Raw genomic sequence first — 217,470 nt, 5'->3', positions numbered from 1 at the left:
CCTAATGCAGCCCAGGACCCCATTACCCTTCTGTGTGGCAGGGGCACACTGCTGGCTCACCCCCAGGCCCTTTCCTACAAAACAGCTTTCCAGATCAGTGGCCCCCAGCATGTACTGGTGCATGTATTAAGAAAGTAGATTTCTTTCTGCTTCGTAGGCCTGGTGTGAGAATGAAATTAAAAATGTTTTTTAGCAGGTTAAGTTCTACCGTGGTGGTGATAAATTAATTGTAATTAACTTTTCAGTATAGTTGTGATGACTCAGATTTCACCAGTTCTTTTGGAACTTAGTGATTTGCAAGCCTTGCTCAAGCAAAGAATTTCTGAGGACATTGTGAATGTCCAAGTAAACAGCAGTGCTAGATTACAGGGCTTTTATTACCTGTGCTAATTCGATTAAAATTCTAGCTTGTTAACTGAGCTGTACTGATTTGGATGAAGATAAAGTAGTGCACATGTAGACTTCTACCACGTTGATGAATTACTGCAAAAGTGGTTTCTGCTGTCACTGGATCTGATACAAATGTAAAATTTATTTCCTTGATGTAACAGGGAACCATATTAGGCATCCTGAGGAAAATGAAGTTAAATATTACTAAAGTGTGTTCTGCACATAATTGACTTTATTTTCTTTAATTGAGAGTGATGCCGTTCTGAAACAGAATTTAGTACATCTAAATTGTCTGGTGCTAGCCTCATTATGATAGATTAGAAAGTCCAAGAAACCCAATAGTGACTTCTATGACATAGCTTGTTTCCAGTCTGTTTTCCACAGATGAACAGAAATTGGGATATTGAGGACCTTCAGTTTAACTGGTGGTTTAACTCCAACACTGGTATGTTGAGTGTTAACTTGAGCCATTGAAGTACATAACTTCTGTAATCCGTGCTTTTTAAACTGTCTCTGGGAGAGTTTTGTGAATTTTGTCTAGATGCCCATGTTGTTAAAGTATTTTGAACTTATATAGAGAATATATCTCCTCCCTTTCAAGAGCAAGAAATATAAAACCCCCAAAAGCTCGACTAGATTAATATAATGGAGATGCAATGCAAGGGAATTTGTAGGGATGTTTTTAATACAAGTAAATTAATTTGTTTTTCTTATCATCATGAAAGGTTAGGATGACTCCCGATCATCATGGAGTACATACTAAAATACATCATCATAAACATTCCTGGTGACAGTCTTGGTTCAAGAGGGGAAAATACTGCTTTGTATAGCTTTACTCCTGGTAGTATATGATTTACTGCTTATCCTTGTTCTGTTTTATTAGGTGCTGACATGATCTGGAAGAACTTTTATGGCACTTGATGCCTTCTCTTCTCAGGTTGCATAGTGGCATTTGGTCAGATGACTGTTAATGGTTAAGTTAATAGTGATTTAAACTATTCCTGCGTCTCCTCTGAAAGATATCCCTTCGTCTGCTGGAGGTTGGCAGTTGAACATACATTCTCCTCTTGTCCTAACTCAAAGTAAAACAGGTTAGCTTAAATCACCATGATGTTTCAGTGGACTAGAAATGTGTAGCCATTTGAAGGATACTTGTGTTTTAAAATTACTCTGACTTCCTTGAAGTAATCTTCCCATACTGCTATTACACTGTCAGGGTAAATATGTAAGAAGACTGTATATTCAAAGGCAAAGAGGAGGTTTTTCATGCTCCCTGAACCAATGCTTTCTGCCTAATTGAGAACTAAAGCTAAATCAAGTGCATGTATTGCTCCTTAGTAAACTGGATTTTTTCCTAGTACTTTCACATCAAGGCATGTTGGTGTCCTGTCCTCCTTCAGCCTCTCGGCTGCTCTGAATAAGTGAGCTAAAAGAGGTCTGTTGGTACCTAGCTTGTATAATTAATTCAGTTTTACAGACATATCAAATTAATAACTAGCAAAGAAGGACCCAAAGAGGACTGATTCTAAGAGTCGAGCTCTCTGTGAGTGGCAGGTATAATAAGCAGGGATGATTGGACTGAATCCAGTTGGTTTATAAATGGAGAAGTCAGCACTGGAAGCATGTCACAAGAGTGTAAGCACAAGATTTATTCAAGGAACATTTAATTAAACTGGAAGGTAATGGAAGATACAGTGTGTAGCTCTTCCATTATAGAAAGTACTACATTGCTTAGATGATTTATTACTGGGGAGAAATAATGGCTTCATGTTTTTCCAGGACACGGTATGAAAGTGCTTATAACATTTGAAAGCTACAGATTACATTGATATAACCTTCAGAATTTTTATTATGCTGTGTTGGTTTCTGGACTGTATATCCAAAAGAAATTCTGGTGGCCCGTGTGAAGAGTTTGGGGTACTGTTATTTAAAGAGCATGTTTGACAAATAATACAAGAGTCAGTAGTGGAGTAATAGGTCATAATCTGATTCCCTGTGTGTTTTGTGAATTGATAGCAAGCCAGTTCTCAATAGTCATGATACTTCCCTGATATACTCTGTTGTGTCATAGTATGTTGTATGTTAAAATACTTTTGTGGTTCCCGAGAAAGACTTGTCATTCTTTTTTGTCTTTTTATTTTTGCCTTTGTGGTTTGGGGTTTTTTTGATGGAAAAAAACTTGGGTGAATGTGCTGCTTGTCCGCGGGAGATTGACAGTGCTGCATATTTATGTTGTTGAGCAGTTATGCACTTGGCATTCTGTAGAAGTTGCATAAAGGGGAAGCTGATCTTTGCAATGCATTTTTCAGGGGCATGATTTTTTAGAACAGTAGTAACTGGGGGTTAATTGAGCAATACTTTCAAGTATTGCTGTGCAGTGGGTGAATGTCAGGTTTTTTTCCTAGACAAAGCTGTAATTTTTTCCAGCTGAAAGCCCCCTTTTCCTGACAGTCACATTTACAGTGAGCACTGCTCATCCTTTACTTCAGGAACATTTTTCTTAAAGAGATGCTGTTCTATGCATTGACTTCAAAAAGTCCAATACAAAACAGGTCTTTCTATTTTACGTTACATAGTAATTCATATATTTCTTCCAGATCTTGAATGACCCTTCATATTATGTGTTTTCCAGTATGTGGGCTTTCCTCATGAAACCTTTCTGCTGCTTTTTGAGCATGAAGTCACTCTTTTTATTTGTTATGTTAACCCACACATAAAATTAAGGCTGGTGAAAGATGGTACTTTGTGAAAGAGGATGTATTTTGACATTGTTGTCTTTTAGAAATAAAGTTGTTAAGAATTGGATAGGGGTGGGACAGTAGGACAGATTTTGGTAAAGTTTGGCTAGACTGCAGCATCCAAAAACTGAGTGTGGTATATTAAAGCAACTGAAAGTATGCAGTTGTAATCCAATGTAAGAACTTTTACCATGTGCAGGTACTTACCGGTGCTGTAGTGTGAATACTCTTGCACAAGCAGTTACCAGTTTCAAGAACGCTTTTGGTTGGTAAACCCTAGAGACAAATTTTGTGTCCTGTTTTAAGCATGAAAGAATGGAGACTTAGTATGAGAAAAGGGAGGAGTTGAATTTCTTGCAGATGCATCCATTGATGTCAATTATCATCCTCCTTTTTATGTTTAAGTGAAATGTGAGAAAATAAACCATATAATAAGGTCCTACAATAAACTCCTGGGAATGAAGGGGGTTATAGGAGAAGTAAAGAGAGGTGTATATTTTAAAATATAGGTCTTGAAACAACCTTTAAACAATAGAGTTAACTAAAGCTTTAAGGTTTAGAGAGTTCTTAGAAGGAGGGTGTTTTGAGGAGGAGGCTATGAAGACTTTTCATTAATTCCAGCTGTCGTCTTTTTTTTTTTTTTTTTTTTTTTAAATACTGAGACATGCAGTATTTATAGTAAAGACATCATGTTCAAGTCATTCGCCACGTTCGTTTATTCAAGTCCTTTCCAGGACTGCCTGCTGTGAAGAATCAGTTTCCTTTGTGACACTTGAGCATCTCAAGGTGCATAAAATAGAGCAAAGAAACTTTGATTTGGACAAAAGGAAAACTTCAGTCAGGGGGACAGATTATTACTTAGATTGAGAACATCAGAAGGTTTTTTGATCAGTTCTTTTGACAAAGCTGCCCTGGTGGAATCTCTTATAAGTAGACGTGCAGTATCCACATCGCTGAGACAAAGCACCATACTCTGAGCTGTCCTGTGTGCAGTGTCATGGACAGAAGGGAGATAGGACACCAGAACTGTGTTCCTGCCTTTGTCTCTGCCAGAACTTTTAGAATTGGGTTGTAGAAGCCACACTGTCAAAACTGGTTTACCCTCTATAGTGAAAGGGGTGCCTCTCAGGACTCTTTTCTGACAGGATCTTTACTTCTGAGGTGATCAGAACTTCTGCTTCAAGTGCACTTCCTATTTCTCCTGTGTAGTTAAAACTCCTGAGTTCACTTTTCTTTCTGATTTTTGTATTCTGTAATAGCTCTGATAATGTGTTTCTCAGTCTGCTATGGTGTTCCATGCTGTCATGCTTGCCCATCTAAACAGGAATAATGAAAACGGCACGTTACTGCTGTTTTCTGCCTTACAGACACTAGTCTCCCTTAGCACGTTGTGGATGTTGTAACCCCTCTTGTCAGATTATAGTGCCACTCAGTACTAGCTGCAGTACTGCCTGTTTCTAGGAGGTTATGGAGTCTAAATTTCTGTCAGAAAATATTTAAGCTAAATATTCTGTGGCATTTTAGATATAGTTAATGTTTGCTTCTATTAAATTTGAAATACCAAAGCCTTAGGTTGTACACATCTGTGTAATGTGAACATGATCTTATTTTCTTTAGTACTGTCCTCTTACAGGCCTATTTGTTTCTTGTCTTTTTAGAGAAGGCATTTCAGAGGAAGGATTTGGCTTTGTTTTGTAGCATCCATTCTGTAGAGCAGGAAATCTGTAATGTAGCTGCTGTGTGCTCCCTTTAAAACAAAGGTAAAGTTCCTTACAGTAAAAAACTTCCTTGTTAGGTGATGAGATGTTATTGGTGTTGTACTTAGGGAATATACACAATGGAAAATGTGTTACATTTTTGTCATGAAAAGTGTATGCTGCTATGCGTTAATATTGCTGTGTCAAATTTCATACCAGTCAGGGGAGTTGTCAATTGAGTGTTTTACACTTGCTGATTTCAATGTCGATTTGTATTCTCTGCAGAGGTGATAAATTCAGGGTAAAAACTGTCAGTCTAGTGTGACCGAGAGGTTCTTGATTAATGAAGCCTGGGACTGAAATTGCAAAAAGGGGTGGATCTGCTGTTGCTGGTGTGGAGATGGCAGACTTGCACAAGCTGCTGGGGCTGGATGGATTCACCGGAGGGCACTGAGGGAGCTGGTGGATGAGCTTGCCAAGCCGTTTTCCATCATTTTACTGGCAGCCCTAGCTAACTGGGGAGGTCCCAGCTGACTGGACATTAGCCAATGTGATGCCCACCTACAGGCAGGGCAGGAAGGAGAGTCCAGGGCACTACAGGCTGCCAGCCTGACCTTGGTGCTGGGGGAGGCCATGGAGCAGATCACCCAAGTGCCATCACATGGCATGTGCGGGACAACTGGGGGATCAGGCCCAGCCGGCGTGGGGTTATGAAAGGCAGGTCCTGCTTGGTTAACCTGATGTCCTTCCAGGACAAGCGAGCCACTTAGTGGATGAGGGAAAGGCTGTGGATGGTGTCTGCCTAGACTTCAGAAAAGCCTCTGACGCCGCCTCCCACAGCATCTCCTGGAGATGCTGGCTGCTGGTGGCTTGGAGAGGTATATGCTTTTTTGGCTAAAATATGGTTGGAGGGCTGGGCCCAAGCATGGCGGGGGATGGAGTCGCATCCCGCCGGCACCAGGTACATGGGTGTTCCCCGGGCTCAGCTGGGGCCAGCCCTGTCCGGTGTCTCTGTCAGTGCCCTGGGTGAGGTGAGCCAGTGCCCCTCAGTGCGGCTGTTGGGTGGTACTGGGCTGCGGGCAGCGCCGGGGGGCTGGGGGCTCTGCAGGGGGGCTGGGCAGGCCTGGCGAGGGGCTGAGCCCAGCTGTGTGAGGGGCACCCCGGCCCAGTGCTGGGCCCTGCCCGTGGGGCACAGCGGCTGGGAAGCTGCCCGGAGGGAAAGGGCCTGGGGGGCTGGCTGACGGCCGGCTGGGCATGAGCCCCCGGCGTGGCAGAGGAGGCCAACAGCATCCTGGCTGGTATCTGAAACGGTGTGGCCAGCTGGCCCAGGGCAGTGACCGTCCCCTGTGCTGGGCACTGGGGGGGCTGCACCATGAACCCTGGGTTCAGGTTTGGGCCCCTCACTGCAGGGGGGACGCTGGGGGGCTGGAGCGTGTCCAGGAACGGGCAGGGGGCTGGGGAAGGGGCTGGGGCTCCGGTCTGATGGGGGGCGGCTGGGGGAGCTCGGCCTGGGGAGGGGGCGGCTCTGGGGGGCCTGGTGGCTCCCTACGGCCACCTGACAGGGGGGCTGGGCAGGGGGGGTCGGTCTCTTCTCCCAGGTAACCAGCGACAGGACAAGAGGAAACGGCCTCAAGTTGCGCCAGGGGAGGTTCAGATGGGGGAGTAGGAAGAATTCCTTCACGGAAAGGGTTGTCCAGTGCTGGACCCGGCTGCCCGGGAGGTGGTGGAATCACCATCCCTGGAGGGACTTAAAAAAAATGTGTTGATGCGGCACTGAGGAACGTGTTTCAGTGATAGCCTTGGCAGTGCTGGTTGGACTTGATGATCTCAAAGGTCTTTTCTAACCTATTTGATTCTGTGATTCCATGACACTTTCAAGGTGGAGCATCTGTACGTAAAGATGCTTTTCAGTCACTTTTTCTCAAGGTAACTTTGAAAATAGTACTATTAATATGTGTTGGAAAGCCAGTGAGGTTTTAGTAAAAGTAAATGTGGCTTCTCCAGACTGCGGACTGCCAGTCCCATTTGGGAAGGCTTCTACGTTAATCTGACATCTTGTTTAGCACTGATAACACTAGAGAGTCCAATTAAAGTGTTTCAAGACGACATCGCCATACAAGACTACATTGATTGTTCGCTAATGTGTATTGAATTTTAGCTAAACACAGCCCCCAGTGCTGTGCTGGAAAGCAGGGGAGCTTGCTGTCCAAGCTCTTAATTCCTTTTATATCGATTTGGCTGCTAATGATATAACCTTCTACTCTAATTAACTGACATCTGCATTAGGCTGAATAAGAGCCCCCTGCTTGAAGCTGTCCACTTGTTTGTGTTATGAAATGTGTCCCCCTTTTATGTTAGATTTTGTCCAGATTAGGTCAGTCTGTGCAAAATAGATCCTCTACAGGATTGACTTTTCTTTTAAATATCTTGTAAAGCAAGTTTGTCTTTCTGCTGTCTACATTCCTGCTGACGCGTTCAGGGCTTATGTTGCTGGTGAGCCTGGCCAGAGCTGGTTCACTGGCTGGATGACTTTCTAATCCTTCTCAATTGATTATTTGCTTCTTTGACCGATTTGGGGCTGCCAAGAAAGGTGTAAATTTAGATAAAGATGGGGAATGAAGACCTGAGGATAAATGGGTCTTCTGTATGTCTTAAGTCATGAAGCAACCTTCAGATGTAAATGACTAAATCAGGCTAAAAGCATTGCTAGGTCAGAAGGGGTAATCTACTTATGAAACCATACTGCCAAATCTACAAACTGCAGTTCTCAGAGTGGGAGATTTTAATTTCAGCATCTGAAAAATAAAATGCATGGGTTTAATGCAAAATTGTTTTTACAACACTTAATAAGTTTAAGCCACTAGCTTGCAGAAGTTCACTGCAAGCAGTTCTTTGGGTTTGTTATGCATTCTGTTGCCATGTATGTGTTTACAAATTTGCTTTGTGAGAGGGTTGTGAGTCTCGTTAATAAAGATTATGTGAAGTGAGGATTCTGTTATGGCTTTACCTCTGTAAAGGCTCATATTCAGTGATAAGCACTGCAGGAAGCTGGTTTCTCTTGCTCTGTGTGTAAAATGGTGGTTTTTTTCTTTGAATACTATTTGAACTGCTTGATTTTTGATGTTGTTTGTGGGGTTAGACCATGTCCTAAGAAAAAGAACTATGTATGATTGCATTTCCAGGGTTCGTTTGGTGGCTGTTCAGCCACACTTCACAGCTACTGACTGGTTCAGGATTTCTGTGTCTGTGCACTTCTGAAGCAAGTAGCTATGAGGAGATGAAAACGAGTGTTGAGAGGGAAAACTCAGACAGAACTCACCCAGCAGCTACCAGCTTCTCCAGTCAGCGCGTGGTTATGTCACTTCATGGTCAACACGTGCAGAATGCTGAATGGCTTTACAGCATCTTCCATTGCTTGCCTGATGGGGATATTGTTAGGCATACAGGCTTAGTGTGTGTGTGTGTGTGTGTGTATATACTGTTACTTGAAAGGTCAGCAGGTCCGTGAAAGCAGGTTTCATTAGTTCCTTTACTTAGGGAGCAAGTTGTTGCCCATGTTATTCTAGTCATACAATAACTGTAAAAACCTTTTCTTACTCTAATCTGTGTGTAACAAAACAATTCTACTTCTGGTTTAGTTATATGAAAATTATGTTCTCATTCCAGTTTCTGCTAAGAAAATGTACAGCTTTCAGAAATGTAAGTATGTATTCACAACAACAGAATTTTTTTCCTTATTGTAACTTATTTGATAAGAACTAACAAAATTTTTATATTATTTTCCTAGTGCATATCTCAGGACATAGAGGGGTAACTGGATGATTAAAATAGTAATTTTTCTCACTCTCAGTACTCTACAGATCGCAAGCTTTTCCCCTCCTTTCTTTTTACTACTTCTTTACTAAACTCTCTTACTGCACATATGCATACCCTTTCACAAAAGTTACTAGAGTAAAAAATATAATCAGTACCTGAAGTTCAGTACACTGATAATATAAAACCAAGAAAATTCAGGTTAAGTAGGATGCAATGCATCAGTCTTGCTATTGTATTTTCACTTTACACAGACTGAGAATTACTGGATGTAACAAGATTGTGTTCCAAGTTCAGTGCTGTAAGGTTTCTTTGTCTTCCAGAAAAATCTCAGCAGAAGCTGAGTGGCTTGTACTTCATGAGTATCTGAGGATCTGAAGGTCACCATCTTGTCTGAGAGCTGGAATTCTTTGATTAGGAAACAGGCATTTTTCTTTCCAAGAGGAGGCTTGGGGTTTTTTTTCCCCCTTGAGGCATTAATGGAACAGTGCTACAGTGCTTTGGTGCTGACAAACAAATAGCAACCAGAAATTTCATTGTGTATTTGGTGTGGATGGGTCAACTAGACAGCTTTTGAATTATAGTAATAACGAAATATGTGCCTACGTCATGGTGAAAGAAGCAGAAGTGAATTTCCTAGACTGCTGGTTCTATTTCACTGGCAAGCAGAGCTCAGGAAACTGTGCTTAACACCTGGCCTACCCCTCTTTATTTTTCAAGTCTTATTGATCCCTAGTTATGCTTTTGGGCATATATTGAGTAACTCATTTGACTTGAAGCAATGCAGCTAGTCCTGATTTAATTCTTGATCCATCACTTTTGATTTGCCAGACTTGCATGTGCAGTAAGTGCTGTCACCTGCTGTTAATATAAAGTCTGTACATGTCGTAGGAGCAATAGTGATATATTCTGCTAGGTCATGGCATTGCTTTTGCATAATCTGGTTTCTTTCCATCCAGTAGCTGTGAGCAGCAAACAGAGGAATGAGGAAATAGCACAATCCAGAAATCAGAGGAATAGTAAACAATTTTTAGGCGTGGCAAAAGGTTAGCGTGAGTGAGTCCCAAAAGGTGGGATTATCAGCAATTTTCAAAAAAAAGGTTATTGGCAAGGAGATGAGCGATACCCAAAATTAGATAGGGTGCTTGAGATCCGTGGTCATCAAAGGGATCTAATGTAGCTGAAAGAGTAGGCATCATGATTACAGATGAAATTTGTATATATAAAACTTGCATTTGTATTGTGATGTGCAGTTCCACATTGGTTCCATTTGCACTGTGACTTGTATTTGTGTATTAAGAGTGTTCAGTGCACTAAAAGCGTGCTTCTGATGTGACACCACTGCAGCTCCAAGTTGGATGTAGAATAGCAATAATATTTGAAGACCTGGATGACTCGTGCATTAAAGATTTTGCACAAGTGCATTGAAATTGAAGGAAAAAAAAGATAGGAAATCTCTTAATTTCTGCTAGAACTGTCATAAAAGACACACATGCTCCGATTTGGAATGATGGGAGTGAAATCCAAAGAGCTTGAGGTTGGAAGAATTAGTTGCTAGTCTCACATTTCTACAAAAAGACTGAGCAATTCCTGGTTTATAGCACTAAAAACATAATGCAGCCCTGGGGACCACTGACACAACAAGCTCTGAGAGCCACTAGCACTTAGCAAAATTGACTTCAGTTAATCAAAAGATTCTTCAGGGGGTAAAAAAAAATAGTTGCTGGTTTGGAAAGCTGCAGAGTAAGTAACTGTGTGTAGATGGTTAAAGAAATTTCAGTTCCTTGCAGTGGGGCTCAGGGATCTTTAATGACAGTTATCTAATGGGCAAACTTAAATAGAAAGAAAAGTAATTAAAGTTCTAGATGGGTGGGGAAACAAGTGAGAGGGAGGAGAGCACAGTTGCATTTTGCTCACCCTTTATTAAAACGTTTCTTGAGCAAGTTGTGTATGAATCTGCAAGCACGTGAGAGGCTACATCAATGACAGGTGTTTAGAGAATAGGATTATCCAGCATGCATGATCTGGGATATTAACATGCCCCCATTATGAAGAAACATTTACCGTTATTCTGACTTGTGCCCTTTTCCGGTAGTCTTAGGTAAAAGGAAGCACTGAGTTGTAACTAATACCCACAGCTTTTGAAAGTCAATTGTATCTTTTTGAAGAGCCCACGATGAAACCTCTGATGCAGGATTTAAACCTGGCATGTAGGTTTGAAGTCACCTTGGTTTTAGTAGTGTCTTTTTCTTAGGAGAAAACACATTTTAGTATGTTCTGCTTGTAACTGTGGAGTGCTGGATGCTGTAAAATAAATCTGGATTGGGGTGCTGGGTGGGTGGGGAATCACCTTTTCTATAGTCCATTGGAATGCCCAATATTATAAGAGCAAAGCTAGAATAACTGAAATAGAATAAATATTGTGGAAAACAGTTTTGAAAAGTTTCCATTTGCTTTGTTTAGGGACCTAAGACTGCAAGAACCTCCTGTGTCATCAGGTCCCATCTTCTATTATCAGTCACATATATATGTGACTGTTCATACATATAATCTGTCACATAATACTTATTTTTTATGAGAGCAAACGTGTTATGGTTTATGTCTCACAGTAATGGAATAAATGTTTTTATTTCAGTGGAATTTAGATTAGTCACTTGTGGATGCCAGGGGAATTTATCTGCAACAGCAATTCCGGCATTATAAAACAGCTAGAAGCTTTTTCTTGCTGAATATGTCACTGTAAAACAAAATTTTAATTTTGGCTGTCTGAACGTGTTGCAATGCAGATGTTTCCATGTAATGTCTCTCCCTGACCAAATGCCAAAAAGTAGGAGTAGGAATGGACACAGTTTACAAAAGAAGCATCGTTATGGGAAAACGCTTCTGTTTTCCTTACCTGAGGAGTATACTGAAAGGAGAAAGATACGAAGACAAAGACAAAAATCTTTAATTTGGTTTTGGATATGAATGTGGAATGCTAGATGGCTGTGGCAGGAGACAGAAAACTGAAGTCTCATGCAACTCTGTTCTTCTTGCACTGTCTTCAAGGGGATGATGATATATGCAGCAGGGTATATGCGTGTCTGTTGTGTAATGAAAGTAGAATTAGAACTGTTAAATAGTTCCAGTTGCTCTGGTTCTGTTTAGTGGTTTTCTATAATTTTGCTCTTTATTTTGATCAGAGGTTGCTGAGATACCATTCAGTTGAAGGCTAACTTACTAATTAATATTAATTCAGTCAGATAATCAGTAGAACATTTCTCAGTCTCTTTACCTACACGCAGGGATAACTGTAATCCTCCCCTGTGTTCTCAATTTCAGTAGCAATTCTTACAAAGTGGTTCTCAAGGCTTCAGTCTTATCTCCTTACTCAGGCTATCTCTTTGCTCTTCAACCATCTGGTGGTGTGAACTCTGATTCCGGCCACACAACAAAACAAAGGCAAAGATGATTTTCTCTCCATTGGGATAAGCTATTTGAATGGTTCTTAATAAACTTTGTCATCTGACAGGGAGGGGGTTAGGGGGGAGAGGAGAAGAACAGCTGAATCTTATAGCCTTACAGGAAAACAGGTGGGACCGATAAGAAGAAAGATGAGCCAAAAATCACACAATTATTTTGTGGTAGCTTAATGGCTGCCTTGTTCCGCCCAAAGGTAAAGACATAGTTATCAGTGCCATTTATCAGGTACACCATTTTTAGTTTAAACTTGTTTAAAACAGGGTAGAGCCCCTTTTTCATCTTAATTAGACAGTAACCCATTGATTCCAAGTGGGCCTTCATTTTCTAATTATTTAGTACATAATATAATGTCATTAAACATCTTTGAGTGGACAGGATTGCTCTAAAAGCTTTAGCTCCAGAGCTCTAATATTAGGCTTTTGGCATTCATCCCTGTGTGTGAAAAGCAGTCGGTTTGTTTACCAGGAATTTAGATTCACATTACTGGGGGAATTAGCAGCCAGCTATTAGTCTGATTCAAGCACTTAACAATTGCTGATCATCTCCTCCTAGCCTGGGGATAATGGAGGAGATCAGCTGTAAATGGACTGTATGTGGGGCTATTTTCATGAAGGCACTTGGAGAAAGTGCTGCATCCCCTGACCTCTGCTAACCCTGGGGTTTGCAAGAAACCCAGACACCCATGGCTTCCTGGAGGAGCACTAATCACCCATCAGAAGAGCTTCCATTAGAGACTAAACCAAGCTCAGCCTCAACCAACCCTTCCTCGTCTGAAAAAAGGTTCAGCCACAAAATCCCTGTGGTAGAAGTGATTAGCTTCTGATGGTGTTTACCAGTATCTGCTTTGTTGGGGGAAGCAAGTGCAGGACAGTGGCTGGTTTTGATTCCATAGCAGTGCTGAACGAGCCTGTTGGGCTCACTGGTGCTGGTTGGCCACCTTCTTGTCTGCTCCTCTGCCCCAGAGCTTTTCTGGTTCATGGACACCTCAAAGATTACTTTGAATATTTTCCTCCTCCTTCTTGCGTAAAGTTGCCTGCCATTTTATCAGAGTGACTTGTGATTTTTAGGATGTATTGGAAAAAAATACTTTCATTCTTTATAGGTGCTGAACCTGTAGTGTTGCCTTGTCAACCTGAGTTACCTTTTATTTTAAGAGGCATGCCAGGGATCCGTAGGCAGCAATTACTGTTTGAAGTAAAGTTTAGCTTTTCCTTGTCTGCGATACGTATTGTGCCTCCCTTTAAAAGGAAAACTGCAGTTGCTGGATCCTTACTGAAACATAGGCACTTGTTGGAGGCAGTGGGAATGATTTTAATAAGGCAAGGACACAATAATTCTGGACTTCAAATTCAAAGCTTCTCTATGGCACCACCTCGCACAAGAAGTGTGTATTGCTTCTCCTGATGGTCCATGCATCTAAGGCAGCGACTGAGCTCGCTGCTGGAGGACTATATGACTGCCCTTTGTAAATGCTACATTAGACCATGTTAAGGATCTAAAGCTATGTCAAAGTTCTAGAACCCACCTCTGAAGTACCTGACAGTGAGTGATGTCTGTAAAAATTGTTAATATTGCCTTCTAAGACATATTCTGTCAAACTCTGTTCTTTAATGTTCTTTCCCGTAATGCTTCCACCAGTGGAGACAAGGAGTATAGCTGCTTCTGCTAAATGTGAAGGAAGGCAGGAGAGTTCTAGAGTTGCAAGATAAATTTTATTAGTGAGATTTGGCATTATTTTACACTTTTAAAAATAATCTACATTACAACAGTTAGAAGGTTTGCTCCTTGTATATGCTTGCCGAGAGCTCGATGTTAGTGCTGTTGGGATAGAGAATTTTTGTTATAATATTTTTGTATTTAGACCAAAGGTACTCACAGGATGATGTATTCCAGTTTCGGGGAACAGAAGCTGAGGGGTTTTTTTGTAAATTGCCCTGTAGCATGGTTAGTAAGAACTGTTCTGAATGGGTTTAGGTAACTGTGCCTGTCCTTGAACAACCGTGGCGCTAGCAGAACTGAACTGATACTGGCATGACATCTCTAGTAGTAGTTGTACTTATGCATGCACGTATGCTGTGTAGTTGAGTAACTGTGGTATTTGGAGGTCAGGTGTTAGAAAAGCCTAAGTGAAAATAGGTTGGTACTCACGGCAGTGTGAGTACCTGTGAATGCAGGTGCATTTAGAGATTAATTTTGTTTGCAGTTATTGATGAACAAGCCTAAAAGGCAGCCATGTATATAAAGGAGCATATGTACATGCGAAAGGGGCATAGGAAACTTGGATAAATACCCAAAATGACATCTTTTGCTTTAATTTCAGTCCAGAGCAGGATTTGTCTGAGTCAGGCATTTCCCTACATAATCCAGGATATGACAGGAGGCTGCAAGTGCAATCAATAACCTTCTTAGCAGGTGTAAGGGAGTAAAGGTCCACAGTGTGCTGAGTATGAACAACAAAATGCTAATTTTTTTTTCCATATCAGCCTGTCTTAGAGCACTAAAATGTGGAAAGGGAAGGATCACAGTGCAGATGAGTGGAAGATGAATGCAGTACACAGTGTGTATGGTACATACAGATCAGGGCAATCTGCTCCATTATTCTCACAAATACCCTCACAGATCTGTGTAATGTTGGGAAGAACAATGTTTTCTTCTTCCCTGTCACTCATCACTAAATTCTGGAGATGACTGATGCTATTACACTACATCAAGAGTCTTGACACATTTCTAGTCCCACCATGTAGAGGATGGTCTCATGTAGATACTAGAATATGGTAATGTGGGCTCTGTTTTTATTAAAGAATGGTAAAAAACATGTGGAAGCAGTGCTGCACTGTATGTGTGCATGGAGGAGCTGCTCTGAGCCGAGTTTCTAGCTATCCTGGAAGTGCAGGCTGGCTGATGAGGCAACTCTTGCACACAATTGATTGTGGACTATTAACCTATGCTCAGAAATCAATATTCACTTAACACCACACTTTAACAGGCAAATGCAGTAAAAAATAACAGCAGTTATACAGTGCACACATCTACACTCAGAATAAACAGGTCATGGAATAGAACTTGGCAGAGGAGGAGGAGTTTGGGTGGGTGGTCTGGAAGGGGCAATCACAACTGGAATATACGGAGAGGTACAAGGTAGCTGCAGCTCCCAGAGATTTTTGCAACTGATGCCTAGGGCTTTTGTGGTCAATACAGCTTTGATGAGCTACATGTATTCTCTAAGCATGACTTAGAAGGTTGGTCCTGAGGCCAGGCAAGGTCGTCCTTTGCTAGATAAGATTAAATTTACTGGGGTTGAGCACAGAAATCCATCTTAACCCACAAAACCTGAGTCTGTTGCTAGCTCTGATAATGTATGAGATAGGTATGTTGCAAGGGGCAAAACAGAAAGGAGCAAGATTATAAACTTTAGTTTAGTGTCCTTGATCTGGGATGGTATTTTTCATATACTTAAAAGAATGGATTTGAAAAGAGGACTGAAAGTAATCCAGAATTTATGTTTACCAGGAACTGTACATGTGTTTATTGAGCTTTACTTGCAACCCACCCTGGAGTGCAAATTTCTAGTCTTTAGGATGGTATGCTGTGCTCTTCACAGGCTGGAGGAGTGGGCCCACGTGAACCGCACCAAGCTGAGCAAGGCCTGGGTTGGGACAGTCCCTGACACCAACACAGGCGGAGGGATGAACGGATCGAGAGCAGCCCTGCAGAAAAGGACTTAGGGATACCAGCAGATAAAAAACGGGACGTGAGCCGGTACCGTGCGCTCGCAGCCCGGAAAGCCATATCATATCCTGGGCTGCACAAAAGGAAGCGCGGGCAGCAGGTGGGGGGAGGCGATTCTCCCCCTCTGCTCTGCTCCACCCCTCCTGGAGCCCTGCATCCCGCTCTGGGGTGCCCAGTACGAGACAGACACGGACCTGCTCGAGCGGGTCCCCAGGAGGGACACGACAACAGTGAGGGGGCTGGAACACCGCTCCTGTGCAGAAAGGCTGAGACAGCTGGTGTGGGGCAGCCTGGAGAAGGGGCAGCCCCAGGGAGACCTTGTGGTGGCCTTTCAATATATAAGGGGGGACCATTAAGAAAGATGGAGAGAGACTTACTACCAGGGCCTGTAATGACAGCACAAGGTGCAACAGCTTTAAACTGAGAGAGGGGAGATTTAGACTGGACACAAGGAATCTTTTACAATGAGAGTGGTGAGGCACTGGCACAGGTTGCCCAGAGCAGCTGTGGATGCCCCTTGCTGGAAGTGTTCAAGGTCAGGTTGGATGGAGCTTTGAGCAACCTGACCTAGTGAAGGATGTCCCTGCTGGTGGCAGGGGGCTGGACTAGCTGATCTTTAAAGTTCCCTTCCAACCCAAACCGTTCTATGACTGTCACCTGAAGAAGAGCTCTGGAAGGGGGGTGGTAGGACATGCTGAGTCAGGCCCCTCCCTGCACTCAGAAACAGAACCCTGCCCAAGTTCTGACAGAACTCAGACCTTCGTTTTAAAATATTGTGCTGGAATATTAATCTGATATTACTCAAAATGTGCACATGGCAGCAGCAATGGTGGGCATAGTATCTGCCGAGCTCAGTGCAGACTGGCTGGGGGAAGTGGGGTGCAGGCTGGGGGGAGGTTTTCAGTGACTGCCGTTCTGGGTGAAGGCTGTTCCTTTCCTCTTTTCTTGGAAGCCTTCTGTTTCCTAAAGGTAAATCAGTAGTGGGACGTGCCTGGATATAGAATAAGATTAATAATTTGGGAAGGAAAGATGCCATTTATGCTAAGTTAATGTGAGCTGAGCAAGAGGGGCAGGAACAGAGCCAGAGGCGGCCAAGAAATAGCAGCTCCAGAATACACAGAGGAGGCCATAGGCATACTGCTGTGTTCAGAGATGTCTCGCTGTGTCTTCCCTTCAGCCACCTAGGAAATGAAAAGGAGGAATGAATCCCAGTTAGACACGTTCATGCTCAAACGTCTGGCTGCAGAGCCGCCCATTCTGAGCACTAATGTGAGACTATAGGGAACTCCTGTGGCCAGGCAGGACAGCCTATTTCTGCTTGTCTCTGGAAAGAAATAACTGGAGGTCAAGTGGTCCAGGGTTCTGCATGCATGTGGCATCCCTTGCTTTGATGTCCAAAATCACACATTTCCAGTTCCAAGGTTTTTCAGCTACTGTCTCTAGGCTGCTTCAGTGCTTTGTGAAGGCAGCAAAGCAATGCATACCTGGGACATTTCTGAAGCAAGAGATGTGCTGGTACTGTCTCCTTGGAAGCTTAGGGAAGATGAATAAAATAAGTCTTCCTGTCTTTCTAGAGCTGTCTGCTTCAGGTGCATTTGAGACCAAATCGTATTTTCTGCAAACAGAAGTAAAGCAAGAGTCTTACTGTGCTTTTCTTGTGCACACCTTGGAGCCTAGTGAACGGAAGTCTAGGGAACCTATTTTAGGAAACACGCTCAAAGGCTGTGTGGCTTTGATTTAGAAAATACATATTCTCTATTCAGTGAACGGCCTGTTAGTTTCTGGGTTTACTTGCGAGGTTGAGCAGACTGCAAAGCCAATTTGCACTGTACTGGAGGACCTCTGGGACTTTCCCAGCAGTCTATTTTGTGAGGGGCAGGTATGTAGTATCTTGGGTGGGATGTTTAGGTTGTAGGTGTATCTATAGTGCTGGGTGTAAGGCTTTTCTATACAGCAGGAGGTAGGTTTAAATATTAATCATTTATCTAATGATGATGGTTTCTTTGATGTCCTTTGGAAGCTTTTACAAACATAAAATATTTAAATCTTATTAAGGTCCGTTGCTAAAATGCTAGAGAGATAAAAGAAATACAGACTTAAGATTGCATGTCCGCATTTAACAGGATTTTTCTAACTGCTGTGCTGCCAAATCTAGTAACAGGGGCTGTGCCAGGAGCTACTGATCTTGAGCAAGGAAGTGAGGGCCAAAGGCGAGCAAAGGAGGGGGACCCAAACCCCATAATCCTGGGTGATTATGATCTGATGTGGTTACTCAGCAACCTATGGATACAGCATGTCTGACCTCCTCTTGTGATTTTTCGCAACCCCTCCATTTGAATGCTGTTGGGAAATAGCTTCGTGGAACAGAAGTGTTGCCAAAAGATACAGAAACACTTCTGAGAGCAGATCCAGGCTGGTCCCATAGGTTGGGTCATGGAGACACTGCAGAAGACAACAGAACTATACGCAAGAGCAATGCAACATAGGATCTGGAAATCAGCAGGATCTGAATTTCCCTGTGCTGAGCTGATTGTGTGATGTAATTCATGCTTACCAAGGCATTTGTTGCTCTCAAACATGCCAAGTATCTGGTCACACTTCTCCTTCTGGTTGCCGCTGCTCTCACATGTGCACCACAGGGAGACCTCCACACTGGAGTTACTGACATAGTTGGGTGTCATGGGTGTGCCTGTCCCAAACCCCCAGAAACCGGAATCAGGATTTACTTCACCAGAGGAAAGAAGCATCACAAGTCCTGTTATACTAAAGGGAATGCTGCACTGGAAGCAGAAGCCTTCCCTCGTGGTACACGCATTACCCAGGAGAGGTCAGGAGCCCCTGCAAGATGACCCAGGCCTGGTGAATCTACTCAAAGTCTGCTGGGCTGTGAAGTGTGGAGATTACTACCCCTGATGCAGGCACTCTGATGGTGAGGTACACCGATAGCTGAAGCTGGTGCAAGTACTAAATTGAAGGATGTGAAGCATCGGCAGGGACTGAACTGTGGTACTGGCACATGGCAGCACAAGGCGCTCTTACTTCTTGTGACATTGGCAACACTGTGGCCAAAAACGTTTTGCCAAACAAATGCAGCACACCTGTAGCGTGCTGTTCAGCCAAGAGTTCATTTAGACCAAAACAGCGAAGACATCTGGAAAACCAGAAGGTATAGCCTAGATTTACAGCTCTTCTTTCGAGCTACTCTGAAAAAGCATTAGCAGGCTGGCAGTGAAATGCCTAAAACCCCAAGACGACCTTCTCTTTAAGAGCTGGTAGCGCCACATCCTGCCTGGCTCTGAGAAGGTAGTGTGTACAACACTAACAAAGCATCAGGAGTCTAAAAGTCAGGCAGTGAGGGAGTGTCACACTTAACCACTGCTGTGATGGGAGGTAACTCCTGCAGCAGGGAGGACCTGGTTGTAGGTGCCCCCAGAGCCCTGCTCTTTGGGCACTTGGAGAGCTTTGCACCAGCTGATGATGCAAATGGGCGTGCAGAAATCTCAGGTAAGTGCTGCTGATTTGCTGCAGAGGGTGGGACAAAGTAGAGTGATAAATGCCACGGAAGAGCACTCCCTGGGCTGCATCTACCGCAGAAGCAAGAGGGAGCACTAGCGTCAGTGAGGCTAAGGCATATTCACTGGTATACTGCACACTGCCTCCTGTGGGAGATAACATGGTCCTTCCCAGCATCAGGGCGTGCCTGCAAGTTTGTGGCCTGAAAGCGTCCACCCTGCATGTTCCTGTGCGTATCACTTACCAATCATCCCCATGTACGCCTGCAGGCATGCAGCATGGTTGTGCTGAGAGCAACCATCTGGGGACATGTCTGCAGGTTGACAGTTTTGTTGGAAGTCAGCCAGTCGGGATCTGTGGGAAGGAAAATGAGACTGTCAGTGTCTGTGCTGTTCTCCTGGCTAACGTCCGCTGCCACTGGACCTACTTGCAGATATGGTCTTCTAAGCAGGAGTCCAGAAGCCAGAGGCAGTTGGGTTTGGTGTTATACTGGAAGGAACAGTCAGGAACAATAGTTTTCCGGCGTCGTTCTCCACAAAGTTCATCCTGACATGGACAGAATAGGATCCTTTTGGTGAAATCCTCAGGGACTTTCTCAAAGAAATTCCTTAGCCCTCTGTGGCACTTGCGGCGGTCGCACATGTCTTCGCTTCCTGCTCCCTTGGTGCAGATGGAGGCGTAGTCTGTGCGCAGACGGACGCACTTCTTGCTCAGATTACAGACATGAGTTGCCTTCAGGCATGGATTTGTTGCATCTCCTGCTAACTGTGAGCCTAAAGAGCCAAAAGAAACCCAGAAACAATGAAGCGAGTCTCCAATGTGTGGAAGTAGGAGTAGCCTTTACATGACAGTCAGATTGGGAACATCAAAAAGAATGAAGCCTATTAGTCCTGTCTGCCCGCAGTATGACATTGCAGTTATACTGGTTACAAAATTGTATTTTTTTTATTGGTTTGTGTTAGGGTGTTTGTTTCAGAAAATGCTTGTTGTGGGTTATTTGCTCTTTCGTGGGCCTGGATCTGTGGCTACATTTACACTTGGTAGGGTGAACCAATTTAGCCAAGTATCCAGAGCAGGCGCTCCGCTGATTAAAGCAGCCATTACCCCAAATTGTTAATAATTGTCAGCCCCCGCAAAGATAAGACAGGGCAGCATTATATCATTTAACCTTTACAGTCCTTACCTGATAACAGAGCTGCCAGTTTATTATAATCAGTCTTCCAGTGTTCTTCATTTGCTGGATTCTCATAGGGAGAGGTCTCCAAATTGAAATAACCTAGGCAAGACACAAGATATTTTATGCAGTGAGAGAAATGCTTTGTGACCATTTTTAATTTTTTTTAATTGATTTTTTTTTCTCTTATTTGTGCTTGGCTGTTTTTTCAGGCTGGAATTCAGAGATGCTCTGTCTTGCTCAAAGCCAAATGCTAAGAATGGTTCTGCTGGAGATGCAGAGGCAATACTGTGTAAAAACAGCATTACATGTTGTCATCAGATTTCATCTGGGAAGAATCTGGTCTATGTTGTCACTTGGTTTTTTTTCAGCCTCAGGGCTAGTGAGGAGATGTGCAGCACAGGCAGTCTTGAGCGGGAGGCCAAGCAGAAGCATCCCACTAAAGCTGGAAAGCAGCAGCATGCTCAAGGATGCCAGTACAACATGTGTCGTAATCACGTGTGTTTTCAGAGATGGACAGATATGACTATTTTGAGGTGACTTTCACAGCAGTCCCTCCCCCCAGCACTACATCTAACTGCCTTGGAGTAGCTGGCTTTGTCTCTTGGGGTCCCTGGTGTAGCTGAAGAGCCAGTCCCAGGCCAGATCCGTTTTCTCTGCTTATCAAGCAGAGAAGTAATGAATTCTCTTCACTCGGAGATGTGGTTCCAAAGTGATACCTGCAGTGTTGGGAAATGGCCTTTTGCAGCTGTTTTCAGATGGGGGGCAGGACTGAGCCTTACTGGTACCTTGTACATTCATATTACTTCATCTCACCATCTGTCATGCTGGAGTGAATGGTCCAGAAAACACGTAAGCAGTGCTCCTGTCTCTTCATGCGCCGGTGACACCTGCAGTGCAGCAGAGAGCTGTTTCCGAGGTCTAGCTCTGCATTCAGACATTGGACCCTGCTGTCGTGATCCAGCGGGAGGAAGCGAGTCTTGGCCAGGGCACAGTTCTCCAGGATCCTGTAGGTAGCATTGCAGACAGAGTCCGAGAGGCACAGCTGTTCTGCTGCGATGCAGTTGCTCCGTGGCAGAGCCAGGAGGTCTCCTGGTCAAGCAGGCAAAAGACTGTTAGGATCATGATCACAACGCAAGTCAGGCAAGCACCTTGTCACTGTTCTGTAGGCATCCTACGTTCCAGAAGGACTCCTCTCGGGAGATAGAACTAGTTGGGGCCTTTCATACGGAATGGTAAGGAACAAGAGCTGTCTCCATTTAGAAAAAAACCTATGAGCATCAATGTATGAAAGAGGGAACAAAACGTTAAAGAAAAGTCTCAAAAATAATTCTGTTTAATAAAACTTTTTTTTAATCACTCTTTCAAATTGGCCAAGATCAGGGATGGCTCTGTATTTTATGTGGTAAATCCCTGTGGAAACCTTGGGGTTCCTGAGGCCTGCTTTGAAGAAGCTCTTCGATCTGGGTAATGAAAACCGCAGCGCAATAAGCACATAGTAACAGCATACCAGGTGCTGTGAGTCCATGCTGCTGCAACTGCTGAAGTATTTACTGGTCTTTAAGAGCTGTACTGAAAAAGCCATTTGCAGAGTGTAAAAAACAACTGCTTTACTGAGCTTGGAAATTTAAGAATATGAATGCCTATTTTTTGCATAATAGAATAAATCCTTAACATAAGATTGCAAGTAGCTTCATGTAGAAGTGCTGATATGCAATCAGATATATAGAACCCACTCCATGAAATCCCTGCCAAAAATGCTGGGATGCAGGCTTGGCCTGCCATCTTTCATCTGTTGGTTGATTGGACTATATTTCTGTGTGGATGTATATTTGCATAATGGATGCACTGACTGTGTGCGTATATATACACACACACACATATATGTACCACCGCATGCAGAAGTATTGAATAATCTCAATTTAAAAATATAATCTTTAAAACTAGATTTTTATTTCAGCTTTTATTTTTTTATATGGACTGTTGTTTCCTAAGGGTAATACTGGGGTGATACCTAGCATTATGTTGTCACAGGTAGGTGAATTCAGTCTGTAATCTTTCATTTCTATAGTATATGAATCTGTGTTTACAGTACAAGTATAATGAAGACCTGGAACTAGACTGTTTGCTAATAAAACATATACAGGCTGGTATGTTGCTTCCCTTCAGACCAATATTGCTTGGCTGGTTTTAGGAAAGGACTGTGCTGAGCCTTCCAACTACCTTTAATGTTCTTTGGTACATGATCTTACCTGTCATTCTCTTGCAGGTGCAGCAGTACTATTTCAGCCTGCCTTCGCTACAGATTAGGAAAAATTGTGGTACATCCCCTGTTACCTGGTGTACCATCCTCAGCATCTAATTTGTTCTCTTGCTTCCTTCACTTTTGCTGGTTTCATCAGTTTATCTGCTGCAAGCAGTAGGCTGCCCAGGTCTGTGCCAGTCTGCTGCTCAGACTTTCTGCTTGTCCTACAGCCCAGTAATACTGTCTGGGTGTCTCTGTCTCACCTGTACAAATCTCTTTGCTTTTCTAGCAACTTGTACTTTGTTGTTAATCTTGCTGTTCTGTAAAGACTGTATGACTTTGTAAGCTCCCTGAAAAACATCTCTCATGAGAAATGCTCTGTACCCGGCACAGTGGGCTTTGGTTAGCAGTTACACCTAGCCATAGCCTTAGTGAACACACTGAGTGCAATGATATCCTGTAAGGTTGCAATCAGTGCAAATTCCCAATAGCAAAATAGTCTGTTCTCTGCAGTAGCTTTTGGAATCCTAAACTGAGTGAACTGGTCTACACTGCCAGGCCAGATCCCTGTATCCCACCTTCAACAGTGGCTTGCAGCAGCTGTTGTAGCAAGTTAATAAAAGGACAGGATGCACCCTCCTAGCCTTAGGGTCCTGCCCAGCAAGCACCTGACCCCGAAGTGACATTTTAAAAACTTTAAAGTGATACGTTAAATGCCAGAGCGGAGGAGAACTGGGTGGATGGACTGTTTCTACCACAAGCCTGCACCAGATGCTTAAGGTGAAACTGCTGTAAACCTCAAATTTACAACAGTCCTCCTCCACAGATGTCATTTAGTAGCTGTGCATTGTCTTAAGCCCCAACACCTGACACGTTGTTTCATTTTTTTAAACCTTGTCTTAGTATTCCAGATAATAACATGAAAGAATGAGAAAGCCTAATTCTTCCCTAGAGCCGTGGTCTAGGTTGCAGAACATGTTAAAGATGCGTGTGTGTGGGAGCCGCTTCTGTAGTTAAAAAGTTAAAAGGTAAAAATCAATTCAGAGAGACTGTTTGTTTATACCTTAGAAAAAAGGGGTAGATGGTCCGACGTACCTTTATTCTCCCTCGTCCCTCCATGTCCTGCTATACATGTGTATCTCTCTGCGTTATTTTGCTGCCCCCGGTGCACGTGCTGTCGGAGGGTGGCCGCAGGGGAACCCGTCCGCTCACCGGGCACGGTTATCAACGCCGCGCTAGTGCGTGCACACGGAGCTTGGGGGCAGCCGGTGCCGCTGCGGCCGCAGGTCCCGCCGCGGGCCCGGTGGGCGCGGGGACGAACCGGGCGGAACGGCGGCGGTGCCCGGCGCGGCAGGAGCGGGCAGCAGCGCGGACCCCGCAAGCAGCGCCCCGCCGAGCCCCCCGGGCCGCTCGCCGCGCACCGAGCGCTGCCCGGCAAGCTGCCGCCCCGAGTGCCGGGGGGACGCGGCGGCAGCGCCGGGCGAAGCCCGGAGGGCGACCGGGCCGGGACCCGCGGGGCAGCGCCAGCCCGAGCGCACCGGGCTTTGTGCCCTGGCGGCCCCGGCTCACCCGGTGCCCGTGCGGGGAGCGGGGTCCCCGGCGGCGCCCCCAGCCGTGCCCCGGGACACGCGTGTCCCCCCCGTTTGCTCGCGGCCGCAATTCGCGTTTGGGCCGAAGCAGCCGCCGCCCGCTCCCAACCGCGGCTGCCGCCCGCCAGGACGCGTACAGGACACGCGGGGGGACGCGCCGCCCTGCACCGCCGCACGCCCCCCACCCTCCCCGTCCGGCGCCCACCGCCCCGGCGCTGTTACCGGCTCGGGAGAGGAGCAGCCCCAGGAGCAGCGCCGGGAGCAGCGCCAGCCCCATGCTGCAGCCCGGCCCCGGCCGCCGCTGGCTCCCGCTTTGGGACCGCGGCTCACGCTGCGCCCAGCCCGCCGGCCGGCAGCGCCCCCGGCCCGCCCCGGCCCGCCCCGGCCAGCAGCGGGCGGCGAGCGCCGCCCCGTGGCCCGGCCTGGCCCGGCCCGCAGCGCACGGGGCCGGGGGCGCTGCCGGCCGGCGCTGCGCGGGGCCGGGGCGGGCCGGGCGGGGAGCGCTCCCCAGGCAGGATCCGCCAGGGCGTTTCAGGAGGGGCGCTCTGACGGGCTGCGGCAGGCGCTGCCTGCGCGGGTTCGGGAGCCCCCGGCCCCAAGCGCAGCGCTGTGAGGGCCCAGCGAGGGGCACCCACTGGGGCGCACTGTGCTGACAGAGTCAGACTAAAACAGAGGGAGCGTCCTCCGGGGGGACAGATGCTGACCGCCCTTTGAATAAATTCCCTTGGTCTGCAGGAGGGGTGGGTGACCTTCTAGCTGCTTCCTACCGGCCTTGCTGTGAAGGGTCTTCAGTACCTTACTTGTTGCTGGTTCTGCCCTGATGGAGGGACTTGGCTGTGCCCACTCCAAGGTTGGCATTTCTGAGAGCCGACCCAGCATTTAGGCAGCTCTGCTTCTTTTTGAACAGATCCTTCTTTTCAGTTTGCATCCTAAGGCCAAGTTAACCAATGCAGAAAAGTAGCAGGCCAGCGTGTGCATGTCAAACGTGAGTATATGAAAAAGAGGCAAACCTTTTGCAGGGTGAATGTTTGCACAAGTAGAGAGACCTACCCTGTCTGCCCAAAAAGCCCAACAGAAAGAGTTATGATTGTGCAAACATGAAGTATTCGCAGGCCAAGTCAGCAGTGCCCTCCTCTTCTGAGCTTTTTGGAAGAGCTTAGTCCTTCCGCTTACTGCAGGGAGCTGCTGTGAAGCATTTCTGAATGTGAACAAGTTGCCCACAAACACTAGAAGCTCTTCTGTTTAAGGAGGAGAGAAAAATCATTCTCACCGTGGCTCAAAGTCTAGTCAAAGCCTAATGGTTGGAGGAGCCTAAAGAAAGTGGTGTATGGGACGGAGCCTTTTTAACTTGGTAGTGAATTGTTTGCAGCTGTGGTTCAGGAGGAGGAAGCAGAGTAGTTAGGCTGAAGAAAAACTAGGAGCGAAGAGGCTTACTTGTAATGATGACGTGAAAAAACAAAAAGTGGCCTGGTCCTGTGAACTTCTCTGTGTTTTTGTGAGAAATGGTAAGAATAAACAAGTGGATCTGAAAGTCTTTAATCATAATCCAAATTATAACTGTGACACAGAAGAGACCTGGTTGGATTATTACTATGGCTGCAATATTAATGCACTAATGTGCAACTTGTGAGGAATGACAGGCAGCAGCAGCAGAAGAGATGTTGCCTTCTATGTCATGCACCTGTGTACTTGCTTTGTTACTGCAGGAGGATCTTCTCAATGCAATTTGAGGGATTGTTAAAAGGGAAGAAAACCAGGCACTGCTGTTTGTGTTCTGGGCTGCCTGGTGGTAAACCCAAGCAGAACCGTCCAGCGCACAGCAGTGGGAGGTTGTACCTGCCCAGGCATCCCTTGCTACAGGGGTACCGGTGGTACGGGATGTTTGTGGAATGTGTCACTGACTTTCTTGGTACAGAAGAGGATGACAGCCACGGGAGAGGAAGCTTTGCTAGACCTGATTGCCGCTGACAGGTATAACTTTTTAAAAATACTAATGTAGAGGGCAATTTGGATGGTGGTGGTTGTCAGTTTGTGATCCTTAGGCTGTTGTTTCTATTTTGCTGTTTTCACACTCCTTCTAAGCAAAGACAGATTTCAGTAAACTCAGTGAATTGATAGCCAGCATGTCACAGAAGGAAAGCCTGGAGAAAAGAGCATGTGTGCCTTGAGAAAGGAAAGGATATAAATCAATCTTAACTTCAAGCTCTAGGAAAAGTCTGGAATGCATAAACAATCTGTTAGCATGTGGAAAATAACAGGGTTGCCTTTTGTCTCCCAGATGGATTTGTCAAGGACCAATACAATTTCTTCTACAACAGGATAACAACTTCTGCGAAGAGGGAAGAAAAAGAAGAGATCTTCAAGAACAGCTCTAAAAGGTCAGTCCAGCTCAGTGTGAGAAAATAGGATCTTTCAAGTTCGTTTCCAGGCTGTTTTCCTGATTCTGCAATTATAAATCTTCCCCCAAAGCCCACTGAAATGACCCATTAACTCAGTGCTGAATTATGCCCTGCAGCAGATAAGCAAGGAAAGGGAAAATTCTTCCTTCTGTGTGAAAGCTGAACGCTGTGGCAGCGTTTTCAGGTTGCCTTGGCAGGTGGCCAAGTGGAGGAACTTGAACTTAATGTCCAGCGAAGGGCTGGCCAATTTGTTACACTTCTCTAGTCAGCACAGCCTGTGATTGCGGTGGAATGGTCCCTTTCTGGATTTTTGCATATTTATATGTATCTTGGCCTGGGACCCATAGCTTTCAAGGTTATTTGGTTTTTTCCTCCCTCCCCACACACATGCAGAGCTGCACCGTAACCTCATTACAGGTCTCAGAGAGTTGAATAATTGTCAGTCTCTCATGACCAAAGCTTTCATCACTCTCTCCATCTGAAATTGTGAGGCCAGCTCTGACCTAAGGGGTCATCTACCAGCGCAGTGTACAATGTCTCAGGAATCGCCTTCTCTAATGCTGTGCAAGGTCCAGGCCTTTGACCTTCTCAAACAGCTGCAGAAACAGCGATCAACTCTGATCAGATTTCCGCAGCTTTTAGCACCAGTTCCATGGGGTTTGTTATCTTTGCTGCTCCTCACAGGTTCATACAGATCCTGGCTGATTTATAGTTGGTGGTGTTAGCAGGTTCTGTGGTGACAAGTGACAGCCAAGTTGGTGGCAGCGCCGATGTGCCGGGGGGCAGGGGGCTCTGCAGGGGGGCTGGGCAGGCCTGGCGAGGGGCTGAGCCCAGCTGTGTGAGGGGCACCCCGGCCCAGTGCTGGGCCCTGCCCGTGGGGCACAGCGGCTGGGAAGCTGCCCGGAGGGAAAGGGCCTGGGGGGCTGGCTGACGGCCGGCTGGGCATGAGCCCCCGGCGTGGCAGAGGAGGCCAACAGCATCCTGGCTGGTATCTGAAACGGTGTGGCCAGCTGGCCCAGGGCAGTGACCGTCCCCTGTGCTGGGCACTGGGGAGGCCGCGCTGTTGTTTTATCATTTATGAGTCTGGATACTCTGGTCCTTGCAGTGCAGATTACAGGCCAGCTGCCCCTGATGGAAAACATTAACACCAAACCTCATGTTCTTGAAATTCATTGGAGCCGTTGCAGTTCATCTTCTTCATATTGCTTTCAGGCTACGAAGGACTTGATACAGCACATGAAGAGATTTTCCTCTAGCACATTAAGAACTCATTCTGCAGTTTTGGACGCATGGCAGGCCGCATCTATGTTATGTCTTATTATAGGCTGATAATGAGGTGCACACGGGATCCCCCACAAAACAGGAAATCTATTCCCCGTGCTGGTGCTGTTTCCTCTCTGTGGTGACGGCAGGAAGATCCCCATAGTAGCTGTAGGAGGATAGTTTTCATTTCCTCTTCTGTTCAAACCCACAGCGATGGACAGTCCTTTCCATTGCTGGGGAGCCCTTCTGAACAAACAAACGGAGAGCACACGTCATTTGCTTCCCTCTGAAATGACTGTGTATCACTGTATTAAAGTGAGTAGCAGTCCCAGTGATGTGCTAGGCATCTCTACACCTGCGACTGCCACAGCCAGCGAAGAGTGGGTTTGACCAAGCAAGTATTTTGTTACCAGTATGTGCTGAGTTACTTAGTTGTACCTTATTTTGTCTAGTACTAATCTTAAGATTATAGCACATGGGTGCTTCTGCCATTTTTTTCGGGACTTGATCGCTACAACCCTTCTTGAGTCAAAACCAGAGCATGTTACTGCACAGTGCAGAAGATGCTGAGGCTCTGATGGCTGAGCCTGGGCCACTTGTAGGGAGTACTGTTGGAGTACTACCCCAGAAGGTAGCACAGAGGAGGGTCGTGCAAACACTTCTGTGCCTGGGCTAATATTTACAGCGCCACACTGTTCTTTACAGGGCTAGAGACAGACAGCAGAGACTCACAGCTCATATTAACACCTGTACACTCCAGAAATATTAACCTAATGCAAACAGCCCAGCAGGAGTTAATGTCTATATTCATAGAAAACCAAATAAAAACTCTTTCATTTCCTAGCATGAGTGCTAGTGCCCTGAACAGCTCTGGCTGCTCATTGCTAAAGGAGGTTCAGGGCTCTGACATCCACAGCAGCTACCCATAACTTTCTGCTTCAGTGCCTGTGGCATTTGGCCACTTCTGGCTCGGTTTTTATTTTTTTGTTCCTACAAATAAAGCACTCAGAGCTGCTCTTGTATTGTTAGCTTCAGTGTGGTTCGCAGCAGGAAGATCAGACATTTAGGTGTCTGTCTGGATAGGTAGGGTCATATAGCTTAATGGATAGACTGTCTCTTTGGTGAAGTAAGTCATCCTACAGGAAAAAGGAACTGGTAAATTTAAGATGATAATTTAGGGTGAGCAGTTGACATGCTGAACAACAGAAGGACAGTGAGGAATGAGCAGGCTGGGTCAACAGGCACCTTGCGAAGTTTGGGGAGGACAGTGGAGTTCTGTAACAGAGCAGAGTGACCCTGTGCACCTGGTCTGGCTGGGGACTGACTGGCTGAGGGGCAGCCCCACCGGAAGGACTGGGAAGCTGCCATGGATACCAGTAAATGCTGATCCTGAGTAAGACAACCCACACACCACACTGTATTAGGATGATTGTGGCCAGAGACTGAAGGAAGTTATTCCCATCTACTTAGCAGTGGTGTGGCCACACCTGGACTCCTGTGCACAGGTCCCATCCCCTGAAGTTCCAGAGGGGTGTGAAGGAACTAGAGACGGTCCCGTGGAGGGACACCAAGATGGCAGCATGTGACCTGCAATGAGGTTAACGGAGTGGGCTCATTTGCTTGGCAAAGTGAGTTACAGGGGTGATCTGTTATCAGCTTACAGCTACCTGAAGGTTGCAAAGGTGACAAACCCAAATTCATGTTGACAACAGCAGGTGATGTGAGAAGTGATGATAGCCACAGTTTCCAGCTTGGGCTGCTCAGGCTGGATACTATGAAAAGCATTTTTGCTGGGACGCTGGCGCAGTGCTAGAACAGGTTACCCAGAGATGTGTTAGATTCTGTATCCAAACTTGTAGAAAAAGCCACAGCTGACTCGCTCTTGTGTTGGCTGAAGTACTGCCTAGCACACGGGTTTTGGGTTAGAGACTAAGTCCCTTCCCATCAGCTAGTCAAGGCAATGGTTAACACGTGCATGCTTCGGTGGCAGGTTCAAAAGTCATCCAGGTAGTGAGCAGCTCAGAAGAAAAATTATTCGTAAAAGGAAAGCCACAGTATTTCCTCAAGGGAAGAAAGGAGCTCCTTAGAACAGCACTGCTCTACTACCTTAAGTCTAAATTTTTTCAGAGACAGGAACACAGGAAAAGTAAGTAGCTTTAATAATGCGTTATAGTACTAGATTTGATTCAAAGACATTTCAGTGATGCACTGTGAGCCCATTGCTCTGATCCTGGTGTTCGGATCCATGATGCATCTTGTCCGATCTGCTACTTGCTCTCTCCTTGTCTCAAGTGAAGCTGAATCAGCATACAGGACAGTGGGTCTGGCAGTGGCAAGACAGACCCTGGCCTCAGGGGTAGCAGCTGTTCAGAGCCATGTACTATACTGAACATGGTAACAGACAGAAAAATAATGGAACCAAAACCAAGATTTTACTGTTCCTGTAGGTTGGCAAGGTACTTAAACAGGTATGAGAGCAATCAAGTTACAGAATATGTATTAGATTACTTCCCCTTGATTTAGGAGCATCCCTACAGCTGCTTTCTGCAGTGAAATGGACGGGGTTTCCATTCATTCAAGCCATGAGACAGGGGACTCCAAGGCACATCGGGCAGCAAAGATCAGTGGTCCCACCCTGCTGCCACCTTTGCTACCTTTCAGTGCTGTGGAAGACAGAAATGGAGGCAGCAGGGTCCAGCTGCTTGCAGTAGGTTTTTGTTTTAATCACTCATGTACATTTTCTCCTCTTGGCTTGTAAAAGAGATGGGCACATGGCAGGGCAGCAGCACAGGGGCTGTTTACTTTACACCTTATCAGCAGCATTAAGTGCTTTAGAGACTACCAGGAAAGACTCAGGTACCAGCCGCTCCCACATGGCAGGACTTTGGACCATGGCACAGAGCTGCTATGTCCAGATGGATGAGGCTTTCTTTACTAGTTCTGCCCCTAGCAACAAGGTTGCCAGGATTTCCAGTTTCTTTGTCTGTCCTCAGAAGAACCTTCTCTTCCCTCCTGTCCCTCTTGTTCTTTTTAAGCATCCAACCAAGTACTTGCCATGAGGGCTGTCCACAGCATCCTGCAGGCAGTCCAGGAGGATGCCTCACGGTGTCACTCAGCGCCGCAGCGGTGCTGCAGACCACCAAACAGGCAAGGTCGCCTCCCCCATTCCGTGTGCAAGCCAAGCGGGTAGAGCTGTCCGGGTTTTTTTCGCAGCAGTATACGGACACTGCCGTGGTGGTGGGATTTTTAATTTGTAAGTAACTGATGCTGCAGGGAAGCTGTGCCAATAGCTGAGGCACCATTGCAGCTGTGCTCACACGCCATATCCCCGCGGTCCAGATGGTGTGTGACGGAGTGGAGGGGGTTCTAGCGGGACCCCCGGGCCCTGCCCGGCAGCGGGCGGCACGGCGGGGCAGGCCGGACTGCTGCGGGGACACCAAGGCGCCCAGCACCGGCCCTGCCCGCTGAGCACCACGCACGGGGCTCCCGGGGGAGAGCAGAGCCCCAGGCCGGCCCGGCCTTGCCGCCTCGGGGGAGGGGTCGGTCCTCATCCCAGCCCCGGGGGCCAGGCCGGCCGTAAGGTGCCCGCTCCCGCCGGTGCCCGTACCGGTGCCCGTACCGGTGCCCGCTCCCGCCGCGGTGCAGCAGCGCCGCCCGCCGGGCCACGCAGGCACGGCAGCTTGAGCCGGCCCCCGCCGCCCTCCTCCCGGGTGTGCCCTCACTGCAACGCTGCCGCCGGGCCTGCCGCCATGCCGAGCTGCTCACCGGGGAAGCTCTCACACGTTGAGAAGCGGCGGCTCGGGCCGGCCGGGCCCCCTGCTCTTACGGGGCGCATGGTGCTGAGGTCCCCCCGGCCCCGCGCCAACGATGACAGCGGCAGCTCCGCCAAGGCGCCGCTAGGGGGCGGTAGTGGCGGCCGAGGGCCACGGCGGGAGAGGAGCGTTCCCATTGGGTTGCGAGCACGTCACTCCAGGACAGCCCCTCAGGGGCCGGCAGCCTCGTGGGCGGGGTGTTGCGGTCCTGGGCGGTAAGCGAGCCAATCAGCGTCCTAGCCGACGGGGGGCGTGGCCCGGGCCAGGCGAAGGCGGGGCGAAGGCGGGCGGGAGCATGGGGAGAGGTTCCGTCTGTGTCACCCTTGTCCAGGGCTGCAGCTCGCTCGTATTTCCTCATTTGAGGGTTTGGTGACATTAGTAGGCAACCAAGATCACCAGCTTTTCAGCACGTTGCCAAAACAGGTTTCTTTGGGAAGTGACGGTGCAGCAGCAGGGCCCTGTGATTTCTGGGCGCTGGGCGGTGACTGTGGCACCTGCTGCGCTTCAGCTTGGTGCGCTCAGGCTTGTGTGCACACTTACTCAGTAAAGTCCTTTGTGCTCAGTTTCTCCTCTTTCAGCTCCAAACTCTAACTGATGTGTATTAATGCTTTGTTAAGGGAAAAAACAGTAAGTTTTGTATATCCAGAATGTAAGCTGGAGTGAGGAAGGCTTGTCTGGTCTGTGTCCTCACGCTGTCCCACCTCCCAAGGCTTGCCCCATTTGTGTAACGTCCTTTGGTAGCCCACCTATCTCAGGGATTGCATCCTTTCTTGCTTGGTCAGAAGGAAACTTTCTGTTTAAGGCAATTTAAGGGACCCATGTCTAGAAATAACCAGTAACAGCTCTTTGTGGGCACTGGGTAACAGTAGAAACAGATACTGTTGTGGGGATAGCTGGTGAGCTAGAAAATGAGCCTACTTTGTGGTATTGTGCGGCTCATTCCTGCATGAAGCATGAGTAGTTGTGGCTAGCTAAGGGAGCTGTGCTGTGATGTCAGTCAGCACACACTTGGGGTCAAACCTTCTGCCAGGAGAGGCAGTCAGCATGACGCACTTGGTGGCAAGGTAGGTGCAGGATATCAAGAGATGGGATGCAGAGATGCTGGAAAGGGTATTGTAGTGCTGATCTACTCCCAGGACCACGGGACAAGTGTGGGAGATATGGCTGCAAAGGTGGCAAAACAGAAGCTGTTTTGCATGGCTCCCTGTTTTGTCTCACACAGACAGTTTCCCAGGAAGGCCTGAAGCTATATCCCAGGATCCACCTTCCAGGCAAGGCAGGCTTTTGTAACCATCCTTCCTGGCTGACTCCTTGCAGCCAAGACACAACTCTCTGAATAGCAAGTTTGCCTCTCAAACGTCTGCTGAGTACTCTTTTACTTTGGAGAATTTAGTTCCCTATGAACAGTTCCCCCTTCTTCAGCCTCTGCCTAGGCTGGGAATTCCCTGTTGTCAAGTTTCTGAGAACTGGAGACGTCTCAGATCTTTACAGACTGCACTGCTGCTTTTGATTCTTGCCCTTCTAATATGCGCCTCCATGCCAGAAGTGCTGAGATACAGCGACATCAAGGCGCACACAGGGACACACTCAACTAATACCAGACGATCCAGATGAGGTGGTGGTGGATGACTAAAGGGGCAGGGGCAACAGGTAAGTCTGCCTGTGCTTTCTGTCTTCGCGTGTGGAGGGCTCAGGCTCCTGCCTCAGAGCACAGCGAGGGCAGAGGCAAGGATGCCCCCGACACGACATGGCCGGGTGCCGCGCGTCCCACGCCTGCCAGCCTGGTCGCTGCCGAATCCGCGGCCTGGAGGGAGGCACGAAGCCACGGAGCTTCTCCCACCGCTGTGCGGGCCTGCGGGGTGGGAGAGCACCGTGACCGCCCCCCCCCCAGCAGCGGGGCTCCCAGAGGCATCTCCCCGCGGCGGCAGGCCGCTCCCTGCCCCGCACCGGCGCTCCTGGAGTCCACGGGCAGCGGAGAGCGCCCACCCGCCCGCTGGGCCTCGCCGCCCGTCGGCCCTCGGGGGGCAGCTCTCCGGCCGGCAGCGGCGCTGCTTTCCCGCCCCCAGGCGCACACGCCGCTCCCGCGGGAGCCGCCCGGCACTGAGCCGGCTGCGCCCAGGGAGAGCTGCCGCCCCGCCGCGAAGGCCTGTGGGGCGGGGCGCGGCCCGGAAGCGGAAGCGGAAGCGAGCGGCGCCCCAAGTTGCGGCGCCTCTGTGGCGGCTGGGCCGCTCGGCACGGGGCTGCGGCCCGGCCCTTCCGCTTCCTCCCGGGAGCCGGCGGCGGCTGCGCGGGCGGCGGGAGCCGGCGGCGGCGAGTGACGGGGTGTCCCTCGGCAGCGCTGAGGGGCGGCGCGGCACGGTGCGGCCCATGGACCGGCACAAAGTCAAGCGGCAGCGGCTGGACCGGATCTGCGAAGGTGAGTGAGGCGGGGCGGGCGCCGCGTGGGGCCACGCCCGGCGGCGGCCCGGGGCCCGGCGGCGGCGGCGGGACGGGGTGCGGCGGGGAGCCTGGCCCGGCTGCCGCTCCCCCAGCCGGGCTGCAGCGCTCCCGCTGCCGGCGGTGGGCTTCCACCCGCGCCTCTACGGCAGGGCCCCGCAGGCCTGCCGCCTGCCGGGGGCTCGGTGCCGCCCGCCGCCGGAGAGGGGCGGCTGCCCGTGACTGTCGGGGCCGTGGACGTACCCGCTGCGGTGCTGCCTGGGGAGGAAACGGAGCTGGTGCCCCGGGGTGCTGAGCTGGGGGGGGGCAGGCTGGGGGGCGGCGGGCCCGAAGGGCTCTGTGTCTAGTTTCGGCAGCCCAGGGTAAGGTGGCACGCTTCTGCGTGGACCGCCTCTACTAGCTCGTTGCTGATAAACCATGTTTTATTTTTCTTTTATAGTGGTGGAAGAGTTTTGGTTTCTTTTCACTAGCTTCGTTTCCCTTCATTCATTTCCTGTTTATTTCTTTTGCTTTGACTAATCTCTTCCAAAATACTACAGTATTTATATAAGTACCCATATATATAGCAGAACTAGTGATGTGTCAGACAGGCAAACAAGGGTTCCAGCATTCTTGTCTTTCACATAATCATTCCTGCTGACTTTCTTAATAGGCATACGGCCTCCTATTGTGAATGGCCCGATGCCAGCACGGCCACTGGTTGCGCTCCTGGATGGACGAGATTGCACGGTGGAGATGCCCATCTTGAAGGATGTTGCTACGGTGGCATTTTGCGATGCTCAGTCAACTCAGGAAATCCATGAAAAGGTGGGGTAGAAAATTTGCGAACATTCAGATATAGAGCTCTGCCTCTTGGAGTAAGCAGAGCAGACTGATTTGGACTGGTTTTTGTTGTAGGTGCTGAATGAAGCAGTAGGAGCTCTGATGTATCACACCATTACCCTCTCTCGTCAGGATCTGGAGAAATTCAAAGCCCTCAGGGTCATTGTGCGTATTGGCAGTGGCTATGACAATGTTGACATCAAATCTGCTGCAGAATTAGGTATGATGACAACATTAGGGTTCTGTTGCGATCAGAACGGAATGTGATGTGGAACACTGCTCATGTTTTTCTGTTTTATAGCTGACTGCATTTAAAACCTTTTATGTAAAAAGATTTGGAGCTGCTTAATATCAGGCATCTTTAGGAAGCTGACCAATATCGGAACTGGTAGGTGACTTGAAAGAAAGATTCTCAGTTCTCAGATTTCTCTGCCATAGATGTCAGTGTCTTTGCTGTTTGGGATTCAGAAACCTGAATATGGTTTCAGTAAATTTTGGTGAGGTGGTTTTGGGTTGTTTGTGGGGAAAGAATTGAGCAAACTGATGTCTGAAAGCAGCCTGCAAATGCTGATGCAGGATACTCCCTGTAAATGCTTGATTAGTAAGTTTTCCTGTTAATTTTTTATATGCAGGTAGGTTCTGATTCAGCACTTTTATTATTGATCCCTTTAGAGCCCTAGGCCTGTGAAAAATCTCTGGATCAGGTGACAAAAGGCTGCTGTTCATTAAACATGGCAGTGAGACCCTTGGACCTTGTAGTCTCCTAGGTGAAGTGGATCATCTAAGTGCCCTGCCCCTTTTTTAGGTTTGTGTCAGAGATTTGAAACATTTCTTAGTGTAATGCAGATCAGATTAAGCTTAATCAAATGCAGGTATTTATATATAAAATTTAAATAGGCGTTATAATTTCCAGATCTGTAAGAACAGATGAATTGCAAATAAAGGAAGAGTGCATGTTTGTCTAGTGCTTGAGTTAGGTATAAAGAGTCTTCTCACATGAACGCTTCAGCTGAATAGTCCCAAGAGTGCCTGGCAACGTCCTTGGCTCTCATGTCCTTGGCAGCTGTTACATTTTTGGGCTGAGTTTGGAACCTAATCTGCTTCTAGTGTTCTCCTCTTAAAGTCACCATCCATATCATTGATTCATTCGGTTTCAGAGTTTTCCCATTCCCCCTACTCCACACTCATTAACCCAAGGAGAAAGGGGTCAGAGTTCTTTTCCCATCATACTGCTGCTTGCCACTTTTGCTTTGGAGCGATAGTATGATGACTCTTATGCATGGCCGGGTTTGCTTTTTCATGGACAATTAATGATTATTTGGATGCTTAGCTAGGCCATTCAGTTCATTCTGAGGTAAGATACTGCTGCTTATGCATTCTGAATCTTCAAATCAGACCAAAGGGCCATTGGGTGTTTGCATTTTCTTATCCTTTGGCATAATACTGCATGTAAACACAAATTTGTGTCTAGCAGTGTAAGAGATGAATGCATGTGGCTTGTCTGAATGAGATGGTAACCAGTGAGATTAAAAGAAGTTAGGTTTCCCTGTCTTCCCACCTCGCGTCTTCTGAGTCGTCTGTGGCATTATGGCACAATTGTGACGGATTTGATAGAGAAAAGGAGTCGAATGTCTGGGACTGTGTGTGGCCATCGCTCTCCTCGTTCTCTTTGGAGAGCATGGTCTGAGTTTAGTTGAATGTCTCCTCTGTAACTGGCTTCCAAAAGAGTGATGCATTGCTGAATTTTATGCACCCTCAACTACTGCCCATAGATTTTATTCCTAGTTTTTAGATAGGTGGTGACTTTTTGAATTAAGGATAGCAGCAGCAAAGTGGTATTTTGTCAGTTATCCACCCCCGTTGACTTTTTTTTGTTGTTTAATGACCAGATTTTGTTATAGTGTTCCATCTTTCCCTTTCCTGACAGTAATTTGTGCTTCCAGGACTTTAACTCCATTTGCATTAGTAATTTGCTTGATAGTTGTAGCTATGGGTTTTATGGTCCCTTGTGGTTCTATGTTATTGTAGAGCAGGAGTGTTATGTGTTGTTATTTTTAAATGTAACTTCAAATGGGTTTAGAGAGGCTCCTGTGGCTTCTCTCAGTGTTTAATGAGTGAGTTACTTATTGTTGCTCCTGGGGAAGCTGATGCTTGCAGTGAGCATCTGGACTGTGAGGCATGAAAGAGCTCAACCATCTGTCTTAATTCTTTTACAGTCTGCCAGTTAATCTGTCAGGAGTATCTCTGGAATGAGTGCATCTTTTTGGATGCAGCTCTTCTAAAACAGTCAGTTTCTTGCATCACTTGTATGACCCAGTTTTCTCATTTCAGCCTGGTTTTTCGTTTTTGGTTTTGGGTTTTTTTTTCTCTCCTGGTGAGTGTGTCAATCAAATATTTGTAAGGAAGGAATGGTATTTCCTTGGGGTTAAAAAGCTGACTGGTCACATCTATGTTGCTGTAGAATGAGCTTTTGAAATGAATCCTGTGTTTCTTGGCAGTTCTGGAGCACTGAATTGTCTTTCAGCACTTATGCCTGAAGAGCTCTATGTTGGTTTAGCGTTGTGATGCTAAAAATCTTATATGACCTCTGTGGCTTTGTAGGCATTGCAGTTTGCAACATCCCTTCCTCCTCAGTAGAGGAGACTGCTGACTCCACCCTCTGCCACATCTTGAACCTATATCGCCGTGTTACTTGGCTACATCAGGCTATGCGTGAAGGGAATCGAGCCTCGAGTGTAGAACAGATTCGAGAGGTGGCTGGAGGCGCTGTGCGTATCCGTGGGGAGACTTTGGGCATCATTGGACTAGGTAAGTGATGGGAACTGTTGAATTGAAAAGTGAACTGTGAAAGTTTTTGGGAACCTAAGAGTCACAGACTGAAAAAAGTGGTAACTTTACGGCTGTTCGTTGTGAAACACACATAAGGAATGCTAGTGCCCTATTCTGTGATGCTGGATATCTTCAAGAGTTGGGTGTATGCCATGGGATTGGGGATTTTTTTTTTTTTTTAATTCAAATGACTAGAAGAATTGGAACATTCAGACAGCTCTTCTCGGTGACTGTTTCCCAGTGTGCTAGGTTCTGTATCAGTAACAAAGCTACCAATTCCTTCTCCCAAGTTCTTGTAATCAGATTATTACTGCCTCTGACTCAGAGTCCAGGTCTGGTTTGAAAAACAGAGCTCCTTCTAGGCTAAGCTCTGGCTATTGCATGGGGAAGGACTAGAATTGGCCACATGGGATCAGCACTGAATAACCTCCTCTGGATCCCTATGGCAATCCTACGGGTTTCCAGGGCTGCACTACCTTGGGCCCTGGCAGTAAACTCCAGTGTAGGCTCCCAGTCTATCCCAGTATCTTGTCTTTAAAGTTTGTTTTACCTTTCCTTGATGATTGTGGGTTTTCTTTTGTGAAGGCCGAGTTGGACAGGCAGTGGCTCTGCGAGCCAAGTCCTTTGGCTTCAACGTGATTTTCTATGATCCCTATCTGCCGGATGGAGTGGAGCGATCCTTGGGTTTACAACGAGTAGGAACCCTGCAGGATCTACTAATGCACAGCGATTGCATCACATTGCACTGCAGCCTGAATGAACATAACCATCACCTCATCAATGACTTCACTATTAAACAGGTGCAGCAGGAGCTTGATTTCCCCCACAGAGCACTGTGGAAATGAATGCAAACAGAAACTGCTGCTTTCACAGAGGCTGAGAGCGTGTGAATCCTGCTGCCTCTGTCGTGTGCCTCCTGCTGCCTTTGGAGGCTGGGAGCGTGTGGATCCGGGTGCCTGTGCTTTGTGCTGTATAGAATTCTGTGTTAAGAGGAGAATAGGATTGGCTTTTTTTGCCATTTATAAATAATGTCTTAGGTGATTCAATAATTTCAAATTACCTTTAAAATGTATAATTGACTCTGCTGGTTAGAGCCAGATGTGGTGTGGCTGGGACTGCATAAGTTTCTTTACACAGCTCTGCCAAAGTCTCTCTGCCCAAGCCCACTGCAAAGTCAGTCTCGGGCTCTACTCCACTAGACTATGAATGCTTTTCAGTGCTTTGATGAGAGACACCTGGACGTTGTAGTCCAGTTTTGTATAGCTGGATACTTGATTCATGTCCTCTTTCTTTTTTAATGTAGTAGGATGAATATGGAGTGCAGAACTTGAGAGTTCCACTTTTGCCCTTGTCTTGTGGTTTTGTTTGTTCATTTTTAAAGCAAATTTCTCAAGAATTGCTTGCAGGCATTTCCCCTGTCGTTAGCTTTGCAGTGAGAGCACTCCTAGTTCGTCCAGGCCTCATCTAATCACTGCAGGCTCCTGCTCATTTCCAGTAGACTTCCCAAGATTCACTTAGCTTCCGTGAAAAATCTCATTCTCAACCCACTTAATATCTTTCTTCTTCCAGATGCGCCAGGGCTGCTTCTTAGTGAACACAGCCCGGGGAGGGCTGGTAGATGAGAAAGCCTTAGCACAAGCCTTGAAAGAGGGGAGAATCAGAGGAACAGCATTGGATGTGCATGAGTCTGAGCCTTTCAGGTAATGTTGCGCCTGCATGCCAGCTGCTATCCTGTGACTCGTCTACACTGGATGATTCTTTTGGGTTTTTGTTATTTGAGTTACAGTGATACCTGAGAGGACAGATGGGGTTATCACATCTGTAGAGAAACTTTTTTTTTTTTCCCCCTAACAGCTTTGCTCAGGGGCCCTTAAAAGACGCACCCAATGTGATCTGCACCCCTCACACTGCCTGGTACAGTGAGCAGGCTTCCATTGAATCCAGAGAAGATGCAGCTAAAGAGATCCGCAGAGCTATTACAGGTAATGAGGAAGACTCTGCTCTGCAGCTGCTGCTGAATTAGTATTCTTTTGTTAGTTCATTGCAAGGATTATGCTGATTGTTCTGAAAACTTGGACTCAGTAACTGGTTTCGGTTTCTGGAACTGGAGCTTAAGTTGGTGATTGTCTCTTTGCCTTCTGAGAATCTTTTAACTAATGCTGGAGTTGTAAAGCCTTGTACCTAGTACATCTTCCAAATCATTTGCAATCGTTCCTTTGATGGTTCTACTGCACACTTTTTTTTCTGGAGTAGTACATACTGTCTCTTGGGAGGTGAGGCTTGGCAATTGCAGTTTGTGGCCAATAATGCCCACAAGATCACCGAAGTGGGAAGGAAGGGACTGTTTCTTGTCTTTTCCAGACACCAGTTGCTCAGAGGCAAGTCTCCCCTGCCCAGTTACCCTGTGGAGGTAGACTGAAACGGTCTTGCACATTTCCTTTCTACTTTCCTTTGTAAATGTTTCAGGGAATGAGCCCATCCTACTTGTCCTGGATTTTTTGTCATTCTTGGCATTCTTGCAGGTCACATACCTGATGCTTTGAGGAACTGTGTTAATAAGGAGTACTTGCTGTTAGCAGCTCAGTGGTCCAGTATTGATCCTGCAACTGTCTACCCAGAACTCAATGGAGCTGCAGCTTACAGGTGAGACATGCAAGTTACTGCTTCCAAGCGTATGTTCCTACTGAAGTAGGCCAACTTCCCTCTCTGGGTTTGAGAACTGCTTGTACCTGTAAGCAGGTATGTTTCTGTTCCTATGTACTCTCTATATGAGCTCTTTCCAGAAACTTAAGAGCAGCAGTTCTGAAGCTGTACTAGGATTTAACCTTTACTTGGTCATATTCAGTTCCAGCTGCATACTGGTTAATTTTTCCAAGTCATTGCAAGACCTGCCCGAGACATATCTTAATGTAAGAAAGCCTGCTGGGTGCCTGAAAAGAGGTCTGGATCTTAACATTTAGAAGAAGTTGTGCATGTCATTAGAACTGCATTAAAAAAAGCACAGTTCTTACCTGTAGCCCAAATGCAGACTATTAAAGAGACGTTGTCCATCATATTTGGGCAGTGGCCTAATAGGGCATGTTTCAGTATTTCTGTTACAGACCTGCCAAGTAATTGTGGGTGGGTTGCTTCCCTTCTGTTTTTTCTCCTATCTGTAAAGCAGGAAATATATTATCTTCCCTTCCTGGAAAGATCTACATAGGTTCAGATGTATTTATGGAGAAGGCATAGGGAGGCAAAATGGAAGTAATGGAAGAGTAGTTCACTAGCAATTCATGAGTTTCACTCTATTTTTCATCTTATCTCTAGCTGTTTTATTAGTTCAGCTCCTTACTTTTTCTATCTTAGAGCCCAGTGAAGGATAACTGGCAGCTTGCACTCCTGCTGATGGGGAGGGAATTTCCAGCCCTTCAGAGTACCATCATATAGTGCTTCACACTGTTTTTCACCAGAGACAAATTTTGTACCTGTCTTCCAAATGCTTAGTATGTGACCCGAGATTTATCTCTGCCTGTCTGAGAACAGGTGTCGTTTGGTGTTAGGATATAACTGCTACTTTTCAGCTCTGGAGACTTTTCCTGCGTTCTGTCTCCAAGCGTTTCTGTTAGAAAGAGGGATTTACGTTCAGCAGTTGCGTGAGGGCACGGCTCCTTTGCCCTTGTGCAACTGTGTTGGACAAGCTTGTAACTTCTACGTTTCTGTTGGTTTTAGGTTTCCTCCAGTAGTGGGAGTAGCCACTCCTGGTCTACCAGAACCACCAGTAGTGGAAGGGATTGTAGCTCATGGGATCCCTCCTGTTTCTCACTCTGCACCGCGTACCCCTTCCCCAGGAGAGACGAGCAAACTGGATGCAGACAGAGAGATTCCTGCTGACCAGTAGCAGCATCTTTCTCTCCTCTCCACTGGCAGCAGAAAAAAGTAGGAGGGTATCTCCTCGGACCTTCTTTAACACCCTACAGAGACTGTTTCCTGTTCATACAGGACGGGAGAATGCATTTCAGTACTGGCAAACTTTAGCTCTTGCCTTTATTTTGTAACCCTTTAGTTTTAATCTTTCAATGAATCTTTTTCCTTCTCTGGGGCAGGGCAGCAGTGACCTTGCCTCCCTTTGGAAATACTTGGTTTAATGAATGAGTTTTCCCATGTATCTGCCTCGGTTGTCTGTGCCAGGGAACTGTCCTTGTGCTCTTGAAAATAGAAGTGGAGCTGTCTGACCAGGGATGGCCCTCAGTGTTCCTAACCCCAGACTTCAGTGCACACTTTTCAGTTGTGACTTGTAGCTTAAATTTAATTTGGCTGAACCTCTCCAAGTGTAGCCATGGGGAATACTAGAAAAATATTAGTGAATTGGAGAGGTTGTGACTATTGTCTTTATTATGCCCTTGGTAGAATGCAGCCTAGGCTCAGCTCTATGTATTACTTCGCTTGTTTTAATGAAGGTTTCCTGTGAGAACAGACATAGCACAGGCATTGCTAATTCTTGGCCATACAAAGATTTGTCTATGCAGTACTAGGCCTGAAGTTAAAAGTAACAGTCTTCAAAGCCAGCCTTGTAAATAATTTGGAAGGGATTAAAATGTCATCAAATGTGTTCTGGTGGCCACTGTGTTTGTGAGGCTTCAGAATAGTTCACCCTGGAGTCTGTGTAACTTGAAGAAGGCAAGGGAATGCAGAAATGGGGAAAAACTTGCACTGGGAGACAGCAAGTAGCAATACCTTGCAGCTGCAGTTGCTGGTCCCTCACATACCTCACAGTCTAATGGCATGTTTATCCACAAGGTATCTATCATGTTAGAATTGTAATGGTGGGGGTTTTTTTGTTGTTTTTTTTTTTTGGGGGGGGGGGGGTGTTGGCATAACTGCATCAACTAGAAGTAACATACCACTTGTCTTTGTGCTGATGAAGAAGGCAGCTTTTAACAGTTGACCAAACTACTTTCGCTCTTCTAGCGTGTACTGCATCTGCAGTAGTGGGTAGGGGAAGACAGTGGGTTTTTGTTTTTTTTTTACAGGAATGAGCTTTGTGATAACTAAAGGAGAAGGAACTCTCTTAGCTTGTCACCTGAAGCCAAGGCAGGACTGTTGCTCTCAATTCTCTCCCCGTTTCCCAGATGATTGAATATGAATTGCTTCTTTGAGGGGTATGGAATCTTCAGCAAAACACGTTCCACAGATTTTCCTTAATTCCTAATCCTCCTTTAATTTCATCTTGTTACACTTTAGTCATAGCCTTTCCATGGACAAGATGTAACAATTCTTGATTGTTCACGTTGTGTGGGTGTATTAAAGTAGGTGCTATGTGGGAGACATACCCTATCTGTGAGTTTGTCTGCCTCCCTCGATTTTTCCCTCTTTTGTGTGTCTGTGATGGGAAGCTGAACAGCTGGGAGCAGACTGGAAATACACCTTGAGCTGTGGACAAAATCCTCTGTTTAGGCTGTTTACAGTTTGGGAAGCTGATGAAAGCTTTTGGAGTCAGTAAGTTTTCAGATTTTTTTTCTCCAATACTGCCTTCATATAATGGCTTACTACTGATACATTGAAGTGATTCATTCCTTTCTTCTCCAGGCCCCCCAGCAGTTCAAGAAAGGAAAATAGGAAGGAAGTAAACTTCAGGTGTCTTGTTACAGATTTTACACTTTAACTGTTTAGCATTAGTGAGATGATACTAGTTCTCTAGTGCTGAGTATCTTTTTGATAAGCTATTTGTCTTGGTGAAGGTTCTTGGCTTCTGTGTTTTCATGAATGATGCTGGTTCTACTTAAAATTCATATACCTCCTTGGCTGCTCAGGTTTAGCAGATCAGGCTGGGACTGGTGGTAGGCATAAGTTACAGGAGAGCTTTTTCTGACCAGGAGCCTAAAGCTCAGAAGCATGTTGATTGTAGCTATACCTAAAACAACCAGCAGCACTTTCCTGCGTTCTCTAATCTCTAGGAAATCAAATTTTACAAGCTACTAGCTCAGAAAGCTGTTCTTCTGACGGGCAGATGGGGAAAAGTTTTCAGGGACTGAGAGCTCATCTTCTGCCCATTGCCACATTGGGGAAGTAGTCTGTCAATACCTACTCTTTCCTTATTTGCTGCTGAAAATTCCTGCCTACTTGGAGGTTCAGGTTTGAGATTATTTTCTGGTAAGGGGCGGCTTCTAGTTATGAGCTTTGTGAATACAGAGGATCAGAGTACATTGACCTTGTCTCTTCTAGAGCACAATGCAAGATAGATTTATTTTTTTTAAGAGGCAACATTCTTTTTTTTTCTTCTGAACTGCAAGTATCTGTATAGATTAGTCAAATAACTGAATATAGGAAGAGTGGAAAGATCTCATTTGGGGGACACTTGAGTTTCTCAATTCTTATTTTTGGTACCTAGATATACCGGTGACTAGTAAGCATAGGAATGAAAAAATTGGTATCATAAGAAATGTTTCCAGTTACGGGTACTAAGGAGTTGAAGCTGATAGCATTGTTAGTGGCTCTGTTCTATCCAACACTCTGCAGGCTTGTGATTGGATATGAAGGCAATTTTCCCTTTGATTAAAGCCACAGCAGAAAATGTTGAGGGAAAAATGAACAGAACCCTTATCATGACCTCAAAGAAGGACTCTTTGTGCTTACAGGATTACTCTGCTTGTATGCCTTTTGTACCTCTGCTTATAGACTGAACCTATTATCACCAGACAAAGGCTGTTCTGAACAGATAGCTCAAGGAAAAATTTACCAGTACTAAAGTACCGTGTGGTCTTCTCCATCCCCTGAGTGCCAAGTCCTTTGTTAGCACTGTCTCCTGTGTGATACACTGACTTGCAGCTCCCCCTCCCAAGCTTAGGGCAGTATACAGAAGTGGAAGGATTTTAGTTTTTTTTTTTTTAAATGCCTTCCTTCAGAACTAGTGCAGAGCTTTAATCCCAAAGAACAGAAGTCTCCCAAGGTGAGGCAGGAGTGCCCTAGCTGCACTAATCTGCTTACAGGAGGTGCTCCCACTGTCCCAAGGTACATTCTGTTTGTCAGGGTCACTGCTGCTGACCAGCTTTTTTATAGAGGACTCAGAGTTTCAGAAATATATTTTTGTAGACAATGACTAAACTGTGAAACATTGAAATAAAGCATGTAAACAAAAACTTACAGCACTGTCCTCTGTACAGATGTTTTTCTCACTTCAGTTCTCTCCTGACTCATTAGAAATGTTTGATTACTTCTTGGATATATTTTAATAAAGTTCTCCAAAGAACATGGCTGCTGTCTATGGAAGGGGTGGCCTTAAATATAGTATTGAAGGGGAGGGTTGAAAACCTGTACAGGTGAGTGTGCATCGGTCCTGCTTTTCTCATATTAGGTAAGTTGGATCTTCTGCACAGTCACTCCCTGGATCAGCCACTCTGGCAAATCACTTTCATTGGATTCTGGAGCATTGACTGTTAGTCAAACCTGTGACGGTGGCAGGCTGGAGAAGAAGCCATCTTCAGTGGTTAAGGGACAACCGGATGTAGCCTGTTGGTTACTTATGTGACTTCTCACAAGTTGAAATTGTGGTAATTGGATTTGCAGCAGCTTTTTAAGTGTGTAGTGTAAATACACATGTTTAAACAGCAGTAGCTGCCTTCATCCTTTTACAGTAAAATAGCATTTGAAACTAATACACAAAATTAGCCCATGAAACTAATTTTTCCAACATATAAGAATAGTTGGTGCAACAGAATTAGCATAGAAAAGTGTTGGTTATTTCATAAATTCAAGTTCACATTTATGGCCTATGCTTCCTGTGTTGATCGTTACTGAAAGTTAGGAACCCCCTTCCTATTGTTGGTTTATACCACTATTTGTCTAGCTGGTGCTGTGTGCCTTTGGAATATACAGCATCACTCAGGAGATGGGATACAGGAAACGCTGCCCTGCTTTATCATGGCAATTTCAGTCTTGGAGCTGGGGGAAGGGGAAGGGGACACAGGACCACTTGGAATCTTTTTCTAATACCTAGTTGATGATACTGTTTGAGTAAAGAAACTTAACAGAGCAAAGCCTGCTCTTCAAAGGAATATAGTACTGATCCTGGATATACACCATGGCAATCACTTAGATACAAAATATAGTGGTTCTGCTACCCTTCAGTAATGTTTCATGTAGGTATTGGCTCTTGTACTTTAAAAAAAAATAGGGTAGGAGGAGTTAGTAAAGCCAGTGGCATGTAGTAAATCAAAACTCAGATGCTGTACAGCAAAGGAGGATAGAACAGAGTTCCGATGCCACTAATGATTGTTCTGACGTTCTGCGTAGTTGCTCAGAATACCAAAGGCAGAGTCTGCTTCCAAAAAAGTCTTTTGAACTGTCTCTTTGTGCTACAATTTGTCTTCAGAGGTGTTCAGTATTTTATCTGTGTGCCATGTCAGGCCTAAAATCACACCATAAAGAGTACAGCTAACGAGATGAAACAATGACATACACTTCTGAGGACGGGCACATTGTCCAAACTGCTATCAGGCATCACCTCACCCATTTCCCAGTACAGCAAACTGCATCCCACTAACTGGAAAGTAACAAAGATGAAATGTCATCTACTGAAAACATCCTGGCACAACCATTTCGAATATGGGAATGTGAAAGCAAGCAACTTGCCTTTACTGCTGCTAATTCAGTGTTAAATGTGACTCTTTCACGGTGAGGAAACAGCACACGCACAAGAACATCCTTGTTCTGGTATGGAGTAGAGCATCTCCTGCTCATTGCAGTTTCTACCGGCGCTACTATGTCTTTACTGCACCAGCAGAAGGAGATGTAAATTGCGCATCATTTCCCTCACAGCGGAGGATTCTGAAGTATCTTGTGGTTGTTCAAGTGTGTTGAAAATGAGCAGGCTTAGCGTACGGCACTGTTCTACACGAGAACTGTTCGGATGTATTAATCGTGGCGGCTGCAAACCATTAACTCAATGCCTGTGTGTTCTCCTCGCCTCCCGCACCAGCCCCCCGCAGCAGACCCAGCACGCTTCGCACTGCTGGTGCCGCTCCGGAACGTCCAGCCCGGCAGCGGGGGCGGCCGCACGCCTCCCGCCGCCCCCGCCCCGGGGCTGCTGGCGTGTTTACCTCGCGGCCGAAGCCAGGCCTGCCTCCTCTCCGTGACAAGTCCCGGCTCTGGCCTTGGTGTTAATGGCAGGCCCTGCCGCAGGAAGGCCGCCTGCTGCGGCTGCTGGCCGGCTCCGCCGCGGGGCTTGCCCCTGCCCGCGCCCCTCAGCCGCGCCGCCGCTCCGGCTCCTGCCGCGGGGCCTGGCCGCGGCCCGCCCGGTCCCGCCGCCTCCGAGCTCTGGGCTGGCTCCCCGGTGCTGCCGGGCGGGGTGGCGCGGGGCATTGTGGGGCAGAGGAAGACAGGGGGGAGGCTGTGCGGGCGAGGTGCATGCCGGGAGCGGGTCGGGCGGTGCTCGGAGGCCCAGCGCGGGGCAGGCGCTGGCTCGGTGTCTCGCGGCGGCGGCGGCGACCGGTGGGCTCGGGCCGGCGGCGGCGGCGGTTCCTGCCCGGTGGGGATGGCGGACGCGGCGGCCTCCCCCGTGGGGAAGCGGCTCCTGCTGCTGCTGGCGGCGGGGCCGGGCGACGGCGAGGCGGTGGGGCCGGAGCCGGGGCCTGCGCTGCCCTCCCGGGCCTGGCGGAGCGGGACGGTGCGGGCCATGAGCGGAGCCGTGCCCCAGGACCTAGCGGTGAGGCCCTGGTGGTGGGGCGGGCTGGGCCGGGGTGGGGCGGGGCGGGGCGGGTGGACGCGACCTGGGGCTGGGGCGACCGGGAGCCGCGGGCGGGGACGCCGCCGACCGGGCCGCCCGCGTGGGCCGCGGCCTCCCGGCGCCGGGCAGGGCTGCGGAGCGGGCGAGGCGCCGGGGCCGGGGCCCTGCCTGCCCCAGGCGCGTGGCGGCGGGATCGGGCCGGCGCCCTGCGCCTTCCCTGGGGCGCGCTGCCCGCCGGGCTTGCCGGGACGCGCGGCGGGCCGAGGAGCGGCGGGCCCGGCCTGCGGCGGCGGAGCGGCCCTGCGGGCTGCCGGGGCGGCGGCTGGGGGCGGCTTATGGGAGAGACCGGCGCCTCCGGGCCGGTGCCGCGCTCGGGTGCTGGTACGGCGTTTCCAACTTGCAACCTCGGTTCGTTGGGCTTTTTCGGGGAGGTGTTAAGTATCCACCATCCACCTCGGTGGTGCCCCGATTTAGAAGGCATAACGTCGATTCCCTTCTGTCTCGGATTTTGTAGGGATCTGTGCTTCGTGTGGTGTGTTAAACGCTCTAGCAGTTGTTTGGCTTATCTCCAGTATAGCGCAGTGGGGCGCTTGGGGGGACATCTTAAAAAGATACCTGTGCTGTTTCCCTTTCGTGTGTCAGCCCCGCGTGCTCTCGCTGTGCGGGGGGGCATGCTGCTGGGAGCTGCGGCTGTCAATGACCCGCTGCCTGGGGAGCATGCTGCTGGGAAGAGTTTTGTTGGTTCTCTTTGCTCTTAGCTGTTTAAAAACCCTGTTGTTGCCGTAAGTTCTTGCAGAGTTCTGACTTCCCAAAGTTTCTTTGACTTCTTACAGCGATGCTGCTTTCTTTGGGTTTGTTGTAGAACTGCAACCAAGGGCTGCCAGTTGGAAAGTAGTGTGCTGGTTTTGGCTTTGCCGCCCCGGGTGGCCTGGCGCCCTATGCCTGCAGTTGAGAGCTGTGTTGATCCACTGTAGTTGCTCCCTTATTTGTTTGAGGAGAGGGAAGAAACCACCAAAACATGCAGAAAGGGGATCTTCAAATGGAAAATGGGACAAACAGCTGAGACTCTTAAACATGAAAATGTGCTCCAGTAATTAAGACCTGGTCTGGAGAGCTACTCTTGTAGCAGACTGTTTGACATGTATCATTAGTACTCTTGTGTTATGGAATAATTAAATTCCAAATATGAGTATGATGTAATGAATTTTTGGTGTGCCTGACCTTATTAGTGTTTTGGTGGACAGACTGGTAGAGTGTTGTCTTTTTTTTTTAATCTGTGAATCTGTCCAATAAAAAAGTAGTCACTTGTTTCCCAGTTAGTCATTGCTGTCCAACCATGTGACACCTGTTAGATTACCTAACAAAGTAAAAATCAACTTCTGTGCTTGATAGCATGGGAAGAATGGGATTTTTACGTGTGGCAATTCATTACCTTTGCTCAGCACTACAGTTCTTACCCCAGTTCCTCTCACCAATAACCTTCCACTTAGTACAGTTACAGTGATGCAGCTGTCTCTAACAGTATATGTCCAGATCTGTACAAGAACTCTTAAATGTGATCTCTGAAAAATGTGCCTTGAGTATTTTACACAGTTCTTCAATGTGGAATGCTTGGTGTTGTCATGGAACCTTTCATGCATAATGAACACTGATTTGACAATGATAATGATGTATGATCAGAAAAATAAGTCATCTTTTTAAACTCATTCTGCCAGAAGAAGTGACGAGTTGGCACCAATCAGTCAAGTGCAGTTTAGGAAATACTCATCTGAGGTAAAGTAATAATGTTGACTAGGTCTGAAAAAGGCTAGAACAAAATGTGTTGTATTCTTAGGGTTACTTAAGTCTGTGGTTTCTCACAGTATTCTGTAAGGATGGTTTCACTTACTAGCCCATAGTCTGACGTTGGGTTTTTAGAAATACAAAACTGCAGTTGAATATCTACATCTTTCCAAGGCAGAAAACTCAGTAATAGATAAGAAGTATAGAACTTAAAGTGTTTCAGAAAACAGCAGAAAAATGCTTTGGGTTTTTTTTTTTTGTTGTTGTTTTTTTTTAATGAGGAAGCTGTTAGTTATTCTGGTGGAGTAAAGCCTCTGGTTTTGCTTTTATTTTTTCTCCCTCTGTATAAATTTGATTATAGAGAGTAGCTCTTAAATATTTTTACTTTGATAAAATGTGGAATAATCAAATTATGTTAGTCCACAGAAAATACATATAATGGTCAGTTGTGCTATCTTCAGAGCACCTAGAGGAAATCCTGACGAAAAACTGTGCTATTAGAAAACAGCTTTGCCTTTTCTAACTAGAAACAGATCTTACCCTTTTTTTTTTAACTGTCTGTTAGGACAGGATCATAGAAGACCTGTCAAGCTTTAGTTCACTTTTGTCCTGCTATTATAAAAGGACATATTGCATGTTAATGGCAGAATAGCTAAACATGTCATATGCAGGACAGTACTACTGTTGCTTATTTGAAAAACAGAAGTGTGTGAGATGACTTTTAATGCATACACAAGCTATACAAATACTGCAGAAGTTTGGAGGCCTAGGACACAAGGTGTTTTGTGAAGGATTGTTTTGGAATAATACACATATATTTCTTATGGTAGATGGTAAAGAAAGGGTTGGTTGTTTTGGTTTGGTATTTTCCCTTTTATGGATATTAAGTTCTGTCTCACACAAGGTTTTTTATGTCTGTTTTTTTAATCTTATTTCCTACAGTAATATCCACGTACAATTGAATGTATTCTGGAGACATTTTCACTTGTACATGATATGTAGATTCTATAGCTTAATGAAAACATGGAGTAATCTAAAGTATTTTATTCATAAGGGATTTCATTGAATAAAGTTGCTATTTAGAAATTACCTGAATTTAGGAATAAGCTTACTCACAAAGTAAATTATCAGAACTGTTTGAGTTAACCATAAATCTCAGGGTATTTCAACTAGTTTTTCTGACTGAGTGATGTTGGAAAAGAATGTCTTCCTGTCTGGAGACTGTATGTAGTAGATGAGAAATGCTGGGACCCTACAGGACTGGATTTAGATTTATGTGCTCTCAAGCAGTTTTCAGATGCTGCTTGAAAGTCATCTTGATAGTAGAGGAGAACGTAGGAAAATGTACATATACTGTCTGTTTGGTTTAGGGTGTGTGGAGGTTCTTGCCAGCTGTGCAGATGTGTCTCCTGCCAAATTTCAGACCTCAGTGACTGGGACTGAATGGGGAGTTTGTAGAGGCTTTCAAGCTACATCAGATAGGGAAAGGAATTTTCGGACAGGGAGTTGAAACTGGGACTCTTGTGGAAGTGGTGGGAGGTTCACAAGAAGTTGGGGTTTCTGAGTCCGGAATATCCCGATTGCTTTCTGTGCCACTGTACTCGTCTTCGGTTCCTTCTGTCCTGCAGAGGTGATCATGTTCCTGGATCATTCTTTGTGTCTGTGAGACACTTGGATGCATTTGCATATTGAAAGCATCTATGAAGGGGAGTGGATCGCAGAAGATGGTCTAGGCTTTGTTTGTTTCCCAGAGTAGTGTCTCTTGTTGCTGCTGTTGAAGGCAGAATACGGTGTTGGATGGGTGTTGGTGAGACCAGTAGGTATATCTTTAATGCTGCTACTTGTAAGAGAGGAGTTTAAGAACAAACAGGATGTTGAACATTTTTTCAAATAATTTTTTACTTTGCAAAATACAGTTCTTTGAAGGAGAGCTGACTGCAAAAGTAGTGGATACACATTTTCCTCACTCGCTCTGTGATACTTTATTGGTGGCCTAAGTACAAAGTACTATGAGTGCGTGTTATGTCACAGGGTTTTTTTCTGATAGCCTTTCTGTCTTCCCATGTGTGAAAGAGACATCCACACTGGAAAATTTGCGTTCACACAGTGAGCAACGTCTTCTGTGACTCTACTGATGACTTCTCATCTATAACCATTTATACTACTGAAATGCAACGAGCAGGGATGATAGGGGGGTGGAATACCTCTGTATATGTAGCTTATGTAAGTATAAGTTTACATGATTTTTTTTTTTTTTTTAATTATCTTGGCTGCCTTGGCAGGTGTCACAAGTGAGTGGTTTAGGTCACTTAAAGAATCACCATCAAAGGCAGTAGCGAAGTAGTTTTGATATGAATTTGTGGAAGTGTGACTTCACAAAGTTTTGTGGCAAGACTCACTATTACTTATTACACAGATAAATCAAAGAAGAATCAAATTAAAATTAAGCTGAAAAGATTTACACAGAAACTAAAGATGTAAAAGGGTAAGGGAGACCCTCATATTAAGTCACGAGGTTCAGAGTGGACTCCCCTGCTTTCTGAACTGTTAATAGAGCTTTGATGTGGCTAGATCCAATCTTAGTCTCTGACTGGGATGGTGGTATATATCTATAGGATGTATAAGGTTTATCCATAGTTTAAGGCTGATCACAAGCTTTTAGCAGCACTTAATCATTGACTATCATTTACAAAGTGGCTCAGTAGGATTTACTACAATCACAACAGTAACTTAATTACAGAGTCAATGGTAACATTCCTTCTATACTTGCTACAAGGTACATAAGTCAAGTCACACACGCATGCACACAGACACAAAGGAACAGATGTACATAGATATATATACCTCTCTCAAGAAAAAAAAAAGGGTACAGAGGTATACCTATTAAAAGTTCCCCTTGCGTTCAGTGGAGTATCCACATTGAATGCTTTTGGATTTCTCAACAGGCGAAGGGTTGAGCCTCAAGGTGTGGGGGGTATCAGCCCAGGCTCCATCATCAGCTTTCGTCCTAACTTTGCAGACTTTGGAGTCTGTGAGCTGAGAGGCGTCCCGCGCAGAGGGAGATGCTGGCTGCAGCCTGCTGTGGTCCAGGAGGGCTCAAAAGGGCCTCGCTTAGGACCGGTGCTTATAGGGGCAGAGGTGATTGGCTTTAGTCAACTGTAAGTTTCCATCCTGGCCACAATCTTGAGTCGGTAATCACTGGAATTTTGCAAATTCCATCACTGGAATTTTGCAAATTCCAGTGATGGTGGTATCGTACCACTCGGGTTATGATTCAGGTAAGGAATGCTCCAAGGCTGTCAGGGGATGTAACGATTCAGATAAAGAATGTTTCTGGTATGGTCAGTGCTATTCCCCACCTCAGCCATCCAAGAGTTGCTGATATGGTCAGCGGACGCTTAACCACCCAACTTGTTGCACAGAGGACAAGGCTTGTCAGGGGTTCCCGGGGAGGGGGTGAGGTGCACCACCACAGCAGTGTACCTGCAGTAGAGGAAACTCAGTGTGATTTGTGAAATTCTCAAAAGGATGTTGGCAGATTTGTAGTGATTATCAAGTTCTAGATGAGGAATGGGGTGGGGACTCAAGCTAAGGAGCCTTCCCAGACTTGTGCCACCTCTGGTGGTTGTCCCTGTCTCCTGCTCACCGCATATCAAAGGGCACAGCAGATGGTGGCTGTGGAAAGGAATTGGTAGGACTGGTTGTGGCAGTGGTGTTATCAGGGCTGGCAGTGGGGCTGGGAGGTGAAGAAGGGCTGTTCCCTCAAAATACAGGTTACAGAGAAGTAACAGTAACAAAATTAGTATAGCAGTGTACAGAGAGGCTTATTAGCCTGCAGGCATTTGGTTAAACCCTTTGCAGAGTTGTCCTTACACAACACTGATTCCGTGTCCACTGGGTACCTTGTTACCCTGCTGTCTTCCATGTTCCTGTTAAACAAGACACTGCAAGTTCCTGTCTTTTTTTTTTTTTTTCTCCTTTTTTCTGCCCTTTTCCTTATTTGAGGATACTTGTTATAATTTCTTGACACCTGGTAGCAGTTACTGTACATGTGCCTGAGTTTCAGTTGAACTGCTTTATTCCTGGGCATTATGGAAATGCCCATTTTGAATGTTCACTGTGCCTACGTGGCATTTGTGCAGTGTTTCTGATATTTTAGGAAGTGCCATTCTACTGAGCATATTATGCTGGTCTGCGTGTGTGTGGTAATTTCAATACATTTTAAGCCTATTGGACTTGCACAAAATAAATATGTTCGGGGAAGTGTAGGCAGAAGTATGGAAGCTCTAGGTTGAGAAGATAAGCTTGTAAGACAGAGAAATGCTGCCTCTAATACAGCAGGCTGAGTATTTTACATTTGTGTCAATGAAGGAGCAGCAGTGCTGGACAAGGTTGAAGTCCACCTAGTCCTCCCCGCTTCGCCCTCACTGGTCTTGTGCTGGTCAGATGTGGATGTCTCTGCGCAGTTGTGGAAGGAATCAAAATTGTTCAGCCTTCCACCAGTAGGCTGCTGGGTGGGAGTTTTCTGAAATGATGCTTAGCTGTAAAATCACATGCAGCATGACAGCTATATATTTGCATTAGTGAAGGGTTAAAACCTAAGTTTTTGCGTATCTGATAGTGGATACTTTGTAGAGCTCTCTGACTTGTCAATACTGGATTGACTTTGGAGAGTCAGCCCCTCTCCTGCTTGATGTTTGTTGCAGCAGAATCAAAGGTTTCAGATTCCCTGGTTCAGACTTGGTGAACCATGGTTATTTGACTTAGGAAAATTACTGCTTGAAACAGGCATACTGCTTAAAATGTATATTCAAGGAATCTCTTACTAGAGTTAATCCATCATCTTTATATTTAGTGTTAATTGCATCTACAAGGTTTTTTTTGTAATGGTGAAAGCAATATGAAAAATTGTAGAGTTCTTGCATGTTAATTTAATTAAATTCAGATCCAGCTTTTGCAAGTGAAATCTGGAAAGCTACTGCGTACTGGCAGTCTGTCTGCAGGAAGTTCCTTGTAAGTGTTTGCATTTGCAGATCACACTGTTAGCCTTTGAAGAAGTTGAATGTTCCAGTGACAGGCAGAAGAGATTTAGAGATCTCGTTAAAATAATTTGTTTTGACCTTTTTGAATATTGTTTGGTAGTGTTGAAGTGTAACAGCAGAAACAAGAGAAAAAGCCTAGAAAAACAAAATATACTTTGGCAAGACCTTAGATTTATTTTTTTTTCTTCCCCCATTATTGTCAAAATGTAGCATATTTCTCCTTTGGCAGTTTATTTTCTTGGGTGGGCAATGTTGACATGGTATGTACAGGGCTTGCCTTTTACCAAATAAAATGCCGTAAGCTGGGAAAGTGGAAACCATGTAGTTTATTATCTGTTTGGTGAATATATAGTCACTTCATTTAGATGAATTTTTAGTTATGGCTACAGAAAGCAGCAGACTCAGTAAGAGCTGTGCAAATAGAATAAAATTTAGCAAGTTGAATTACTAGTACATATAATCATAAATTAGGTTGCTCTCCCGTTATATTTGTTGGTATTTTTTTCTTTGAGGCAGTTGTATGCATCACACTTCAAATAAAAGCAAGAGACTGAATCATGTATTTGTAATGTCAGTAGTTCAGCACTGTAACTGATACGGTTTTTGAGCTACAGGTTGGCAGTTGGGAGTCCATTTTGTCGTTCAAATGGTTGCAGAAAGTCAGGTTTCTGTAATATCCATACTTTGATGTTTTCTGCTTTCAGCGGTGGTATCAGTGGAGATACTAGAAGTTTGAAATGTGTCTTTTGTTTATTTGTTTATGCTTCTAGGTGTGACTGCAGGGCACGCCTGATGCAGGAATTCCTGTGGAATGCTAGAAGTTGCATACTTTATTCTGTCAGTTTTCAAATGGAAGACTGGTTATTTTGTAGGAGGTGAAAACACAATGACTTCTGGATATGGAACAATTTCTACTTGAAATGCAAGTGATTGTGACCAAGTGGGGGTTTTGTCCTGAGTTATTGCTGTGTTACATCTCCCTGCTTTGATGGCAATGCATTTCCTAAATGTTTTGGATGAAAAATGTAGGCCAGTGTTTTAACTCAGCAACTGTTTCAAGAAATCTCTTTTGTAGTTTTAACTTCTTGAGGTACAAGGCATTTATTTATTTTCTGTAGGAAAGCGATCTTCTGCATGTAGTATGTATATACGTATTCCCCGGGCAAATTCTGTGCGCTGAGTAGTGGTTTCCTTTTGGCTGATCTTGTTCAGTGCTTCAGTGAATTATTTCTGCCCATTCTTTTTTTCCTTCAAGGTCTATCTTGTGATTGTTTACATTTCTACAGTGTTTCCATGCACATACATTGACTTCTCTGTATTGCCACCATGTGTTTGTGGTTTTTACAGAATCCCTGCTTTTTTAACAGACTTACAAGCTGATGGTGGCTTCAGAAGTATTTCTGTATAGCAGCATCATGTTCTTACAGAAATGTTTGGAGAAATTTCTTTCTAAGAAAATTTAGCCAGCGTAATGAAAGTTTGTGTATTGCGTTTGTGGTTGGTTGTTACATAGCTTTTTAATGTGGTCATAAAATACATTTATTCATGCAGTAACTTCTCTTGATAGTGTTAGAGAGCTCTCTAAGTAGTCATGATGCTTCCAGTTTCCACTGCTGATTACAGAACCAAATAAAAATTCGCGTTTTACGTCCACATAGTTATTGTCCTGAGATCACTATGCTTCAACTCCAGTTAAGCACAATGCTTCATGCTTTCCTTGTGAAGCTGCTGGAGTTGGCATCTAATAATTTGTGCTACCTCCTTTTGATTAGATGCTTTATAATCAAGGCATCCAGCTTTTCAGTCAGTGGCAGATCCGTTTTCTTCTGTAGTTTCAAATATGATTTGAAACTGTTCTTAATGCAAGCTTAACTGTAGTTGGAAAAAAATCTTACTACTTCTGCCTTATTACCATTGATTAACTGATTGTGCTCTTCTGAGGTATTGCTGCTTGGTGGTGACCCCCTTGTTGCCAGTACTCGCTGTTGGGCATCCCTCTTTAGTAGCTCACCTGTGCTAGATGGTGATGCTCCATTTGCAAAAAAAAACCAAAGAAAGATGGGAAGGTTTCCTTGAATAGCCAAGTTTTCTTTGCAGTATTTGCATGCTTAGCAGACCTTTTGCCACCTTTCTGAATTTTCTCTGAAAAGCCCATGGTTTTGTTGATGTCCACTTTGTTTGTTTCAGCATTAATAACTGTATTCAGAGACGAGTTTCATTTGTTAGAGTTGCTCAGTATGCTAAATGACATTGAGGTGGGTGATTCTGGAGAGAGGCTGACAATTAATTCCTTAGACATTCTTCTGAAGAATAGCATAATTTTCTACTTAAGAGGAATAGCTTTGGTTTCTTATTTTCAGTTTGTTGAAAATGTGGCATTAAGATCCAGGGTAAAGCTTTTCTTTGAGATTGAGGTTTTTTTAACTGTAGTCATGTGGTCTGTCTATAAGTCATCTAATAACTTAAACCAGATTTTTTACTTCATCCAATTTAATCTATAAAACTCAGCAAAAATGAGATGTACTACTACTTTATCACTAATGTTTTTTTCATGGAAGATGTCAAACTTGGAAAGCAAAGGAAAAAGAGTGAGGCAAACCAGAATGAGCAGTTGGAATAGCAAATTTTCAGAGGCTGTGATTATAAGAACTTTTGGAAGTTCCTCAGATTCTGCTCTGGTCTGCATAAGGTATCCTTAGATTTGAGGCCAGGAATGTGTGTAGAGAAATTTGATACTTTTTATGCCAGCTTTATCAGTGATGTTAAAAATTATGTTGCAATAATTGTACTGCTCCAGTACTTGCCATTTCAAAACTAGTAATTTTCATCCTGCTTTTATTATTCCCTCTAGACTTTTCTAAATCTCAGCCCTTCATTTTCAGTGCAGTGCCACTTAATGCTTTGGATACACAAGTTCAGGTTAGATGGAGTAAGAAAAAGTCTTTCATGTCATATGTAAGTTATGTAGTTAAAACTTTCTTTCACTTTTAATTCCTTCTGTTTATTGTAATTCTTTTTTTTTTTTCCCCAGCCCTGTCCCCCACCCCTCACCTGAAACTTATTTTAATATCTGGCAAACCACTAGTACTGTCTTACTACCAGACTAATAGTTATCAGGTTTGTTCTTTCTGATTTTTAAATACAGGTGTATTTGCCAATTGCCAGTTATACAGGTACCAATTTTAAATTGTTTAAAAAGTCTGGGTATCAAACCTGCAATTTAAGGTGTTGCTTTTCTTTCGAGTTCCAAACTGGAGGTCCTTATCCTTTTCTTGCTGATAATTGGGTTGTAGAATGCTTGGGATTAGGAACAACCTACTTGGGTTTCTAGGTGATGTGTTTTGTGAAACATAAGATACCATCATCTCTACAGTTCAAATAGCTGCAGAAAGAAACAGTAGCCAAAAAAGATTGTTTTGCTGTTAGTTCACTGAAGTAGGTTTTTATGATGCTTTGATTGGGATGCAGGCAGACATCAGGTAAAGGTAACGTTTTAGAAGAAATAGCAACAAAAAGCACATTATTTAACAAAAATATGTGTGTGCAAAACAAATTTATTCTGTGAAACTCATACATTCCAGTAGCTCAAATGTTTCAATTTACTAATAGCAGAGAAAATTTAGAACTGTTAATTTTAGTATAAATTAAGGGAAGAAAGTGTCACTTTTTAAGGATAGGCTTGGGGAGTTGTGAATGAGTTCTTGGTTTGCAAAATGGGCTGGTGCTCCTTCAAAAGGCAGTCTTTCTCTGGCTCCACAGCAAGGAGGTCTCCGATGGCAGCAAGTTTCTGTAGGAATGCAAACATTTTCTGAAATAAAGTTCCTCTTAGAAGGCAAAGCATAGCGATTAACATATTTGGCTCTGCCTGGTGTAAAGTACACCACAATTACTGGATTCATTTCAGAGTGTGAAGGATGTTACGTAACTGGCTCGAGATACGGCTTGCATAAAGTGGTACTGTGCCTGGTGTGCATGGTGTTGCAGTTCGTGATTCAGTTGGTTTGACAGACTTGTGTTGGCCATGCAGCCACAGGGCTATGAGGTTACCGTTAGATCCCAAATTTGACTTGGATAGCATTTGTTATCCAAGAGAGATACCTGGCACAGTCATTTTCTTGTTTGGCTTAAACCAAATCTGTGTAAATCAGCTCGTATCTGGGGGTGTTCAGCTGATTGACAGTTGTTGTGGGTCTTGCTGGATAAAGTGGAAGATAGGGCAGCATATGGGAGAGACAATAGTTCAGTGCTTTGTGTTCCTATTCTTAGTGTAAGAAAAAAACATTTTGACGAAGACTTCAGTGGAAGAGTTTGGTCCGATGTTACTATAAGTCAATATATTAGCTAGGTACTATTAAAATAGTAATAAAAAAGTAACCCTTCCTATCTCTTGTGCATGATGCTTCATTGGACCCTTAAGCAAACAGCACCAAGGAAGATTGCAGGAAATCAACAATTCCTTGTGTGTGCTTGGTTTCTAGCCACATGTTCCCTGAATGTACATACCACAGTGTCAGCTGGGTTGCTTGTTCAAGGGGAAACAATGGGACTGTGTAGTGACGGTGGTGAGGCAGTGTCCTGGTGCTTTCAGTGACAGCAAGCTGTTAGTGTGATCTGATCTAAGGGTCTTTACCCATCTAAATTTCTAAAAGATGTTAATCACATAAACAAACTACAAAGAACCTCCAGCATTTTCTCAAAGTGCTGTTTTGAAAGTAACATCTTAAAGATATTTTGCATGCAGAATTATAAATGCACATATTTGTTATTTGCTGTGTATCAGGAGAATAAAACGCTATGCTACTTGAAGACTTTAAATTTAGAATTTTGGACAACTACTTTGCTTCAACTTATGATCTGGTTTGCATGGTGGCCAAATCTCATGGGGAGGGGGCAGAAGGATTGAGGCCACCCTCAGTCTGCCTTTTGCATGTGGATTGTATGAAGTGGAGTTTTTGGAGTTCCAGGCTCAATCTAAATCTGTTTGTACTTCACCTTATGTTGTAAAAAAAAAAAAAAAATGTACATCAGTTTTGAATAGTGTCTCGCTACAGGGATGAGGTAGCATGGATTGAGGCCAAGCTAGATTGCTCGCACATTCGTGCTTGTGATAATTAAGGTTGTGGACTGTCACTGTCACAGAGGCATCAACAGGGCTGTGCTCGCACAGGGCTCTGAGTGTTGATCGTTTTTGTTACAGCGGGAGTGTGGCAGTTGTAGTGGGCTCTAAAATGGCTGTGAACTGAAGCTGTACAGAATGGGGTAGGGCTTCCCAAAGATGAGACTTTCCCTTGCATTTTGTGGTTTGTGTGTGGTTTGCAGCACTTGATTTTGAGCTGTGATATTCACATTACTTGACATTTTCCTGCATATGTGTGACCAGCGTTAGGGTCAGTACTGATGCTCAAGCTGGAAATGCTGTAATACTGAAAAAAATGGGATACCGACTGCTGTTGGTTTTGGCACTTCAGTCATTCTTTCCTACCTACTTAACCCAACTCATGTAAATACATACCTTTTTGAGCCACATAAAGTAGTACTGGAAGACCAGTATTTTCAGGAATGGTTCCCTCTACTATTTTTGCTGAAATGTGTTTTGTGGGGTTTTGGTTTTGGTTTGTTTGGGGGTTTTTTTTGGTGTTTGTTTTTTTTTAAACTTCTTTTAAAAATTGTGTTAAACCAGGTCCTGACTGGAACTGTCTGGGGTTTTAGAATAATTACAGAATTTAACTATGGCATTCTTGTTTTGCAGTTGCTCCTGATTCCCCCTATAATTCTGTTACTTACTAATCTTGAAGTGTTTCTTTTTCCTCTTTTGTTAAACTAAAGTTTAAAAAAACCAACCAAACAAAAAAACCCAAACAAAACCCCTCAAACAAACAACAAACAAAAAGGTCTGAACAGGGAAACTTATTGTTGCAGTGTCAAATGAACTTACAGTAAACAAAATCATATTTTTCAGATATGCTATATTTGAGTACTTTAAGATCCAAGTTTTGGTATAGAGTTTGCTGTATATTGCTGTGGTGTCAGACCATTGTTCAGACTTGAAATGCAATGATTATAATGCCAGCCAAGAGAGATTTAAATTCCAGGAAGCTGTTTTGATTCGGTAGTTTGAAATGGCTGTACAACTAGTTATTTCTGTATCGGCCCTGACATACTTGCTTGTATAAGGTGTGTCCCAGAAAGTTGTCCAATGTTGATTTTTCATGTCATATTGTATGTATTCTGTCACTTTTTACTCTTACCTGTATAAGTGATCACCTTTGAGTAATAATCATGTGTGTCCCTCCATCTCTTTGTTGTCATTCCATCCTGTTGCATCAAACCATCATTAACTCTGCCAGTGCCATTCCTGACATGTTTCTGTAGCCTCTTTTTTCCATTTCTACTATATAGAGATCTTTATAGTCTCTCTGCGTAGTCTCGTCATTGCTTCTGTTCTTGCAATCCGTCGTTCAAGGTAATTTTCTTACCCAGGTATTTCTAGTTCGATCTTAATCCCAATATCATCTCATCTCTATAGTGGGTAGATCAGATAAGACTATTTATTCTCTTTCTGGCAGGCCTTTCATGAAGACTGTTATTAAATCCCCTTTCAGTATTCTTTTTTTCGTGATAAAGCAACCTAACATCACCACTCCAAAGCCTGCATTTTCTAGACTGTTGATGGTTCTTGTTTGCTTCCTTCTGCTGTCTCCTGTTCTGACCCAAACTGGTCATAAGCATTTTAGCAGGTGTCTTACTGAGGCTGAGTAGAGACGCAATCACTTCATTGTATTGTGTACTCTACACCTGTTTATATATGTGTCTATCCTTTCTTGAAACAGTGTTAGATAGCTGAACGTATACCACCTCAAGGTCATTATAATCTGCTCACTTGTTTTTTTTTCTATAAAACTGATATTTGTCCTGTCACTGGTAGTATCTGCCTTTGTTTAGCACCTTGTGCTTGTTTTTGTGGTTATGGTGTGCTCTGATTTGAAGCACTTTCTCAAGTTTGTCAAGATAATTTTGAATTCTGTCTTCAGGTGTGCTTGCAGAGCTTTCTAATGTGTGATCTTTCTGCTGAACTTCGCAATCCTGGTGTCAGTTACAGCACTCATTGACTGTTCTCAAACACTTTCATTTTTGGAACTAGAACAGATTCCTATGAAGACCCTCAGTCAAATGCTTCGATTTTATCAGAGAATGGTTGGTTTTTGTGCTCAGCATATAGGCCATCTTTTCCTGGTGTGAGATATTACACAAAGTGTTCCAAAGCCTGAATTCAAGGTGAGAGACCTGTATTTCTCTGCTTGAGAGACCTGGTAATCTTTCTTCAAGCAGAGGATGACAGAGGCTTTATGTATCTAATCTATCTACTTGTGAATGTTTTTAAGTAGCTTTTATATGGGAGTTACTGCTCTTTCTTCGCAGCAATGGATTAGCAAAGTTTTTTCATATTTTCTAGGAAAGCTTCAAGAGTAAAAGTGAGGCAAAGTTGTTATTTGTTGTATGCAACCCAAGAATATAAAACTGTACTTTGCAAAAAAAGCTGTTCATTTAAAAAAGAAAGTGAATTGCTTGCATCTGTTGAATACTCCACATGCATTGCTTCTCAGGTTGCAATGCTTTGTTCTGACTGTATGTCCAACATAATAAAGAAACAGGCTACTAATTTCTGACTGGCATTTTGTGATGCCACCAGAAAAAGTGAGTTAGGACTGTACTGTCATCCTTGTTGATTTCTTTGGAAATTTTTTAATAGGCTCCCGGCTTTATAGTTGGTAATGTGTTTCTGGCTCATCAGTGTATCAAAACTAAGGAACATTGGGCCAAATACCAACTTCTGAAACTCACATGAAGTGCTCCTTTTCAGTGTTAGAGATCCATTACAGCTGTGGATTTTGAGTGTTTAATTCATACTCTAGTATGTATTTAGTACAGTGTGACACTAATATTTTAAAGAAGTTAAAAAAATAAGGGAAGTTTAGTCAACAACATCAGATTTTTTTTACAGTTTTGTTTTCATTTTAATGCTGTCTGCTCTACTAAGCCAGAACTGCATTGAGGCTAGTAAACAGGTTAATTCATCATCCTTTTTTATAACTGGCTCTTTAACTGTTGAAATTGTTGAAAGGGTTTTTTAGAAGTCTGAAAGTACATGAAGGCAGGTATTTTGTTAAGTTTTTTGCAAAGAAAAGTTACTGTTACCCAGAACCCATTGATTCCTAAACCTGTTCATCTTAATTAGAAATTAAGTACTGTGTAGATTACTGTGCATGTTAAGTGTTGACTCACATGATACCAATGCTCACCTTCAGTCGCAAAACAGAAAAATATTTGTGGCCATTTATTAGCACCTTGCTATGCCAGAAGGTAATGGCTTTAGTAGGGTTATGATTTCTCTAGCTCCTGCTGGTTTAATACTATTTTTGTCCTTGATCCTGTCAGAAGCATTTTTGATTGGTTTGCTTAATTACCATTATGCATTATAAACATAGGGAAGTGCCAAGGAAATGCAAAAACTATGTATATTTTCTAATTTTAGTATTATATTTAGTGTCTTCACTAAATACATAGTGTCTTGATCAGTATCAACCTTTCAGCATAACTGTTCTAACAACTAGTTTCTTGGTTATGTGATGAAATCTACTTTGACTCGATATAAATTATCTCAGAGGAGGATTTTTCTCCTCAGGTTGTTTGTTTTGTTTTTTTACCTAATTTTCCTGGCTTTGGGAATCACGTGCATTAAGACACTGATGTGTGTATATTTATTTCAGATAAGATTTTTTTGCCTTTGCTTGTAAGAAATAGTTTGAAGTGTGATTACTGGGCTGGAAGCTAAAAGTTTTCTAAGCATTGACATGTACATCAACTTTGTCTCACATAATGGATTCCAAATAATGATTGCATTAGAAAACTACTATAGTTTATTTTTTTTTTAACCTCATTTAATGGTGGTACTAGTTGCATGAGATCTCAAATGTGTCTCCCAAGTTGAAAACAACAAGGTCTGTTTTCTGTGTTAGGCGATGGGAAGGTAGATACTGAGATTCTAATTCCTTCTTTCCCACATGTTGACAATGTAGTTCTTTCTACATCATGAGTAAGAGGTCATGGACTGACTTGTTACACAGTCTTGCTTGGCAGTCTGCAACAGATTCCTACCAGTGCCTCCTTTCTGGGCGTAAGTACTATTATTCCAATTTACAGATGGGGAAACTCAGCCAGTGAGACTAAATGGCTTGACCAAGGTCATGCAGGAAGCCTCTGATGAAGCAGGGAATTGAACCTGGGTCTCTGGCTACTCTCTAGCAACTGATGGACCATCCTTCCTTTCAAAAATAGGTAAATTTTAAGACCATTTTAAGGGATATTTTTGAACTTGGATTTTTTTGCCATCTTCTGCTTTTTATAATATATAAAACCCTAAGATGTAAAGATTTCATGTTTTTCATAGATGGCAGCTACATTAGACCTTTGTGCAAATTCTAATGCAATAAGCTGCCGTATTTTTTCTATTTTAAGTCATGTTTAGAGCCTGTGTGTCACCTGATGAAAAAGACCAATATATCTGTCTTACCTACACTATGGTCTTACTATTGTTGCTTTTACAGTGGAACTGATGTTGGAAAACTTAAAGAGGTAATTCCATTGAACCAGACTGTAGTTCTCTGTAGTGTATTAAGGCTGGACTGTTAGGGTATAGTAGCTACACAAGAATGTGTCTTCTGGAAAATACACTTCAGGCTGTCTTTGTATATCAAACAAGGCAGAGCAACAGCTCTGCTTTCTAGTATCACTTTTTCGTGGGACAGGCAAAAAAATAAAAAGGGAAGGGAGGGGGAGAATTACAGGTGTGTATGCACCCTGTGTTTTTTGTGTTTGGGGGAAAAATGGTTTTGTAGATTAAAAGAACCTCAAACAATCAAAACATAAGCCAATTAAGTCTGCAATTAGATTTTTGCTTAGGGAAGGTGTTTTTCCCCATAGGAGAACGTGGGAAATTCTGCAGGTGCATTTCTGTCTAAGCACCATCATGTTTTTAAATGTGATACAGACATAGCTGCACTAATTGCGTATCTGGTTGCTGTCATCAATACCACTGTTTAAAAGCATTGGTATTAACAAAGCACCATTGCTGTTCTTACCAGCAGCTTGTCAAAATTGATTGTCAGCAGAGTTAGCAGGGTCAGCAGAAGATACTGTCAGTAGATGTGACCCTATGAATTGTTGGGCCATGGATACATTTGAGAGGTAGTTTATTCTGCTGTAGCCAAGGCTTTAGCATGCAGATGTTTCCCTCTTGACACTTGAAATTACACAATTTTCAAATTAAGATGAGAGAAAAAAACCCCAAGACATTCTTAATTATAATGCAGCCACTTTGCTTAAGGCTTCTGGGGGTTTGAACAAAGGGAGAATATTTCTGTTTACTACTTTATCAAAAGGAAATACGCTTATTCACTCTTAAGTCTATCTCCTCTGCCCTTACTTTCCTTGCTTTAAGCATCTCTTTCAGAATTCCCTTAGTGTTTTTCACATAGAATCCCAGCATATTGGGCATCAGTTCATGAATATGCTGTAGTTATTGTCTGTAGTAATACAAAGTGGTATAGGCACAAACACTCAGTGTGCTGTGCAGGTCTGCTGCTGCTTCTTGCACACCCAGTATGCAAAGTGATTTCAGGTTCTGGAAATAGAAACTGAGAACACAGCTGTTTATATTGAGTTTTTCATCCTTTTTGATGCTGCGTGATCTGTTGGAAACTACTGACAATATCATGTGTGGTGTTGCATGGATCTGGAACAGCTCCCTTGCATCTGTGTGTAGGAAAATACTCTGGGGGTATTGACTTAGAATTAGTAACACCTTTTTAATGGTTAGAAGTCAAAAGTTTGGCAGGATTGCATTGTTTACGTTGATTATACAAAGATGGAAGAAAACTGAGTATTGAAGGTAAAGCATGTAAAACAAACTTGTCCTTGCTTCTCTGTACTAATCAGCTTTGTAGGGAGATGATCTTAACGTGATAATGTTGTAAATCTCTTCTGTCCTTTTGATCCAGTTCATGGGTCTGGGATTTTAGAAGGGAAAACTATAAGGTCTGTCTTCCATGTTAGGTGATGGAAGTAGAATAGTTCAGTTGGAAGGGACCTATAATGATAGTCTAGTCCAACTGCTGACCGCTTCAGGGCTGACCAAAAGCTAAAGCGTGTTATTAAGGGCATTGTCCAAACGCCTCTTTAAACACTGACAAGCGCGGGGCATCGACTGCCTCTCCAGGAAGCCTGTTGCAGTGTCTGACCACCCTCTCGGTAAAGAAATGTGTCCGTTCCCTTTTGTCCAGCCTGAACCTCCCCTGGCACAGCTTTGAGCCGTCCCCGTCCCCACGCATCCTGTCCCTGGATCTGAGGGAGCAGAGATCACCTCCCTCTCCACGTCCCCTCCTCAGAGCTGCAGAGAGCAACGGGGTCGCCCCTCAGCCTCTGCCCCAAACTAGGCAAACCCAGAGTCCTGGGCGGCTGCTGGCGGGATGTGCCTTCCAGCCCCTCACCAGCTCCGTTGCCCTCTCTGGACACATTCGAGGACCTTCACATCCTTCTCAAATGGTGGGGCCCAGCGGCGCAGGCAGCGCTCTAAGTGAGGCCGCAGCAGCGCTGGGCACAGTGGGACAGTCCCCTCCTGACCGGCGGGCTGAGCTGTGGCTGATGCCCCCGGGATGCGGTTTGCCCTCTTGGTGCCAGGGCTCGCTGCTGGCTCCTCTTGAGCTGCTGCCCACCAGCACCCACAGGTCCCTTGCTGCAGGGCTGCTCTCCAGCCACTCCTCTCCCAGTTTGTGCTGGCGTCAGGCATTATTCTGTCCTTGGGACAGAATCTGGCCATTTGTTCTTGTTATGTTTCATGCCATTGATGATTGCCCAATGCTGCAATCTTTCTAGATCCCTCTGCTAAGTCTTTTGTCCCTTGAGAGTCAGCAGCACCTGCCAGTTTGGTATCATTAGCAACCTTGCTAATGGTGCATTCAGTTCCTACATCCAGATCACTGTTAAAAAGACTGAACAGCACTGGCCCTAGGACTGAGCTCTGAGGAATGCCACTGGTGACCAGTCGCCAGCCATATGTAGCCTCATTCACTGAAACCCTTTGAGCCCTGCCATCCGGCCAGTTCTACACCCAATATACTGTGAACTTGCTTACCTTGCAGTTGGACAACTTGCCCAGAAGACTGCTGTGAGGAACAGTACCTAAAGCCTTACTAAAATCCAGAAAAACTCCATCCACTGCTTTCCCTTCATCTACTGGGTGGAAGGTCTTGTGGTAGAAAGAGATTAAATTAGTTAAGCAGTACTTTCCCTTTTTGAACCCATGTTGGCTGTGCTTGATCATTCCATTGTCCTTTAAACGTCTTTCACTAGCACGCTGGGTGGCTTTCATCGGTTTTCTGGGTACTGAAATTAGACTAACAGGTCTGTAGGTCCCTGGATCCTCCCTCATGGCCTTGTAAATTGGAATACTGTTGGATAGCTTCCAGTCAGCGTGAACCTCCCCAAACTCCCAAGACCTCTGGCAGATGATTGAGAAGGGGTCCTGCTGTAAGGTCCATCTGCTAGGATGTTCCAGGTAATATTGCTACTGCTTTGTATGTGATGGGTACGCAGTATTTGTCAGAATGTTTAGTGAACCTCTTAAATGTGGAACACCCATCTTGAAGTTCATCACAGGCTATTTCTTGTAGGCTTGGTTTGGTGGTTTTTTTGTTGTTGTTGTTGTGGGGTGGTTTTTTTTTGGGGGGGGGGGTTGGTTCTTTTTTTTTGAAACAGGGAGTAACATGTTAAATTTGGAGTTAAAAGTACAGCTGTTCCATTTCATCAATTTGTAATGATTCATAGAAAAGTGAGGTGGTTTATAGGTTTAAGACAGAAAGAAATTTTCTTGTGGTCTTTCTTCACATGTGTCACAAGGTAAATTGACTTGTTTGAGTCTTGTGTGAAGTAATAAACTAAAACTAAACCTAATAGGTATTCTTGTTTATTTAGAACAGAATGGTAAGCTGCACTTTATTGCTTGTTTGAATTTGTCTGCCTTTGGTAATCCTCGCCAAGTAGTTTAAGGGGACATACTAGTGAGAAGTCCTGTCTGTGTAATTAATTTAAAATCTCTCTTCCTTTTCATCAAATTCTTAAATATCTGGCAAAAAGGCACACGTTCCAAAGTCAGCATTATTCTAATGTTTCTTTTAGACAACCTTTTTTCATATAACCTTTACAATATAAGAGAATCATAACAAGAGGATTACCTCACTAATACTGTACATAAAAACAAAAGGTTCCATTTCATTATACTTACGTGATAGTCCTCTCTCTGCCACATGCTGCTGCCAAGGTAGCAGAAATACAATACTAAGAAAGGTACAGGCCCACTGAAACTGGAAAGGTGTTCAGTCCAATGTGCACTGTATTGCTGAAATTTGTTGAAGGAAGAGTATCTTGAAAGGTCCAGTCTTCTTTCACTGCAGGACAGTGTAAGCAGTAATGGAGTTCAATAATTCGTCAGGAGAGTTGCTTCATAGGCTCTCCCTCTCCCTTCAGAGTCTGGGGGGAGGAGTGGGGAAGAGGAGTGTATGAGTGGTTTTTAATACCTCTTTTAGTGAGGACTACTGGTGATGCAGAGAGCTATCTCCAGTTAGCGCCTGGTTACCCTCGGTGATCTTGTAATTATTACAAAATTTTTTGTTTTGACTGTCCAGCTTAAGGTGTTTCTTAACAGATTAGGAATTTTTTGCTGTTCATCTAACATATTTGATTATATTTGTGTAGTATGTAAGTTCTGTGGATGGGAGATTGGAATGTGACTGTGTTTTTTACATTTACTAGCCCTAGTTGTTAGGACATGGAGTGCGATGTGTAACCTGCATTCCTGTTCTTAGCATTCTTGCCATGTAACTTTGTATGGCTTTAACATTTGTCCTTTGCGGTAGAAAAAAAGGGGATGTTATCTTACAATAGTGATTTAGAATTGTAGTGTGGTTTATATTGTCATACTTGTAAATACGGTAATGAAAGATCTAGTGAGTATGTATTTCTGGAAAATCTCATGCCACCCAACATATTTGCATTTGATTCAGGGAGTTTAATAAGGTACAAGGCAACACAAAACTTCTGATTTAGAGTGAATTTCACAATCACAGACTTTCCTGGCTGAAGGATTCTCTAAAAAAATCCTGATGTGAGAGAGGCTTGCATTAGGTTATCAGCTGTATTTTGAGGTGAACAGTTTTCACATCTTTAATTTTTTCTGGGGAAATGAAGCATTTGGAGCCAGTGATGTATGTTTGGGGATAAATAATTTTTCATAGGTTAGTAATTGTTGTGTATTTGATTCCCGTTTCTTTTGTAATGTTTGATAGCTATGTTACCTTGATTTTTCTGACTGAAGCTGCTGTCCCCGTATCCACAGGGATTGTAGAATCTACTTTTTTCAATGCAGTGTCTGAAAAGAGCTGAAATGCCTTCTAAAATTTTTTTTATCAGATCTTTGTGGAATTTGATGGCTGTAACTGGAAGCAACATGCCTGGGTGAAAGTCCATGCTGAAGAAGTTATAGTGTTGTTGCTGGAAGGATCATTGGTTTGGGCACCTCGGAACGATCCTGTTATGCTTCAGGGGACTCGAGTCTCACTGGCACAGTGGCCTGCACTGGTGAGTATTTGGCCAAAAGCTCTTACATCCTTAGAGGTTTGCATCAAATCTGCTGTAAAACACAAAGCTTGGTACAGGGCACCATTCTGCAGGTACCAAAAATTGCTTGGGCATGGATTTTTGTTTTAAATGGTAAATAGGAGAGCAGTTAACTAAGAATTATAGTGCCTTTGGAAAGGCATCTGAGGGGCAGTATGCTTCCAGTTGGAAACAGAAACTGCCTCAGAAATTGAAAGCTGTTCACTCACAGAAATGAGAGATGTGTTTACCAGCAGGTCTCTGAAGAAATGTGGTACATAGCTGAAAAGATTATTCTTCCATATTTTAGAACTTTGAGTGTGTTAGGATTTTCTGAACTGTGAGAAATAAGCCCTTTGGTTTTACTATGGACTCTCTAGAGCTCTGTGTGGGAAAGGTTGCTGCATCATTTAGTAGGTATTCCTGAAGGCACTTTGAGGAAGAGGATAGAGTGTGGGCTGTGCCTGACCTATAAGCCCTAAGTTGGCCCCTCCTAATCTAAACAAAAATTTTTATTTCGGTGTTGTTGTCAGTATTAACTAACATGACACAAAAATTTTTCTCCTGTTTCTTCCATATTGCTGTTTACATGGCAGTTACATGTCATGATAACTGAGATGAAAGCCAGTATGTTCTGACTAGCATGTCTGAGTATACCCGTTCTGCAAACATCCTGATGAGTAGGATATAGCAAAGAGAATTCCTTACATCCTTCGTTCTTCTCTTAGTGGCTTCTGAAGATGAAAGATGATTATATGTGAGAACCTACCCTTGTTTTCATGCTGTCTAATTTTTATTAATTTGCCCTTTCATTTCTTTTCTCTTCTTGCAGTCGTTGGACTGCTTGGGATCCTACTCTCTGCTTTTTAATATTGCATTTTTTTGCATGAGCACATTGAAATGTTTTTTCCAGTTAAGGACCTTGTGCCTTAGTAGGATTTGAATTTAGTGTTTTAAATGGACACTTGGGCTCAAAGCAACAGTTTCAACACGGCATCTTTCTCTGAGGGTTTTTATTACATTTATTTTAAAGCAGAAGAAAACCAGGCCTTTAAAGCAGAGATCTGTAGTGTTTTTTCCATACGTGGAGTTTCCTTTTCAGTGTGTTTCCAACTTGACTCCCAGTGTGAACTCCCATTTTATTTCATAAGGGAAACCATGTTTGTTACAGGATCAATTTCTTTCAGATGATTCACAAGTATCTTGATGTCTGAGTGATTTGGGGGCGTTACTATAGTCCGCACATTTATTGTGTAACAAGTTGTATCAGAACCTTTTAGAAGCAAATATGGGTCCACTAAGATCCCAGAGTATTTCCACTATAACTCAAGCTGTATCTGAAGACTTGCTGAAGAAATGTTTCCATCCCCTGTACTCTGGACAGCCATGTGAGCACACAAGTTTTCACTAAGTACTGGAGGCCTACCCACCTAACTGCATGGGAATACAGATTAAAATACAGACTAAAATACAGACCAAAGCACTAGAGTATGTATGTGCAATGTAGAGACAATTCTGGAAGCCAGATACGTAGTGTTACAAAGCAGATGGTTTGTTGTGGGGGTTTTTTTGGAGTGGTGGGGATGGTTTGGATTTTTTTTTTTGTTTTTTTTTTTGAGATATATCACTTATGAATGTGTATTCATCCTTCATTGTCTGTCTCTTGTAAGCCTGTTCACTTTTAGGAAATAGTTTTACATAAACTGAGAAAATAAATTTTATATTCGTACTGTTGTGTAGAGGGGAATGGAGTGTGAACAAACCTGATGAGAGCTGTTAAGGGGAGAATGTCATGAACACTTGTGTTAAAATCATGTAAGTGTGAGCATGCGACAGATAACATGTTTTGAAGACTCCAGTGGTTGGCAACTTCATCTTCCATCAGCAAGTTGCATTAGAAGGTTATCATTCTAATGCTGCTAGGTGTGTTTAGTGATTTGTCCTGCAGCTTGACTATTGATATTGCACCTTTTATGAACTTCAGTTTTGCACAAACACTAGAAAAAAGCTCCCCTTTAATAATGTGCCTATAAATTTCTTACACCTGATTCTGTATGGGCATAAAAATGCTCCTTTCAGGAGGCTGTACCTGAAATATGTAGGATAGTTTGAAGTATTAACTGAAGGGGGATTTACACTTGAGCATCAGAAGGTGCTTACCAATGAAAAAACAAATATCACAAAAGGTTTTCGGTTCTGCTTTAAGCTCTAAGGAAGAAGCAAAGCCAGTTTTCTGTAATTCCTTCTTGTAATGTGCCACACTTGCAGGAATTATTGGTTTGGACATAATGAGTAATAATTTGCATTAAAACTCAGGCACTGGGTGGTGCAAGTTGAGAAATGAAATGTTTTATTCTTAGTGGTAGTGTGAAATAGCATGTGAAAACAACTATTGTTGGCGTGTATGTGTGCTCAGTCATTTTTATAACCTTTTTTTTGTTGTTCATCACAGACCTTCACTCCTCTAGTAGATAAGCTGGGGTTAGGCTCTGTGGTCCCAGTGGAGTTTCTTCTGGACAGACATTTACGTTTCCTGTCTGATGCCAGTGGATTACGTTTATTTCAGGTATTTGAACTGTGTTCAGTTAAATTGCAAATTCTACTTTGTGCTGTGCTTGTCAGATTAATTTTTTTTTTTTTTACTGTTCCACTTATGTATTCTTGTCTTCCTCCTTTCACTGCATTTGTTTCCCTGCTTTTCCAGGTGCTTACACTAACCCCCATTTGCATTTGAAAAGTCCCAGTTCCTCTGTGTGTTGGTCAGTTGGGGAGCTAGCTGTCAGCATCCTGTAGCCGATAACTGAAATGGAAGCTTTGCAACAGCTTTTGCACAGCTAGTCCTTTTTTTACTCCTGGCCTGTTCAGCAATGTTTTTCTTAATTTTATTTTTTTTGGTTTGTCAGTGTCAGAACAGTTCAAGAAGAGCTGTCACTTAAAAACTACTGATTCCATTACCTTAAAAGACTATACTCTTACGTTAAAATTGTTTGTTGTTGGCAGATGGGAACAGAGAATCAGAATCAGATTCTGCAGGAACAGCCTTCACTACGAGAATCTGTCAATGCATTGATCAGTGACCAGAAGCTTCAGGAGATATTTAGTAGAGGTGAGACAGTTTTTCTGTCTGGGAGCTACTTTGCTGTGGAACAGCTAGACTATGTTGGGATTTATGAAGGAGAATACAAATAGTATCTGCTACTATTTGATTTGGACGGTCATTTTTTCTGTATTGTTTTGCAAGTTCTCTACAGGGAAGAATTATTTTGTCACAGATACAGGTAAGCACTTGCTGAGATACAACCAGAAATACCTACTGGGAACAATCACTGAAGATGTAGTTAAAGTAGGACAACATATTATTGATAATGTCCATATATTTACAACTTCCTTTAAGTTTTAGTTTTCAATTTTTAAAGCTTTGGTCCTAGTCTATGGTTCTGTTCTATATTTGTGGAAATTTAGAAGTGAAGTTACTCTGTACATCTTTAAAAAAAAATAATTCTCCTGTTACATCAAATTCAAACTTTGGCATTTTGATAATTAATACATGAACTTTTTTAAAGCATAGTGTGGCTGCAGCTGCTCAGCATAGAGTTAATACATTAACTGTTGTCTGGATTGTGTATTAGGGCTAAGCCCAATTTCAGCTTTTGTTGTCAGATTGGGGTCTCTAGTTCAAGTGCTAAAACAGTTTTCTAGCTGGAGTTTGGTTTCATGGGCTAGGCAGCCACCCTAAAGGTAGGCCACTGTATTAGAAGGATGATGCAATTCTTAATGGGGTTTTGGTGCCTTTTGGTTAAATAAAATGTCTATTGATAAAAATGCTATCAGGACAATACTTCTTACATGAGCCAGTAGCTTCAGAATTGTCCACTTTGGAGCCGCCTTCTGAAGCACCTAGTTCTGGTTGTATCAGATATGGGCTGTTGGATCATGTGGATTTTGATGATCTAATATTAACAAAGTTTTTTTTGTCTGGACTTAGGGTAGGAGGAAAGCTCTGCATGCTGATGTGGAGAGTGAGGGCAGGGTCGGAGGAAACCTTTCTGTAGATGATCCGTTACCTGTGTCAAAGAACTAAGACTGGTTGGTTTAGAGATGTTGGATATTTGTACAATTATGTAAAATTTTCCACAGTTACAAATATGTGTTTCTATTCTGAACTGCATGCAGTTTATATTGGGATTTGATGCATCTGAACTGAGTCAAAATGCTCTGACTGTCCACTAGATTGATGCTTCATAATTACTGACCTGTAGGTTAGAAAGCAAAAGAGTTTAGTTAGCAAGGAACCCCCCCATCTAGTTTGATTTTGTCGGAGTGAGTTAATTTTGACCTTTTGCGTTTTTATTTTTTTTTACTTGTAAACTGTATTAATCTTGTTTTTACTGTAGTTTTGAGTTACAGCAATGAGGATTTATTGACTTTTTACAATAGAACGCTTAGCTTAGCAGGATTTGCAGCAGAAGCGCTAGTGTTTTAATTTCTTTCCACCTGAAAGATGACACTTCAAGCTCTAATCATGTGCACAGAACTTTTTTCTTATTTTGTTTACTGTATGACACAGAGCTTGTTTGGAAGATGTACTCAAAGTCCTTCTTTTCCAGGTCCTTACAGTGTCCAAGGCCAAAAAGTTAAGGTTTACCAACCAGAGGATGAAAATAGCTGGCTCTGTGGTGTTGTGAGCCACCAAGACCCAATAACTCGTCTAATGGAGGTGTCTGTGACTGAGGTAAAAATACAAAGCAATGCTTTGGTGTTCCTAAAATACCATTCCTCAATATCTTCTGGAGAATGACAGCTTCACTTTTGGTTCTTTGTTCTTTGCTTTAAAAGATGAGTAATTATCCATGTTGCGATTTGCAGAAAATTTTTTTCCTGTTATGATGGCTTTCCACAATAAATGATGATACACAGTTCACTTCTATAAAAGAAGAAGCAACTGTAAGAAATTTTTTGGAAATGAATGCTGTATGAAATAATATTGGAAGTGGCTTTCTGGATGGGAGAGCGTGCTGATGTACGGAGAGCTGCCTTCTGGGTCTGGTGTGCTGTGGCCTTCCTATGCCTTCTCTTAGCTTCTGCCTGACAGGCTGTACAAGTGGTTGCAAGCAAGTGTAGCACAGAAGATGAAGTCTTAGGCTAAACAAAACTGATTTATGTATTTTAGCTTAGGCTGTTTACTTTTGCCCTGTTACTGTCAGTTAACCTAGTAAATGTTGTAAACAGCACAGAAAATCTGCACTGCTAGAGTTAGCTGGTTGCATGATACGCTTCTGTGCAGTCTGACAGGTAGTTCGGTTTAACCAGCACCCTGCTCCCAGTGGCTTTCTTTCCAGGAGCAACGAGGAACAGGCCTGTGGTGCTGTGTGTAAACTGCTGTAGCAGCAGCACTCTTGTTGGGTTTTTTTGGGTCCTGTCCCTTGTCCCCTGCTCCTGTAGCCTTTTCCACGTGCAGTAAAATACAGATGCTGAATGTGCCTAGTAAGCCCTGTGTACATACATACGCAGTAATCCTGTGCTCTGACTGCTAGATCTGTTGTTGGTGTGTATAGAGGGATGAAGCTGGGTTAATTAACATTGATAATATCCAGCTGTGGTTGGCTTCAGGAGCGGTGGGTTGGCCGATGTAGATAAGGTGCAGCTGTGGCTGGTTCTGTGAAGAGGTTGGGTAGCCAGTGAAGAGAGAGCAGCCGAGGAAGAGAGAGGAGGAAGAAGCAGAGAGAAGAGAGAGAGAACATGTGCCTGGGGTGAGGAGTACTAGGAGAAGGCAGCAGAGGGACTGGCATGAAGAGTATGTTGGTATGAGATGGTAAAAGACCTTGTTGCAGCCGGCTGGTTTGGAGAGTGCTGTGACACTGGTGCACAGGAAAGAGTGTACTATGTATGGTAGATAAGTGTAATACTTTGGAGAGGCGTTGAGATTGTGGAGTATATGCCTTCAGCAGATAAGTGCCAGGAAGCACCCAGTTTACGGCAGTGAAACTTACTACTGTGAAATAAAAAGGTAACCTCTAAGCACAGTTACAGAAATGGAGTGTTCTTTGCTCTATTTGGGGAGATGCTGATGAAGATAGTTAGCATAAATTTATGTGCTTCCTTCCAGCAGTCTTTTCTACATCTGGCAGAGTGAATGTGTGGAAGGCTAGAACAATACTGAATCAAATTTAAGAGCAGCCATGTTTAATGCAGTGAGTGCCTCTAGACATGCTCAGTAAAAGAAATATACAAGGAAGCAATGGTAGGAATGAAATCTGAAAGTTTTTTAAATAGAGAATGAGCAAAAGGATAGAAGGTAGACTGGAAGGCTGTAGTTTTACTAAGAAAGTGGGGCAGAAAGAAAAGGCAAATTGGAGAGGGGCTGCAGAGTAACCCTGTGTTTAAGGTCTCTTATGTTGATACTTTATACTCTAAATTAAAAACTAACCTCCTCTTTTCTTCCTCCTACCTCCTCAATATCAATCCGAAAAAAAATTAGAGTGGTGAAATAAAGTCGGTGGATCCTCGACTGATTCATGTGGTGATGGATAACACATCTCCAAGCGAGGTACTACAACAGTTCAGGTCTTGTATATACAGTGAAACTTCATAAATATTTAGATATAAAACATCTAAAACATGGAAGCAACTGAAAACTGATGCTGTGTTCACTGGGATTTTGATAATGTAATTGGAAGAGGAAAATTTTCCTCTTCCACTTTGAGGATGGTCATAGCTTTCTTTCAACAGTCTTCTCTTTTCATTCAGGGCTGTTAGATGGAGTTCAGCATGGATCTTGGGGGAGGGGGTCAGTAATCATGACTGTGCTCCATTGTAAGGGGTCGTGCTCTGATAATGTTTCTCTGCTCACTGCCTTCTTCTAACAGGGTACTCTGCTTCTTCACAGGCCTTTTTAGGCATTTCTAAAAATTACCACCTGGCTTCTCTAAAACAGGCTTATATGCTTGCTTAAATATTGTAGGCTTTGGGTAGTGGACAGAAAGCATGCCCTTCAAAAGAATGGTGGGAATTAGACTCCTAGCAAAACTTAGTGTACAAATAGTTTTCATGCATTAGCAAGAACTCTGTTGGAGCATGATTGTGTTGCATGTCTCCCAAAATCTGTCATGATGTGCTATGTGCTACAGCAGACTAGCTCAGCTAAAAATCTTACTGTGAAGGGCCTATTCTAGTACAAAAAAGACAAGACACTGCACTTACATTTGTGTTCTGTTCACATGGTATCTTTCCTTAGATGTCTCAGTTTGTGATTAAATGTTCCTAAGCTCAAGAGCAGTGTAATGTGTTCTGTTCTAACAGAAAAGTGTTGTTTGAACAGGTATCCTGATTGTTCTGTTTAGTGATTGTGTGGTTTTGTCTGTTATAGGGAGGAGGCCTAAAAGCAGCTAAATCGTCTAAAGGGAAAAAGAAGAAGGAAAGCCTGGAGGGGAAGGATGGACGGAGGAGGAAAAATGCTTCGGATTCTGGGTGTGATCCTGCATCGAAGAAGCTAAAGGAGAGGGGTGAGGTGGATAGCAATGGTAGTGATGGAGGTGAGGCAAGCAGAGGTTCTTGGAAAGGAGGCTCCAATAGCGAAACAGGACTGGATCCAAGGGCCAAACAGTTACCTTCATTCATTCCTCAGATTAATCGCAATATTCGCTTTGCCACTTACACCAAAGAAAATGGCCGAACACTAGTAGTCCAAGATGAGCCAGTTGGTGGTGACACACCATTGCCCTTCACTCCCTTTTCCTCTGTGGCTGGACAAACGTTACTAGTTGGATCTGGATGTAAAGAGGCAGGAAAATCACTGGAACAGGTTGGCCCAGGCACGGCAACTTCAGCAACTGCAGTTGCTGCAACTGCAGTTACTACAACTGCTTTGACACCAACAACTGTGAGAATCTCTGATACCAGTTTGCCAGCTGTTACTGGACAGGAGAAACTGAAAACAGGACGATCACAAGTCCAGGGAGAGGTGAGTAGCTCATGATCCAGCATATTCAAGACAGACATGCAGATTTGCAGTAGATGTTCTGCAACATATTCAGGTTACGGAGTGTCTGTGGGACTGGGAAAACAACTTTTTCTCTGATGAATCCCTCCCCTCCCAAAGGAAACCTTTCTGTTACCTGATCTAAGAAAGAACTCAAAAGAAAATTAAGATATTTCATGGAGGAGTTGTAAGAGACAACTTCTTAGCACTCTTCTCTATTCAGCCTTAATCTGAGAAACGCAGATTTTCTTAAAAAGACACTTTAAGAACTGTACTTAATATAATTTTGTTGTGTCATATGGAAGATAACCTGCTTAATATCTCTTCCCTTTATATAAACAAATATGCATGAGAATGTGCACTTAGCTGAACATTTAAGTTGCTTAAAAAAAAAAAAAAGCCTCAAAACCAGAAAAACAATAAGGCTACATTTAGAGGACCTTTTCTAGGTGCCCAGCTTGTGTGTTACAGCCATGATATCTCTGTAGTAGAAAAATGAGCCAGTCACATATATACTGTCTAGGGCTGAAAACAAATAATTAAAACATTTGGGAAGGGTACCTTTGGAATAAATTTTAATAAAGAGCTCAGTCTGGAAGTAGCTTGAAGACCTTTTAGTTGTGCCTTTGTTTTCAAGGAGAAAAGTAGAAGGGAAATGCTGTTAAATACAAAATATAAAACTTGGTAATGAAATGAAGGCTTATAAAAACAAAACCTTACCTCAGGAAGTACAGCAAAAATTAAGAAACTTGTAGCCTACTCTATAAAAAAAAGTGAGGAAAATGGGTGATACATTAGAGAGTCCAAGGTGACTGCCAGAAGGTGAAATGGATTACTTTCATCCCTGTCTTTTGTATTGGCTAATGGAATGGGATAAATGGTGAGATGTTTACCTTGGGATAAGGATTCCTTGATGATAAGGAAGAAAGGTAAAGGAGAAACAGAATTGTAGAAGACAGGAGTGTTACGTAATTAAACTGGTACAATATAACCTGCTCTCCCTTCCACTCCCCACCCCTCCACACAGGAAAAAAAAAAATAAATCAGAGTTGGGAATAAGTACAAACTGTGTAGGTGAATGGTCAAAATTTTACCTATCAGTGGTATTGAGGAAGAAACTTCAGTTGTACTGAGAAATTTTGGTATCACCTCTCCTTCTGTCCATCTCCCCAGCCACAAAACACTTGTTTTAAACCATTATTAATAATCTGGCTTCAGAATTTGCCAGCAGACCAGTAGTTCATTTCAAACTGTATTTCCCTTGAGGGTGGGAACCTGGCATAGATCAATAAGAAGGTTAGTTCACATGTGTTACTGCTTCAGACTGTCCACTTTATCATAGTGTGATTTGGTCCTTGAGGTGACTTAATAGGCTTGGTTTGCATTCATATTCACATGCTTTTTAAAACTGTTAGAACTCAGTGTTTGAAAATTACTTTGGCTCTAAAAAGAAATACGTGAAATTCTAATACCTGGAAGAACTGTCATGGGGGACATCAGTATGTTATTAAAGTTACTACAGCTGGAGGCTGATGAAAAGGAGCAAGCTAAACATTAATTGGGAGTGTGGTAGGTGTGTAGTGACAGTAATGACCAGTAGCATGTATTGCACGGGGGTTTAACATGGCCTTGGAAAAAAAGTGTATTGATTCAAGAAAACTCCAAGGAAAGGAATAGAACTGATGAGTTAGTTGTAGGATATAATCGGTTATGGTAGGACTGTGAGATTTGGAAAACCTGAATAAGTATAAATTGAGAAGAGAGCAAGTGAATATTCCATATTACACTTAAGGGTGTAGTAGAAATCTGCAAGTCAGAAAACTTTACAGTATTTGACGATCACAAAAATGAAGCTCTTTGTGTTTAACCTCCACTGAGTAATCCCCTGGAAGGCACCGTGTCATAGGCATCTCTCTACCTGTCAGCAAATGTGGCTTGCTGTGACCAGGAACAGTTTGTTCTCTAACTGTTAGAGGGCTTTCTTTGTTTAATTAACTTTGCAAACTAAGTTAATTATTTCAAGGGTGATCTTGGAGGGGGAGGGTGAAAGATGGGAGGTTATTGAAAAGCAGTTTCAGTTAAGGTTCCCATCTTGCTGATACAAATTAAAACAGTTAGCAGTTTAAATAAATAACTTGCTATTCTGTGAATTAGTTCACTTGTGCCTCAATTTTGTTCTAAAGTATGATAAGATGTTCAGTGTTCATTTTCTCTATGTGTCTTTAGTATGTAACAGACACCATTAACTTATTATTTCAATAGTTTGTAGGTAGGAAAAATCAGTTCAGCAGAATCTTTAAAGAAGTTTCTTCATTGTAAATAATTCTGCTGGAAGTTTCTGTTACTAGTGGATAAGTAGAATGCTAATCATAGAATTAGATGAACCAAAGTATTGCTGAATTAAACAAGAGTTCTTTACTAGGCTAATGCTTTTTAATTTTGTTTCAGAATTCCCGAAATTCACTTTTGGCTGCTTCTGGATTTGGAGTCTCTCTCCCAAGTGCTTCCCAGTCCTTGGTATTTGGGGGTGGAAGGAGCCAATCAAATGGAGTGGTGACTCCAGAAAGCAAGCCTTCTGGATTTCCTTTTGGCTGTAGTACTGGACAAGAGGCTCAGAAAGATTCTGATCTGTCCAAGAACTTGTTTTTTCAATGCATGTCCCAAAATCTACCTTCCAGTAACTACTTCACAGTCATTTCAGAGAGCTTGACTGAGGATGCCTCTAGTCGGGACTCATTCAAGCAATGTACAGAGAGTGTGGGTGCTGGGATCTGTAAAAGTAAAATTCTTTCAGCGGACACTAAACCTGGAGCCCAGTCTGGCAGTTCTGTGGAGCGGAAGCTGCCTGTGGAATCTATGCCTACCCTTACTCCAGCCTTTTCACGAAGTCTGTTGAATACTCGTCCCCCAGATAGTCATGAAAACCTATTTTTACAGCCCCCAAAGCTATCAAGAGAGGAACCCTCAAACCCTTTCCTGGCATTTGCTGAGAAAGCAGAACTTAGTCCTTTCAGTGGCTTTGCATCTTCATCTCAGACAGTTTCTACTCCATCTACACCTGTGGGTCATAAGGCCACTTCTGGCTGGCCAGAGTCACTCACCTCTACAGACTCTTCTCTAGCTAAGAAGAAAACCTTGTTTATAACGACTGACTCCTCAAAGATGATCTCCGGTACTCCCGGTTCAGCCGTTGCTGCTGGTGTTCAGAGCCCTTCCACTGTAGGGAATGGCCGTTCCAGCTCACCAACCAGCAACCTGACACAGCCTATTGAGATGCCCACGCTTTCCTCCAGCCCAACAGAAGAAAAACCAGCTGTTGGGCCTGGGCAGCAGGACAATCCTCTTCTGAAAACTTTTTCTAATGTGTTTGGCAGACATCCACCTGGCTTTTTCTCTTCGCAGGCAGAATTTTCGCAGGAGAACAAAGCCCCTTTTGAAGCTGTGAAAAGGTTCTCTCTAGATGAGCGGAGCTTGACATCCAAACAGGACTCTGACTCCAGTACCAATAGTGACCTGTCAGATTTGAGTGACTCTGAAGACCAGTTGCAGGCCAAGGCTTGTATGAAGGGAATCCCAGACCACTTGATGGCAAAGCTGGGCCCCAATGCAGAGCACAATGCTGAATTGCTGCTGGGGAAAGGAAAAGGGAAGCAAGCCCCAAAGGGCCGGCCCCGCACAGCTCCCCTAAAAGGTGATGACTTGAATGCAGGTTGTCTTGGAAGCACGAGGAGGTGGGATACTGGGGTATCTCCTGTGCAATGAGCTAACCACGGGTGTAAACCTCATTTATGCTCAGTAGGCAGCATGCAGGATATTTACAAGTCTAAAGCTTAATGCTTCTTGTATGTGTTTAATATGTCCACTTTAAGAAATGTTTAAGCATATATTTGTCAGGACAAAAGTGTGGTGTGCTGCAGACTTGAACAGTCTTACTGGTTTTGCATGGGTATGAGCATACAGATCTCCGAAAACACGTTTACTGGGGCCAGTATCCTTTTGCTGTTACGGTTAACTAATGGAGTTTTACTTCTACTTTGCCTCGCCCAGTTGGCCAGTCTGTGCTGAAAGATATGAGTAAGGTGAGGAAGCTGAAGCAGTCCGGTGAGCCTTTTCTCCAGGATGGCTCTTGCATCAATGTAGCTCCACATCTGCACAAGTGCCGGGAGTGCCGTCTGGAGCGGTACCGCAAATTTAAGGAGCAAGAGCAGGATGACTCAACTGTGGCCTGTCGCTTCTTCCATTTCCGGAGGTGCTCGAATTCTTCCTTCCTTCTTATGTAGTCTATGTGCAGAGCTTGGACCGTGTCCAAGCACAAAGTAATTACACTTTACTTATTTAATGTACTTGGGTGCAATAATGAAGATTTTTGAGTGTCTTGCATTTCCCTGCATCACCTCACTGGAATTCCCTTACTGGGGCAGGAAGAGCTGCTGTTGGAAGATACAGCTATAGGGGACTATGAGCGAGCCTCCAGGTCGAGCCTCAGGAGATTGAATTTGCTTTTTTGGGTAGAATTGTACTGCTGGGTAGAAGTTTGTGTGTGGTAGTTCTCTCTCCTTTTCATAAGGAGCTCAGAACAGAGATAAAATCTTAATTCAGTCAACAAGTAACTGAACATTGCCAGCATGAGGCTAATGTTTGACTAGGTTTTGTTGAGTACAGAACTGACTGTTACAGTAGAACATTGCCTGTATCTTCTGTGTTGTGTACACATCTTACAGTTTGTCGACCTGTCATGCTTCTCTTCATGTTCCTTAACTGCCTATTCTAGTAAGTGCTGTGCATCTTATTCCAAAAACATGTTTGTTCGCCTTCTGGCGTATAAAGGATTAAGTGAATTTTTAATATGTGCCACCCATCCACTAAGGAATATAGCTGCTTCTCTTCCTGAACTTGTTAAAAATTAATCTAGCTTTGAGGTTAAAGACAAGATTACTTTTGCTGAAAAATGAAGTTACCTTTTAATATTGGCAGGAGGCATTGAGTTCTGTAACTTAATGTTGTTACACCTCCTAGCACACAAAGACTAGGAGGGTCAACAGCTATTGGTAAAACAGTTGTGACTCGTCTCTGTGGAGAGCACTGGCAAGAACACTGGGTATAATAAGGATTTTTTTATGTCTTGTCATGTGAACTGTTAGAACAGTGGCCAAGTGCTAGCAACCCTAGCCAGAACTGGAATAGGGGTTTCCCAAAAGTTGGGAAATAAATTTCTTCTGAGTTAAAATAGAGAATGAGAACCATGTAGAATTCTACATGCAGAATCATGCAGCTGCCCAAATAAATTGAATTTTGTCATCTATAGTATAGAGAATGTGACTTAACAAGCTGTAGCAATTTTCTGTATATGGAATTTCCCAACAACACTTACTGGACCAAGGGGATTCATTCTAGTGGGTTTTGCGGCCATTGCCTTTGTGGGTGTCTTTGTGCCTTTATGCCACCTTATTCTGTTGTTATTTGGATTTGCATAGTAGTTGCACTGGCTGTAGGGTATAGCGCTCTAGCTCAAACCTTTTTTCCTCTTTCTGGGTTTATATTCTGACATAGATGGCATTATAAGTTAATTAAAGGTGATTGAGCAGCTTCTCAATTACTCCATCCTGTTTTCTGCAGGCTGATATTTACCCGAAAAGGTATTCTACGAGTAGAGGGTTTCTTGAACCCACAACAGAGTGACCCTGATGCCATGAGCCTATGGATTCCTTCCTCCTCCCCTGCAGAGGGGATCGATCTGGAAACTTCTAAATATATCCTAGCCAATGTTGGGGACCAGTTCTGCCAGCTTGTTATGTCAGAGAAGGAAGCAATGATGATGGTGGAGCCACATCGTAAGCGGGGCTTTTGCCGTGTTTTTTGTCCATCTTCTCTGTGTAATGTGTGTACAATGCAGTGGAATAGAATTGCAAGTGTAATATAATTTCTTGTTAAAATGCTTCTCCTTTTCTTCCAAAGAGAAAGCTATATTAATTTATTTGGGGTGTGTGTAATTGTGGGACCAGCATTTGGGATTTTTCTTTTGGATCAGTGCATCATTACTATCAAGGAAGCAAACAGTAACTTCCCAGACATCATTACAATATTTTTCAATAGATACATACAGAAATGAGCTGGCCTGTGCCTCCTAAGAAAACAGAAATAAGTCCAGAACACTTGCCACACTGACTAGCAGTGCTTTAATGAGCAGCTTTTCTTACATATTCCTATCCTGTTATGCTCCAGGGACATCACATTAAAGTTCAGCGTTTTCTAGGGAGCGAGCAGTACCTGTGTTCAGCCTGCAAGGACTCAGCTGAGCAACTAGTTGCCAGTATTGCCACTATGAGACCAGTGGGTTTAGAAAAAAAATCTCTGAAGGTACCTGGTTCAGCCCATCACATGGATAGCTCTGACCATCTGATTTTTCCCTTTAGCTTCTGGAAAGTACAAGGGCAGCCATTTGGAGAGAACTTCTCCTTCCACAGTGAATGTGTTGATTTAGAGTCCGAGATGTTGACAGGCATCTAATTAATGCATTCTTAACAGTTTTATAAGTTCACATTATTTGTTCATAAAACTAGCAGAAGTTTTATATTTTTGCTGTAAGTTCCATAAGTGCTCCTTGGAATTCAGTTACTACTCTGTAAGGTGCTCCATTCCCTTGTAGTGTGCATTTTGGGACTTGACCATACCCACTCTTAGAAGTGAGTATTTTAATAGCGTCACAGGATTAGCAAAGAGAGACACACAGAATATGTCTCTGGATGTAAAAAAGTATGTGTTTCTATACTCTGCACTCAAGTTGTATTTCTGTGATTTGTTTCTTTATCAATGTTACTGTGATATTCTCAGATTAGGTGGGAGAAATGCAGAATGTCAAAGCAGTGATTTTTTTAATGTTCCTTCTCTTATATAGAGAAAGTGGCGTGGAAGCGAGCAGTACGTGGCGTGAGGGAAATGTGTGATGTATGTGAGACAACACTCTTCAATATTCATTGGGTTTGTCGCAAGTGTGGTTTTGGGGTCTGTCTGGACTGTTACCGGCTGAGGAAGAATCGTCCACGTAGCGGTGAGCCCTGGATTTTTTTTGCCTCCCCACTGTAATCTTTGAACAGGCTGGCTTTCAGTGGAGATAGTTTCTGGGAAGTGGCTGAAGGTTTTGTGGGAGACTTAGTATCAGCTTGGGAGGCTGGAGGTTTGGAACTTTGGCGCTACTGTCTCATGTCACTGTTGCATTTTTTGTTTCCTTAGATTCCTGTGGTTTATCTATTTGGTTAGAATTTTAGTACAAAAGCTACAACATCAGCAGGCGTAGACTGTGTACAGAAACAGACTACTGTATAGTTCCATCTTTTCCTCAGAGAGTATAAAAGAAAAATTAAGTAATATCTTAACAGTTTGGAACCATTGCAAGATGAACTAGTAAGCAGACATTGCAGAGTCTTTCTGTAACAAGGAGTTAGATTGGAAAGGTTTGGGGGTTTTTTGGTGTTTGATTTTTTTTTATTTTTATTTTTTTTTACCTTGATACACTAGTGTTTGTAATTCTGGAAGAAGTTCAATAAGTTAATTTTCTAACAAATAGAGGCATGCTGTGTTTACAAAAGTGAATACTTGGTTGCTTTTTTGTGTATTTTACTGTATCGAGACCACTTTGGTAGCATGGGTGCTGACAATGGACAATTTTAATAAGTATAAGGCTATTGGTGACAGTTTAGTTATTATGTGGAGTAGATGTACAAAATACTGGATAGTATTTCGGATAGGGCGTGGGTGCATGGCTGGTAAGATACAGAGAAAACCTGGACACTGCACAGTGTTCAGCAATAGCTAGTTAGTGTGTTTATCAGGATTGTTTTGGTCACAAGTCTAAAACACAGCACCACAGAAGCTGCTATGAATAAAATTAACTCCATCCCAGTTAGAACCAGTATAATAATTAAGCCTATGAATTTCTGCCAGAATATACCAGAAGAGACCATAATGGTCTTTAAGATGGTGGTTAACCAGGGTACAGTGGAAATACAAGAAATTCTACTCTACTTTCAGCTATCTGGCACTGTACATATTTGGAAAAATCATTTGGGACTGCATATATCACTTAGCAATGTCGTCTTCCTGAAAACAGTATTGTAATTATTCTTTATTAATCAATTCTGGTATTTTGGAATGGGCCAAAATTTAGAAACAAGGCACTACTTAAATACAATTACTTACCTCGAGGCTTCTGAACTTTTGTGCTGTAGAAACACCCTATGCAGATACCAGGTCCAGAAGGACCGTGCAATGAAGTTTTATATGATCCTTCTCATATGGTACCCCACTTACCCTTTTTAAAGGAAGAGAATGGCATGCAGTGTATGCAGCTACATGTTTGTAGGTCCGGCTTAGTTTAAAATCTGAAGAATGACAAGTTTGCCAGACTACTTTTCAAACAACAAGTAGCAAATTAGTAAGCTTTGTAAGTAGATACACTTGACAGTAGAGCTTAGTTTCTGCTTCCTGGATCTGATCTGCAAATGCTTTTTGTTGGAAAAAAAACAAACAAACAAACCCAAACGTGGAAGATTATGACAAGAAAAAGAGAATTATATAAATTAGGAAGGTGTAATGAGAACAAGAGTATGATATTTAAAAATTGAGGCTAGAAGCCAAGATTTTTAGGTGCTTGCAAATGACAAGCTACTAGAGATGAAGGAAAAATGACTGGTATTTTTTTAATCTGAAGAGGCAAAGAAGTTGCTGTAGATCCTGTTCTAATGGTCTGTATTTATAGTTTATTTCTGAGATCACCAGGTTAATCTCCTGCACTGTAAAGAATCTAAAGAAACAATACTGATGCAGAAATATTCTGTATTTTAAATTTTAGTGACTTTTGTACGAAATTTTATAATTTTTTGTGTCTTTTTTCCAGAGTCAGAGGAGATTGGTGATGAGGAAGTCTTCTCATGGCTGAAGTGTGCAAAGGGTCAGTCTCATGAACCAGAGAATCTTATGCCGACACAGATAATTCCTGGTACAGGTAATGCTTGAAACCTGAAGGGAAAACTTCCAAATTTTGTCTCAATTCTGAGCAAGCAAGTGGAAAAAATACGAAGGTAGTTGGTGTTCTAGCCAATACCTTTTCTAGCATCAATATAGAGGAGATTTCCACTTTTAGAGTGGAAAGGTTGAAGGGAAGGTAAGTAAAGTCAAGCTACGGATTTGAAGTCAACACCCTTCTGATACTAGCTGGGACTTCTTGTGCTCAGCTGTTTTCAGTTGTATCTGTAAATCTGGCTAACTTAAAAGAAAGATATTTTTCTTTTCTACTGGGGGGAGGGAAAGCAAATGGCGAGTGCTGACCATTTACTTGACTCTTTACATAACTCTTCTTAAAAATCATAGAATCGTAGAATGGTTTGGGTTGGAAGGGAACTTTAAAGATCAGCTAGTCCAGCCCCCTGCCACCAGCAGGGACATCCTTCACTAGGTCAGATTGCTCAAAGCTCCATCCAACCTGACTTTGAACGTTTCCAGCAAGGGGCATCCACAGCTGCTGCTCTGGGCAACTTGTGCTAGTGCCTCACTACCCTCGTAAAAAGTTCCTTCCTTACGTCCAATCTAAACCTACCCTCTTTCAGTCTAGAGCCATTGTGCTGTCACTACAGGCCCTGGTAAAAAGTCTCTCTCCATCTTTCTTAATGGTCCCCCCTTATATATTGAAAGGCCACCACAAGGTCTCCCTGGGGCTGCCCCTTCTCCAGGCTGCCCCACACCAGCTGTCTCAGCCTTTCTGCACAGGAGCGGTGTTCCAGCCCCCTCACTGTTGTCGTGTCCCTCCTGGGGACCCGCTCGAGCAGGTCCGTGTCTGTCTCGTACTGGGCACCCCAGAGCGGGATGCAGGGCTCCAGGAGGGGTGGAGCAGAGCAGAGGGGGAGAATCGCCTCCCCCCACCTGCTGCCCGCGCTTCCTTTTGTGCAGCCCAGGATATGATATGGCTTTCCGGGCTGCGAGCGCACGGTACCGGCTCACGTCCCGTTTTTTATCTGCTGGTATCCCTAAGTCCTTTTCTGCAGGGCTGCTCTCGATCCGTTCATCCCTCCGCCTGTGTTGGTGTCAGGGACTGTCCCAACCCAGGCCTTGCTCAGCTTGGTGCGGTTCACGTGGGCCCACTCCTCCAGCCTGTCAAGGTCCCTCTGGATGGCATCTCTTCCCTCCAGGGAATTAGCTGTACCACTCAGCTTGGCGTCATTCACAGACTTGTTGCTTTCTGTAGTTGAATTAACACTTTGTCAAGAGTCTGCCCTTGGTAGGGTGCCCTGTAGTAAACACCAACAGCGAGGTTTCCTTTGTGGGTCCCTAATCTTTACCCTTAAGCTCTCAACCTGTTCACTGTTTTTTAAAGATAGCTCTTTACCATCAATCCGTTCTTTTACGTAGAGAGCAACCCTCCCACAGTGCTCCAGTTGTGCAGTTTGTCCCATCATTTTTCAGCACTAGTAATTAGATCGTGGCTTTCTAGTTGCACAATGATTTCCAGCTCCTCCTGCTTGTTACCCATGCTGCGTGCATTGGTATAGAGACCCTTCAGCTGGGCTGTGAGCCTTGTCACATCTTGAGAGGAACGTGCCCATATTCCTTTGAGGTGTTTCACAGGTGTTTCCCTGTTGGTTCCTAATACATCAGCAGCCCCTGGCTTTTCTCTGTTGCTCAAATCTCCATCCCCTTCCCTCCCTAAATCTAGTTTACAGCTCTCCATATAAATCTGGCCAACTTGTTGGCAAAGACTTTCTGGCCCCACTTGGGCAGGTGAATCCCATTAGCTCACAAGAGACCTGGCTTCTCAAAGCTACGTTTGTGATCATAGAAGCCAAAGCCTTGAGTATGGCACCAGCCATGCAGCCAGGCATTCACCCATTCGTTACCTCCTTCCTTTTACTGGGAGGATAGAGGAGGCCATCACCTGTGCTCCAGCTCCTTTTAGCATTGCTCCAAGGGATATGCATTCTCTTTTGATGGTTTGAAGTTGCCTTGTAGTATCATCGGACCCTACGTGGAATAGTAGGAGCATATGATGATCTGTAGCATTTACCAGGCTTGACAGCCTCTCAGTGACATCATGAAGCTGGTGCTAGCACAGCATTCAGAGACAAGTATCTTGTTACAGCATGTGATCTTGAAGACACTTAGTAGTAGCAATTAAAAAAAAAAACCCACCCCTCTGAATTTATATTACAGTTAAGGTGATGGTTTTATATTTCTTTACCTGTGATACTAAAGCTTTTTAACTTTATTTCTAGCGCTTTACAACATTGGAGACATGGTTCATGCAGCACGAGGCAAATGGGGTATTAAAGCCAATTGTCCATGTATTAACCGGCAGAACAAATCAGTGTTGAGACCAGCTGTCACTAATGGAATATCACAGGTATGTAATTTGAGGCTGAAATTACTTTGTTTGACATTACATTTTTAAGATCTACTAAAACGTTAGATCCTTTAGACTAACCCGCTGGGAAACACAAATTTTATATTCTCCATATGTATTCTGAGTGGTTTAGCTTGGCAAGAATCTTGTGGGACATTTCTGGGGGATTTGTGCTGCAACTGTTATTTACCAAGTGGATGTTTGTGCTAAGACTCTTATGTAGAAGTTGAGTTGGAAGCTATTCATATTGCAGCTGTATCTTAAACCACTATGAGTAGCTTGCAATGTGTGCATTTATTTTGTTATGGGTCCTGAAGGTTATGCTGATTCTAGAGTAGTTCTGTTACCATTTACACAAATAGTCCTGTAAAAGAAGAAACTGAAAAGCCTAGGCTTGTGTTAAAAGACAACTAAAAGATGACCTGGTAAGAATTCATCTGTGATGCAAGGTCTGATGTACACGGAGGAGAAGCTCCTGTACTCTGCTGCTACATAGGTGTTGAGGAACTCCACCGTGTGCCTAAAGCAAATGAACAAACAAAATCAACAAACAAAACCCAATGTTATCAGATAACTGAAATGGCTCCCAAGTTGAACTCTTCCTTTTATTCAACATTTAGCAGTTGTTTTATGTTTTTGTTTTAGCTTCCGTCTGTAAATCCTAGTGCATCAGTCTCTGGAAACGAGAGCACCTTTTCCACTGGAGCAGGGACAGCAGGAGCAGGGCAACTAGAAGTGGACACAGCTCCAAAATCTGAAGCAATTGATAGTAGGATAGATGAATCTGCAAAACCAGAGACATTACCAACCAATAACACTGGTGAAACAAAGACTAACAGACCACTTTGTCCAGAAACAGCTCCATCATCAGCCTTACACTGGCTTGCAGATTTAGCAACACAAAAAGCAAAAGAAGAAACAAAAGGTGAGCAGAAAACATGCCTTCCAGAGCTGGCATTAAAAGAGAAATGATAATGTACTGCTTGGTTGCAGGCTAGTGCCTAGCCCTAAATGGAAAGGAACATGGTCATTTTTCTTCCTTTGCTTCTTAGAACCAGTTTTCTTTTACAGGCTTAGGAATATGCAAAGCTAGAAAGATGATGATAGGGCTGAAAATAAAAATACTGTCTTGTCACTCCCAGTTTGTTTCAGTGCTAGTTCTTGTATTTATTTTCTAAGTAATAAGATATCCTGATGTAAAATGATAAGAATTAATTTCAGATGCAGCTTTGTCACTTCGTAACTATTGGAGTAAATAAAGCTGTTTTGTGTGCTGTGTGAAGAATGTATTTCCAGAGAATTGAAAGAGTAGGGTCCACTTGGAGGGTCAGATGATAGATCAGAACTTCTTTAATACTCAGTAGTTTAAGTGTGATTCTTAGGATGAAATAACTGTTTACAGAATGCAGCTCCCAGTTGTCAGAGGTAGCATGACTAACACAGGGTTTATTCCTGTCCATATGTCTAGCAAGAACTAATTTATATGTTGATGTGATGTATTTGTGATTCTCACTAATTTTGCAGGGCTTAGTCACTGTAATATTTTGACTACGGTTAAAATTCGAAATATTTCATATTGAAGCATTAATTCAGAAAGCCAAGGAAATGTTTTTTTAATTGAGTCTATTACAAAGTTTCTTGTGTATCAGACACTTTCAGGTCAGATCTGCTGTGCTATCCAAAACCTTGATGGCATATGAAGGGTAAAATCTACCTGTAGTATATGATGTCTGATTCTATTTGAGGTGTCGCATTCACCATTGCAGTGATAATTTACCTTTACCACAAGATTCTGTTAATATTCTATTTAATGCAAGAGCAAATAATTTCAGAGAACTTATGGTCATTTGAACTTTGTCTTTTTTCTTTTTTTCTTCCCCACTGTTGATATTTATCTTGCAGAATCAGGATCACTGAGGTCAGTGCTTAATAAAGAATCCCATTCACCCTTTGGATTGGATTCCTTCAACTCCAGTACAAAGGTTTCCCCACTAACCCCAAAGCTGTTTAATAGCCTCTTGTTGGGCCCAGTGACATCTAGCAACAAAGCTGAAGGCTCCAGCCTCAGAGATCTGCTGCACACCGGGCCAGGAAAGCTTCCTCAGGTCCCATTAGACACAGGAATACCCTTTCCTCCGGTCTTTTCTGCAGCTTCTACGGTAAATAATTTTGTATTCCTTCAATAATATCTTTTCTGGGGAAGAATTTCATAGTGATCTAACAGTTTTAATCTAAGTGGTGTTATATACCTTACTCTTAACTGTTGAAACAAACACAATATTCTGCCAAAATTCACCACCCAACAAAGTTGTAGAAAATTTTGATGCTGTTAGTTTGTGGTTTGGTTTACTACTACTGTGGAAAAGCTGTTCCTTGCAAAAGACCAAGAACATGAGTTAAAATACAGCCTTAAAATTGTTTAATTGATAATCAGCATCCCTATAAAAGCTCACTTTAAATTCCACATCTTTAAAAATATGCAAGAGCATACCACAAAAAAAAGAGAAAAACCTATGAGGAAAACAGTTTCTTAAAAAAGAAGTTACCTTGAAAGGCATTTAAGATAGAATATGAATGTAAGGTGTAGTTGTTATTTCTGGGTGTGTGTTCTGGAATAAGGATACTTTGTTTCTCTTTAATCCCTTTTGGAGGAAATAACCTTAAAAAAACCCACTTAACAAATCAATGACATTTGAAATGGTTGAAAGCGTTTAGTTCAAGAGAAGGATAGACTCTGTGGAATTTATCAAGGCTTAGCTGCTCTGGGTGGGTATTTTCCCAAAAAGCTTAGGCAGATAGAATGAGGAAGATTATGAAATGGCTTGTCTCACAGCAGAATTTTTTTTTCCCTTCTGTATCAGGCTGGAAAGATGGAACCTTAATAATAATAGTTCATGTTGTTTGTTTTTGGTAGCGGGAACTGTACAGCTGTATAGGAAAATACTATAGGAAGTGCTACTATAGGAAGATGAATCCAATAATACTTCCACCCCCCACCCCCTCTCATCACTGAGTACAGGCGAAGAAATTGTGATCACTTGTTTTAAAACAAGTTATTCTTTCAAGCCTCGAGAGGGTCTGTCTCAGCTTGTATCCCCATCCCCGCATCTCCATGCGTTCGCTCACTGCACTGAATCAGATCTATTCTGAAATAGAATTTTTTTTACTTCCTTGACTTCTGGTCTTCACAGAGTAATTTAGATTTGAAAGAATTTGTGGGGAACTCTGGTCCAACCCCCCACTTGAATGCCTGGATGCTTCATATAAAATGAACAAAACATACCTGAGAAACAACACTTGTGTTGGTCAAACTGAGAGGCATAATGGACTGCTGCTCATGAAGAGAATCATCTGGGTGTTTCTGGAGCAGTGATACTCTGTTTTGAAGAGTAGTTGGCACTGACTGTAGTAGTTACACTGCGTATTATCTGTTTCATGCCTGCAGAGAGTCAGTGTAAAGGTACAGTTTTAAGACTGTCATAATTGGATGATGTTATGATTTATTCTTACTTGGGTAAGACAGACTGTAGAAAAATAATATAATCCCAAGCAGCAGTACAGGCTGGTGTCTGACTAGGAGGGGTGTAGCCCCCCTGAAAGGAGCCATGGTCCTGGAGGACAGCAAGCTGAATGTGTCAGCATTGCGCCCTTGCAGCTGCCAAGGCAGACTGCCCTGGCCTGCACTGGGAAGCGCACAGCTGGAGCACATCAAGGAATGGGATTATTGCACTCAGCACTTGTTAGGCCACACCTGGAACACTGTTTCCAGTTTTGGCCTCCCTAGTTGAAGAACAACACTGAAAAATGCGGGGGGGTCCAGTGGAGGGTCATGAAGCATGATTAAAACGTTGGGGAGCTTGACACACAAAGGATGCTTAAAGAAACTGGTTCTCTTCATCCTAGAGAAGAGAATGCTTTTGGGATCTGATCGATCTTGCCATTATCTGAAGGTTATTGTAGAGAATATGGAGGTACTCTTTCACAAGGATGTGTGGTAACAGGGCAAGAGGCAACGGATACAAGTTGTTTCAGGGGAAATTCTACCTGGGTATAACAAAAAAATTCTTACTTTCCATTCAAGTGGTAGAGAAGTGATGTAATCTCCTTCCACAAGAAGTTAGGGTTTAGTCTCACCCAGCCCAGAGTGACTTAACCTGATTTCAACAGGAAGTTCTGATAAATGATCTCTAGGTCCTCCTTCTGACCTAGACTTCTATAATTCTATTAATATTTCTTACTGAATTAATATCTTCAGTTATGAGTAGTGTTATGTTTTAGATTGATATTTTACATATGGTAAATTTTCTTTTGAAATTTAATTTAGTTTTAAAGATGGCAAAGTTGTTCCAGTAATATTTTTTCACTGTTACTGTTCACTCTGCTTCCAGTACCTGTGTGGGTTTGGGGCTTTTTAGGGGGAAGTGGGGGTGGTGTTTGAGGTTTTGTTTCGTTTGGGGGTTTTTTGGGGGGTGGGAATGGATTATTATTTTTTTTGGCTAGAATGAGAAGCCCTTTGCTGCCAGAAATCTATCACACCCCTGCCCCCTCCCATAGATGCCTTGTGAGTAAGGATCCAATTAGAGTTTATGTTCTCTTGGATGTATGAAATATGTTTAGTATCTTAAGTATCTTGCTATAGGCAGGCGGCTTTTTTTTTTTTTTTTTTAAGATAAGAACAAAATTTAAGATTGTCATTAGTCTTTCCCAAATTTTAAACATCGCTTGAGGAGCAGAGCATGGACGCCACAGCCAGTGAGGCTGTCCTCAAATGGTTCTGTTAACATTATACATGCAGGAAGTACTTGCTCCTCTCTGTCTGTCCGTGCTTGCTTAACGTTCCCATGTTCGTCAGCTTGCCTGTGCCAGGGTTGAATTAACTTTCTTAGTAATGGAATGAGGAAAATGGGGAAATAGAGTTGAGATATTACTGAATTCAAGTATGAACCATTTTTACTATTAAAGTAGTAGAGTTTAGAACACTAGAGAAGTTTTCTATTCCGTGATTATTTGCTGTAATATTTTTCTAGATAGCCTGTAGCTGGTTATTTGAAGTTTTACTGTTATAAAACAGGTCCATAGCTGTTTGTTCTTACTGGATACATGTCTGTCTCTGAGCTGGTGTGTTTACTATTGCCTGTTTTTCTGATACCAAGATGTCTTGTGACAGAAACCTGAATGAGAGCAGATATGCGTTAGTATGTATGCTGTTGCAAGACTGAACTTACCTCTGGATTTTTGTCTTCTAGGGGGCCAAAGGTAAAGCCAGCCTGCCTAACTTCTTAGACCATATCATTGCTTCTGTGGTGGAAAATAAGAAGACATCTGATGCTGCAAAACGAGCTAGTAACTTAGCTGACACACAGAGAGAGGTGAAGGAAATGGTAATGGGCTTAAATGTGCTGGATCCACACACTTCCCACTCTTGGCTGTGTGATGGTAGACTCCTTTGCCTTCATGATCCCAGCAACAAAAACAACTGGAAGATCTTCAGGGAGTGCTGGAAACAGGGCCAGGTGGGTGATGACAAATAGCTAGCCCTCACTGCTTATAAGTATCCTGAATTTTTAAGCTGTACCTTGGACAAGTCTATTCAGACTTTGGCCAGTTGCTCCTGAGTTAATACGAAGAACAATGATTCTAGCTGTAGAGCTATAAACAGGTGACATGGCGGCCCTGTCCGCTCCACGTTGTACTGACTTGAGCTCATGTGCTCTTGCACACTGAGCTTTTCTTAGCTTACCATTATGAGGGTGCTTGCTGTGACAGTGGTTTTAGTGTGGTGTGGTTTGTGCTGAACCTGCTGTACTACAGCCCAGCAATGAATCCACTGATTTCCTGCATGCATCCTAGGATCTACCCCACACTCGATGCTTTATAGCCTCAAGGAAAGGTCCATTCCCTCCAGCTGCAGCATGTACAAGAATAAAAGTGCTGCACGCAGTATAATTCCTGCTGAATTTCTGCTGAAGTATTGGGTGTACTTGATGCAGTGTCTCATCCTGAGCCTAGAGTCTATTGTGAAACTGTGTTGTTACCCAAATATTGTTTTGAACTCTGCATCTTGTGTATTGAGCACTCTTGGATTGTCTGGAGGGGTCATCAGCCAGTTAAGCCTTCAGTCAAGAGACTGGACTTCAGACCTGCTGCCAGTGTAGCCGCTTTTTCAGATCTCAATTCATAGTGCTACAGGTTAAACCTCTCCAGAGAGTCATTAAGATTGGCCTGGTGAATCTTTAAGCTGAATGTTAAAAAAATATGTGAGTAGCTGCTGCTGCAGAGGAAGTGCACCTATAGCTCTAACAGAATGTGATGTCCATCAGTGTTCAGACTGTGTTCTTGGCACTTTGTTCTGCCGTGACCTCTGGCACTGTTACCTTCACTGACTACTCAGAATTGAGACCATTGGTGTTAGACAGTTACATCCCTCATCATCTTTTCTGGATAAGTCCTTGTTGTCAGCTGTTCTGTTGTTATTGTGCCAATGCTCTTGGCACTTGCTTTCCATGCTTGCTCGTGGTTGCTCACAAGTCATGGGCCTGCTGAGCTGTGATGGCGGGGCAGATCAGGCTGCATGTTCCTCTTGGCACTCAAGTCCATTCCTGCCAGAAGCAGAGTACTTTTCGGTTAAGTTTAGTGTGTCCTGTGGGACTGCATGTTCTCTGGGTCCCCTGGGCACAAGCATAACTAGCACCTAGCTGTGAGAACTGTGGAGAGAACTGTATGGCACCACCAACACCGGAGTTAGCAGTTCCTGTTTCTGACTCCCCTAGCCAGCTCCGAATAGGTGGAAGAGGCCACTGTGCAGCACGCCCTCGCTTGTCTGACTAAAGCTTAGCTTGCTGCTGGTATGGCCAACTTTCCCTCTAATTGCAGTTATCTTCTTGTCCTGATTTTTTTTGGAGTGCATGGGGGTCTTTTTTTTTTTTTTTTTTTTTTTTTTTTTTTTCTTCTCCCTTCCCCTTGAACCTGTTGCATCCTTCTGAGTTATGAAGGATTTCAGAGTGTTCTTTTGTAGTGCTGTGGTGTCAGTCATCTGCCTGACTTGGCAAAGTGCTCCTTAGTTTCTGCTCAGTATACTCTGATAATTTTCCTAACTCTCTCTGTTAGAAAATAATACTGTCTCTCTGAGGAAGATCCTAAATATTTTAGGAATACTTACAAAAGATGTGCTTGTCCGTTTCTCTGCAAATGAGACTGGTTAATCACCGGGTGCAAGATGCTGCATATGGCCGTGGGACTCTTGACTGTTAATGAATCCTGAGAGACTGCTTATGGAACCTAGAGATGTGATTACCAATCTTCTGTCAAATGTGCGGTTTGCAGTCTGTATTGCCCTCTTATTTTAGGCTTCACCCCAAGATGTTATATTGATGCTTTTGGATGACTTCATCATTCAGAGGACCCCTTGCACAGCAATGGACTAAGCGAGCCCCTTGCTCATTCAAGAATTCTCCAGTGGTGTTGCACTCACTTGACTTTCCTGCTGGAATGTGGAAAGCAATCTAACTGAACCTCTCTCATTCCTGCACAAGAGAGAGCAGGTGACCCAAGCAGGCATTGCTGTCTTGACAAGGCTATTCTTCAAGCAGAGATTATCTCAACAAACTCTGCTCTGTCACGGTTCTCCCTTGGCTCACATCTTCCTGTACCTCCCAGCTGCACCTTTACAAGTGAAATCAAAGAAACGTTAATTCCACCACCATCCCCCAAATAGTCTTCTCCTTCCCATTTGGTGGGCTGGAAAAGGTTAGTTGCAAACTAGCATAATGAATACACTGGACACTATATCTGAGCCATATGAAGATCTTAGTCACAGTAGCATCCCGAATCATTAAAAGAGGAAGTTCTTTTCCCTTAAGGTCTGGATAACAGATGGCACTCTGTGTTGTGCAGAAATAGCAAGATTTTCCAAGTTCTTTGTCCTGGAAATTGTCAGAAATAAGGTAAACTCTGTCTTATCCTAGAATTCACTGGGAGACCATAGAATTATTTCTTTCTGAAGCTGTTCTTCAAGAGCATTTTAGTCTCCTGAACATGGTTGGTTTTCATCTGGGGATACTGTCAGGATTCTTATCCTACAGCAACCTGTTCTTTTCTAAATTTTCATGCTAGGCTTTCCTTTTTTGAAATACTGAAGATTTGGGGTGTTGTTGGATGTTTTTATTTGTTTTCTTCCTGTAGCCTATGAGCAGATTTGGCAGAAAATGCCTACTAGCCAAGTCCGCTATCCTTTCATGTTGCAACCCAAGCTTTGTTTTTCACTAGAGAGAACATTTTCCTTTTTCCATGAGAAAGTCTCTGCTTAATAACTGGAAAGATTCTACTAGGCTAAGTAGTTTGTTGGGTTTGGGGGTTTTGGTTGTTTGGGTTTTTTGTCAAGTAGTCAAGTGAATACAGCAGGTATCAAAATTTGTCAAATTGAAGGTCTTACCTGGCAGCAGTTTCCACTCATCCTGTGAAAGGTAGTTATTTTACCCCTCATCTGTGATCCCTAGGTTTTCGTAGAATATGATTAAAACCTTTCTATTGCCTTAATGTTACAATTCCTTCTGGCATCAGAGGATATATTTAAACTTGGGATCAGTGTATCTGCTCTGTCATCTTGGGGAGGTGTGCTGCTTGTCAGGGCCTCCCATTTGGGACGCAGTGGAAAGACAGCCAAAGCTCATCTGTACCTCAGACATTTACCCTCTGCTGCTCTTCCATATTGGCATGAACAATACTGCTAGGGAGACCTGGACAGTATCGAGAGTGACTAATATGGCTCTGGGAGTCATGGTCAAGGCCATGGGGCCCAGGTGGTTTTCTTAATCCTGCTGGTGAGGAATAGAGGGTTGGACTGATCCTGCATGTCAACCATTGTTTTCGCAGCTGGTTTTGTGGTCCTGGAAACCTCTCTGAGGATTGAGGACTGCTTGGAATTGATGGGATCCATCTAACTATGTCAAAAGCATCTTTGCCAGCAGCCTAGCCAACCTGATTAGGAGACCTGTAAGCCAGGAATGATAGGGAAGGGAGAGTATGACCAGTGATCAAGAAAGGAATTAGTAGATTAGGTTGGCAAGCAAGCAGTTTGGGGCGATGTGAACAGATGAAATCTCATACTGAAGAAAATAGGGATGAAAGATATCCATCTCAAACACATGCATGTAAGTAAGGAACTGTGTACATCACAGCATTGCAAGGAAAGCTTTCATACTGTTTCTGGGAAACTAACGTGACAGGGTGTCTTTCTGAAGTGCTTGTACACGAATGCGTACAGTACAAGGAGCAAAGAGGAGGAATTAGGGTGCAGTTGCACGACAGTCTCATCGGTATGATGGGGAAGTGGTGGGATAGCTTATCAACTGTAGTATGGCAAGGAGTGGGTACAGGCTGTTTCGGAAGGACGGTCCAGGAATGACAGGCCAGGAAGATGAGTTGAGCATTTCTGTTTATGTGAGGGAACAGCTGGAATGCATGAAACCGTGCAGGAACAGATGATGAGCCATTTATGGGCCAGGATCAGCAAGCAAACTAATGCGGGCAACATTGTGGCAAGTATCTGCTACAGACCGCCTGATCAAGAAAAAGCAGTAAGGCCTTCTTCAGACAGCTAGAGGAAACCCTATGGTCACATTTCCTTGGCTTCATGGGGACACCCTAATACCTGCTGGAGGAATGGTACAACAGGTCACAAGCACTCCTGAAGTTTTCTGGAGTGCATTGATGACAACATCCTGACACAACTTATCAAGGAACCAGCTGGGGAAGGGTGCTCTGCTGGACCTCGTGCTTACAGAAGAGGAAGAACTGGTTGTCCATGTGGAGGTGAGGGGCAGCTTTGGCTGCGGTGACTGTCAGATGGTGGGGTTTGGCTCAAGATCCTGAGAAGAGGAAGCAAAGCAAAAAAGCAGAATCACAAGCCTGGACTTCAGGAGAGCAGACTTTCACCTTTTCATATGTCTACTTGGAACAATCCCTTGGGCTATGCTTCTGAAAAGAAGAGGGCCTCAGCAATGCTAGCTGAATCATACTTAACCTGCATTGTAGCCTTCTGTGATGAGACTGGCTTGGTGGGTGAGGGGAGAGCACTTGGATGCTTTTATCTTAACTTTATAAGGCTTTTGACACTGTCATAGTGTCATCAAACTGATGAAGTATAGACTAGATAAGTAGACAGTGTGGTGCATTTAAAACTGACTGAAATGCCATGCTGAGGGGGTTGTGATCACAGTCACTAGCAGCGTCCCCGGCGGGCGTGGTGTCAGTATTGAGTACCATTTAACATCCTCATTAAGGACCTCCACAAGCTTACAGAAAATACAGAACAAGGAGGAACGGCTGATACCCCAGGTGGCTGTGCAGCTCTTCAGAGGGACCTTGCCAGGCTGGAGAGTTGGACTGACAGGAATCTCGTGATGCTCACCAAGGGAACATGTGAAGTCCTGCATCTCAGGAAGAATAACGCCCCACAGCAGTAGGTGCTGGGGGCCAGCCAGCTGGAAAGTAGCTTAGCCGGGAAGGACCTCAGGATCCCAGTGGACAAGGAGGTGACTGTGAGGCAAGAACATGTTGTCGCGATGGAGAAGGACAGCAGCATCCCGGGCTGTGTTACGAAAAGCGTTGTCAGCAGGTCAGGCAAAGTGCTCCTTCCCCTCCATTTGGCCCCAGTAGAGGCCACACGTGGGGTGCTGTGTCCAGGTCTGGGCTCCCCAGTACAAGGCAGACATGGACTTACTGGAGAAAGTCCGGTGAAGGGCCACAGAGGTGACTAAGGGACTTGAAGCATCTTCCATATGAAGAGACATCAAGAGAGCTGGGACTGTTGAGCCCAGAGAAGAGAAGGCTTGGGAGAGTGTGGCTAGAAAATCTTGTCGGTGTGTAAATCCCTGGTGAGAGGGAATGAGGAAGAGGGAGCCAGACAGAGTCCTCTCAGCAGTACCCACTGACAGGGCAAGGGGCAGTGGGTGCAAATGGAAAACCAGGAAGTTCAACCTGAAGGTGAGAAAACGCTGCAACACTTATTTTAGTGTGAGGGTGATCTGTTCCAACCTGACTGTTTCTCAGGTTCTGTGGGTTTGTTCCCCCCACCCCCAAAGTTGGCAGGAGTAAAGTAACAACCTCTTTTTGTTTTCCTAAACCTCACTCATCTGCAGTTGAGGTTTCATTGCTGCCTTCTAGAACTTCAGGGCTATGTTGTGTTGTATTTGAAAACCAAGGCCATTTCTGTTATCCCCAAAATTGTTTGGTTTTTTTCTCTGTTCATTTCTGAATGAATAGTTGTCCTCACTTAGGGAATAAAATGGACACTAGTCCTGTTAGAGGCCATTGGGCAATCCAGGTGAAGTGGTGGTTAGTTACTGGAGTGTTTTTAAGCAACATAACTTTGGAGTTGCTTGTCTATAGCTCTGTAGGTCTCTTTGCCTAACATGCTGATGCTACTAGAACATCTAGGGGCATCTGTGCTCCTCAGGGTTGTACTGATCTCTTCATGTGAATAAACCAAAGATCTACTTTCAGATCATTGCTAACGTATAGGGCACAGCTTGGAACTGATTCGAACTTGCATAGCAATGTGAACTGTCATTTGAGCATAGGTAGCAGTTACTAAACCAAGAGTTCTTCAGTTGGGGTAGTCCACGTGTAAGTTCATTTCATACCCTCTTTTCCTTTTCTCTCAGGTCTTACAACTCTCTCTAGAGATTGCAGGGTGAGAGGAACTGATGGGGTCTTGGCCAGTGTTGGAAAATACTGTTGTCAGTTTCGCAAATGACTCCAGCATTTATGGGGAGAGGCCACTCAAATCTTGGTGTGGAACATATATAGATGGTTAGCCTAAACATCTTAAAACCTCTTTAGCAAGTGAACAGCCACTTTTCTGCTACTTGGTTTTTGTCCTGCGGAACTAACGATGATCCATGATTATACATAAAGCATGAGTGAAATAGTTAAAAAACTCATATCAGAATATGAAAATTTCATGTGAGAGGGCTTTACTATAAATGCTGTTTCTAGTGGTAGTTGCATTTGTGCTTAAAAAAAAAGAGATGTGGTGGGACTCAACACCCACTGTACTTCCACAGGTGGATTGACCATGACTGGCTGCCAGACTCCTACCCAGCTGCTCTCTTACTCCCCCCTCTCAACAAGACAGGGGGAGAAAATCAGGTGGAAAAGTTTGGGTCAAGGTAAAGACAAGGGAGATCACTTGGCGATTGCTGTCATGGGCAAAACAGATTCAACTTGTGAAAAAGTAGTTTATTGCCATTTTAAAAATAGAGTAGGATGGTGGAGAACAAAGACAAAGCTAAAACCACTTTTCCCCCACATGCTCTTCCTTCTTCCTAAAGGCTCAGCCTTACTCCGTCACCTCTGACTCTGCCTCCTCACCTTCCCCACCCCTTCCCTCCCCCTGAACCCGAGCGGCACAGGGGGAATGGAGAATAATGGAGGTTGTGGTCAATTGATAACACTTCGTCTCTGCAGCTCCTTCCTCCTCATGCTTTTCCCCTGCTCCAGTGTGGAGTCCCTCCCACAAGATACCATCCTCCACGAACTGCTCCAGCATGCGCCCTCTCCATGGGTTGCAGTCCTTCAGGAATAGACCAATCCAGCGTGGGTCCCCAACGGGCCACATTTTCTGCCAGAAAACTTGCTCCTGCACGGACATCTCTCCAAGGGCTGCAGCTCCTGCTAGGAGCCTGCTCCAGTGTGGGCTCCCACAGGCTGCAGCTTCCTTCAGGGCATCTCCCCCTGCGGCAGTGCTCCGTGGGTTGCAGTGGGGATACCTGCCCCACCAGGGTCCTCCGCAGGCTGCGGGGGGGGCAACCTGCTTTTCACCATGGTCTCTTCCGTGGGCTGTGAGGAATCTCTGGAGCACCTCTTTCCCCCCTCTTCCTTCACTGACCTTGGTGTCTGCAGAGTTGTTTCTCTCACTTCCCCCTGCCTCAGCAGCTGTGGAATGTTTTTTACCCTTTCTTATTATCACAGAGGCACCACCAGCATCAATTATGGGCTCAGCTTTGGCCCGCGTTGGGTCTGTTGGAGCCAGGTGGAACCATCTGTGCCCAGCACGGGGCAGCTCCCAGCCACATCTCACAGAGCCCACCCCTGCTGCCGGCACCTGCTCTGTAGACCTAGTACAGTTGCCTTAGCAAGTCTAATCCAGTACCACTTCTAGGGCAACTGCACATGGCCCGGAACTGAAGTTTGCTTTGACTCTGGTTATGTGGTGCACAAAAACCAGACATGGATGAAAATAGATTTGTGGTGTCTTTTGTATGATGGTAGCCAGGAGTCTCGGCTCTTAAGATAAGTTTGGCTGCATGTGTAAGAATTTGGTTATGGTGGAGTAAGCATTCGTCTTTGTATTCTCAGCCCGTGCTGGTATCTGGTGTCCATAAGAAGTTGAAGTCAGAGCTTTGGAAACCAGAAGCTTTCAGCCTGGAATTTGGAGATCAAGATGTAGATTTGGTGAACTGCAGGAACTGTGCCATAATTTCAGACGTGAAAGTGCGTGACTTCTGGGATGGCTTTGAGATAATATCTAGTAAGTAATACCTATGGCTGACTAGTTTAACTGAGCAGTCTGTCTTGCTACCTTCCTCCTTTTCCACCTACTTTCTAAATAAATAAATAAATAAAAATTTCCCAAATAGCTATCAGTCTCATCCAAAGAAGCCATTGCTCCTTAGATGTAGCACACCCTAGAAAATACCTTATTGGTGAAGATTAAGGCAGGGCTGCCCAAGAAAACTTTGTCTCTACTATAGCATGTTGTGTGTGTTACTTTCATGTGACAAAAGATGATCCATTTCATGGGAAACTACTTTTGTTTTAGCTTTCCTCAGTGAAATTAATCATCAGTTACAGTTATTAAGACAGTAAGTAATTTGACTACTCTTACTCTCTTCCCAACCTCAACTTTTATTGTAAAGCTAAAGGGAACCTGCAGAGCTAAAACAGACTGAGGCTTTTGATGCTAAAACTCAGACTTGGTGGAATATATCAACTAAGTAAACTTGACATTGTGAATTATTTTTGTAGTAGATCATCTGTGAGTACAAATCCAAGTTTAACATGTATTACGAATAGCAATGCTGTATGTGTATCTCGTGATAACACATTACTTAATGCTCGAGTTCTTTGAGAAAGCATTCTGTCAAGTGTGGATGTGGAAGATAACCAGTAAAAAATTATGGGGATATAACTGAAAAGTAGAGCTCTCTATTTTAGATTGTATATACATAGATCAGAGTGGTCTTGTATTTACAGACATTGAGTTGTGACAGTTCATTGCAATGTTGCTGATTTTAGTGTTGTGTATAAAACGTTTTCTGTATTTACCGCGATGTGTACATAGCAGAAACGGTGACCTGTTAGATGACTTAATGGAATCTTTGTTCAACAGTGAACATAATGTTAGATTTGTAGACCGAGAATATTCCCTTTCCTAGTCATTTTCCAGTCAAAGAGCTCTCAACTTTCGACTTATTTTTATATGGTTCCAAGTACAGTGTCTTGTATTTCGTACTGTTAAATTTCATACTATTTCTGCTATTATTCAGAAATGAATGGCCAAGAAGGATATAATGGTGTGGTCTTTCTGTGTATTAACAGTAATTAGGAAACTTTACAAACTCTTCACTTCTGTGCTAGGGTCATTCATGAAAATAGTGAATTTGTGTAGGTCAAGTTATCTTTGAGAAATGTTATTTGTAGTTTGTCTCCAGACAGATACGCTCCTTTCAGCAAAATCAGCTGCTGCCTTTCTTTTAGACTGCCTTTACTACACTTCATATGAGCAATGTTAGAGGTACAGGTTGGAAAACCTGATCACTTCTGCCAGTTTCTTTTAAATACATTTTATGTAGTGTTTTTCAGCCATATGCACTCCCCAACTTAGAGTATTATTTGCTGATAGTCCAGAGATTTCACGCACTAAGTCATGTGAAAACTGTGAATTGCATGATGCCTCTGTCTTCTCTGCATTACATGAATTTTAGATTTCACAAATATGTGCCTGGTCGCCCCACCCCCCCTTAAATTATTGAAGAGATGTAAAACAGCCACTGAATATGGAGATGGTATTGAGATAATCCCTTAATTATTCTATTTGATACTTTAGTTAGTTTTAATCTTGTGCTGTTGACTTTTAATATCTTTGAGTTCTAAGTGGACTTCGAGCAGGTCTAACTTTTTGTTTTGATCCTTCTTAGACCTGCTTTTCTTTGCTGATCAGGTGTTTTCTGACTTTTGTCCCATTTCATGTAGTTTATCAGATCTGTGTGTTTTCCTCCAGGTAGCTCTTCGCTCGGTCCTTTCTGAATAACCTTTCTACAAGTTTCTTCTCTTTGGAACAAAGATCCTTGATGAGTTCAGAATCTTGAATACGGGAAGTTATGAAACATCTTTAAATTCAAGTCCTTGAGCTTTTCAGTTTGCCTTTCTAAAATCTATAGCTCATCAAAATTTATTTTCTTTACATCAATCACTTTTGTTTACATATCTGCAGTTCTTAATTCCTTTTAATTTCAATAAAATGATTTTTTTATATTGCAAGCGAAGGATGTCTTCTGTAGCCTGTTGATATATAACACAGCTGTGATTCACAGGTCTCCAAGTCCTAGTTTCTTGGACATGCTTTCTCTTGGTGCTGTCAGCAGCTCTGCTAGGTCTGGGTAAGGTTAGTTGCTTTTTGTTTGGCTGACAGTCCTTGGTGAGGTAGGAAGTGGTGAAGGATGTTACCCTCTGAGGAAGAGGGGATGTGAAGGTGACTGTGGTACATCACAATTTGACATAAAGCCATCAGCTGGAAAACAGGAAGAATTTGGTAGAAGAGTGAACTTTGTTTCTCTCTGAACATCATGCTGAGTCTTCTAAGCTGTTCCATGTACCGCTTCCAGATACACTCTTGTAGCCATTGTAACATCAGAGGCAAAACAGCAGTTGATGTGGTCAGTGCTGTCATATCGTACATCTGCTGTTGCATATGTAATGTCATCTTTCTATGCTACCAGCTTTCTCTGTTACCAGTCAGGACTCGCCTACAACTCTTGAAGTGACAAATGTTTGAATTTGGCACCTTGCTAATTTGAGTCTCTCCAGCAAAGAATTGAAAAAATTAAAGGCTGTCTTCTTCAGTAACCACCTGCTGTTTAGCTTTTTTGAGTGTGGTGCACTGTGGTTTCTTGCTTTTATACTGAGGTTAGGGTTGATTTCAGAGCATGAACCAGTAACTTGAATTTTATAGAAGCACCACTCCTCTTGAACTGAAACACAAAACTCCTTTAGACTTTGGTAGAAGTAGTGAGGGAGAATGCTCTGGAAAAGCTTGTTTTCAAAGCTGAATAAAAACTATTCTAAAACATAGCAGCTGTGCAAGATCTGTCAAACTTCTGCTGTAGGTAATGATATATATATCTCTCTCCCGTTCGCTGTCTCTCACTCTCATACTATGATAATGCTTAGATGCCCAAAGAAAAGTTCAGATCCATTTTTTTTCTGTGCTATACAAGAAGTCTCGGTACAAAAGACTTAGAGCTTAAACAAGGTAATGGGCTGTGGTAAAAAGATATTATATAAAGAAATTTTAATTTGTTTCTTGCAGAACGGCTCAGGTCAGATGATGGTCAGCCAATGGTACTAAAGTTAAAGGATTGGCCTCCAGGGGAGGACTTTAGAGATATGATGCCTACAAGGTAAGTAAACCTTAGTATCAATGCCTACAGGACTGCTGTAGGTGCTATAGGAGGAAAACATGCCCTTGTTCTCTTTTTGCTCTCTAGGTTTGAGGACTTGATGGAAAATCTTCCTCTTCCTGAATATACCAAGAGGGATGGCAGACTGAATTTGGCTTCTAGGCTGCCAAGCTATTTTGTCCGTCCTGACTTGGGTCCCAAAATGTACAATGCCTATGGTATGTGAGAACAGCTCTGTAGATGTTGAGTTTTGTGACTGTTGTACTTAGGGCATATGCAAGGCTGTGGCATTAATCAAAACTCAATGCTTATCCTAGAGCACGCTGTAATTGGTTTTTTAATTGGTCCTGCGATCTATTCCTATGCTAGTCCTCTGTCAGATGTGCCCTTTTTTGCCATGTGGTTTCCAAGAGATATGCATTTATAAGTTTGCAAATAGTTATTATTTAATACGTATAATAAGCACAATACTGATACAGGATTCAAGGAGAAGTTAATATCTTTTTGAGAGCAGGTGATACATTTGAGAGGAAAATTAGCCAGCTTCTGGGTACTTTGATCTGTGTGGTCATGTTTCTGACCAGGTGGTGTAGTTTTCTTAATTGGTGTCTAACAACACAGAGCACAGACAACAGGCAAGACAACTGTCACCATGTTCAGCTACCTGAATTGGATAGTTTTGTCCTCTTAAGACTGCAATTATATAGTAGGTGAATAGTGTACAAATGGAGGAAACCTTTGTCTGAACACATACCCTGCGTGGGGCTGTGAAGCATTAATGTTTCAAATGATTGTCAGTGTGGTAGAGCGTGGAGGATATATGAACAATTCATTCATGTTGTATCAACTTGAGTTATTTCAGTTCTTGAATGTACTGACCTTGAGGCTGTGGCCAAAAGCAGGTTTTGGAGACTTTCAATTTAAAACAAATGATTGTTAAAGTTCCAGGATAATTTTAGACAACAGATTGATTTGGAAGTAAGTACTTTAACAGCTTTAGAGTAAGATAAATAACATAAAGTGGTTGCTGTTTGTATATACTAGAAAATGTCAAGTGATACTGATGAGAAAGTTGCAGCCATCTCACAAAGCAAGTCTGGAAGCAAACTTACCCTAATGCAACTTCTGTAGTTCTCTTTGAATATTCATGGGACAGGGGTGCAGAGGTTTTTAAGGGTTTGCATTCCAATTATCGATAATGCTATGTTAAACAATTCACCTGAGGATGTGAAAGATTTTTCATTGTTTTGTCGTCTTTTAAAAAGTTTTAGCTTAGTAACCAAATGTGTATTAGACTTAAGCTATCAAGTGACACATTGCAGTTCTGAGAAAGTGTTTATGGGGTTATTTTGCTTTTTTGAGTAGTATAACATCACAAATAAGAGTTTAAAAAAAAATAGGGATTTGTGGCAAATTCAGCTTGTTCAGTGTTTGTGTTCAACGTTTTGGTTTATGTATTACTTGACATGTAAGTTTGATAAGAAGGCTGTACACCAAAGAGCTCACAATGTAATCAAGCATTATAGAGGAGTGCAGCAAGAAGTGAGGTAATTGGTGACAGCTAACGTGACTTTGTAATTAGCAATGGATTCATTTTGTTGAATTCATCTTGAATGTCAAAGTTTATTTTCCTTTGTATCAGAGTTTGGGGAGGGAGTGTTGATGTTTGTTGTTTTTTTTTAGCATAGACTATAACCCTCTACTATTTGAACCTTCTAGATGTGTAGGTCTTAGTCCAAAGAGAGAAGCTATTACACTTTGTTCTTTTCAAGTTAAAAGAAAAAAATTAGTTAGGTCTGTCTTCAAAACCAGTTTTATATCTTTTTACTCTTAGATGCTTTACAAACAAATTAAAGGGTAGGCCTAGATATAAACTCGGTAATTCTGTCTGTGGTGAATATTTTTTTCTAGCCTATTAAATGTATTTTGGTTGTAAATATATGACTTTGTTTTCTGGCTGTGTAGTGGAAAAAAGTTCTCAGTAGCAAGGTAAAGTCTTTCATGTACTTAGCATTTTAAAGCATTAAGATAGAAAAACTGTGACTGAGGCTTGATTCTTAAAGTGATATTCAGTTACCTAAATAAAAGGACTGTTTATAGATGTTAACCATGAAACAATCATTGTTTTCAGGTTTTGTTTTTAAAACACTTGTTGACTTGGGTGAACTATATTTGCTACTTCTATTTCCTGTCAAATAAAAATAGTAGTTATCAGTAAACTTTTTACTTACGCAGCACATGACATGAATGTAACTGCTTCAGCTGCCCTTTGACACTGGTTTCTGCTCTTATGGCTGTGTAAAGTTAGCATTCTAGAAAGATCTTTCAGGCAGGTTATTTGTATAAGAGCTTAAATAGGATTTTATTTTACACTCTGTAGGTCTGATTACTGCAGAAGACAGGCGAGTTGGTACCACAAACCTGCACTTGGATGTGTCTGATGCCGTTAATGTCATGGTGTATGTTGGGATTCCTGTTGGGGAAGGGACCCATGATGATGGTAATGTTTGAGGAAAGCTGTTTTCTGTCCATTAAAAAATCTATTGTGTGTGAGAGAAAGAAGACTATACTGTTTGTTGCTTAAGCTTGTCATATCTATGATATATAACCCAAATATACAAGGCAGTTTGCTATTGCTACTAAATACATCTGCAGCATGTGTTTGAAAGTGTGGTAATGCTTCATTGGTTCCCAGCTGTGGAAGCAGCAGAGTTTTGCTAGAAATTAGATACCTGCCTCAAGAAAGGAGGAGAAATGGTGATAAGTTACTCTTCTCATTGTTAATTGAATAATTGTGGTTAGTTCAGTTTGAATTCATGGCTGAGCTTTGTGATTAGCTGTCAGTTGACACATTTCCTGAATTTTGTTAAGATGAAGCCTGACGTGCTTAGGAAGTGCACTGTATGATGCAGCATTTGCAGTAGCAGTGTGACAGGATTTAGCTGCTCAAAATGCTCCTTCCTGTTCTGTATGTCAAAAATCAGAAGCTTTATAACCGCACCGCTTTTGTGTGGATTCCCCTTTCAGAGGTTCTGAAAACAATTGATGAGGGAGATGCTGATGATGTAACAAAGCAGCGAATCCATGAAGGAAGAGAGAAACCTGGAGCATTGTGGCACATCTATGCTGCCAAGGATGCTGAAAAGATACGGGAACTTCTCCGGAAGGTATGTTCACTACAAAAGGTGGCTTGAGCTTACAGGATCCCTTGACTAGCGTGCTTACAGCAGCTGAATGATACAAATTGCTATCAACATCAAGTACATAGGTTTTCTGGTGCTGTCTTTAGTAGTTACCAGGTTCCCAGGTTTACAGCCTGGTCTGGAATCTTCTTACTAATGCACATGTCAGTAGTTAAGAGCTAAATGAGCTTAATGAAAGTAATGTCCTACCTTGAAATAGTTTAGTTGTTATGTTTTTTGGTACTGAGCTTTTTGTAAACCAGCAATGTCAAGATGCTGTCTTGTGGTTTCTCCCCACCTCCTAGGTCGGAGAAGAACAAGGCCAAGAAAATCCCCCAGATCATGACCCCATTCACGACCAAAGTTGGTACTTGGACCAGACCTTACGTAAGCGACTCTACGATGAGCATGGTGTACAAGGCTGGGCAATAGTGCAGTTCCTTGGAGATGCTGTGTTCATTCCTGCGGGTGCTCCCCATCAGGTAAGTATGTCAACTGTAGGCCGTATTGACAAATAACTGAATTTGAGGCACAACAGAACTGCAACTTCAAAATAACTGTTAATATCGCTGACTTAGGCTCCTTTTTACTATGCATGCAGTTCTTACCGGAACTATTTGAATTATTTGAACTATTTGTATGGATCTTAGTCATTATATTAATACAATTTATATAAATACCTGAATGATGTGTACAGTACTGGGATGGAATGAAGGAAAAAAAAAAATCTATCAGGGTGAACAGTGGGGAAACATTTCTGTGTAGTGAAACTTCAGCCAAGGAAACAGAATTCCAAAAACATGTGGGAAAGAGCAGAGAACTTGCTTCAGGGAATACTAGTGCATGTGGGAGAATAGGGAACATGTGAGATGGCGTGTATTTTGTTCTCGTTGTAAGATTAGATACAATTCTGTGTGAGGTCAGATAGGTTTCAATTCCTGTTGGAGATAAGTAAATGTGGAAGAACCTAACATACATAGTGGCGGGGTTTTGGAGGGGTTTGTATGGTTCATTCAATCTCGATGTATCTATCATTTCATGTGGGGTTTTTTAGGTCCATAATTTGTACAGCTGCATTAAAGTGGCAGAAGATTTTGTATCTCCAGAACATGTGAAGCACTGCTTCCGTCTGACCCAGGAGTTCAGGCACCTCTCTAATACTCATACAAACCATGAGGATAAACTGCAGGTAACCATTTTATGACAGCAGTTGCTAAATACATTCTGTGTTTTGCCAGCTTTGTTCAGTACTAGAAATGTGTGGGTAGTGATTTAGAGAAAAAGTAACAACTCTCCACGATTTTGGAGGCTGTAATTTAATAAGTATTTAAAAAATAATTAATACATCTATGTCTACAGTATTATGTAAAAAAAAATTAGTAATAAACTTTGGAATTTCCAGAGAACTTCCCCCATTACACTAGTGTATGTGTCAGTATTAATAAGTTTTTAAATGGCTGAATCCTGAATGATAGTGAAGTGTAGCAGAAAAAAATACCCTATTAAAAAGGAAAAAGCAGTGCTTTGTTTTGAAGAGAGATGTTTATTTGACCAAGAACACTTGTATTTGTTCCTTTATTGCCTAAAGGAAAATTGCTCTGAAAGTGAAGGCTTGCTTGTTGCAGGGTTTTAGTGGTGGATTTGGTAGTGTTAAGTTTATGGTTGGACTCAATGATCTTAAAGGTCTTTTCCAACCTAAGTGATTCTATGATTCTAAATTAGTCCCAAACAGGAAAATCAAATGTGTTTGGGCTTGAGGAAGTGATTTGAGCATGAGTGGTTTGAGGATTGCTTAAACTAATACTTATGCCCAGAACTTGTTATGCACTGAAGTACTATACTGTATAGAAGACAGTTAAGTTCTACAGAGAGAAGACCATAGGAGTTTTTTGGATTTCACCTGTGTGTGCTCCTGACAATTTAGTATCTGTTTAGTTCGCAAATTTTGTTGACAGCATTTTTTGTGTCTTAGTAAGCACATGCATATAAAATGAGGGAGGGGAGAGATCTGCAGAATGGCTGTTCTTGCAAAAGTGAGCAGTCGATATGTAGCCATTCTCCAGTATGTCACCCAAGAATGTCAGAACTTATATTCATTCTCTCAAACAATTCAGTGAAAAATTGCTGTAAATTTCGATATGGATTTGCACAGGATGCTAAAGGAAAGCAGAAGTAGATCAATTCTCATTGTGGGGATCCAGCTTCTAACACAGTACCTCTTCAGCTGTGGTGGTGCAGATATGGAAGTGTTTCTGTAAATGAATAGGTTGCAAATGAGTAACACTTATTATTAAGAAAAGAAAAAAAATCTGTATGTATTTTTATACCTATAATAATTGTCACACAAATGATACAAAAGAAAGATCATATGTACATCAGGAAAAAATGATGATGCTTGTCAGTTAATTGAGCAAGTGCAATTAAGCTACTCAGAATTTAAATTGTTCCGTTCAGTACCTAGAAACTGAATTCAAATCAACTTAGATGAGAAAAATCAGAAATGAGATAGAGCTTTGATTGTTAAATAGCTAAGTGTGGAATGGATTGCTGGGAGTACTGGTGGTTTTTTCATCTCTGATCTTGCTTGCCTTTCTGGACAATGCACAAATCAGAAGAACTTCTAGCCTCCACACAAAGACAACAGGATGATTTGTTGCACCATCTTAATTTACATAGGGTTAAACTGTATGATTTTGTTGCTCCTTTTGGGTTTGATTCATGTGAATCCGTAAGTGATTCACATCACAAAGACTTTGTCAAAATAAACTCTCACATGTGACTTCATAGTGTACTTCCTCCTAGCTCTCATGAAAGAGAGACTGTATCTTAAAATCACAGGAGTAAACAGATGTTTGCTGGGTGACCAGACAATGATTTCATAAGTCAGTGCGGGTGTCTAAAGTATTTGTCTTCTAACCCTGACAGTTAAAATTTGTGCTGTTAATATCCTGAAGCAGTGGTTATACATACTTTGTGTGTATACTTGCTATTAGGAATGTATGTATGAGTCTCCTTGTTAGTCTGTAGAAGTTGATTTTTTTTTTCTTGTTACAGGTGAAGAACATTATCTACCATGCAGTGAAAGATGCTGTTGGCACACTGAAAGCTCATGAATCCAAACTAGCTAGATCATAGGAATTGCTAATTCCAAATGCCCTGTGAAGTAAGCCTTTTGCTCACAGTATATACAGGGACTGCACATGACTGCCTCTGCAGGAGCAGAGGCTTCTCACTAAGAGCTGGTGTGGTCAGTATTACACACACTCTTCAGCCACTGTTTTCTACGCTGCCTCAACACTGAAGGTCTAATGGAAGGTCGCACTGTTACATGCAGAATTCCAGATTCTAACGAAAGGTGCCATGTCCCTTTCCTGTGGCCTTTTGCAAATTGGAAGAACATGGAAACCACTTGGTGTTCCTGCATATTATGATTAGAAATGGTATAAAGAGTGTGGATGGTTTTTTTCTTCATGCCTAGTTAGTCTCCATGAAGTTAGAAGGAATGTGCTGGAGGTGGGTTGTCCTACTGCAGTCTTAGTTGATAGCTGCTGACGGAGTGTGACCAGCAGTAGCCCAATTGCAGAAATTTAAGCAAACTTCCCATGTGAGATACAGGCCAAGGAAAAGAATAAAGCTATTCTTTGCACTCCCCTTCATGTAGCCGTTTCTCTATACACTGTAGAGTTGCAGAAATAAAGGGAGAACCCACTTTTTTTTCCCCAGGAGACTCCAGAAATAGGAGAATTGTGTATTTAGTGAAAAACTAGGTTTGTAGTGAAACAGTTAATATTTCATGAAAGTAGATATTTTTAGTATTTTTGAAGTACCACAACTGTTCCTGGATTTTCAAGGAAAGGCGCATTACATTTAGTCTTCCTTTCAATAAAATCAAGAAGTGATTTTTAGAAAGCAGTCCAAAATAGCACAAAAACAGCCAAAGGAGAGTGAATAGAAATTGATACCCCACCTTCTTTGCCCATATTCCTCACCCATCTCCCCCCCCTCTCCCTATGCCACCCTGCTTCCTCAGAATGAGAAGTAAAAAGGAGTATAAACTCTGTTCTCATGTGGAGATGTTGTACATCTCTCCCTGCACTGGTGACTGCAGGCAATAGTTCACCCAATGCCAGTGCTAGCTGAAAACATCTATCCTTTCCAAAGTGAAGGAGAAGTTAACTTTCAGTGTCAACTTTGTCCAGAACTATTTTAAGTAAAATGTTCCTGCTTGATAGAACTGTATTCAGAATTTACTAATGTCAGCATTGATGCAATGGATTCATTGTCCAGGTACATGGGGAAATGTATCTACCTTATATCCAGCTGTACTGTAGTGCCACCTGCAGGCCTGTTAATATGTTCACGGTTATTTCATTTTTTAAAAAATAAAAGTCATTTACTGTAACAGCATGGGCAGTTTCTTTCAAACGCGGATCTTCTTGCTTTGAGTTTGTTCCAGCTTCTGTCTCTGGTAGTGCAGCTACCTGTTAATGTCTTGCCCTGCCCCTGACCGCAAGGCTTGCGTGTTTTACCCCTGGTGTCCCAGTACGTGCTGGGAGCACGTGCTCCTGAATCTGTCCGATAGTTTGGGTAGAGGCTCTGTCTTGTCATGAACATCTCCTGTGCTGTGCTCTCCACCTCTCGCTGTCTTCCAGCCCGGGGTCCAGAGCTGCTTTCTCCATGGGGTGGTGTAGGTTCCCTGGTTTCTGACCTTGGAGGCTGTGATGGCAGCAGCAGTTCTGCTCGCTGACACGTGGCACTGGTGAAGTACTGTGAAGCAGAATGAAGAGGCACTGGTGGCTTCTCAGGTCGGTTACTGGGTGTGAGCAGTTCACTCCCAGGCTTTTGCTGTCTTTGTATCCTTTCAGCTGTCCTGTGGGTATGGGCTAACCCAGTCTGCTACAGACGAAAAGGATTATCCCAGGCCCATGAACCATTCGACTTCCCTGTATTCCTATTGTACAGAATTTCTTGTGCACTTCTGTTGTGCTCTGTGCGTACAACCCATTCTGAATGGTTAATTATGTTAATGTGATGTTTCCCTCGTGTGCATGTATCCGCAATTAGAATTGGATAAAGATCAAAAAACCAAGACTTGGCTATGTGTAATGCAGTAGCTTCGGTTATTTCCAATGCAGTGATCTACAGTAAGAGTTCTGCATCTCATGCTGAATCTTTGTTTGGTTTAAGTCTATCCAATGTTTCTGTCTCTTGAATTTCCTCTTTTATTAATCATAGAGTACATCAGCCTAAAGCAGTACTCAGCGAAACCAGATGGATAATTTGCACAAAAATTACAGATTAAAATTAAGAAATATGTAGCAATCCAGATTATAGACCAGATGAGGACAGGCGGAATTTTTAAATTGATCTGATGAATCCGTTCTGGTAACTTACATTTGAAATCTTTTATCCTTTATCTGGATTGTATGCATCAGGTGACAGGGACTGCCACTTCTTTTGGCAAGTTCTTTCAAGTAGGTAATTTTTTCATGTGTGTCACAGATTTGCATTTATGTAGACTCAGAATCCACTTACCAATTCTTGATTGTTTTCCACCAAAAGAAGGTCCTCGGTTGATTAGAAGCTGTAATCATCAGCTGTTACTGTACAGCAATTTCAGAATTTCTGAAATAGACTTTTCATATATTTTGTCTGCAAACACATAGGTTTTTATGTATTAATACTAACCAGATACACATGTATAGATCATATATAACATTAATTTATGGATGTACATGTTAGACAATATATATTAACTTTATACGTGTGTGTGTGTATATATATATATATATAAAAAAAACCACACACAACTGCAGGGGTTTATTTTGGGTTTGTTTTCTTTCAAAGGTGCTTAGCTTTTGCTCGCCGCTGTAGCCTTACATGGTCAGGGGTATTTTATGGTACTTGCAGTGGGCTTCGCAGTCTCATTACAAGCCTATCATGTTGATGCCAGAAGTAACTGTATATAGACTTTCACTACATCCTTTGACAGAGTGGCATGATTAATTATGCTTTGTTTGTAAGTATGTACCTTTGTTAGCTTAGTAATTTAACTGGGCTCCAGAGCCTTTTTTTTCCCAAGAAATGTTTGTCTTCTGTTTACCCCTTTGACCATTTTCATAGCTTCGTAATGCTTTTATGTGCCATTTCACTCCCCTGATGCATCAGTCTTCCACGATGAACAATTTTGGACTGTGGAATCTTTGCATAGGACTTGCTCGGTGCCTTCTGATTGTTCTTGCTCTCTCTTTTGTGCCTCCTTTTTGTGCAGATACCCCATTTTTGATGGAAGATGATTCAAGCTGTGTGCAGGGTTTTAAAGTTTGTTCACCATGCATTTCTGTCATGAGATAATGGTGTTCATTATTCATTTCTGAAACATTCCTGTTGCTGCATTTCTTACTAATGGTAAACATTGGGAGATTTCCAGTAGTGGTGACTGTACCATCTTTCCTGAGGAGCAGTGACAGCTACTGTGGTGCCTGTCACACATACATTCATACGTGGCTGGTTAGGGTGCTCTCTTAACAGGGGCTGTGTGATGGGTCAGTGTAAGGACTTGCCCTCCAGTGCCCAGTTCTATCATGCATACTTCATACAGAGCTTATAACAAATGTAGCCAGTCAAAATGATTATAAAATTAAGATGTACAATCAGTAGTTTTTATCATAGTATTTTTTGGTTGCAAATTCTAAGGGGCAGCTGATATGTTAACTGGAATGTAAACAGATTAAAGGGGACATTGTAAATAAATTTTTGAGCATAGGGAAAAAACAGTTGCATGTCTTAAAATGTAGTTCACTGCAGTCATGACATTTGTTCTAACTGAATGTGGTCTTAGCATTACTGAGTGAAGCTGCACAAGGTAGTGGGGAGGCACCATTTTTGACTATTGGCTTTAAGCTCTGACTCTCTTTTAGCCAGTGTCCTGTGGAACTACAGACAAGTGGAAGCAGGAATTCAGGATTATATGGCTCTTGGCCTGCCCAAGGGAATTTGGATTGCATTCACAATACTGATGCTTGGTGTGTGCTCAGCCATGCAAGGGCATACTCAGCACTGTCATTCAGCAGTTTCACAGAGCCTTCAAAACGTTACACAGGACACGTTCATCTTTTTCTCTCTGTCTCAGATGAAGAGGAAGAAATAACATCCCCAGTCTGAAGATTTCACTTCTTTTCAACCCAACTCCTTCCTTGTCTTGATGTTGATTAAAAATGTAATATTCTGCAAGGGTTACTTTTATAACACATCTTTATAAACTGTACTCTGAGGCAACTGAACCAGGCAACATAAATACGGGAAAAATCAGCATGTAATACATCAAAGGTTGTGATCCACTTGTTCCTCTAAAAGACTGAGCCTCTTGTAGAACCTGAGGATGTGGAATCAAAGTCGAAGTAGAGGAGTTATGTGTCAAGCAGTAACTTGAACTTACTTACAATACAAGTAAGATGAAAGTTTCCAGGCACGGATATTCTTTAAAATTATTGCTGCTATGTATGTGTGACTTCCCTTCTTTGCTTTTGATAGCCCTTCGGTAGTTCTCTGAATTTACACAGTTAAAGAGGTGTCAGCTGACTGCATCAAGCATATCTTGTAAGTATTGCTTTGGTGGGGAAGGAGTGTGAGAAACTACACCAGGTGTGAGCAAAGCATGCATAGCATGGAAGCACCTGCGGACAATGCATCTTACAGGCTCGGGTTACTGGTAAGTAATCTTATGTTCTGATTGTCAGCCTCAGTGTTCTCCCGAACTTAGCCCCTGTCTGTCTGGGATGCATAGACCTGCTTGTGGTCACTCTCTCCTAGTGCATCCTGAAATCTAAAATCAGCCCACAGCTTCCTTTCCTCTTAATTGGCACTGTCTTCAAGATCCCTGTTCTCAGCCTTTGGAAAAGAGCTGCATGCTCCCACCAGGCATTTGAAAAATAACCAGGCAGAACTCTTCTTGTTTTCTCTCATCTCCCTCATCCCCCTCCTTTACAAGAACTTTTTATTTTTCTCTCTGCCTCTATCTAGGCTAATACAAAAATGTTAAAGTGAGTTTCAAGAGCTAGATGTAAGAAAATGCAGCTGCTTCCCCTAGGAAGGTCGCTTCTAACTAAACAGCTTTCCATCACAAGCAGAACAGGTGAAGAAGGGATATGTTCTCAGAATAATTCTAGGCCCTTACCTCCCACGGTGTCAGTTTATACCGTCAGCTCACACTTAAGTATTTTCCTTATTCCTTTTGGTGCTTGATACTCTTCGATGACAATCTGCACCTTTAAGCTTCAGAGAGAGGGCTCCCATTGTCGTCTTCCACCTCACCTTGCTTCCTGAGACCCTCACTTACTCTGCTGAACTTTTCCTGAGGCATTCTTGTGTTCTTGAGCCCTGGCTAATTGCTGTTCCTCTTCATTACAGCAGCTTTGGGTCTGACCTGGCATTGTTCTAAATGTGGCTTTGCTTAAGCTGCTCCGCTTCAGGAACAGTGAGTCTGACTCCCCTGCCTTCGGTCATTCAGGCTGTAATAGATGGGTAGATATTTGGGCACCTATTTTAACCATTTATAGAACACAAATTTGTCACAAGTTATTTCAGCAGTAGCTTATCTGCTAGAAAGGTATACAGCCTTAATTTGAAAACAATCGATGAATTGCATTCCTGGGTAGGTCTTGAGATCCTAATTACACAGCAGTATACAATATTACTAATAACGTCATAAAAAGAATACTACTAATAAATCATTCTACTTTAATTTGACCTGCAGCTGGCTTCCGTTCCAAAAATAGCCCTTGGGTACCCGTAGTTTCTCCTTGTGGGAAGGTAAGTTAATGAATTAATTTCTTGTTCTTCTTTAAAATGTGGGAAGAAATTGAGCTACTTACTGCTAACTGTAAATTGCTAGCTTTAAATGCCTTTCCTGAAGTTGCTCTAAAGCTCGGTGCGCTGCTTAACAGTGAGCTGCCACTTGACACATTCACAAGACCCCTGCTCTACTAATGCTGATGTCCATGTTCTGTAGCTCCTGCCACCACTTATTTCTAATGCACTGTAAACCTTCCACTGCTCCTTGATATAATAAATAGTCTGAAACACTGAAACACATTTTATTTAGGTGCCACTTAACCTGTGTGGCAGTTATTTAGCCCTCCCATGCTCTTCCTATGTTGGACTTGGCCGGTCTCTGAATTGTCCCTCTTCATTTGCACCGTTCGCTCACCTGAGCCCCAACACCTGGTTCACGTCCTGGAGCTGCTGCCGCGGTGGGAAACGGGCAGGGGGCTGCGGTGGGAAACAGCGCTGTGTTGGCAAAGGTCACATGCCTTGGCATTACCTGGCGGGGTAGAGCAGTCAGAGCAGTTTCCTCTTACCCCATTTGTAGGTCGGTTGTGCCGTCCACGGTGTAAATTGTGCAGCCCCTTATGCAATCATTTGGTGGCCATTCATATCCAAAAGCAGACTGTGACAAAATGTTCTTTGTCACCGTCTGTAGAGACATTAGCAAATTTCCATTACATGTAAGAGTTGAAAACACAAATGTTCTGTACTTTTCGTTGCTCATTATACCGAAGTTCACGCATCCATGAGGGAATTCCTCCCCGGCAGCTCTTTGTTTCTGCTCTGACCCTTTGGTCTCCTGCGTTCCCATAGAGGCTGTTTGGCCATTAACGAGGCGCTGCCTTCCTGCGGGATTGTGCGGCTTGGGGTTGGGGTGTGATGGTCGGCTGCGGGGGGTGTTAGGGTTTTTTATAGAAAAATAGTTTTCTAACAATTATTTTTTTTAATTAAGAAGTGGTTTATGTAATGGCCATTTGGGTGCGATCCAGAGATCTGGGCCTACTCAGCCCTCACCTGCAGTGTCTGTCCGGGCCGGGGGGCGGCAGGAGCCGCCCCTCCCCCGCTAACCCCGGCTCTGCCCGGGGGGCTCCGCTCGGCCGGGGCTGCAGGGAGGGGGCACCGGCCCCGCCAGCCCCGCGGTTTCGGGGTCGGGGGCGAGCCCGGGAGCCCCGCAGGGCCAGAGCCCTTGGCCCCCGGGCCCCACCGAGCGGCCGGGGCGGGCGGCGCTGGGGAAGATGGCTCCGGTGGCCGGGGCTCCCCGTCTGCCCGCACCCGCGGCCGGGCCGGCGCCGCCTCTGCAGCTCCCCGCCGTGCGCCGGGCCCGCCTGCCATCTTCCCTCCGCCCCCTCGGCCCGGCAGCCCCCTCCCTCCCCCGGGCTGGGCTGGCCCGGGAGCCCCTTCCGTCCCCTCCCCTAGCCCTGGGCCGGGCGCCCCCTCCCCTTCCCTGCCCCGGGCCGGCCCGGCGCCCCCTCCCCTCCGCCGGGCCGGCCCGGGACCCCCCGCCGCCCCCTCCCCCGTGCCGGCTGCGCAGCGGGGCGGGATGCCGGGGTCTGGCCGCGGCCCCCCCGCTCTGCCGCGCCGGCTCCTCCCCCCGGGCCCCCGGGGCGGGGCCGCGCCTGCTGCAGGAACCTGCCCGGTAGGAGCCGCCTCCCGCCGCCGAGCCCGGAGCCGCCGCCGCCCGGAGCCGCCGCCATGGTCTCCTGGATCATCTCCCGCCTCGTGGTGTGAGTGCGGGGCGGGGGGCCGAAGGGGCGCGGCGGCGGGGGCGGCCCGGGGGGGGCCGGGGCTGCCGCGGTGCTGCCGGTTCTGCCCCGCTGGGACCGGGGCGGGGGGGGGGGTGGCGGCCGGTAGCGGCGCAGGCGGCCGCAGGGCGGTGCCGGGGGCGGCGCGGAGCCCCCGGCTATGCGGGCGCTGAGCCGTCTGTCCCCCGCAGGCTCATCTTCGGCACCCTCTACCCCGCCTACTCCTCCTACAAGGCCGTGAAGACGAAGAACGTGAAGGAATATGTGAGTAGGGGTTCGCCGCGGCCCGGCCCCCCCGCAGGCGCCGGGGGCACCCACCGACGCGGGGGTCGCATCCCGCAGACGTGGCTGCCTTTTACCGGGAGATGCTGGATGGGGCGGGGGGGGGGAGCGGGGGAGACGCTGCCGTCTGGAAGCATCTGAAAGTGCAGGACAAGTTCTTTCCGCTTAACTTTATCCGTACTCCGGTTCGGGGCTGTATTTTGTAGTTTTTTCAGCATCACTGCTGTTTTCTCACAAAGGGCTGAGTAACCGTGCAGGGTGCGTGTGGGTCCCGTCGGGGTGCTGCCCCTGCCCTCCTGCCTGTGCCAGCTGCTGTGCCCACAGCCCCGGGCGCCTCGCAGCCTGCCATGCCCTGCAAGGGGTGTCCCTGGCTGGCCTTGCAGCAATGCAGCCTGCCATCGCCTCGCAAGGGGTGTCCCTGGCTGGCCGGCCAGGTGAGCCGCTTGTCTCAGGGGTCAGATGAGTTTCTGTCTACCTACAGCGAGGAATAACCTGGTGGTTATAGTAACACCGGTGAGTAGGATGCTAGTTGTCAATATTGCGTTGTGACGCAGCCTGAGGCTCCTCGCCCCACTGGCTCCACTCCTCCCTACAGAATGACGCGTCAACAATAAATATTGCAGGATATAGGCCTTTTTGTCCTGTGCTGCTTTAGTTCTCTAGAATTGCCCTGACCTTCCCTATGTGTTGGCTTAAAATTCCACCTGCTGGGTTTGGAAGGAGGTGCCCAGCCGGGGTGAGGGTCTCGCTCGCAGTGCACAGTGTCACAGACCACAGCATCGAGCTGGGTGGGGTGGGGTGGGGTGTTGGCTTTGGGGTTTTTAATAGTGGTCTCAGCAGAGAAGTCAAAATGCAAATGTTCAGGAGGCATGGATAACTGGTACGGGTGTTCTGAGCGAGTGTTGGAGATCTAGTCAAAACTACAGTGAGCCTTACTAAAATTCAAAGTGTATTAGTAATAACATTAGAAACTGAAAAGAAACTATTGGAATAATCGCACGATCCTGTGATTTCATAGTTACCTTTGAAGTTCTGTATGAAGATGTATTGTATCACTATTGCCTTCTCTGGTCTTCCTCTCCTCCTCCTTCCAGTTGTCTGTGACCTTCATTTGTTGCATGAAACGCATATTTTTTTACCCAGAGTTTTATTCTGGCTCATGAGTCTCTGTCACAGAAGGATTGTGTTCCAGTTACAGAATCTGTGTTAACTTTAAGACAGGCTCAGGTTTCGGAGCTTTAAATTGTTTTGCTGAGAACTTGAGGGGAGCAGGGGAAAACCCACACCACCCTTGTTTTTTAAAACAGCCTATAAAGACCTGGTAAATACAGAGCCTTTGAGCCTGTAGGCATTCTTCACAGTAAAAACTTGCTTTTTTTTCTGTGGGTAGGTTAGCTGTTAAGGTATTAAACGGTGTGTTTCCTTGTAGAACGTAAACATTGTGTTGATCGGATTTTCTTTTGGTAGATGTTACTTACACTGCTGTAAGGCTTTCCTAAAGAAATGAGACATGGTACTTGAGTACTGTAAAGTTATCTTAATGATAACATCACTACTAATGACCTGGTTGTAAGCCCCACTAGGGATGATGTGGAGAAGTGTGGCATGCATTTTGGGGTTTTGTTTAATGCTTCATTGATACAGTTTTCTTGAAGTAGATCATTCCAGATTATTGCAGCAGAAACTTTCCTCTTGTTTCTAGTGTCAGTGAAATACTGGAGTTAGTTTAAGAGAATTTATTTGAACTGCTGAAACTGATGTTATATAAATTATTTCTCCTTGAGAGAGCTACATCAGAAATAGGCATTCAGGTGTTGGACTGCCGTCTGCCTAACTCCTTCATCCTTGGAGCGCTTCTTCCTTCTCAGCCAACCAAGTGGAAAGACAGAGAGAGCCCAGTGTTGTTCAACACAGGAAAGGGTGCCAATGTCTGCTCAAACTGCTCTTCCTGGGAAAAGGCAGTGGAAAACCGGAATGCTGTGCTGCACGTTTTGAGAGCCGGCGGTGTCTGTGCACGGCTACTGGCTCACAGTGCTGAAGAGCTAACAGCAGCGTGGGAGAGTGGTCTTACAGGGGCATCTGTTGGTGTGTTGGAGGTTGAGTTGACACAGACGAAGCTACCACAGGCAGTCCGTCTGTGGCATCAGGGTACAGTGAAAACTTACTCTTCTCCCCCACCATGGTATAAATTTCTGACAAGTCCTCAAGCAGCTGTGATGAACTGCTTCTAGTAGGTCAGACTGTTTTAAAGTAATTTCTTTCTTTTTATGTGTCACCTTCAGCTTTGGTCCAATCTATGTTTCAGTTGTGCTTTTGCTTTTACTGACTTTATTTAGGGTTTTGGTGCAAGTTGGGGAGACTATCTACGTGCAGTTGGCTGAAATTGGTGGTCATCAGCTTCAGCAGCAAAGATGTGACTCCTTTTTAATGGATTGAAAAAAATACGGCTTGGTTGACCCTGTTTTTGAAGGTGTTTGTAATCTGTGGATTACAAACATCATAAGGAAAATCTGTAGTTACAAACATAATAATAAAAAAAAAAATAGTGATTCTTCCCCTCTGCTTTCTGCTCTTCTAGTTTCTGATCATCTGCACTTCAGGGACTTCTAGAGCTAGAAGGTGGGTCCTTCTAGTTTATTTAAGAGCTAGATTTCTTTTTGTCTTTGGCTGTAGAGCGTAGGGTGAAGGGTGGCAGGAGAAGACGGAGAGCAAGAGACACGTCCAGTATCAAAGACGTGAGCACGCAGTTTATTTAAATAGTTACAAAGCAATGTTTTCTGTTCTTCTCAGTTCTTCTTCTAATACCCCTGAGCATTCTGTTAGCAGAATGAAAAACTTTACTGAGCACTGAGTTTATGGCTTCATCAGGCTGTCTGCAGTGACCCCTCCTGAGTGGCATGAGCAAATTTCTGTAACCACGGTAGTTTTCACTAAGAAGCAGCAGACATTGTAAGTTCGTTGCTTTGTATTTAATGTGACAGTGAATTCACATCTAAGCGCAGGCATGCTGAGCCATGTATGAGACGGTCAGCTGGAGAACAGTCAGCACAGATCACTTTCTGAATTCTTTAATCAACTCATTCCTAATCCCCTGGATAGAAAAGTACCTTCTGCACATTTTGTCATCTTATTATTCAGAGCCTTTTCCAGATCTTTCATGAAGATGAGCAGCACGGATCTCAGCACTGAAGCCTGTGGGATTCCACTGGTAACTTTCCTTATTGTGAGAAATGGGCATTTATTTTTATCCTTTGTTTCCTCTCTTTTAAGCAATTGTTAGTCCTCAAGAGTCTCTTTTTATCCTTGACAGTTTCTTTGAGTGTTTATTTAGGCCAGCTGGAAACTCTGTAGGAGCCCCCTGAACCCTGCCTGTAAGGGAGGTGCTGGAGCAAGAGCCTGTGGAAACCACATAAGAATTCTGTTACGTTTGTGAGATTTAATTTATGTCTGCAAAAAACATATACGTCATTATGTGATACAGATAGCTACGTTTCTGCTAATTGCTTTTATTAACATTGCTTTAATTTTACCTAATAATGAAGTAAGATTTACTGGTATGTAGCTTCTCTGAAATCTCTTGCCCACTGGGGTCCCCGTTTGCCCCCGTTGTTTTATCAATATTCACACACGTTTTCATACAAGGGCTGCATTGAAGAGTTCACCGTGCATTGCGTAGAGTTGCTTTAGAAGTCGAGTGAATGACACCTGGTCCTGGTCCTGTCCAAACAGATGATACAAGGAGAGAGAGAGGAAAAAAAAAAAAAAAAAAAAGGCAGGAGTGTACCATAAAATACAAGTTTTGCTACTTTCTGCTGTGAAAAAAATTGCACAATAAAGTGGAAATAATTTGGGCTGCTAACCACTATTTTCAAAACCATCCACTGTGTGAGCAGGGGTGGAGGAAGCATAATTTTATTGTTTAGAAAGTTTTGGAGGGTCTTTCAAGAACAGATCGGCAAATTTTCCAATGTGTGCAAGTGTGGGGAAGTACCTGCTTTTATAGCTTCATTTGCTGTAACAAAGACTATCACTACTCTGTTCATGTAATTTTAATGTACGAATTAACGTGTGGATTTAATTTGTGGAATTTATTTGATTCAGTTTAGTTTTCCTTTCCCATTCTTGATGATACTAGGAGTTTTAAGTTGCTTTTAGTAAAGACTAAAAAAAGCTCTGAGCGAAGACCACTTCTTTCCACTTATCTGCCAGTTACATTTATTATTACTTCTTAACAGCATAGAAAACTGGCAATTTCCCTTATACGATATTGGCTCTTTGGATTTTGGAAGTTTTTGGGTAGCAGGTTTTATAATTCAACTGATTCCTTTTCAGAAACAATTGGCCTGTAGCTGAGAGGCTTGTTGCTACAACAGCAGTGTGTGTGTGGTGGGGGGGGGATTATTTTGTTTGCTTTGACAGAAATACCTACTGCTGCAGAGAGGGGTGAGGAAGGAGGGAGATAGACGGTCAGGATACAGGCGCACTGTAGTAGCACAAAGTGCACTCTGTAAATTCTACTCGGGACCGTAAACAAGGAGATCAGGTTCATGTGGCATGTTCTTTGCTTTCTGACCTCTCATCCTTAGTCACTATTTAAAAAGAAGAGAAATGCTCATGTAATTTCTGGTAGTAATGATTAAGGCAAAGAATGCTTATTAATGAGTTAGAGAAAATACCATATCTGTTGATTTGTGGTTTTGGTGTTGGGTTGTTTTTTTTTCTTACACACACACACACACCCCCCCACACCCACACCCACCCCCCAAGAAAAATCTTTAAATCAAAAAAATATAGGGCTACAGTTGAAACTAAACTTTTGCGCATGTGTGTATATATATATTTATTACAGTAATCAGGATATATGAAAGACTGTAACTACAAGTGAACTGCTTACTCTTCACATAGCTTATTTGGGCCCTCAGCACTGTTGTGTCACGATGTTGCTACAGGGCGTGCGTTCACGCATGCCTCTGTATGCGTTTGTCTATTTGGAGCACATAATCCTACATGTTTTCCCAAACTATAATGTACCGTCTGGTATGTGACCCTCTTCATTAGCAATTGATTCTGTATGCCTTCTTGTTGTTGGATTCATCTTAATGTGTGGAGATGATGAGTCATTTTTACTGAGAAGGAATTTCACTCTCTTCCTGGTTCTGGTGGATGTCCATTGAGTGACTGCTCTTTTGCAGGTGAAGTGGATGATGTACTGGATTGTGTTTGCCTTTTTCACCACGGCAGAAACGCTCACGGACATTGTTCTTTCTTGGTGAGTTCCTTGGCGACATTTTTTTTTGGTTGGTTGGTAGTAGAGAGGGGAGTAGTGTCAGGATGCTAAAAATAAACTCTCCTTTATGAGTGTTCAGTCCCTATGAAAGGTCTGCAGATCTGTAGATGTTGTGGGTAGTAGCTGCTGTCTTAACTGTTTCATCTCGTATACTTGCAAACTATTAAGATAAATACACAGTATCTGTAAAAGGATCGTCATGAGATAAAATATTTTTGAGAAGCTGTTAATGTGAACTGATAAAGTTTGAGAAATGGCCTAAAAGACACTTAAAAAAAAAAAAAAAAAAAAAAAGAAAAGGCTGGTGGAAGGAAGGGACCTGTTTTGCTTTGCCAGCCTGTTGTGTGGAGGAGCAGATCAGGTGTCCGTGCTCTGAGTGGTTTTTGCTTGAGGAAGTTCTCTTTCGCTAGCGGGACTGGGGTGGCGTGGAGCCGGGGGAAGCAGGTTCTTAATCCTTTCAGTGCTGTGTGTCATGCTTGGCAGTGTGGAGGCCTCCAAAAATGACAAGTCACCATTACATGTGTTCAGCCAAACCTTTGGAACAGGGTGTCTTCAGCTTCTTCGTTGCTTTACTGTTTGAGCTTTGCATACACCTCTGAAAGAATACTAGCTGAGAGCGGCATCTTTTAAAGAAATACGAAACGGCTACACATGCCTTACAAAAGTGCTCGGCAGTGTTGCCTCTTCCTGCATAAAGTTTGAAAAGCAGACAAAGGTGTCAAAAGTACAAGAGCGTTGGCTTGTTCACCCACTTCATGGACCACAGAAAACAGGAGTCTCCTGCTGCTAATAGAGGCAGCAGGAGGTTTGCACTGCGCTGTTGCAATCTCTGCTGCTGCTTCCCAGAGTCTTGACTGGGTTAGGGCTAGAGATGAAGGACTTACACGCTGCCTCCTCTCTTGCATTTACACTGATGCTCCTTCTGTGTTGTATCCAGGGAGTGTACCTGCGGGAGGTGTCAGAAACAGCCATCAGCCCTAGCAGGAGCTTGAGATTTGCTGAGATATGTAGTTGAAAACTTTTGAAAATGAGAGGGGAAACTAATGTCATATTAACATCCAGTGGATACTCTAAACAAACTTCAGAATGACGAGAGTAGCTATCAGATTTGTAATTTGGTGTGTTTGCAGGGCTGAGAGATGCCCTGTTTATGGAGTTTTCATGGCTATGGATGAAAGACTAAATGAGACTCAAAGAAGGTATGTCCTAGGATTCCAAAGAGGGTTTTGCTATTCTGACCTGATATATAGATTCTTTTTGTTTCTGAGCCTTTGTCTTGCCTTTGCTCTTTCTGCCTGTGCTGCTCCCTACCAGTTATCTCCATCTGTCTCTGTGCTGATCTTGATTCCAGTTCTCCGTCTTTCTCTCCCTCTCCCTCTCTCTTTTTTTTTTTTCTTCCCTCTTTCTCTCAGGTTTCCCTTTTATTTCGAGCTGAAAATCGCATTTGTGATTTGGCTGCTCTCCCCTTACACCAAGGGCTCCAGTGTCCTCTACAGGAAGTTTGTGCACCCAACGCTTTCCAATAAGGAGAAGGTACTTGCTCGTTGTTAGAAGGTAGCGACGTGCCCGGGAGCTGGCTCGTGCCATGGGACGTGCCAGTTGTGCTGCTGCTGCTGACATGAGCGGGTGTTGAATGGTTCTGTCTCTGACCACGATGTCGTGCTGCAGCTTACTGAAGATTGTAACATAGCCAGTAGTTTGCCTAATGCTTAGATAGCATGTTTGGCTAACCCAGCGTCATGAGCCCATGTAGTCACTGTCAGTGGTTAAGCTCTTTGAATCACGATAGCAGCAGCATGTTTGGTAGCCGTGCTGGTTTTTCACATTGTCAGTATAAGCAACTGCATTGTTTCAGTTGTTGCAACTTGGAAACAGCATGCTTTAAGTAAAAGTTGCATTTGCAGAGCTCTGTGTAAGTAACAGAGAAACTGCAGTTATGTGGTCAATGACAGCCTGGAAAAAAGCATCCAGGTGAGCTTTGGGGTTTTTAGGGTGATGGTGGGGAGACTTTGATCATGTTTGCTAATGAGGAGCTAAATGCCATGTTCCACATTGCCTTCCTAGGAAATTGATGAATACATTACTCAGGCTCGTGACAAGAGCTATGAAACCATGATGCGAGTTGGCAAGAGAGGGTTAAACCTTGCTGCCAATGCAGCAGTTACTGCAGCTGCAAAGGTAATGCAACACCTTCTGTAACTCCCTAGCAATTTATTTTTTTTGTGCCAGCCATCGGTGCGATGGGTCTGGTAGGGACGCTGGTACTTGCTGGCACCTCTCCACTGTTTCCTTGCACTTAGTCCCACCCTTTGACTTAAGAAAAGTGGTGGGAGAGTGGAGTGGATTTTGCTTTAATCTCTTACCTGTTGATCTTGGGACCATACTTTTTTTTTTCCCCTTCTCTGTTTTTTTCAGAGCACCCTAGTGGGGAATAGGGCACCTTTCCTCTTCTAAATGGTCCCACGTGAGATGGTCCTGGTGGAGGCGAGGTGCCCCTGACCCTTGTTTTTATGTCCTCTTAGGGCCAGGGAGTGTTGTCTGAGAAGCTGCGCAGTTTCAGCATGCAGGATCTCACTCTGATCCGGGATGAAGATGCTGTGCATATACGAAGCCATGAGCCACAGGTGCACCCCTCTGGTGGGAGTCTTCTTGAAACCATTGAGGATTCAGGTACAGAACACCCTGCTAGGCCATTGTAGGAGGCCTCATGTGGGGAGCCAGGAGGGGAGGAAGGCTCCCCTGAGCTTCTCATGCGTTGGGTCGCAGAAAGGCTGCAAGATTCCAGATTATCTGGTAGGAGTTGCATTGCCTTCCTTCATCCCCTCCCATCTACTAACACATCTCTGTACTTTATGGATTATCCTTCTTAAGGATTGTTGACATCCCCCTTTCATGTGGTCCTTCAGGATGGTCTGTTTTAGACTAAACATGATCTTTCAAAAGTATTTGCTAACACTTTTTCCCATACTCCTTAGCTTCCTGTTACTCCTCGGGAGAGGAGAGCAGTGTGGCACAGAGGTCTAACGGAACCCCGTCGGAGACCAGGACAGACCCGTCAGATGAAGATGCAGGAGACAAGCTTCCTAAACGCACCCAGAGCCTCAAAGCGCCTAAGAAGGTGGTGAAAGCTGAGGTGAGCTGTGTGTAGATTACTCCCAGCACAAACACTGATTTGCGAGCTTTGGTGGAAGGCTCTGGCTTCGTAGTCACGGTGTGTTTAGAAGCTGTCCGTGCAGACGGGGCTGGACTCTGCTAGTTGGGCCCTACGTGGGCTGACTTGCCGTGTACTCGCTGTACCAGCCTCTAGCATTTGTACTTCTATCATGCCTGTGAGACCCTGGCAGAAATCAGGAGCCAGCTTGGCTTTGGTTCAGGTTTTGCGTTGAAGGGTGCAGCATCGGACACTTCTGACGTGTTTTGTTGGCTCTGTCCTCAGACTGTAACAGACAAGAAAGAATATTTAATGCTACCGTGACGTTTAGCGCTGGGACAACCGCTTTCCCCTCATTTAAAATGCAGTGGTTCTGTACCCTCTTAGGTCTTCCTGGACTCCGGCGTATTGGATATGGGGAAGATGTAATTTCCTCCTCCGCACCGCTCCCCATTCCCCCTTGCCCCAGGGTTTTGTCTTAAAGTTTGGGTGACTGGTCGTCATTGAGCTGTCCCCTCCATATGTCCATGTGATGATCCAGGATATTTAGAGACATTCAGATGGGAGGCGAGTTGCCTGTATTCTTATTGTAAAAACACCATACATGGAAATAAATGCAGCTGCATCCGAGAGCCATTTTAGTTTAACAATTATTTTTCAGCTGTTGGTGTCTTTTGTAGAATGTGCCTTTTGAGGTGCTGCTTTCCAGGTTTTTGCTCTTACTCTTAAACTCTTAAACATTTCTTGTGGTTCAATTTATACATGGTAAAATGCTTCTCCCTTTTTGTGAAGTTGGGGTCCTATTTGCTTGATTCAGCTTGGACTCCTAATTTTATTTTTAATTTTCCTTTTAAGATAGAGTGCTCTATGACTGACTCACATTGTTGAGCTTTTCAGGCTAAATATTAAATTGGAGGAAAGTATTGCTTAGAGCATCACTTCAAGTTGTACCGTTAACTTGATTTTGCCGTGTACAGGACAGGACACCTCTGGGTGTGATGAAGATGTGTGTAACAGAACTGTGGAAGAGCTGAGGTTGGAGGGGACCTCTGGAGGTCACCTGGTCCAACCCCACAGCTCAAGAGAGGCCATCTAGAGCCAGTTCCCTGAGTCCAAGCCCAGATGGCTTTTCACTATCTCCAGGGGTGGACGTGTAGGTCTGAAGATGCATTTAAAATCAGCCTGGATCTGTTTTAAATACCCAAGGCTGATTTCTGAGCTGACCTCCTCTGTTTTCTTCCCTACCATATTAGATGGCAGCAGGGAAATAAGAGGAACAAAATCTGATTCCAAGCTTCCTAGTGAGGAATTTTTAAAATGAAATTGTGAGAAGACAGTAATGCCCGTTCTGTGGTGTTTATTGTGAATATAGAAATTCTGATAAAGCCCTTTGCAGGCATGTTGGGTTTTATGCTCAGTCTGTTTAGATCTTTGGTTCAGATGCTGGAATTGCCAGAAGTCTTTGACTGAGATCTCCGAGACTGCCCAGAAGGGCTGAACACATCATAGATCATATATGCACTCCTCTTTCTGATCTCTACAATGAAAGGCACTGGAGCGAAGCGTGCAAACTAGTTCAGGATGTTCCCACGTCTTTCAGAGCACAGCATTTGGAATGGCACTCCAGAGGCAGAAGAGTTGTAGTAGTGAAGTGTTATGCGAATGCTACCAGTTGGAAATATTGCTGTGTCTAATCTTCTGTTGAGACAGCTGATTTTACTTTATTTAGTTATTATACAATAATATATTATATATTGATTTTATTATCACGCTTGTCCTGTTCTAGAATGTTGTTCTATCCAGGTTGCTATTTGATGGATATGCTCAGTGTGATCTGTTTGCTAACCAAAACCAGATGGAATGGTGAAATCGCCTTTTGGAAACAACAGATGACATGGACAGGGGCGTCATCGCCTTGGAGTTGTTCTGCCCTGGTTTTGCTCTTCATTCTTGTGTCTTTCTGTTAGACATTTAGGTGTTACAGTAACCTAAGATGCCTCTTTTTCTTTCTTCTCAGCTTCCAGTAAGAGGCGTGAAAGCCCGCCCTAAGAAGAAAGCTGCAGGCTCTTTTGCTTCTGGCGAGTCATCCTAAGGAGACCTCCCCCTCCCCAGCACCTGTCTCTGTCCCGGGATTTGCCTGTCGCTTTCGAGGGGAAACTCCCCAAAGGAAGGGAGCTGAGATTCATGTACATAACAGATACACTGCTTTGTAGAGCTCATTCCAAGGCAAGGGGGAGGCTGGGATTCAGAAAATGGAGGAGAGGATACATATCCTCAGGAATTTTCTCCTTTTCATCTGTTTGTTGGAGGGGATGCTGATATGTCTGTACATAGCCTGTTGCTTTGGAATTCCCACTGTGTAACCCTAGTTGGGGAGAATCTTTGCTGGAAGAACTGACTAGGGTTAGAGACATCCATTGCACAGAAGCTGGAAAAATATTAGACACTGGAGTTCCACAGGGGTGGGTGGCTCCCTAAAATGTCTTCTCTTGCTCTGGGTATTCTTCTGCAGCTGCGTGTTGTTAAGAGGTGCCCACCATGATTCATCCTCCCCAATGGACTGTACTCGTTATGTCCATCCCCTTTGACAAGGTGACCGAAATGATGTATGCCGAGTGCTTTTGAGCATACAGGACTAGCTCATGTGAGGAGTGTGTTAAATTCCCATTACTAGTACTGGAAGATGAAGAGATTGTTCTTTATTTTCTTTTTTCTGGAAGGTGAAGTGAGGAATTGAAAAACTGACTAATTAAGAAAATGTGCTGTTGTATGCACATGTGATGGAGTAGCTACAGGTCTCTGTACGAGTTAACTGCTGAGAAGGAAAGTTGGGCACCTGTAAGATTTTGGCTCTTTTGGAAGCTGCTTGGATTTTGTTTCAGGTTCAGTTGTTCGCCTTGATTCCTGTGAGAGCATCCGTGAGGCGGGTTCCATGCAGAGCTGGCCAGGAGACTGTTGCTTTGCCATTTAGCAGTTGAACTCCATGTTATCCTGATGCTTGTTACTATGGACAAATTCTTTCATTCTGCCAGGTGACTGGGGAAAATCCAGCTCAATATAGTCTGCAGTCATGCCTGAGAATTTCGGAAGCCCTTGTCTCTCAGCTTTAGGAGATCCAGTTCTCAGGGCATGAGAACTGACAAATAGCTAATGTATGAATTTTGCTAATTCCAGGATTCCGTTTATGGTGGGGGATAAAAAGCGGGGAGCAGGGCACAATACAGTGATTAATTAGTCCACTTGCTTGATCCTGCTGCAGCCCTTGCACAAATTTTGTCTGACTATGTGCCATGTTTATCAATGTCCTGAGAGTTGACCAACCTGTAACACTTGGGACAGAGCTACGCTGAATGTAGAGTATGGATTGTGGGAGTGAAATTGCAGTGCTGCAGAGAAAATTCCCATCGTGCCAAGCCTTACTGGATTCTAACCTGTTGAACATTGTTAAGGGGAGATCCCCGCCGCGTACACGTGCCAACAGGGTCGGTGGGAATTAATGAGATGAGGGTTCCTGTTGCCGATACCTGTCATGGGGGAGCACTGTTACATGGGTGTCTGAATGAATACTCATGGTCTTAATGTTTACTGAAAGTAGTTATCAAAGGAACCAGGCTCCTCCGCCCCTGCTGAAGACCGTTCTTAGCGCTAGGTGCAGGCATTCGCGTTTGCCCACATCTTTTGCTGTCGCATTTCTGAAGTTATGGTGGATTCTTCACAGAGCCCAGTATTGTACCACTGACAGTGTATAGAAGCACTTCTGCAAGTGCATTCCACAAGTATTTCTGTCCTAAAGAACAGCCTTTCAAAAGTTCGTGAAGTTGAGGATTAGGACTGAATTTTTTCTTGATTTGCATTCTCTCGGTGGCAGATTTTTATGAATTGACCAGTTATTTTAGGAAACCAGTTAAGCTGGGTTTACCTTCATTTGTAGCTTTTCAAAAATGAAGTCTTGACAGACCATGTCAGAAACTTGCATCTTGTCAGAAATACTCGTCTGAAATTATCCGCAAGGCCTTATCCAGAAGCCAGGAGAAAATCCTTGCTTTGGCTTTGAGTTCTGAATTTCACAAAAAAACCCAAGTATTTTGTCCTTTTTAGTTTGTTGGCAAACATTGAATACGTATCTCACTAGTACATGCAAAGGCATGTCCTGAAGCAGGAGTTCTTTCTGTTTCCAAAGGAAATTCCTCTTTCTATGAGAGGGATAAAAATCTTTACTGGTTGTGTGGAAGACGGGGTTGTGAGGAATTGCTGTCCTGGATTTTACTGTACTGAGCAAGAGAGAACCATTATTCTCTATATACCAAATATCTCTATGACCATATTTCTTGAAATATTTTTTTAAAACTAAAAATTTCCATAGCAAATTATTTACGTAAATCATTGTGAAGGACTTGATTTGGAAGCCAAGGACTGGGTAGTCCCCTTACGCTGATCTTCTTGCCCTTGCCTTGTGCGTGCGTTGTGATAGTCTCGGAGCACTCGGGTTTCATACAGTGACTTTCCAGAATGTTTTCTAGAATCGGTTCATTTGTAGTAACTTCCTGCTTTGAAGCATAGGAAGAATTTCTGAAGACTCAGTTTCGGGATTTGGATTGACCTTTGTCTTCCTGTGCTAGGTCCTGTGCCAAGTGTCTTTCACTTAGCACTGATGCTCGACGTCGGTAGCCTGTGGGCAAGTACGGGCCAGGCTTAGCCTGGCTTTTGTTGTACAGGGGAGTTAAATGACTTCTGGCTGTAAGAGAGTCTGGGGTAGAGTCAGGGACTATTATCTAGTCTGCGATATGAAGCTGGTAATGTCAAGCAGCAGAACTTACCCAGAGCAAGAACAGTGTCTTAGCATGGACACGATTTTCTTCTTCCAGTACAAACGTGGCTGCTAGATTGTGCTCTGCTTGATCAAAGCCTCTGCAGATCTGCCACCACCCACGTGACCTCTTAGTGAGTTTCTAGATATAGTTCAGCATTGGATGACATGGTCTTGCGCAGAAATTCTCTTGTTAATGAGAACGCTGAATGTGCTGTTTTGATAAAATGCTTTTATCAGCTTTGTTCAGTGTTTTCAGCAGGAAATGCTGGAATGTAGTTTCTCTTCAGTGTCATCTGTGAGCTTCATTGTGCAATTAAGCAAATGGTTAAATCTTCACCTAGCAATAGAACCCCTTGTGTTCAGTAAGTGTTTATAACCCTTCTCTAATATGTCTGGGCACAGAGGGGAAACTCAGTAAGAGAAAATGATACCTGGAGGTGGGGTGTGGAGGGAGTGGTATGTTTGTGTCAGACTTTGTGTGCCTAAAAATTAGCCCAAAATACCTGTACCATGAGATACAACGTCAAGCCATGACTACCTTTTGGAAAGAAATGTACCTCCATGCTTTGTAATACTACAAGTCAGAGTTCGGCAGTTGGAAAAGTGTGAAATGTGGTTTCCCTTCTAGAGAAACTTAACAAGTTGCTGCACGAAAGGGAAAAATGTTTTCTTGCTTGGCAGTATTCTCCGTGGTGGGTAAGAAATAGGAAAATATAGGGCAGACTGCTGACAGGTTTTAAACCTTAAGCTTCAGCTAAACATCTTAATTTCTTACTGTTCTTTATCAGGTTTCTGATTCTCCAGCCTTACGTTTCCAAGGCTGGGGGACTGATTTCTTTTAGACTGGAGTAACTTCCTTGGTGGGAAGAGGGTGTATGAGAGAGGGCGATGCTGGTCTTCTTGACCAACACCTGACCAACACCACCAACAAGCAAAGCTTGTTGCAGGGAAGCTGCATCTTCCCCCGTTGCAGTGCATTGCATTCCATTCACTGTCCTTTTGCAGTGCTGGGCTTTCTTTTTTTATACATCCCTCTTGGAAGTATGACTCCCTCACAGTATACGGCCAAGTAATTTCAGCCCTGAAAAAGCAAGATTTCTACAGAACCCCCACTTGCCAGAAATTGTTCTGTATTTTTTGTCATCTTAATCAGCAGGAAATATAGTGCCTTAGGAGGAAGGTGGAATAACTGTGGAATACTCTGCTGGTTCTTGGATCTGCACGTTGCATTGTATCAAGGAGGCTTGCACATTAACTTGAAGTGTTGTCGTACGCTTGAGAGCAGCTGTGGGATTGAGCTGAGTTTTCCTCTCTTGTCTTCCAGGCTTGCATATAATGCTGGAAAGTGTGGCTTACTGCCTAAGGGAGAAATCTAGGGGGTAAAAAACTCATTTTCTTATCCTTTCTGATGGGGACAGTGTATTGTCACATTGCTGTGTCTCTTGCTGGGGAGATGATGAATCACATCTCCGTGTGATTCGGTACTGCAGCTTTTCTTGCTTTACCCACTATGAATTTGCAGTGTGCTGCCTGGCTGGAGTGTGCTGTGGTGCTGCTTTCTGAGTCGCCCAGTAAAGTCAGGTACCTGGAAAACCAGCAGGGAATGCTGAAGCTGTATGAGCTCATAGAATCATCGAGTCCTCAGAGCTGGACCACTCTGGAGGTGATCTCGTTCAGCCTCCCTGCTTGAGCAGGGCACCTAGAGCAGTTGCCCAGCAGCTCCTGGGTGCTCTTTGTGGTCTGGAGCCTGCTGAATCTAGTGTTCCAGACCTGGAATGTGCAGAAATGCATACACTGCAAGGGGCAGGGGGGGGGTGTGCTTAGTGCTACCGAGGAGAAAGGATTCCTGGTCACCTTACATCTGGAATCTGGCACTGTTACAGGACACTGTAAACATAACTCGGTCATATTATTTATAGGTGGTGTTAAGAAGCCTAGAGTCTTCAGAAGAGATCGTAAGAGGTGGACGGAGTAACTTGTGGGAACAATTGGTTTGGGCAGTAAATGGAGACCACAGACCTGCACAGCAGCTGAGAACCTGTTCTGTGCGATAGAGTGGAAGATGGGCTGCGTGCCAGAGAGTTGGCCAGAAATACTGCTGACTTTCTGATCCTCAAGCAATACGTGAACTCTGCACCCTACAAATTAGAGCCTGATTTCTCTCTTGCAGCACTTCTTTCAGCGCCTTACCTTTCTGAGCTCGGCTTGAGCTACATGCATTAAGATGCCTGAACCTTTCATCACTTCAGAACAATAAAATTTCAGCGTTACGTCAGCGGGCAGCTGATGTGCAGGGAAGACCTGGTGAACATCGAGTACCTCACATCACTTTGTAGTAGATATGTTATGGTGGGAAACCACCAGCAGGGAGCTCCAGAGGATGCATTCATCTGGGAATTTACCCCACCACACACAAAACGTGTGGTTTTGGGTGCACCAAATGCTGGGCTTTGCTGCGCTTACATACACAGCTCTCTGTGGAACCCCAGAATTTAGTGTCAGAATTGCCAATGCTCTATTTCTGATGAGAACTGGAACCAAAATTATATAAAGTGAAAAGAAACAGTGGCAAACTGGTGGGGTTTCCTGCAGTTTTGCAGGTAAATCTAGGTCTTTGCTGCTTCTTTGCCTAAAACCTTTCCGTGAACCCCTTGTAAGCAAACAGTTCCTTGCTCTGTTCTTCAGCTCCTATCCTTTCATGACCCAGTTATGTTTCTTATGTGTTCACTTACTAAGCAAGGGGCTACTTCCATTTTGCTGCCTGTGACATGAAAAATACTGCCTTCTAGAGCCGAAATTTAGCCTTTTTCCATTATTTAATCCTATTGACCTAGAATCATAGAGTGGCTTGTGCAGCAGGGGCTGAGGCTGGCAGCCCAGGTGGGGTCTGAGCATCTGTTGCCAGTAGCAGTTTGACACATCCCCCTTTTGCAGTGGGTTCTGGCTGAGGTGTGCTTGCTGCGGAGCCTCGGGGCAGCGGCCATCTAGTCAGGTAGTGTTGGAAGTGATGTTTGTGGGAAGGTGGCAAGGAAGAGTGAACTGTAAAGGAGCAAGAGTTCAAGTCTTCTGGAATATGTAACTGTCTGAGACGAAAGAATTTGTGGCAGCTGTAGAAGTGCGTTGCTGTGCTGACTTGCCGAGGGTGGGTGTTTGGTCGTGTTCTGTGCAGCAGGTCAGGGAGGAGAGTCGGGCTGGGTGGCAAGCAGATAAAACTGTTACATGCAAGGGAGCTAAGTTTTTATCCTAAGTAATGCTTAGTAACTTAAGAAAAAGGAAGTTGGAAGATTTTTGGTGGCTTTATAAAATAGGAGGTAAGTTATCTGGATCCTCGAACACAGTATTGAATAAAGCCTTGTCTATTCGGGCTGCTGCCGTTTGGGGAAAGCACTGAGCTGGTGGGCTTTCACTTTGGCTCCTCTACTAGACTATTTGTCAAATGCTGTGAAAATCACAGAGATACAGAACATTTTTATTTTGACATGTTACCATGAGTTCTCAGGCATGCTGAGCTGTGTGTGGGACAGTGTTGGCTGAATGAAAACCCGGCAAGAAAACAGAGAAATGGAGGCAGCTCTGGCAGGATGAGGATGACTGAAGGACCTTCCTTGAGTGCAGAAATCAGAGACTGAGCAGCAACGCCTGGTTTTCATTCAGCATTTTCCTGACAAAGTTCCCGTTAGCACAGTGCTGATCTGAAGGCACAAGGGAGGGTTGTGAATTGGTTTTTGTCCACCAGAGGGTATAGGCATAACGTAATGTATGTCATGAGAGCGAGCAGAGGCTTCTCCGCTAGCGAGGATGAATGTCGGTATTTGCTGTGCGTGGGAGCGAAGGTCCAGCCTTAGGGTGGGGGATACCCACACCCCCCGGCTGGGGCTGTGATGGAGAGGTACGAGGTAATGCTGCCGTTAAGACGGAGCTTGCCGGCCTTTCCAATCCAGCCAGTTCCCAGCCAGGCTTGCTGAGGCAGTACCGTGTGAGGGCAGCTGTCCTCAGGCCCCCTTGCTGCTGTCCTCAGACCCCTTTGGTGGCTACTCCAACCACCTCCTAGCCGAAGGAGGTAGCTCTCTAAGTGGCAGTTCCCAATGCCGTTTGCAATTAACCCATTTCTGCGTGTTTGTGTGTTCAGTGGTGTTGCCCTAATTGATACTCTGAATTTTGTGGTATTTTCCAGTAGGAATGAGTAGTTTCTTTCAGTTAGATCTATATGCTGTGAAAATAGAAGCAATTTTAATCTAAAAATACAGATGTCTCCAATGGTTCCTATGGTAATTTGTGACCATGGCAACAGAGAGTCAGCATTCTGAAGAACAGACAGGTTGGTTTGGTTGTTTTTTTTCTTTGTCAACAATGTAATTAGTAGTGCAAGTGTTGCAGGAAAAGGCACTGACTTTATTTCTTAACTGTACAAGATCATGTGGGCACAAGGGGTTTGGATGCTGTCTTGGGTGCGGTTTTGATGGAAACGCTGATGCGGTACGGGTTGAGGGGCGTAAGGGGGGTGACAGCCCGGGGGGCAGCCAGCAGTCAGCAGCTACCCCGGGGCTCCCTGCTGGCTCTGGCCCTGCTCAGCACCCTCGTTAATGACGTGGGTGATGGGGCAGAGGCACCCTCACAAGGCTGCTGGTAAAGCCAAACCAAGGGGTGGCCGGTGTGCCAGGAGGCGGTGCGGGAAGCAGCGAGAGGAGCACGGAGTGTCTGACCTTGCATCTCAAAATACATGGGAAGCCTGACGGGAGCATAATGAGACAGTCTGAGGTGCTCTCTGATGCTGAGAAAGAGGAGATCTTTTATCTGCAACGTCATAGATGGAGACTTACAGGCTGAAGAAAGGTCCAGGACATGGCAGAGAGGTTAGTGTAGGAAAGAGAAACAGAATTTAGAGTAGGGCTGGGGATTCTTTATTGTCAGGCTTTGTATGAAAAAAAAACCAAACCAACTGATACATTTCTGCCCCATGTTTCCATCGTATGGTCAGGGTTAAATAAACAACATAGTGCTTTCAGGCAGGTGCTAAATTTCAACTAAAAGTTTTGGATTGCCCTGAGGTAACTGTGACGCCAAGAGCATGTATTGCATTATAGGAAACACTTAGTAAGGATTTAAAGAGTTACATTTATAAGAAATTAATATATTATTGAGGGAGGTACAAATGGGCTCTCATGGCCAAGCCTCATATTTAGTGACCACCTCCCTGTGCCAGCATGGAGCTAATGTAAAGGCTCTCCGCTAGCAACGCTCGGTGTCAGTTTTATAAGGAAATGTGCTGGATATAAGTTTAGCCAAAGCCAAATCACAGAATTTTCCAAGCTTTCTCTTTTCCCCAGGCCCTGTTGGGGAATCTAGCAACTGAATGGAAACTGCAGCATTGCTGCTGCTGCTTGCTAGTCTGAGGCAATGCATATCTTGAATTAAATAGAATCTAAACTGCATTGAAAAGCCATTTTTTGTAGAAGCCAGCTGTTGGGACCATTCTGTTTGCTGCAGGAATACTCTAACTGATCAGTGGAGCCACTGTAGTGCTGCAAGGCTGTTACCCCAGAAGGGGAACATGGAGAAACCCAAACAGAAGTGGGTGGGCTGCTGCAGCCTCCATCCCCGCTGCTTAGGCTGCATGGTGGCAGCCTGGAGTTCACATACATACTGGAAAAGCCTCTTACTGATGCCATCACCAGTTTACCCATGCTCTGAAGCATGGTGGTGTGAAATGACTGAGTTACTGGGGACTTTGGCAGGGGAGAGGGAGTTGTTTGAATTCTTTCACTAGTTTTTGGTAGTCGTTCAGAGTCTGGTCGCTTGCTGCAGTATGCTGAGTTAAATGTAGGAACCCTAAGGCATCCCAAGCTCTTGTTGCGCTTGCTTCGTTACCCAGACTCTTTCTGGGTATCTTTTTTACATTCTGTTTTGCGAAGAGCACTAAAGCATATCATGTATTATCTCTTCGATATCTTGCTGTTCTACTTCCCTTTATTTTCTCATATCTCAAAGGTCCCGTTGTTTTGCTTCCGTTTTTTCCCAGAGCGCTATACGAAAGGCTCTACCGATGCAGATGTGCTTTCATTCCACAGGGTGGCAGCTGATCCTTATTTCCCTTCTTGGTTATTTAGACATTTCTGCTAAAAGCAGCTTTCCTGGCCAGGTTTTCCTCCAAAGCCTAAGGGTCACGAACCTGTAAATACAGCCCTTCTGTCGGGGTTAAAGAGTTTTTGGGAAAGCTTGTTGCATGGTGTCTACTCGGGCTGTATCTACTTGCTGAAGATTGTAGCAGCTGACAAAATGAAAACAAAAAGCATCATTCAAGGACTAAATTTTGAATATTACATATTGCTGCTGTTTTGTGGGGGTCTCTCTTGTAAGCAGTGCTGCAGGCACAACACAAGCGTGTGGTGGCACCTCCAGACAGAAGCTGCTCTGGTGCAGAGGCTGAGTTACCGATGGGCTGGGGGAGAGAGGCTCTGGAAGTTACTCATTCACTTTTTACTTCCAGTTTATTTTGACAGATAAATGTCTCGGATAATTTTAATTGAAATTTCTTTATGTCATTGTAATAGGTTTATGAGTTGCAGGTATGGCTGTTCTTTGCTATTGCGTTTACATGGTTTCCTCCCACCCTGCCCCAGTTTCTCATTATTGATCCCTGTGAATATTTTTTGCTAAAAGGCTGCTGTTTTGTTATCTTCTCAGTCTGTGCTCCTCAACTGCTTTAATTTATCTCCATACCTTTCTTATGTGTTTAGTCTTCCGCCTTTCCCCCTCTCCGTTGGTGAATAAAGATATGACAATTAACACAGTGTCCTGCTGTTTCTGCCGTGTCAGAACGAAGGCAAGTTTTGAGAGTCTGGTTTGTCCTGGCCTTGTTCTCTCACTGAAATGTTGCCTCTTGTTAGGCTGTGCCCACTTCCCAGCTGTGAACCGAGGACTTGGGCTCATCTCTCACATCACAAGTGTCTTTAAGTGTCCTTTTGGCGGCTGCAGGTCCAGATACCCGAGGAATCGGGCTCGCTTAGTGCCACGGGTCTGCGAGCCCTGCCCATGCTGCAACGGCAAGTAACTTCTGGGGAGGGAAGGGTGGGAGGAACGTGTGTGTGCAGGGTTGGAGAACCGTGAATTCCTGTGTCTGGGTGCCTGTGCAGAAGCAGGGGTTGCAGCCAGTACTGCGCAGCTGCGGTACCTGGGCATGAGGTGTTAGATGGGTGATCAGACAGTTGCGTCCTCGCAGGGCGGGTGACGGGAGCTGTGCTTGGCACAGGCACAGAGGGGTGAAAATTATGAGAAAAAAATGGGCAGTGAGGAGAATTTTCCATGGTTGTCATGAGTAGTCGGTCCTCCACAGGTCCTGCTAGTGAGTGATGCGGGTGGTCAGGGCTAGCGGTTGTAGTGAAGGGAGTAAGGGAGGAGTTCAGCCGGCATGGCTTCCCACTTGGTGTTCAGGCTAGATTTAGCTGGTGGACCAGGGCCTCCAGCTGGAACTTAGCAACAGCAGTAATGGACCGAGTCTCTGGTTTTGATTGAGTTGAAATCTTTTTTGACTGTGAAATTCAGCCTAGCACTTTTTCTTTCCCCCCGCCCCCCCCCCCCCCCCCCCCCCCCCCCCCCCCCGCAAGTGTAGTTTTCCTTTGGGACTGTCATGTAGGTGGAGCCTTTCTCTTTTCCCTCCTTGCTGTCCGTTTTTCCTCCCAATGCTATGGATGTCAAGCCTGCCAGTCTGCTGCCTCCGTGGATGTCCTCATGAAGGAAGCAGATTTGCTGCTGCCTCTGTTTCAGCCAGCTCAGAGTTGATGTTCCCAACCCCAGCAGTCAGAATTTGAAATGTTTATGTAGTAAATGGAAAGTGTTTGTATTTCTGAGCATATGCAAAATATTACGTGGTTATTTGGCTCTCTGTGTAAGTCTGTGACATTTCCTATCCCCACTTTTCCCAGAGGACAAGTGTATATTCATGTATTTGTCATACGCTTAAATGTGATACAACAGCACTTGACCTGTGCAGAATGATTACAGGAGCAGTTAATGAGTTGCACAGGTTTGGACTTTGAGTTTGCTTGTTTGTTAGAAACTGGCAGCTCCTGAATTCCAACCCTCTCCTCCTCCTCCTGGGCCAGCAGGCTCAAGTGTAAAGTACCACCGAATTTGTGAGTTGTAGGTATTAGGTTAGAGATGATTGGCAGGCAGCTTAGTCTGCTAGCACAGTGATGGAGATAATCCTTTTGGATCCCAGAGATTATTATCTGGTGAGGAGCATTTGTCCTGGTTTATGATGTTGACTCACTAGAGCTGTCATTATTTAATAACGTGGGTAACTGCGAGGCTTCGGAGGCATTCCCTGCATTTGGTAGATTTTTAGATTTTAGATTAGATGCAATTCCCAGCCTGGCTTCCCATGGAATGGGAATACAATTTCCTGTCCTCAGCTGGCGTGCTTTTTTCTCTACCAGTCAGAGGGGGGATGCGTTGTGTTCTTCCTAGCATACAGAAACTGTTAGAACTGTTTAATAAATGAAATGCCGTTTGGATACATGAGACAGGGATCAAAATGAAAACAAGGCTACAAAGCAATGAGATGTCTTACGATGCGTATGTGCTCTGCCTTTGATTTGAGGTGTGAACCCAGGCCCTCGCATTCCTTCAAACAGGCCCTGCTGCAGGTGGGATCAGTGAAATGCCAGGTTTCATTTGGAAAGCTGGCTAGTGGCAGTATCGGGGTGCAATGGTATATCCATGGTGTTCTGGTTTTAGCCTTAAATATGTGTATTAAATGTTACGTTTCATATAATTGTGCCCAGCCATTTGGCCGCTTTTTACCTAATCTGGTTTGGTTGGCTTTTGTGTGCCTTGTGAGTAGCTTTTCTTGGATGGTGTTAAGTGGGTGAAGACCCTTCTGAAATGAGTATGTGTAAAGAAAAGGATCAGAGATACTATGAGAGGAGTGAATAATTATTTCAGGGAATGTCTGTTTAAACCTTCCAGTCAGCTTTTGCACAAGTTTTTATATTAGCGAAATTACAGATGAATGAAGCCAAACCTTCCCGTTCATTAGCACCAAAGAAACATTGTCACTTCAAACTCCAAGAAAGCTGGAACAGTGAAACCTGTGCCAGTTATGGACAAACAGACACAGCCTTGTAGTTAAAACTTTTATTCTCTTAATCAGAATAAATTCTTCAGCACACAAACTAAATAACTGTGATTATACATACCAGAACAGTTTTCCTGATGGAAGAGGAGCAATGTGGTTCCGGCAGGAATGCAAACACGCTGTTGCTATGGAGCTTCTGCCATCATCATAGTGGAAGCCACTGCAAGTGCTGCCACGCTCCGCTTGCAGAAAAAGCAGTCACAAACTCAACTGATTTTTACAGAATTCATTAATTACATGTTATAGCAGTGAAACAGGAGAGACGGTCCCACCAAAGTAATTTGGATCCTTTTCAGAAAGTGATCTAACTCATGTGCCAGGATTTACATTAAATTTCCATGCAGCAAGAGAGCAAAGGCCAGACGCAGGGCAAGAAGAGCTGCTCAGTCAGCACGTAGGTACAGCAAAGGCAGTGACCCGGAAGAGCATACAGCAGCTGAATGAAGTCCCTGTACACAGATGTGCACATCTGTGGTAGAAGAAAAACACCCACCCTGAAGAAGTGACTTGAAAGAAGATGTTTAACAATTAGAACTATGAAGTCTGGAAAATCCTGGCCTGTTTGGAGCTACTTAGAAGAAGAAAGAAGTAATTGAGTATGTCATGTGGTTTAAGTTACTCATTTAGTCCTGATTGGACGCTGTCATTCCTACAGTGCATGCATCTCAGCCATGCATCTCGGATGGATTTCTGGACACAGAAGATGGTATTTTACTAAACTTTACATACCTAAACCTTTAAATGTCTTATAAAATACACTCTGATTTGAATTTTGTGCGTTTTGCCTGAATCCTTTTTTTGTGCAGAAGTGTTTGGTATGGAACATAGACTCCTTAAATGTAGAATGACCTTCTCCTCGCATGTGAGGTTATGCAAATGAAAATCGCATACAGTGATCTCTTCTTGCTGCCATAATACATATCAAATATTGATCCAGTGGTCTCTTACTGCTCAGTACACCTTATTTCCTAGAGTTCTTTCCAGGTGATTAAAGACATTATTTCTTGGAAGGTAGATCTGTCACACTGGTTTTCTCTTTTTCCCTGTTTGTTTTTTATTTTATTGCCATTATTTTCTTTTGAAGCTCTAATGATGTCATCCTGTACCCCTGAAATCAAAAGGAATTTAGCTTTTAGATACTGTAGATTCCTTTGGGGTTTGTATCTATGTTCAGCAGCTTTTACAATGCATCTTAACTTATATTAATGTTCTGTTATTCCATGAACCAGGGGGCATGGGGGCTTGTGCCATCCTGCCTGCGGGGCAGGCACCAGCTCCGAGAGGTCAGGAGGCGTTCGTTTCCTTGGGACAAGTCTTTTCCATCGAATCACATTTAATTTGCAGTGAGGCTGGTCCCTAAACTCTGCAGTGTTGTGAAACCCAAAACTGGCCGGTGGCTGTACACTTGTGAGATTCCAGTTCTCCCATTTGCCTGGTTTGCCAGTTAGTAGCCCCACTCAAACGCAGCTTTTTCCTTTATCTCTTTCATGAAGCTGGGACAAGCAAGGAACAAATTTCATCATATTGACCTTACACGGACCGTTACTGCCTACTCCTTTAGCCTGAGTGTTGGTCACTACGCACCGTAAAATTTGGCGCTTTTTTTCCTGACTGTAGAAAATTAAACATGGGAGATCCATTTCATGTTGCTCTTGAAAATGCCGCTTCCTCTTTCCAGTGAGCTGCCTGATACATTGTGCTGTGAAATTTCCATCCTTCCCCTTGTTATTGCACACAAAGGAATTATTTTTAGTGTAGCTTGACAGGCTGGTAAAAGGAAGCCATTTGAGAAGTGAGGAGGGCTGAAGTTCTGTAGAAATTCCAAGCAGCTCTGCACTGAATCATCAGTCCCAAGAGCATGGAGACATTCCATGGAAATGTCACACAGACCTTCTGGCATATTAATGAGGAAGCAGCAACGAGCTTTCAGTCAGGTTGGTTTAGCGTTCCTGCGCAGATTGCCATGAGCCCTCCCAGCATTCGCTAACTGAGCAGTTCAGGCAAACCCAGGGTCAGCAGGAGCACTGGTGCTGTCTCTGCCGTGGTTTAGCTGTGTTACAATCCTGCTTCTTTCCTCAGCTTTTACAAGCTGGACCTCATAAAACCTGTAACTCTACCACTATTCTAACTGTAAGACTTCTACCAGGAGGCTGTGATATTTAACTTAGTTAACCATTGGTCTACCTATTCTAAAGTAATTTTTGCATCACATTTTCTTTGAAACAAGACTTGTGCTTTATTTTGGAATTTCTGGCACAGATCAACCTTGAGAAAAAACAAATAATACATGTACAAGAGCAATAACCTGCTGAAAGGTGGGGCAGGAGATTAGCTGGCTAAAATGTCTGTAACGTTTATTTTTTCAAAGTGCTTAAAATGTTGTTGAACACAAAAAAACTCCTGTTTGTGTACTGCTGAAGTTGAATATCTAAAAATAAAAGGAAATGCAAATGGGAAGGTTAACAGAGTGAGTGCAATACAACCACATTGTGTTTCCTCCTGTTCTGCTGCTTAAGAAGAGGAGGTATTGTTAAATTCTTATATAATATGAAAATTAATTCCTTGGGCTTGCTCTGGGAATAAGAAAAAGTTAATTTAGCTCCTTTCATTGCAACAACCTAAGGTTTGTCTGTAATACACGGGAGTTTAACTTTTATAATTGCTAAATTACAGAATTCAGGTTTAAGTTAAAATATTTAATTTGGTTTATATCATACATGATAAATCCAAGTTTAAAACATTATGGCAAATGATAAAGAAGAAAAAAAATCTCAGGAACCAACAACTAGTGCTGTTCCCTCCCTTCCCCACCCGCCTGCCGAGGGCAGGAGTTGCAGAAGTGCCATCGCCCGGAGCGGGTACAGAGCAGCTCTGGGTGTGTGTAGTGCGCCACAGAGGTGTAAATGTATTTGTGCTCTATAGATACGTAACCCAGCATTTGCCCTACAGCATTTATCATAGAAGGATTTAGGGTGGAAGGGATGTTAAAGACCACCCAGTCCCACCCCCTGCCACAGGCAGGGACACCGGCCACCAGCCCAGGTTGCCCCCAGCCCCGTCCAGCCTGGCCTTGGGCACTGCCAGGGATGGGGCACCCACAGCTGCTCTGGGCAGCCCGTGCCAGCGCCTCGCCGCCCTCACAGGGAAGGATTTCCTCCTAATACCTAGTTTGAACCTCCCCTCTTCCAGCTAAAAGTGTTGCCACTTGCCCTGTCACTACAGGCCCTGGTAAAAAGTCTCTCTCCATCTTTCAGTATATAAAGGGGGATAATAAGAAAGGCCACCACAAGGTCTCCCTGGGGCTGCCCCTTCTCCAGGCTGCCCCACACCAGCTGTCTCAGCCTTTCTGCACAGGAGCGGTGTTCCAGCCCCCTCACTGTTGTCGTGTCCCTCCTGGGGACCCGCTCGAGCAGGTCCGTGTCTGTCTCGTACTGGGCACCCCAGAGCGGGATGCAGGGCTCCAGGAGGGGTGGAGCAGAGCAGAGGGGGAGAATCGCCTCCCCCCACCTGCTGCCCGCGCTTCCTTTTGTGCAGCCCAGGATATGATATGGCTTTCCGGGCTGCGAGCGCACGGTACCGGCTCACGTCCCGTTTTTTATCTGCTGGTATCCCTAAGTCCTTTTCTGCAGGGCTGCTCTCGATCCGTTCATCCCTCCGCCTGTGTTGGTGTCAGGGACTGTCCCAACCCAGGCCTTGCTCAGCTTGGTGCGGTTCACGTGGGCCCACTCCTCCAGCCTGTCAAGGTCCCTCTGGATGGCATCTCTCTCTTCCCTCCAGCATACAGCTGCTCCGCACAGCTCAGCTCTGTGTCGTCCACAAGCATCCCACGGGCACGCTCTGTCCCACTGCCTCCGTTATTGATAAAGATACTGAGGAGTACTGGTCCCCATGTGGAGCCCTGAGGGATGCTGCTGGTCACTGGTCTCCATCTGGGCATCGTTGACTGTAGCTCTGAATTGCGGCCATCTGGCCAGTCCCTTATCTGCTGAGCAGTTCATCTGGTAAACCCGTATCTCTCCAATGCAGAGACAGGAATGTTGCGTGGAATTGTGTAAAGATCTCGCGAAGGAGCAGGTGCGGTGACGTTGCGAGTGGCATCGGCAGCAGCGCAGGGCAGCTCCCCAGGCAGCACGGTGTGTCCTGTGCCGTGGCCACCCAGGAGCCTGAAGCAGCACAGCGCTGCCCAGGGCGGGCACAGGCCTCGGGGCACAGTCGAGCTGGGTTTGCGGCAGACTGGCACGGCTGCAGTGCCCCACGCTGTGGCCCGTTCCTGTCAGGTGATGGCAGTTTGCTAATCCAAGGTGTGAGAAAGACTGCCATCATGGAACAAGCTGCTACAGAGGAAAAGCGCCTTGAATCACCCTGAATCCCTAGCTTTGCAATTGCTGTGGACAAGGACAGGACTACCCAGGCCTTATTTACCAAAAAAACCCCAAATCTAACTTCAGCTGGAAATCAAACTCTTTACTTCTTGCTTGCTTTCCAGTCTGCATGGCTACAGTCCTCTTGTTGCTTGGATGCCTGGAGCTCTGCATTGTCTGTTGCGGCTTGGTCCTTTTGTTGTGGAAGAAACTGAAGCAGAGTCAAAGGATGACTGTACATTAACAGAAGAGACCTTCCAGTTAGCTTTGTTCCCTGGTAACTTGTCACATAGGGCTTGAAAAAAAGTGCAGAGCTGCTCTTTTTGCATTTACATACGGCTTACTAGAAAACAGGCAAACTCTGATGTCAAATGTAAGCTTGAACAAGACCCAAAGGTAAGAGAAAGATGAATTTATTTTTCCTGCATACTGAGAAAATGGCCCTTTTCTGTTAGCAATTAGGTCTTGTAATTTATTTTATTTTTCTTACAGCATAGAAGTGTTCAAATCTAATTTCCTTTTTACAGTGACACTATGTGCAGGCTCTAGCTCTTTGAACATAAATAAATAAATACAGTAATCTCTTTGCACTAAGAAATTAATTCTGTTTATCTGGTGCTTTGACTGTGTGTCAACAACAAAATTAAGTTGGAGTTCTCAGGCAAATATAATCAATCCATTTGTCCATGCCTTGATTTGTGTCTGTAATAGGAAAGAGAGAATATGTTTGGGTTTCAACTGCAAGATCATATTAATCTAATAAAGCACTGGGTAATATAATAAATCCTCTATGCTACTGAGAAGTACAGACATGAACTCTTTCTGTATGTCTGAAAAACTTAGCAGTAGGCAGTAACAGCCACATCATTATATATCGGAGACAGATGTTGCATCTGTTCTTCTCTGAAAGGTACCCAAAGCAGTTAATAGATGAACTTAAAAGCCACGTGCTATCCAAGAGTAATAAGTTGCTATCTGAGGAGACAAGAAAGATTATGTGGCAGTTTAGATGTTAATCCCTTATAATTAATTTCATTCAACCATACCGAATGTAAAGAGAAGCATATCTGATTAGCAAGAAGCAGCTTTTGGGAATGTTTAGTAAGTTAACTTTTTATAAAGTAAAATACACGGAGAATTTAGACTATGCTACAGTCAGAGGGTACCGATTGCCTCAGGAAACTAGCAATAACCTTTAGGACTGCTGCAGGTTCCTGTCCAGCTCAAGGCAGCTGTGCTCAAAAGCAGTCCCCTGCTTTGGATCCAAGAAGCGAGCTGGAGCAAACTGACCGAGTGTTTACATTGCCAAGTGCAAATACACAAAGACAGGTATGTTTTAGAGATGTGCAAGAAAAACTGGAAAATAAATGTCAGTTAAATGTCACATATAATTAAATGTATGATCAAATATAATTAAATATATTAAAACCTTGCTAAAGGTATTTTTAAATCTTCCTGAAAGGCAGGAAAATGTTTCCATTGCCCATTAATTTGTTGCATTGTTTTTGTTAATTGTATTCTTGTTGTAATATTTTTCTCTTTTATATAGATCAGCTGAATTTTCACTAAGCAAAACTGCCAAACTAAAAATAACAGCAGTACAGAAAGAACTGAAAGGGCAAGGCAGGGGGCTGACTGCTTCCCTCGAGCAGGGCAGGGGAAATGTGCTGCATTTCCACAGTTTTAGTTGCTGAGTATCGATGCACTTCTGTAACCTCTAAACCCTGTAGTTTAAATATTTTTCTCAATAAGAAATGGAAGCTGCTGATTTTCATCTGATTTTTCTTTTTTTTTTTTTTTTTTTTTTTTACGATCACTGTTCATTCGGTGAAAGGATGGATTGGAGTAAACTTTTCAGTCTAACAAAAGAAGGAAAATACTGGTACATATATTCTAAAATGCTAATTGCGTCCTAGCCTTACTTACAAAAGAAATGTGAGGACCTGCTCCAAACTTTACAAACCTAATTGGAGTACTGGTATTATCCCTGACAAAAGTATTATTCATAAGACACCAGAGCTGACCTGTTCTGGATTTCCTTCTCTAAAGGGCTGCACCATTCCCTGCATTAGCAGAAATGTCTATTCCCAAAAAATAATTCCCCATGCAAAAGTTCTCCCCTCCTTCCCTATTGCCAGTGAATTAAACTCTGATTAAGTTGCCCTTCAGGAAAGCCACAAAAGCAGAAACAGAGATACCATGCTTCACAGACTGGAAAAATATGGTTTTTCTCACTTCAGTGAGTTTTGTGGAGTTGCGTAGTAGAGAAAACATGTTTACAAGCAGCAGAAAATTGGTAGCACTGTTCTTGCTGCTTTTGGGAGACTGAATCATCTTGGGTTCTTTCTCCACTGTAGGTCCCAAAGATTCGTCAGCGCTGCCGAGTCCCTCGGGCACACGGTGGGGCCAGGCCAGGCTCACAGCTGCTGCCACGGAGCGGTGCCCAGGGAGGTGGCTGCGAGCAACGTCAACTGCCTTGACCTGGTAACAGTTCTTCCGCTCACTAGTGAGCAAGGTTTAATTTGGATTATGCTGTGAAGGAGCAGGGGTGGTGGGAGAGGGAAGAGTCTGTCTTGAGAATAAGTCCAGGTTGAAGCATGGTAACCAGATGTGGTGCTCAATGTTTTCTGCATCTGCTGAATGTATGTCTGCGTGGCATTTCATGACAGTTCCATGGGTTAGGTACTGTGCAAAAATGTATTTCCTTTTTTTTTTGTGGTGTTCCTACTCTTCTGTTCTGAGAGGTTATATATTCAGCCCTCCTTTTTTTTTCCCCCTCGTAGTTGTGTTGCATCTTAATTGTTCCTTTTGTAAAAGCAAGATTTCTGAACTTTTAAAGATTTTTTTCTGTACTTTATTGCACTTTGCCTTTGGAAAAATGGACAGATCAGGTCTTCTTAACCCATCTAATTCTTGGTTGTGCGTTCCCAGTAGCAGATGCTGGTAATACATAACAAACAAAGTGAGCACAGAGTGATTTTTTCTTTCTCCTGCCCCCACTGTCCAATATACCATTAAGTGATTCCTGAGCCATAGGCTCTGCTTCTCAACGTGGTGTTTAACAGCCACCAGTAGAGCTATCCTTCATTAGTTTATGTAGCCCGTTTAGTAACTGTCCATCCATACTTCAGGCCTGTACAGCACCATCCAGCACTGATGTTACTTGTGTGTTACTACGGAAAAGTCCTGTGCTAAGTTCCAGGCTTGCTGCCTCACTGCTTCACCGTGTTCGCCCTTTCCTTCTAAGCTCACAGCAAATTGTATTTGCTAGCCTCACCTTTTTTTTTTTAAGGTTCTTTTTGAAGTCCCAGTAGCCTGATCTGAGTAAAAACAGACAGAGGAGGCTGTATAATGAAGTTGTATTATTTTCGCTAATGGTTTCTGCCAGCACTTTCTTAGAGTAAACCAGCTGCTATTCTTTTTGCAGCTGAATGTACAGCAGGCGTTTTCACCAAGATGGTCCCTTGTCCCAGGACTTTAGATTCACGGCACCTGATGGTCTTTATTGACGTGAGGAGAGAGAGGAAGGATGTACAGGTGAGCTGGTGGTTTTACAGTGGGAGAGGAGGAACACAGAAGGTCTGGCTGTGCTGTGCTGGGGAGTAGGTGCTTGCCTGCAGAGTTCTCCCTGAAGTCTGTGTTTGGCTAACGGGCAGAATTTGAATCCCTGGATGCTAAAGAGTCTGATGCTGGGAAATTGCAGCCTGAGGCTGAGGAGCAGTTAATCACAGATGGGGTTTCTCAGTCCTGGTGGTGAGTAACAGTACAGCATAACATGTAATTTGTAAACCCAGCTAGAAGGGAAAATTATATCCCTTAAGAATACCGGTGTCCTGGTACTCCAGTACAGTCTCTCACTGGTATTTCTTCTAAGTGTTTGTCTAACATGTCTTGAGTTGCCACTAAGCCAGTTCAAAACATCACTGCACTTTTCCCCTGCCTGCATTTACCAGTCGGAGAAAACTGTGCTGCTTAGCTTTGCCCATGAATCCAGAACTGTCGTGTGGCCGGTATGCGCAGCTCTGCAGTACCTGGGGTTACAGCTCAAGAACAGTCGGCGGCTTCCTAAAAACTGCCAGGGTTTGAGATGTAACAGGGCAACACAGCGTAACTTTTTGGATCTAACCCAAGGACTGTACAATCAGTCTGTGCTGACATCCCTGCCACCTTTGCTGTGATAATGCTCCTTGAACAGCCCACATCTGTGGGAGGGACTATATCTCCGTAGTGCAAACTAGAGATGGAGAAGGGCTGCTGTCTGAAGGACACCGGCTAGCACAAGAAACTGGCCTTTCCTGGCTCACAGACAAAATACAGGAGACTCCAAACAGAGCTCCTCCCCTGGGCACACGGCACTAATCATCTGCTCAGGAAGCATCCCTGGCATTTAATGAGATCCAGCTCCTCAGATGGTAGTGAGATCCTCTGCTGACATCAAGATGTAGTTGTCATGGTTACAAAAGGACCAGCTGCTAAATACAAAGTATCAGAAAGATGAAAACGGAGAAAATCACTGTCCAAGCAGAAAATAGCGTAGGGTAGATAAGACGATTTGGAGGTCAGGGAGAAGTAAAGTGAACGGGGACAGTGACGAGGGTATTAAGCAGGAAATAAATGCAAGAGGAAAGTTAGTTCAAAGGTAGCTATCCAGAGACGGGTGATCCGGGAGCAGACCCCGTGGGAGATTGACATGCTTATGTTTGTAATTAATGAAAAGCCTTCAAAGAGAAGTCTGGAAACAATATTCCTTAGCAAGTCCCAAAAGGGGCTTCCCTTTTGGCTTCTTCTCTTTGAAGCTTTGCACGTTATAGCGTAGGACAGAGTGAGCTGCAGAAGAGGAAGGTTCTGATACTGATGGGTGGTGGACGGTGAGTTTTTCCCCCCGAGGTAATCCGGCTAGTGGCAGAGGTGAAAAATAGAGCCGAGTACATGACGCAGGAAAGGAGATTTGCATAGAGCACTCCCGACTGCGCCATCTCCTGTTGTTGACATTTTGGCCAAGCGCCATTTGAAATCACTGTTTTCCAAGATGTGCCCTAGTTTTGAGGAGGTGAAGTTTTAGATGGCCTCTTTTTGTTACGTTGGTGAGAGCTAATTCAACCTTTTGTTCTGATAAAAAGTAATGAAAAGCGCGTCTGAGATAACAAAATGAGCCTGATAGCCTGATGTGAATTAATATCATAGTGGTTCCCTGAGCAAGTGGGTTGGGATCTTCAATTAATTCCTGCGGCAGGATGGGAAATCGGGTTTCCATGGATACTGAGCCAGAAGCAGCACTGACACTCACAGGAACTACAGCTTGCTTCCTAAGGCGGGCTCTCCCCCCCACCGCCCCCCCAGCACGCTCTGTGCTGTCATTTTAAAGGAAAAGCAGAAAATGGGCATTTGAGGATGGGTGGAGAAAAAAAAATACTATCCGCTTACCTAGGAAGCAGTGTACAAGAAATGCAAGGCATTTGCACCATGGTAAGCTACAATTAGAAATAAACCAAAGTATATACATATATACATATATATATATACACCATTAGAAATAAAACCAGGGGAGGAAAAAGGCTATAGCATAGTGGGCTTCTGACAGTCACTGAGGAGGGGTGTATAACTGGATGGACGGGTGTATAACTGAGGTTGTAGTAAGAGCAGAGTACCTACTCTAGTGCAGGGCTGTAGGGCCCCGGGGTCTGACGCGTTCCCTGCTCGAGCGCTCGGATCCGGTCCTCCTCCACCACAGGGTTGTTCTTCCTTGCTCTAGGCTTTCCCTCTGGTCTCAAGGTGCCAACAGATAGCTGAGAGTGAGCAGTTCCCTATTGAGATTAGTCTTTTAATAAGCAAGTCCTGGTTTCAAAAATAAATAAATAAATAAAATTGTAAGAGTGACTCCTCATGCCGGTGGTGGTGGCTGACATCGGTGTCAGTGAGGGCACGCTGCTGGCAGGAGCCTTGGCTCTCTTCGTCCTCCAGAGGAATCCTGGTAGGCTCCTGCGCCTGGCATCATTGCGCGGGTGCTCACCCTTTTTCATAAGAAATTGCCGCTGGAAGCCTGCCCAGCAGTCCGCCCTTATTTTTCAATTGTGTACACACGTTGCCAGAAGCAGTGGGAAGCCACCAGGAACAGGCACAGAGGGGCAGGGGACTTCCGGCTCCTTATCAAAGTACACAAGGCGTGCCGAGTGGCTCCTTCTGGGACTCATTTTCTGTGCTAACATACTTATAGCCTCACTCTGCTCCATGGAAGGCGAGGTGAGGCAGCCAAGGCTGCACGGCACCCCTGGGTCACAGTGCAGGAGCGTGCCCATGGTGTCTAGGAATCGCCACTTTCCCAGGCTTTCACAGATGGCCCATGACAGTCGCACCTCCTGCCCCACGGGTCAGGCCATCTGCAACGGCACCACCTCCAGAATGGTGCAGTGTTGCTGCTTGGGAGTGCAAACATTTTGCGGAGCCCTAGAAGCATGTTAGGCATTATTGCTGTTGGGTTTTCTTCCATGACAAGAGGGAACATGTATTTTCTCTCGCTGTCCCAACCCATGCCTGGTTCTCCCCTTTTGTATCCCTTGATTCTATCCTGTTTGCTCAGCCACAGGGACACACATTCCCTCTGTCCATCGGAAGCATGTACCCAAAGCACTGGCTGACCTCAGCTCTGTGGCTGTGTGAGCCATAGATAGTTTGTTTGCAGGAAATGCTCTACGAAGCAGTGAATCCAGACCATTCATCTACATAAAAGTGTGAAATGTGCTGTTAGAGTCCAGATGTCTTAGCCAGCTGAGTATGGCCAATATTTCATTCTGTTACATGTCTTGAGACACTAGCAGATCTTAAATTGCTTAGGATTTTTATTTTTGGAGTCTACAGCATCATCTGAGGGAGAGTCCTATATCCTGGCTGTTCCCAACACTTGTGCCTTCATCGGTACTGCTGGCTGCCAGCTTCAGCAAGGTGAAGACACTGTGAGTAAGTTCAAAATTTAAAAAGAGACCATAAGCCCTCCTATGTAAACACAGGAGTGTGGCACAGCATATCCATGTTATTCTGGAAAGGGAGAATTCCCGTTCTCCAAGGGAGATAGTTTGGGCCTCTGCGTACAAGCCGGGAGCATGGGAGGAGCTCTGCGGAGTCAGCCAGTATCCGCTGCCAAACACCCCGGAGCCAGAGCAGCAAGCTGGAGTTGCACTGCTGCAACGAAAGGAGTCATTGGGGCACATGCAAGCAAACAAGGCGTGTATGGACAGAGGTGCTGCATCAGGTTTGAGTGAACCAAGGTAATACTGGTGTGAGTGCTGCCACACGCATCAGGCCACCATTCGGGTACACGAGCAGCGTATGAAAGATGCATTGCCAATGAAGCAGCGGGCTGGGTGATGTTAAGCTTGGTGCAAAGATGGGTGCAAAGAAGGTGGGACATGGCCATGTGGGTAGACAGCCCTTGGGCACGGGCGTAGTGTCTGAAGGGGCATGTGGCAGCTCCACATGCTGAATATGTTTCTGCCAAAAAACGTTTTGGGGCATAACAGACAATAACATTTTGTGTCGTGCACCACACAAACGGGTCAGCCTAAGTAGTTTCATGGTCTTTTCTAGTACTGTGGTATGAATGTACAAGAATGTACAGTGCTCTTTCACATTTTTCTTCCCATCACTAGCACCAGCCCAGCTTCCCTTACACAAACCAAGGCATGCACCAGAGGCCGGTTGCATCTGGGTAGTAGCTGTTAATGCTGGGGTACAGTAACCTGGAAAATCCATCTAACCTAATCCAGAATAGCTCAGAGTCAAAGGAGGACTCCCTGTCTATTGGTTTCCCTGAAACTCAATCTCCTCCATCATTAAAGCTATGAGGAATTTAAGTGTCACATGCCTTGATATCAGCTATCCTAGGTGATAGCCTGATGCAGGCAATGAATCTCAAGAAAAGGCACCAGTGCTCTTGCTTATTTTCTTGTTCCCTTGCTTCCAAAGAACATCTCCAGGGTTTTCGTACGTCCCTTACATTGCATTCAGTTAATCTTTATAGTGCAGCTTATATTAATGTATAAAGTTTACGTTTCTTATCTAAGTCCTGAATAGAGATCTGTGGCCACAGGTATACACAGGGTCTGGTTACAGAATCATAACAGGCTGTCCAATCTGGCTTTGAAATCGATGTTGGGGTTTTTTTTCTTTTTGCTTGATTGGTTTTTCCTCATTAAGTCAAACTACAGAGCCGGGATTCATTCAGAAAATAACTGTAATGTCTCTGGAAGTTGTTCATAGTCCTACTGGGTAATAAAATCCCTGTGGTTTTTTCTTTCACATGAATAGCAATTCCACATATATGTTTGACCAGGGTGCTATGGTACAGATGTTAACGGTCTTGCTTGGCCTTGGTCTTCTCTGGCAAGACAATACTTGACTGTAACGTGTATTTCCCTCCCCAAACGGAACATTAATCTAATGTTGGAAGCTTTCCTTAGCTTAGTGCACTGAGTGTGGCTGGCATCTTGGACAGCCCTTCATCGCTAAAGACATGTACGCATACAGTAGGTGGCGTTGGTGATTTTTGTCTGAAGAAGAACGTGAACATGTGAAATTATTACCGCTGGAGGAGGATGATGCATGTTGTGCCACACTAGCAGTGAGCGCCCAGCGCGGGCAGAGGTGTCCGCTGCCTGCCTTGGCTGGTGACACCGGTGGAGTGCCCACAGCTGCCGCCTGCTTTGCCTTTCTTCCACTCCTTATCTCCACCTTTCTGATATTTCTCACACAGGAATTCTGCAGGGACAGTCGAGGACAGCCTTATAAATGGTCAGTCGTCTTACTCGTCCCGATGCCATAGGAGACCTAATGCTGTTTGTCACAGAGCTGATGGTGGACCAAGGTAAGGACTGTCTCTTAGCAACCACAGCCAAATCCTCCAGGCTGGAGATGAGAGCTCGCCAGAGCAGAGATGCTCTTAGGCATAGGGGAAAGGCTGGAATGCTTCAGCTAGCATATAGCAACTCTTTCTTTTGCAATGGCACAACCTTTGCAGGCTTCTGAAGTCTATTAAGTCACGCATCCCAAATGAACTATTTTTAAAGGATTTTTTTAACTCGCAGCGTGAAAGCCAGAGGGGAGAATCCTCAGCTGCCTTAGATGTATGAGGAAAATCAGTGATGTCACCTTTCTGCTGCACATCTCTAATGTCTGAGATAAAGGAAAAAACCCAAACAAGCAGCCTGATCCTTACACAACCCATGCTCTATTTAATTTTTGTAGACCACGCCCAGCTCCTGAAGTAATCACAGGGAAGACTTCCCTCTCGTGGTTAGAGAACACCCCTACAAATGGTGTGTGCCACGCATGCCAGCCTGGCCACAGAGCCAAAAGCCCCCGCCTGGGTCATGGGACTCACCAAGAGTTTTGCAGCAAACGCGGGGACACCCATTTCCGTTGTCAGAGCAAAGCCATGCATTCAGCAAGTGCTGACAAAAATCTGTCTCTCGTTCCTCATAGGCCTGAAAAGGCTGCTTAAATTTAAGTATTTTTTTCATTTTGAATTATGTGTGCATTTGTATCCGTTCCCTCTGTGCCCCCATCTGAAAGCAATAGACTTACTGTAACGAACATAACTGCACAGGAAGCAAAATTAATGATAAATAGGTTTAAAATATCTATAGAATGTCCTGAAGTACAGTACATAAAAATGTCAGCTTTTTTAATCAGATGGCTTGGTCCTGAGGGGGGGAGGTGAGAGAGAAGAAACAACTCCGCATCATTTCTTTAAAAAGCTGGAACACCCCATCTTGCTTCTAACTCTTCAGGCTGATAGAATAATGCAACACAATAAATAGAGAAGGATAGAATTAGAAAATAATAAAACTTTTTAAAGGGGTATCTCTGTAAACTTCTTCTAGTCTGGAATATTAAAAACAGAACCCCAGGGAAACAGAGGAGGGAGCAGAGTGAGGTGATGGGAGGTTTGGGATAAAGGCAATGGGAGGCACGTGTGCTAGGCAGCTAGTCAGGCACCGAGGCACATTGTGAGTGCTGCTGCCGGTATTATATGTGCAGGGAACAGCAACACTGCTGAAAGAAAATGACTGCATTTTGCCAAGTCAGTGGGCATTCCGGACACAAGGGAACTGTGCTTGTGGGTGAAGCAAAAGTGCATCCAATTAAAACATAATTTATATTGGAACATGAGACAGATTACAAAGATGGGAAAGTTTGTTAATTTTTCTTGCCTCCAGAGCTGGACTCAGTTATATCCAGTGCCAACAGTAACAGCGATCACGGTACTTTTTGTCATGGTACAGGTTGGCAAGAGCTGCAAGTCAGCTGCAGTTGTGGAAGCAGGAGTTATGAAAAAAACCCGAGACACAAAGCTGCAATTGTGTGGGAACATATCTTGTAAACTCACCATGACGTTTTTACTAGCACAATAACACAACAAATTGGTTTGAATGAAAAAAACAGTAAAAAATTTTAAACATTGAAAGTTATACTGGAGCTGAATATAAAATAGTTTGCATCAGCTTCTACTAAGAAAGCAAGCAGATCAAAACCCAGTCTCAGCTAACTTTTAACTGTCAAAAAGATGAAATATGGATGCAGAAAAAACTATGCAGAATCTTTCTGTAGCCATCTGTGAGGCACATCCGCAGAGAGGGATCCGGTTCATTCAGGGCAGGGATATAAGCAAGGCAGGGTGAATCGGCTGCTGCAGGTCCTGCCCTGCTCCACTGACAACAGGGAGAACTCAGACACTCAGATGAGTTACTCAAGACATCTAATTGTCAGCCAGATAAACTCAGACCATGTGACACCACACACACTTTCTGTCCACCTTCTAGCAGAATAATTAAACAAGCTTTTTTTGCCCCCTCTTTTTTCCCCGTCAGGCACAAGATGAACCAGTGTTGAAATTCCTTAACAACAGGACTAAGCACAGCTATTTACTGAACTGCAATTTTCTTCCTGATCTCAGTCCTGTATACCACTGTTAATGGAAATGCTCCTCCTGTACCTTAAGGCTGAGCTCACAAGGTTACCACTCATCCAGGAGGAGCAATGCAGATGCCAGAGCTGGATCCCAAAGTGTTCAGCCTGTCACAGAGAGCCAGTGCTACCACTTACATGTCATAGCACAACTGGTTACTGATGGGAATGGTCTTGAATGCCTGTGGATTAGTGCGGTACACAGTAAAGACCAGGGCAAGGTAACAACAGTGTGCAGGGGCTACTATGGGCAACTCTGCCAAACAAACGAAAGGGAAGGAACTGTTCATCGGTCTCGTGCTGGTGGGGAATGGACACTTGTGCAGTCACGGACGGGTGCAGCTGTGAGGTGCAGTCAGGTCGGTGCTGTGCATCACATGGTGATGGGCACGGTGCATGAGGTGGCAGCAATCCTGGGTGGAAAGTCACAGCTCGTTTGGTGTCTGTTAAATCTGCATCTGGTGTTACTGAGCCCAGTGCAGGAGGGCTCATGCTGCCATACTTAAAACTACTAGAAGTTAAAGGTGTGACTGTTTTTTCTTCGGTTGATTTGTTTGTTTATTTTAAGACAAAAGATAATGTACTCTGTAGGTGAGTGGCCCTATTGTGCCAAGGGGAGACCAGTCATTTAGCTGCTGGAGCTGGGCCTTCATGGTTACTTAGGGATCGTGACCCGATTACGGTTGGTATGAGCAAGCAGAAATCAGATATATTCAGCAATATGACTGGAGCCTTAAAAAACAGGAATAATTTCTTGACACTGAAGAAAATAGTTTGTAAAATGTAAGGGGAAGGCAAAGTTTAGACGAAGAAAAGTGAATGAAAATGAAGTTATTTCAAAAATGGTTACCAGATAGCAAAAAGTAATCCATGATATAAAAGGACTACAGTGGCTAAAAGCTCATCCCACTTAAGAAATGAAATTAAATCGTTATTAAGAACAAAAAGAGAAAAGCAGTAAAAAAAAAATTAATTTAAAGCCTACCAACGCATTTCTGTTAGAAGAAAAAAATTACAACTAGACAAACAAACTGTAACTTAGGAAGACACATTTAAATACACCAATGCAAAAGACATCCTAATCATGGGATGGGTTCATCACTAACTGAAGCTAATAAATTATTAATACAATGCGGAAAAGGCATAGAAGCCCAATGAAGATGTTTGCTGTGAATTTGCAGAGGCACATTCAAGCTGTTTCTCAAAGTATGATATAATGCTTTCTAGACTACTAGGACATAGGAAAGATGATAGAGAACATCTCTTATGAATAGGAATTTCTAAGCAAACTGTCACAAGTAACTTGCATGCAAGAATCTTAAAAGAACTGGTTAATGCATATGCTGATATACACTCTAGTGTGAAAGACAGAAGAAGTGTTTGAACAAATACATATTAAAAAACGAGCCATTCAATAAAACTGACGTTTTCCGGTGACTTGAGATGGGTGGTTTGTGGAGCTTGATACCCTGTTCTCTCTTCTCTTGCCCTTCCCCAATAGCATTCTTCACTCCATGCCCTTGGAACAGCATTCCTCTCACTGAAACATATTGAGATACAAGAATTAACGTTTGATGGCAATGGACTTTCAAGGAGACCCAAAGTGTCACACATGTTTATTCATTAGACAATCACAACCAAAATTTATTGAACTTCCAAATAAAATTGTGACTGATCCAGCAGCAAAGTCTTACACTTCTGTGCTTTCACTAGAAGCATGAAATGTTGCAAATTTATTACAATACTGCCATTTTGGAAAGATAGTATTTTTAAAATACTGATCTGTAGCAGCAAATTCTTTGGCCATTCAAATTATGCGACCTAGAAAACAAAACACAGATATTATCCTACCCCAGTAGCTAGCAACTCTGCTTACTACAAAAGCTTTCGTCGACATCTTCCACTCTGACCAAACCTCCCTCCGCCTAACAAGTGGCTGCCTGAGCTGAACAGGTCTTGGGTTTCAGTAGTAAAAAAACTCTTGTACTGTAGTTCCTGCAGACCAAATGTTGTATTTGGAAAAAGTAAACGGAACACAGAACACGAGTTTGGGAAACCAGCAGATGTTGCCTGTCCTCAGCACAGGAACAAATACAGGTGATGTCCCAGCTGGGTGTTGGGGCTGTAGGTCACCTGGTGCCACCCCAGGATGGGCTGCAGAACAGCCTTTATCACTGCAATTTATGTGCAGCTCAAGCTAGTTACGCTGCTGCGTCTGCCCCCTCCGAAGCGGGTCTCTTGCGTTCTCTTCTATTAATTGTTAGATTAGAATTATGTTGATAGAAATGATTAGAATTATGTTGATAGAAATGAAGGTAAGTGAAAAGAAAGCAAGCAATAGATTTTCTGTCTCTTTGCAATTTCAGATTTTGGGGAGAAACAACAACAAAAGCTTTTCTGAATTATGTACCTCAGTTAAAAAGGAGCATCGCGCCTAACCCATGCAGGGGGTGCAAGTGAAATTCTCTGGGGCCAGGCAGCAGCTGAAATAAAATTCCTTCTGGTTTTGGTAGGGAAAAGAGGAAGAACGAAAGGAGGATGCAATGGCTTCTACGATGTCAGTCAGATACTCAGGAGCCAAAACTACAGCCTTTGTAGAAAAAGCCACGTTCTGCCAGTTTGCCTTTTCTGGGAGGGCTGTGAGCTGCGACAGGCTGGAAGGGGAGGCTGGCTGCGATCACTGCGTGTGGGGCTGCTCGAGACCCCCAGCAGGTATTTGATTTTGTTAAAAAACAGGAGAAGCACGGGATCCCATCCCCGCACCGACGGGCCCGCCGTGCCCGTGCATCGGCAGGCGCCGCAGGCAGAGGCTGCCGCGGGGCACTGCTGTCGGTGCGGCCGCAGCCTGGGGCTGGTTGCGGCGGGTTCGGTGCAGGGGCAGGTCACGGCCCCGAGCGCTGCAGCGCCGTACAGCGGTGCGCGGCGGCGCTCCGCATTGTGCGAACCCCGCGCCGCACACAGCCGCCCTCCGCCGGGGGGGCTGAGGCTGCCCGGCCCCGCCCGCGGGGACAGCCCAGCTCCGCGGCCGCCCGCGGAGCCCTGCGCCCGCAGCGAGGAGCGCCCGTCCCCCCGCCGCCCCCGCGGTGCGCGGCACAGCGCGCAGCTCCGGCGCCGCCGCCGCCCCCCGCCCCCGCGCCGCAGCGCGCGGCCCCGCCCCGCCCCGGGAGCCCCGCGCACTGCGGGGAAAGCCCCGGCCGCCGCTGCGCACGCGCACCGCGGCCGCACTGCGTCGCCGGTGCCGCCTGGCCCGCTGCCAGGGGAGCCCCGCGCCGGCGGTGGGGCCGCCCGGGCGGGGCGGAGCGGCGCGGAGCGGTGGCCGCGTCGAACGGCTATTTATAGCGCGGGAGGCTCCCCAGGCCCGGCAGGCGCTCCCCGCCGCGTTCCCGGCCCCTCCGTGCGCAGCCCGCGGTTCCGTGCGGGGCCGGCGGGCAGGGGCAGCCCGGGGGCGCGGCGGTAGGGAGTGCTGCCGCTTTCTGCACCCGGGGCTCCGCGTCCAGCGCTGACCCGCTCCCCACGGTGGGAGGGAGGCGCAGCACCCCCGGGCCTGCCCCGCTGCGGACGCGGCTGCCCCGCTCTCGGCGGGAGCGGGCGGGGAGGGCGCTCCCGGCAGCCCCCGCAGTCCCAGAGATTCCCCGTTCCCGGGAGCAGAGGCCGCCCCCGCGCGGGGCGCGCTGCCAGCGCCCGGGGAGCTCCCCCGTAGCCGGGCGGAGGGTGGGGGGTGGTGGCGAGCAGGGCCTGGTCCCGCGGGGCCGCGGCGGCGCTGGGGGCTCCCGGGCGCTTCCCGAAGCCGCCGTATCGCCCGCGCCCGCCGCGCGCTCCCGTGGCCCGGGGGCGGGCGCGCGGCCCAGCGGCAACCTGGTTCCCGCGGCCGGACTCCCCGCGCCCCCCCCCGCTGGGGCCGGAATGGCCATATAAGGAGCGGGAAGCCTCCGCCGGAACCGAGACTTATAAGGTTGTTTCCAAATATGGTAAGTGCGGCGGGGGCTTCCGGCGGGCCGGCCGGGGCGGGCGGGGGCCGGGGACTCCGCGCCCGGGGACCGGCGGCACTGCGGCGGCGCTGCAGCGGCGCTGCCCGCGGCGGGGGCCAGACCCACAACGGGCGCAGGGCTCCCAGCCCGGGGCGAGCGGGGCCCCCGCGGCCCGGCTTTCCCCGGTGCCAGGCGCTGACGCCAGGCGGGGTCCTCCAGCCCGCATCCATATAAGGGCTTCCTGCTTTCCATATATGGCCATGTACGTCAGGGCCGGGGCGGGCTGCGGCCGGTGGGACCCGATATATAGAGGCGGCTCCGGGGCGGGCGGGGAGCCGAGCGCGTCCAGCGGGCAGAGCCGGGGGGAGCCCCGGGCGGGCGGGCGGGCGGGCGGGCGGCGGGGAGGAGGGAGCCGGGCACTTCCAGCGGGCAGCGCCGGGGCCACCGCGGCGCAGGGCACGCAGCAGGCGACGGCCGCCCCGCCGCAGCCGGCCCGTCCGCCGGGCCAACGGCGGCAGCGCCCCCGCCCGTCGGACCCCGAGCCCGGCGCCCTCATGGCCGCGGCCAAGGCGGAGATGCAGCTCCTGCCCCCGCTGCAGATCGCCGACCCCTTCGGCGCCTTCCCGCACTCGCCCCCCGCCATGGACACGCACTACCCCAAGCTGGAGGAGATGATGCTGCTCAGCGGCGGGGGGCCGCAGTTCCTCGCCCCCCCTGGGGCGCCCGAAAGCGCGGGCTTCGGCGCCGCCGGCGAGCCCGGGGAGCAGCACTTCGAGCACCTGGCAGCAGGTAAGCGGCCCGGGCGGGCGGGGGGCTCGGCCCGCCGCGGGGGGCTCGGCGCTGCAGCGGCGGCTGCGCGGGGGGGATTCTCCCGCCTGCGTCAGCGGCTCCGGGCCGGCCGCCGCTGGAGGGCTGCCAGCCGCGCCGCAATATGTTACGCTCAATTAGTAATTAACCAGAAACGAGGATCCGAGGCTGCGCTGCGCGGGTACGGCTCGCGGAGCGCTGGCAGCAGCTGCGGCGGCTGCTGGAAGTAACCGATGTTCCTCTCTTCGCAGACACTTTCCCCGAGATGTCCCTCAACAACGAGAAAGCCCTGCCAGAAACCAGCTATCCCAACCAAACGACGCGGCTGCCGCCCATAACCTACACCGGGCGCTTCTCCCTGGAGCCGGCCCCCAACAGCAGCAACACCCTGTGGCCAGAGCCCCTCTTCAGCCTCGTCAGCGGGCTGGTGGGCATGGCGAACGCACCCCCCACCTCTACGCCTTCTTCGTCGTCGCCGTCCTCCTCCGCGCAGAGTCCCCCTCTGAGCTGCTCTGTCCAAGCCAGCGAGAACAGCCCCATCTACTCAGCCGCACCGACTTTTCCCAGTTCCAGCTCTGACATTTTCCCTGAACCACAAACCCAGTCCTTTCCCAACCCCTCTGGAGCCCCCATCCAGTACCCACCTCCAGCTTACCCGACTGCTAAAGCCAACTTCCAGGTGCCAATGATCCCGGATTACCTGTTCCCGCAGCAGCAGGGTGAGATCAGCCTTGTTCCAACCGACCAGAAGCCCTTCCCAACCTTGGAGACCAGAGCACAGCAGCCTTCCCTCACACCGCTGTCCACCATCAAGGCGTTCGCCACCCAGACTGGCTCCCAAGAGCTGAAGACCCTCAACACTAACTATCAGTCCCAGCTGATCAAGCCCAGCAGGATGAGGAAATACCCAAACCGTCCCAGCAAGACCCCTCCTCATGAGCGACCCTACGCCTGCCCGGTGGAGTCCTGTGACCGGCGGTTTTCACGGTCCGACGAGCTAACGCGGCACATCCGCATCCACACGGGACAGAAGCCTTTCCAGTGCCGCATCTGCATGCGGAACTTCAGCAGGAGCGACCACTTGACTACACACATCCGCACGCACACAGGAGAGAAGCCATTTGCCTGTGACATTTGTGGCAGAAAGTTTGCCAGAAGCGATGAGAGGAAGAGACACACTAAAATCCACCTAAGGCAGAAGGACAAGAAGGTGGAAAAGGCAGCTCCTGTCTCCACTGCTTCTCCCATTCCTGCCTACTCATCCTCTGTGACTACGTCCTACCCTTCATCCATTGCCACCACTTACCCCTCGCCAGTGCGCACAGTGTATTCCTCCCCTGCTCCCTCTTCCTACCCCTCCCCTGCACACACCACATTCCCGTCTCCCTCTATAGCGACCACTTACCCCTCTGGCACTGCCACTTTTCAGACCCAAGTGGCCACCTCCTTCTCATCTCCAGGGGTCACCAACAATTTCAGCTCACAGGTGACCTCAACACTTTCAGACATGACGTCAGCCTTTTCCCCAAGGACAATTGAGATTTGCTGAGATTACCTTCTGGAACAGGAGACTTCACCTTTTCCATTGGTATTGTCAGACACGAAGTCTCCAATTACTCCCCCAAGACCATACGTTGCAAGGCTGTTTAACTTTTCTTTAAACTTCAGCTGCCTGAAACAACTGCCGTTAAGTTTTCCACCTCTGTTGAATGACTTAATTTGCATGGACTGTGGATATAAGTTCAGTATAATTTTCCCCGTAAACAATAGTCTTTTATTAGGAAGAAAGGACTTTTGATTAAGTATGTAGCTGATGTAAATTGTACATGTGCCATGGTTTTGCTTTCCTTTAGGTACTATTGATGTGAAAAATCTTCGCATATCCACGTTGTATTATTTGGAGTTTGCAGGGCCATATTTTGTAAATGTTAATTATATTTCAGTGACAATGCTGTAATGAGTTTCAAACTTCTTTGGGAACAGCACTTACTGTATTTGAGCATGTTAGAGTGATGCTATGTAAATATCACCTGATGAGACACTCACATGTGGCAGAAGTTTTGTTTTTAAAGTTACAAGTCTTGGTGCCTTTTTGTGAAGCCTTGCTGACGTCATGCATTTGTGTGAATGGATGCTTTGCATCTTGCCTTAAAGTGAAAAGGATGTTACTCAATGTAAGGGAGAGCAGGGAACGGGTGGGGAGGGGAGCACGAGAAAGCCCTGGGGGACGGAATGTAAGCAAAAAAAAACCCCCCACACCTCTCAAAGTCTATTTTTGTTACAAAAATGTAAATTTATATATATATATATTCAGGAGTTGGAATGTTGTAGTTACCTACTGAGTAGGCAGCAATTTTTGTATGTTATGAACATGCGGTTCATTATTTTGTGGTTTATTTTTACTTTGTAATTGTGTTTGTTAAAATGAAAGTGACTGTTTGGCTTCTAAACACATTGAATGCGCTTTCTTGCCAATGGGCTATTTGGTGTACAATACCCTTCAGAAAAAAATAAATAAAATATCAAATCACACAGAGTTCCATATTTTCCTTTAAGTTTCTACAGAGGAAAAGATGGTGCTGCAGTAACCCTGACTCCTTGAGCAGCTGGGAAGTGATGAGTGCTGCTTGTCTCTTGGTGAAACACCCACCCAAGAAAGGAGGGGAGGCCAATCGCTCTTACATCCAGTTGCTCACAAAGGTGTGGATGGAGCACACATGTCCTTGCATTAGGTGCATCATCTGCTCTTCTGAAGTAGCCACAATTCCTATTTTCTGGCTTCTCCAGAAGCATGCAAGCTAATCATAGGAAGAAAACCAAATTCTCCCAGTGCTGAAAATGAGGTCTGAAAACTAGAATCTCAACTGCGTGTTCATAGGTAATCGGAAATCTTACTGGATGGTCAGATAGCAGAGCCATTTCTAGGCTGTAGATGCTGCTGTCATTTCAAGCTAGTCTGCTAAGTCCTGGTCTGGCTTTCCAGAATTGCGATTGTGCTAAAAACTGACCCAGCAGGAGCTTGAGCAATGCTTGATGGTGCCCCAGGTCCTCCAGAGCACTTTGCACAGAAATGAGCAGTAGTGGGAACTGCCACACCCAGAAGCAGCCGGGTGCTGTGGGGTACATGGTGCAGTGGGTGGGCTGAGGCAGGCGGCGGGGCAGGAACAAAGGCCAGGGTGCCCTCCCCAGCGTCAGGGAACGGCTCTGACACCCGGCTGGCCACCGCTCTGATGCCCAGCTGGCCACCTCTGTGCACCAGACTGGCTTCTGGGTGCCAAGGCCACAGCATGAGGGAGGTGATGAGCTCTGCAAGGCTTCTCTAGCTCAAAGCAACGCTGGTCCTGCTTGCCCCATGCTTTCGCCACTTTGCAATGGTGGATCCGTTTGACTTGTGGAGGCCTCCAGAAATCCACCCTAACCCTTGCCCCCACCTTCTCCTGAGGGTGCTGGTCTGCCTTTGAATGGATGGGCTAGTCACAGGCAGCTGGCAGGTAGCTGTGCCCAGCTGCAGGGGTGCCCAGAGGCACCGAGCTGGGTGCACAGGGCTACCACCAGCCCCGTGTTAGCCCCGACCCACAAAGCAGCGTGACCAAGGACAGGCTCACCACCTGTGCACCGTAGCTTGCTATAGCAGCCTGGCAAAGGGCACTGCCCACCCGGCAGGGGGTCACTTGTCCGAACCGCGGTGCCTCCTTGCAGGATGGTCCCCAGCACCATGGAGCCTCTCGTTGTGGGGGCGGGAAATAAAGGCAGATTTGCAAATACTGCCGGCACACACCAGCCAGGGCCTCTTCCACGCAGCCACCCTTTGGTGCAGCCTCCCGGGAAGCGCTCACCGTTCAGACCCTGGCATTCGGGCCGGACTCGTGCTTCGCATTTGCTGGCTCTGTGGCATGAGGGAGGAGCCCGCCGGGGGGCTTTCGCCCCCCCTTGCACGGCCCGTGCCCCACCGCTCGGCAGCGGCCCGCAGGGCTGGGGGGCACCGGCCGCGCTCGCTTTGCTGCCAGACCCTTCCGTTTGCGGTTGGCCCGAGCGCTGGGACAGCACGGCGGCTGCCGCCGGGTGCAGGGGGCTCGGGGGCGCCGCCGGCAGCGGCCCGGGAGCGCCGCCCGGGGAAGCCCCGCGCCCCCCGCGCACCGAGCCCTCGCAGCCGCGGAGGGACCGAGCGTCTCGCCTCTCCGGTGCCGGCGGGCACCCCCCCGGCTCGGCCGAGCCCCAGCAGGTTGCAGCCGCGCTCCACACCCGCACCGGCGGGCGGGCCGGGCAGGGCGGGGGGCGGAGCCCCGCGGGGCTGGCGGAGCGCGGACCCGGCACCGCGCCAGGGCCGGGAGCGCGCCGGCGGGCGGGGCCCGTCACGCGGCCGCGGGGCGCCCAAGGCCGAGCGGAAACGCGGCCGGAACCCGCCGCCATATTTGGTGTTTCCTCCGCGCCTTTTTTGGCACTTCCGAAGCCCATAAAAGGCGTTTCCTGCTCACGCAGCCCCGGTGCTGAGCTCCGCCCCTCCGCGGCCTGTTGGGGCCCTCGCCGGGGTCGGGCCCGGCGCCGGGCCCAGCACCGGGCACGGGCTGGTGGCAGCTGCCGGCCCCAATGGTCCCTCCCTGCCGGCTGCGGCCTCGGTGACGGATCGGCCCAGCCCGGGCAGCCCCGCGGGGCCGGGCGCCTAGGCCTCTCCCCGGCAGAGCCGTTCCGTGAGCCGCTGTTGGCGTGGGGAAGCGCGGGCAGTCGCTGCCCAGGCGCCCGCTTTGTGCTCCAGTTACACTAGAAAAGATCTGTCTTAATTTTTCTTTCCCTTTAGAAATAAGGAGATAAAACCCTCAACGTTTTAATGGGGCACGCGTAAAGAGCACGGTGTGCCTGCGACAGGCTGCACGCACCACCACCACCACCCCCCTCGGCAACGCCGCTGCAGGCCGTGCGCTGCTGGTGACAGGCCGCTGTTCAGGCTCTGCCTGTTGCGGCTGTGAAGCACGCGCACCGGTCGGCCGTGGGCCTGGGCTGACCAAAGGGACGAGGCCTCACAAGAACAGAGCTGTAGGCAGAGGCTGCGGAGTGGAGAGTGAGGTGGCCATGGGCCTCTCTTGTCTCTGGGCTGGTATGTGTCGACGCCACAAGGAATGATTTTGTGCTCCTAACCTTAAGTAACCCCAGGAAAATCACCTTGCAGCTGGTCGCAGGGGGCTGAAGGTGGTGGAGCTGCAGCAGGCGCCCTTAGCAGAGCTGCCCCCGCCATTGCCAAGCCTGGCAGAAGCTGAGGCGAGTGGCTGAAGGCTGGCTTGGTAGGGGGGCTTTAGCCCTTTCAAAAGCAAACTGTCAGCTAGAGCTAGGGTATTTGGCTTTTTGTTACAAGTGGCTGTTCCTGTCAATGTTTTTTTTTGTGGCCCGGTAGACTCTAGAATTGTCAAGAGTTATGAGAGGAGATAGGTTATTTATGAAGATGGCTTGTCTGTGTGATTCTTGAGCTAAACATTCCATGTTTTCACTTGTTTACATTGCCTAACAAGCACTATTGGACCTAGAAGGAAGGGTAAATGGTTTAAAGTGCATTGTGAGACTAGGATGAAATGTGAGCCATAGCTAAAGAACAAGAACTTTTTAAATAGTTACATTGTTCTGCTATAATCAAAGTGTCTGTTTTTAAAAAGCCAGCCTTGACTGATAAACTTTAATGATTTATGGTCTTGACTTCACTAATGAAACTGTCCTATTAAGTAAGAGGCTGATGCTTATACAGTGTCTAGCACTTGCAGACTTCAATTTCTGATGGTACTTTAGCACCACTGTAATGGAAAAGATAGATGGTTAGGCTGAAGTGTTTCCAGCGTGCACATTTCACTTCCTTAACTATAAAAAACATTATTAAAGCATGCTTTTTTATTTTTTTAAATAAACATATAGCCTTATCTTTTTTGTTTTGCAAACTTTTCATACTACAGGGGTTTTTTTTGTATCTCCAAAATGTTGTGTGATACACAACAATACCAGTAAGAATGTCAGTAGCTAGAAGTTCTGCTATCCAGTGTCCTCTGTAATGTTGACCTGAGTGATTTAACCTGATTTCTGTTACTTTGATTACTGCAATAGTGGGCTTCCCCTGTACAATAAAACTGTTGATCACAAATAGACTTGTGAACATCAGATCTGGAGGGACAGGGAGATGCTTGATTTGACCTTTAAAAGGTGGTGAGCGCCTCCAGCATCTTGTGAAGATGCAGTTAAAACTTACACAGCCTGAGCATTACTTGCTACCTGGTCGTGGCTGTTCTCCAGCCTGACAAGTTTAGTTGGGGATAGCTTTACAAGCTTTTGAAAACATGTTGCATAATGAACATCTAAAATGTGTTTATACCAATCGCTGCACTCCTTTGACTGCGCAGCTGTGGGTAGCCTTCAGGTTGCCTACCTGAACGTGCCGGGCTGCATACTAAATCATTGAGCTGCCTGGTGTGTTCTGACATGTGGTGTTCTGGGCTGAGAGCGTGAGCTGGAACTATGTGTCCAGGTCTGTGTGTACAGCAGTTCTAGTCACGGCAGCCTCAGGAAACCCTCAAAATACTGTAAACACACCTTAGTAAAACCTAAACATTGGTCAAAGAAGTGTAATTAAGTCCTGGACAATGAATGCTCTGGAGTTAATGAGTTTAGTTTTACCACTTTTAATAGTTTTGACTGTGCTTTTGGAACACCTGAAAGAACGCTGAAGCCTAAGGAAATGAAGGGAGAGACTTGATGGGTAAATCTTACTACAAACTTCCTGGAACAAAACGTCATCAGTGGTTCTTAGAATATTGTCTATATGGCCTCTTCCTAATTAGCTGGAGGACTGGACTTGGAAGTATCTTTATATATAGTTGGAAATCTGACACAAATTTGAAGGAAATGTACAGCAGCAGCATTTTGATCTGAAGATACTTGTGATTAAAGGTCTTGGCCATGATTCTTAGCTCCTGTTTGTGTAAATAAGCTTGAGAATTACAAGAAACTCCGGATTCATTCAAATGAACTGGAAAGCAACTGCGAGGCATTGAATTTAATGGTGGAACCTGTCAATGAATCTCATGGTTTTCCCCAAGGAGGAAGGCCTTTTGTGGACAAAACAGGCCACCTGATGTGCTGTGAGTGTGGCTGTAATATGCCATAGATCTCTGGGGTCATCAAGTGAACACACGACCCTTTTTTTTTAAAAAAAGCATGCCTACATTAACATATAGTAGTTAAAAAGCAAGGAAACATTGATGAAATTTGTTAAAGGAACTGTCATACTCAGTCCAGAGAAGTTCAGTCTCTGGTCCATTCTCCAAGGTAGCCCTGGAGTATTCTGGTGATTGTGACCTGCTGCTGATAAATTTCATGATAGAGCACATGTCTTTGCACATTTCATCTAACTTTGTCCAAGTGAGTTGTTAGGCTATATAAAGTTTTAGCATTTGCAATGGTACTGGGTCGGGCTGAGCCCCACAGCAGCCCTCAGCACCGTGTTTCTATCAGTAGCTGGAAAGGTGGCAGTGACACACCAGTGTTGTGGCTGCTGCTGAGCAGGGCTTGCACAGCAGCGAGGCTCCCCAGCCCCTCCCCCCCCCCCCCCCCCCCCCCCCCCCCCCGCAGCTCTCTGGAGTGGGCAAGATTTTTGGGGGGACATAGCCAGGAAAGCTGACCCAAAGTGACCAACAGGATATTCCATACCATACGACATCTGCTCAGACATAAAAGCTAAGAGAAAGGGGAAGGAAGGTGGGGGCATTCATTATTTATGATGTCTGTCTTTTGCGCACTGAAGCCCTGCTTCCCGGGAAGTGGCTGAACATCGCCTGCTGATGGGAAGTAGAGAACAACATCTTTTGTTTTCCTTTGCTTCTGCGGGCATGACTTTTGCTGTTGCTTCATTAAACTGCCTTTATCTTGACGCACAACATTTTGTCCATCTTATTTTCTGCCCCCAGTTCTGCTGAGGAGGGGAGTGATAGAGTGGCTTGATGGGTACCAGGTGTCCAGCCAAGGTCTACCCACCACAACCGATGCCTGAGGGAAAGGTGAACTTTAGCATATCCAGGTGCTGCATGGAGAGGTGTGTTTAAACTCACATCCATTAATGTACCTTTTGTCATACTGCTCTGTCACTTCTGAGAGGTAGAAGCCTGTGCCATATACCACAATCAAGACAGAGGAATTATGTGGATTAATTGTAATGTATGGGTTGTTGGGTTTTTTCCTCCTCCTATGTTTCTTTTCTTTTCAGAGTATTTCCAAACTTCCTATCTGGCTTTTCAGCAATGAGCTTTTAAACCTATTATAAACATCTTTTTTTGGGTCATAACAGTTCTCTCAGAGACCATCATACAGTATATAATGTTCAAATGTTGAACCCCCATCCCCTGTGCCTGTTTAGTAGGTTTTTTTCATTATCCACACAGAAATTCATCTGCAGCTTTACTGTCTGTTCCCAAAATGTTGTTAGCCCCTGCAGCAACTCTATAGGGGCATTTCTTTAACTACACAGAAGGAGCACATTGTTACACTGTTAGAAATCTGTCACCTCAGTATTCACCTGACCGTTTTCAAGCACTCGGGAAGCATGGTTTCCTAGGGCTAAGCAGAGATCTCTGCATGAGTCTGCTGGCAATTTTTGCCCAACTATGAACTGGCTGTTTATTCCAGTTCTTTCAGCCTTTTAATGAGTTGCTTTTCTGGGGGAGAACTGTTCCTGTTGTCCCACGCAATGTTTCCCACGCAATGTAGTTTAAGAGCCTTTGGAAAGGGTCTGTACTGAACAGTTTATAGAAATCCAAATACAGTACATTAGAAGAATTTCTCATGTCCATGTGCTCATTGATTATTCAGAATAATTCTAAAGGATTTGGCAGGCAAGAACTTCCTTTACAAAAACTGTACTGATGTTTTATCTCAATTTACTACTTATTCATGTACCCACTAATTGTAGCTAGCTTCTGCTAGCATGCCTGGGGACATAGGATTTATAAGCCTGTAGCTTTCTGAAGCCTTTATGAAAATTCATGTTATGTATGGTACCATCCAGTCCCCTAGTACTGAGGTAGAACACCACAGCTATTATGCTTGTTATTTCATCCTCAAGTTGAGCATTTGAAGGGATACCATATGGTCTAATGACTTGTTGTTATTCATTTTGATGGCTTAATCTCTTCTGTAATCTATCCTACAGACACTTCAGTTTAAAATATTCTGAAACGCAACTGCTGTAAAGGAAGTTTTTGTCACAGGAATTCTTCTGAAACAAAATAGGTGCAAAAATCACTTTTGGTGCCCTCCTTATGTTTTGACCATCAGTTGGCCTTAAGAACTCTCTGATTGTCTCACAGTCCCTGATGCAGCTGAGAAAGGAGTCCTTGGTTCTCTTCCTGTCTGCAAGCTGTTTTCCCCAAGCCATACTTCTGGCCTGCCATATTGTGTTTTAATACAATAGTTTGCAGCCTCATCTATTTTCTGCATTTCAGCATAACTTCCACTTCTTAAGGGATGTCATTCTTCCACTTTGTCTGAATTATTATTTTTGATTGGTGCTTAGCCTTTCCTAACAGGCAATAAAAAGTGATTGGTAATGTATTTAAATAGCTTTCTTGTCACTAGGAAATGTTTTTACTTTTCTAGCTGCACTACTACTTTCTCTTTATTTAAAAATAGTTTAACTCTCTTTTTGAAACTATGTCCCATTGTAGTAGCTACTTGGATTTTGTTGCCCTTGCAGGGATGTTGAATTGTTCTTGTGTTTTGATGAATGCTGGTCTGTGCTTTACTCAGGAAAATACAATTTCATCTGTATCACCTAAACCATGTGCTTTTAAATGCTTCTTGGCTTTTCTGTGATTCTTAGATTAAGATCGCCAGTGCTTTTTTTTTTTCTCCTGTTATTGTAAATGTCAGCATCCTGATTGCATGTGGCTTATGTACACCTGCCTCCTGTATAGGGTCCTTCTGTTTTTAAAGATTCCTTGTCCTGGTTTTGGCCGGGGATAGAGTTAATTTTCTTCTTAGTAGCTGGTGCAATGATGTTTTGGATTTATTATAAGAATAACGTTGATAGTAACAACTGAAACATCAGTGTGTTAAGTAGTGCTTACTCTAAATCACGGATTTTCCAGTTTCCCATGCTCTGCCAGCAAGCAGGTGCACAAGAAGCTGAGAGGGAGCAGAGCCAGGACAGCTGACCTGAACTAACTAAAGGGCAATTCCATACCATAGGATGTCATGCTGAGGATATAAGCTGGGGGTGTTGGCCAGGACCTGCCAATCGCTGCTGGGGGCCTGGCTGGGCATCAGTCAGTGAGCGGGAAGCAATTGTATTGTGCATAACTTGGTTGTCCACCCTCCTCCCCTTGGGTTTTATTCTTCTTTCTTTCTCTCTCCTTTTAATAACAATTGGTTTTATTATTATTATTATTGTGTTGTGTTTCAGTTATTAAATTGTTCTTATTTCAACCCACAAGTGTTACTTTTTTCTGATTCTCCTCCCCATCCCACTGAAGGGAGTGGAGAGGGAGCACGCAGCTGTGTGGTGCTTAGCTGCCGGCTGGGGTTAAACCACGACATTCCTTTTTGGCATCTGACATGGGGCATGAAGGGTTGAGATAACAACAGGTCTGATCAGAGTGTGTGGAAACAAGTTTGTCGTTAAGTGTTCATTGTATTGGTTTAATGGTCACCAGTCACAGTGTTGCTTTATTTACTCTCAGAGTTGTTGCGCTTGTTCTCAGAGCTGTGTGACACCTTACTTGCAGCATATACTCGCTGCTTTGGTATTTATTGCCCTTGGGGCCTGGGCCAAGGTTCTCGTTTTGTTGTACTTTGTAGTACTGGCTTGCAGTATGCTAGAATTGTTGGTTGTGAAACTAGTCAGGTCTGTGTACTCAGTATTGTGATCACCTTTGTACTTCTGGTGCCATCTCATGGGAACTATTAATAATTACACCTTTTGCCTTTTCTCAAGAGAGCCAACCTGTGGGGGAAACATCTTCCTACACCCACTGCTCTTCTCCCAGCTAATTACAGAAGCGTTTAAAAATTTCGAAAACATGTCATCAACATGTGGGGCATTACAGCAGAAGTCTTCGTGAAAGGGAAGAAATAGTTCCAATCCTTCTGAAAGCTGGCTTTGCCATAAAACAAAGTAAGGTCAAGGCACCTGCACAGGACATCCAGTTTTGGGGGGAAAAAATGGCAAGATGGATGTCATGAGATTCCCATGATGTGATAACAAAACAGCTTTGTCTCCACTAGCGGGTAAGACACAAACACAGGCTTTCCTTGGCGTTGTGGGTTTTTGGAGAATGCACATTCCAAACTACAGGCTGATTGTAAATGCATATAGGTTCCATTCAAAATATGAAACCACTCAGTATTCTTGCAAGGTGGGTTTTATAAGCTTTCCTGTCTGAAGGAGACAAATGCTCAGAAGCAGGAAGCAATCCTCCTTTTCTGAAGCAGGAATGCTGGACAGAAAGAAGGGTCTTCCAGAATTTGTGTGGGTGGGTTGTTGGGCGTTTTTTTTGGGTGGTGGGCAGCGGCTGCTTTTTATGTCTTTTCCAGTAGGGGCTATTGCGATTCTCAGAGGTGAAGGAAAGACTGCAATGCATGCCATGGTTCATGGGCTGGAGAAGCTGGGTGCCTGACAGCAGCGACTGGCAGGACAGGAAGCGACAGGGATGTTGCGCTTTTTCTCTAGGGTGGTGGTAGCTTACAATTGCTTTTGAGGGCAGGTGTGGCCAAGTGGTAGTAGGTGAAAGAATTACACGCAAAGTTCTTTTGTGCAGGCTTTAGAGTTTTCTGATGATTTCTCAACTTTAGAGAGCAGCTTGTGTCACGTGTAACTGAGCTGGTCGCTTTCTGGGAGGCAGCACCAACAGGCTGCAGGGACTGTGTCCCTGTGCTGCCACCTTATGTCTAGGAACAAAACTAGCTGGGATGGTTTGACTAGGAAATACACACATTAGTAGTGCTTAATGACCTTGTAACTGTAGGTCTAGTCTTAAGTATGAAAACAATCATGTCAAGTTATGCAGTTTAGGTTCCTTTGCTCTCTTTTAGGAATCTGAGACTAAGGGTCTTGGCTGGATTTTGGGTTTGGTTTGTTTGTTGGGTTTTGGTGGTTTCCACCACCTGCCATCCCACACGTGTGCGTTAATTCCTCTTTCCCAATTTCTCCCTGAACTTGGAAGGAGTAGAAATCTGTTTTGTTTTCTAGTTCAGGGTGTCTGGAGACAAATTCTGGAATGCATATCTAAATATAAAAAGCATGACTTAAATCTGGAAGTGTATAACTTCTGTTTTCTGACACTGCTTTCCATAGTTCATTCCTGCTGTCAGCTGGCAACAGCCAGAAGAGCCAGGAATGCTGTGGGAGGCACTGTGTAAACTCCACACTCCTAGACCCTTGTTCTAAGGAGTACTAGCCAAGCTGCTTCCAGTATCTGGGAAAGGCACAAAGCAACACTAAATAACCACCACTGCACACTGGAGTCTGGGATGCCCATCTGTCTCTGGTGGGGCTCGGTAGGACAAAAAATGTTTTTATTCTCCTTTCACCTGCACATTGTGGGCACCACCTAGGGGCATCCGAGAGAGGAAAAATTGTTCAGTGCCTCTTGGAACACTTGGCCTTACGTAGGTCTTTTCAACACCTGAAAGAAGTTCAGTGGAAGAAACTGGATCAGAAAGGCTGTCTTTAGACAAGAGCCTGCCTTCTGGCAGCAGTGAGGATATGCGAACAGGCCTGGTTGTCTCGGGGTGGCTGAAAGCATAAAGGAAAATTGCTGAATTCCCAGGCAATTTCTGAAAGATGAGAATCTGAGCCTGAGCTAGGTTTCTAAGTGCAGTTTGAAGGACAAAACTGGGAAAAAAAAGAGTGAGTTAAACAAAACTATGATAGCAGATGGTCTCTTGGCAATGGGGGACACCCATGCTTTTAAATTACTCCAGGCATGAAACACTGTATGATCACACCACATTTGCTACAGCTTCCTGTGGTGTGTCACCAGGTGTTCCAGCTGTCCTGTAATGAAAGGAATGATGAATCCACTCTGAAGTGGAGGAGGACAAGCCTGCATAAGGTTATGCACCACCTAAACTGTTATAAAGTGAAAATAGTGCTGCTGTCATTGCAGAGTATGAATTTCATCCATAACACTTAAGAATTTGCCTTGGATTTCTCAAAATTCCTTCTGCTAAATGATTTAAATATTTTCAGTGGATAAATTAATAACTGGTTTTGTTCCAGGCAGAATTGCTCTGTGGTGAACACTGAAAATGCTAAATAATTTTAAGTCCAGTTTTTGTGGACAAAAAATGTATTCAGTCTTGATTTTTAGCAGAAAGCTATGAAATTTAGTCTTAGAAAATGAAAAAAACCCTTCAGCTTTTTTTCTTTCATTTCTTCATCTTGCACTGGGATCTAGTAGGCTGTGTGTTAAGTGTGTACTTATCATGCAGTGGCGAAAACATGAGTGCATTCATAGAAGCTTTTCTCCACATTGAACTGCATATATACATAACCATAGCTCAGTATATAATGATTAAAGATTTGCTACTAGGTGAAAATCAGTAAAAAAAACAGGATTGTTTTTTAGTAAGTCGTATTTTAATTTGAAGTTCTGCATCGTTTTGACATTCGTAGATGATGTTTGTGTTTTTAAAGTTGGAGTTTTCAGCAGTTTATAGTAAATTGATCTAATAACTCAAAATGTGGTATTACTGTTTGTCTTCTCCAAGCCAGCCACGGTGCTTTAGAGCCTTGTCATAAGGCTTCCAAACTGAGGAGCTAATACTGCTCACAGTGCTGCTGAAACAAGTTCTCCTGTAGTACCAGTGCAGCAAAGTTAGAAAGGTGGGGGGGAAGGATTAAAATACCCAAACTGTTATTAGTCTTTTGGAGCTAGCAGCCTGTGAAGGGGACAGCTCTTGAAGAGTTAACAGCTCTGGTCAGGCCTTTGCAGGGGGCGCAGTGACCCTGTGGGGGTGACTCGCACCGGCGGGCTCCTGAGGCGAGTGCCCGGCCCGCTCCTCCCGCCCGCGGGCTCCTGGGGCGAGCGGCCGGGAGGGGCCGGGCCCGGCGCTCACCGCCCACCTCGGGGCGGGCGCGGAGGGCGGGCGCGGAGGGCGGCCGCGGCCGTGCCCGCTGAGGAGACCGGCGGGCAACGGCAGCGCGAGCGCGGCGGCAGCAGGCAGGCAGGTGCGCGGGTGGGTGCGCGGGTGGGTGCGCGGGTGAGCGGGGCGGCGGCGGTAAGATGGCGGCGCTCCTCAGCTCGGCTCCCGCCCTGCCCAGGCGACGCCCGGCCCCGCCATGAAGCTCGTCATTCTGGAGACGTACGAGCAGGCCAGCGAGTGGGCCGCCAAGTACATCCGCAACCGCATCGTCCAGTTCGGGCCCGGCCCCGGGCGGTTCTTCACGCTGGGGCTGCCCACAGGTGGGTGCCGGGGCCGGGAGCGGGGCCGCGGGCCTCTCCCCGGGGCTGAGGTGGCACCTTCCCCGCAGGCAGCACGCCGCTGGGCTGCTACGGGAAGCTGGTGGAGTACTGCCGGAACGGGGACCTCTCCTTCAAGTACGTGAAAACCTTCAACATGGACGAGTACGTGGGTGAGTGCCCGCACACGAGAAGCGTTTGGCTTTGGTTGGTCGTTCTGCGCGAGTGGCTGCTGTGCCCCCGCGCCGGCGCCGCGGCCGGTGGGGCGCATCCCGCCTGCAAAAGGGCAAGGTAGGAAGGGCTAAAATCTGTATTAGCCAAGGGAGTGAACAGGGCCAGTTTGAAAGCATGCACAAGAAGTATTAAAGGGTGTCAGGGCTTGCCCGGTATTGCGCGCAGCAGGCACTGCTGTATTTTTGCCTGAACTTACGTATCGATCAGCTAAGGGCTCACCTTACCATTTCAAGCTGAGAGAGCATGCAGTATGAACCACCGCCTTTGCTCTGGGATTATAAAGGTCGCTTGAGCTTCAGATCTCTTACAAGGACTGATGTGTTACCTGTCCAAGTGCCCTTCTGTAACCGACGTGCGCTCCTGCTAAGATAGCAGAGGATTCTTTCATTTATGAAGCTGTGGTGAAATAGCCTTCTCAGAAGAAAGGGTACAGAGATCAGTGGCAAGCCTAAAGCTCCAAAGGTGAAAAACATACAAGCTAAATATTTGCTAATGCTGATTTTACTCTGGTCAAGAATTTTTTTCTGTGAACAATCCTTATCAAGCAACATTAGACAGTAGGCAGTCCAGTGTGGATTTATAGCATGTAAGGTGGGGGGGAAATGCACAAAGTTATTTTCCAGGCTTCTGCACAGTTTTTTAATCATTCCTCCTAATATGAACTGGAAGGAAGGCTGGAAGGTTAGTAACAGATGAGGCACAGTGCGTGCCTGCTTTTCTGGAACATCTATTGCATGTTAAAATGAGCATGTCTTACAGGAGCTATTGTGATTGATTGTAATTTTGCTATTTAGGGAAATAAAAACAACTCACGGAAGTTGAGGGAGTCACAAATGACAGACAGAGAAAGCCGTGCTCTATTACCAAAGCCACTGCAGGGGCATATAGGTGTTTGTTACAGGTGAGAACTCTTTCAGTTGGTCTTAGTCCTGTGCATGCTCTGTTACCAGGTCTCCCAAGGGATCATCCGGAAAGTTACCATTCTTTCATGTGGAATAACTTCTTTAAGCATATTGACATCTTGGCAGAAAACGTTCACATTTTGGATGGAAATGCACCTGATCTACAAGCAGAATGTGATGCGTTTGAGGATAAAATCAAAGCCGCTGGAGGAATTGAACTCTTTGTTGGAGGTGAAAACCCAAAGGACTAGCCGTTTCTGAACACCGGCAGGCAGCACTGCCTGTCTTCCACCAGCTATCTCACTTATTGTCAGGAGAGTTTATCTTCAGTGCAGTCCAGTGGATTTGCATTGAAACCCACCCCATATTCTGTCACTCTGGGCGCTCATGGGTGCTGGCAACCTTGTCTTTCACTGTACCACTCCTCCAGTTTTAAGTATTCCAATCTAGTAAGTGAATTGTTCAGGAAACAATTAGTAGGAGAAACAAGCTGGGCTAGAATTGTACCAAATATAAATTGTATTACAATTGCCAGTGCAAAGAGGAAGCTGCTAGGAGTAGAGTCCTCTGAGCCAACACGAGCTTAATGCAAGCTTTTCCCATCAGCTTGCCTTAAGATTCTGCTGTCTACTTTGCTTTATTGTTCTCCCAGCACAGTTAGGGCAGAGTCTCTGTTGGCCTCAGAGGGGGCTTTTGCTGTCATTCCTACCAGAAGAAAATTTGAGCTTGAGCAGAAAAATTGCAAGTGTTTTCCTCCAATCTGTATCTGTTCCTGGAAGCATTGAATGCCCTTTATATCCTCCTGAATAGGAGTGCTGTTGGCTCTGCCTCCTACAATAACTGTTAGAGCCAGACTTTCTCAAACTGTCTCCGTCACAGGTATCGGCCCAGACGGTCACATTGCCTTCAACGAGCCTGGATCAAGCTTGGTATCCAGGACACGGGTGAAGACCTTGGCTATGGACACTATCTTGGCTAACGCCAGGTTCTTTGATGGTGACCTCTCCAAAGTCCCCACAATGGCTTTGACAGTTGGAGTAGGCACTGTCATGGATGCCAGAGAGGTTAGGAGAAAAGCAGTGACTTCATACAGTAGCTCCTGAGCAGGGCTTCCTGGAGTACCTAAGATTTTCCAGTCCTGGAGCAGCAATGCACCCTGCTGGCACAGGCCAGCTTATGCTTTTCCTGCCACAGGCGGCTGAATTGAATTCCTGATCCTCCTGTTCTGTTGCATCCTGCAACACTGTGGAAAGGCTCTTGCTCTGTCTTCCATTTCCGCTCTGCTCACACTTAAATTTGCATAACCCTGCAGTACAGCTGTTATCCACAGGGAGCTAGAAAGGTTTGGGAGGATGTCTTCGGTAAATAATTTCATCTGGGGAAATAACTGCAAGAGTCACTGGTTGACTTGAGGTTACACCAGCAGATCATGAAAACTGTATGGGATAACTTTTAACTGAGACTATACCTTGATTTATACTTGTTAAGTCTCCGCATATAGGTGCCTAACAGGGGAGCTAAAAGGATGTGAAACGTTACAATGACCCATCAGGCTATGATTTAATTTGACAAATAAAATCCAGACAGAACTGTGATACAGTGAAGTGCCTCTGTGGAGGATGACAGAGATCTCCCCCTGTTAGGCACCAGGTTCAGCCTGCTCTCGGTTCAGCAGGGGGTGGGTGTGCTCATTCTGAATGCATTTTCTGGACCCTAACTGCCATCCTCTGTGTCTCGGAGTCCAGGTGATGATTCTTATCACAGGAGCCCACAAAGCCTTTGCTTTGTACAAAGCTATTGAGGAAGGTGTCAACCACATGTGGACAGTATCTGCTTTCCAGAAGCACCCCAACACTGTGTTTGTGTGTGATGAGGATGCCACGCTGGAACTCAAAGTTAAGACAGTGAAATACTTTAAAGGTGAGCGTTTGACCAGGCCAAGCAGCTGTTAGTTTTGAAATGGCACAAGCCATGCTTTCCATTAGATCTTTGTTTGATCAGCTCCCAAAGGAGTATGTTCCTTAAATAATAACAGCTGAGGTGTACAGCAATAATAAAAGTACAAAGGTAAATGCTTAACTGTATGGGTATGGGAGCAAGGGACCAAGGGCTCTAGCAATGTCTAGTTTCATTAGCATCCAATGAATGAGAATTGTGCTTTATTATCTATTTAAGTAATCTTCTTACTTTGTACATCAGGTTTAATGCTGGTTCACAACAAGCTTGTGGAACCCTTATACAGCATGAAGGAGATGGAAGCAGAAAGGAGCCAGTCTAAGAAGCCATACAGCGATTAATCGGAGTAGTGCTGAACCAGCTTTTCTGTTGAAAACCAGCTGTGAGAAAAGGGAACTGCTGCAGAAACTTGTATTTGTTCTTAAATCAGCAAAATGATTGTGTCCTTGCTTCTGTCCATTAAAAAGACAGATGCCAAACACCTGCCTTAATTACCCAAATAAGGATGGGCTCCAGCACACTTGCGTTCCACTAACTTACTCTCTGAAGGTAAAGTTAATGGAGGATGAGTTCTTTAATCTGTGAATGGACTGAAGGCCGCAAAACAAATATGAAGATACAGGGAAGTACAATGTTGCAGAAACCAAATGGGTATCGCTTTGGGATGCATTCCTTGCTGTTAGGACAGGTACCTTTTGTATCATTCCCCCTCACAAAAATCTCTTGCATTACAGTCATTTAAAATGTGAACTGAGCTTGCGCAGCTTTAGTGTGACCGTTTAACAGCAGTGTGCTTCACAGCTATGAGGAGGTCATCAAGGAGATGAAGCCAGGCTGTCCTGGGCAGTGCATGGGGGAAGATGAGAAGAGGCAATGGGGCTTGAGTTGAGACAAGATGCTTAGACTGGATGTAAGGAAAAAAAACTCCCCAGAGGGACAGTCAAGCAGTGGGGCAGGCTGCCCAGAGAGGGTGTGCAGTCAGTCCTTAGGAGTTTTTCAAGACCTGACTAGATAAAGCCCTGTCTGAACCCTGCTTTGAGCTCTACTGTCTCAGCAAGAGAGAGGCTATAGGCAGCATTCACCAGTGCTGTAATGATAATGCATTTTATGTATCGGTATGCTTTTGTTTGTTGTCACACAATAAGCCTTACATGTTCAGTTTTGGGGTATAATTTTCTATGCCCTGGTGCTTTATGAAGTACACTACAGGAGGGTAGATTTGTTTAGATTAAACCTAAGTGATTTCTCCCTGTGCTGCTCAGTACTGTCTTAATTTGTGTCAGTGCAGAGCCTGAAGTGGTTCTCTCTCCCCTCAACATCCCCCCCTTCCCTGCCCAGTGCTTTATATTGCTACAAGTACATGCCATATAACCCTCAAAACCCCACCCTGTTCCCCCTGGCTTCAGCCTGTGTTTAATTACAGAAGCCCCACACAGGTGGACAACAGCCTGTATTGGCAAAAACCCACCAGTTCTGAAACTCGATTCCCGAGTTTCCTATCAAATGCAGTCACATGAGGAGCAAGACAAACAAGGCAGCATTTATTTATGCAGAAATTTTGTAAGCTTTCGATCTTTAATGTAACTTTCTACACTAAATGTCTTTTTTTTTTTTTTTTTTTTTTTTAATGGTTACATTGACTGGACCGTTTGTGGCTGAACAGGAAGGACTTGGAATACCATCTTTGAACAGACCACCACAACCTTCAGAGCATGAGAAAGACCTCGTAGCTTGCACAAGGTTTCTCTGTTGCCTAGAAGCAAAGCTGTATTGAAAGCAGTTTGGTAGACATAGCTGCTGCTGCTCCCTGCTTCGAGAGCTGCCTGCTTTGTCCAGTCTGCTGGCAGGTTTCCACCGAACACCTGCTATGGTTCTGTCCTGCCAGCAGCAGCCATTTCATGTAAAAAAGTGGGGATCCCTGATGGAGAAAGGAGGGGGTGACAGCTCTCTACCTAGTACCACAGTGTCTGCAAATAATCTAATGCTGCTGGTGCACGCACAGAAATGGAGAAAGTGAGGTCTGCAAGAGGGGGAAACCCCCCAAACCCTGAAGAAACTGCAGCACATTACCAGAGTTGCCCACCATGCTGTCTGCCTGTAAAGCCTGTCTTTCTGGCTTTAGCTGTCCTACCTTTGCGACACCAGCTGATTGTCCCCTCTTCAGAGGGTCTATCCCCTTCTGCCTCACTGCAGAATGTAGGAGCTCCAGCCCAGGGGTCCCCAAGTGCCCAGAGTTCACAGACACAGTGGTGACTACATCACTGTTCCTTCTCTCTCCAAAGTTCTTGAAAAGCAGAGGTAGTTCACTGCAACATCTTCAAATACTTCACTGTAGCACTTACGCTCTGGCAGACATCCCCAGCCACAGCTTTTCATCCCAGTGTACCCCCTGGCATCGGGGACCTGCCCAGCCTCCTGTAGGGTTAAGAGATCCATCCTCCACCCAGGCAGGACAACGGGGTTTAAGCACACACCCCGTGTCACAGACATTGCCCATCTGCCCACAAAAGCAGTTCAGCAGGAAGAAGCTCCTCCTGAAAGCAGGCAGCTTTTGGATTCAGCCTGTAGAGTTAAAATTGTGGCCAGAGTGGAAATGACTGGGGATCGCAGCTCAGAGCTGGCTACATCCAGTGCAGTGACCGCAGAGCAACGTCAACGATGGCACCACGTAGGAGTTAGGGGCTCGTACCTCCGAAAGGAAATGAGGGCTCATGGGTCAGAGGGCACTCTGCATACATAAATGTCCAAATATTTATCAGTTGAACACATCCTCTGCCAGCTTCACTTGAGAGCTTTGTGCAAGCCAGGTCTGGTCGACATCATTCTATGGACGACCACATGCACGAGGGCCTTGGCCCTGTAGCAGATGTGGGCTAGAAGCGATCATCACCCAGACGCAAAGTAGAGCTGTCCCACACACAACCTGTGCTGCCATATACATGCCAGACTGAAGACAAAACGGGGAGACAACTATGTTTACTGTCTTAAAGTGAATTTAGTGCATGTGAAAGGTGCAGGAAATACAATTCAAACCATACACAATGTAAACTTTCCCTACATGCTGTCCTATAGCCTAAACCGAGACAAAGAGATCCACTCTTTATCATCTCATCTTTTTAATCACTGCCAATTCTAATAGCACAGACTTTAATCCTCTGTGAAGGGAACTAAATCAGCACTCATTTTGGCCAGATTATCCGAGCATAAATTTATTTACTATCGGTCAAAACTGAGTGAGAGGTGTTTACCTTGAGTTTCTGAAGAGTATTTCAGCTCCTGAGCTATCCATCTGGACCCTGCTATTTGTTCTGAACACAGCACATGCAGTTTTCATTTCAAAACAAATATTTAGAGCATTCTGCAAGTGGAAAAACTTCTAAAAAATTAGTGGCTCCCTCCAGTAATTACTTTCACAATCACAAAACTACTTACTGAGCTTTTAGGGTAAACAACTTGGGTTTTGAAATAATTTGAAGGGCAAAAACAGTGGAAAGAAGGCATCAAGTCCAGAAGCAAAACTATCAACTAATCAAATTCCTCATATGAAGGGGTTAGTAAAAAATAAATTACTTCACCATCTGAGAAGACAAGGTAATTTTCAGTATCTTGAGGAATTCAAGTTAATATCAACTATGTATCGTATCCATAAAAATGTGTTTCAATATGTGACACACTTTTCACCCTCTCACTGGCCACATACTCAGTTCATCGCCTTAGCACTCATCACTGTCAAAATAAGGAGAGGCAACGCGAGTGAACAGAACAGCAATGCTGAGATGAGTCAGACTGATTTGAATTTGTGGAAATGGTTGTCATCCATTTTCTGCCAAAGCATTTAGTAATGGAAAGGCCCAGGCACTAGAGCCGGTAACAAGGGGGTTAGGGATAATCAACTTTAGCATCATTAGGAAGTATCAGTGACAGGGCTGCTTTTCAGAGAAATGGGTCAGGAAATGCTATAGAAGCAACAAGTTCAGCTGCTTAAATACGGAAGAAATTTTCTGTATTGAATCAGAAAACTTTCCCTGTCCAAGCAGCATCAGTTCCAGAAAGAGCACTACAGCCATAATAAAAGTGCCCGAAAACTCACAATGGATATGAGCCAAGATCCTAGAAAGGTCAGCCTCCCTAAAGGGAACTGCCAAATACTTCTATGATTTGGGGGTTCAGGTTTTTTGCTTGCTTTTAAAAAAGGGGCACCTCTTAGTAAGTATTTTCATAGTAATTTTCCAACTTCTGACTGGTTGTATTTGTCTTTAACAATCAATATGATTATTGGGGCCTTCCATGGTGATCCTGACCACAAGATGGGTAAAATGGTCTCCTTTGGTTTTGGCAACAGCCTCTGAAATGTGACTATCCTGCAGTGCAAGGTAGTTATTCTTCTATCATGTAATGGAAGTGAAAAGCAAACAAATGACACAAAAATGGAAAGCATCTGTCTCTGGTTTGTTCTGCTGTTGTTGCTAGAAAAAGCTACTGGTCTTCAACTTCCCAGAACTCACCATCAATATGCATGGCTTGAAACAATCTGAAAGAAAGCAAATAATTTACATCAGGATGTTAAAAAAGTAAAATATGTTAAAAAAACCCACAATCTAAACGTGACAAAAAATACAAAAGCAGAAAGTTTCACTATTCTTTTCCAGTATCATAAACCCCTCATGCTGCTGTCCTCAAAGTTGATTAAAATAAGCCACTCTGCACTTCTACAGCACATTACACCAGAAGGTTTTGCAGTACCTCACAAACATGTCATCTCAAGAAATCCCTGAAAATTATTACTAATCCAAAACTGCATGAGAAGACACCTAGCCCACTAGTTCCTAGTTGGTCTTTAGGCAGCAATATTCCAGCAGGCCAAGCCTGCCTGCTCCCAACAGCTTACAATCTAACCTGACAACACAGAGCTGGGCAAACAGCTGTAACATATAAATAGTGGGGCAAACAAAAGGCAAGAAAATATTTCGATAGGCAGAGATTAAGGTAAATGGACAGAAAAAAGAACACCAGAACAAAACCAGAAAGGAAAATGGGGTAGGAAGTGAAAAAATTCCTGTTGGGAGAAGGAATGGTGAAAAGAAGGGCCAAGAAGAGAAAAGTAATGCCTGTCAGGCACATCTGTTACAGCAGAACACAGTGGAGGACTGAGTGAACTACTGGTATTTTGACTTCTGTATCCAGGCACTGCATGTCACCGCAGTGGGCACAGGACCCAACGGAATACACACAAACGCAGAGGCTGCCACTACGACTCCTCTCTGACCCGCCTGCCCTTTCGCTCGGGCTGACAGTAGCGGCATCCTTTGTCTCTGGATACATCCCTAATAGAGATGACATAAGGCAAGTTTGCAGCTTTTTAGAAGCAGCTCTTACCCAAAACCTTGTGCTGCCCCTGAGCATCTCCAAGGAAACTTCACTACAGGCTGTCTCCCAGTCAGAGGCAGCAAATAAAGTATTAGGAACAGGCCCAGAAGACTTCTCTAGAATTTATAAACCAAAAGTTCTTAAAAAGCAAAACCATATCCCGAATCACTCCTGTTTTTTTATTGTTAGTGTTGAGTCCTTGTCGGTGTAAATATTTGAAAGAAGAAACCGTGTAACTACAGATTTCAAGGTAAGAATAATCTGGGAGAGACTATAAGAAAAAGGAGAAAAATAAGTGGCACAGCACTAGAAGGGACACGTCAATACGTACCTGTTAAAGCACGGGGAAGATGGATCGTTGAAGTGCCTGTATGGGTTCACCCTTGACAGAGAACCCATACAAAGCCAGCAGAAATACTGCATGCAGCCAGTGCACGTCATTTTGTTACAGCCATCTAGTTTCTGAGGGGAAGAAAACAAGAAACAGCAGTAACAAAATCAGTCAGGCCTGCCTCTATGTGGTAACAGTCCTCAAAACCGCATCAGCTAATGAATACATTTTATACCAACTCTATCGTAACACTGGTATCTTCTCACCCTTCAAAAGAAGTAGGGGCTAGAATCAGAGAATTGTGAATTGGCTATAACACTAGTAATACTGGAAATTAACATTTTTCTGAAGCTAGTTTTATCTCCTGGCCGTAGCCTGAAACAGCAGTAGCCTGAAACACAGGGAAAACAAAAGGGATTCATATGGATCCATAGTCAACCTGGATCTTTTTAGTACTGAGTCTGAACAGTACCAGTTGCTATATTTACTCAAGCCCCTGAGCTCCAGAAACATCACCTTTTCTACAGAACACAGACAGAAATGGAAAGTTCTCATACTGTTTCCTAGAAATTTACCTACCCAGGTGAACTTGGAGGCTACAAACAAATCTCTGTTTCAGCCTAAATAAGATCTGAGTCGATTTATGTTAGTAACCCTCAACAGTAACTATGATCCTTCAGCCTTTCCCTTCCATGCTTACCTCTATAGGAGTCCCACAGCAAGGGCAAGACTTTGAGTTCTTTTCTAGCCATTCCTTACTCTCCATCTCCTCAAGGGCTTTCTGAATCACCCGTTTGCCATAGCGTTGTTCCAAAAATCTTTTACCTGCCTCATCTGCTTCTAGATACTCATTTCGCAATTCCATTAATTTCTCTGGAAATAAAATAAAACAAAACAGCTTTTGTAATATATTATATAAAGATGTCCAGCTAATAACAGCATGAAGTATTCTCGAAGGAAACTAACATCACTAATTAAAAAGCAAGTGCAACATTAGAATACATAAGAAAAAGATGAGACTATTAAAACCCCGCTACCCCAAAATTCAACTGTTTTACACCGTTTCATTATAATAAGAGACAAGTCAATGGTATTAGAACAAGTCTACAATGTAAAATAAATGGAAGAATGGAAATATTTTTTCTGAACATACATTTAATGAAACTTTGTCACTGGATTTTGAGGTTAAACAGGCAGAGTAGCATCCACCTAATTCCAGCATCAACTCTGACAACAGAAAGTAGTGGATTCATAGGAAAGGTTAAAAAAGGGCACATATAAAATTATTCTTTCCCTGCTATGGCCCCTCAGCATTTGGCCATCAGCAGTTTAGGGACCTCCTGAGCTGTGGCGTGTCAAAGGAACAATTTTTAATTGTCAGCAACAGACCTACTCCAAATGAATCTGCCTGATCTTTTAGAAAGCTCACACAGTGATGAGTTTCCTTGCTTCATTTCTGACTTCCAGTCTTTTTCACATGAGACTTAACTGCTTCTCGATCCACTTCTGAAATACGATGACTCACCTGCGGTGACTTTACACGGAGAGACCCCATGGTAAGTCATCCTGCAGAGGGTACAAAAAGCATAGTTGCAACAGGAACACATGCCCATGGTGCAGCCCGGTTCCTGCATGACCGGTGTCTGGCAGCCCGGGCGGGGGCAGTACACTACATCCGCCATCAGGTCCAGGCTGGACTGCAGAAGCAGGCGGTCATAGCGTGCAAACAGCTGCTCTCCAACCAGCTCTTTCACCTAAGCAAAGATCAAAGACAGATTGTGTGCATCTGAAATTCTGAGCCGGCAAGCTTCAGCAAAAACCAGCAAGTCAATGAAAAAGTACCTACAGCTGGTATGAATCCACTTTATAGTCTCCCGTGGGTCATGAAAATACTCCTATAAATGCTATTTTAATAACAATTAATCACACGAAAAGCATGCAGTGTTGAATGCAATGGGACACTAATTCAGACCTCTGACCAATGCCAGTACTAATAAAGCAGGCAAAAGTGATCTGGTTTTAAGTCCGATGCCTCTGTGTGGCTCAGAGCATGAAAAAAATTTCCCTGGGGATATTCATTCACAATGCTCACCATGAAAAGCCACACTTTGTCTTCTGTAATTATTGGCAAGTTAGCAGAATGCCACCACCCTTGCTTGCACACTTCTATTACCTGGCCAGGAGTAGCAACAGAAGAACACTTCGGTTCCGGGCAGTTGAGGCAGCGGACCTGACCATCCCTGATCTGTATTTCAAAGTAGTCCTTCAGGCAGGCTTTGCAGTACACGTGGCTGCACTCGATGAAGTACATACACTCACTACCCAGCTTCTCACAGAAGCAGATATTGCACAAGTACATCTTACTGTTAAAGCACTTCCTCCTCTGAGCCTGATCAAAGTCCAAGATTTCCCTAATCAGACTCGACAATGATTCCACATCCTGTACAGCTCTTGCATCAATGACTTCTTCTTTGGCTGCGGCACAGCCTGCTGCACCACCACTATCCTCGCTGTCAAGAGGGACCAAAGGTGTCCTGCTCTGCCCGCTCCCTGGACAGCACAGTTTTAGCTCGTATGGGGAGGAAATATTCAGGTAATTCAGTGTTTCTTCCTTCAGAAACTGCATCCAGGCAAATAAGACCACACAGCCTCGGTTCTCTTCCCATACATTGTCCAAGTGTTTGCAAAGAGCACTGAGCTAGGGAAGAAAAAAACATTCCAGATTTCAGTAAGTTCTGACAACTTGTTACCATCTTCCTCCCCTCCCACAGCCAGCCTTGGTGCACACTTAAGATTTCAGATTCTGGAGGGTTTAATATATACAGAGAATACACATAAAATAATGCTCACAGATGCAAACTGTCATTCCTCAGAATGGTGACCAAACACAAACGGGTAGGAAAGAAAAGAAGAGCCAACTAAAAGAGTAATTGTAAATGTGTCTTAATTTTCCTTTCATCTACTATATTAACATCCCCCAGAGCACTGTTAATTATGAACTTGCTCATGAACACAAAAGCTCTGTTAAAATTTTAAAACCATTGTGCAAACCTGGGCCTGGGAGAGCCATTTCCCACTGAGGGTGAACGCCGGTGGGGAGGTTGACGGGTAGTCTGGTGGGAGCTCAAAATTCAGCACGAGGGGAGGCAGAAAGCAAACGGTGTACTCAAACCCACCACTCTGCAGGTTCTCCGGGGAACTGTCTGAATCAGAGACAATTGAGACAGCTTGAGAAATAACAAGAAAGGAAAAACTAAGGAACTGCACCTGTTTATGACAGCACCCAATATATGTCTTTTCATTTGATAGATTTCTGGGTTTAAAATTATTTATCCAACTGTAAATAACAAAAACTTCTCAGTGCAGTAAAATATCATGGGTTTGCGTCTATACGATTAAAACAGCAAACCCTAGGACTGTGAAATACAAGATCCTGCGCAAACCGAGAACCTGGAAAGACTTATCCTCAAGGGGAAAAAAAAACCAACACCAAAACTTAATTATTCCAAAGGCATACTATTACTCATCTCTTAATTTTAAAGCTCAATAAAGAAATTATATATATATTTGATGAAACCACCAGCTCGGGTATAAACGCCAGGAACAGCACAAGCACAGCACAGGGTCGGTCCTGGTGCTCTCCATGGGTGCTCCTACACATTGCCACCACAGCGACCACCGCAGCAACCACCATGCGAGTACCAGACAATCGGCTCGGCACAACCTGACGCTGGGGTGACACAGAACATCGCAACTCACCGCTCACGAATACTTTGAAGTTTTGGGGTAACTCCAGACAAATTCTTGTTTCTCCTCCTTGGGCAGACTCGGCTCTCTTGAACTCATCTTCGTCATATATGCTAGCCAAAGCCAGCAGCTCGTCCTCCTGAGCTTCTTTGTCTTCTGAAGACATTTAAATTTCCTGTGGAGTTAACACCACTCTACAACATCAACCAAGTTAACACACCCTATTCAAATTGTTAATTTTGGTAGCTATTTTATACTACTATAAGATTTAGAAATCAAAGTAAGTGATATAAAACAAGGTAAAATATAACACAGCTTTTTTTACAGGTTCAAAAATATCAATAGCTTGATAAAATAAAAAAAGCACCTTAAGAGAACATTGGAAAGTCAAAAAGCAGACCGTAAATAAGTGTTGATGGCCAAGGACAGCTGCAAGGCCGGGCGGGGGGGGGGGGCGGGAAACGGTGAAATACACCAACGGCAAAAGCGGCGGGGCACAATCCGTGAGCGTGTGAAAGGGACAACGGACCCGAAGGCAAGCACCGGGACCGGGGCCGCGGCCCAGCGCCCTGCACCAGGCGCGGCAACAGCCCCGTGCGCGCAGCGCCGCTGGCGGCGGCCGGGGCCTCCCGCGCAGGCACCGGGCGGGCGTGGGACCGGGACCGCGGGCCGCAGCTGCCGGCCGGGCCGGGCTGGGCTCCCTCCCTTCCCGGGGGTCCCGGGGCCTCTTGCCCTTACCGGACGGGGGTCCCGGGGCCCGCCCGCGCTGGCCGGGAGCGGGCTGGCGGCGCTGCCCAGGCTTCGCGGCCCCCGCGCTCCGTCCCGCAGCGCCCGGCGCCGTGCGACCCCTCCCGGCGCTGTCGTTGCGCGGGCCCGGGCCCGCCCGGTAACTCACAGCACCGATACGATCGTTGGTATTTTCCAGCTCCCCGGCGCAGGCTGCGATGGCCGCGGCCCCCGGGCCTGGCAGCCCGGCAGGGCCCCCCCGCTCCCCGCCGGGGGGCAGCAGCCCCAGCACCGCGCGGCGCAGGAACGAAAGAAGAAACAGAAACAAACCGGAAAGAATCTCCAAGCCCGCCCCCACCCCGCCGGGGGCAGCGCGGCCGCCCGGGGCTCTCGGCCCGCCGAGGCGGAGAGAGGCCCGGCCCGGCAGCCCCGCGCTACCGCCCGGCCCGGCCCGGCGCTCACCTCGGCCGCAGGCAGCCGCCAGCGGGCCCGGGGACTGCGAGGCGGCAGCTCGGCCCAGCCGCGGCCGGCGCCGCGGCTGGGGCGGCGCAGGGAGGGGGCGGGGCAAGGGCGGTGGGCCCGCCCGGCCCCGCAGCGCCCCCGGCGGCTGGGAGGGGCGGTGGCGCCGGGCGCGGAGCTCCGGGGTCCAGGGCTGCCGCTGGCACCGAGCCCCCCGCAGTAGCGGCGGCGGCCACCCGACGGCATCCAGCGCCTTTACTCCTTGCAACTGCTGAACGCGCGGCTCAGCGCTGGGCGGTAACACGCAGATCAACGTTTGCAAGTTCAGTGACAATCAGCACTAGAAGCAAATCATTGTATAAAGCTCATAGGAGTAAAAAAACCCAAAAAAAACCCCACACACCACACAAAACCCTAACGTGTCAGATGTTTTCCCAGGGGAAAACAAAACACGCCCCAGCATTCCCAAGGAGGGCCTGATGGAAGCAAGCACATCCCCTCACAAAACATTAGAAACAAGTCAGAACCGACCAGACCAGCCGTGTAGGCAGCTGACATACAGGTGGTCGCTCCCGTTACACGCAGCTAATTTAGACGAGTGAGCAGGGCCTAATGAGCTGGGCAGGAGCACTTCCCTGCCTCCGCACAGTGAGCACCCGGCAGCTGGTGCCCTCGGGGGCAGCCAGGGATATATAACCCCACTGCTCCCCCATCCCCCAACTTCCCAAAGCTCCTGCAACTACGAATCGGGTGCAAGTCAATTACTCTAGAGTGTTCCCAGCAGCACCATAGAGCAGCTGCTATAAGGAGGAAGGGCAGAGAGCCCTGCACCGAGGCACAGCCCTGCAGTGACCAGACAGAATCAGCTGGTGGCTGTTTCCACAGCTCTATCGGGAACACAAAAACTTTTAAATACAACAGCAACAGCCTGAGCTCATGTGACTGGGGCACTAGCTCCCTAGGCATTCTGACCTGATGCACTGACCAAAGCTCTCCAAGAGTTACGAGGAGTGCTGTGGTATTCACTTGCTTCAACCTGTATTTAGAACATACAAAGTTGACAACTTAAAGCTTTATTGTAGTTTGCAATAATATAAACAAGTGCTGAAATTCAGTCAATGTCCATTTCAGGAAGCTTCTTCTCTGTGGCTGTGGGGGCACTGGCAGCAGTGCCCTGGTCAGCAGCCTGGGACCCAGTGCTGGCTTCTCCCTGCCCTTCCACCGGGCCGTTGGGCTCTGCTGGCTTCTGTTCCTCCTTGGGGAGTTCAACTTTGGGTTTTGGTTTTCTGACTATGGGATTACAAATACTTGTCAATTCCTAGAAAACCACAGAAATAAAAAGAAAAAGCCTGTTAGAAATTTTTTATTTACCAGCAGTTGTACCTGAACCTCTTGCTCATGCTCACTTTTGACAGCACCAGGTGGATATTCAAGTCATGGCTGATGCTCCCCAAGACAAGTTTAAGAGATTAACACCCAACCACCATCTTTCTAACACAGACTGCTCAGCTCAGTTTCCCTCTGACCACAAATATAAGGATTCATGGAAACAGAGGATTATGTAGAAAGACTTACTTTAGTTTTAGCTTCTATGTCTTTAGCTTTTATAACTGGGTCCAAAGTAAGACTTCTCTTGTCTTGAAGATTAAGTTTATTGTTCATCCACTCCATAGCTTCATTTGCACTCTTCTCCACTTTAGCTACATCTGCTTCATCTAGATGGTCATATTGTTCATCCTGAAACAGCCAAATCAGTAGTAGCTGTGCAAGTATTTGTTTTGAACATGTAATCTGTGTGCTTATTTCTTCACACTTTTACCTTCAAAATACTAAAAAGACTATTTAGCCAGAAAGCTGTTCTGGTTAGCAAAGCAAGTAAAGCTGATCACCCACAGCTCTAATCTGAGAAGTGAAGTTCTGCTGCTGACATTTTCCCTCCATGAGGAAACCAACACCTGATTAGAAAGACCATCAAGTTCTCAAGCCAGCATCCACTTCTGAAAATACCATAAATATGGGAAACTCACAAGCTAGCCAGGAGGTTGTACCAGCTTTTTGTCTGGCAGAGCTTACTCAGAACTCCGAAGAGATCTGTACCACTTCCTTGCATTTGCCAGAAATTAAGTATGGAAATACCTTAGCTTTGAATGCAAGAACTGTTTTCATGTACTGTTGAATTTGCTTTCCCAAGTCATCAAATGCTTTTGGTCTTTCCTCCGATTCTTGAAATCTTGCCTGAATAGGTTGACCCAATGCCTAAACCAAAGCACAACAGGTATCAAAATCCATGCAGCAACACAGTAAGATTCTGCAAGATCAGACAGGAAACACCAACATTCCTGAGCTCCCTGGAACAGACAGGACTGAGTCTCCCTCAACCCTGTAACATTACAGGTCCTTTGGAGATCTGCTCCTTGTATACTTCGTAAGCAAACAAAGTAGCTACCAGTGCTTATCTCTGAATCAGCAGACCCATGGCAGCTTCTGTGTGAGGAAAGTTCTCCAAATTCAGTAGTTCTCTAGATTCAGTAAATTCCTATTGGAATGCCAGAACTACTTACCTTCAGCTCTGCCAACTTGTCAATGTAAATTTGCTTGGGTTGGTCTTCACCATCTTCATAAAGCCAGTTTTCTGTATCTTCCAGCTTCAGTGTGAAACTATTCCGATCCTGAAGTAATCCACACAAAATAGATAGATGAGGATTCTATTAGATGGCAGACAGTATGAAGTATTTGGAACCTTTCTGGAAGGGTTACATTTTTAGAGCGTAAAGAACTGTCTGAAACTATCCTATTCAAGTGAAAAATAGTAAGTAAAATCCTTCAGTTTGGCTTTGTGGTGGAGAGCAGGCCAGAGGAAGCACCATCCACAACACCCACTGTTCACATCAATACTGCCGCATAAAAGCCTGTCTTCCCCCCTTCACATTTTCATCATCACTGTACGAGCAAGTCACTGAAAAGAGGAAACTCTTCAAAGGTGTCATGAATCTCACTTAACTTTCTCCAGTTTTAGCTCCAATATGGGTATCTAGGCTCTGCAGACACCCTGCTGGCAAGGCTCCTGCTATAATCTTTGAGTGATTCACCCGATTAGTGCAGTCGCCTAGCTTAGAATTCTATTAATTATACACCAAGTTCCTTCAGTACAACAGGGAGAGCTAATTAATAATATCAAGAAATTTTTAGGCAACCTGTTCAGATGCAAGTGCCCAGATTTAGTCAGACTAATCCCACCTATTATGTTCCTAGCTATGGTGGTTTGGTTTTTTTTTGTAATCTTAAACTGTCACTAAATACTGACAAAGGGTCCAAATAGAATAGGTTGCCTTGAAACAATTGTGCAAGTGTTCCTACTCTGTTTCAGTCTGCAAACACATGCTCTGATAATATCTTTATTGCTGCAACTGTTTTGAAAAAGAGCACCCAAAATATCCTGGGTACCACCTGCTTGTACTTGGGCCACATTTAGGTTATCTTCATAGCCAGAAAGCTTAAAAGCTATTTCTCCAAACAAAGTCTGAAAATAGTTTAATAACTTCAGACTTTTATTGGATACTGTGTTTTAGACTATAACTGTTCATTGTAACAAAATGTATTAGAGTACAAACAAGCTAGTAATACTTACATCTTCACTAACAAATTTCTCATAAATACCACAGAGTTTGTCTCTCATATCATACACATATTCTTCCACTGCATTCTTGGCATCATTCCTCTCTTTCTCAAGCTTGTCCTGCATTATCATTTTACCCTGTAAACAAGTTGTAAAATTAGTTAACTAATGAGTTAAATAATTAACATTTATTACCAGGATACCTTGTTAGCAAAAGCGTAAGTTTGACATACTGTGATTTACAGAACTGTTTTAAACAAAGCACATACACAAAAACTAAATTTCAGTTTTGGTGGGATATCCAGCACAGTATGGAACAATCTTGCTCTGGTTGAGCAACCTTCACCCTGATGGTAGCAGCCAAGTATCTTGGAACTGCAGGTGATTTTGGAGATGACCACCCTGTGACCTAGCTTTCCTGCAGAACACCTCTTTAGTAAGAGTTATGGCATTCACTTTACAGGAAAAATGTATTTTGGCTCCATGAGGCACTGTTGTTCACCTCAAAAACAGACAACAAACCAACCACCCATGCAACTGGTGTGTTTTTCCCCCTTGATCACCATTAACCACGTTTAATGAACAGCAAAGTTTCTGGAGCCCAGCTAATAGAATTTTTAGCTTTGGCAAGTAAGAGTTTACCTCATTCTCAATGAATAAGTTCAGCATGTCTTTCCCTATCTGCCACACCAACTGATTCTCAATGGGAAGGTCCACCGTAGTAGTCTTTACTTTTGCCTTCTTGGCTTGAGGTGGTTGATCCACTTTCTTGTCTTTTGAGTCAGCCTGAGAAGTCTGAATTGAAGGAATACATCTGAAGTAAAAAACTGCATCAAAGTTGAATATTCAAGACTTACAATGGAAAAAGTGTTACTGAGTTAGTACACCTCAACATCAGAGCTACATACTACCCTGGCATTCTGACACTTCAGCTGCTGAAATCAGAGACAATTAGCACAGCTACTGACCCTTTCAGGGCACACTGACTACATTCACAGGGCAATGGTGCTTGCAGTAGAACACTATTCTAGTAAGTTACTGAGAACTGAATGATTATTTCTTTTACGAACAGGAGAGTTCACCCGTTTTATCAGTACATGCCACTTCACAGGTCTGCAATTATCCATGCCACTCATGTACTTCTACAGCTCTAACTGCTAGACTACAAATATATGCAAATAGAAGTTTAGCTTCCAGAGCTACAAAGGTATTAAATATGCTCACACACTACATGTGCTCATAAGTCTTCCAGAAGTATCCTGTAAGGAAACAGAAGTCTGAAATGTTTGTTACCTCCATTTCTTCAGATTCTGCCTTATTTTCAGGCTGGGCCTGCTGTTGTTCTTCAGTCTTTTGTTGCTCTTCCTGGTCTACCTGCATCTTCTGAAATTCATAAAGAGATCCAATTTGACATATTAGAAGACTCGTACAACAATGATTGCTTCCATTCCTAGGCTGATCACTTACACCTAATGCTCTTTGGGCAAAATAAACAGAATGAAAACTGAAGTAGAGCCTCAAGGCAGAAATTATAAGCTTCTAGGCTTATAGGCAAGCAACAGCTCCATGGTTAAGAATTTCATCTATACCTCACAGTCCTGGTTTCAAGAGTTCTGTCATTGCTGTAACATACTTAAATTAGTGCTTAATCACACCTTGATAATTAGTTGCTGGACAGGTCTACTAAATCCTTATACAAGTCTTAGAACCTTCCCAGACCCTGGGCAATTGTGCTTCAGTTTTCTAAGTAACTAGGAGCAACAAAATTTATTACCTCCTCCTCTTTTGCATGCTGATCCGTCTCCATAGGCTCTTCACTCTCATCAGATTTATGAACCTCCACTAAAGATGCACTTGAAACACTGAAGATACCATGGATGTTTACTCTGACTTTGACTTTCACTTTTGAACTGGATCCATCTGTTTGAGGAGTGACTTTCTGAACCAAGAAGTGAGCTAAGCAAAACCAGAGAAAAAACCCATACCATTTGATTAACTTAATCACTAGATGTAAAGTAAAACCTAACTGTTTCTGACAATGGATCACTGCCACGTGCTCAGAGGATTGTCAAATCCTACTGAAGTCAAACAATTCAATTCTTTACTCAGCAATGCTAGGATACATGGCTACTAGAAATTCTCTACAGTACACTGTAAAAGCTAGTGCTACTTGTATCAAAGCAAGAGACTGCACAAATCTCAGTATGCCCCTTTCACATTTGTTCCAGCATTAGGATGCTCTTTATTTAACCTACTTGTCCATAAAATTTGTTACTCTTTTACTGTGGATCCCTGAATTTGGAAACCTATCTCTACAGCACTGGCAGTAGATTGCCCTTTCCAGGCTATGTAGACAGCAGAAAGTACCAAACATGTATAAGACACTATTAACAAAGCTTAAAGCTATAGAATGGTCTTAACCTATAGCAGGATCTGGGTAAGGCAGCTCCTTGGGAGAACTGTAGTATGCCTCAAGAGTAAAAGGTTCCTTTCTGTAGAATGTGAGGACCTTAGAAAATGGAGCAGCATGGTTCTTGGGAAAGACCTCACAGTCACTGCAAGAGAAGACAGCATTTATTCACTATGTGGAATAATGAATCCAATGAAGTTAATAAAAATTTTTATATACTCATATCTTAAGGAAAAGCTTTTTGAAGAAGTGGTAAAAGCCTAACATTTTAGGTTAAAGTAAGACCAACAGCCACACAGGAAGTGCTAAACTGCCACTCAATACTTTTTTCGAAAGTTAGTGACAGTAGAAAACAAAACAAAGTATCAAAATTTGATTTTTTAAACAGGCACTGTTTCTAAAAGCATTATTTACTCTAGTTGTCATCACTTAGTTTTAGGATGTGTGTAATCATACAAGAAGATTGAGCTTTTACCTTAACCCTTCTTCTGCTGGTGAATTCCATCGTAAAGAAATAGAATATGGTATCAAATCCGTGATAGAAAATTCTCTCACTTTGAAAGCCGGGGATAAAATAGCACACTGAAAGAGCACCAAAACCGTATTACAAACATTCAAGCTTCAGGTGAATAGCAGTTTAATTCAGCAAGCAGCTATTTATGCTGCTTAATATGTAGATTTACTCTAGGTTAAGAGAGACTAATACTGATAGATGTGGGATCTGCATAATAGGCACTGGAAGCTTGTATATACCCTTCCTTGTCAGGGAGCTGTTACACAGTCTGTTCACTCTGAAAATGGAAATACACAACGTTTAGAGTCATCATGGTGTTTGGTTTGCCAGGGTTAGGCTACCAAATTTTTAGTGCCAACATAAGAAGTCAGAAAATTAAATTTACTTTTTAGAGTGACAGTAATACCAGGCTTTTTGCCTACTGTAACACAAAATTATCTTTAAGCAGATTCCAACAGCTAGTTCATACCATTGATGGAACGGAGCTGTAAGCACACATTAAACATTTGAAGAGAGAAATGAGGTGATCAGGGCAAAATGAAGGTACATTTAATAGGTGGTAGCACTAGTAAAATACTTAACTACTGCTTAAGCTATTTAACAGTGATTGACTCCAGCTCAGGGAAAAGGTTTCCATCAGCAAGAACAGCTTTCACTTCCATCTACATTAAGCAATTGCCATATCACAAGTTGACAGTGCTGTAAGAAACCATACACCACAAAAACCCCAAAACACTCCAGTTTCTGCATGTTTAACCTAGGCCCCCAAAGGAGCCTAGAAGAGAAAACATGAGAGCTTTATCAAACTCCCAGTTTCCAGCCACAATAGAAGCAGTGTACACGTTTCATCAAGCTACACTGATCCACCGATTTGGCTTAGAACAGCACAAAGGAATCACCTGAGCTGCTATTCTCATTCTTCCAACCACTTTCCAAAAGCTTATCTGAATGCATTCTATGATACACATTAAGTATCTTTCATGTTACATGTGGACTCTGGCTCAAATATTTATGGATTTCAGTAAAAATACTCACAGCTAAAACAAACAGCACTTTTTACCTGCAGTGCACAACCTCGTGCAACAGCCTCATCCGCATTCAAAGTTGTACTGACTTCTTTGCCAAAAAATTTACTGATCTTCTCTTTTACAGCAGGGATTCTTGTGGTACCACCGACTATTTCTACTGCATAAATATCTTCCTTCTTTAACTCTAGAAGGGAGTCAGACAGGTTTTACAGATTAAGTGTTTCTACATTTTTTTAATATCCTGACATCATAAACTAGAAGTTTTATGGAACAAGCTTAGAATAATGGTTGGTCTGTAAGTTTCTAAGCAGTAAGAATTTCAGATCTTAGCTTGTGCAAGAAGTTTTAGAAAGCCTGTAACTGCTAAGCAAGAAATTGTTCGCTATGCTAAAACCATCTGTCCAGGTTCTGTCAACACCCAAAGGAAGCCTGTCTCCTTTCTGTATGCAGAATAGAGAATGCGCATACACTTACTGGCTTGCTCCAGCACACTGCGAAGGGGTGGTTCTACTCTTGCAAGGAGTCCATCACACATCTCTAAAAATTTGCTTCTGTTGGAAGAAGCCATAAACAGAGCTGCAGTATACCATAAGCAAGTTAATACTGCAAATACAACAGGATGCCAAAATTGAAAAAAACGCCATTTTAACTACATACTGCAGTGTCTTCTGCCCCCAGTCCTAGTTTTATATTTATTTAGCACATTCTCCCAGACAAACTTGGTTTTAGTAATCTAGATGCAACATCCACAGCCCTGCTCTTAACTCAAGGCCACTGACCAGTTTCTAAACATCATTTTGATAAGCACCTCTGCATGTTAGGACTGGAGGGAAGTATAAAGTGCCAGTTCTTACACCTCCTAAGTTTCTTTCTTGACCAAAGCAACCTGAACAAAGGGCACTAAAGCTTACATTTGAAAAAGTATAAGCGTTACCTGTTCATTGTTCCAGAGACATCTATGTCATTCATGAAGCATTCTATGTTCATCGGGAGATCAGAGGCATTGGCACTCATCAGTTTTTTCAGTTTTTCACATTCCTGGTATAGCCTCAACAACGCACGAATCTTTGACTTGATATCTAGTTTGTATTTCTTTCCAAATTCTTCACAAAAGTATTCAACTAACATCTCATCAAACTTCCTGCCTCCAAGTGTTGTATCAAATGATGTAGCAAGAACCTTAAAAAAAATTTAACTCTTCAGTAATAGTGCAATTTGTCATTATCTCAGCAAAACCAATGAGAACTTAATGTCAAAGCATTTGTTTCACATGCAGCCCAACTTTAAATCAAAGCACGTATTCCAACATTACTATGGAGGAAGACTTATACTAATGTGACCGTAACAGAAAGAAACCCATTACAGCTCACTTTTATTCTGCCTCTGCCATCACCAGTGATAAGCCTCACCTAGAAGCCTAATTTATCCCAAACAACAAGCCTATGTCCTATACTCATCTTTCACATTTCATGCACACTGCTGGCAACAATTAAGCTATTCTTCTATTTCAGGGCAATTCAAGTAGCAATTGCATTACTAAAACCTGATAGTTTATGTGGATCACAACTTCAGTAATAGCTGTACACATCTTAAGAGATGCTTTATTTTTAAAGCCTAAAATTTCCTCCTCCAGGAGGAGGAAAACAAACCCAAGAACACACACATCTGCCATCTCAAATGCTAAAAAGCAGCCTTAGGCACCCAGCCGTCCTTCAGTGAGGTGACAACTTTCAAAAGAAATTTAGAAAGATTGTGTTAAGCCTTGCCCTATTTGCTTAGTAATTTGTACTCTTAAGCAGACCATCAGAGTTTCCAAATTCTGCTTAGCCACTGTCAGTTTGAATCATATCCCAGTTTTAATATTTGATGCCTCACAAGGCTAGAGCATGCCTACACCAAGCTAAAAATAAAACATTAAGAGATTGTTAGTAACTTTTGCAAATAGGTGCTTAGTTCTGATGAAGGAATTATCTGCAAAGAACATCTGTAGCCCATCCACCTCAGCTGATTTACTCCTTAAACATCTATTCCTAAAAAAAAAAATTTACAGTTCACAAGAAATCATTCTGTTGTAGGATTTCAGTACAGTATCACATTATTCTCAATGCACCTTAAGACTAGATTTGGTCTCTACACAGTTTTAGCTGCCTTGCCATCCAGCTCTCCATTCTATACTCAAAAGCATCCCTGCCATACTTCTATGGTTTCAAAGTTTAAATGACAAATCCGAGAGGAACATGATGTAGGTTGTTTCCTCACAGGATGGAAACAGAACCACAACAAAACTAACGTTTTCAGCTTTCTCCTCATTTCACTACCTCAACCTTTAAAGTTTGTGTTTCTCTAGCTGATTAAGAGAAAGTTACTGGAACTGCAGAAGTCCAGATTGTCATCACAAAAAAAGCCAACTAAGAAATGCTACTATTTGCTGGAAAACAATAATACTTTGGCAACTTACACTTAGAAGTAGACTAACTCACTTTACTTCATTTGCAGCTTAAAGTAATTAAGAATGTTTTTACTACATGAGCACCATGAGTGTTAAAAAAAGTCACTTACACCATTCTAGGAATTCCTAGTTTAATGCTAGATCTCATTACTGAGCTGAGTATTTTTGAAAGCAGCATTCAGTGAGATAATTTCCAAATAAACAATTGAATCCAGTTTTTTTATTCTTTGCTAAAGTCTGCTGATTAAGGCATATTTGCTTCCTCCACATACTACTCAAAAGCTCTCTAGTTCCCTGCCCTACTTAACTCCAGACAAAGTGCTGTTTTAAGACTATGAATTGAGCTGTCTGGACACACTTGTGTCAAGACAGGCAAGCCTGCCTGTCACCATCCATGTAGGCACTGATGAATGTTTCTACTGGTAATTAAAATGGATGCATAACAGACTGTTTACTTTCAGTTTTCCTTTGTTGAATGCACAAACAGAAACTTGATATGCAGAATGCCCCATATCCACAAAAACAACATTCCGTGGCTTCTCTTCCAAGGCAGGCAGGTCTTGCTTATAGATTCCATATGCTAGGGCAACTACACAGAAACAAGTTGAAGAGTATAATTAGGACATTGTTTTGCAATTCCTTAAAAAATAAATGGTACATCAGCAAACAGCATTAGCATTTCATCTTATTTTTCAAGCTACAGAAATCAGTATCTCATTAAATGAAATTCCCAATGCCAAAGGAACATGAAAGAACACAATGCAGCTAGTAGGAAGGGCTACGCTGCTTAAAAACAGATATTCAAGAAATATCTTTATGCCTCTAAAGCAATGAAAAAACAGACCAGAGATTAAGAAGCTTTACAATCAACTAATCAATTTTCAATTTACAAAACCAGCAGTAATTCCAGAGGGGCATGGATCACTGACAGATTAAAAGCCCTTTTAGCTAATAAACCCACAACATTAAGTGAGGGAGAGATAGTAAGGCATTACCTGCAGTTGTTTCATTTATCAGTCTCAGACAGTTGAGACCAGCGATCTGTGTAGCATCCATCACAGATCTTCTTTCCGCATCTGTGTAGAAAGAAGGAACCTGCAAGAAGATTAGACAGCTAATAATAGCATTTAGAAGAGTAATCTTTAGCTAATAGTTACAAGTGTGTATAGAGAGCCAGTATAGAGTCCAGCTGATGTACCCTTCAGATTTAGTGTTAGTTTCAGTTGCAACAGAATAAGCACAGAAGACATTACATGAGGACAAAGTTATTTTGTGAATCTTTTTCCATTCTGTCCTGCAAGCCACTCATTTTAGGAGTAAAGAACCAGAAAGAGGTATAAAATATTATTTATGCTTCTCATTAGCAGCAATTTAAGACATTTTACCATTAATGAAGCAAGTCCAGTTTTGAAGAAAAAACATGTGAATAAGATCCAGTTTTAAACAGAGCAGACAAATACCTGAAATTCAGGTTTCACAGGCAATTTAATACTGCAGTCATCTCAGTTTAAGATACTAATCAAATACGTAAAACTTACTATCACATACTTACAGAAACAACACAGTCAACTACAGGCTTCTTAAGTGCATTCTCAGCAGTCTCTTTTAGTTTGGTAAGAAGCATTCCTGTCACCTGTTCAATAGTAAAGTTTCTTTCTTCTCCCATATACATGGCCTTCAAATAAAAATTGTGCACACATTACACTACAGCAAAAACCATGTTCTACAAACACAAGAAACAGATGCAAGGAACTGTTTTTACTAAGAGCAAGCTTAAGTAGTAATGCAGCTCTATACAACCTTCTCTTCAATAGCCTAGCTTGTGCAGATCAGTTTAGAAGATAAACACTGGAATGCACATGTAAATTCACATACACAGATTTTGGTTTTTTTCTTTTAATCACAACTGCTAGAAAATGCCTAGGATGCCTTTTCCCCTACTGTTTTGGAGTATAATAATGTTATGGCTAAAATCCTAATCAGAAGTTCAGCCACTGTTGAAAAAACCCAAATCTTTAACCACATCACCTGAAATACTAAGCTGACTCCTTACACACCCTTGTAGAATCTGGACAGCAGCTAAGTATGTATACTGGTCAAGCAGCTCGCCTTCCAAATTCACCATAGGAAGAAAGTACTGCTAAAGCAGTTCATGTGGGACCAGCTCTGCAAGGCAGAGAAACTAACTAAAAAAAAAAGTCTCACCTAATACCTGGTGAGACTACCTGCATCATTAGCCTTTTATTCCTTATTTAAGGCTTTTCATCCACAAGGGTACACAAACTACATCAAGCAGATTCAAAAGAAAGAAGGAAACTGATAAAGTTTCCTCCTCTGGCTCTTTGTCAAGTATGCCAGGCTTACCTTGATGCCAGTTGAGCCTGCTGGCAGCTGGACAAGTTCATACGCAAGGCTTGCTTTTTCAGCTTGAACAAAGGGATCTGAGAATGCACGACCATGAAATCTTTTAAAACTTTGTACTGTATTCTTTGCATTTGAAATAACCTAAAGGAAAAGAAATCTTTAATACAATATGTCAGGGAACATTTGAATTTCAAACAGAAAACAGAGCTTTGTTATCATGCTTCTTTCACCATAATATTTTTGTCAGTTGTATCTTAATGATATCAAGGTAGTTGCTAGAAGGCCGCCTCCCTCTGACTGCTCAGGTAACCTACAGGAATTTTAGACTTAAAATAAAATGTATGCTAGAAAGCAGAGCCAAGATTCTATCAAGAATTTTTTAACACACCACTCAGTTTCATAGTTTATGTGTAGGAAACACTTTACAAGTGTTAGCAAAGCATCTTTCTCCATTCATCTGTTTCCTACCATCCTACCTTTCTATTGTGCTGCAGCCAGTAATTTTGCAAACATAACAAGCATATTGATGTAAGCTCCAGTTCAGGTGCATCACATGCATGTGACAGTCAACAGATTCTCACAAAACAGCTCAATGACCTTCATCATGAAGTTTTAAAGAGTCAAGAGGGCCTCAAGACTATACTGTCAACTTGATTCAACTGACAAAAGGTGTATTATCTTTTATTAATAGCAGAGATCAGTGCAAACAGAGGTGAAAAATAATTATAGATTGTTTTCATGTAGTGCAAGTAAACTTTTTAAATTCTTTCCTTTACATTACAGCAATACACATCCTGAAAAAAACTGCAGGAGTTGACAAAGCACACAAGCACTGTACCACATAACATTTACCTGTGATTCAGTTTCAGTCAAGTCTCTATTTCCTAAGTAACCTGGTTTTGATTTTCTGTAGGTTTAGTTTCTGCAGGACGTACCTCATCTCTACTGGATCTCTGTATCAATGAATTTCTTTAACTAAGCAGACACTCAATTCCAGAAAAAACATCTGTATTTAGTTCTAGTACAGTTGTTCTGTTCTTGAATAACATGGTTGTGTCCAGTCATTTTTGTATTCTAGATAATGAATCTTCACACATCTCTAGGTATTTTAGGCTAAGAAAAACCAAGTGTTTGAATAGTCACTTCCTGTAGAGGACTTCAAAAAAAGATAATGTTTTATAGGGGTTTCACAGCAACACAAGATACAATACAGCAGGACCCAAATGTCATAAGCCAGACAAGTCAGCTTAACTTCTTCTCAGTCCTTAAATCATATTTATCTACCTACACCAAGAGAAACTTAAAAGTATGAGCAAGAATGCTCAAGATATTTAGGTTGCAATACAATAACAAAGAGTCAAGAAAGCTACACATACTTTACATTCAAGTGTGTCCCCTTCCAGCCAAAACTATGCACTTAATGGAATTCTACAGAATGTAGTCACATAATTAAAAGCTATCGTAACACACACAAACTGGAACAAGCTAAGGTAGGGTGAAACACTACTGCTTAGCTTTAGAACTTACATTTGCAACCAAAAAAAGAAATCCTGATAATACTGATTTTTTTAAGAGGTGGGGGTTTTGTACATTTCACTATGTACAATAACCAACCCTTAGATTCCTATCCAAGATGACAAAGCAGCATTACATGCTGAACAGCTGAATTCAGCTCAGCTGTTCGTTACAGTTACAGAGACACTAGGACACCAGGTCAGAGACATTTGTAATCTTCAGTGATAAATACATTCACTAATCTGATTCTTGACTACTGCAGTTGCTTTTACCCAAACTATACACTCACCTGGCTTTTAGCTGCAGCACCAATTGAGCGATTCTTGGGTCCAAAGGCTATACATGATCTGTAATAACAAGAAAGATGGCCAGTTAAGTGATTGCTAGAACTGCACTGCATCTCTTTCTTAAGAAGTGTTGATAATAATCAGACTAGAGATTCTTAATGGACCAAATACTGTTTAAAGTAAGTTGGTCCCTCACTGCAACATGTGCACGGAACATTCTGTGAATTCTGGAAAGAAAAAAGCACTAAGTTCAATTAGAACAGCAATGCTCCTCACTGCAAGATAGCACCAAACCCAAGCTTACTCATGCTACTTCAAGCTTTACAGCTATGCAATAATTGGGTAGAGTCCCTTTATCTCAGTAATTACCCATAAATCTAAGCCACTCAAAGCTGTTTGCTAATCATACAGGAAATCTGCAACTGTTCAGAAGAAATACATGAGTTAAATCAGATATTAAGAAAAACCTTCCTACACACCTATACCAAATGTAACTAAGCTTCCAGCTTTGCAAACCCCTTCAAGAGCAGGAAGAAAACCTGCACAGAAAGATTGGTGTTTATGAGTTTCGTCTGTACTCACTGAAATAATGTAGATAACAGGGGAAAAAAAAAAATCATACTTTACTTCAAACTACTTTGTGACAGCCTGTAGCTCTGGAAGAGACAAAGAAAATCCCTCCTTTTTGGAAAAATTCATAGTCCTGTTAAGCCTTTTGATTTAGATATCTAACAAAATTAAATCCAGCCCCCTAATCCAAGTTCCTCATACCATTGAGGTGAACTTACTGGGGGAAAAAAATGCTATTAGTCAAGCAGATCTTTACCGTTCATACAACATATTAACAGCACAATTAAGCTACCCTCTATGCAGCAGGTCAAGAATTTGCTTTACAGCAGGATTATGCCTTAAGAAACAAATTCCAGCTCAGTCTGAGGTTTAGAATTGGTATTCCAAATAGAAATTGTCAAAATCAGAACTGAAGACTAACTAGTGATATAATTGCACTGGTTTCATATCTTCTTCCAATTTATTAATAACTTAAATTAAAGAAGGCCCACCCTAAAGCCTATGCTGCAAAAGAATTAACAGATTCATTCAGAAATGTTATTTGAAACAATTATTCAAGGATCACTTCACAAGAAGTGAGGAAGTTCTATGCTAAGTAGACCCTAAGGCCCATACTAAGGGAACAGGAGCTGCGGAGCGTACAGCTAAAAAAAATATCTAACAGGCCCTGAACAGAAAGGTAGTTATTAATTCCTTCCTGTAGACCAGGGTAAATTAAGACAAACATAAATTGTTGCTTTTCTCCTGGACAAAAAAAAATTCCATCTGCTTCACTGCTAAATTCACAAGCCATCAGCCCCCATTCACCACAAATCCACTAATTTAGATTATAGATTTCTTTAAGCCTGCCAGACTAAAACCTCAAGGTAGAAGCCCCCCCTCCACAAAAGGAGATATACAGTAATCAAACATACAGGCTTCCATATGATATACAGAGAATAAAACCCTTAAGCACATACATTATTCTTAAATATGCTTGGCTTTATGAACAGGCAAGTGTCTCTGGGGAGCTGCAGCTAGACAGGTGGGATGTTTTTACTTGGCCCTAGTCCTTCCCATTCTGTCCACCCCAACCCTTGTACAGAGTTGACCCTGGCTCCTAACAGCGTTGGGGAGCCACAGAGGGACACAGCACAGAGGTAAGTTAAACTGAAAAGAGGGGTAAGGAAGAACTTTCAGCCAGTCTCATTCCCCAAATCAGTTCACCACAGCTAACTCATTAAAGACAAGTTATACTATTACATGGTTTACTGGAAGTTGAGTAACTAACCATAGCATTTTAAGTAGAAACAATCACAGTGAAGGTCATCAGAGGTCTAATGGAGCAGCTTAAGCAGAGCTATGAGCTCTGTTAACACACCTGCAGGCACTACTTCACCCCAACCCTCACACCTGATATCACCTTCTCCGAGGACCTTCCCTGTCACACTTCCTCTACACTGAGGGTCTGCACCAGCTTCCAAAGATCAGTTACACCTCTTTAACTTAAGTCCCTTCATCTCTAGGGAGATAATGAAACTACCTTACATTTTTTACTACCTTTCTCTCTACCACTTTCCTACTTTAAGAATTATCACATTCAAAGACAAACATTTTTGCACTGCTTTTGGAGATACAAATTCAAGTTTTACAGGATTCTGGAAGAATTCATGTAGCATTATAGAAGTTCAGTGACAGCATCATCTGTGCTACTGAACTAAGTACAATACATTCACAGTATTGTTTACCAATACAAATGATTATAATAAGATGTATCTGCTAATCCTTCCCAAAACTTGTATGTCATAGAAAACAGTTTTTAACCCTGACCATAGGCAGAGTCCTAAGGCAACCCATCACAACACCTTACACAACTTTCCCCACAGGTCACTGTAAAGAAATGCTAAGTACTGCTTTCCTGAACAAGGCTTTCTGTTTAGAGATAGCCACTTAATTGTTAAGGATTTATTTTAATATTACAGAATGTTTTTCTGCATTCCCTCAGAACAGTACTTGAGGATTAAAGTCCTGTGAAAAGCTATCATTTTCAATATGCTAATATTTTCCAATTTCACTTCAGCCTTTCATAACTGAATTATTTTCTGAAAGATGCATTGGGTCAGATACTTTGTATAGCTCATCTCCTTCAATGAGTGCTATTTGTGTTCATACCTCAAATATACATAAGCATAACTCCAGCTTCCTGAGGGCCAGATACCTAGAACTATTAGAAGACTGCTAGAAATTTTAAAAAAATAGCTTCTTAGTACATGTCATCTTTAAAACTTCCATATTATTAGGAATACTTATGAAACTAGTCCTTACTCTATCACAGGTACCAAATAAAGTTTCCTTCTCTGTTTATTCATTGCTTAGTGACAGTAACAGGCACAGAGCTAAAGTAGTGTTTAATGAGGAGCAAGGTCATTTTATGGCTCCAGTGTTTATAAACAGATGTAAGAGATCTAAAAAAACCCCAAGCAACTACAAAACAAGAAAAACCCCAAAGACAACGCAATTATCTCACAAGACTGCCATTTACTTCAGTATCTGCTTAAAAATAAAGAGAAGATATTGAAACACTTTAATACAGCTTTCCGAGCAGTTCCCTTTCAGATCTGATGCACTGGAAGTTCCTTTTGCACCTTTATTTTGCAACTCATTCTTAGAAGAATTTTATCCCAGTTCTCCCTCTCCTTCTTAGCAAGTTTCTTGATAGAAATAGGCAGTGCACACTGTATTGAAAAATGTGTTGGGAGCCCTATTTATGTAAGCAGAGTTAAAATATACTACACAGGTTGTAAAGTATAACGTGTTTGAAGACCAAGTTCACCAGCAAACTGCACTACTGGTCAGTCCCCTTCGCAGGGAAACAGATGCCTGACACTGTATATCCATTCACATTCTGCTTCCCTATCCCCTCCTCAACTCAGTGCCTAGTTTCAAGCGAGGGTTTAAAAGACCGGTTACGCCAAGCAAGTGCAATTACTTTTTTTTTTTTTGAGAAGCCCTGTCGAACAAAGAGACACACAGGCTGAAGGGAAGGCTGCTAAGAAGCTTTTCCAAGCTCGGACCCAGCGGCAGGCCAAGGCGCTCGCCCAGAGCCACTCGCAGCTCGCCGCCCCAGCCCAGCGGCACGGGGGGCAGGGCCCCGCCTGCAGAGCGGACAGGCATGCCGCCGGGAGCGCCCAGCACAGAAACCACGGCTCTTCGGTCCGGCACCAGAGACTGGACTGCTTTCCGTCCTATTCGCGACGCCCATCCCCTGGATGGTCACACAGCCCTGCCCCAGGGGGACAAACTGATCACACTACACGGAAAGGCGCGGAGGCTCACCCGGCCGCCTCTCCCCGTTCGCCTCATGACATCGTTTCTTTCTCTCAGCACTCCGGAGGCCGTTCGGCCCGGCCCGCTCCCTTCCCGATAGCGTGCCGCCGCAGCAGGCCCGTGCCCCGCGGGCGCCTCCCCTCAGCGGGAGGCTGCCGCCTCAGCCCCGCACCTCAGCCAACGGCGGAAAAGCGGCGCGGCCCGCCCCAAGCCCCACTCACGGCGTACTGCGGTCGCTATACTCGTTAGCGACGGTCTCGATGCCGCCAGCGCGCGCCACGGCCACATAGCAGCTCTGGAAACCCAAATCGATGCCCACCACCGACATGGCTACAGGAAGCGAAAGGACTGAGACGCCTGAGGAGCGGCGGCTCGGCCCGTTTAAATGCGCGGCGGCGGCGGGCGCTGCCTCCTCGGGGCGGGGGGACTTCTCGAAAGATCCCGTCGCGCCGCGGCCGAGCGGAGCGCTTAAAGGAGGGGGGCGAGCTCTCGCGAGACTGCGCTCAGGCGCTAGGGCGCAGGCGCGGGAGCGCGCCCGGGGCGGGGCTAGCGGCGGTCACGCCCCTCCGCGGCGGCGGGGCGGGCGTCTCGGCCTCCCCACTCGGCTTCTGTGGGTTGTTTTACTCGCATAGTCTTCTAAGAATTGGAGAAAAATGCGACAAAGTCAGAACTTGGCAGCACTGTAAAGGGCTGCGTGTTATTTCTTTTTGCGGATGAGGCTTTAAGGAGGCGGCCGTGGCTCTCGGCACAAACAGGAAAGGCCGTTTTATTTAAACTATTTGTTTTTCCCTGTGGTGTAATGACCTGATTATAACACACCAGGCCTGAAGGAAAACAGATTTTATTTTTTATTATTTTTTAAAGTTACAATTTCTGGAAACAGATTTAGCAGAGAAGGACCTAAAAATAAATAAATTACAATTTCTGGAAACACAGGTTTTGCAGAAAAAGACCTAAAAGAAAAAAAAATGACAGTTTCTGGAAACAGGTTTTGCAGAAAAGGACCTTGGTGTCCCCCGAGGGGTTCTGGTTTGCTGTTAGGACTTCGTCATTTTGTGTCATCCCCATTCAGGAGGACCACACAGGTGATTCTGCCTTGACCCTCCCAAAATTTCAGTGAAATCTCTGCCACCCTTCTCTTATTTTAACAACCTCATGTACTAAAAAAACAAGTGGAACCCTTGTGCGAGTGGAACCCTTGTCGACATGTCACAGCCCGCTGAAGGGTGTCCTGGTCGCACTGGCACAGCACCCACGCGTTGGGCACCGGTCCCCTTCTACAGCAATGATCAGGTAAACTCTCATTTTCTACCTAGACCTCCTCTGCAACACCAAGCAGAAGGTGCAGGGATATAAACACCACATTGAAGTAATTAGTTTTCATCAAACCATTGTTTGATGCCATGTGGGAATTCGCAGGTAAAACATGGGAGACCTCCACGGTTCAGATGTGGCCAGGCCAAGTGGCTGGAGCCATGTTCTGTTGGGTTCTGAGTTGCAGAAGAAAACCCAGCGCTGCATTAGAGGTTTCATACTTGGAGAACATGGTTAAAAGACAGTTTCGTCCCAGCTATGCCACCAATAAAATTTAGCATACAATTGCTTTATATCCAGTAGGGTTTGTAGGACAGTTGGTCTCTAATCAACATGTAAAATTTAATATTTTAATTAAACTATTAATATTAATTAATTTCATATTAATAGTTTAATGAATTATTATTATATCTAATCTTCAGGGATTGGGCTGCTATCCTTATAGTCTGTATTTTTATAGCTCAATCATGTTTTCCAGGGCAGCATTTGGCCACCAAGCACTTTGTGAATGTGCTGGAGAAAAGTCCTCTTTAGGGATCAGGAATCCCTAAAAAGCTAAAATTTAAATAAATAAATAAATACATAAATATAATAACACTCCCTGAAAGTTCCAGCATGTTCCATAGTCCCAGTGGTGGTAGGAGCGGGTTGAGGTCAGAGAGGGCGATGGAGCCCCTGCCCTGCTGGGACCCCAGCAGCCACCCTGCTCCTGCCAGCAGTGAGGAGGTGTGGGAGAGTTCTGCTGAGGGGAGCGTTCTGGGAAGAAAGCCCAAGGGATTGGCGGATTCATCCTAACACAAACTGAATTCGGATACTTATCTTAACATTCATGGATTTTGTGAAATATAGTGCTTGGGAATGCTTTTAATACTGAGATAAAACATGCCTAAAATACAGCACTGTGTTACAATCAGTACGTTTCCAAATTCCCAGCTCTATATTTACATCACTCCTCCTTGTTCTAGTGATACAGAAAACACATGGCAGAGAAATTCAATATTTAAAGCAGGAAGGACGTTTGCCCCAGAGGGTGTTGAGCAGCCCCAGCCCTGCGCGTTTGCAATTCCTGGCAGCTTGCTGAGTGACGCTGCTCTGGCAGCTGTCAGTGGGCTGGGAATTGCATCACGGTGCTAATGACAGAATAATAATGAAGTGTTTAACCTCAGACGTCCTTGAGTGTAGAGTGAGGTGCCAAGGAACAAAACCAGCCTGCTGCTCTGCGCACATAATATTGTACAACACATACCCACAACACAATGAATGGCAAGAAAGAACATCACCCGGTTTCCTCATTTTTTGTTGTTTTTTTCCACTTCCATTTTCAAAAGGAGAGACCCTGCCAGCGGCAGGGCCAGGGAGCAGAGAGCCTGGCTCAGTGTCGGAGTGTCCAGAGCCTCAGAGCCCCGACTGGCTCCCACCAGGCATGTGTGGCTGCTGACCCTGGGCTAGGACATGGTCCTGGGACCCAGCCAGGGATACTGCCCATGGGGACAGGAAGGAGAGGGGAGACAGGGGCCCCACCAGCCCAAATGGGCAGTTCTGGTCACCACACACAACCCCCTGGCTGAGGGAAAAATAAATAAACTCAAAATCTGAGGTGTCATGATGTAGCTGTCTGAGGTGGAACAGATTCCATGATTCTCCCCACTCTCCTCTATTTTCTGAATGTTTTTTTCTTATAAAAATGAGACTTCTAATGTACAAAACATGAAAAGGCTGTAACAAATATTTCTAAGAAATAATTAGGACTTCATGACAGCTGAAAGACACACAGCTTATTCTGAACTCTTGTAATATGCTTTTAGTGGAGATGTACTGCTAGAAGAAATGTCTCAGTACATTAAGAATTATCAAGGCAAAATTCAGCTGTGAGGTAACATAGCACCTTTGCCACATTAATTTAAGGAAGCAATTTAATTTTGTGTATCAAGGCAGACTTTGCCTTCTTCCAAGAAGCAAATAGTCTTATTCTTGTGCTCTTAAATACATACTCTGTGAATTCCTATGAGACATATATATTCCTTATTGAACCAACTGTGTTTGTCATTTGGAATGTATTGTCTATGTTGCTACTTAGTTGCTTATCAGTAAAGTGATAAATAGCTGGATACTTTTTGTTCTCTTTCATTATCACAACAACCAGTAATTTTATTTTAAATTAAGAAGAACCCAGAAGAAGAATCACAAAAAAAGGGCTGTAGAAGATGCAGCTTGCCTCTTTTAAACTAGATACAAAATGTTTCAGAAATTCTTAGCCTTTTGAAGATAATGTAAACAAAACAGCAAAAGCATTAAAGTTTCATAATTGCATCATATGCTCAAGACTTTCCAAATTCAGTTATATGTTTGATCAACTACAGATATATATAAGAAAATATGACTCAGGATGTATTCAAAATGCAATGATAACATGGCCAAAAATTCATGGCTACTTTTTAAAGAAGGAATAATTTGTTGTTGATATACTTGATACCATCCACTGCTCTGAGCTGCAAATGGGTCTTTTGCAGCATGGCAGGCATTACAAATGTCTAATCCTCAAAAACCACGGGTATAAACAAAATGGGGAAAAAAATGATGCATCACTGTTAATTTGTATGCTATGGGTCATTTGTCAGTTCTTCAAAGTGTCCTCATCATGCTTTCATTCAGTGGTTTACTCTATCTGTGCCCTCGTCAGTCCTGATATCAGTCTGCAGCCTCCAGACTTCACCAAAACTTACTCCTCTGGGGAGTTTTGCAGATAAATCCTTGTCTGGCAGATTAAGCATCCTCCTTTTTCTATTATCTGTATGCAAAATAGATGTATGATTTCAGTGGAAGTGCTTACATACTGCAAATCTGCCACACTGGTGTATCTCAGTGTACACCCAGTCTTCAGGCTGTTTACAGTGGCATGTCTTGCCATTCATTAATGCCGGCCAAACATGAAAGTGAATATGGGCTTAAAATACGTCCTAGCTGGTATCCATCACAGGCTATTCTTTGGGCTGCTGTAAATAGTCATTGCATGTCATCTAATGTATGGTTCATAGTGCTATTCTGGGATATTCAAATAGAAATGGGCTTTGCGATCTCCTAGCTGAGGGTATCTGGAGTATCGTGTTGCCCCAAACTCTGATATGAATCATACCACATATAACAGTTCTCAGAAGATCTTGCCTCTCTGTGCTGTGAAAGGTTACTTGGGCGCCATTTTCGCCAGTTCAGTTACCTCAAGAATTTGCAGTGAAACAAATATTGAAAAGATAAATTTCCCTCTTATTCTGTTTTCCACAGTTTTCCATCAAACTTGAGAGATAATTGGACTTCATGTGTTTACAAATTAAGCCATCAACAGCTACCAAAGTATCGGAGCTGGGCAACTGCCCACCAAACAAAACCCAAAACAACCAAGTGAGGAAAAAGGAGGGAAAACAGATACAAGAAACACAATATTGGAATGTGACAGGCACTACAGCAAAAAATGTTTAAGTCTAAAGAATATACTGATGTTTCCTGAAACAATTATTTGCTCCTGCATGTTGTGTATTATGCATACATCATATCTGGATAATTAAGGCTAGTTCATAGTTTTGCATATACTTCCTAACACTGGAAATTAGTGCCTTGGGGCAGCCTGTCTGCATGAACGGATTTTAAACATATAAGATACTTTTCAGTGTGTTGGTCCATGAAACGTGGCAGCAAAATGCGAGAGGCTTTATTCAGAGAAGTTGTAGTTACTGTGTCGGCCTCCCTGCCAAACTCTGGAGGCACTGATCTGAGCTGCAAGTCCAGCAGACAGAATTTTTAACATATTGATTAAGTAAGGATGGTGTCATACGATTTCAAAATACAAAACAGTGGCTATGTTAAAGAAAAAAAACCCAAATACTACATGCAAGTGTACATTCCTTCACAGAATGCAAGGCTTTAGGAGAGAAATTTTTAGATTGTGATGAAGTTTTTTGACGCAATATAAAATTAGGAGGCATTATGAATGAAAAACTGCATGATCCTGATGACCGGAGTAGTAAGACTGAAATGAAATTCAATGGTATGAAGATTAAGGTCATGCACACATGAACTAACAGCAACATAAATCTGTTGGAAACTGGAAGCACATCAGTAGGAAACAATGGCAGAGGAGAATGACTTGTATCTAACCTGGCCGATCAGAGGATGGCTGTGGGAGGGAAGTATCGTGTGAACATGAAGAAAAAGTATTTTAAGATGCATGAAGTGTCTCCAGCTGAGACAGGACAGTGTTAGTGCCATTTGTATGTAGAATAATACTACGCTTAATTCTTGTCACACACATTCATAAGCATTGAGGAGACTCCTAGAAGGGACACTGTGATGGTCAGGGGAATGGACGGTCGGTATTACAGAAGGAGAGTGCCCTCGTATGAGTGAAATGAATACAAGATGGGATGCAATCACTGCATGTAAACATGGTGGGGATGGGAAGAAATACTTAAAGAACAGCTGACCTGAACAAATGGATAAACTGATCAATAAATTATTTCAGAAATCAGGGGGATCCTGGCACAATTGGAGCAATCAAGCTTTGGAAAGCCTGCTAAAGGGGCTGGGAGGAAGAAAACAGACAGCTTTAAAGACAAATCAGCATTAAGTGTAGAGATCCCATGATAACTTGGAGCAGCAGTGGTAGCCAGTGGGTAGCTTTGAACCCTGCAATCACAAAGAATACAAGTCCTAAAAGACTGAGGACTGAGGCTACAGTCACACCCTGTCATGCCCTTCCCATGTCACCTGTACTTGTACTGTTCACAGGTCCAGGAGTTCAGGCTTGTGAGCCCATCTCAGGAGGGCAAAGGGCTGTGGCTGGGCACCAGAGGGGAGCTCAGCCCCTTACTGTCGCCATCCAGGCTATCCACAAACCTCCAGTTTTGTGGATACCCAAAGTACTTTGGAACTACTCCAAAGTTCCAGTATTTTGTGTGACGTGCACACATGTTTGGTGCTAGTGACAGCCTTCCCCTCTCGTCCTGCTCAGGGTGGGACTGCCAGCCAGGCATCACGGCTGCACCGTCCTGCATCCAGCCACCAGCCTTGAGCCCCTCCGCCTGCCGCTGAGGCTCCTTTGTACGCTACAGTCTGCTAGCTGTCTGCCCAGGAAAGAAAAATATCTGAATTTATTCTAAATCAATGTAATACATTCCAGTGACATATTTAATGATGTCAGCTTCCACAAACCTAAATGACGTCCCTGCTACGTCGACATGCTTTACGCTCCACTGGGAGACATTTGGATCTGTTGACACACAGAGATACTTAGCATTTGCTGAAATGTGAGCTGAGGATCTAAAAATAGGGCAGAGTTTTCTAGGCTGGAGCAGAGAACAGTCATCCAGCAGGCACCCACTGAAGGTACAGTCAGAATAACACCACGGTCCAATAGCAACACTACACCCATGCTACCCCCTCTAGAAAAGGGGTGTTTGTCTCAACTTCACAGATGATAAATGAAGATCATTTAAATGCATTCTAATAACGAAGCCTATTTTTTACTTTTTATTTCACCAGGAACTGTGGTTGAACATCCATATAGATTACAGATTTTTGGTATATGTTACCCCTTTCAATGTTTTTTTACAACAACTGACCTCATGAAGACTAATGTGATTTGTGGCTCAAGAAGCTTCCTTCGTGTGACTGCAAAGTTCAAACAGGTTCAAACTGGCATTTCTATCTTTCTTCTTACAGCTTTCTGTACTATCCTATAATTTGTCTGTTTATATGGTGGATACCAAAGGAGTCTGGTATTATGCAAGCCTGGAATTCTAATACATACAGCCAGGGTCTGCTCTTAGTTACTGATATAAATATTGAGTATCTGCATGAATTTTTCTAGAACAGAACTACGTCCATATTAAATGTGTATATATAGATTATAAATACTTTTTATTTTTGCCAGATTTTCCATTACCTGTTAAGTAGTTGAAACAAATACTTTTTGTGACTGCTAGAAGAGGAGACCAGTTTCACCATGCAAATTTCACATAATGTATTCAGCGATTTATACTGCAAGGAAAATGTACAGAAGAGGGAACATGGGAAGTTACAACAGAGAGAAACCTAACTGAAAGATTTTGAGCTTATGTTGCTAGGAATGGATTTCCATATTTCTTCTTCTCACAAGCAAGTAATCTGAAATACCACAACAGATGGGATCTCACCTGGAGTGCCCTACCCTGATGTGCTAAAACACACTGTGATGAGGCCGGCTTGCTGAAATTCACCAGACAGCACAATGCGAAAAAACTGTCATATAAACACAGCGTACAGGCAACACTTTGGTGGGAAATAGGAGTTTTGTTCTTTATGCCACTTGTAAGGGACCAGCAGGCTGCCACATTCATGCTTGGGGTTCACTGCAGCGAGCGCTTGTTTCACTTGGCTGTTCTGGGTTTGCTTTTGTGATAAAGAGAAACATTGGGATTTTCTTCATCTTAGGTTGGCTGTTTTTTAAGGAAAGCTCCGTAGGTAGAGACAGTGTTTTCCATTAGGCCAACCAGTATCAGGAAAAGGTAGAAAAGCTTTGAGAAAACCCTCCTTTGCGTTTTTAAAGTATTTGATTCAGTAACCCCAGGTGGATTCAAACCCAGCTGAAATGCACAGCAGCCCAGCACTAATCCAGATTTTCTGGTAAACAACTTTTTATCGGGTCCTGATGCAAAGCTCTGCCACCCCGGAGCTGTACTACAGGTGTGGCATTGTTTCTTGGGAAGAATTAGGTTATTATCTGGAAATTCAAACTCCAGATGCCCTAGCAAAAGAATCACATCAGGAAAAGCTTTAATTAGAGAAATAAAACCTTTTTTTTTGCAAGATTGCTTCATTTCTTTCAGACATTGTATTTCATAGGCACTGTCAAAGCTTTTACTTTTTGTTCTGGATCATGAAACACTGAAAACAGAACAAAAGACTTCCCAGCAACTTGGGTTGTGTCTACATTGCAACTGTATTTAGAAATACCTGAGCCAAACTTAAAAGAACTGGTTTGTGTACCCAAAAGTAGTAACATGGAGTTTCATGCAAGCTTGCTTCCTCTGCAGAGAAGCAAAGCAACCTGGCCAACTCTAGTGTGTTACCTTAATGTACTACCACGTGTAAACTTGCAGTTACTGAAGGTACTGAGCGGAGGCAGGAAATTCTAGACACAGAATGATTCACATCTATTGACTATATTCCATATCACTAAGATTTTTTTCCAGCCTGCAGTTTTGCCTGATTAAGGGACCTTCTGTGTTTCAGTCTCCCACTTTCAGCTTTCTCTGATGCTGAAAATGATAACAGATCTACATACAGGAGTTTGGTAGCCAGTGTTGGTTGTTTCTTTTGGTTGTTTTTTTGTGTTTGGTGTTTTTTTTTTTTTAATTACTACTGTTATTTCTGTGTCAAATTTGAATTGTGTTTTAATTTGTAATTTTGTTCAGTACAGAATACATCATGTGACTGATTTCTCTTTGGATATGTTCTGCAAGAGCACTACAGGAAAAAAAGTAAAACACACATTTAAAAAATGCCAAGTGACACTGTCTCTAGTGCTCCCAGTTAATCCTGATTACTGTCCAGCATCAGCACTGTCAGCTACTTAATTGCCAGTCATTTTGGAAGACTGATGAGAGTTTTGGGTAACTGGCACTAGTAGCCAGCAGTCTTGACAATGGAGTTTTAACCATTTATTCACGGAGTCAGTTCTTCTTAAGCCATGGAAAGAAAGCTCTAACAACATTTTTCCCTTTTCACACACAGACCCTTAACAGGTAGCGTGATACTTTTGTTTCTTAAGGAGTATGTTTGCACAGAGTTGTGAGAAAGGTCTCCAAGGAGCTGACACAGGGCTGCTCAGTGTTGGTGCCACTGAACTTTCAGTACTTTTCCCATTTTTTTCTCCTGTGGTGTCTGCATACCTTCTCCCTTCCCTGCCTAGAGAGGGGCACATTTTGGAAAGCAATTTCCCTGCCCAGCATATTTAGAAATAGATTAATGACACTGCAACTTTAAATAGCAACCTAATGTGCAAAGGCTGGATTTATGGGCACAGTCAGTTCATTGAGCAGCAGCAGCTCCCTGGAACCACCCCCACCCCACCCCAGACAGTGGAGCAATGACTCTGCGCATTTAGACTGTAGAGACTTGAAGTTGCATCCTCTGGTGCAGTCATCAGCCCTATGATGACTTACCTCTCAATGAAAGAATGGCAGTGAAACAGACATTTCAGGAGCCTGCA

The 217,470-nt window shown here is 44.4% G+C and overlaps 8 protein-coding genes across 24 annotated transcripts; 5 read left to right on the top strand and 3 right to left on the bottom strand.

The window, feature by feature from the left end:
* Positions 1 to 14,936: 14,936 nt before the first annotated feature.
* GFRA3 (GDNF family receptor alpha 3) lies at positions 14,937 to 24,704 on the bottom strand. The gene is made up of 8 exons (XM_055719441.1): positions 24,573 to 24,704; positions 21,333 to 21,608; positions 20,526 to 20,618; positions 19,770 to 20,115; positions 19,587 to 19,696; positions 18,384 to 18,518; positions 17,314 to 17,444; positions 14,937 to 17,010 (listed from the first exon to the last, which is right to left on the bottom strand). The coding sequence occupies exons 1-8, from the start codon at positions 24,625 to 24,627 to the stop codon at positions 16,876 to 16,878; spliced, it is 1,281 nt and encodes a 426-aa protein (XP_055575416.1). The 5' UTR covers positions 24,628 to 24,704; the 3' UTR covers positions 14,937 to 16,875.
* Positions 24,705 to 33,320: 8,616 nt separating this feature from the next.
* LOC102050234 (C-terminal-binding protein 2) lies at positions 33,321 to 45,141 on the top strand. 3 transcript variants are annotated; one of them, XM_055719127.1, is made up of 10 exons: positions 33,321 to 33,474; positions 34,161 to 34,240; positions 34,913 to 35,067; positions 35,158 to 35,302; positions 37,684 to 37,890; positions 38,497 to 38,711; positions 39,481 to 39,611; positions 39,766 to 39,893; positions 40,434 to 40,554; positions 41,623 to 45,141. In XM_055719127.1, exons 2-10 carry the CDS (start codon positions 34,192 to 34,194, stop codon positions 41,789 to 41,791), a joined length of 1,320 nt encoding a protein of 439 aa, XP_055575102.1. In that variant the 5' UTR covers positions 33,321 to 33,474; positions 34,161 to 34,191; the 3' UTR covers positions 41,792 to 45,141. The 3 variants fall into 3 exon arrangements, with proteins under 3 accessions (XP_055575102.1, XP_055575103.1, XP_055575101.1); XM_055719128.1 differs by lacking the exon at positions 34,161 to 34,240 and having other exon boundaries at positions 33,324 to 33,474; XM_055719126.1 differs by lacking the exon at positions 33,321 to 33,474 and having other exon boundaries at positions 33,541 to 34,240.
* A 2,145-nt stretch (positions 45,142 to 47,286) lies between these two features.
* Positions 47,287 to 112,780, top strand: KDM3B (lysine demethylase 3B). 4 transcript variants are annotated; one of them, XM_055719124.1, is made up of 24 exons: positions 47,289 to 47,593; positions 68,962 to 69,129; positions 71,600 to 71,713; positions 72,148 to 72,253; positions 73,755 to 73,879; positions 75,626 to 75,694; positions 76,514 to 77,107; positions 79,574 to 80,816; positions 81,173 to 81,374; positions 82,742 to 82,956; positions 84,021 to 84,173; positions 86,019 to 86,126; positions 88,387 to 88,514; positions 89,160 to 89,439; positions 90,417 to 90,673; positions 93,761 to 94,027; positions 101,874 to 102,045; positions 105,106 to 105,196; positions 105,284 to 105,414; positions 107,577 to 107,696; positions 108,224 to 108,363; positions 108,684 to 108,860; positions 109,433 to 109,567; positions 111,433 to 112,780. In XM_055719124.1, exons 1-24 carry the CDS (start codon positions 47,423 to 47,425, stop codon positions 111,511 to 111,513), a joined length of 5,247 nt encoding a protein of 1,748 aa, XP_055575099.1. In that variant the 5' UTR covers positions 47,289 to 47,422; the 3' UTR covers positions 111,514 to 112,780. The 4 variants fall into 4 exon arrangements, 3 of the variants coding, with proteins under 3 accessions (XP_055575099.1, XP_027663088.1, XP_014136577.1); XM_027807287.2 differs by lacking the exon at positions 47,289 to 47,593 and adding an exon at positions 63,640 to 63,774; XM_014281102.3 differs by lacking the exon at positions 47,289 to 47,593 and adding an exon at positions 66,951 to 67,051.
* A 5,860-nt stretch (positions 112,781 to 118,640) lies between these two features.
* On the top strand, positions 118,641 to 139,262 carry REEP2 (receptor accessory protein 2). Of its 3 annotated transcripts, XM_055719129.1 has the most exons (9): positions 118,644 to 118,928; positions 119,138 to 119,210; positions 124,421 to 124,497; positions 125,646 to 125,714; positions 125,928 to 126,048; positions 126,580 to 126,693; positions 127,038 to 127,185; positions 127,491 to 127,648; positions 129,684 to 139,262. In XM_055719129.1, the coding sequence occupies exons 1-9, from the start codon at positions 118,897 to 118,899 to the stop codon at positions 129,756 to 129,758; spliced, it is 867 nt and encodes a 288-aa protein (XP_055575104.1). In that variant the 5' UTR covers positions 118,644 to 118,896; the 3' UTR covers positions 129,759 to 139,262. The 3 variants fall into 3 exon arrangements, with proteins under 3 accessions (XP_055575106.1, XP_055575104.1, XP_055575105.1); XM_055719131.1 differs by lacking the exon at positions 125,646 to 125,714 and having other exon boundaries at positions 118,641 to 118,928; positions 127,038 to 127,210; positions 127,522 to 127,648; XM_055719130.1 differs by lacking the exon at positions 125,646 to 125,714 and having other exon boundaries at positions 118,645 to 118,928.
* Positions 139,263 to 161,145: 21,883 nt separating this feature from the next.
* On the top strand, positions 161,146 to 164,237 carry EGR1 (early growth response 1). Its single transcript, XM_055719217.1, has 2 exons — positions 161,146 to 161,689; positions 161,959 to 164,237. Exons 1-2 carry the CDS (start codon positions 161,155 to 161,157, stop codon positions 163,254 to 163,256), a joined length of 1,833 nt encoding a protein of 610 aa, XP_055575192.1. The 5' UTR covers positions 161,146 to 161,154; the 3' UTR covers positions 163,257 to 164,237.
* Positions 164,238 to 172,939: 8,702 nt separating this feature from the next.
* Positions 172,940 to 180,478, top strand: GNPDA1 (glucosamine-6-phosphate deaminase 1). Of its 4 annotated transcripts, none has more exons than XM_055718550.1 (7): positions 172,940 to 172,957; positions 175,995 to 176,136; positions 176,205 to 176,306; positions 177,318 to 177,500; positions 178,149 to 178,333; positions 179,015 to 179,189; positions 179,469 to 180,478. In XM_055718550.1, exons 2-7 carry the CDS (start codon positions 176,013 to 176,015, stop codon positions 179,564 to 179,566), a joined length of 867 nt encoding a protein of 288 aa, XP_055574525.1. In that variant the 5' UTR covers positions 172,940 to 172,957; positions 175,995 to 176,012; the 3' UTR covers positions 179,567 to 180,478. The 4 variants fall into 4 exon arrangements, with proteins under 4 accessions (XP_055574525.1, XP_055574524.1, XP_055574523.1 ...); XM_055718549.1 differs by lacking the exon at positions 172,940 to 172,957 and adding an exon at positions 175,741 to 175,901; XM_055718548.1 differs by lacking the exon at positions 172,940 to 172,957 and adding an exon at positions 175,743 to 175,901 and having other exon boundaries at positions 175,974 to 176,136.
* Positions 180,479 to 182,185: 1,707 nt separating this feature from the next.
* RNF14 (ring finger protein 14) lies at positions 182,186 to 189,972 on the bottom strand. Of its 5 annotated transcripts, none has more exons than XM_055718542.1 (8): positions 189,859 to 189,972; positions 188,683 to 188,845; positions 187,975 to 188,126; positions 187,097 to 187,621; positions 186,449 to 186,677; positions 185,624 to 185,796; positions 184,924 to 185,054; positions 182,186 to 183,756 (listed from the first exon to the last, which is right to left on the bottom strand). In XM_055718542.1, exons 2-8 carry the CDS (start codon positions 188,834 to 188,836, stop codon positions 183,702 to 183,704), a joined length of 1,419 nt encoding a protein of 472 aa, XP_055574517.1. In that variant the 5' UTR covers positions 188,837 to 188,845; positions 189,859 to 189,972; the 3' UTR covers positions 182,186 to 183,701. The 5 variants fall into 5 exon arrangements, with proteins under 5 accessions (XP_055574517.1, XP_055574519.1, XP_055574520.1 ...); XM_055718544.1 differs by lacking the exon at positions 189,859 to 189,972 and adding an exon at positions 189,727 to 189,747; XM_055718545.1 differs by lacking the exon at positions 189,859 to 189,972 and adding an exon at positions 189,566 to 189,676.
* Positions 189,973 to 190,912: 940 nt separating this feature from the next.
* On the bottom strand, positions 190,913 to 208,390 carry HSPA4 (heat shock protein family A (Hsp70) member 4). 3 transcript variants are annotated; one of them, XM_055718596.1, is made up of 19 exons: positions 208,136 to 208,390; positions 204,041 to 204,098; positions 202,237 to 202,377; positions 201,425 to 201,547; positions 200,868 to 200,967; positions 200,328 to 200,461; positions 198,358 to 198,602; positions 197,898 to 197,974; positions 197,456 to 197,607; positions 196,357 to 196,463; positions 195,893 to 196,026; positions 195,246 to 195,427; positions 194,765 to 194,854; positions 194,114 to 194,266; positions 193,484 to 193,609; positions 192,417 to 192,524; positions 191,992 to 192,111; positions 191,431 to 191,592; positions 190,913 to 191,173 (listed from the first exon to the last, which is right to left on the bottom strand). In XM_055718596.1, the coding sequence occupies exons 1-19, from the start codon at positions 208,240 to 208,242 to the stop codon at positions 190,967 to 190,969; spliced, it is 2,526 nt and encodes an 841-aa protein (XP_055574571.1). In that variant the 5' UTR covers positions 208,243 to 208,390; the 3' UTR covers positions 190,913 to 190,966. The 3 variants fall into 3 exon arrangements, with proteins under 3 accessions (XP_055574571.1, XP_055574573.1, XP_055574572.1); XM_055718598.1 differs by lacking the exon at positions 208,136 to 208,390 and adding an exon at positions 207,924 to 208,048 and having other exon boundaries at positions 202,237 to 202,313; XM_055718597.1 differs by lacking the exons at positions 204,041 to 204,098; positions 208,136 to 208,390 and adding an exon at positions 203,172 to 203,392.
* Between the last annotated feature and the right edge of the window lie 9,080 nt (positions 208,391 to 217,470).

The sequence above is a fragment of the Falco cherrug genome, chromosome 8 (assembly GCF_023634085.1).
Source record: "Falco cherrug isolate bFalChe1 chromosome 8, bFalChe1.pri, whole genome shotgun sequence".
Lineage (NCBI taxonomy): Eukaryota > Metazoa > Chordata > Aves > Falconiformes > Falconidae > Falco > Falco cherrug.
The sequence above is the reverse complement of the archived record's forward strand: the minus strand, read 5'-3'. Positions and strand labels throughout refer to the sequence as shown.

Excerpts from the sequence above, each read along its gene's own strand:
- GFRA3 (XM_055719441.1), bottom strand. The coding sequence starts at position 24,627 with ATGGGGCTGGCGCTGCTCCCGGCGCTGCTCCTGGGGCTGCTCCTCTCC. Across the intron at positions 21,609-24,572 it reads GCTGCTCCTCTCCCGAGCCG|GAGACCTCCTGGCTCTGCCA; the intron begins GTAACAGCGCCG and ends CTGCTTGACCAG. Across the intron at positions 17,011-17,313 it reads TTGCTTCAGAAATGTCCCAG|GTGGCTGAAGGGAAGACACA; the intron begins GTATGCATTGCT and ends TTCATTTCCTAG.
- LOC102050234 (XM_055719126.1), top strand. The coding sequence starts at position 33,556 with ATGCCCCCGACACGACATGGCCGGGTGCCGCGCGTCCCACGCCTGCCA. Across the intron at positions 35,068-35,157 it reads CTCAGGAAATCCATGAAAAG|GTGCTGAATGAAGCAGTAGG; the intron begins GTGGGGTAGAAA and ends TTTTTGTTGTAG. Across the intron at positions 39,894-40,433 it reads GATCCGCAGAGCTATTACAG|GTCACATACCTGATGCTTTG; the intron begins GTAATGAGGAAG and ends GCATTCTTGCAG.
- KDM3B (XM_055719124.1), top strand. The coding sequence starts at position 47,423 with ATGGCGGACGCGGCGGCCTCCCCCGTGGGGAAGCGGCTCCTGCTGCTG. Across the intron at positions 72,254-73,754 it reads TCAGGAGATATTTAGTAGAG|GTCCTTACAGTGTCCAAGGC; the intron begins GTGAGACAGTTT and ends CTTCTTTTCCAG. Across the intron at positions 109,568-111,432 it reads ACCATGAGGATAAACTGCAG|GTGAAGAACATTATCTACCA; the intron begins GTAACCATTTTA and ends TTCTTGTTACAG.
- REEP2 (XM_055719129.1), top strand. The coding sequence starts at position 118,897 with ATGGTCTCCTGGATCATCTCCCGCCTCGTGGT. Across the intron at positions 119,211-124,420 it reads CGAAGAACGTGAAGGAATAT|GTGAAGTGGATGATGTACTG; the intron begins GTGAGTAGGGGT and ends GCTCTTTTGCAG. Across the intron at positions 124,498-125,645 it reads ACGGACATTGTTCTTTCTTG|GGCTGAGAGATGCCCTGTTT; the intron begins GTGAGTTCCTTG and ends GTGTGTTTGCAG.
- EGR1 (XM_055719217.1), top strand. The coding sequence starts at position 161,155 with ATGGCCATGTACGTCAGGGCCGGGGCGGGCTGCGGCCGGTGGGACCCG. Across the intron at positions 161,690-161,958 it reads CTTCGAGCACCTGGCAGCAG|ACACTTTCCCCGAGATGTCC; the intron begins GTAAGCGGCCCG and ends CTCTCTTCGCAG.
- GNPDA1 (XM_055718550.1), top strand. The coding sequence starts at position 176,013 with ATGAAGCTCGTCATTCTGGAGACGTACGAGCAGGCCAGCGAGTGGGCC. Across the intron at positions 176,137-176,204 it reads CACGCTGGGGCTGCCCACAG|GCAGCACGCCGCTGGGCTGC; the intron begins GTGGGTGCCGGG and ends CCTTCCCCGCAG. Across the intron at positions 179,190-179,468 it reads GACAGTGAAATACTTTAAAG|GTTTAATGCTGGTTCACAAC; the intron begins GTGAGCGTTTGA and ends TTTGTACATCAG.
- RNF14 (XM_055718542.1), bottom strand. The coding sequence starts at position 188,836 with ATGTCTTCAGAAGACAAAGAAGCTCAGGAGGACGAGCTGCTGGCTTTG. Across the intron at positions 188,127-188,682 it reads CTTCAAAGTATTCGTGAGCG|ACAGTTCCCCGGAGAACCTG; the intron begins GTGAGTTGCGAT and ends TCTCTGATTCAG. Across the intron at positions 187,622-187,974 it reads AATGGCTCTCCCAGGCCCAG|CTCAGTGCTCTTTGCAAACA; the intron begins GTTTGCACAATG and ends TTTCTTCCCTAG.
- HSPA4 (XM_055718596.1), bottom strand. The coding sequence starts at position 208,242 with ATGTCGGTGGTGGGCATCGATTTGGGTTTCCAGAGCTGCTATGTGGCC. Across the intron at positions 197,608-197,897 it reads CAGTGTGCTGGAGCAAGCCA|AGTTAAAGAAGGAAGATATT; the intron begins GTAAGTGTATGC and ends ACTCCCTTCTAG. Across the intron at positions 193,610-194,113 it reads ACTTATTCATTGAGAATGAG|GGTAAAATGATAATGCAGGA; the intron begins GTAAACTCTTAC and ends ACTTGTTTACAG.